Raw genomic sequence first — 288358 nt, 5'->3', positions numbered from 1 at the left:
AAATGGAAATATAAAAGACAATGGAGAAAGGAAGTGGATTGTGTGATGGGGCTATAGACAATATTCACCAGCTAATTCAGGGCAAGACTGTGGGCTTTAACTTTCTATGGCCCATTCTGTCTTCCTGTCACAGACCACATTCTGTCCTTGATGGGCTGAACCTGCACCTTGGTCACAAAGTGAGACCTCAGACCAACCCGAGACTTTGGCCAAAGACTGAGTCTGGACTGCAATAGTAAAATAAGATAAAGTACTTAGAAAATTAGAACATAGGCCATGTTTTGTGCTGAGCAGAATACAGGCCGTTTTCTATACGAAGCTAGACCTTCGGATATAGAGAAAAGACAGTGGGCTCTGAAGTTTCCCAGAGCACAGCCGCCTGGCGTCATGAGTAAGGGGTTTCCAAGAAGAAGGTTTTCCCACCAAGCATAGGGGTGAATTTGGGCAGGAACTTTTGTAGAAGCTCACGTAGAGCTCATGCAGAGCTTGGCCTTGCTATTTTCCTTACCTTGGAAGCTGTCAGCTCACAGGAAGTGACTGTCTGATATTCCTCTTGGGCCTGGTCCTTGTAGACAGGGGTGGCCCCTTGTCTAGTGCTGTTCTGCCTGGTTGGGTAAGTCTGTCTCTTTATAGGGATGGGGATCATTTAGCCGTACTGTATAAGCCAGGGTGAGCTAATTTTTGAACCAACAGCTCCCAAACCACAGTGGCTCTATGAAGTAAAAGTTGATTTCTTGCATGTTACTGACACATGCAGGAAGGGTGCTTCTAAATATCCTACGATGCACAGGACAGCCCCCACAACAGAATTATCTGGCCCAAAATGCCAGTAGTGTTAAGGATGAAAAAGCGTGTTCTAGGGCCTCCTTGGGGCATTCAACCAACAGGTGGAGAAGGAGAGAAGGAACAGAGAGTTACACGTGGGCAGAGTTTATGGTCTTGCCTGGAAGTGGAGTATGTCACCTCTGCCCATAGTCTGCTGGCCAGAATTAAGTCACTTTATCACACCAGACAGTGAACGAGGCTGGGAACTGTAGCCTAGCTGATGTCCAGGAGGAAGAGGAAGCAGATTTCCTGAGTGTCTATCCAGTATCTGCCATAAGACACATTTGTCTCCAGCTCTGACCAATAACGATAGTATTTTGGTCCCTATCTACATTCTCTTTTAGCTCTTAAATCCTTCAGATTGAATCAACCATGGGTTCAAATGCTGACTAGGGCAAACTGCTTTAACTCTTTGGTCCTCTGCTAACCTACAACAGGGAGATAATAAAACTGACCTCATGGGGAGTTGTTGTGAGTTGTTCCTTCAGCTGTATCTTTATCTGCATTCTGAGAAGTGACCCTTCCTTTTTCCACTCAGAAGAAAATCCTGAGGTACCCCATTCCGAAACATGAAATTTCATCCTGATCGTAGAACTCGGTTCTCCAGGAGAGGAGAAGGAAGAAGATTGCAAGAAGAAGTTTCCATATCCAGGGTTCCTAATAGCAGAATTCTAAGCTATCTCCTAGTTGCTAAGACATTTCCTTTGAAAATGAAAATGGCTGCAGGAAAAAAAACCTCAACTGGGAGGTAGGACACTTGATTCCTTGTTTCAGTCCTGTCCTTCCTCCTGCGTAGTGTTGGACACGTTTCCTCTCTGGGCCCTCGTGTCTTTGTTATGAGGTGAGCAAGGTGACTTTCCTTCTAGCTATAAGGTTTAAGGTGAGCCTATGGGCCCCTTGTATTTCCTTCTCCCGTTCCTCTCCCCCACCAAGCTTGGCATCAGTACCCACTCGAAGAATGGGATCTTGTTTATAAAGGAAGGGCACAGCTGAAGTGGGTAGCTTCGTGACCGTTTCCCCTCCTGGGGAGCCCAGTTGGCAGAGGGAAGTCCTCAAGAGGTTGTCATAAGTAACTGGGCTCATATCCTCACTTCCTCATAAGGAAGTCTCTGTAGTGATTGATGTGGCCCATGTGGGCAAAGCTGGGAGCCCAGAAGAATGCTCCCTGGCAGATTTGCTTGCAAAGTTTCACATTAACCCCAGCCTGGCTTGGAGCCAGGGTCTCAGACATCTTTGCAAGGCCTGCTGAAGAGTCTCAAAGAAGAGGCAGAGAATCTCGGGTCAGGTGGGAAGTGAGAGGTCAGCCTGTGGGCATGGAGAGTAAGGGATCGACTCAAAGTGGGGTTCACAGAGAACACTTACTAGAGTTTCTTATGGGATCCTTACAAAAATTTTGTCTTCATTCTTCATGTCTCCCAGAACATCCAGAACAGGACTTGGCATACAGCAGGCATCCTTAAAACCTACTTGCCTTGACAGGACATGTACACGATTTGAATATTTAAATTGTTTTTGGAAAGCTAAATAATTATGTGTTAGAAAGAATACATACTGGAAAAACACCAGACATAAAAGAGTCGTCTGTTCTCCCTACTCAGCAGCACTAAAAGCTGGAAGGAGGAGCGAAAAGAGGGAAGAAGAATGTGGGAAGGGAGCCTGGGACAAAACTCTGCTGATTTCAAGATCTGGCTGACCCAAATCTTAATTCCCCCAAGAGGGATGTCATTAAAGACTTTTTGATTTAGCTCAATATGCAGCCTGAAGCTTTCTGGGCCCACAACCGCCCTACCCTGTGAAGCACCCCATCCCTCAAGTTTGCACGAGAAGATAGGTCAGGAGAGAGGGGGAAATTTGTCATAACCATCGTGGGAAGTGCAATGTTCACAGAGAGTATACTCCCTCCACTCTACTTCTCCCCTAACTTAATCTAATTGAGAGAGGAGTTTCCAAGAGACCCCTAGAGCCCGGGAATGTCTACGGGGAGGGGAGACTGGCGGTTCACTCCCTGGTTCGATGCCTGCTGAAGTACTGAATATGCAGCATCTTCCCTGACCCGCTGTTGGAGCACAGCAGAGCTTAGAGAGAAAGTTCAAGGGGGAGCTTGACCTCTGTGTCCTGGAGTTTGAGGGTATACATGAACTCGAAAGATTGGCACTTGCTTCCTTTTCTTAAACAGCTTTATTGAGGTATAATTGACCTCTACTGCACATATCTGAAGTGCACAATTTCACAAGTGTTGATGTATGAATACTCACATTCATGAAACCATCACCCCAGTGAAGATAGCGAATGGATCCATTATCCCCAAACTTCCTTTGTAAAAGTTTGTCCCTTGGTAAATTACTCCCCCCAGCCCACTTCACACCTAGTCTCTTCAGACAACCATTAATCTGCTTTCTGTTACTGTAGAGTTAGTTTGTATTTTCTAGAGTTTTATTTAAATGGAATCATATAGTATGCACTCTTTTGTGTCTGCATGATACCCTGAGACTCCTCTGTGTTGTTGCGCGTGTCACTAGTTCATTATATTTTACTGCCAAACTGCTTTCCACTACATCTGTATGTAACAATTTACGTATCCATTTACTGGCTGATGGACTTTGGGGTTGTTTCCAGTTTTTAGCCATTACAAATAAAGCTGTTATGTCCATTTGTGTCCAAGGCTTTGTATAGACATATGCTTTCATATATCTTCAGTGGAACGGTTAGATTGTATGGTAGCTACACATTTTAAGATACTGCCAAACTGTTTTCGGAAGCAGTTCTGCCATTTTACATTCCTGCCAGCAGTGTATGAGAGTTCTATTTCTCCACATCCTTGCCAACGCTTGGCATGATCAGTCTTTTTAATTATAGCTGTTTTCACAGATGCGTAGTAGCCTTACACCGTGGCTTTAAAAATTGCTAGTGATGATCACCTTTTCCCATGTTTATTCACCATCTATGTATCTTCTTTGGTGAAATGTCTTTTCAAATAATTTGTGATTTTTTATTTTCTTTTTAATTTCTTTTTATTGAGTTTTAGGAGTTCTTTATAGATTTTGGATTTAAGCTGTGATCAAATATATGCTCTGCAAACACTTTCACCTGGTCCGTTGCTGATCTTTTTATTCCCTTAAGAGTTTTCTTAAGGTGCAGAAGTTGAAAAAGTCTAATTTGTCAAAATTTTCTTTTACGAGTTGTGCTTTGATGTGGAATCCAAAAAACTTTGCCTATCCTAAGGTCCCAAAGATTTTCTCCTATATTTTCTTCTGAAAAGTGTGATAGCTTTATGATTTACATTTTGGCTTATGATGCATTAATCTTTCATATAAGGTATAAACTAGGGCTTGAACCCCCATTTTTTGATTATGCAAATCTAATGCCTCCAACAACATTGTTGAAAAGACTGTTCTTTCTCCACTGAATTGCCTTTGATCTTTGTCAAAAATTCAGTTGTCCATAAACGTGTGGGTCAATTTCTGGACTCTGTGATCCTGTGTTATTTTTGTTTTGTTTTGTCTGTTTCTTTTTTGTTTGTTTCATGCAGGAGGGTAAATCTAGTCCCTGTAACTTTATCTGGGGTAAAAACGGACAATAGGCCTCTGCTTCTTACCATAGATTTCTGAAGTCTGACGTCTGGCAGAGCAACCCACTTTGGATGGGAGAGTAGGTACTGTCATGAAGTTTTTCTGGGAAAAAGAAAAGCCTCTGACCTGTGTCCACCCACCAGCTTATCGTTAGCCTTTAGAGAGTGTAGAAGAAGACCTCCATGTTTCTCTGGGCTCCCTTATAATGAGAGGACAGAAGTTACAAGAGAAGGTAGGAGATCGTTTGGACCAGGTAAGATGACATCCGGAGAAAGCTGGGGGCAAAGGTTGCTTATAGGACAAGGCTACTCCTCTCTGTGAGGTTCTCAGTGATGAGGGGGCTGCCATAAGATCAACATTTCCCTCCAATGACATATAACGCTATACACCACACTAATAGGAAACCAACACGTAGGCAGAGGCCACCAGCAGCAGAGGGAGGCAGACCAAGCCATTGTGAGAACAGGGCTGACAAGCAGCCACTTATTTAAGGTGACCTCTGCTATACCCCTTAGTCTCCCTTCTTCCCTCGATGTGGGGGGCACTAGGCCCAGAAAAGAAAGATGGAGGAGTAAAAGGCAAGATCAAGCCCCCTCAAACTCTTGGAACATGTTACAAGTCTGGGGAAATCTGAAGGGAGGAGAAGAAATGATACTGAAATTGGATATGATATGACATCAAAGTCGTGAACTGGGCAAGACTGGCCTTGGAGTAGCCACTACTGATGGGAGAGCGATAGGATCTGCCTGGAGACGGCATTAGTGGGTGAGACTGAGAGACTAGCCAGACTGGGTAACTGCAGTGAAGGGGGAAAATAACTTGATCCGTATTTATACCCCCAATGAACTGAGGCTTCTCAATAAACTGGTTACATCTGATCTGCTAACAGTAGCTACAAATACTGAGACAGCCACCGTGTGGAGTGCTCCACGTATGTTATTGTATTCGTTCTTCACAGCCTATGACACAGTTACTGCTTTATTTCTTCCACTTTGCAGGGGAGGTATACCGAGGCACAACTAACTTGCCTAAATAGAGCGCCTCGAAATTTCTGATCTGAAATACTGATTGCACCAATCTCATGCATCACTTCAGTCTAGGGAAAGCCCATTCTACTTAACTTCACGGATCTTATTCATGTTTTCCAAACATTTTGCCTATGTTCGGGGCTTCTTCCATTTCCCCACACTATTTTCTGTCAACCCATCTCCTAATGAGACCAGGACAGCTTACCTGCTGGCACAGAGGAGGATGAAGAAAGGGGCAATACGGGAATGCATTAATCGTAAGCAGGTGGAATGTTGAATCAGGGCTCACGGAACCATGTTCAAGTGAGAGGCATCAAATACGTGGCTGGCCTCCAACAAGCCACTCAACCTCTTGGTGTTTTAGTTGCCTTATGTAAAATGGGGATAGCAACTGCCTTGGTCTGTGCGGGCTTCTCTGACACAATACCACAGACTTGCTGGCCTACAAGCAACAGAAATTTATTGCTCACCCTTCTGGAGGCTGGAAGTCTGAGACCAGGGTGCCAGCACTGTTGGGTGAGGACCCCCTTCTGGGCGGCAGACTTCTTGCTGTATCTTCACACACCAGAAGGTTCTAGGGTTTTCTTTGGAGCTTTCTTTATAAAAGCACCAATCTCATTTATCAGGGCTCCACCCTTATGACCTAATCACTTCCCAAAGTCCCCACCTACTAATACCATCACCTGTAAGGGTTAGTATTTCAATGTGTGAATTTGGGGGGGGAGGACACGAACATTCAGACCATAGCAGTAATAGTACCTACTTCATAGGGTTGAACAGAGTGTTAATATAAAGTCCTCAATCAGTATCTGACACATGGGCTATCTACTCTGTCATGAGTTTGCCATATCATTCTGCTACTGAAAAACAAGTCTGAATGAATCCAAATATACATATTTCATTTTCCCCCTGATCTTTGCTGTCTCCTCCCTCGTTGCCTGTCTCCTTCACCACTCCAAGAAACATATCTTTACTTAGCCAAACCACTTCTCCTCTTCACAGGAGAAAGAAGGGGAACATTTCTTGCTGCTCCTGGGAAGAACCCACATTTGACACTGGATTCCTGCCCAGTTTTTCTAAATACACCTCTGGATACATGGCTGGAGGGTATCAGGCGAGTAGTTAAGCCCCACTCTGTCTGGTGGCTGGTTACCCAGATTAGAAATCTTGGGAGCTTGGTGACCTGTAGGGTCCCTGCAGTACCTGCTGTGCTCACCAGGTGGCAGGTGTGCACCTGAAATGCAGGTGAGACAGCCACACTACACATTCTGCAGGTGGCACCAGGATCACCTGGGAGAGTTCTAACCACACAGATGCCCAGCCCCACGTCCGAGATCCTAATGCTTTGGGTTTGGTGTGAGGCCCAGGCATATGCATCCTTCGAAAGCCCCGCAGGTAATTATGATTCAGCATGTTGCGGGAACCCACATGTGGAAGCCGCTGAGACCAGGCAGGACTTGCCCACGGTCAGGTGCCTGCCCACCACAGCTCTGTGTTTACGGCACCGTCATTGCCCCACTTGCCCAGAGATCTGAGAACACTTTTTGGGAAGCTACAGGAATGACCCTCTAAAGTTAGAGGCTTTAGCTGCTTTGGGAACAACTTCAAGTCCCAAATAATTCATAAATGTGTAGAACACGTTTTTGCCTGAGTCAAGATTCACACCCTCACAACAGGGCTCCAAAGGCCGTGTTCTCAGTTACCCGGCAACACACTGCCCCTCTGCCACTGCCCTTGGTTTTTCCTTCCTCCCGCTCAGGGGTCTCCCTCCTCTCTGAGCCCTTGGGCAAATCGAACTTCCCTGGGCCTCAGTTTCCTTCTCTGTAAGACGGCGTGGGAAGACGTAGGCGTTGCTGTGTGTCATTATAGAAAGCAAGCGGGGCTCAGCTCTCCTCTCTACCCTTTCTGACTCTCAACGCTTGTGAGCTGGACTCCCACCGGACACCAGGGATGCCAGAAAATCAATAGCCTCAACTCCCACTTTACAGAAGGGTAGGCTGTCCTGTGCACCATGAAATACTACGAGGTGGCTCTCAGAGCCTGCAGCCTCCAGGGGAGCCGCGCACTGTTACTATTGTAAATATTCCTGATGTAGCTGGTTGCTTCCTCCCACCCCTCTTCCTGCTTTCCTTTCGTCAGTGTCTACTGGGGACCTGTTTTATTTGGGGCCCTGTGTTAGGTCACCGCTAGAGAACTTTATCCACCGTCTTTACCAAGTATGTGTTTGATGGTGTTTTATCTGTTTACATTTAACCACATACTTAGCAGTGAGCACTTGCTTTGTGCGAAGTTCTTTTCAGGGAAGCTGTGAGCGGTCCAAGAGCAGCAGAGAAGGATGTGATCCATAATGCCCTCAAGGAGGTGGTAGCATGTGGGGTAAGAGCTTCCACGCACACATGCACACTCACGCACATGTGCATAATGCACACACACACGCACACACACCCCGGGAGGATAACAAGCATCCAGCAAAGGTGCAGGGGCACGTCAGTACTGCTGTGTGCACAGTACTGGTATGAGGCTAGTTAGGTCTGGGGATGGGAAGGCTGAGAAATCAGACCTGGCTGCCGTTCAATGTTTGCACCCACCCCTGTGATGGTGCTGGCTCAAGCCCATCCCAGACGCCCCTCCTCTTTTACACCCTTGTGTGCCACGCACCTCAGGCTTCTGTTGTGGCCCCGTGCTCTGCCCACTCTATATGGGCTTCAGGCTGTGTCATCCATTTCTCTGCTTTGATGAGCATCTGTGTCGTCATGGCTCCTAGACCTGCATCTCTAGAGGAAGGTGCCTCCATGCATTGTAGACCCTCATATCCACCGCCTCCTGAATGTCTCTGACCAGACCACTCAAATGCCACTTGTCTCAAACAATTCATCTCCTTGCCAACCAGCTTGGAGCTCGGTTCCTCAGTCAGAAACCTAGAAGCCATTCTTGACCCCTCCCACTCCGTTACTCCTCCGACAACCCCAGTAATGATGACATTCTTCAAATCAGAGACTCCTAGAGCTCTAACTAGCCCTTCAACAGATTCTTTTCGGCTGCTCTCAAACTTCCAGTATGTTCAAGACTCACCGGGATGATTTTAACAGCTTGTACCTAACTGGCTTCTAAGCTTTGGTTGTGCTTCCGGTCAGTCCTCCACACTGGATCCAGAGGACTCTTTAAACAAAACAAGCCAACCAAGAATGCAAGCCACTCCATCACTTACGGCCCTTCAGTGTCTCCCCTCCGCCCGCAGAGTAAACTTTATGCTCCTGAAGGTACCCTCTGTGACCTGATATGAGTTGAGTTGTGTTCCCCAAACAGCTGTGTGGATGTTCTAAACCCTTGGTACCTCCAAATGTGACCTTATTTAGGAATGGGATTGTTGAAATGTCATTAGTTAAGATGAAGTCATACTGGAGGAGGGTGGACCCTTAATCCAATATGACTGGTGTCTTTATAAAAAGGGGAAATTTGGACATGTACACAAGTCCAGAGGGAGGATGACCACATAAAGATGGATGCAGAGATTGGCATTATGTGTCCTGAGCCAAGGAATGTGTGGGGCCACAGGAAGCTGGAAAGGGCAGGGAAGATTCTTCTCCTTCTTTTGAGGGAGGATGGCTCTGCCAACACCTTGATCTCGGACTTCAAGACTCCGTAACGGAGATGACAACATCTGCTGTCTTAGCCACCTAGCTTGTGGTACTTTCTTATGACAGTCCTAGCAAAATAATACAGCCTGTCGTGATCCAAATACCACCCATCTTTCCAGGCTCGTCTGCAATCCTGTGCTTCGATTCACTTTGCTATCTCAGCCTCAGTGGATCATTTATGGCTCCTCAGACGTACCATGCATGCACACACCTTTGCTCACACCGGTCCCTCTGCATAAAGGTGGCTCCTCCCCACCGCACCCCCCCCCCCCACCCATCAGCTCTTCCCCATGGCTCCCCCACCCCCCACCTCTGTGCTGCTGCAGCATCGCCCAACTATTCTCTAGCCCCCTCATCTAATCATGGACTCTCTGAGAGCAGGCACCCTGTTTGTCTCTTTTCTGTCTCCCCAGTGCCTTAGCACCCAGTCTGACCTAGCATAATGCTACAGGAATTGATTTGGGTTTAATCAAATTCTCTGCTACAGTGTATGATATTGGTGGGTGGTGGGATTCAAAACACTCCTCAGTGGGTTGCCAAAGCCAGCGCTACCCAGATTCTGCCCATCACTAAGAGCTAATCAACAACAGGACATGAATTCTAGGAAACCTTCTCCAAACTCCACACCCTCCCCACGCACACATTATTGCTGAAGCTCTCCAGCAGGCCTGAGGGAGGTGGGCCCAGAGAAAGAGATTTTGCATGTTCCATTGAGGCCAACACCTAATCACTGTCCCTCTTCAAATGAAAAATGGAGAAAACGCTAGCTAACTGTTGTTTAGTGACCCCAACCCCCACCCCTTTAAAATAAATACTCTTTTCAATTAGGAAGATTTGTCACCGGGGACAGTAATTCCGTGTCCTACCAAAACAAACACAGTTGTAATTAGTTTTATCCAGGAAGAAAATTAACTCTGTTTATCTTAGCATAATGAATCATTGACCCTTTCTGTCCGGGCAGCTTGGGGGAGGGCTTGGGAGTGGGGGGCCATGATCTACAGCAAAGGGGCATTCCGGGACCCATCTATCTCTCCTCTTGGTTACACAGCTGTCCGCATGAGTTATTTGAAATAATATTCCTGGCCAAGAGTTATGAAGCTGCCTCTAAGTTAGCCTTGGAGACACAGTAAATAAGGCTGTGATTTTATGGTTTCAGTCTGCCGAGGATTTTAGAGGAGTACGTATGAGATGGGCATTAAGGCACACTGCAGACCCCTGAGTTTGCTTGGCTTCTGTTGTGCCTTTCACCATGACCTCCATGAGTCTTGGGGATGGGAAGGTAGCTTCAGGCAAAGAGGTTGGTTCTTGATTATGGTGGAGAGGCTGTTGCTGCAGTGAGAAGGCCACAAGCTTTGGGGTTCGATGGACTGGGGTCTAGTCCTGGCTCTGGTGGCCTCTAGCTGCATGACCTTGGACAAGATGCCTTATTTTTCCAAACCTCAGTCGCCTCCCAAGTTAAAAAAAAAAAAAAAACAAAGAGTGGATCAGGGTTAGTAACCCATATCCTCAGGGATTTCACAAGGATCAAGAGTGAGGTGTGCCAAGCCCATGCCACAGCACCGGGCACCAGCTAGTTATTCAGTAAGTGCTGTAGGTTCTGTTATTCTTGCATGAGCTGACTGAGGGCCCAGGGGTGAAGAACGCATGGAAGGACTTCTCTCTACTTTAATAGTTTCTACCTCACAGAGACCCAGCTGTGTGTGTGCAGGGCTCTGCATTAGGCCCCGGAAATAGAAAGAGGGTTTAATTACAACCCCTGTGCTCATAGCGCCCACACACTACTGGGGAGAGAGAGACATAGCCAGACATTCTCAGTCCATCCCAACAAATGCTGAGCTGGGACACAGGACTGAGATCCCCATGGTGGGGGTATCAGCACAGACAAGGAAATCTGATTTCACGTGCTCTGGACCATTCAGCTGATGTATAATGCTTCACTTAATCCTCATGATAACTCTAAAAATAGGCATGAGGGAGGGGGACCCAGGGACAGAGTAATTGAGGCTCACAGATGTTAAGTCATTAGACCCAAACTGCATGGCCGGGAAGCAGCACAGCTGGGATGTGAATGGGCTTGTCTGATGCAGAAGCCTGTGTTTCGTCAGCTTCACCTCGGAGGTCTTGGCTGAGTTTTAATGGCTGGTGTCCTGCCCCAAGACCCCAAGTCAGGGGCATTAAAGCAGCGTGCTCCCCAGGGCTGGTGTCTTGAGTCCCCACAGTTACAATCACAGCTTCTTGGGCTTCACCTCGGGCTCTTCCAAATCAAAATCTCTTGCAGGGGGATCATTTTAAACAACCGTCTAAGGTGATTGTTATGCTCTTACCATCTGTGAGAGTCATATGAATCTACCTTTGTTCATGACATTGAGATGACTATTCCCAGACAAGTGCTTGGGGTAGGGAAGCTTGTCCTCTAGATAAAGGGACAGGAGAGCTGCGAATCCAAGGAGCCCTCCTGGCCTGAGATGAGAGAGACAGAGAAAGAAGGTGAGATGGGCCAGGACTCCTTGAGAGGACGACGAGCTCACGCTGGGACGAGGTCCCGGAGGCAGAGATGGATCGGCACTGCTTTGAGCGCTGGGCCTCTCCCCTTACCTAGCCCTGTAACAGGGGCTTCCAGAAGAGCAGAGAGCTGGACAGGTTGTTTCTTGAAGCAGGAGAGCGCTTTAGCGGGAGGCAGCGCCTTCTACCCACCATAGACAGCACGGCAGCCTTTACTGATGCCCAGGCTGTCGGCATGCTGTGGGACTTTGACGCTCCGAACCAGAAAGGCACAGGACCAGGGACAAGTCTGTGTTTGGTGCTGCGCAGGACTCCGGGGCAGAAAGCAGCTACAGATTCCGAGGGTATCGAGGCTGGTTTTTCTGGGCCATGACGATACCTACCCCTGCAAGGGTAAACACCCAGAATGCAGGAGACCCCACACGCCCCAACAAAGACACAGGCCAACCAGGCAGACGGAACTGTATGTCGTGCCCCAGCCTGCCGGGGACGGGCTGTGCAACCTGGGAAAATTCCCTTCCCTCTCCAGTGCCTCGGTTTCCTTATCTGGAAAATGAGGATAATGGTATCTCTCTCATCAGGCTTCTGTGAGGATTAAATGAGTACATTGTGCACAGCACCTCATTTCATCTTTGCCCACAACCTCTGAACTAGTGATATAATTATTCTCAGATGCCTGGTGGAGTGTGTAAGGGGCTTCAAGGGACTTGCTTGAGGTGATATGGGTTTTTAGTAGCAAAGCTGAGATTTAAACCCGGTAGTATCTGATTTTAGAACCATTGTTTTGACCATATTCCATAATGCTTTTCTAGGAATGAATGAGTGGATGGATGGATGGATGGATGAATGAATTTCATTACATATAATCCTGTAGCCTCTGAGGTCTCCCAACAGAAAGAATTGTCTTTTCTTGAAGCTAGGTTTAGCCCCTGCTATAACTTCCTACTGTGGCTCACGAATCTACCAGACTGGCTGGGATATGTAGCTTTCACCATAGGGGACCTCTACCTGAGGACAGACAGGACTGGAGGCTGTGTGGCAAAGTGGCTTCAAGCATAGTCTCGGGAGTCTGGAAAGTCTGGGGTACAATATTGTTCAGGAAATCCTTGGTCTGTAGAACTCCCAGTGAAATAGACACTGTCTGATGATGGGGTTCCCCAAGATCCCAGGTTTCTTAGGGGCACACAGGTAGGCCAAGAGGGAGCTTAAAACCTACTGGTCAACTGTGGCCAAGAGATAAGGGGCCATGTTACTGGAGTCCAAGATGGACCCTGAGCTTTGTGGGAAAGTAAGGAGGAGGGTCTCACAAATATGTTTGCAGTTTATAACCTTCCAGTTAGAACTTTATATGCAGGATTGAATCAGCAGGAAATCCAGACAGGACTCATTTGTCTTAATGCTGCTCTGAGTAGCTGCTTGGACTGGCTCCCTGGTGGTTATCTGCAATCCAGCTACAAGTTATTGCGAGTGCACTGGGTGGCAAGCACTTTCTGGGGCTACGGGGATGACAGGGACAGTCCCCATGCTCAAGGAGATTTTCAGCTCTCTGCAGCTAGGTGGAAAGGCAGTGTGTGTGTGTGTGTGTGTGTGTGTGTGTGTGTGTGTTGGGAGCAAGGGAGAAAGAAGAAGGCCTCATGCATCCACATAAAAGGCGTGTCTCATTTACAACCTTGGAAGGAATGAGTCACTCCTTCTGCTGGTCAGGACCAGCTCTGGTAGTGCTGGGCTGAGAGCGGGCAGATGACTCTTCATTTGGGAACTGGTTTGTATTTGCCCAGAAAAGAATCTGGGAGTTGAGATTGAGGTTTCTGAGATGGAGAGAGCTGAACTCTGTGGGTGTGGGTTAATAGTCAGACACCAATCTGTGTGCTGGGAGAGAGATGGGGAGTAGGCTAGAAGGAAAGGGGACCGGGAAGAAGGATCTGGGAGGAAGGGCCCAGGAGAACTGGACCGGCGTCATGTCCAAATCCCTAACTGTGAACATCTAGTCTTCAGGAGCCCAGTCTTGCACCATTCAAGTGCAAGAGAATGAGCTGAGACCCTGAGGGGCCACTGGGTGAATAGGAAGCAGCTGGCTGGCCAACTGCTCTCAGGTTCATGCAGTCCTGGCCAGCAGTGACAAGGGTGTAATGTGGGGTTCATGCCTTCAGCCCTGGTCAGAACACACTAAACCAGCCATCCCCAAACTTGGGGAGATTTTACCAGGATGGGGAGGGATTCATTGGTTAAAATCTGAAGAAGATTCTTGGGGCTGTATCTCTGACTCCAGACCTCTGAAGGTCCCAGTGTAGGAGCATCAGTGGAGAGCCAAGTTTTAGATTAAAACAGGGACAGCTGTTCTGACATGGCTGCCCTTGTGAGGCAGTGAGTTCCAAACCTTGGAGTGTTCAACAAAGACTAGAGGCCAAGGACTGCTCACTAGTGGGGCTGGGCATCCAGGGGGGTGTGGGGAGGGCAGAGCCGTAACATCATAAATCCCCTGACTGAGGAGTTATCTGGTAGAGGCTTGGTGACAAGTAGGGCCATTTGAGGCATTGTTCATCTCATAATTGGAGAATGTAAAGTTTACAGTTTAAGGTTTATAGGATAGTCCTTCAGGAGAGTCTATAAAACGAATTCTTATCCAGAGTGAGATGTGGATTCTCAGTGACTCAGGCTCTCCCTGCATGATTTGGCTTTTTGGGAAAAGGAAGGAGAATCGGATGATGTTGTAGCTCATTTGGGTCGCTGTAACAAAATATAGTTTATAAACAATGGAAATTTATTCCTCACAGTTCTGGAGTCTGGAAGTCCAAGATCAAGGTGTCAGCAGATTCCATGTCTGGTGAGAACCTGCTTCCTGGTTCATAGACAGCTGTCTTCTTGTCTTCTCACTGTGTCCTCACACAGCTGGTGGGGGAAGGCATTTCTCTGGGGTCTCTTTTACGAGGACACTAATCCCACTCAGGACAGCTCCACCCTCTGACCTCATCACCTCCCAAAGCCCCATCTTCTAATACCATCACATTGGAGGTTAGAATCTTAACAGAGGAATCTCACACACATTCAGTCTACAGCAGATAAGGAGGAAAGATGGGGGGGGGGGGAAGGGAAGGCAGGGAAAGGGACATCAGAAGATAGCATCCACTACTTACCGGGCACATTCACATGGTGGTCACATTCAATTCTCACACAACCTCCTGTGGCTGGTTTACAGATGACGGCCCAAGGTGTACCACCAGCTAGTAAGGCCCAGGTATATAGACAGCCAAACCTGGTCTATTCTGGGTAGCCCAGTGCCTTCTTCAGGGTGGGAAGCATAGCACCTGGCAAGTGAAGGTCATCAAGGGTCACCCCCTGCCTGGAGCTGCCTCCTGCACTCTGCGAGCCCTCTCCTGTTTCAGCCATCCCGTAGGTCTCTACCAAAAAGAGTGGGGGCGCTTAGCTCCCTCTTGTGGTCGCATTAGTCAGGAGACACTCCTGCTTGCAGGAGGCCATGCCTTTCAGGAACGCTGAGAAAATCACCACGATGGACAAGGTTTGGCCCATCTAAGAGGAATCCCGCTCTCCGGCATACCGGCATATCAGCATATCGATGGCACTCCATACAAGTCTGATCAATCACTGAATGAAACAGACACCCGGAAGCAGAGGTGGGTCAGCGGGGAAGAGGGAACCAAAGCAAAAGGTGGGAAGGCATGGCAGCTGGGTAGAAAGAGGTCACCCCGGGAGTCCTGCACACACTACCCTCCGCTGTAGGGCCTCAGAGCCTCTGTCTGCGCACACACGGGGCTGATTTATATCAGCGCTGTTCGTGGTGTTCATTCTAGGCTGCACTTACTAATCACCGGGGAAGTTTTAAAACATCTTGCTAACTGGGCCCTATCCCTGGAGACTCTGACTTAATAGGTCTTAGGTGGGGCCAGCGTGTTGCTGTTTTTTTAATCTCCCCCCCAGATGATGCCGCCAAGGCTGAGGAAGGCGTGGGTTCTTTTCTCGGATCCCTCCAGCTCCCATTGCCTGTGATCCAGAGATTATTTTTGAGAAGTTTCACTAAATTTAATTTGTATCCTGTGGTAGTAGATGATGTTATGTCACCATTAGGACAATGGGCTGATATTTGTCACCAATAAACCTAAAGATAGATCTCGATGCTTGTATCCATAAGCTAATCCCAACAACAGCCAGCGGGAATATGATTTATTCTCCAGGCCTCTAATGTAATTAAGTGTGCATTACAAAGGAAGCTGCACTATTGAGATGCAAATTATTAATGGCAGTTTACCTCGGAATTGCCATTTTGTTGAGGTTGTGGGGTGCAAGTGCTTAAGAGTGCATTATTCATGTAGCAAACACAGGAACTCCACTGGGAGGGAAAGTGCACCACGCTTGAGAGATGGTTCAAGGCCTCTGGACTTCGTCACATCCAAGGGAACTGTGACTTCATTCCTTCCCCTGTTTGCTCTCCCTGTATCCTGTGCTGGACTGCGCCAGAAACAACACTGGTGAGCGTTCTCGGAACGCAGTCTGCAGGTTGCACAGTTACTCTTCAGATACACCGCGAAGAGCATGTGGTTCTTTTTAGAAATGTCCAGAAGGCAAGCCTTACGTTGGGGGCCTTTCTCCAATGTCTCCCTGCTAGGGAAAACCATGTATCCAAAGAGAGAAGTATGTGGAGAATATTTAGAATTCTGAGCCATGTCTGCGTCTGGCAGCCCGGTCTGCCCCCCACCTCCACCCCCTGCCCTGCAGTCTCCCCCTCCACCCTAAAGCGCTCTGGCCTAGCCACTGAGTGAGCGTTCACAGAGAGGTCGCTAACGGGGCCCAGATGAGGCTTCTGCCAGATGACAGGAGCTCTGGCTTGGATTAGCAAGAAACCACGTGGAACAATAATATCAGTAATAAGAACCACCATTGATTGAGTGCTACCATATTCCAGATGCAATGCTTGAATGACCTTCTTCACCAGTTGGAGGCATAAAAAAAAAGGTTACAAGGCTTTTACTTCTCATTTAATTGTTCAAGGCCTACGAGCCTATAAAGCTACCTTCCTTGACTTTTCCAAGAACATCGTGCGGTACAAAAAGTTTGGTGATGCTTCAAGGTGCACTCAGTCTGTGGAAGAGATTGTAACCTTGTTGATTTTCAGAAGGGAAGAGACTGGCTTTAATCTTTTTTCTTCCTGGAGCTTCCTTAACTCTGTGCAAATTTAGCCCCTTCTCATAAGTCACCACATTTTAGGAGATTTTGCAAAAGACAATCTTTGTGAGAGTCAGAGAATCCTATGACACCTGTTCCATATCTCGGTGTGTACTTTGTGGCCTTTTGTTGGCAATAGCTAAGAGGTGCCACCGAAGTGTTCAGAGAGAAACCAATGATCCGCTTCAAGGTGATAAAACTTGCAATGTTTTCCAGAAGCCACTGGCAGCTTCTGTTGAAAAAACTGTAAGTTCTGTCTCACTTGGCAGTCTAGCACACATGTGTACATCATTTGGCCCTCTCTACAATTTTGCAAGGTAGCTCAGTTACTCTCATAGTTAGAATTTTTATTATTATCGGAATGATAGGAAAAGCTAATATTTTCTTAGCACCTTCTTGGTTTCGGGAATTGCGCTAGGTCATGTACAAATAATAAATACCGTTGCTAACCCCAACCATAAGACCTTGAGGTGGCTATTATCATTCCACTTGGCAAACCATGATATGAAATCTCAGAGAAGTAAGTTGCCCAAGGTTCAGGATTTTGCACATTCCCCAAATGACAGTGCTATGATTCAATAGTATATCTTACTGACTCCCAAGCTCATGATTTGCACTGCATGGAGACCCGCCTGCCAATGTTAATTGTCCTGGAGATGGTAAGATGTGCTCTTCTGGGGAATCCTGGCCTAACAAAGGCAGGCAACACGTTGTAGAGACGCAGTACCGAGTGTTCCCGCTGAGGAGAGGAGAGGCTGTGCTATGTCCCTTCCAGCCCGGGGACGGACTCGTCACGAATGAGCTGATAGCCCCATTGCCGAGCACAATCTGGCACAACAAATAGGCTAAAAAAATACTTGTGGCAGATGGAAAGTGCTCTGATGTGGGACCATCAGAAATTAACGGTAAAGAATATATACTAGGAACCATCAGGGAAGAGGTTACATGGTCTGTAGTGGTCTGGTATGCAGTGGAGGCAGATTTTGACCCCAGATATGAAACCATTCACGCTTACTTCCCTCATTGACGTTAGTACCAACGCCCACCAAGCTGTGATAGGATTAGGGGTCTCTGGGAGCAAATTTCTGTGCCCCCTTTTGTATGAGCAGGCTTTAGAGAGGCTGTAGTACTACTTTTACCTCCAGATGGCACTCATGCACCTTTATAGTTTTTACAGCTTCGCTCTCAAAGGAGCCCAGCCTGCGGTTGGGTACAAAGTCTGTCCAACTTGGTGTTCGACACTATGTTCCTCAAGGGTAGGGTGTCCACTTATGGCTAATAAAATACCAGAGGACAAACTTGTTTTTTTCTTATTTATTAGTAACTCATTCATGTACACTTCCTCTCAGCCTAAAAAGGTGTAAGGCCAAACAGCATGGCATCCTGAGTCATACATGTGTGAGGCAGATGACGCAGATGTCCTTGGCACAGTCCTTCTATTTCAGATGCCAGTGCCACCCCATCCTCTCTGGATCCTTGAAGACAGACAGGGCTTGGACTATGGGTCTATGAGGGGACAAGACCCCACATAGCCCTGTTCTGGGGTAAAATACCTGTTTTGTCTCAAGTGAGAAACACAGGACATTTGTCTTTGTCAATTCTATATTTACTACTTGTTGTTTGCTCCTACCTATTCTATTCTTCTGAAACACAGATAGGCAGGCAGGAGGAAGGTAAGGCAGGGTCAGGATCACAACCAAAAGCACTGTGTTTGAAGAGGTTGTGAGAAACAGTGGATCTCAGAAGTACCAAAAGAGACTAACAAATAGGAAGTTAGGAATAGAGGAATAGGAGGGCACAGGAGGTCTGGAGAAGGAGAGGATCTATCACCCTTGACTCTCCAGCCATGGAAGGGAGTGAGTGCCTTTGATCTGGGATGAGGAAAGCGTGGCAACAGGGCTCAGCTCAGGCTAGCAGAACTTTGAGCTGGAATGGAAGCATCTCCCCTTCTCGACACCTGTATTCCATAAATACTTGAGCACCTCTCATGTTACAGGTATTGCTGGATGCATGAAGATATAGCCATGAAGAAGACAAACCAAATTCCTTACAATTTAATGTTTATTCATTTTTGAGAGAGAGAGAGAGAGAGAGAGAGAGAAAGAGTGTGTGTGTGTGTGTGTGTGTGTGTGTCTGTGTGTGCGTGTGCAAGCAGGGGAGGGTCAGAGAGAGAGAGGGACAGAGGAGCTGAGGCAGGCTCTGCAATAACAGCAGAGATCCTGATGTGGGGCTGGATGTCACGAACTGTAAGATCATGACCTGAGCTTAAGTTGGAGACTTAATCAACTGAGCCACCCAGGCACCCCAATTTACAGTTTAGTAGGGGAAATAAATACTAAATAACAAGATCGGATGGTGACAAATGCTATGCAGATGACAAAATCAGGAGTCAAGAGAGGGAATAATTAGAGGTGGAGTTTGTTCAGATAAGGTGGTCATGATAGACTTTTCTGGGGTGACATTGGAGCTGAGAGGGAACCAGCTCTACATCGGCATTCTTTTTTTTTTTAATATTTATTTATTTATTTATTTTATTTGAGAGAGCGAGTGAGTGTGAGGGGGGAAGAGAGGCAGAGGAAGAGAGAGAGAATCTTAAGCAGGCTCCATGTTGAGCATGGAGACCAACATGGGGCTCAATCCCACAACCTTGGGATCATGACCTGAGCCAAAATCAAGAGTCAGACGTTCAACCAACTGAGCCACCCAGGCGTCCCTGCATCGGCATTCTTTTTTTTTTTTTAATTTAATGTTTATTTATTTTTGAGGGAGAGAGAGACAGCATGTGAGTGGAGGAGGGACAGAGAGAGAGGGAGACACAGAATTAGAAGCAGGCTCCAGGCTCCAAGCTCTCAGCATAGAGCCTGACACGGGGTTCAAACTCACGAACTGTGAGATCATGACCTGAGCCAAAGTCAGATTCTTAACCAACTGAGCCACCCAGGCACCCCTATATCTGACATTCTTAATGCCAAAGATGCTTCAGCTAAAGACAGGCTTGAGACTCTATGCTTGATAAATAATGGGAATGAAAAGTGGTGAAGAAAACAGGGAGAATAGCTGAAACATGACTTTGCACATGCAATAGTCAGCTTGCACCCCTACCTCCATGCACAGAATAGTCGTTAGCCAGTATTTATCCCTTGACAAAAGCCAACCAGGGGCGCCTGGGTGGCGCAGTCGGTTAAGCGTCCGACTTCAGCCAGGTCATGATCTCGCGGTCCGGGAGTTCGGGCCCCGCGTCAGGCTCTGGGCTGATGGCTCAGAGCCTGGAGCCTGTTTCCGATTCTGTGTCTCCCTCTCTCTCTGCCCCTCCCCCGTTCATGCTCTGTCTCTCTCTGTCCCAAAAATAAATAAACGTTGAAAAAAAAAATTAAAAAAAAAAAAAGCCAACCAGCAAAAGGGATCACAAACAAATAAAACAGAAGTTCCTTTGAAGCTATATTAAACACACCATATGTGGAAGTCTAGGATAGCAAGTATTGCTATTGTCTGCGTAGGTAAAGCCCTCCACATCCTGCAGCTTTTCTGGGTAAGGGGCTCTCCAGAAGAGCGGCTGGTTCCCTGGTAGCTGCTAAAGGTGGATGGTCCGTGAGACTCACTCAGCAAACAGAGCTCTAACTCTGCCTTCCATTTTCTCCAGTCTTACATGCAAATTGGAGAAATAATTGCAGGATACTTAAGAAAAGTCTACAATGTGAAGAAAGACTAAGATTAAAAGGCAGAAAACACAAAGAAATGGATAGATTTAGAAAACAGAATAAAATCAAACACAACAAGCAAGTGAACAAAAAATGATTTGCCCTCCGCCTCCAATAATATTTGAACCTCAATATACCACTAAAAGTGAAAGAATCAGAACAAACTACTATAAATTAAAATTGGGGTTATAAAAATGTTAATAAGAAATTGGGATTAAAGAGTCAAGAAAATGTCCCAAAATATAGAAGAAAGAAAAAGGTAAAAAAAATAAATGGAAGTACCCCAAATGTCTACCAGCAGGTGAATAGGTCATCTGTGGCCCATACATAGCAGTGCTACACTACTCAGAAACGAAGGGAAGAAACTGTTGGTACACAAAACAACATGGATGAATCTCAGAATAATTATGCTGAGTGAAATAAGCCCAACAAAGGAAAAGTACATATTGTATGATTCCATTTAAATAAACTCTGGGATAATTTCTCTTCTTTACCAATGTTAAAATTTTCATCAGTGATATGGAATCCTCCACTTTCTTGCCAAAACTTGGTATGATCAACCTTTTTAATTCTAACCATTTAAAAAAATTTTTTTGACAGAGAGAGAGAGAGAGAGAGAGAGAATCTTAAGCAGGCTCCCATGCTCAGCAGGGAGCCCAACACAGGGCTCGATCCCACGACTATGGGATCATTACCTGAACCGAATTCAAGAGTCAGATGCTGAGCCAACTGAGCCACTAAGGTGCCCCTAATGTTAACCACTTTAATAGCTTTGTGGAGGTATCTCATTGTGTTTTAATTGATATTCCTGAAATGACTAGTGATGTTGAACATGTTTGCATTGTTTATTTAGTGAAGTGTCTGTTCAAATTTTTTGTCCATTTTTTATTGAGTTTTCTTATTATTTAGTAGTTACAGGAGTTCTGTATATATTCTGTACTTTATGAGCTATATGCTTTGTAAATATTTTATCCCCATCTATAGTTTGTCTTTTCAGTTTTTTAAGTGTCTTTTGAAGAGAATTTTTATGTTTTGATGAAGTTCAATTTATCTGTTTGTTTTCTTATGGATTATACTAGGAATCCTTTGCTTAACCCAAAATGACAAAGGTCTTTTCCTAAGTTTTCTTCAAGAGTTTTATTGTGTCACAGTCTATATTTAGGGCTGTGATCCATTTCTAAAAACAAAAACAAAACAGAAAAAAAACCACTTTGTTACAACAGTTTTAGATTTACAGAAAAATTGCAAAGATCCTGTAGAGTTCCCATGTGCCCCATATTGTTTCGCTATTATTAACATCTCATAGTAGTATGGTACGTTTAGTATAATTAATGAACCAATATTCATTGGTTGAACCAATGAACACTTACATTCTTACTTTTTTTCAGATTTCTTAGTTTTTACCTAATGTCATTTTCCTGTTTCAGAATCCCATCTAGTGCAGCACATCACATCCAGTGTCATGTCTCTTGGGGCTCCTGTTGGCTGTCACAATTTCTCAGACTTCCCTTGTTTGTGATTACATTGATGGTTTTAAGAAGTCCTGGTGATATATTTTGTGGAATGTCCCTCAATTGTGATTTTTCTACTGGTTCCCTCATGATTACATTGGGTTGTGGGTTTGGGGAGGAAGACTATGAGGTAACGGTAATTCTCATCACATCGTATCAAGGGTACATATTATCAGCATGACTTATTGTTGTTGACCTTGATCTGTATGATATCACGAACTCATGGATATTTATTTTATACTTTGGGTTATAGTCCAATACTAATTTATTTATTTTGCTGTTTTTGTTGCTCAAATCGATCAAGCTTTGGCCACTGGGAGCTCTTTCAATTGGCTCCCATGACATAACCTATTAATATATATATACATACATATACATACATACATATACACATACATATATATGTACACACATATGTATACACATATATATACATATATATGTGTATATATATATATATTTTTTTTTTTTGCACTTGGTTTTCTGGCCCTACAAGCTATTCCAGGATCATCTTTTTTTTTTTTTTAATTTTTTTTCAACGTTTTTTATTTATTCTTGGGACAGAGAGAGACAGAGCATGAACGGGGGAGGGGCATTGAGAGAGAGGGAGACAGAATTGGGAACAGGCTCCAGGCTCCGAGCCATCAGCCCAGAGCCTGATGTGGGGCTCGAACTCACGGACCGCGAGATCGTGACCTGGCTGAAGTCGGACGCTTAACCGACTGCGCCACCCAGGCGCCCCTAGGATCACCGTGTATATTCCCAGCCCCAGTCCTAGGATCAGTCATTTCTCCGAAGAGCCCTGGTTCCTTTATTGGTGAGGGGTACTAGAAACCAAGAGCTGGACCCTAGCTGTGCTCACTGCAGGGGTGATGTTGTTTTCTTTAGGCCACCCAACTGATAGGGCAAAGAAATATATGTATACACATATATTAACCCAGATAGACTTCTATCTATACATATTTCTGTATATAACTATCTATATCATATTAAGCTCAACATGAATTCATACTGAGATTTCCAAATCTAATCCATTTCCACAGGAATCTTTCTAGCCTCCTCCCCTCACTTATCTGTAAATCCTGCTCCAACAGTAAGATGCTTGTGCTTTCGTTATCCTCTACCCATCTACTTGTTCAATTCCAGTATACATGTATAGCACTATTCAGAATTTTTAATCCTTACCCCACTGGGAAACAATTTCATCGATGATAGTTCAGTGCTTACCTGTAGTTCCTTTTACATTTGAACTTATAGATTCCACTGATTTGCAAAGTTACTCAGGTAACTCAGGTACCTTTTCCACCCATCCTCTTGTTTCATACATTTGTAATACAGTTAGACTCCCCTGTCACAATTTATATTCTTTCCTTGGATTATCTGACCTCGTAAATTTTTTTCTTATTTTTTCTTAATGTTTACTTTTGAGAGAGAGAGAAAGACAGAGTGAGCAGGGGAAGGGTAGAGAGAGAGGGAGACGAAGAATCCGAAGCAAGCTCCAGGCTCTGAGCCTGACATGGGGCTCGAACCCACGAACTGTGAGATCATGACCTGAGCTAAGTCGGACACTTAACCGACTGAGCCACTCAGGCACCCATGACCTCCTAAATGTTTTTAATTGGCATACACTGAAGTTTACTATTTGTGTTATAAAGTTCTTAGGCTTTTTCAAATGCATAATGCCATGTATCCACCACTGAAGTATCCTACAGAATAGTTATTTTCCCCTAAAAATCCCCTGTGCTTCACTTCTGTATCCCTCCTCTCTTCCCCCTGAATTTTCAGTAACCACTGATTATTTTACCGTCTGTAGAATTCTGCCCTTTCTAGAATGTTGTATAATTAACATCAGACAGTGGGTAGCCTTTTCAGACTGGTTTCTTTCACTTAGCAATATATGTTCAAGGGTTAGTTTTTCATGTCTTTTCATGGCTTGATAGTTCATTTCCTTTTGTCACTAAATGATATTCCAATTTATGGGCAGACCACCATTTATGTATCCTTTTACCTATTGAAAAAAACTGGTGACTCCCGTTTTTGGCAATCATAAATAAAGCTGCTACAAACATTTCTGTGCAGGTTTTTGTGTAGACATAAATTTTCAAGTGAGTTAGATGAATATCTAGGAGTGCAGTTGCTAGATTATATAGTTAAGACTGTGTAGGTTTCTTAAGAAACCACCTGTCTTACAAAGTAGTTGTACCATTTTGCATCCCTGAAAACAATGAATGAGATTTCCCCTGTGATATTGTCAGTTTGGGGGATTTCAGCCACTCTCATAAGTGTATAATGGTATCTCATTATTGCTTTAATTTGTACTTCCTCAGTGACAAATGAGCGTCTTTTCTCATGTGCATTTGCTACCCATGTGTCTTTGTTGATGAGGTGTCCACATCTTTTGCCTATTTTTTGATTGGGTGACTATTTTCTTTTCTTTTAATTAAAAAAAAATGTTTATTTATTTTGAGGGAGGGGAGGGGCAGAGAGAGAGAGGGAGACACAGAATCCGAAGCAGGCTCCAGGCTCCGAGCTGTCAGCACAGAGCCCAACGCGGGGCTTGAACTCATGAACCTCGAGATCATGACCTGAGGCGAAGCCAAACGCTTAACCAACTGAGCCACCCAGGCACCCTGTTCTTGTTTTTTTTTTTAATTTTTTAAATGTTTTATTTATTTTTGAGAGAGAGAGAAAGAGAGAAAGAGAGAGAACAAATGGGGGAGGAGGGGCAGAGAGAGAGGGAGACACAGAATCCAAAGCAGGCTCTAGGCTCTGAGCTGTCAGCACAGAGCCCAATGGGGAGGCTCCAACTTGTGAACCGAGAGATCATGACTTGTGCCGGTTGGACGCTTAACCAACTGAGCCACCCAGGCACCCCGCCTGCCTTCTATTTTTAATTTTAATATGTAGATACAAGCCTTTTATCAGATATGTATTTTTCAAATATTTTCTCCCTTGCTGTGACTTGTTCATTCTCTTAACAGCATCTGTTGCAAAGAAGCTTTACATTTTAATAAATCCCAATTTATCAAATTTTCTTTCATGAATCATATTTTTGGCATTGTATCGAAAAACTCACTGCTAAACTCAAGGTCACACAGATTTTTCTCTTATTTTTCTCTTCTAGAAATTTTATAGTATTGCATCTGACATTTAAGTCTATGATCCATTTTGAGTTAATTTTGTGAATGGTTTAATAAGGACTGTCTGTACGTTTTTGTTTGTTTTGGTTTTGAGGTGTGGGTGTGTAATTTTCTTCCTTCCTTCCTTCCCTCCTTCCTTCCTTCCTTCCCTCCCTCCCTCCTTTTCTTTCTTTCTTTCTTCTTTCTTTTCATATATGGACATCCAATTGTTCAAACACCATTTGTTAAAAAGGATTCTCCTTTCCCCCATTGAGTTTTTTTACTTCCTTGTCAATGATCGGTTGATTATTTGTATGAGACTATCTCTGGGCTCTTTATCCTCTTCAGTTGATGTATTAATCTCTATGAATCTGTCCTTTCACTAATACCAGGCAGTCTTAAGTGCTGTAGCTTTGTAGCAGGTCTTGAAGTCAGGTAGTGTCAGTCCCCTGACTTGCTTCTTCCGTGTCGTGCAGGCAGTTCTTAATCTTTTGTCTTGCTATACAAACTTTAGAGTCAGCTTATCGATAGCCATAAAATAGTTGGCTAAGATTGTGCTGAATCTGTAGATTCATCAAAAGGGGGAAAGAATTGAAATCTCATAATTTAATGAATACAAGGTTTGCATTTTTGTTACACTTATTCCTGAGGACTTTATATTTTTGTTGCTATTGTTAATAAATGATAGTTTTGAAAAGCTCTATGTGCTAACTCTGTTGCTGGCAGAAATGCCAGTGACTTTGTAATAGAAGTAGAAACAAAGTATTATTCAGAAAAATATGATTTTCTATGTAAAAACCTGAGAGAATATCCCTGAGAGAACTATTGTAAATGGTAAGAGATTTTAACAATTTGATTAATCAGAAAATCAGTTATTAACATTCTGTTTGTGGAATGATCAGATGGATGCTGATGTTACTTGGGGTTATAGGCGTGGGCTCACTGTGAAGGATGTTTATATTGATCCCAGTTCAGTTATTCCCAGTAACGGTGTCATGAAGTTTATTGTACGTGTCTCTTGTGCATATGTACATATATTTCTATTGATCATATGCCCAGAAGTAGAATTTCTGGGTCACAGGCTGTGTTTATTTTTAACTCTGGAAGAAGATACCAAAGTGCTTTCAAATATCACTCCACCGATCTCACTGTCACTGGCCATGAACATGTGGACCACATTACCCCACATCTTCATCAAACCCTGGTACTGTCAGCCTCTTCCATTATACCCACGGTGGGTATGGGGATCACGGTTTTAATATATGCCTTGTTCCGATTCATAGTGGGTATCTGCCTGTACCTTTTCTTACCTTTGCTGCTATTTGGGTATTTTTTTTAATGCTGAGACTGTTCAGGTGCCTTGCCTATTTTTCTTTTGGTTTATCTGCCTTAAAAATAAACTGCAGAGGGGCACATGGGTGACTCAGCTGGTTAAGCACCCAGCTCTTGGTTTTGGTTCGGGTCATGATCTCCCAGTTTGTGAGTTCGAGCCCCGGATCAGGCTCTGTGCTGACAGCGCACAGCCTACTTGGGATTCTCTCTCTTCCTCTCTCTTTGCCCCTCCTCTGCTCACTCGTCTCTATCTCAAAGTAAATAAATAAACTTTAAAAGTGTTTAAAATAAAAAAATAATCTGCATAATTAAAATTCAAAATATATATCTTCAGGATATGAGCCCTTCATCAGTTGAGGTTTTGCAACCAGCTACCCTCCTCCCGTGGTATTGCTTTCACCTGTCACAGTCTTTCCAACCCCACTCTCTCTCAATGGGTATGTTAGACCATTGCAAGAGATCTCAACCATGTAATTTCTCTCTGTTTTAATTCCTTATTTGATGTTCTTGTATATAAAACAGAAATTTCACCATAGATTACACTGTTTATATTTTGCATTTAAGCACTCTGTGTTTTCCAGCAAGTAAAATCTGACGTTTTATTTATTGGCCGGCTTGAGGCCCTTCGTGAACCAAACCTAGCTTAACTGTTGAGTATATGGAACTAAATATATACATGTCCCCCAATTCAGCCTGCTAATATATACCCCATATCTTAGCAGTATCTTTTTTTCCTGTGTCTAGGATACCGAGAAAGAAGGCATATGCCAAAATTTATTTCTGACAGTTTATTGGAGGGGGGCTGCAACCATAGGCAGCAAAAGTGAAGGGGAAATTAGAAAATGAAGGAAGAAAGTAGAGGCCTTTATCTGCTTTCTTCTTCCGATTTCCTGCATCTGATTGGCCCACGATTATCTCACATTTAACACACCTTTACATATGAGACATTTCACCCAGGTCCTCTGTGCAGCCGCTGAGGAATCGAGATCCCACCTCCACATTGCGGTGTTTCATTTCAGTGTGGAAGTTGTGGGTTGAACCAGAAGTTCCATGAATCCAGGCAGGTCAGACCCTGACCGTAACTGCGGGATTCTGGAGGTTTTGCTAGAGCTGGCCCGTCCACCCCCACCAAGGAGAGGGCATATAAGTGTTCCCATTAGGAAATGAAGCAACATCTGGCATGTTCATCTGGCATGTGGCCTAGGCCAAGGGCAGAAGGGGCTGAGTGTGGGGATGGGCAGAGCTGGGTTCTGCACACCTTTTCTTTTTTTTTTTTAGAGTAAGTGAGCACGAGCAGAGAGAGGGAGAGAGAGAGAACCTCAAGCAGGCCCTGCACTGTGAGTGCAGAGCCCGATGCAGGGCTCAAACTCACGAACTGTGAGATCACGACCTGAGCCAAAACCAGGAGTTGGATGCTTAACCAGGTGAGCCACCCAGGTGCCCCTGCACACCTTTTATGCTCTTGTGCACCGCAGCTGTCCTTTAGCACCTGCTAAAGGTAATGAGCCACAGTAAAAGCACAGGAAGGAAAGAGGAAAAGAGATAATCTCAGTGGGTCTGACACCAGTGGTTTGACTAAGTCATTTGCCCGTCAAGGGGAATTCTCTCAAAAGGCAGGAGTTCTAAATGGTCTCTGCTTTTTTTCTTTTTTCTTCTTTTCTGTGTTACAGTGATTCTTGCTGCCTGATGCCACAATTACAACTTTATTTTCTAGGTGTGATGGAGCCCCCATTTCCCTCTGTATCTGGATATTTTGTGGCCATTCTTTGCTTCCAGATAGTAGTACTCGCTTCAGGTAGGGACATCTATTCCTTTTTTATGATGTGTTGTGTCTCTAAAGAACAATACTGGAGGTAAATGGGGAAGTTCATCTTCAGATTCCACCCTTCTCTTCTAGTTTTGAGGATAGAAATGAGTGTTACAGCAACTTACAATTAAGAAATCGCTTTACTGCCTTTCTCACCGCAGCTCCGTGCCACAGCCCTACAACACTGCACTTAGAAGAGAGAGGCGAACATCTAACATCTCCCCTCGGGAATCCCGAATTCTCACTGACAAATCATAATAAACATATCACTTCTACTTAATAGCAAACCACAGTCGTTTATGCGACAATATGAATTATAAGTTTAGGAGGACCTCAGATAAAGGAGTTGTTGTGAGCTGGAACCATCCACAAATTTTCCTGAGCACATCAGGCCTTAAGTCTAATAATTCAGGTTCCTTATGGTGAGAGGGATCAAAATTCTTGGCAGAGTCAGGAATGAAGGTGGTGGAGTTGAAAGGAGCAAAAATTAAGAGGCTGGGAGGAGTGGGTTATAGTTATTTACAGCTTCAGAACAAATCATGCCCATGCCTAGTGATTTAAAATGACAACCATTCTGCCATATCTCACAACTTTGTGGGTCAGGAATTCTTGTTCCCCGTGACAAAGACTGAGGTCGCTTGTATTCAGCTGGTGGGATGGTCCAACGGGCCCAAGGCAGCTTCACTCACTTGTCTGGTGCTTTGGTGGAATAAGCTGGAAGGCTGGAGTCAGCTGGGACTGTTAGCTAGATTGTCAATACGTGGCCTTTCTACCATGGTGGTGTCAAGGCGGTCAGGCTTCAGATATGGCAGTTCAGGGCTTCCAGAAAGAATGTTACCAAAAAAAGAAAAAGAAAAAAAAAAAAAAAAAGAAAAAGGACAAGAGCTGAGATGGAAGTTGATCATTCCTTAAAATAGACCCAGAAGAGGTTGCAGCTTGTCTTCTGCCATGTTCTACTGGGCAAAGCCATCACAGAACACACAGCTTCAAGAGGAGACATTCCTTCTCTTTTCAGAAAGAGCATCAAAAAAACCTGTGGCCATATTTAATCCACCCCAAATGGACACTGAGAAAAGCAACTGGAATATTCAATAAGTGAAGACCGATTATTGTTCAGCATAGCAGTCCACACGCCGCCTCTGGACAGTGGTCCCTTCGTTAAGTATGGACAGAGCGTCTACTACGTTCTGGCACTATCATCCCTGGAGACGATAATGAGAATTTTTAAAAGGGAATAAAACAGAGACTCTGCATGGCTCACGTGTTAGTGGGCCATGAGAGGACATAAGGACAGGAATTAAAAATATTAGTCGGGGGCGCCTGGGTGGTGCAGTCGGTTAAGCGTCCGACTTCAGCCAGGTCACAATCTCGCGGTCCGTGAGTTCAAGCCCCGCATCGGGCTCTGGGCTGATGACTCGGAGCCTGGAGCCTGCTTCAGTTTCTGTGTCTCCCTCTCTCTCTGCCCCTCCCCCAATTGTCCTCTCTCTCTCTCTCTCTCTCAAAAATAAATAAGCATTAAAAAAATATAATGTGGTGATATGTCTTATGAAGACAGTTTAGGTATAACTAGGGGAAATGTTGAATGGATGGTCATCAACATTTTCTCCAAGAAACTGACATTTAAACTGGTACCTGAGAGACCAAGGAGAAGGCAGTGATGACGGGAGCATCGGAGAGAATCGTGCTGCTGTCTGAGAGCAAACTTCCAAAGTCAGGAAAGGCTTGGCATCAAGAACCAGGAAGAAGGTTGATGGTGCCAGTGCAGAGCGATCTAGGTGAAGCTTCCAGGTGGTCCCAGTAGGCAGACAGGCTGAGCTCAGCTGCCAGCTTCCCCACCACAGTGAGCAGAGCACATGGAACTGGGCTGATTTCAGATCCAACTCTTGACTGGTTTAGTTGGAGGATGGGAGAGAACTCTCTGGAATAAATACTCACTATTACATGAATTGCACAGTTTTCCTGTGAGAAGGCAAAATGACCCCTGAAATTCACATCGGTGTTCTTGACAGAGGGCAGTACCATTCTTTATTTAAAGGCGGTGACACATGTGAAGAGGCCACCATGCATCTAAGGGCAAGAACAGAGGGGAGTCATCTCCAAGTTACCTTGGCAATGCCATTCAGGGCCATGACCCTGAATTTATGATGGCTGGATCATGAGGAAATGACCTCAAGGCACTTAAAAAATATATAGCTATTTATATTTAAATGAATGTAATTAAAATTGTTGTTCTTCAGTCACACATATCAAGTGCTCAATAGCCACATGCGGTTAATAGCTACCATTCTGGACAGCACAGGTTCTGAATATTTCCGGCATAGCAGAACATTCTATTGGACCACACTAAAGACTAAACACAGAGACATACTGTCCCACAACAGCTCAGATTTCCAGCTGCCCAAACACTCCCCGCCCAATGCTGAATCTTGCAGGCAGATGGGGTCACACATAGGCAGTGTGTGAAGTACCTCCAAATACTTTTTACCCTTTGCCACTAAAGGTAAACAGCGGGCGAAGAGGCTGAGATCTGCTTGTTGCCTCACCTTGTGTCCAACTCTTAATACTACCTGTTCAGAGGAAGCAATTCATAACAACACATAGATGCCCACAGTAAGAAAACAGAACGATCTCAAACGATCTCAAGTAACTAGAAAAAGAAAAACAAGTTAAGCATAAAGTTGTTAGGAGAAAGGAAGTAACCAAAATCAGAGTGGAAATAAATGAAATGGAGACTAGAAAGACAATAGAAAAAGTCAACAAAAGTTAAAGAGTTTTTTGAAAGATGAACAAAATTGGCAAACCCTTAGCCAGACTGAGAAAAAAGAGAGGAGACTCAAATAAATTAAATCAGTAACAAAAGAGGAGATATTACATCCTGATCCCAGAAATACATGAGATTATAAAAGTCCACTGTGAACAATTATACTCCAACAAATTAGATAGACCAAGAAGAAATGGGCAAATTCCTAGAAACATACAACTTACCAAGACTGAATCAGGGAAATAGAATATGAACAAGTCAATAATGGGTAAGGAGGTTGAATCAGTTATCAAAAATCTCCCAACAAAGAAAACCCCAGACCCAGATGGCTTCACTGGTAAGTTCTACCATATATATGTGAAGAATTAATACCAATCCTTCTCAAACTCTTCCTAAGAAATAGAAGAAGAGGGAACACTTCCAAATGCATTTTGTGAGGCCTTCATTATCCTGATTCCAAAGTCAGACAGGGCACTACAAGAACAGAAAATTATAGGCCAATACCCCTGATGAACATGTAAAAATCTACAAAATACTAGCAAACCAAATTCAGTAGCATATTAAAAGGACCATACACCATGATCAAGTGAGATTTACCCTGGGACACAAGCATGGCCCAACATACACAAATCAATAAATGTGATACACATTTTATAAGATGAAGGATTAAAATCATATGAGCATCTCAACAGATGGAGAATAAGCATTTGACAAATTCTACATCTTTTTGTGATTAAAAAAAATGTTCAACAAATTAAGTATAGATGGAATGTACCTCAACATTCTTTCATGATAAAAATTCTCAAGAAATTAGATATAAATGGAATGTACCTTAACAAATTAGGTACAGATGAAATGCATCTCAACATAATAAAGACCTTGAACTTAGCCTATAGCTAATATAATACTTAATGGTGAAGAGCTGAAAGCTTTTTTTCCCTAAGATCAGGAGCAAAACACAGGTACCCACTCTAATCTCACCTACTCATATACTACTGGAAGTCCTAGCCAAAGCAAGTCGGCAAAAAAGGAAATAAAAGATATCCAAATCAGAGAGAAAGAAGTAAAATGTCTCTACAAATGAGACATTTCTTATGTAAAGAAAACCCTAAAGATTCTACCAAGAAACTGTTAAAACCAATGAGCAAATTCAGTAAAATTTCAGGATACAAAATCAACATATAAAAATTAGCCACATCTCTGTACACTAAAAGCAAACTATCTGAAAAATAAACTATGAAAATAATCCCATTCACAATAGTATGAAAAAGAATAAAAATACTCAGGAATAAATTTCACCAAGGAGGTGAGCGATCTATATGCAGAAAATTGTAAAACATTGATGAAAAAAATTGAAAAAGACACAAATGAGAAGATGTGCTGCATTTGTGGATTGAAAGAATTAATACTGTTAAAATGTCCATATTACCCAAAGTGATCTATATGTATATTATATAAATATAAATATATTTTATATTACACAATGTATAAATATATATAAACATATTGTATGATATATGTGGGAATATGATTCAGTCTTAAAAAAAGAAGGATATCTTGGTATTTGTGGTAACACAGATGAACCAAGGGGCATTATGCTAAGTGTAGTAAGCCAGACAGAGAATGACAAATACCGTATGGTGTCACTTGTATGTGGAAACAAATAGAAGTCAAACTCATAGAAACAGAGAATAGAATGGTGGTTGCCAAGGGCTGAAGGATTGAGGAAATGGAGAGCAGTCTGTCAAAGGATACAAACTTATAGTTGTAAAATGAATGAGTTCTGAGTGTGTGATAGGCAACTTGGTGACTATAGTTAATATACTGTCTTGTATACTTGAACTTTGCTAAGGGAGTAGATATTAGGCATTCTCAACAAAAAAAGGTAACTATGTGAAGTGACAGGTGTTTTAATTAACTTGATTCTGAGAATAACTCCACAATGTAAATATATATGAAATTACCAAGTTATATGCTTTCAATATATTACACGTTTATTTAGCAATTATACCTCAAAGTTGGAGGAAAAACAAAGAGTAAGAGTAAATCTTGCAGGTGCAAGAGAGAATCTTAAGAGAATCTGAAGAGAAGGCAATATTGTGGGCTCACATAAAGCAATTTCTGAAATGCAGTGGACTCTCTGAACACCTCCTCTCCATGCCAAGGGTTTAGGAAACACACGCACACAAATCTCCCCATCCTCTGAACTCATACTTAAAGTCATGATAGTTGTGGGCGTTCACCAGGCACTTGCACCTATCTCTTACAGTCTCTGTTCCTCATGGCAACTCCAGTCCGCATGCTTATTTTCACTAGATTAGCAGAGAGTTGGAGAGACAGAAGCAACATTCGCAAGGTCACACAATAGTAAGATGAAGACCAGAGAATCAAGCCTAGTTTGACTCCAAATACCTGACCCTTTGGCTCCAATTCTAGCTGAAACATCCCTGTGGGAAGGGATCTGATCTCCACCTTCCTCCGAACTAGGAAAGGTGTAGCCTTGAGCTAGGACGTGAGCAAATTCCTGAAGCTAGTGAGGACGGTTTGTCACAAACAGCGCCTGTTTTGCCCAATATCCATTTGTGAGATGATAATGAGCTGTGGTAGACAGATGGACGGACAGTCGCTGAGACTCAGAGAGAATGTGTGGTTTCAAAGGGTAGCGAAATCCAGAAGAAAAATGCACATAAAGATTTAGGATTTCAAAGATTTATAGGAAGTCACAGCAGTTCAAGGAGCTTCAGAATATTTCAGAGATAGTCACAGTGTTCCAGAGAGTTTCCAAAAGTTCTGAGAAATAAAGAAAACTGTAGACGTTTGTATATTTTCAGAGATATATTGGGAGAGCTACACAGACAACTGGAAAAAATGTAGAGCAAGATTGAGAGTAGAGAAAATGGAAAGGATTTTTCTAACACTCTGGTTCCTCCATGTCAAGGAACTTTTGACATATTAATGCAAAATGAAAATCCTCATGAGTCCCCATCTATTTACAGATATTGTATGTAGAAGTTTAGGTTCAAATACAGGGTGAAATGGGATGGGAGGGCACGAGAAAGACAGTCACCCTGTGGTTTCCCTGCCTAGGGGAACAGTGAGGTCGAAGATGCTAAAATTTGTCCTATTCCTCCCCCCAGTGGCCATTGCCTGTACTGCATGTTCTGAGAAGAGCAACTTTTCCATGGCCTCAGACCCAAAGGGGATGGCGTGAACTACTCTCCAAGCCAAGGGCTTTTAAGAGAATCCACATATGACTCTCCCCTTTCTCTGAATTCTGATATGAGTGTAAACAGTTATAGTTGTGCGCATTCATCCTGCACTTGCCAGTTATCACCAGCACGGCGCAAACTATGGGCCAAGTATTTTATATTCTTTCCTTTAACATTCGCACCAGCCAAGCCAGGTCTCCAAAGCATGGAGCTTAGAAAGGTGAGGCCACTTGCTTAGGGTCATGCAGTTAATAAGCTGTTGACATTTGAACCTACGTTTTGTCTTACTTCAAATCCCGTATTCTTTTCTCTGTTCCTACCTCTATGCTCTCCAGCTAAATTTCCTTAAAGGAAGGAACCCAGTCTCCACTTTATTTTCTCCAGTTACAGGCCAAGTGCAGGATTGGCTACACAATAGAAGCTGTGAATGCTGATGATTACAAACTAATTGATGATTGATTGATCGTTTACCGCTTGACCGTTTATTGATCATTATTGATCAGTGCCCAACTGGAGTCAGCGCCTGGCTAGAAAGCCATCCCAGGCCATGCCAGGTGATTTTCCTCAAATCCTAAGTTTGCTGAGGTCAGTGCGATATAGTACATCCTGTTTGCTGCAGGCTAAAAAGGCAATATTTTTCCCATTGCATTTGCCACATCAGGATGGAGGGAAGCCAGGAGTTCTACAGAAATGAGTAAACTTCCTCAGACAATCCCTGCAGGGAGGGAAAGGACTTGCGGTAGAGTCTAGCAGAGAGAGCATTACAAGGCTGACAAGGGACAAATCTCTCCCTTGGAGAGATTTCTTATTTCCAGTTGCTGGGACATGATTCCGACAGGTGCTCACAGGCTATCAGGCTTCTAGCTGCAAAATGAAATCCAGGTGGTGAGCCTGGTCCAGCCTGGTGGGCAGTAGCACTGACCAGGGGTCAGAGCAGTGGGAGTGGCCTGGGGAGCCCCCCAAGAAGAGCCTGGTAAGGGAGGAGGTCCAGCATAGCCATTGGGAGACCTGTGCTCAAACTCTTACTCCACCAGTCACCTGCCTTCTGATCTTGGGCAAGTGACTGGAACTCTCAGAGTGTCAGTTTTCCCACAAGAAAACTGAAGGTCCTAACTTGCCTTCCATGAAAAGAGAACTAACATTTCCTGATCTCGAAGCCTGAAATGAGCTGTGCTGCTGAATCACACCAAATATAAGCATCAGTGTCCTCTGCCTGAGGTCTAGAGCTCAGCCCAAATTCCCCAACCCCATCTCCTGTCCCCGATGGAATACTATCGTTTGCAATAAACCTAAAAGGGTATGTCATGTGCCCCTAAGGTTAGTTCCTACTGGCCTGCTCCCTAGTGCCCACTGCACACACAGTTTCTTGAGGGAGTTGAGTACGAGGAACCCAACCACCGCCCTTTCCAAGAAGACCTGGGGCAGGATGACAAAGAGGGAAGAGCACTGACCTTGCAGCTGGTGGCTTTGGGTGCCCATCCCAGTCTTGTTGTAAACTCTGCCTAAGACTCTGTGGTCTTGGAAGCTCATGGACTTCTCAGGGCCTTCGTCCCTCAACTGTGAAGTGAGGACAGTGCCCCTATTCTTTATTTTATTTGGTAAAATCTGAAAATGACATTTCAGAATAAGGCAATTTCACTTGGCAGAAACATTTAAGTTTTACACTCCGGCATCTTCTTTCGATAGGGATTGTTTCTGAACGAGCGTGTCAAAGTCCTGGCCCTTATGGGTTCATAATATTATCGTCATTTCTTTGTATTTTATGTATAAATTACAAAATGAAAACTGTGTGGATAGCACTGTGTGAAATTAAAAAGAATTATCTGATCATTCCAAATGTATAGCTTTTCAGCTTGGGGTATACATTTTAAATCAGGTGATAATAAGATAATGGCGTGCGTCTGGACTGTAAAGTATGGGACCCCTAGTATCCCCCAGCATCCATTCTTCTCTGTTAATGAGTAAAAAACATTTCAGATTCTTGCTGGGATGCGGGCCACCCCAAACAATGATGGCATTTCCCATCCTTCCCTGCAGCTTAGATGCGACCACACGACTAAGTTCTAGGCAACAGGATATTAGAGGAAATGTTGTGTGCAATTTCTGGTAAAGAACACTGGAACGTAGAGGCAGGGAATGGTGTTGGAACGACCATTTTAAACAAGGAGATGGAAACTGCTAGGGCAACAAGATAAAAGGACTCCAGTTCTCTTAAGAAATTGTGAACTACCTTACTCGTCTTGTTCTGTCCATCTCCAGACTTTTGTGTGAAAAAAAAATGTTTCTTGTTTAAGCTGCTTTTAACTTGGGTATATATTATAGACAAACTTAGTCCCAGCTGATAAATGGAGTTCTAATGATAGTTTGCATGGTTTTGAGTCTTATACTGTATGAAGAGCTTTCAGGGGAAAGGAGGAAACTAATGCCATTTGTATTCATTCATTTATTTGATGAAAATGTAATGGTGATCTACTGTGTGCCAGGCCCCGTGCCATGCACTAGGACAGAAATGAATCCAACAAACTCTGCCTTCCACGAATCCCTAACGGGAGAAACAGACAGGCAGTTATAACACAACCGATAGGAGTTATAATGGGGGAAACAGGCAGCCGTGGGGTGTCCAATTACCCAGAATCAGGATAGGGCATGACATGGGGTGGGTGAGCTGGGATGGCTGACAGGAGCGTGAGCCCAGGTCCGCTGCCTCTGCCTCCACCTGCCAACCCCAGGCTCCTCTGACCTCCTTGACCAGCTTCTTATGAGAGACAGTAGAGACCATTTATTGTCTTCCAGCAAGGGCCAGCTGCTCATGGGAGAACTCTCCAGAACCTTGTTTGGGTAGCCGCAGGCTCTGCTTCCAGAGGAAGATGTGAGGAGGTGTGGTGATATTGACTTATCATGAAGCCATGCTCCCCAACCCCAGCTGCGACCCCTCGGGTCTCGAATCCGTCAGGACAAAGGAAGTCACCAAGTGGTTGCCTGTTCTAAGGTGAGTACCGGTCCATACCACATGAAGGCGCCTCACCCACATGGATAATATTAGCACAATAACCCCCCCCCCCCCCACCACCACCACCACCACCATGGTAGGGCATCACTGTGACAGGCCCAGTGCTCTGTGCTTTACATACTCACCCTCTACTTCGGGATGACCCTGCAAGGCACACTTTGTTGCCCCATTTCACATACAAGGAAACTGAGGCTGAGAGAGAGAAAGCAAGCCAGCCAACCACACACACTGATGAGTGCCAGGGCCAGGCCTGGGGCCCAGGAGTGCCTGACCTTAACGCCTGTAGACTTGGAGCCCTCAATCTTCTGGTTTCCAACCACAGCTCTGACTGGATGCCACTTTCTCCATGACTCTTAGAACCGAAAGGCTAGAGGGGACTCGGTGGATAATTTGATAGCCCTTTAGAGTTGCAGGGTCATTAGAAATGACCTCTCATTTCACAGATGAGGATACAGGGGCCCATAATGGCATGGTGACGTGTGGGTCTACGTGTCGAGGATCACAAACATGCTGGTAGTAGAAACAGCTCCTGGGACACTAGGCCAGACCTATGTCCTCTGCTGTCTGCTGCCACTTGGGCCCAGCCCCTCACTCTTGGATTGTGCTCTGGTTCCTCCTAAAGACCAATGTCTGCGGAGAAGACATCTGATGCCAGGAAGTCCCCATCCTCCTGGTGACCTTTCTCTGGTCCGGGGACTCAGGGTCTTTGTCACAGGGGCCTGTCAGAACCGCTGCTGCCCAGAGGCACCCACTGTCTGTGGGGGACACAGCGTGGTGCAGGCAGTGCTGGCCTGGGAGTACAGGGCCTGTGACTCCTGTACTAGCCTGGGAGTCCAGAGGAGAGGAGGGAGGAAAAGGAGAAATGTGCCAGTCAGATGGCCGTCTGCAGTGCTGGGAAGAGCAAGTGTGGGGGTGATGGCCTTAAAGACCCTTAGTCCTGTCTGCCCAGACCACGAGCCCAAAGGTCACTGTCCGGTATTTTGTGCTCCCGACCCTGCCTGTCTCCCTGCTTGGCCCACTTCCGCTTTTCAAAACACCCCCAGCCTAGACCACCTCCTGCCTGTAAATCACCAGGCCCTGGGACACATTTAAGCTCTGCCACAGACCCTCTGAAACTCTTGTCTGTTGCTTGCTGGGGGTGACAGGACTGGCCTCCTCCCCACCTGAGGGAAAGTGAGGCAGGGTGGACACATGCCTCTAACAACCCTTTCCAAAGCAACGGCCACTTCCCCAGCTGGCCCTGGAGCAGCCACTCTGTCACAGGCTGCAGATGGATGGCCAGGGATGGCGCATACACGGGTCCTCTGAGAAGCTGTCACAGAGACGGGATGGGACAGGCAAGAAATCAGCTGGAGACGAGAGGACAAAGGGGAGGAAGCAGGAATAACTGGGAGGAAAAAGGGGAAGAGATCCCAGGCAGGTCTAAGAAGGTTTTGGTTGGCCCTTGGAGTCCTCCAGGCAGAAATGCCCATTATATGAGCCACACCTCCCACAGGAAGGGACAGGTACAGTGTCAGCCACACTCAGCCACTGGCCAGGAGTGGTTGGGGCCAGTGGACTTCAGGGTGAGCACAGTGTTCGATGCTGAGGGGTGGCGGTGGTTGGGGGGGGGCAGTAGGTACACTGAGCTCCCCCCACTGCCAAGGTCACGGTAGCAAGGCTCCCTAGGAGTTCTGTCTCACATCTAGACGGCAGGAGGGTTGGGGGCAGGGGAAGGTGTGGGGGAGGATAGGCACCTGTTAGATCGGTCTCACCCGTTGGACCTCAGCCAAAAATGAGACAGAAATAGTCCATCATCTCATAGTTCAGCATCACATTACATACACATTATCTCGTTTCATTTCCCTCACTCCTGTTTTTCCAGCATATCATTACCTCATTTTACAGATGTAAAATTGTGTGCTTAGTGGGTTAAATAATTCTTCCATCAGTGTAGCTAGTGAGCAGCGGAACCAGGACTCATCTGTGACTCTCTTACTTTCCCCAAGTCTGGCCACAGGGACTCACGACTGAGGCTGAAATCCTGCAGGGACTCAGCTAACAGTGATGCCTCCCAGAGGCACTGTACTTGGCAGCTTATAAAACATTTTCAAATCCATTGTGTTAACTCGTCCTTCCAACCACTTGTGAGATAGTCACTATCTCTAAGTTACAGAAGAGAAAAGGGGGCTGAGAAAGGTGAAGGGCTTTGCCAGGGCATGGAGGCACCTAAATGAGCCTGAGCTGATAGGACTTGAGATTCTGTGTACTTGTGACGACTCCACAGTGTTTCCTAGACAAGCTACTAGCTGTGTGTGTGTGCACAGGCATGTGTGTGGGTGTGCCAGCCACACCTGTGCACGAGCTGTGTGTGGGGGCTGTGTGTGGGTGTGCCAGCCACACCTGTGACCCATCCTGAGACCCTCCCAAGCTCCAAAGGATGCCCAAGTTTCTAGTGCCAGCCCTGCCTCACCTCCTGTCTTGGGAAACCTGTCTAGCCAGATGGCTGACAGTGGCCACAGCAGCCACAGAAGCTAACTCTGAGCTGTGGTCTTCCACATCTGGCCCTGGGGGCCCCTAGAACCCTGAGTGCAGCACAAATTCTCTTTTCCCGAGACAACATCAAGCAGCAAGGACAGGGGAGGTCCCTCGGAACCCGGCCCAGCAGCTGGAGAGAGATTTGGGGCTTTCCCCCGCCCCCTCCCTGGGGGAGGGGCCAGGTCTCATCCACCACCTGGACTGGAGCTGTCAGAGGCCAGGCCAGAGCAGAGCAGACCCGGGAGTGTGAGGCTGGGAGTGGCCCCAGCAGGTTCTGTGAGGCCGGCGGCACAGGTAGGGGTCGGCCCCGTCTGACAGGACTACATGTGTGGTGACTGGAGCCTGTAAACCTCTTCTTTTTCTTTCCTGTCTTTTCTCTTTCCCTGGGGCTCTGTCACCACCTTTCTCGGTCTGCTCTTCCTATGTAATAATCCTTTCCTCTTGGAATTAAGAGGCCTTGCTTACATCCGTCTCCCCACTGCAGAGAGCACAGCCTTCCGTAAGGCCGGGGGAACCACTGATGCTGCATCCTGGGGGAGAGGTGTCCCTGGAGCTGTGCAGTGAGACAGCCCTGACAAAGGGCCTTGCAAGGAGTGTGCTCACGGAGTGGCTGGGGTCAATCAGATGGAATTGCATTTGGGTTTGAAATGATCAGATCATAGGCACGTGACAGGGGAGGGGGGATCATGAGCCATTTGAGCTGAGAGCTAGAGTGGTGGTGGGGACAGGGCAGAGGTGGCTAGGGAAGGAAGGGTGGCTGAGGGCTGGGGTGCAGGCAAGGGGCTGAGGTCTCTGGAACCAGATCTGGACCCCAGTGGGTTCCCGTCCCCAGTCCAGCCGTCTTTGGGCCCTGCTCAGAGCTCCCATTAGAGGAAGCCACACGGAACTGACTTCTACCCCTCCATCCGACGGGATACATCTTCCGTGTCTGCCCCCGTAGACATAGGATTAGGAGAAAAAGGACAGTATGTAACAGTGTTTGGAGTGAGTCAAGCCCGAATTCAAAATCCAAATAAGCCATAATTATGTCACATCCCCAATGAGCTGCAAAATAGGAATCATGAGGCCAATGCCTACAGTTACTATAATAGTGGCACTCATATTTGGGCTGTGACCTACCCAATATTTCTGGCACATACTGGCAAATTTAGTCCTTACCCCGTATTGTTCTCAGAAGAGGAAGTTCTCAGCAGGAAGGCTGGCCAAGAGTGGTTTTTCAGGAAGAACCTGCAAGCAGCCAGGGCGAGGCCAGCCAGAGGTACCAGTGAGCCTGCCCAGGGTTCTTCCGGGGGCTTCCTAGGGTGCTGGAGGAGATGGGGGTACCCAGACAGTATAGGGAGGGGAGGTTCCCTTCTACATGGAAAACTCTTGGTTCCGCGGTGGATTTGGGGGTCCCAGCCCACTTTGTACCATCAGCATTTCATGGCTCGTGCTCAAGATCTCATCATCTGTCATTCCCTTAGCCAAAGTCTTCCCACCCTGCCTACCCTGGCTACAATGTTGGTCCTTTTGGGAATGGAACAATCTGAAGGTTGTTTCCCATTCGTGGCTTAGTGGCGGGGATGAGGGTTTATAGGCACTGGGAGTTGAAGGGAAGGGCCACCCAGCATGGAGGGTCCTGAACCCTGGCACCATGGTTGGGACAGGGACCCCACGGGAGAGAAAGCCACAAAGGTCCACATGTTTCCCAGTTGGGTAAGAACGCAGCCAGGACCCTTTCCTCTCCATCCTTCTAACTAGATGCCAGTCTCCACCTTATCTCTTGTGCCAGCTTCCTCATCCTCATCTAGCCCCCACGCTGGCCCCCAGAGGGATTTTCTAGAATGCCAGTCTCACCACTCCCTTTCTTCTCATGCCCCTTGCCCAGATTCTCCCTCCAGACCCTAGGCTGCAGCCCAGCCACAACAAGCCATTCCCCGAACACCCCACACCTGCTTATACTCCCCTGCCATGTTCCTGCCTCCTTCTGCCTGGAGAACCTGTCTGCTTCTGCTCACTGCCCACTGTGCCTCTCACCCCAACACAGTCTTTGAAAACCATTCTCCACTCTTTAAGCACGGACTTGGTGCCAGTCGCTCGTTAGGGACATGAATGGGAATGAGGTACCCAGATCCCTTGAGGGGCTCACATCTAGTAAGCCCACATCAGTGAGATGAATGGGGGGGACAGGTTGGGTTTGGGGACACTCCCCAGACTAGGGAGTCAGCGAAGTCTTCAGGGAAAGGATGGTGGGGGAGCACCCGGCACATAGGAGACCTGGGGACGAGGGGCAGCGTGGCCCTTCCAGGAAGCACATCCGGTTACGTGCAGCAGCAAGGATTCCGACCCAAACTCTGAGGGCACGAGGGGAGGAAGAGCCTTCACGTGAGCAGGCTGCCCGTGGGACAACCTGGACACCGTGACAGTTGTGGACAGTCTGCCAGTGAGGAGCTTGAGGGTAGAGAGGCCACGGGCATGGGCCCTGTGCATGGCTGGACATGAGCGGAGTGGCAGGAGGTTGGCAAGGGGCTGCGCAAACATAGCATGGCAAGGATAGGGAGGGGAGAGTTGAGCTGTCCAAGGGAACTGACACTTTGGGTGGTGACCTCCGAAGACAAGGCCATAAGGCTAGAGAAGTAGCTGGCCCCAGGAGTCGAAGCAGAACCCTGGTTTCCAGAGTCTTCAGCGACGGCACAGCCTAAAGCCTAAGGGAGACGCCAGCTGTGAATGCCAGGAGTGAGGTTCCTGGTCTACCTACTGCAAACTACACACACACACACACACACACGGAATAAAGAGAACGCAGGGAGCCGGACCCTAAAAGCAACCTTGTGAAGCAACTGACCTAAACAGCTGGTCCAGGGGGATGTAGTTCTTCTGTCGCCCCCCAACTGAAACTCGGCCACACAGTCCCTGCCGCTGCTGTAACTCTGAAAACGCAGCCTCGGTTCAGATACTCCTCAGAAACTGCATTGTCCGACGCTGTTATTCAACACTTGTATCTTCATGTAAACACTGTCCCTGCAGCTCCCACCCTGCCAGGGTTGGCTGCCAGGCCAGCTTGTTTGGTTTCTCTCCACCCTCTCAGCCTGCTACTTCTGCTGCGCTTCCCCGGAGAGCCCGCCCCGCCTCCCCAACTGGACTCGGTCGTTCCTTCCCGGAACTCTGCAGCTCAGAGGGAGGGGGGTGAATCTTGACATGCCTTGTGCTGAAGGCGCCTGTCCCGTGTGCCCGGCTGTTTTCCGGCCAGCCTGGCAGCACGCTGGTCGGCCTCCCGGGGGCCCCCAGAGCCAGGTGCGGAACAGGTGCGCACTTACTGTAAGAACCACAACACCACCACATCCTCCGTCTCGGGGGTTCTCCGAGAGGATTTCCTGCATAAGTGGGGCCTCCTCCTGGCCTGCCAGCACCTGCCTCAAATGTCAAACCATTTTGGATGAAACTCTTCCTGTCTGGATTTCATAATCCATGCTAAATAGAAAATCCATAATGGGCACGGTGCGATCTTTCCTCAGTGACTCTGGGTCATTGCTTTGCATATGAATCCTCAGCTGGCGTTCAGGAATGGCCTCGGCTGAAAATTGATGGAGCCTGATTCCTAGGTTGTTCGCTCTAATTTGGCCTCTCTTACGTCATCCTTTCCACTTTCCCTGGTTATCAGGACGCCCATGTGCTGTGCACCCATCAGTGGCCGTCCCCCTCTGCCCCCCATGGCCCTGCAATGCCCTGCACGCCTCTGGCAGTCTCTCTCCCACTAAGTTGTTGTTTTTAATTTGCTGTGAGCTGCAGCACAAAATAACACTCTAGGCGAAGCAAAACAAGACAGGCCCTGAGTGGGGGATCTGGGGCTCACCGATGCGTCAGCAGGTGGCCTTCATGTATAAGCTTCACAGAGTCTATTCTGAAGGTTTCAAAACCTCTCTCACTTCCTTCCTGGCACTCTCTTGGCACTGGGCTGTTAAGATGTCTGGCTGGCTAACAGATGGGTCTCAGATGCATCAGAGGGATGGCTGCTATGGGCCCAGCCTGCTGGTTTAGGTTAGGTAAAATGTGCAGGGTGAGGGCTTGGCATTGGGTGTCTGTGAGGATGGGGCTGGGGGACAGGGCGTGTGGGCAGTGGAACCCTAAGGGTAACTTCCGGAGGGGAGGATAGGAGGACCGGCACTCACTGGCCCTGCGAGGTGGGCAGGGTATAGGCCACGCTGACGGGACCCCAGGTCCGGAGTCACTTAGTGACCTGTCCATGGTCACTCTGCAGCTCAGTGGGCTGGGCTGCTGGGACTAGCAGTCTGCCTGGGCCCTGGGGCAGCTGGTCTTCCCTGGATCCGGCGTGCTCCGTGTCCTTCCCAGGATCACTCATCTGTCACAGCACAAGGCAGGAGTGTGAATTCCGGCCCCACTTTGTGGCTTGGAATAAACATGTCTCTTCTCGGGACTCAGTTTCCTATACTGTAAAAAAAAAAAAAAAAAAAAAAAAAGCAAAATGACACCTGGGGGTCGGGGATTGGAGGTGGGAGCACTTGACGATGGAGGCTTTGCCCAGGTAGCAGCAGACCCCTTCTCCTTCTCCTCCCTTGTCCCCCTCCCACCGGGAGCAAGGAAAATTGCATTGAACTCACTCCTAAGAAACCTGGACTCCAGGCCCAGCTCCACCTTTCTTGCCCGTATGACCCTTCCCTCCCTGGGCCTCAGTTTCCCCTCCACATAAGCCAGAGCTTAAATATCTCAACTTCTGAAGTCCCTCCCAGCTGCTGAATTCTACCACTCTCCTTTCCTCCTCCTGCTCCTCTCAGGGGTGGGAGTATACACGGTGTGCATGACTGTGTACACGTGTGTGTGTGTGTGTGTGTGTGTGTGTGTGTGTGTACTGGGGGCAGGGAAAGCGAGAGAGTCCTGCAGAGGATGGGGTGGCAGCTAGGAGAAAAGGGGACCAGGACTTTCCATGCCAGTGGGGCTCAGAGCTTTCTCAGCAGCTAATGGCCCTTGGGGCTGTTTAATCATTACAGGAAAGGAACGAAGCCAGGAGCGCCTCAAAGTCCAGCGGGGTGGTGAGCGACTCTAACAGAGGAGCGTGGTGCTGGCAGCGATGGGGCCTGGAACTTCAGGAAGTGGGGTCAGGACAGTGACAGCTCCACGCTCAGTGCTGGGCTCCGGAGGCAGCCTGCATGCCTATGACATAGGGGTCCTGGTCGTCTACTTTGTCTTTGTCATTGGCGTGGGGATCTGGGTGAGTAGGTTTGGGGCCTGGCGGGGGAGGCAGGTGCAGGTTCTCACCTCTGGCTGGTCATGGAGCTGGAGGCAGGGTGGGCAGGGGGAAGGGGATCAGGAAAGCACAGGCTGAGATGGAGAGGTCTTTAGGAGTCATTCTCTCCAACCCCTTCTTTATAGATGGGCAGACTGAGGCCCAGAGAGGAATGTGACTTGCCTGAGGGCACACAGCAAGCTGAGGCAGTCCAGGCTGGGACCCCCATCTCCCAGCTCCCTGTCTCTATGCATCTGCTGCCTTTGGCCTCACCCATACCTGGCAGCCCGAGCCCCACTCCTGCCCTCCTCCCCATGCCACCATCGCCAGCTCTGGGGACACTCTACTCGCGGCCTATCCACCCTCCACTACTGGGTGTCTTGGCAAGGAGTAGGGCTTTCTAATGGAGCTGGGGTTCAAATGCTCATGGGAAGGGAGCCAGGTGAGTACAAAGGTCCTTCTGTTCTCCATTGTTCACCTGAGCCTCGGTGCCGGGAAAAGGGGCCAGGCTCTGAGAGGTCAGGGAGCCCTGAGTTCAGATCCCAGCTCTGACTGTTAGAGCCACAGGGCCCTGGGCACATGCGAACGATCTGTGAGCCTCAGTCTTCTCATCCAGGCAGTGAGAATAATAAAGCCTACGCTGTGGAGTGGTCATGACCATTGAGCAAAAGGACACATTTAAGCATCCAGCAGAGGCTGGCACTCGGCTGGCAACAATACACGTGGCTATTATCACGGCCGTGGCCGCATTCCGGAGGCAGGGGACAATGGCTCCAGTCCCAGCTGGTACTGTGGCAAGCTTGGGAACATTCTCTGGGCCTCAGTTTCCTTATCTTTAAAGCAGGGTGAACAGCCCCTGCCTCCCAAGCTGGTGTGAAGGAGAAATGGGCAAGCAGCTGATCGTTGGCTCCTGGGAGGAAAAGAACCAGTCCTCAGTGACTTGGGATGAGCTGTTCCCTGTCTTCAGCCCTCAGTTTCCTTACTTGTGAGATGATTCCATCTGCTCATCCGGCCCTGCCCAAAGACCAGAGGTGACAAGGAAAGTTCCAGCAAAGGCTTAACAAGCACCAGCCCCTCTCCTCCCCATCACTCCCCAGTGGCTGCATACTTTTCCTTGGGGGCAAAGAGGCTCCTTTCACATTTCTCTTTTTCCTTCCTCTCCTCAGGTATTTCTCCCACCTCTAGACCTAATCAGAGACCTGTTGACTTTGGCATCTTAATAAAGTCTTCCAGTTTCCACTTCCCTGCCCACTGCCCTGCTGCCAGCCCCTAGTCCCCAGAGGAAGTTCCTTCATGTCCACTCTCCTTTTGTTGTTCAGAGCAGTCCCCCTCCCCCCGCCAAAGGCTGCAAACCACCACCCACCAGTTCAGGGCAGGGGTCTGTGTGGGTCCTGCACAGGCTTACCCAGCATGGTCTGACTTCAGGACAGGGCAAGAGAAGCCCCCCCAAACAGAGCCCTACCTCTGCCGGGGGCTCCTGGGCTCTCTGTACCCCCGTCCCCAGTGTGTGGGAGTCCTGCAGAAAGGAGGGAGAGGGTGCCTCCATGCAAGCCTCTCAATCAGATACAAATCACTTCCTGACACAAGTGTGGACAGAGGGAGGGCTCAGGGGACAATAGCCATAATCTTGCACACTTGCCAGGCACCGTGCTGTTCATGAAGGCTTTAATCTCTGTCAGCCCTTTTGCTCTCTGCACCAGCCCAGGGGATGAACGGTGAGGCCTAGAGAGAGGCTGTGACCCTCTCATAAGCACGTAGAATAAAACCTGTGAAACTGCGTGTCTCAGTTCTCCTGCTCTGTGTCACCCCAGTGCCTGCACCCAGGAATGGGGAGCTAAGGTGGGGCAGAGGTGGAGGAGCTCAGGAAACCTTCATCTCTCTCCACTTCCTTTCCAGTCGTCCATTCGCGCAAGCCGAGGGACCATCGGCGGCTATTTCCTGGCGGGGAGGTCCATGACCTGGTGGCCGGTGAGTTGATCTTCCCCCCTGTCTCCTCCCACCATTGGATCCTCGTCTTGTCTTCTCTTGTCTGGACCAAGGCAGCAGCCCTCCAGATAAGTTTCCTGGCTCTGGGCTCCTTCTCTGTGGCCCAAAGTCACCCTATAACCCGAGAGACCTTGCTAATTAATGCGCCCCCCCCCCCCGGATAAGCGCCTCTTAAGTGCATACCCTAGGCTGGACACTGCACCTACAGAAATAATCTAGAATGTTCCCATCCTGGAGAAGCTCAGATTAGCTGGGCAGACAGACTCACAGAAAACAGGATGAATGCTGAGCTGGGGGACACAGAGGGGCTGTGAGCACGTGCAGGAAGCCTCTGGCCTCAGGGGAGGTGGGATTAGCAAAGACTTTCATGGGAAGCAGACACATCTGCTTAGTACTGTAGAGGAGTGAAGTGAGGGGGGGTGGGTCACAGAGGTCCAATCCCCAGCATCCTCAGGGAATCGGTCCCAACACCTTTGTGAGCCCCATCTCCCCCCTCAGGCCACCTCACTTGTTTCTCTCGCTCCTCAAAACTAACTTCCTATTCCTGCAACACGATGGAGGGAGGTAAACCCTGCTTGGAAAAGGCAGGATGGAGTTGTCAGCCCCCCTGGTAGCTGAGGCTGTGTGCACGCCTGGGCACGCACAGCTCACACGCATGGCACACGAGTGCATACTCTCACACGCCACCAGCCGTCCCTACAGCCTGTCTTGGTTCTCACCACTCTTCTTGCCTGCAATGGTGACAGACTCATTGAAGAGTAGAGGGGGCCCTGGACATTGACAGAGCTCTCTGGAAGGTTCGAGTATCTGGGACAGGAGGAGGCAGGGGCAAGGAGCTCTCATGCCTCTAGCACGAACCCCCAGGAGTGTGAGGGGCGAGGGGCTGGAAGCTCACAGGGACAGTGACTGGTCCCTGCCAGCCATCACCTCAACAGACGGAAGGGCACTCTGTTCAGTTGGTACTCACCCTCCCCCACCCCCATCACAGCCCTGGAGATGAGTCTGTAAGAGGGACAAGAAGCAGGACAGAGGGCCTCTCTGGTCCATCCAGGAGAGTGGCTAGGGGCGGCCGGGTGCCCGTCCAGTCCTGCAGAGAGGACATCTCCCTGCTCCATGTGAAACTGTGTCTCACTGTAAGTGTGAGGAAACCTGAGGCCTCCGAGCAGGAGGAGGGTGTCCTCCAGACGAGCAGGGTGTAGAGACGAGCCCTGCCTCCCACGAGCCTCATTGGGGCAGGGCTTCTGCCTGCTGCTGGATGCACAACCTGCTCTGCTTGGTCCTGTTTGTGACACGAGCCCGTGTGTCTGTGTGTCTGGGCATCTGTTATGCAGGTCCCATTGCTTTGCACCCTTCCCTACCAGGTCAGTCCTGAGAAGTGCCTCACTCCCCTCTCTGTGGCCTGAGCAGAGTGTGTGGCTGGGAAACCAAGAGCAGAAGGAGTAACAGCATCCTTGTCCCCGACGGGCCCGTCTGGTCCCCCTGCCAAACTTGTTGACTGATGACTCCTCCAGTCATGAGCTGGGAGCCCTGGGCTGAGTGGGGCCGAGGCACCTCGCTGCTCCCAGTGAGGGAGCAGACCCAGTGTTCCATGCTCTGGCCAGGAGCTCCCCACCAGCCCTGCCAGCGTCCCCAGGACCGCCTGAGTGTGTGTGCATGTGTGTGTGTGTGCATGTGTGTGCGGCAGCACGGAGTGGCTTCAGCATGAGAATCTTTGTGCCCTCGTGCTGCTCAGCTGTTTTCTGAATGTCTCAGTACCTTTCCTTCTTTCTCACTTTCTATCGCCCAGCACCGCTAGAACAGTCAGTGAGTGGGAGCAGGTGAGTCCCCACATTTTACAGGCGAGGAATCTGAAGACTTGCAAGAGGGAGTGATTTTGTTAAAGTCACACAGGGTGCAAGGCTGGAGCACAGCTCTTCACCTCTGTCCTGCCTCTGCCCAGGCCCCGGAGCCCCTCCCTCTGCCCCTTTCCCATCCAGTGAAGGATCCCATCAAATAATAAGAGATAACACTAATGAGTGCTTATTAGGTGGCCAGCAACAATCATGCACTAATTACTGGAGCGAGACAGCCAGGGTTCAAAAGTTCTGTTGTTTACTAGTTCTGGAACTTGGGCAAGTCATTTATCTGTGCCTTGGTTTCCTCCTCAGTAAAATGGGGATAATAATAGGACCTACCACATAGGGCTGTGGTGAGGGTTGAGTTAGTTTGTGTGTGTGTATATATATAGATGTTGAGAGAAAGAGAGAGAGAGAGAGAGAGAGAGCAGAAGAGGGGCAAAGAGAGGGAGAGAGAATCCCAAGAAGGCTTCACACGGTCAGCCAGAGCCCAGAGCAGGGCTTGAGCTCATGAACCGTGAGATCATGACCTGAGCCCAAACCAAGAGTCAGATACTTAACCGACTGAGCCACCCAGGTGCCCCAAGTTAACATATTTAGACCAGTGCCTGGCACTTGGCAATGCTGTGTACGTACTAACTGCTATGATGTCGTCCTTATTGTGTCTATTGCTGTCTCCTGGGGAAAAATGATCTCAACTCCGGGGCTGGCCCAGCCTGTGCTCAGCCCCTCAGCTCCTCCCTCTGCCTGGCCTGGTGCTGGAGGCACTGGGTGGCAGAGGGCCTCCCTCAGTCCCTCTCATGGGGACCTCCCCTCCTCCCCTCAGCATCCTTGCCTCTGGAGGCCCCTAGATGGGTAGTCCCAGTGCAGGGCCTTGTCCTCCCTGCATGGATGCTGTTTCCCATGGCTTCCCTTCTTTCCCACTTGGCCACTCACTCACTGGGTGACCTGGAGCCAGCAGCTTCACTTTTCCTAACATTATTTCATTCCTCTGTAATTTGAAAAGATTAAACCTATCCTTTGAAATGTTTATGAAGATTAAGTGAATTAGTGCCTATGAAATGCCTCACACCGTGCCCACATACAGTAGGTACCCAATAAACGTCAGCTCCCTCCCTTCTCCCCTTTGCTCCCTCCCTTCCTCTCCTCCCTCTGATTTCCTGACCCAGGCCCTGCTCTATTCACAGCTCCTGAAGCTCACGGTCCTGGCTGTAGATTGATTTGGATTAAAATTGACCCTGACCTTTGACCCCACTTGTGCCTTGCAGATTGGAGCCTCTCTGATGTCCAGCAATGTGGGCAGTGGCTTGTTCATCGGCCTGGCTGGGACAGGAGCTGCCGGAGGCCTTGCTGTTGGGGGATTCGAATGGAATGTAAGGAAGCTGGTCTGGAGGCTTCTCAGAGATAACGAGGGTCTGAACGCCCCACACCCCACACCCCACCCCACCCCTGGCTTTAGTGCTGAGAGGAACCTCGGAGGTGCTTGGAGAGGCTGTATGGTAAATCGAGAACCCATTTCACAGATGAGGAAACCAGGACCTGGAAAAGGCAGAGGGACTCATCAGAGGTCACACAGCACTAAAATCAGGTCCCAGGTCCCTTGCCTCCCAGTTCGGTGCTCCCTCACAGCGTGACGTGTACAGGAGGCTGTCCTTCCATGTGCATCTAGGACACGGGTAGATGTCTCTTGTTCTTGTTCTTCCCACTCTCCCAGGCAACCTGGCTGCTTCTGGCCCTGGGCTGGATCTTTGTCCCCGTGTACATTGCTGCTGGTGTGGTCACAATGCCACAGTACCTGAAGAAGCGATTCGGGGGCCAGAGGATCCAGGTGTACATGTCTGTCCTGTCTCTCATCCTCTACATCTTCACCAAGATTTCAGTGAGTACCCACCGCAATGTGGCCATCTTTTCTCCCTGAAAATGCTGAGCTTGAGTCATGGCTTGTTGCTGGATGTAGGGATGGATGGATGGATGGATGGATGATAGATAGATAGATGATAGATAGGTAGATAGATAGATAAATAGATAGATAGATAATTGATAGATAGATAGATAGATAGATAGATAGAAAGAAGGGAGGAAGGGAGGAAGCATGAATCCACATACCTTCAATGCATGCTGTCCCTCAGCAGTGGAGCGATCACAGATGAATGAGAAGTACCTGTTAAATAAATGACAGTGCCTCTATTTAAATAATTCCTAATCTAAAGTGCATTCATTCATTTCTCTCTCCATTAATTGATCCTCCATTAAGCACCATGAATTTGTTGCCTACATGTCACTGTTCAAAAGATCCTTATTCCTCCTCCTCTGACCTACACTCCGAAAACAAACCTAGGGCAAATGGTTCGCCCATGTCCACACAGAATAGAGCTGTGGGACTGAACTAAAGTTTGGGTCCTGTGACCCGGTCCAGGCATCCTGGCACTCCGTCCTGTTGTAGCCCTGGGATGGGTTCATGAAACAGCCATGCAATGGGATCAGCAAGCAGGCACTGAAGGGGACTGAGTCCACGAGTTGCCAGGTCGAGAGATGGGAAAAATGGTACAGCCACTTGTCCACCAATGCTGGAAAACAAGCCTAAGTCAGCATGTTGTCTGGTCAGCCGGGTCCTCTAATAAACCCAAACATGTAGAGCCTCCAGAAGTGCGGTCATCTGTCCTGGGGCTCCTGCCGGTCTGGTCAGCGTGGGCCCCCTGGCAGCTGGGTGGGCCTCTGCTCTGCTAGGGAAAAGGCCTCTGGGTGCCTGCTCTCTCTTCTCCAACCCCTGCTCCCCACTTCCTCTCCTCTGTCTTCTCTTCATTCCTTCTCCCCTGCCATCACGGCCCACAGACTATCCCATCAGTGCCACCAGACCTCATTGCTCTCGGTTTCAAAGTTTTATGCGGTGCTCCTCTGCCTGAAAATCTCCACGGCTCCTCAGCATCCCCGAGGCCAAGCCCATTCTCCTCAGCATGGCACTTTAGGCTCAGGCTCATTATGTGATGAGGGCTGACAGCACTTGGTATGGCTGAGCAGGAGGCATCATACCCTGGTGGCCACAGCAAGGGCCTCAGGTGACCTGGACTCCTGGGTCCCGGCTCTCTGCAGACTGACATCTTCTCTGGAGCCCTGTTCATCCAGATCGCTTTGGGCTGGAACCTATACCTCTCCACGGCGATGCTTCTGGTGGTGACAGCTGTCTACACCATTGCAGGTAAGGCCAAGGGCGGGTCGCGTTGGGGTGCAGGTGCCTGGAGCAGAGACAGAGAGACAGGGAGAGGTGGAGGGGGGTCACCTAGGGATGCTACAGTGAGCAGGAGCGTGACTAGGGGACTGTCACCAAGAGTAGTGTGGCTGTGGACTGCTCCAGACAAAGCCACCAGCCTGCCTTCCTCTGTCTCCTCCAGAGCACCTCCCATAGGCCTGGGCACCTGGGTTCCTGGCTTGTGGCTAAGTCAGTTTGCAAATATAGGGAATTTAAATGGTGTTTGGTGGGGAGGGAGGGAGTATTCCTGGTAGAACTATCAGCCCAGCAGAGGAATAGTCTTGGGGTATTAAAAACAACAAGAACAAAGGAGGGAGGTGCAGCTGCAGTACCCAAGGGCCACTGGGGAGAGAAAGAGCTAGATTTGAGTGCCAGTGGCTGGCACCAGCCTGTGGGGGGAAGGCAGGCGGCTAGAATTGACCTGCTAAGAGGACTCCATGTCTTGTCTGGTCTCCCCAGTGTGGCCAAGCACAGGGCAGGCAGCCAGAGAGGAACCCCTTGTTGGTGCTGACTGATGAGCCCTCTCCTTGGGTCCCCAGGGGGTCTCACGGCCGTGATCTACACAGATGCTCTGCAGACGGTGATCATGGTGGGGGGTGCCCTGGTCCTCATGTTTCTAGGTAAGGTAGAGACCTGAATATACCCACCATCACATCAAAATTGCTCTCCGATTTGTCTTGGGCTTTCACCTCCATGCTGTGACTGGGTCATGTTCCCCACCTCCCTACCCCCATTTCCAAGGTGGGACTGCCAAAGAGCAAACTTCTCAATACACCCCACATCCCTCCCTCATTCCCAAGTTGCATACCAGTTCCAAGCCCCGGGGCTCCACATGGGACTGGGAGGTGGGGTGGGGGCATGTGACAGGTCCACTGGGGTCTCGGGGCTGTGTCGCTCACTGTGGTCTCTCTCCATAGGCTTTCAGGAGGTGGGCTGGTACCCAGGCCTGGAGCAACGGTACAGACAGGCCATCCCTAATGCCACAGTTCCCAATACCACCTGCCATCTCCCCCGATCTGATGCCTTCCACATGCTCCGGGACCCTGTGAACGGGGACATTCCTTGGCCAGGCCTCATTTTTGGGCTCACGGTGCTGGCCACCTGGTGCTGGTGCACGGACCAGGTGATGCCCCAGACAAGCTTGGCCCAGACCATCACACACTGGGGTGGCTCCCTGTGGGAAAACCACGCATCTAGGTGCACAGAGTGTTGGGACTCATTCCGGGACTACCTCAGGGCTCGCCTATGGCTGAGCTGAGCCCCACCTGACCTAAGTGGCATGCCTCCACTGCTCCCTTTTCAGGTCATTGTGCAGAGGTCTCTGTCTGCCAAGAATCTGTCCCATGCTAAGGGAGGCTCGGTGCTGGGGGGCTACCTGAAGATCCTGCCCATGTTCTTCATCGTCATGCCTGGCATGATCAGCCGGGCCCTGTACCCAGGTAAGAGCTGGGCAATGTTGCAGTGGGGGGAGGGGTCACATGCCAGTTCTATTAAGAACACATCGGAAGTGCGTTAGGCTTTGTGGGCCACACATACAATAAGTATTTCAGTAGAAGAAATTTGTATCTGAATATCATTTTAAAATCCTACTTTCCCTTCATAAGGGAAAGAACAATGAAGGCATTCTTGGTGCCTTCCGAGGAGGTTTGCGCTTTATCAAGATGTAAGGCCTAAAACGCAAAGGCGTCTACCAGGCTTTTCAGGGTAGTATATGGTCAAGGAATTTACCAGCGACAGCTAAATCATAGTACCCAGACATCTACCTGCCCCTTGACCCTCTGGCCTCTACAACAGATGCTGATTCCTGCCAGCATCACCAGTAAACACGTCCCTGTAGGGTTGGAAAGCAAATATTGGGCCGGACCAAGAAGGCACACACAGGTTGACTTGCCCCTAACGGCCATCACTCTTCTATAGATGAGGTGGGCTGTGTAGACCCTGACGTCTGCCAAAGCATCTGCGGGGCCCGCGTGGGGTGTTCCAACATCGCCTACCCCAAGCTGGTCGTAGCCCTCATGCCTGTTGGTGAGTCTGTCTCCCCCACACCACCCTTCACTCCATGCCCCAGCCTCCTCCAATCCCCAGTGCCCAGGAGGGATTGCACTAAATGTAGACACGGATGCAAAGAGGGAATAAAAAAACTTTCACCTCCACACTTCCTTCCCCAATACACACACACACACACACACACACACACACTTTTCACAAACATCTGTAAGGCACCCATTCTGGCTTTAATCCTGGAGAGGCAGGGATAAAAGGCAGGCCCCTACTCTGAGGCTTCATGCCATCTCCAGGACACCCGGGCTCACAGAGGGTACAATACAGTGTCACCAGGGTGGGGACACAGCGGCACCGAGGAAGCCCTAAGGAGGCACCTGGCTCCACCTGGGAATGTCAGAGAAGGTTTTCTGGAGGAGAGGAAACGGAGCTGAATCCTGAGGAACATCTTAGGCAGACAAAGCCAGACGGGTGTGGGAAATGTCATTCGGGGGAGGGGCTGTGTGTGCAAAGGCCCTGAGCTGAGAGAGAGCATGAAGTCTGAACTGAAGTCTGAACCGAAGCAGAGTCACCTGTGTGACGCACATGCGGGAGGAATGGATAGCCTTGGAGAGGAGGCCGTGGCCATGCCTCACCGTGGAGCAGAGCCTTTACGCTGGGTTTTAGGCCAGAGCACGTGAGGGGGACCATCTGCACGGAGGGTTCAGCTTAAGGGGAGGCAGAGAGACAGTTAACAAGGGGTTTGCCGTGGCCCGGGTGAGGGGTGATAGTGGTGTGGACCAGGTCAGTGGTTTCAGAGATGGACAGAAAGGGTTTTAAAAGATATTTGTGAGGTAGAGGCAGCAGGATTTGATGACTGATCATGTTTGAGGGATGAGAAAGAGGGATCCAGAGAGGCCTCCAGGTCCGGGGTTTACGATGACATTGAGAGTGGAGACGTAGGAAAAGAGCCAGGTTTATAGAGGGAAGTCCTTGAGTTGGGCTACCCCTTCCCTTCAGTAGAACAAGAAATGAATTGGGGCACCCGGGTGTCCCACTCTTGGTTTTGGCTTAGGTCATGATCCCCTGGTTGTGAGATCGAGCCCTGCATTGGGCTCTGTGGTGAGCATGGAGCCTGTTTAGGATTCTCTCTGTCTCTCTTCTTCTGCACCTCCGGCTCATAAAAACAAAAAGAAAAAGAAAAAGAAAAAAGGGAATGAATGAAAGAAATAGTGGAGCTGGTGGGACGGGGCCTCCACAGAGGGGCTGATTGAGGGACGTAGGGTGGGAGGGGAGCAGAAGAGGGGGGTCTAGGATAACTGAGCATCTGGTATGGAGACTGGATATTATTAACCAAAGAAAGAAACAACAGGCCCTGGAAGAAGGTGCTGGAAGGTGCTGGCCTAGGTTTGTTTGGAACATTTTGAGTCTTTCAGGGAGACCTCCAGGAGGTGGTTAAGTATTTGGACTGAGAGGAAAGAGGGCTGAGGCAGGGCTGAGAGACAGTCGTCTCCCCAGGGAAACATGAGTAGTCATGTTTCCAGAATCTTGGTAATTTGAGTCATAGAGACCTCAGATAGCAACGGGATCCACCCTCTCCTGCCACAGGGGGCAGAACAGGCCCAGAAAGGAAGGAACTAGTTCAAAGATCACACACCTGGTTACTTGCAGAACCAGGAAACAAATCCAGGGCTTCCCAGGGCCACCTGTCCTAGGCGAGGGCTTTAACCTGGCACCTCAATGTCGGTGAAAACAAAAACTGAAAACACTCAATTATTAACCGTCACCCTCCTCCCCATCAGGGGCCCACTAACCAAGTGTCTCCAGGCTCTGACGCCCAGACTGAGACGTCAAAGCTGCAGAGAACCTGAAGGACCACTTAGCCGCACGGCTCTTAGGGATGCAGATAAGGGAGCTGGCACTGGGCAGGGTAGATGGGATGGCTTGCCCAAGGCCATAGAACAGGGCAGAGGGCAGAGCGGGGCGAAGGCAGAGCTTATCCAGAAGCCGGCCTCTGGTTTTCCTGGACTCCTTATCTGCATGGAGGGGGACCTCATGCAGGGCCAGCACCACCCCCAGACTCCCGGCTCCGCCTGACGCTGCAGCCTCCATGGCTCTGCGGAGCTGGCCTTCACGGGAGACCTCGCCTCTCCCCAGGTCTGCGGGGCCTGATGATCGCCGTGATCCTGGCCGCCCTCATGAGCTCACTCACCTCCATCTTCAACAGCAGCAGCACCTTGTTTGCCATCGACGTGTGGCAGCGCTTCCGGAGGAAGGCCACAGAGCAGGAGCTGATGGTGGTGGGCAGGTGCGCTGCGCCTCCTTCCGGAGTTCCCCCCTCCCTGCAGGCACCCCCGCCCCCCTCCGTGCCCTGGGCTGCCCTGGGGAGATTCTGCGGGTAGGGAGTCACAGCACCTGGTTCTAGCGTCGGATCCCTACATGACCTCAGGTTAGTCCCCCGCCGGCTCTGGACGCTCCTCCTCCAGAGTAAGGAGGAAAAAAAATCTCTTCCCTGTGTGTTCAACTTTCTCTTGCAAGTGAGCGACAGAGTGAGAGAAGCTGACAAGGCATTTAAGAAGGGAAAGGTGAGCTGTGTGAGTGGACGGAAGTTAGCAAGTAGCTCGCTCCCAGGAGCTTCAGGATCGGCTCTGGGCCGTATTCCAGGATAACAGAAAGCCTGTTAATTTTCTCCATCGGACACCCCCCCCCCCCCCCCCCGCCTCCCACCCCGTCCATCCCCCTTGCATCACACCTAGCGCTGGGCACCCAGGGACATCGTGCCCTGCCCTGCCCTGAGGGCTGCTCGCGGTCTCATGATGCGGTGTGGGGCCTGCCTCCATGGAGATGACCCTAGGAAGGCTGTCTCCAAAGGATGCAGAGCCTTACACACCAAGCTTAAGTATTTGAGTTTTCTCTTGTTGGTTTTGATTTTATGCTTTTCAAAGTATCACTTGGTGGCTTATTTTCTTTTCCTCCCTAGGCTTGTAGTTTACACAGGGTTACTGTGTTTACACAGGTTACAGGGTTTACACAGGGGCACTGTCTGAAATCTTTGCTTCCTAATTTAAGGCTCTGTGACTCAGGTTTCTGGACTACCATGTTTATTCTTCCCTTTTGGTAGGCGGTACTTGAGTTTCGATAACTTGCTCTCTTCCATCTCCTGCTTTTGCACACACTGCTCCTTCCGCCAGGATGCCTTCAGTCCACTGCTGCCTAATGGAGCCCTAGCACCTGCTCACTCTGCCCCCAGCCCTGTGCACAGCACCTGAGCATCTAAGGATCGCCCTGTAGACTGTGGTAGCTGCCGCTCTAGTGGGGCCTGAGAGAGAGAATGTGCGAGGGAAGGGAGAGGAGAGGACAGGTGTGCAGAGACATTTCCAAAGAAGCGTCCTTTGAGCTCCCTCACAGCCCAGTTTCACTGCCATTTATTTCATCCATCAGTGGGGTTTGGGCGCCATCTCCTGGCCACATGCATTATTGCACCCAGCCCATCCAAGAAACGTTTTTCACTGTTTTCACAAAAAATCCGAAGGAAGTGCATTAGGGAACTTGAGCCTGAGCCAGGATCATTTGAAGGGGAGTCAGGAGACGAAGGTGGAGTACCTGTTATGAGCTAAATGCCAGTGTAAGGGTGCAGGGGGTTAGATCTGGAGGAGCCCAAAGAAGGGAAAAGTCCCTGAAGTTAAAGCCATCCTGGAGAAGAGGGTTCTCTTACACAGAGTTTGAATGCAGAAGAGAAGGAAAGGCATCCCAAGCCAAGACCAGAGGCCATTTACTGAGGTGGGTGGTGCTGTGAAAGGTGTGGATTCCTTCCTGAAGAACAGGTGGGCTTTATGACTTTAAAGACATCCAACTCAAAACTCCTGGGTTTCTTGGATTCTGGAATTCTGATATTCTGGGATTTGAACAGTCTGCATTTCCAGAACCTTGGCATTTCCGGTCTCATAGCATTCTCTAATTTTGTTCCCATGCATCCTGTCCCTTCCCCTTTCCTGGTTCCTTTGCATCACCTTCCCCCCACCCCATGCCCAGCCACCCTGAGCATACCTCATGGTGCCCTGTGTCCTCCCTGCAGACTGTTTGTGGTGTTCCTGGTTGTCATCAGCATCCTCTGGATCCCCATCATCCAAAGCTCCAACAGTGGGCAGCTCTTCGACTACATCCAGTCTGTCACCAGCTACCTGGCCCCGCCTATCACTGCCCTCTTCCTGCTGGCCATCTTCTGCAAGAGGGTCACAGAGCCTGTGAGTGCAGCAGGACACCTGTCTCTCCCAGTACACCAGAGGGGCCGGAGACCTGATCTGTCCTTAATCTAGGGTCTCTCTGTGACATATTAGACATACCCACTGCCCCATTCAGGCTTCCATCTCCCCACCCATCAGGTCTTGATTCATTCATTCCCTCAACAAACATTCATCGATCCTATTATGGGGGCTCCCAGATGCAATGATTTACAAGGATGGGAATCATCCCTGCCAGATGGGAGAAAAGGTGATTCAATAAGAAATAATAATGAAATATAATAACTGCTGTGAGAGTAGAGATCAGGGGCACCTAACTTATGGGATGCCTGGGAGGGGGTCAGAAGTGACATCTGAGCCTAGGCCGAAGGATTGATGGGGAAGAGAAGAGTGTTCCAGACACGTAGCATGGCGTGTGTGAAAGCCCAAGTCAGACTGGAGGACCTCTGGAGTCTGTTTCCTCTCTGACACCATAAGGTTCTGTATGTAGACAATATAACAGCAATGAAGCAAAGTGCGGACCTGGGGAGGACCCTGCAGGCACGCCGTTCATGAAGCTGCTGAAAGCTGACAGCCTGGAGGAGCTAGAAGTCCCAGGAACCCCTCCCCCACCCCAGATAGAAAAGAGGGGCCCAACTCCGCTGGGGCTAAGGGATGTCATGGACAACCTCTGCAGGAGCCACATGACAGCTCAAAGTCATTGCAAAGGAGACCTCAGAAACCCCTCTCCCGGGGGAGTACCCAGCAATCTGTCTACTGTTTCCAGAAGTCGAATCTCCCTGCTGATAACCATGGCGCACAGCAGGGCTTGGTTGAATTCTGAGTGTTTTGCTCATCCCAGAATTCTTGAAATCAGGATCAGCATCTCATTTTTTAAAATACATATGGGAAACAGGTATAGGTTAGGTCAACTGGTGTTATAAACAAGACAGGTGAGGTGCTGGGGCTTTTCTTTTTAAAAAGCAAAACAGGAAGAGCTCTATTCTGATTTTTTAATTTATTATAACAGAAAATCAGGATGGGGGATCCTGGTTTTCCTTGCTTATTACAAAAACATATTCCATTCTAGTTGAATACTAAGCATCTATACAGAGTATCAATTTCTCTTATCATTGCACACACAAAAACTCCAAGCCAATAGGTTGAGTCACTGCTTTGATCGTTCTGGAATGGAGCCAGGATCCAAATCCTAGTGTGTCTGACTCTGGAGCCTGTGCCCTTCCCAGTGCACCACTCTGCCCGTCTTTGAGTTCAGACAAAGCCTCAGCATTAATGGGGAGCTCACTAAGGCGGACCTGCAAACACCCTAACAACCCAGTGGCTTTTAGCTTCCTAGGGCCTTGCAGCTGGACCTCACCCCTGCCTGTGTCTGCCCTCTCTCCACAGGGAGCCTTCTGGGGCCTCATGTTTGGCCTGGCAGTGGGGCTTCTGCGCATGATCCTGGAGTTCTCATACCCAGCCCCAGCCTGCGGGGAGGCGGACCGGAGGCCGGCTGTGCTGAAGGACTTCCACTACCTCTACTTTGCACTCCTGCTCTGTGGGCTCACTGCCATTGTCATCGTCACTGTCAGCCTCTGTACCACCCCCATCCCTGAGGAGAAGGCAAGTGGAGTGCTTGTCCTGGGGCCCCACGAAATGTTCTCCCTACCCCCAGTGTCTGAAATTCTACCACCAAGTTTTACTCCATTGGGTTGTCTCCTCTGCAGCCACACAGAGTCCTTGGGAGGAGGAGCTCATTGGGTTAGTTATTCCCATGTGAAAAGTAATTCATTCAATGGGAAATTTACTCAATGAGCACCTACTGTGTTGCGGGCTCTGTGCTAGGGTTACCAAGATGAATGGGGCCTGCCAGCAAGTGTCGGGGACAGGCACCAGCACACGCAGTTACTCTACCACGAGAGTGAAGAAGGACCAAGCTCAAAGGGAGGGGCCGAGGACAGGAGGGGCTGTCACCCCTGGGGGCTGCATCGGGTTCCCTGACAAGGTCACTTTGAGCTGGCCCTAGAAGAAAGAGTAGGGATTCATTGGCCAGTTGAGACACAGGTAAATGAGGGGAGTCCGCCAGAGCGAGTCCTCACCACTCCTGTGCTCACAGATTTGCCAGTCTTCAGACTTTGAAGGTGTCTTTTGAAACCTTTCTTCATTAGAGCAAAAGAGTATTGGCTCCGGCTGCCATGACACGAAACCACAATCTGGGGGGTGAAACAACAGAAATGTATGTCCTCACAGTTCTGGAGGTGAGAAGTCTGAGGTCAAGGTGTCTGTAGGGCTGTTTGCTCTGAGGTCCCTTGTCCTTGGCTTGCGGATGCCTGCCTTCTCCTCTCTGTCCTCATCCTCTCTTTCCTTGTGCCCGTCTGTGCCCTCGTCTCCCCTTCTTTTGTTTTTAAAGTTTATCATTTTGAGAAAGAGAGAGAGTGCACAAGCAGGGGTGGGGCAGAGAGAGAGAGAGGGAGAGACAGAGAATCCCAAGCAGACTCCCCACCATCAGCACAGAGTCCTATGTGGGGCTCGAACTCACAAACTGCAAGATCATGACCTGAGCTGAAACCAAGAGTGGGACAGTTAACTGAGCCACCCAGACACGCCCCCTAGTCTCCCCTTCTTATAGGGACACCAGTCATGTTGGATTAGGGCCACTCTATTGTCTTCATTTAACCTTAATTACCTCTTTAAAGGCCTTCTCTCCATGTATAGTCACATTCTGAAGTCCTGTGGGTTAGGACTTTAACATATAAATTTGAAGGAGGGACACAATTCAGCCCAAAAATAACAGAGTCCATGCCAGAAGTTAGTCCCTGAAACATTGGGTGGAAGTTATGAATAACACCTCTGACCTGTATGGTGCTTTAGAGTTTGCAAAACGACTTTATACCCTTGGTACCATTAATTCCTACTGAGGAGCCAAGAGAGACCAATTTCTCTGGTGGCTCACTCCAGAAATGGTCTCTCTTCACTGCCTGAATCTTCAACTTCTTCTCCATTGTCTGCTCTCTCAGCCCCACACTGAGATGTCTCACACTTGAAAATCCCCTCCCTTCCCTAATTACGGCTGCCTCCCCTGCCCCCCCCCCTCCTCACCAGGACACCGTACAGAGGGGTCTCCCCCCCAGCCTTACTTTCTACTTCTTGTATACGTCTCATCCAGTCTGGTGTCCCACCTTCCCACTGCAACTGCGCTCGCCAAGACCCCAATAACCTTCTTGTTGCAGAAAGTACTGGTCACATCCTCATCTTCATCCTCAGTGAGCTCTGAGAACCAGACACCGCTGACCACCCCCTGCCTCCTGAAGGGCTCTCTTCCGTTCACTTCCGTGACATATTCCTCTCCAGTATTGTCTTTCCACCCTCTGCTCTTCTGCCTTCTCTGTGGTCTTAAATGTCAAGGTTCCTTAGGAACCCAAATATGGCCTATAACCCTTCTCCCCACACTGTCTCTGAGTTATCTTATCTGTGTCCGTGGATTCAACCACCCTCTACGTGAAGACAAAACTCAATTCTCTGTCGCTAGCCAAAGATTCAAACCCCAAATCCAACTGCCTCCCATGCCATGAAGTGACACCGCCCACATACTGCTCAATGACACACGGTGTAAGTCTGAAGTAACATTTATGAAGATGTACTTACAAGGGAAGACGCAGCCCAGGCTCTCACGACCACGCAGAGGCATAGCTGGACGCCGGTAGGAAGGGCCCCAGAAGACGGCCTCTCACCCTGCACCGCTGTACATATTTGTAGGAATCTGGGGCGGGGCAGGGGATACCTGGGTCAATATGGAACCAGAGCTGCCTGGCTACAAAAAAAGGCTGTTTGGAAAGGAGGCCGTCCAGAGCTCAGTCACGGTTGGGTCCAACTGATATCAGCCAGAAGACTTGCTGTGCATTCTGCCGAGCCTCCAGAAAGGGAGGAGAGGTCAAGCCACCAGAGCTGTCCACGGGACACAGGTGTGCTTCTCCTCACCTGGACACCTCCACCCTGCGGAGGCGGGCTCTGCTGACAGTCTCTAAGCAGAGTCCTCCAGCTCACCCACCACCCATCTGATGGCCCACGGCAGGAACCCGAGAGCCATGTCTGTGGATTCCTCGCCCGGCTCAGTCACCAAGGTCTGTGGGTCTTCCTCCTCAACATCCCAAAGACTGCCCCCTCCTTCTATCCCAGAGGCTCTGTACATCTTGCTCTGCTTTTCCAGCAGCCTCCAGGCAGGATCCCTTTGATTCCCTCTGAGAGATCTTTTTTTTTTTTATGTTTATTTATTTTTGAGAGACAGAGCACGAGTGGGGGAGGGGCAGAGAGACAGGGAGACACAGAATCCCGAGCAGGCGCCAGGCTCTGAACTGTCAGCACAGAGCCAAATGCAGGGCTCGAACTCACGAACTGTGAGATCATGACCTGAGATGAGTCAGATGTTTGACCAACTGAGCTCTCCGGGCACCCCTCCAAGAGATCTTTCTAAATTCCACAACTTAGAGTCTCTTCCCTTTGTCTGAAGTCTGCAGTGACTCTCCATTGCCTACGAGTTTCTGTTTATGAGTATCAACTCCACAGCCTGATCTTGGAAGCCTTTTGCCATGTGGCACCTGCCTCCCTGTCCGGCTTCTTTCCTCCCAGTTTCCGAGCATGGAGCCTGGAACAGGTGCTCAGGGGTGCAGATTTTCAAAGACAGCATTCGGCTAGAGCAAGGCCTCCTGACTCGGCCCTGTGCCTGTTCCTCGAGCTCCTCACTGCTTTGCCGGCCTCCTTGAAGGGGGTTGTCTTTTCCCACAGTAAGACTGCCCCTCAAAAGTAACCGACTCAAGCGGTGTTTTCTTTCCCTCCAGCTCGCTCGCCTGACGTGGTGGACACGGAGCCATCCCCACTCTGAGTTGGAGAAGGAGGCCCCGGAGGGCACACCAGGGACCTCAGAGATGCCATCTGCGGCATGCCCTCCAGGAGGCGGAGAGACAGAGAACTCCAGCCAGGACCAAGACCAGCACAGAGGTAGGCTGGGGGGTCTTCTGGGGGGCACACACCGCAGAGCAGCAATGGGGACAGATGCCATGTCATGGATCCCCAAAGACCCACATTTGGGAGTCATAGGGGATGGGGTCTCTGAGGGATGCCAAAAAAGTTACCTTCCCTTCCCACATGGCTATTAAACTATTTGAGAAGACAAACAAGAAGGCAGATGAGAGCCAAAATATTGCCATTTATTGTTACTGATAAAGGACAGGTGGAAAGATTCATTTTATATCCTTGGGGAGGTGTGCTTCCTTCTACTGAAGGCCAGCATGAGGCAGAGGAGCCCGTCAGCCGCCTGCCCCTGTGAGCACTGCAATGCCGGGAGGGAGGAGGGAGAGACAGAGCCAAGCATGCCCTCTTTGCGCTTCCCAAACCTACCAACAGGAACGTCTTCACCTCCCCTGCGGAGAATGAGCCTCAGGTCAGAAAATCAAAGGGTATTACACTGAGTTCCCTCCAGATGGAAGGAAACACCAGGCATGTCAAAGTAACAGTGCCCCACCCATATTATTCATTTATACCCCATAGAGCTTAGCAATTCTGCCTCTAGTGGCACAGAAGCATGGCTGTCCCTCCCGGGACTAGAGCAGCTGTGTGTCTATACAGTTTTCCCCATCTTCATCAGGTCCCTCCAGACCAACCACCATTCCTATGGGCATCCTCCTTGAGCTGCTATGGGCCATATCAATTTTGCCCCCTGGAGGCTCTCAAAGGTGTTAGAACAGTACCTGAGTTAGGTTTACTCCAAGGCCTCACGGTATCTAAAGTGGAAAGCTGGCGTAAGACATAATGTAGCTGTTTTAGACAAAATGCAGCTATAGCTTTTCTAGAGTGTGATTAAATAACGCCGTTAAAACATTCTGATATAATGACATTGGAGAGACTTCCTAAATTATAAAATTCCTAAGGAAAAATTACAGTCATAAAAATTAGTTTGCAAGCAAAAGCCCCAAATCAAATTCTATTGCCCTCAGAAATTAATAATTTAATGAAATGTAAGTTCTAAATTTACTTCCCGCCTCAGTTAGAGGGAACCCCAGCACCTGGGTAGAGTTGGGGTGCCTTCGGCAATGGCCTTCTCCCTTTGGGTTTGGGGGTTCCTCCCAAGCCTCTGGTGTCCAAACTTTCAATAACTCAGGCTGAGAGCCTAGGTAAGATCATCAAAGCGCCAGCTGCTGGACCTGAACGGCTGGTGGCACCGTGCTGCTCAGGCCCCTCGCCTTCCCCATGCTCGGGGGTGGGGGGGCCTGTGCTCCCCCAAGACCTGAGAAAGTGCCCACCTTTCTCGAGGCCCTTCACCTTTGCTTAAGGCCCTGCCTAGAGAAACAGCCACATGCCTGGATCTAATGACATCGTAAGTTCCAGGACCCCACCAAGAGCTAAGACTCACATCTTCTTGCCCAAGCTGTGGCGATTAAAAGCCAGTGGTCCACGATAAAAGCTATCTGTAACGGAGAATGTAATTCTTTACAAACTTGCAAGGTCAAAACCCACAAGGGCTTACTTCAGAAAACGCCACTGAAGCTCAAAGTCCGATCAGGTGCCCCATTAGTTCCAGTGTGTTTTGCTCTGCAAAATGTAACCCCGGCCTCTTTCTCAGGCTTTGTGGTCCACGCACCAGGTGGGGTCTCAAAACTGTTTCTCTCCCAGTCATGGCAAGAAGCAAGCCTTGGCCCCTATAAAATGTATGGCACAGAGGAGGCACAGGCTCTTTTAGGTGAGGCAGGTAGTGAGAGAACAAAGAGGAAGAAGCTGGGAAGGAAGGGCATAGCCTGTGCCCTCCCGGCTGACCCCCAGCACTGCAGACTCATGTGGTGGTCGCACCTCCCCCCGGCTGGCCCCCATGCCACAGGGCAGAGCCCGGCCCTGGAGAAGCAGAGAGATGTCTGCTTCCTATTGGGGGCTGGCTCCCCAGAAAGACTAATGGGGAGCTTCCCGCTCCTTCCCATTAAAGGCAAACTCTGGGGGCGCCTAGGTGGCTCAGTTGGTTACGCGTCCGAATTCGGCTCAGGTCACAATCTCGCGGTTCGTGGGTTCGAGCCCCGCATCAGGCTCTGTGCTGACAGCTCAGAGCCTGGAGCCTGTTTCAGATTCTGTGTCTCCCTCTCTCTCTCTGACCCTCCCCTGTTTATGCTCTGTCTCTCTCTGTCTCAAAAATCAATAAACGTTAAAAAAAATTAAAAAAATAAAATAAAATAAAATAAAGGCGAACTCTGGACTCCCCCTCACAAAAGGCCCACAGGCAGGAAGCCTCATCTGTGCTGTCCTCAGGTTAAACAGCAAAACGGCAGTGTGATTTTGTGTCCTAGAAAAAGATCGATGCAAAAATTGTTAAGGACAGCAGAGTGGATCTGAAGGAAGTGTATACAGCCAGGTTGTGGGCACACTTAGATGTGCTGAGCACCTCGTAACAGGCGCTCTGGGCCTCAGAATCGGCACATGACTCCCTGTGTGTCATCTGCCCCTAAGGGGGGCCCTGAGAATCAGAAGAGAGTACTTGGAGGGGCTTGTAAAATGATAAAAGCTAGTAGAATTGAAATGCCACATGCCTGGCACTACTTAGTGCAGCTTGTCGCTGGATGACCTTAAGCAAGTCCCTTCCTTTCTCTGAGCCTTTCTCCTCCCCTCCTCCTCCTTTTCCTCCTTCTCCTCCTCCTCCTCCTCCGTACAAGGAGGGAGCCAGACCAGATGGCATCCGGAGTGTTCGTATCTCTGACACTCTGTAGTCACATTGAACTTACCAAGTACCAAGTGCCAAAGTCATTAAGACAGTAATGTGGGTTCCGTTCAACCTCAGTGAAAAGGTTTTCATATTTTATTTTAATATGCTATCCGCTAATGCAAAAAGGAAACCCCTTAAAAATACTTTATTACTTCTTTTCGAACGTAATAGAGTTCTTTTTAATGAACTCTGCTACCCTTTAACCTCAAAGCAACCCGGCCCTGGTGCTGGGGTCTGCATGGGCACAGTCTCACGTGCGGTGAGAACATTACAGTTTCCAGAGCCTCTCCCTGCTGCTCCAGCACGAGTCACTTTTTAAAACGCTACCAAATGTCCATTGTCATTCGATGCTCAAAACAACCCGGAGAAGAAGCAGGGTGTGCGGCAGGCCTATCCGAAAGGAAAAGAGCCTGCCGCTGGGAGACACGGAGGGGGGTTGCACGAGACCTCAGGCAGACCAGCCCGAGCGGCCCTGGCGCGGGAAGATCTCTCTCGCCCTCCTGGGACAGATCCTGCCCCGCCTGTCCTCGTGCTCTGAATGGGGATGAACCCCGTTATCCTCACCCCGTACCCCACCCTGAGGCACTGGGAGGCTCTGCTGGATGGCGGGGCTGTAGCCAGACGGGCTGTAGCCAGAGCTCTCTCCCAGTCCCAGCCGGGGAGCCCGGCCTGTTGGCTCGCAGGAGGGGCCCAGCGCCACCCGCCCCTCTTTCTTCCGTGTCTCACCAGCTCTCCCTCCCCCCACCCCCTTGTCATTTCCCTCCACCTGGCCTGTCCCCCGCTCCTGGTCCTCAGCCCGGCGCAGGCGCTGGGGCCGGCTGCTGTGGGACTGGTTCTGCGGGCTGGCCGGGCCCCCAGAGCAGGCGCTGAGCCCCGCGGAGACGGCCGCGCGCCAGCGGGAGCTGACCAGCATCGCCGAGGAACCGCTCTGGACACGCGTCTGCAACGTCAATGCCGTCCTGCTGCTGGCCGTCAACGTCTTCCTCTGGGGCTATTTCGCGTGACTTCGCAGACCCGCAGACCTCCAGCGGACACAGAGGAAACGGGGCCCAAGCCTGCGGCCTCAGAGACAGGCTTCCCTCACATCTTGCCGTGGAAACCGGCGACCACCGAGGAGGAGACACCAGACCCCCCCCCACACACACCCACCAAGTGGAGAAACAGAGGCCAGAGAGGGCTCTGGGTTTGCTCAGGGCCACACAGCAGGACTCGAACGAGCTCTTTTTCCATTACACTGCGTTACATCCCTACCTCAAAAACAGTTTCCACCCTCTTGGTGCGTCTATTCAGGAGTTTTTACTATGCATGTGTTTTAAGGTGTAAAAGAGTGGAGGATATAAGAAAAAGGGTAGCAAGAACTTTACAAAAGTCCAAGTGTATCTTTGCTCACCCATATCTCTTCCTTTCTCCCTGTCTCCTTCCCCTCCCTCTCCAGTACCCCACCCCCAGTCATCTGTTTCTAGCAGGCGCTACCCCAGAGGGCCTTTACTTCCCCTGACAGCCCCAAGGGAGTGAGGGACCAGGGTGGAGTGTAAGCATGGCCACAGACCGAGTTTTGGGCAGGGAGGTCTGGGGCAAAGGAATCTCCTTGGCACCACTCAAATTCTGCCCCTTCCCACTGTCACGTCCAAACACGTGCAGAGTCTCCACGGCCTTGAGGAATTTGGAGTCCAGCTGGAGAGACAGGACTTGTTGAAAAGAATAAGCCCTGAAGAGGGCTAGCATGGGTGGCCTGGGAGCCACGGCACCTGGGCCCCTGCCCCTCTCCTTCTGCCTGCCAGGCACCCACCTACCCTGGAAAACACCATGACCGGAAACTGGGTCACGATCCCACTCCTGCTCCCACGTCCTCTGGACCTGCCTCTGTGGCGGCACTGATGACGGTTCTGTGATGTTTATCTCCCCTAGGAGATTAAGTACTCCAAGGGGCGAGGACCAAGGGCCATGTCCCGAGTGACTTTGTACCCAGAAAGTAACAGCATTCAATAAATGGTAGGCTTTGCGTGGTGGCTGGCTGGGTTGTGACTGGGGGAGCAGGCTGGAGGGGGAGCCTCCTTCAGCTGGAGTGAACACACTGCGTCTCAGGTGTCTGGAAAGAGACCACAGCCCTGTCCCATTGCCAAGGATGCAGTGAGAAGGTCCCTTTCTCTCTCTCTCTCTGCGTCTAGGCTGTCCCTACTCTCGTCGGACCCTCTCCAGTGCTGTCTGTGATCATCACTCCATGCTAACCACTCACTATAACTGACCACAATTAAAATTCTAGTCCTTTGAGGCTTAAACGGCTGATTTTATGCACATCTCCTATTGCTGCCAAATTTGCTCCAAATTTCAGTGTCCTCTGACCCTTTGACTTTACCTGTGTCACCTCACCTGCCCCTGCTTTTCTCATTGTTCCCCACTGACTTTACAGGGAACTCAGCTTTCCCCCTTGATTTTCCCCAAAACCATTCCCGCGAAGGATTTGTGTGCAACCGATTATACTGAAGGCTTGGGGAGGGGAAGAATCCTAAACCACAGAAGCACAATTGGAAATTCAATATTGAACATGCCTCTTTTCCAGAGCTCCTCAGCAGCCTGCTATGAGGGTTCCCCACAGATCTCCCAGGCTCTAACCTGCTGTCTGCACTGCGGTGCTCACTCCCTCCTCACTGCACACTCTCCCCATCCTGCAGGCCTTCTCCTCAGTGTCCCCTCTCTTTGTTTTGTCGAGCCTGTCTGGATCCACACCTCTGTCCTCCAGCCCAGGGGTGCATGAGCACGCTGTCAAACATAGTAGGGCTGCAGGAAGGGTAGCCACTCTCCTTCTCTACTCTCTTCGCCCGGTTAGTTCCTATTTGTTCTTCACATCAGCATAAAAGTCATGCACATCCTCAGGGAAACCGTATTGTCTCGGTGGTGACCTTACCATGGCCACCTGCCTTCTGGAGCAGGTAAGTCCCCAGCACCCAGCATACAGTCTCATGGTCCCCTTTGACCTTCGAAGACAGTGTCAGAGTGACATCTGTGTAACGATTTCATTAATATTCATCTCATCCCTAGATTGTAAGCTCCCCCACCAAATCACCATCAAATACAGAGGTACCGGCACATGGTGGATGCTAAAAAGAATGTGTTGTATGAATAAGTGAAAAAAATAAATTAATGAATGAGTGAAAGAGTATCCATAGCAGAGGAAACCAAATATTCAAAACACAGAAGTGGGGGAAAAGCATGACACAATCAGGAAACAAAAAAGCAGCTTAAAATGTCTGGATTGGGGGCGCCTGGGTGACTCACTCAGTTGAGTGTCTTACTCTTGATTTCGTCTCTGGTCGTGATCCCAGGGTTGTGGAATCCACCCCTGTGTCGGGCTCCATGTTGAGTGTGGAGCCAGCTTAAAATGCTCTCCCTCTGCCCCTCTCCACTGCTTGCACGCTGTCTCTAAAATAATAAAAAAAATTAAATAAAATATAAAATAAAATGTCCGGATTGTCAAGGCCATCGCTAGGCCACCTGCCTTCTTGGGCAAGTGAGCAAAAGTGCCCCTCCACCTTGGTGTTATGTGACCCCCTCATAGGGCACCCAGGCTGCATTCTCACTGCTACAGCCCCTTTGTCCAGATGCTCCACCTGCACACCCAGGAGTGTCAGCCCTGCCGCGCTGGTTGGCATTGAGGGAGATGAGCGGGGGCCAGCTCATGCTAAACCTGGAACTTCATTATTTCTTTCCCAGATCACTGCGCCAGACTCTGTGTTCAAGCTCTCCTCTTCTGGTTCACCCTGCACACTATAGCAAGAAGGGTCTTTGTAAAATGTGAATCTCGTGTTGCCTGCCCCTGTAAGATTCTCTACCGTGCTTCCCAACCTAGCAGGAGGCCCTACAAAAACTGCTAGAAATACCCCCAGGGTTCAGTCTTTGGGCCCCGTTCTCTACCGCAGCCAAAGATAGGCTGTACTGTACAGCAGCTAAGAGCAGGGACTTGGAAGCCTGACTTTCTGGAAACTTCTAGCTCTGCCCCTTGCTGACTACATGATCCTGGGAAATTTGCTTAACACCTCCGTCTCCTTTCTACAAACTGGAGATGCTAATTGCAGCCACTGCATAGAGTTGCTGAGGGGATTGAGTGAGGTAATTAACATAAAGTATTTTAAACAGTGCCTGGCACATAAAGTCATAATTAAACTCCATAAACGTTAGCTACTATTACTAGTAATAGTAGCACCGTGGTGGGCGCACAGGAGACACGGACACTACATGTCCTGTTATTTCAGAGCTGGCACAGCGTGCGGTCAGAGCAAAGAGGGGAGCAATGAATTTTTCTTGAGGAGTCAGGCAAGGACCTAACAGTCAAGTTCATATTGGAGCTGGACTTTGGAGGATGAGTAGGAGTTTTCTAGGATGAGTCACACAAGGTGGAGGGACAGCATGTGCAAAGGTGGTGAGGTGCATATGTGCATGGTAAGTTCCCATAACATAGGGATAGTATTTACTCATTTGCCTATTTAATCTTCCCTTGTAAATCACGTTTTGTTTCAGCCTCTCACCTCTAAGGCGGAGCTCTGGTGTTTACTGACCAGAGACAGGAGAGAAATCTGCATCCGACCACCGAAGCAGAGGCTGCCAGTCCCACCCACGTCGCCCAGGCCTGCACCAGTGCTGCCTGCTGGGTGACTTCCTAAACAAAGCCCTGCGACTCTCTGCCGAGGGCTCTCTCTGGCTGCAGAAAAATGCTTAGCCACCTGCACAGAGCGGGCTGGAAGTGCGGGGGAGTTAAGAGCCTAAGAGCAAGGCTCAACCAATGACAGACAAGCGTTGGTCAAACAAGTCGGAGGCTTGTTGTGAACCATCTCCAGAGGTTCTCAGGGACTGGAGCCCTGGTGGCCTCCAGGCCCACAGCGTTAACCTGTCCATGAACACGTCCTAAATAGCCGCCTCCCCTTTCCTGATTCATTTCCTCCTGTTCCTGCCGGTGTTTCCTGGGATCGCCCAACCGATAAACTACTTGCACCTGCACTCATGTGCTGCTTCTGGGAAATCAAACTAAGAGAATTGCTTAAGACTCCAAAGTCCTTGTGCCTGAGCTTAGTTTTGCTACTACTTGCTTTGTGAACCACCCTCCCCACCCCTACCACTCGTCAGTTTCTTCAACAATAAACGGGAGGAGGGGGGTTGCAAAAATTCATAGTAGTTGAGATGAAATCTAGGAGCCTTCTAACACTGTGTGCCTATCGCAGCTCTGTCTCTGTGGGGCAGGCAGCGCGCGGTGCTGGTGGTGGGTGTACAGGGAGAGCAAGCCACATGCCTGCACACTGGAGCGGACACAGCACAAGGAGAAACACACTGAAAAGTCGTTTCTAGAGAATTGAAATGGATTTGCCACAAGCAATAACGACATTTAGAAGTTGCTTTGGACTGTGAAGGGGTGGTGTGTAAAAACAAATAGTGCTCTTAAAAATACCGCGAAGGAACGTTTTTAAAACTGAATCATAATTGAGCTTGGACCACAAAAGCACTCAATTTAATATGTGAGACTCGTAACTGTGTCTCTGGGCGTGAGAGTTCACATCAGTTAGAAGCCGCTGGAAGCTGCTGGCAGCCCAGGAAAAACAGTGTCAGTTTTCCATTAACCTAGAACTAGTGTCTCTCTCGACTTCCAGCCCTAAGTAAAATTGCTGTAATTTCTTCTTTTCTCCAGGGTGAGAAGTTGGGAGAACTTTAAAGGTTATATATAAATATAAATCCTACAGACTTAAATTGAGCTAGTAACAGTTTACTTTCATATTTCAAAATCAAATCTCAGCTTTAGCTTGGACTCACAAAGTACAAATGTCAGATTTTTTTGCTGTGGTCTTACATAAAATCTACAACTTTCACTTCAAGAGGAAAGAAAACCCCCACCATTTTACCTTATCCCCTGAATAGAATACAAAAGCCTTATCCATCTCTCAGAGTGGTTTTTATGTAAATTTTAGAATGGTGTCCCTTCAGAAAGGGAAGGAGTCTCAGGGGTCAGCAACCTCCTATGACCTCGGTCCTGGTCATACTTTCTCTGACCTGCCTCCCTGACAGGTAAGTCTCATCAGACTCTGCTTGTTTGCCTCCAGTGACGGGGAGCCGCCTACCTCTGAGCTGGCAGCCATCATTGGACCACAGTTCTTTCTCTTACTGCCTAAACTTCGCATCCCTGCATTTCCAACCATTTACAGAAACTGACCCAACAATGTGGAATGAATCATTTACTCCAAGTGAATAATTTACTCCAAAATTACATCCCCGCTACTTGTGATTTATTCTTAAAAGAATAATTCACAAAACTAGGAACTCCCTGTAGAAGACAAATTAATCTGGGAAGAGAAGTACATGAAGACTAACGAATCTGGCCAATTTCGACCACTCACAATTATTTTGTAAAGACGATTCCATATCAGTCATCTAATTTGGTTCTCGGGACCACTCTAGAATGTGGAATTATTTACAAATGAAGAGGAGAAGCATTACAATGAAGAGACAAACTCAGAGGAGAAGTGATGTGTCCAAGCCCCATCACTCATTAGCAGAGTTAGTCCCTGAGCCCAGAGATGGGGATCTGCCTTCAGGGGTCACCCCCCCAAGCTGCTTACATATGCATATATTTATACATATAAAGTGTTCTTTGTGGGTGGTGTGAGCTTCCAGGTACATGGAAGAGAAGTGCAAAGAATCGACAGTTGAAGCAGAGATCAATCTTATAAAAAAGGCAGGCAAGTACACTATTGCAGTATGTTGCATTGAAGACTGAAAGTAGAAGTGGGAGCAAAATACTTCGGGAAAATAAAGAAGCAACAGATTCCCTGGTAGAGTTGGGGAGGTACATTCACAGACATGACAATTTATTTTGGATTTTGAAGGGGGAGTAGAGATTTATGTGCAGAAAAATGGAATGTATTATATTCCAAGAAGCAGAAACAGCACAAAGCAAGACAAGTAGGTAACAGGGCATGGCGCGCTCGGGGATGTGAGGTGCGTGATGTGGCTGAAGCATCGGATGTGAAGATGTGTAAAGCACAACAGCTTGGAGGAACGGGTAGAGGAAATTCTAAGGCCATGGAATGCCACTATAGATTGAGCGCCATGATGTAACCAAAAATGGGATAGGGCCAGGGAGGGTGAGGAAGGGCAATGGATATATCCAAGGAGCATCTTATTGTTTATCTAGAAAGGTTGTTATGGCAACAGAAAGAGAATAAATGAGAGGGTCAGAGGCTGCTAAGGGGTGGCAGTTTGTGGGGCTGTTGCAGTGGCAGTTTGTGGGGCTGTTGCAGTGTCACTGAAAAGAAGTAAGAGTCCCCAGCTGATGAATGGATAAACATGTATAGGCACACAGTGGAATGCCATTTAACATAAAAAGGTATGAAATTTTGATATGTGCTGCAACGCGGATGGACCTTGAAAACATTATGCTTCATGGAATAAGCCAGACACACAGGATAAATGTGGTAGGATTCTGCTTATATGAGGTGCCTAGAATAGACAAATTTGCAGAGACACAAAGTAGAGTATTAGTTCCCAGGAGGTAAGGAGAGGAGGGAAGGAAAGAGTATTGTTTAATGGATATGGAGTTTCTGTTGGGAATGATGAAAAAGTTTTGGGTATAAATAGTGGTGATGGGTACACAGCATTGTGAATGATTTAATGGCACTGAACTGTATGGTTACAAATGGTCAAAATAATAGTTATATATATTTACACAATAACAAATAAAGATCGGTGGATGGATGGATATATGCTGAAGCAAATACAGTAAAATTATGAGTTCAGATTTGAGCATGTTGATATTGATGTCCTGTGAGATATCACATTGGAATTGCCCAAGAGTTATTTGTATCTGTGGGTCTGGAGCTTGGTGAAGAGATCAGGGCTGTAAAACATCCTTATACGTCTTGCTTGAGAAAAATACAACCTACCTCACAGAACTAGTATTAGATCTCTATTTTTGTGTTATGGGGGGGGGGGGAGGGTGCTTGATGCCCAGTGGCTAAGTAATTTTTGGATAGTGAATTACTTGAGACTTTATTTTGTGGGGGAAACTGGGAAAGGGACAGGGTGGAGCCCCTCTCTGTCCAGTGAGGCTTCTGGAACTGGTTTGGATCATGTATATTACAATAGAATTTGGAGGTGGGTGGGAGAGGCGAAGACAGGAAGGACGCGCCCCAACTTCTGGCAGTTCTGTAGGGGGGCAGCCTTCAACTGTCAGCCCTACAAGTGATTTGTCAGAGGTCCTACCCTTCAGGGGCAGCCCACATCCAGTGACTAATCTGTATAAAAGCATAGTCATTTCAGCCTAATGTGAGACAACTCTGGTGGGTCATTTTAGCTCAAGAGCCCCTCGGGCTTGGCCAAGGCTGCTATCAGGCCCATATCACATCTCAACTTCTCCCTACACCCAACCCTGTGTCCTTCCTTCCACTAGTGTGGATCCAGGGCACTCCCTTATAAACATCCTGCCCTCCAAATGCCAGGTTCAGAGTCTGATTTCAACCAGTGACAGGGGTCTGCATGACTAATCAAGCTCCTTTGACTTTACCTAGTCATGGTCCTTGCTATAAATCACCAACTCTGCTGACTCCATCTCTAAAGACAGACCCTAACCTCTGCCTTCACTACGTGTACTGTTGAGTAGCTAATGGCTGCTTTCTGTTTCACAAGGTAGAGTGTTAACAGGCTTCAGTTAACCCAGTTGGACAAGTAACAGAAAGACTATCATGTGTTCGGCAAATTATTCCATCCTAGCTTGCCCCAAACACCCCCATAGCAAAAGCCATTAAACCTGTGTTTTATTCTCTTTCTCCTGCAACCCTGAAGTGTTTGCTGACATTTGAAGTCTGGTAATAATTGTCCCCTGGCCACATTTCTGAATCTTCAGGCAAATTCATGGCTGTCCCATTTTCTGAGGCAGATGTTCTAACCTACCAATCCATTCTAAACAGCCTTGCTTCTGGATATAAAGGGAAAAGATGAAATAAACATCTTTAAACTACAGGGTCAAAAAAATTACACTAGAAAAAGTTCCCGAAGGAAACACTGGATGGTCACAAAAGACAGGTTTTAGTAATAAAAATAAATATGAGACTTCTATACATTGGTACGAATCAAAGGAACCAAGACTAGGGACAAAAGATTGATCATTCAAAGCCTTTTAGAGAGATTTAATTTTTTGTTTTGCTTCGGTTTGTTTCTTTGTATACTTTCTTCACAGTAAGTATTGAAGCCCAGTAATTTAAGCAAAGTGCATCTTGCATTGTACTCAAAGAAATCTCAGACCATATAGATTACTTAACAAGGATAGAGGTGCATAAAACCTTATGAATAGAAAGGACTTCTAATAGATTCATCCCTTAAAATTGTAGCTGCCTGATTAACAATAGCTAATATTTACTGAGCACTGTGTGCCAGCCACTGTGCTAAGTGTGTAGATGTATTATCTTGTTGAATCCTCCCAACCCACCTGAGACAGGTAAAGACCTCGGTGTGCAATGTGAATGACGCCTCCTACAGTTGTGCAACATGGCAGCCCTGGGGATAGGCGTTACTTTCTTTTTTTCAGAGAAAACGGAGGCAGTGAATGATTCAGCGTCTGGCCACCAACTCACACCATTGGTTCATGAAACTGACAGGACTCAACCAAGCTGACTTGACTAAGCCAGGGCTCTTACTACACTGTACTTCTTCCTCTGCGATAAGATGCAGGAGTTCACTGTGGCAGGATAGGTAGTGTAGTCTCCATTACCATGACTTCCTCCTCGTCCTAGCAGCTCTCTTTGCCTGTGCTACCTTTCTACACATCTCTGCCCACTCAAATCCCATGCATTCTTTAAGGCCAAGCTCAAATGTCTAAACTTTTCCCTGGACCCTTCCTTCCTTAGCAGAGTTAACCAGATTCTCCCTTTGTCTCCACAGTACTCTGGACCTAGATACTTTGTTTTTCCAAGATAGAATAGCTATAGCATTCAAGATGTTTAATAAATGCACCTCTAGTATTCCCAACATCGAGTTGGGGGCATGTCTCTTGCTCCTTGAGACAGGAAAGAAGCATTTCCTCCTGCCTCTTTACCTGCCCACCAGCCCCCATCTCCTTTTCTTTTCTTTTTTTCCTCCACTTCCTTCAGCCTCTAGAGTTCAGGACTGGATTTGTTTATCCTTATCATATTTTCCATGTTGAAGTGTAACCCACAAGGTTGTCTCTTTCTCTTTAGGACTCAAGGTTCCTCAAAAGCAGGGATGGAGTTTCATTCCTCTCTACATCCCCTTTCCTTGGCACCTAGAACAGGGCCCAGTACACAAGTGCTCAATAAAAATCAAAGGAAAGCCTGTGCCCTACTGACATTGTGTGCGGGATGTATATTTCTATATGTATTAGTTCAGGGACAGCAAAACACTTACCAAATATATAAATCCATAAGACATTATTCATAATGTTAAGTTCAGGGGCACCTGGGTGGCTCAGTGGGTTGAGCGTCTGACTCTTGATTTTGGCTCAGGTCATGATCCCAGGGTCATGAGATCAAGCCTTGTGTCAAGCTCTGTGCTGAGTGTTGACCCTGCCTGAGATTCTCTCTGTCTCTCCCTCTGACCCTCTTCCCTGCTCATACACGTGCTCTCTCTCTCTCTCTCTCTCTCTAAAAAAAAAAAGAAAAAAAGAAAAAAAAGGAATGTTAAGTTTAAAAGTTACTAATAAAAATTTAGTCCATTTCAAAATGGCTGCACAGAATATTCAAAACCCTATATTTTAGTTCTTTCATGTGCTGTGATTGAAGAAAGATTTCCATTTTAGACAGAAACCACCATGAGCTTAAACAAAACATACCATGTGTGTCCTGGGGTAATGATAGGTCTTGCATTACGGGTTGTGCATTATTATGGTTAAAGATATGTATTCTAACCAGTCCTGGGTGGAGGTGTATGATATACTAAATTATCATATACTCATGCAGTCTAAATGCACGCACACTTCTCTCCATGTGAAAATTTATGTGACACTAGGACATTAGGCCAAAGTAATTGTACCCTTCAATGTTTACCTGAATTTGGAGAGACAGACTAACATTTACACTGACAGTTAAACTCTTTGGACACATCAAGTTCATCCATCTAGGTGGAACTAGATGTGAACAAAAACTCTTAATAGTCAAAGCCAGTGACATAACATCAATACTTAAAAGGTCGCTGACGGGACATTTTCATTCTTGTTTTATACAATCATTTCAAATTGGTAACCTGGTCCCCAAGCCTACTCTGCAACACAAATGGAAAATTTGAAGCGGAAAAAAAAAATCTGAAAACAATGAGACGTGCCAGTTGCCAGCAAGAGAGGGAGAAGCACCTCAGTAACACAAAAACTAAAACTAAAACAAAACAAAGAGCCATATTTGTGTGGAGGCAGTCACTGTGGGCTCAAAGGCTCTCCTCCACCTCAACAGCCCTACCTTTGTACTGGTGGATACGGTAACTAGTGTTCAGCTTGGGGGGCCAGAATCATCAAGAATGCATTCAAATATATTCAGTGTCCTCTATTTCAAAGAAGTTAGGAGATATGTGATAAATTTAGGTGTTCCAGTCAATAATTAAAAGAACAAACATTTTAATGGAAGTATAACAGAACTATTTGAAAAATTCAAATATTCAGAACTCATTAGGGCTTGAGTAGTGTAGGTATTACTACTTGGGGACTTCATATTATGGAGAATGTACAGCCTATCCTGACATAATTTTCTTTAAAAGCAAACTTTCTAATACCATCAGATATCACTGCCTTTTCTAACTCAGATTCAGCTTAAACATCACTACTTTTTAAATCAGTTCATCTCTGATATACCTAACTTAAAGTACGACACTACTTATCTCAAAAATCATTTACATGGTGTGGACAATCCTGCAGAAAGACTTTTAGATGAAAGCATGATGGCGTGTTGCTGAAAAGGGATAATCTTTTGTATTTTGTATTTGTATGCTTCCTCCCCCCAATCCACCCAATCTTCACATTTGGTTTAATAATCAGGCCTACAGAACTGCAATCTATATAATGTGTGCCTTTGCCAAGTAGCACCAATTGAATCTTAATTGTAATTATTCACATCTGGCAAGACTTCAGGTCTCACTGGACACGTATCTTATAAACACTAGGAACTTAAGAAAGGCTACATCCTTTATAATCATGTACAACCTACCAAGCTAGAGATTCATTCAGTATTTCCAGTTTGCTATTTTACCTTCTGACAAGTTTTATAAAAGCGAAGGGAATAAAACTAACTTGCATTACATACAAGATGTTGCCTACACAAATGCCAGAAAGGAAGCAAAATGAACAGTCCGGAACATATGGCAGTGAGCTGACAGCATAAAGAAACTAGTTCTGCGTGAGCAACAAGGAACATCTTGAAATGTACAAGACATATGTGTTTTAGGAAGAAGTCTGAAGTGTTTCATAATAAAAACAGGACAAAGTGAACCATGAGTGCTGAATAAAGTTTTAATTAAAAATGGATTTTTAGCCTTCAATGTGAATATACAATATGCTTCACAGATGGATTTTCTATTTAAGCCTTACCCAAACCAAAAAGTAAGTGAGACAAATAAAGCTTCTGAAAATGGCACAGAGGCTAAAATGTATGTAAATAATAGAGTGTTCTGGTACAAACAAACAAGGAAGGAAGAGCAACCCTTCTGTCATCTATTTTCTGCTTGCATATTGTGTAAGTAGATCATATAACCTACCTCCAGTGCAAAAACACGTTTCTCCTCAGTTTAAATATATAATGGACACATACAATTGGGAAACAACCTCATTGTTGAACCATAAAGGAATGGTTAAATTACTTCACCATACATCAATGCAACGTTAGAAAACCATTAAAAATACATTTTGGCACCATTTTAGAGAAACCAAATGTGTATGTGTTAACATTGAAATAGTAAGATACATTATTTGTAAAAAACTAACAACTTTGTAGAAATGCATAGAATATCACAATGAAACATGCAAAAATATTACCAAGTTATCTCAGGTTTTTACTTTTATATGAGCAAATACTTCTACAATTTTCCAATTTTTATGTGATATTGCTTTTTTAAATCAGAAAATAATGTTTGAGAAGTCCAGTTAAAGCTGAAATATCTACTTAGAAAACTGATATAAAATAGCAATGACTCTAAGTTTATCAGGAAATGTTTTTATATTATTAATCTTTGATGTCGGAGCAATGGTGGCCCTTATCTGGATAGTTCCATTCTTGTCCAAGGCAAGAAGGAATTATCCCTAAAGTTCACTGGCTACACGCAATGAATGAAACGCAAGCATTTAGCAGATGAAGATGTGACAATTATGCTCTTTGTGCACATAGGGTCAATGGCTAGACTTTTCTATTTTTCCCTTGAAAAAAAAAAAGCAAGCAAGCCTAAGTCACACATAAAAGGCTATCTAAACATAAAAGGCATTTAAACAGCGAGAGTTTAAGCTGGAAAATCTCTGGCAATGACTTTAGTGTTTGAAAGTATCTTGATGCCAGAAAATACTCTTCTATTACAAAATATTTACTTTTTAAAGTTCAGCTGAAGTTAGAGTTTTATGTGAGATCTTTAATATGGATCAAAAGTAAATTCAGCAACAGCCTTTCTTCCTAGGTTTTCTGAAGGCTTCGTTGCACTTAGAAGCCACGTTTATTTATTGCCAGTGTTTCCTGATGTTCTCCCGGCACAAACCTCTAGCTCTAGGCGAGTGACCAGCTTGCTGCCCCCAAACACACTGGTTAACCCTCATTTCACACCTTTATGCTGCTGCTCGATACTTCCCCACTTAAAGACTTCTCTCCTTTCCTTACCTATTCCAATCCAACCCATCCTTCAGCCTGAACTCATGTCCCTCCTCTGTTCATGAAGCCTTTTCAGATAAGTGGTGTTGGCTCCTCCGTCTCTTGAGCTCTCATTATTCACGGACCCTTCAGCAATTATACATTCCTTTGTAAGATCTTACTGTGATCTTTTCAAGTATTTATGTCATCCGGTAAACTGGACTGAAAATTCAGTGAGAACACTTAAGAGTCATTTTTTATGTCATCTGTAGTGTTTACTGTGCAAGTGTAATAAATATGCTGAAAGATGAAAAAGAGCCAGAACAGACTACAAAACTCTTACCCTGGTTACCCTGGTCTGGTGATGACCTTTGGGATGTCAGCTACATCTGCTTAATAATACTATGTGACTGAAATGGCATTACTTGAGCCCCTAAAGATTTGTTTTGGTATGAGGACACAGTTCAAATTCTAGAGGAAAGCACATGCAGAAGGGCCTTGATGTGATTTTGACATAACGCCTCATCCTCCTCTTGGGCCCCAATTTTACCATGCACCCTTATACTCCACCCGTGCTAACCTTCTGCAGTTATGCTGCGCTTCGTTCATGTCCCTGCAGGTTCTGATGCCCTGCCTCTTGCCTTCTGATAAATCATCCAGTAAGACCGAGATAAAAGTGTGTGCCTTCATAATGTCTTCCTTTACTCATTAAGGAACTGATCGTTTCCTCTTTCACACTGCTAAAGTACCCACCCAAACATCTCCTTCATCCATTTACTTATACTGTATATTTCCACAATACACTTAACATCTTAGAACATACCGTATTATAATGTGTTTGTGAGAGGTCAGGATATATCTTATTTATATTTGCCCAGTGCCACTCACAATAACTAGTTCACAGTAGGTACCCAATGTTTGCTAATGAATACATAGAAAAATGAATGACCTTGGTAAAGCTTTAGATGAAGGGAGGAAAAAAACCTGGTATTGAAAAATTAGCCACGGATAACCCAAAAGGTATATAATTCACATGGAAATCAAGAGCCAGCCTTTATCCTTCTTGGAGCTCAATGCATTTTGTGTCTAAAGTAAAAACAAAACACGGGGCGCCTGGGTGGCGCAGTCGGTTAAGCGTCCGACTTCAGCCAGGTCACAATCTCGCGGTCCGTGAGTTCGAGCCCCGCGTCAGGCTCTGGGCTGATGGCTCAGAGCCTGGAGCCTGTTTCCAATTCTGTGTCTCCCTCTCTCTCTGCCCCTCCCCCGTTCATGCTCTGTCTCTCTCTGTCCCAAAAATAAATAAACATTGAAAAAAAAAATTAAAAAAACAAAACAAAACAAAACAAAACAAAACATCCAGATGAAGAGGTTAGCAAAATGAAAACATTTTAAAAGGAGGAGAGGAGTGTCTGGCTGGCTCAGTTGGTAGAGCATGAGACTCTTGATCTCAGGGTTATAAGTTTGAACTCCACATTGGGTGTACAGATTACTTAAAAATAAAATCTTAAAATGAAATAGAGAAACTTGTATCAGCAATTTAAATCCTTACTACAGAGGATGCTGTGAATATCGGTGCTAGACCCATGGTTCTCCAACTTGGGCAAGCATAACAATCACCTAAAAGACTCTTAAAAACACAGTTAAATTTACTCTATCAGGATCTCCAAAGGTTGAGATGAGGAAAACTATTTTTAACATGCTTCCTGAGAGACTCTGATCAGTCAGGGTTGGGAACCACTGAACTGGAACATGACCACTTCACTAGCTTTCGATCTGAATGCTATGTTGTCATGCATATTCCACTAATGAGATGGGTATCAGGTCTGTCTCAGATATTCTTGTTTTGAATCCTAGACCTAAGGAAAAGTTATTTCCAAATTATGACCCTTTCTAATTATTTGTGGTATCTAGATCGCTGAATTCTTTAAAGCCCACAGAACTTTTTAGTAGAGCTACTATTAAGTTACAAGCTGGCTAATTTAATTTCCCTTGCTGTTCAAAGGAACGGAAGTGTATTAATAAGGAAGTGAATTGGCCAACAGGTAGGAGCAGATTAGGGAGCAGGAAAAGCAAATATTTACAGATATTCATGAACATATACAAAGATCTGAATCAGGGACAACAAGCCTGTTCCAAATATACAAATGAATCAAATATTATCTCTTAAAATCTAATACTAAGTTTCATACCTAAGGAAAATCAAACAATAGTGGGGAAAGTTCTACAGGATATTTATGAGAAAATACCAATATCTGGGTTTAAATCCTAGTTCAGCCACTTATACTCCCACCGTGTGACCTGCAAGACACTTAACCCAAACCTGAGTCATCTCATTTGTAAAAATGGGCATTATTATCCCTGCCCTACTGGATGCATAAACATCTTATGGAGAGATACAATAAAATAATTTGTATAAAAATGTTTGAAAATAGTAACGAGCTACATAAGATACAAGCTAGTATTTATCATAAAAGTTTAGTGGAAATAGTTTTGTAAGGCTTTAAATGTTTTGTAGATAAAAATTCACCAAAGTCAAATGTTCTTTTTTACCATTTTCCCAACACAAACACTTGAAAATACTTCCTAATTCAAAAGCTGGCATCTTTTTTCTCATTTGGCAAAAACAATTCCCCCCCTGGCTTTCCACTGGAACTGAAGTGAGTTTGACTGTTTTTGTTTAAGATTATCAACAAAACCCTCTCCAAATTATGCAGTTTCTATGCCAAAACACATTCTTTATGTGGCACAGTTGTAGGATTATATCGCATGTGAACAACTGCTGGGCCACAAAGGAGAATCAGGATAGCTTATTTTTGCTATCCTTTAGGAAAATGTGAAATTAAAAAAAAATTTTTTTTAATGTTTATTTATTTTTGAGAGAGACAGAGAGAGAGTGAACAAGTGGGTGGGGGGGGGGGATGCACAGAGAAAGACAGAGACACAAAATCTGAAGCAGGCTCCAGGCTCTGAGCTGTCAGCACAGAGCCTGACATGGGGCTTGAACCCACAGACTGTGAGATCATGACCTGAGCTGAAGTTGGATGCTTAACCGACTGAACCACCAGGCACCCCAATTTTTAACATGTCCTTGTTGAGTGGTAGTTTCCTTTTCAATTTAACTTCTTAAAAATTTTTCTTAGCTTTTATTGATTTATTGATTGAGAGTGTTTAAGTGGGGGAGAGGCAGAGAGAGAGGGAGGAGAGAATCTTAAGCCCAACTTGGGGCTTCACCTCACGATCCTGAGAGATCATGAACTAAGCCAAAATCAAGAGTAGGATGCTTAGCCAACTGAGCCCCCAGGCACCCCTCAATATAGCATTTTTATTTAATAGGAACATATTATTAAAAACAGGGAAGAAAGGACCTCTACTAATTGTTTTAGAAAGCATGTTTCAGATGAGTTCAACTGTTAGCTAGCATTATCATCATAGTAAATATCATTTATAGAGTCCTTAACATATGCTAGGCAGGTTTTAAACCCTTTATATTTGTTAACTAACTTAATCTTCATAATGACCCTATGAGATCGGTAATATTATCTTCATTTTACAGATAGAAAGCTAAGATAAAAAGAAATGAAGTAATTTTTCTAAAGTAACACAGTTACTAGGTGGTTGAAATGGAATCTGAATCTAGCAGTGTGACTCCAGAGACCGTGTCTAACCACTAGACTATTTTTCTGAGCAGTGAATAATTCATATGCAGTTAAGATCAACAGCAAAATATTCATTGGCCAGCAATTCCCCCAAAAAAGTATATTTAAAAATCTACTTCATGGCACAAAAACACACACATAGACCAATGGAATAGAAGAGAAACCCCAGAACTAGACCCACAAACGTATGGCCAACTCATCTTTGACAAAGCAGGAAAGAACATCCAATGGAAAATAGACAGCCTCTTTAACAAATGGTGCTGGGAGAACTGGACAGCAACATGCAGAAGGTTGAAACTAGACCACTTTCTCACACCATTCACAAAAATAAACTCAAAATGGATAAAGGACCTAAATGTGAGACAGGAAACCATCAAAACCTTAGAGGAGAAAGCAGGAAAAGACCTCTCTGACCTCAGCCGTAGCAATCTCTTACTCGACACGTCCCCAAAGGCAAGGGAATTAAAAGCAAAAGTGAATTACTGGGACCTTATGAAGATAAAAAGCTTCTGCACAGGAAAGGAAACAACCAACAAAACTAAAAGGCAACCAACGGAATGGGAAAAGATATTCGCAAATGCCATATCGGACAAAGGGCTAGTATCCAAAATCTATAAAGAGCTCACCAAACTCCACACCCGAAAAACAAATAACCCAGTGAAGAAATGGGCAGAAAACATGAATAGACACTTCTCTAAAGAAGACATCCGGATGGCCAACAGGCACATGAAAAGATGCTCAGCATCGCTCCTTATCAGGGAAATACAAATCAAAACCACACTCAGGTATCACCTCACGCCAGGCAGAGTGGCCAAAATGAACAAATCAGGAGACTATAGATGCTGGAGAGGATGTGGAGAAACGGGAACCCTCTTGCACTGTTGGTGGGAATGCAAATTGGTGCAGCCGCTCTGGAAAGCAGTGTGGAGGTTCCTCAGAAAATTAAAAATAGACCTACCCTATGACCCAGCAATAGCACTGCTAGGAATTTATCCAAGGGATACAGGAGTACTGATGCATAGGGCCACTTGTACCCCAATGTTCATAGCAGCACTCTCAACAATAGCCAAATTATGGAAAGAGCCTAAATGTCCATCAACTGATGAATGGATGAAGAAATTGTGGTTTATATACACAATGGAATATTACGTGGCAATGAGAAAAAATGAAATATGGCCTTTTGTAGCAACGTGGATGGAACTGGAGAGTGTGATGCTAAGTGAAATAAGCCATACAGAGAAAGACAGATACCATATGGTTTCACTCTTATGTGGATCCTGAGAAACTTAACAGGAACCCATGGGGGAGGGGAAGGAAAAAAAAAAAAAAGAGGTTAGAATGGGAGAGAGCCAAAGCATAAGAGACTGTTAAAAACTGAGAACAAACTGAGGGTTGATGGGGGGTGGGAGGGAGGAGAGGGTGGGTGATGGGTATTGAGGAGGGCACCTTTTGGGATGAACACCGGGTGTTGTATGGAAACCAATTTGTCAATAAATTTCATTAAAAAAATAAATAAATAAATAAAAGCCAAAAAAAAATTAAAAAAAAATAAAAAAAATAAAAATCTACTTCATTTATATCTTAGGTTGAGATCCCTAAAGGAAAGTTTTGTAATTAAAAAATTTTTAATTTAACACTTCTAAAAAAATACCTGGTAAACCTGAGATGGGTCTACTTAAGAAAAGTATGTTGTATGTGTATGCATGTGTGTGTGCATACATATACCTCTGTGACTGGTATCAGTGCATCTTCTAAAGATAACTGCTCAATCCCATTCATTACAATTTTTTTAAATTTTTTAATGTTTATTTTTGAGAGAGAGAGAGAGAGAGAGAGAGAGAGAGACAGAGTGAGAATGGGGGAGGGGCAAAGAGAGAGGGAGAAAGAATCCCAAGCAGGTTCCAGGCTCTGAGCTGTCAGCACAGAGCCGCAGAGTTCGAACTCATGAACCGTGAGATCACGACCTAAGCCAAAGTCGGATGCTCAACTGACTGAGCCACCCCGGCACCCCTACAAATTCTTAAGAGCTATAGAGTTGTTCATCTGGCTGAGATGATCTAGGGTTCCTTCTGTTGAATTAGGGTAATTTACTCAAGCTTCTACCTCTAACATCCCCCAAATAAAAAGATATAAATGTGGTTAATTTATAAAACATATCTGTGCTAAATCTAAAATAAGCAAAAGACAAAATACACTTCCTAGGATCAGAACTAGTTTTATAGAACATACACTCAAACTAAATTTATTCTTATTTCAAAAATAATACCTTAACAAGTGAGAGAAGCCACACATAAAGTTGAAATGGGTAATACTGTCAGAGACTGAAGTCATGTGTTTAGTTTCATCGTTAAAGCCTCATAAAACCTTTACCAAATGCACATTTGTATACAAGGTTAATAGGATTTTAGAAAATAGAAATAATGATGCTAAGGCAGCTGTCTATGCCTGGGCGGATTTATGCACAAAACAATAAAATAATGACAGGGAAAGGGTACTAAATCATTTTTAAGCATCTACTGCTTGTCAGGTACAATGCTAGTCACTTTGCATCATTTATCTAATATATTTGCATCATTTACTTAATGTATTCTTCATAGTAACCATCCCAGATAGGTATCATTCCCATTTCATTAATCATAAAAATAATACCTCCAGATAGCACCACAGTAGAGAATTCAAACCCAGGTATATATGGCTCTTTCCATATAGTGTATAAGTTACATAAATTAAATGACTAGTAAATTTATAAGCCATGCCAAAAATCTGAGAAATTTGGTTTCATGTCTTAAAATAATTTTGAATATTTTTTTTACATTTATTCACATAGCTCATATTTTACTTTTTTCTCCAATCCAATCAAGATTTTTCAAAATACTACCTGTATATATATTGGCCTGGAATTTTAGTTATTATAGTTACTCCTTTTGAACACCATGCATTGTATAAAGGTACTCTACATGCATTCACTCTTTAAATTATCGTAACAACTAGGGCAACTAGCTGGTTAAGTCGGTAGAGCACGCAACTCTTGATATTGGGGTTGTGAGTGTGAGCCTCACATTAGGCATGGAGATTACCTTAAAAAAATTCTTTTTAAATGATCATAACTCTATGAAAATATCTTCCATTTTACAAGTGAGAAAACGAGTTCAGAGAGGTTAAATAACACAGAGGTGACAAATTCAAAGAAAGACATCTAAGGTCTGTTCAACTTTCAGACCAATAGTATTGCTATTATGCTGGATGGAATATTTTTTCAAATTGCAAATTCCTTTTCCTAGATCATTTCCAAAAAGCAATTATGATAGTGTTTCAGGTATGTCAAAGAATGTCCACACTTATTTTCCTATTTAATTCTAACACTTCTCTGAGGAGTGGAGGGCAATGTTTATTAAGATTATTTCATAGGGGGGAAAAATGAGGTTCAGAAAAAGTTGTACTATGCAATGTTGCTGTGAATCTCCTGGAAATAGATCTTTCTGAAAGCATACATATATACCCTTCTTCAACACTTTGCATGTATCACTAATTTTACTAAAAAATACACAAAAAACTCCAGTGAATAATGAGTTTCATTGATAAAAGTCTCTAACAGAATACACCTCTTCTCAATTCTATTACATATGCTCAAAGACATTAAAGGTTTTTGCTCATCTTATTTCTGAACTGGATCATAAACTAAATAAACATCTTTAAACTTCTACTGCAACAGAAATATAGTGATGCTCATGACAGTTTTTGACTTCATGTCTACTTTGTTCCTCATATTAATATAACCACCTATGCTCTATTTTGTTTAGTATTTATTTGGAATGTCATTTCATTTCTCCATTCCTTCACTTTTAGCCTGGGCGTGTCCTTAAATATAAAGTGGGTCTCTTGTAGGGGCGCCTGGCTGGCTTAGTTGGTGGAGCATGTGACTCTTGATCTCGGGGTTGAGTTTGAGTCTCACATTGGGTATAGAGATTCCTTAAAAATAAAATCTTAAAAATAAAGTGGGCCTCCTGTAGATAGCATATAGTTGGGTCTTGTTTTATTATCCATTCAGCCACTCTGCCTTTTAATTTAAGAGTTCAATCCATTTACACTTAAGGTAATTATTGATAGGAAAAGACTTACTTTGCCATTTTGTTTTGTCCATAGTTTTTTTATTCCTTTATTCCTCCCTTGATGTCTTCCTTTGTGTTTTGCTGATTTTTAAAAAATATATATATAGGGATATGCTTTGATTCCTTTCTGTGTATATATTTTTTTGTTTTTGGTTACCATGTGGCTTGTTAGGATGTCCATACCACCTAAAGTGATCTACAAATTCATTGCTATACCCATAAAAATCTTAATGGCATTTTTTACAGAAATAGAAAAATAATCATAAAATTCTTATGGAACCACAAAAGACCCAGAACGTCTGAAGTGTTCTTAAGAAAGAACAGAGAGAGGCACTTGGGTGGCTCAGTCAAGTAAGCATCTGACTCTTGAATTCGGCTCAGGTCATGATCTCATGGTTGGTGAGTTGGAGCCCTGCATCGGCCTCTTCATTGATGGTGGTGGAGCCTGCTTGGGATTCTCTGTCTCCCTCTCTCTCTGCCCCTCCCCTGCTTACACTTGCTCTTTTTTTCTCTCTCTCTCTCAAAAATAAACTTTTAAAAATAAATAAATAAAAAGAACAAAGAAACTGGAGGCATCATACTTCCTGATTTCAAACTAAATTACAAAGGCACAGTGATTAAAACAGTATGGTATTGACATAAAGAATACAATAGAGAGCCCAGAAATAAACCAACACATATATAGTCAACCGATCTTTGATAAGGATGCCAAGAACACACAGTGGGAAAAGGACAGTTTCTTCAATAAATGGTTCTGGGAAAACTGGATATCCACATGCAAAAAGAGAGAAAATAAAGAAAGGGAGGAACTAGAATCCCTACCTTACACTAAACACACACAAAAATATTTAAACATAAGACCTGAAACTGAAAAACTCCCAACAGAAAACAGGGAAAAATCTTTCTGACCTTTGTCTTGGCAAGGATTTTTTTAATTTTTTAAATATTTATTTTTGAGAGAGACAGAGTGTAAGTGGGGGAGGGGCAGAGAGAGAGGGAGACACAGAATCCAAGTCGGCCTCCAGGCTCTGAGCTGTCAGCACAGACTTGGGGCTTGAACTCAAAAACCACGAGATCATGACCTGAGCTGAAGTCGGATGCTTAACTGACTGAATCACCCAGGCACCCTGGCAATGATTTATTAGGTATGACACCAAAAGCACAGGAAAAAAAGTAAAAACAGACAAGTAGAACTACATCAAATTAAAAAGAATCTGCATGGTAAAGGAAACAGTCAACGGGATGAGAAATACAACATATGAAATGGGAGGAAATATCTGCAAACCAGTTATCTGATAATATCTTTGTTAATAACAAAGTTTCAGTTGTAGAAGATCATTAAGTCCAAGAGAAATACTGTATGGTATGGTGCCTACAGTTCACACAAAAAGGGACACGAGGAAATTGAAATGTGCTGGACATGTCTATTACCTCATGTTGATGGTATCATGGGGGTTCGCATATGTCCAAACTCATCATATAAGTGCAGTTTTTTGTATACCGATTATAACTAAATAAAGCTATTTAAAAAAAGAGAAATGTAGTGATGCTTGAATGCCTGGTTACATGATCAAAGAGGGTAAACTAGTGTTTCACAGAAAGCACATCATAAGTCCTTTACCTGGAACTATTCCATACGTCAACTCTGGTTACCATGAAACATTGGATCAGTTAAAAATCAATCTTTGGGGGGCGCCTGGGTGGCGCAGTCGGTTAAGCATCCGACTTCAGCCAGGTCACGATCTCGCGGTCTGTGAGTTCGAGCCCCGCGTCGGGCTCTGGGCTGATGGCTCGGAGCCTGGAGCCTGTTTCCGATTCTGTGTCTCCCTCTCTCTCTGCCCCTCCCCTGTTCATGCTCTGTCTCTCTCTGTCCCCAAAATAAATAAACGTTGAAAAAAAAAATTTAAAAAAAAATCAATCTTTGGTTGTGTTCCTTTCATACATTTCCACCAACTTTTGCCTTAGCTCATGAAATAATCTCTTTATTTACTTTCAGTGTTTGGATGTTGGAAATTTGCCCTAGGTTTTACCGCATTAATGTTAAATACATTTGTGTTATAATCTACTGCAGTTCTCTCTAAAGAGACTCTAGCTCCACCATTTAAAAATGTTACGAATTGTAACAAGCTGAGTTTTTTAAACCACTTGCAAGTTGAAATGCAGAATTGGATTTAGATTCAAATTCAAGCTTCACCACTTATTGGCTATGTTTATCACTAGTCAATCATAGCAGTTTGATCCTTGGTTACTTAGTCTGTAAAACTGAGATTGCTCATATCTAACCGAGCTCACAGGGTTATTGTGAAGATCAAATAATACAATGTATATAAATCACCAAGTACAAATGGTGGCCCTAAATAAGTATTACTTTAGTTTCCTTGTTTTAAGACCTTTAAAGATGACACTTAGGTGGAGATGAGAAGTAAAAGAACAAAAAATTATCCTCATCCTTGCCCCCTCCCTCCACCAAAAGACCGTGCAAACATTCATATAGTATACAAATTAGAGCAGAACACGTTTTCTCACATCAGGCTCATTTACTTGAATTAGCATAACTTGAATGCAACATACTAAGTTTAAGGTACTAGTTTTAAAAAACTGCATTTCATTGAGATAGTTTTGCTTAAATATTCATATAAACACCTTACTTATTATGCTCTTAATTAATCAAGAGAGCCAAAGTTTCTAGATTGAGTAGCTTGGTTACATCTGAAGGCTAGAAGACGGAGAATTCAATCCCTTGGTCAAAAATGTACTGCTTTAATCAATGACAAAACATAAGACATTGGGAAAGAACATTTAAGGCTCTTCTTGGGAACCATGAAATTTGCATTTCATAAAAGGGATTTTAACTCCACTGGAATAGAAGGTGCTTGAAACAATTGAGGCAATTGCTCCCTGGGTCCGTTGCCTAACCCTGTATTCATCATCAGCCCTTGCAGGAGCAGCACAGGAGCTGGCCCTTGTCACCTGAACGCTGTATATCTCAGTTGGCGAGCCAAGTAACAGATAAAGAGACAGGCCATCATAGGATCTCTTTTTTCTTAATTTAGAAGTACTTTATGAAAACTAGATTGCACTACACAAAACACTAACTGTCTCAACTGATGACCCATTTCTTTCTTCTTGAGGACTATTGTACAACTAAAATTTTTCTCTTCTCTTTTCTTTTGTTATCTTTTTTGGCTACAGGTATAAACTAGCTGAAAGTGACAGTCTTATCAGGTCTTCTTATTTCTTCTGTCCAGATAGTTAGGCTTTGTATTGTTTTTAGTAGCCTTTCATGTATTTTTTCTTTCATGCTGTCACTCAATGAATGTTGTATATCTACTCTATGCCACAGAAACAGAAGTAAACAAGGCCCAAGACCAGCAGAAAAAGACACACAAGAAAGGCACTGACGATTTAGTTTGTTAAGTGCTATAATAAAGATATGCCAGGGGTGCCTGGGTGGCTCAGTTGTTCAGGCGTCCAACTCTTTGATTTTGACTCAGGTCATAATCTCACGTTTGTTGAGTTTAAGCCCAGCACAGGGCTCCACACTGATAGCTCGGAGCCTACTTGGGATCCTCTCTCTCCCTCTCTCTCTGCCCCTCCCCTGCTTGTGCTCTCTCTCAAAATAAAAACTTAAATAATCATAATCATAATCATAACAAAAATATGTTCATATTGTTCTGCTGGAAACACAAAGATGAAGAAATACTCCTGAGCTAGAAAAGCTTACATCAAACAAAATAAATATAAGGAAATCCAAAGATATTGTACTATCATTGTTTGTTTGACCCTCCATCAACAGTTCAGATAAGCTCCTTGAGTTCAGGAATCCTGATTTATCTCACAAACTCATGTTCAGTACTTTTGTGGAGGTGGTCTATAGAAATATAGCAAAATGCACTTGAATATCTTACACACACACGTTTTCCCCTCAAAAGTAGCGTTATTTTTGGTAAAGAGAATAAGGGCTTAACTAATGTTATTAGGGAACAAGGTAGGTGTGGCAGGATGTAAGTTCCTATCTTTTCTGTGTTGGGTTATTTCCCTGCTACTTTAAAAATCCTAGTCATTTTCTAAGGCTTATGTTCTCCAGGCCATCTAGATAGTTACCAGCTAATTTCAGTTGTCATCCCTGCCTGAAGCATATGACACCTTTAAGAACTGGGACTTCCTTTTCATCTCTGGAGCACTTCTGTCATCTATTACAGTGCGTACTTCTCTCAGTGTAATAAGTAAATGTCAGTACTGCCCCACCCCCCAAACTCAGGTCAGGAACTGTTTTTGTTTATCTCTGAACAAGCAGTCGGTGCTCTACGGATTGCATGGAACAGAGGTGACCTTCAATAATATTTGTCAAATGGGGGTGCCTGAGTGGCTCAGTTCTTTAAATATCCAACTTTGACTCAGGTCTTGATCTAACGGCTTATAGGTTCGAGCCCCACATCTTGCTCTGTGCTGACAGCTCAGAGCCTGGAGCCTGCTTCAGATTCTGTGTCTCCCTCTCTCTCTGTCCCTTCCCCGCTCACACTCTGTCTCTCCCTCTCAAAAATAAACATGAAAAAAATTAATAAAAAATAATATTTGTTAAATGGATGAATACTCACCAGTTCTGGTTGTCTAAGAAACTTCATATAATTAAATGAAGTGTATTCAGAGATAAATCATATACTCATAGTAACTCATAACAAAAGTTGGGTTTGCTCTTACCACTTCATTTTGTTGTTGTTGTTGTTGTTTGTTTTTTGGTTTTTTTTTTTTACCTCTTCATTTTGTTCCTGAATTTCTAGCTAGTTAGAAAATCTGGGAATGGGAGAAGGATATTTTTCTTAATTTCTAAAAGGGTGGCCCTTTAACACGCTAACCATCAGGGCCTCAACAATAAGCAAAAAGTGCAATTGCTCAGAGCCCACTCCCGTCAGGGTGCTTATTACGGTCACGTGCAAATTAGGACAAGGACAACATAGGGCTTTGATTTGTTTTTCTCTCACTTCATTATTTTTATCTGACTTCAAAAGTCCACTTTCTATTCTTGAGTTCTCTCAAGTTCTAGATCTTTATTTTTAACTGATTACTGGATATTTCCCTCTATCTCACCTCCACCCTCATAAAACCTGATGAGTATTTACTTTTTCCATCTTGGTTTCCTATTCTCAAGTCATTCCCATCATTCAGTGTCCAGCTCAAAGGTCACCTCTTCCAATGCTGCTCCAGGCAATCATTCTCTTTGCAGTTCTCGTATGGCATTCAACATATCCTCCCCAAACTTTTGCATCCCTGCACACAATCTCCAGTGAAAGCACTTGAAGTCCCTGAACAATCATGCTCTCCCCCATTTTCATGCTTTTGCCAAGTTCTGCACCAAGCTAGAATGTCCTATTCCCATTCTTGTATTCCTACACCACAGAAGTTACAATACTGTAAATGTGGAAATACACTGTTACCTGTCTTTTTCAATAGACTCTTCACACTTGTGGGAAGACACATTTAAAAAACTTACCCACTTTAAAAAATTCATACGCTTTACATGTAACACGTGCTCAATAAATATGTGACAGATGGGTGGATGAATGTTTGATTGTGTAACTAGCCTAAGATCCTAAGGTAAAATTAAAACGCACACACACACACACACAAATTGTAAAATGGCAGAGTCACTTTGGAAAACAGTTTGGCAGGTCTTCAAAATGTCAAACATAGAGTTTCCATATGACTCAGCAATTCCTTATCTAGGTTTATACTTGAGAGAAATGGAAAGATAAGTCCCCACAAAAACTTGTACACAAATATTTATACCAATGCTTTTCATAATATCCCCAAAGTGGAAATGATGAAAATGCCCATCAAATGAATGGATAAACAAAATACTGTATATCCATGCAATGATTACTATTTAATGAAAAGGAATGAAATACTGATACACATTACAACATAGATGAACCATGAAAAAATTATGCTAAGTCAAAGGAACCAGGAACAAAATGTCACATACTGTATGATTCCATTTATATGAAATGCCAGAATAAGCATAGAGACTGAAAGCAGATTAGTGCTTGCTAGGAGTTGAGGACAGAAGGGAATGAGGAGTGACTGCTAATGGGTTCAGGATTTCTCCTGGAGTCATGAAATAGTTTACAATTAGCTGGTGCTTATAGCTGCACAACTCTGTGAATATACTAAAACCATGCAACTGTATACTTTTAAAGGGTAAATTTAATACTACATGAGTTATTTCTCAATAAAACTATTATTGGTGGGACGTGCCTGGGTGGCTCAGTTGGTTAATGGTCTGACAGCTCAGAGCCTGCAGCGTGCTTTGGATTCTGTGTGTCTCTCTCTGTCCCACCCTCACTCGTGCTCTCTCTCTCTCTCTCTCTCAAAAATAAATACGGATTACAAAAATTAAAAAATATAAAGCTATTATTGGAAAACGAACACAATAATGAGAATGTCCTATCTGCTCCAGATTTCTATTTCTTTTATTTAAAAAAAATTTTTTTAAATGTTTATTTATTTTTGAGACAGAGAGAGACAGAGCATGAACGGGGGAGGGGCAGAGAGAGGGAGACACAGAATCTGAAACAGGCTCCAGGCTCTGAGCTGTCAGCAGAGAGCCCGATACAGGGCTCGAACTCACGGACTGCGAGATCGTGACCTGAGTCGAAGTCAGCCACTTCGCCTGGGTGGCAACTGAGCCACCCAGGCGCCCCTGCTCCAGATTTTTAATCAGGGGCTTAATCTTTGAAGTCACAACACAACTCTGCTGCCTAGAACTTTCTTATCCTCCATTTTAATCAATTATACAATCATACAAATGTTGGAACATTTCAAAGATCTTTCTCAATTAACCCCTTCCTCACCTTATAGATAAGAAAACTGAGCTCCAAGAAGGACAAATGACTTAAACAAGGTTATGTAACTGGTAGTGGTGCCAGGGAGACCTCACTCTCAGTCCAATCACACGTCTTTTTTTCTTAGTTGAATTGACATCTTCCTTCCTGAAACTCCCAGTTTTTTTTTTATTGAAAGAACAAAAATACATTAAAAAAAAGATCCATTTATCTTTCACATTAAGTCCTATAACTATTACTAGATTGTAAGAAATGTTTTTAAAAGGCTAAAAAAAAATAAACAACTGCATCTTTCTGTTTCTTAGTGAAAAAGATAATTATTAGTATTTAAAGGTTTTACTCCTCAAAAATAATACTACATGAGAATTCATAGTAATAGAGATAGCAACAAAGACCATTCCTTCCCCCAGGAAATGGAAATAGACACTTAGTCAAAATACTACATATCCGGAAACTTGCATCTGATCCTTCAGACAGAGGTCAAATGTAATCCACAAGAAAATGTCTTTCAGAATATCATATTCTAAAGTTCCCTCTTGGGACCCATTTTTTGTGGCCTTTGTCATAGCCAATGGCAGATATAGTTACAATAAGGTAAATTTTTATGTACTTATTCACTCAGGAGATTTTCTATGACAGTGAAATTTCCTTTGAAGTTCATATTTGTTCTTTTCACAACAAGCAGGACCTTTAAAAAATTTTTTTAAACATTAAAAATTGTTAATGTTTATTTATTTTTGAGGGAGAGAGAGAGAGAGAGAGCGAGCAGGGGAGGGGCAGAGAGAGGAGGAGACACAGAATCTGAAGCAGGCTCCAGGCTCCAAGCTGTCAACATAGAGCCTGACGTGGGGCTCAAACCCACGAACTGTGAGATCATGACCTGAGCCAAGTTGGACTCTTAACCGACTGAGCCACCAAGGTACCCCCAAGCAGGGCCTTTTAAATGGAAGAATTTTTCATTTGTTTCCACACATAAAACAAAACCAAAACCAAAACATACTAAGTTCCACTGATGATATATATATATATATTTTTTTTTTGCATTTTTAATGCATTATTCAGTATTGACCTTCAAAAGCTCATTGTACAAAACATCATCATACAACTTACAGCCAGAGGGTTAACTCAGTGATTGTGTAGTGTACCATTTCCCCAACTGGCGTCCACATGTAGGCTGAGGATGGCACTTTTGAAAGGGAGTGTGGGGAGCTAAGGACGCAGAATTGGAGGAGAAAGATGGCCATAATGACAGATACTGCTACACACTCAATTTAATTTAGGAAATTCTGGGCCCGCATAAACAGGCTTATGCCAGGATTTCTCAGGGGCTAGCTTCTAACATGCTAGTGTTTACTATGACTATATCGACCATACAAACTAGTTTGCTCGGACAGCTCCAGTTTGGAACTGCTGTTGATTGATGTTTCAGCATCAATAGCACTGTCTTTCATTTCTGCCATCCTACCTATGGTTCTTTCAGTCGGGGAGTGTGAATATAGTGCAAAGATTTTCTTCAACTTATATGACCAAGGAAATACCTGTATCTACATTCCTATATCCATCTCTTAGAACAAGTGCACAGAACACACAGTTCAGGAAAAGCTGATCCACTCCATTCTCATTTGATAGGCTGAGGAAACTAGGGACAGAGAATTGAAGAGACTCAGCTACAGAACGGCAGGATGGAGCTAAAGCCTAGACTGCCTGGCCCCTTTCTCTGATACACTTTCCTACATCACAGGTTGCTATACCAGAACACTCTTAACATGAAGTTTAAATATCCCATTATTAGATAGCAAGTATTACATATTTTCTCCTAATACAAAAGCAAGTCACCCAATTTCACATGTTAATTTTTTTTTTAATCATAACTATAGAATGAACCAAAGGTGCAGCCAATGAGAAAACAGTACCTCATAGTCAACTCTCCAAGCCTGTAAGCCAAGTTCACTTATTTCCTATTCTCTGCTTTCCCTCCACTGACTCTGGCAAATACGAGGTGACCGATTTCTTCATATCTTCAAAGATTCACTGGTCTCATAGGTGTGTCTATGGGGGATAATTTTATCAACTACCAGACTTGCCGGTACAAAGTACTCTGTATAATGTTTTAATCCTATTTATGGTCCCAAGTGTGCTCTAACTAAGGATACTACTTTCTTGGGCCATTTGGTACCTATGACAACTCTAAAGAGTTTAAAATTACAACAAAATCCCTTTATTTTTTTCTGAGTCTCTACTTGCTTACCAACAAAAGCTATCTTCTGATTCTGGTTGCACCACAAGATATGGCCTTAAGTGAAAATCATGCAAAGAATTCTATCTTTAAAAATCAGTTATTCACACTTTGGGTCACACATGGCCACTGCTATTTCTAGCTAACTGTTATATATTGTAGGTAACTTAGGTACTTGTTTTAGAGAAGAGGAAGTGAATGATTGTATAAACTTTAAAAATAAAGTTATTTCTTATTAGCTAAGAAGTATAAATTTTCTGCAGGGAGAAGTAAATAAAAAATACTAGTTAAAATGAGGTTTAAACTCAGGAAATTCATTTCACTTCTATACAGTATATCATTTTGGTCATTATCAAGAAAAGGGAGTTAATATTAATCTTAGACAAGATAACTAATCAAACAGATGAAAATAAAATCATAAGGTGATTAAGGCAGGAGAGCATTTCCAGAGAGAATCTATTCTTGGATGTGTGGGTGGAGACAGGAGGTTACGGGGCAAAACAGCCTTTTCTCATAACCAGATTGGAAGTTGTGATGCAGTGTGGAGCTTTGACTTTTGGGACAGAGCACTCTCTTCTATGATGAAGAAAAGGATTGCCTACAATCATTTACCACCTGAAGTAATGAACTTACTCACATCTAACTACTGTACTCAGAACCACCTTTAAAAAAAAAAAAAAAGAATACAGATATTGATCACATCAAACGTTTTCATTGAGAAGTTGACACAGACACCCATATAGTTTATCATGGATGGTCTCAGAAGCTTTCCTGGGTGTGAGAAACAGAACTACAGGCCTTTTTGTATAAGTTCCTGTATATCTTGTCCATGCTGTTCTCAAAGAGGGGGCGGTGGGATTTTCCTTTATAAGACGCTGCCCTGTTGGACCAGTATTCACCATCATCCAAATGGAGAGTGTCATGTGGCCGCTGAAATGAGCTATAAAAAGGATATAAAGTATTAAAACTGGTGAAACGCAATGAGAGGTAGTATTATATAAATCAAATATTTACTGAGTACTTTACAGGTGTGTGATACTCTGGGCTATGAGAAATAAAAGACAATAAGGTCTGCGGCTTCAAAGAGTGACCTATTTGTATGAAACTATTACAATACAATAAAATGAAAATTGTGCATAAGAGACAGAGTTGCAAAGAATTCAGAGGAGAGAGATAGGTGTGGTGTGGTAAAAGTAGAGTGCAGATGCTGTGGTGTGGCCAGTCATGAGAGCACCTGGCCTCTAAAGTCAGGCACACCTAAAACTGAGGAACAGCTCAATCCTTTATAAGCTGGGGGACCTTGGGCAATTTATTTAATCATCCAGAGTCTAGGCTTCCTTTATTTTTGCAGTATTCGTTTAAAAATCAAAGATAATATGTGCAAAGTGCACAGTGCAGCACTTACTTTGCACATAGAAGTTATTAAGTATGAGGCACTAAACTACTAGGTACTTTATAGATATTTATCTAACAATCTTAGGAAATGCTGAAGTTGGTAACTGTGGAAACTAAGATTCAGTGAAGTCAAGTTACTTGCCTATGACCACTCAGCTAGTAACTGGCAGAACAGAAAGGAATATCATGTCTGTGGCCCTACGGCCCCTTCCACTATGGCATACTGCTACTGTCTTCAAGGAGGAGTAGAAAATTACCCTAAATATGAACCATTTTTGGAAAATGGAAAACAAGGTGGAAGAGTCTGTATTTGAAGTGATAAGGATCCAATCTTGAGGGTCTTGAAGAAAAAAGAATAGATAGGAAGCTATGAAATAGACCAGGACTAGGCTAGTTTTAATAAGAATAGAGAAAAAGCCACTGTTTTTGAAGGTTTGATAGTGCTTTTTAAAACATACCAAAGTTTTCGAAGGTTTGATAGTGCTTTTTAAAACATACCAAAGTTACAATTTTACTATCATAAACATTAAATTCTGGGCTTAACATATTATTTGCTAGGAATAAAATGCTGACTTTTTCAAGGACTGAGTTTATTTTTTAATAAACAATTTACCTACTTCAATAAATTAATTGTTATAGATAAGACTCTCAGGCATGTTAGAGATTGTGACATTTGTGTCATATAAAACTGTATGTTCTGGGGTGCCTGAACTGGGGCTCAGTCAGTTAAGCGTCTGACTTCGGCTCAGGTCATGATTTCATGTGTCATGAGTTCGAGCCCCGCGTCAGGCTCTGTGTTGACAGCTCAGAGCCTGGAGCCTGCTTCAGATGTCGTGTCTCCCTCTCTCTCTGCCCCTTCCCCACTCATGCTCACTCTCTTTCTCTCTCAAAAATAAATAAAACATTTTAAAAAATAAAAAAAAATTTTAAAACCTCTATGTTCTGGTTATTAAATGCCACAGATATATTTTCTTCATAGATTTGGAATCTCACTTCAAACAATTTCTTCCTTAACAGTCCAATGATGTTACTTCTATTGTCAACTGTGAAACAGGAACTCTTAGGGCTATATATCTGCAAGAAGAATTGGCTATTCTACCTGAATAGCACCAGGTTCTAACACCTGAACACAAAGTGACCACGAAAAAAGGCATGGAGTAACCGGGTTATCATTTTTGGAACTTGACATGGTGTCAGTGAGGATGTAAAGTCATGAGAACATTTACACACTTACTTTGGAAGAGTTTGGCATGGCCCGATAAGGTTGAATATGCAACTTCAAGCCAGTAATACCACTCCTGGCTACCCCAGTGAAATTCTTGCACATGTGTACCATGAGACATGTGCAAACTTGTTTATAACAACACTCTTTGTAACAAAGCTAAGAACTGGAAGCAACCTTAAATACCCATCTACATTAGAACACATGTGCATACCATGGTATATGCATACAATGGTACAGTATGCAGCAGAGAAAATAGGGAAAATTAATGATCTATAGCTACATGCATCAGTTGGGATGAAACTGAAAAAACAACTGAGTGGGGGAAAAAGCAAATTTCAAACAATTACAGTTGTACTTACATTTATATAAAGTTTAAAACAAGAAAAATTAAACAACTTATTGCCTAAGGATAGATTCATGTGTGGTATAACTACAAAGTAAAACAAAGAAGGATTAACAGAAAAGCTACACTAACAGTTATCTCCATGGAAAGAGAAGCAATTGGTTGGGAGCATAAGGTGGCCTTGTAGGTATGGATTGTGTTCTATAAAGCTGGATGGTGAGTAAATGGGTATTCATTTATTATCATTACTATTATTATTTATGATGCACAAACCTTAAATATATTTCTCGGTTACAGTTACTATACAAGTTCTTAAAAATTCACTTCTGTGAACCATGACAATAGATTTCTCTACTTCCTGATGGCTTTGCTAAAATGAAATTCCACCTCATATCTCCTAGTAACATTTACTAGGTCTTGTGAAACTTTCTTTATACTTGGTGTAAAAAATTTCATGCTGGAAAATTTTGAAAGTGATACAGTCTCTGGGATAACAAAGGCATTTTAAAACATGATTATGATTACTTCTATCTTGTCCATTCAGTTAATGAGGGGTAATTAAGACAATTTTTAATAATGTCAGTATAATATTTAAAATTTTTCAGAAGGCTTTAGCCAAGTCTTAGTGCTATTGCTTTGATACAGAGATCACATTTCTTTCATTAGCTCTGCTCAAGAAATAGTCTACCCACTGAATACAATTTCTGATTTCATACATTTTTCACCAAGCCTAATTCCTGTTGTCACTTACAACTTACTTTTTTTTTTTTTTTTTACAGTTTGAGTCAAGTGATAAAGAAATCACACACACAAATATGTTACTGGAAACATTTCTTCATCTCTTGTGCCTCTGCAACTGTACCTCCCTGCCTAGGCCCCCACATTTGCCTGTGTTCCCTCAGACTATGTTAGGGGTCCCACCAGGTTTTGTTCTGTTTGCTCGGTTTTTCTTTGTTGTTGTTTATTTGTTGTTTTGTTTTGCAACAAGTCATGAGCTAATTAAAATTTCACAAAATGCAGGTCTGTCCCTTATCTCCTTGTCCACAAACATCAACTTTACCACATGCTGAAGGCCAGATAATAACGTTTTTTTCCAAGCTCTACATTGTGTTTAGCAGCCAGGCTAGCTCACTACAGAAAACCCACTCAACAGAAATTTGAATTTCCGACACACCGCTACCTGGCTCTCAGAGGGGTAAGCAGTGGTAGGACCTGCTAACTTTAAAAATCATTGTGTAGACTATTTCTGAGATTGTAGACCAAATTCCTACCCCGATCATAAATTACTATATTTAATGTTATCTGGCATAGATCTGCAAGGCGGTGGTTCCATTAGACAATACTTTTATTTTCGTGTCTCAAAGTTGCCTTAAAGTATCACCTCAGTGGCTTGCAATGAATAAATAAAATTCAGAAAGCTTTTTAGAGGCAAATGTGAACCCGATAAGGGTTTGTAAAGAAGAGCTAAAGCAGCCAAAATACACATTCTAATGCTTTTTGATCTTGTAAAATTTGGCAGGGAGTTTATTTCTATTTAAAACTGCAAAATTTTCAGTTTAGTAAACAATATTGTGATTGTATGGAGAGAATGTGGGAATTAGTTCAGTTTGGGAATCTGAACTGCAAAACATACATATGAACACATAATAGGGCCTAATACGGTCCACAGGTGCAAAGAGTATCAGAATCCTAAAGATGATATTTACTTCCAGACATGAAAGCATTAGCTCTCTAATGAACTATCAACATACTGAGTCAATTCTGATTTTCCATTACCGGGTACATTAATAAGTTTAAAATGTGTAAGTGACACTAAAAAGTTTTATTATAGTAGTAGGCTTTTTTTTTTTTTTTTTTCAACGTTTATTTATTTATTTTTGGGACAGAGAGAGACAGAGCATGAACGGGGGTGGGGCAGAGAGAGAGGGAGACACAGAATCAGAAACAGGCTCCAGGCTCCGAGCCATCAGCCCAGAGCCCGACGCGGGGCTCAAACTCACGGACCGTGAGATCATGACCTGGCTGAAGTCGGACGCCCAACCGACTGCACCACCCAGGCGCCCCAGTAGTAGGCTTTTAAAAACTATACTTCTCTATTTTACCATGAGTATCTTCAGCATTCATTCATTCGAAGCATTTAGTGAGTTCCTACTAAACTCTAAAAAGTACTGCATTAATGCTATAGTAAAATGGTTACTTTCAAAGTAGCGATGATATTTTATTAGTGGAGTGCATTTTGTTTTTATTAACTTACTCTTGCTACTTAAGTAGAAGCCCTGTATTTAATTATGACAATACCATTAAGAAAAAAAAGACAAAAAACAACAGACCAGGATAATCCAAGAACTGGGCAGTTTCAAATCCTAAGTGTTGACAGAGCCTAGTTTATATGTCAAGAACAGAAAGGTCTTAGGTAGTTTAACATGAACTAGGAGACAAAGGACATTACTAATTTTTTGCTTAGAGAAGGGTAAACTCACTTGAAACCCTGATGTTTTCTATGTCAGTATCAAATGAAGACCAAGCGTATACTATTCTACACATAGTCTTCATAAAAAGTATCTATAAGGTGATATTCACTGAAAAGAAGGTCAAAGGTAAGATGGACATGCTACCCCCAAAATATTAATTCTAAGAAATAAATGGAAGGTCATGAGAATTATAAAATTTGCCATTTATACTCAGAGAACCAGTGCTGAAAGTGACTTTAGGGGCCCCTTGGTGGCTCAGTTGGTTAAGCGTCCGACTTCTCAGGTCATGATCTCATGGCCCGTGAGTTCGAGCCCCACGCCAGGCTCTGTGCTGACAGCTCAGAGCCTGGAGCCTGCTTCAGATTCTGTGTCTCCCTCTTTCTTTGCCCCTCCCCTGCTCATGCTCTGTCTCCCTCTGTCTCTCAAAAATAAATAGACGTTAAAAAAATTAAATAAATAAAAGAAGTATACTCAAAGAAATTTATTGAAGACTAATTACTTATAGGTCACTTATTTCTCTCCATGACTAAGAATGTGTAGAAATGAGCCACTGACAACAAATAAAGTCTGACAGCTTTCACTACTATTAATTCCTCTGTTGATTCCTTATCTAGAGATGTTATTAAATATCACAATCAAAAAATGACTTTACTTAAATAATAGTTTTAGCAATGTAACTGATCACTTTAATTAAGAACCCTATCTTAATATTTGAACTATTTTTCTAAGTTCAGCTCCTACTACATGTCAGAAACCTTGACGGCCAGTCAAAACCAAAGATAAGTAACATATTTGTGCCCTCAAGGAGCTCACATTTAATAAAAGAAGGCAAGATAAACACATAATGAAATAGTTATCATGAGAAAAATATTGCTAATTGAAATGAAATATTGGCAGCATATTGGCAGAAGTAGTGGCAGCATAAGGAGAAAATGCCTAACAGTCTGCTGAGGTCATGAAAAATACCTCAGAAGAGAGAAAGACTTGACCTTAGTCCTAGAGAATAAGTAGGCATTCACTAGATAAAGAAGACAGAGGTTACTCCAGGCATCATATTATATAACAGAATCAAGGCATAAAACAGCCTGGAATATCATGAAATGCCAGGCATATCTGGAGAGGTAAGAATAAAGTAAGATTTAACTGTTAGAAGTAAAACAGAATTTTGTCCTGGAGGGAATAATGAGCCTATAATGGAGGCATACAGAAGGGATTTCTACTATGAGTGGGAGATTGAATCAAGATTACTCTAAAGTCTTAGCCTCAAGTATTATTTTTTCCCAACTATTATTTTTAATAATATGTGTATAGGATACAAGTGGTCTTTATTTAAACACAAAATATAGTATTTTAAACTGATATTTTAAGTCATCCCTCTGGTTTCATGAATACAGGTTAAATTCAGCATCATTATCATGTCCATAGAGAATGTCTCACTTGTTTTTATTATTCTTTTCTGAATTCCTCCCCATACTTTGAGTAAAACGAACTAGACATAAAGTTGATCTAATGTAGACAGAGTACAGCTGTAATACTTTAGGATATTTGCATGTTTTGCCCTGGTTAAATAAAATAATGAACATATTTTTTACTCCTAAATTATCATTAAAGCTTAAACATCTGCAATTCAAGCATAATATGAAATTCTACTTACTATGGCTCTCAGACCTAACTTGGGATTGCTGTTAGTGATCTATTCCATGTCATCATTTGGTCAGCCGTCCACCTATCTAACCTTATCTAGTTAAGACCATAATTACCTACTTGTTTATGAGAATGCCATAAAATCATAATTCTTACTGAAAGTTATATTTAATGTATTACTTTCTTATGACTTATTTAAAAAATTAAATTAGTCTGCCAAGAATTGCTAGTCACAAAACCATTCTAGTTGTTTAGTAGTATTCTTTAAGGGGGCAACAAGTTGAACTCTGGGCATGCCGTGGCATCAATATTAAGTCCAATTACCAAGGTCATATTTTTGTTTTAAAAAATGAGGGGCGCCTGGGTGGCGCAGTCGGTTGGGCGTCCGACTTCAGCCAGGTCACGATCTCGCGGTCCGTGAGTTCGAGCCCTGCGTCGGGCTCTGGGCTGATGGCTCAGAGCCTGGAGCCTGTTTCCGATTCTGTGTCTCCCTCTCTCTCTGCCCCTCCCCCGTTCATGCTCTGTCTCTCTCTGTCCCAAAAATGAATAAACGTTGAAAAAAAAAATTAAAAAAAAAAATGAATACAGGGGCGCCTGGGTGGCTCAGTCTGTTAAGCGTCTGACTTCGGCTCAGGTCATGATGTCACAGTTCGTGGGTTTGAGCCCCAAGTCGGGCTGTGTGCTGACAGCTGGGAGCCTGGAGCGTGCTTCAGATTCTGTGTCTCCCTTGCTCTCTGCCCTCCCCGACCCGTGCTCTGTCTCTCTGTCTCTCAAAAATAAACATTAAAAAAATAAATAAACATTAAAAAAAAGTTTTTTAGATGAATACAACACTGCCCTGTCCTAATCATCAGAAATTTTTCTAGACCCCTAAGCTACAAATTTTACACTTTGAAAAATCACATAAATATGTGGCACCCCTAATATTTCTCAATATAACAGAACTTCTAGACAAAAAGAAATTTTAAAGAAAAAGAAAAATTAAATTTCAAGTATTTAATGAAAAAGGATTTTATGATACTTGACTTAATAACACAAGATCCAATGAATTCAAATTAGATCAAGCAACATTTTCTCACTTGAAAATGAAAGCTTATTCTTAGTTATTTAAGAGATTTTAAGTCTGTGTATTATTTAGATTTTTTTCTTCCACTTGTTAACACTAAAGATAACTTTTTGGCTATTTTTTACATCTTAGTAGATGCATCAGATTAATCAGAAAGTGACCAATAGGGGAGAGATGAAAACTACCGTCAAGCCTGTATTATTTAAAAACATATAGTCAACTGATGGTTACCAGAGGGGAGGTGCTAGAGGGGATGGGTTAAATAGATGATGGGTTAAGCAGTGCACTTGTGATGAACACTGGGTGTTATGTGGAAGTGTTCAATCACTATATTGTACACCTGAAACTAATATTACCCAGTATGTTAACTAACTGGAATCTAAATAAAACCTTAAAATATATACACATAGTCAAAATTTACTCAGTTCTGTCACAAATAATTTCACAATTAAAACATTATATTGAGCATATTTCTGCTGTTAGTATCCTGAAAAATATGCAGAAGTAAATAAAAAACAGCTTATATCAATAGCTAGTTCCATAAAAGAAAAATATGGTTAAAAATGTCAGGTGATAGTCATAAAAGGCCAATTCATATTCTAACCATGAACTTAAAATTATTTTTATGCTTACTTCTCTCTTTTTGTGACCAACCCCCATCTATATGAAACATCATTTATGCCTGGTCTTTAATTAGGATTAATGTTCAAATAAAATAGTGATGACAGAAGTACACAACAAATGTGGAGAATTTTCAACATCTGAAAACTGAAGAAATTTTAAATATACATAGCAGGTACTAAAAAACATCCCAGGACCTTGGGAACTGGCAAGGCTACCATTGCAAATGTCTAAAATTTTCTAAAAGACAGGTAATACGCAAAAGAGAAGGAAGCTGGCACGGTAGTAGATTGTTTCCAAAATCTAGCTCCAAATTCCAAAGAACTTAAAGTAAAAGGTCACCTAACAACTCCCTGATAAGAGATTTCTTCAATATGAATTTCATACTCAAAGATGATGGAAGACATAGGACAATGAGCATGTATAGACTGATGTGTACAAGGTAACAGCACTCCAATTTCCCATTATGCTTTTCCTGCAGAAAAACACTGAATCTCTGCTATACTCCATGGATGATAATCACAATATATATCGGATCACAACACAAAGTATTGAGTCCTGGGCATAATTTTTAAGCAAAACATGAAAGAAATTATTTTTATCTATCAATATTCTCTATTTCATGAATCCCTATCATTATATATCCCTTTAATTCTTTTTTTAACATGATTTTATTTATTATTATTATTTTATTTTTATTGTAAGTAGGTTCCACACCCAGCATGGGGCTTGAACTCATGACCCTGAGATCAAGGGAGGCATGCTCTACAGACTGAGACAGCCAGGTGCCCCTCCCTTTAATTATTTAGACATGATTTCCTTTAGTTCTTTGAACATAGCTCCTAAATCCAATATCTGGGCCTCTTCAAAGTCAGTTTATAGTAACTTGTCCTTCAACTGTATGGGTTAGATTTTTCTATTTCTTACATGTCTCATAATTTTTTGATGAAAACAAGATTTTAGATAAAAATTGCAACAACTCTGGATTTTGACCTTACCAGGGTTTTGTTTTTGATTATTTGCTGCGTGTCCTGTCTGGATTAAGGCTTGAAATCTGTTTCCCTTGCCCTGTGTAGTTTCTGGTGTTCCTTGTTACTTTTCTTTTTTTAAAAAAATTATTGTTTCAACTTTTAAGCCTGGCCTCATAGGAACTGCCCTTGGGTCAGCATAGCTTGGTGACCAGCAAATGATTGGTCAGAAAGGCTTCCATCCTGGGGCGCCTGGGTGGCTCAGTCAGTTGAGCCTCTGACTTTGGCTCAGGTCGTGATCTCCCTGTTCCCAGGTTCGAGCCCCGTGTCAGGCTCTGTGCTGGAGCCTGGAGCCTGTTTCAGATTTTGTGTTTCCCTCTTTGTCTCTGCCCCTCTGCCACTAGTGCTCTGTCTCTCTCTCTCTCTCAAAAATAAACATGAAAGAAAGAAAGAAAGAAAGAAAGAAAGAAAGAAAGAAAGAAAGAAAAGAAAGAAAGGAAAGAAAGAAAGAAAGGAAAGAAAGAAAGAAAGGAAAGAAAGAAAGAAAGAAAGAAAGAAAGAAAGAAAGAAAGGCTTCTATCTTTTTGCCAATGGATCTATGTGTGGCTTGGAACATACATTCAAAATTTATCCAGTTTACAAGCTTGCCCTAGGTATTACTTTCTGTCTTCAAAAGGGCTAATATTTAGCTGTGGACTAGTGGCTCCCTAAGGCCCCTCCAGTTTCTCCTGAACATATCTGCAGCCTTATACATGCACATAATGTTCCAGACTACCAGGGATAATTACAACTTTATCAAGACCAATCTGGCTACCTGGTCCCTGGATCTTTGATGTCTGTCCCCACAAGTAGTCAGACCTCAAGTCTTCTCTTGTTGTTTGCCAGTGGGATAATTATTGTTTATTAACCTCCGTGCATATGGGATTTCCCATGCTCTGCTTCATACAGTTAGTCTTCTCTGGCAGCAGAGATGCTGGTCTTTCAGCATGACTGCCCCAAGGAGCTAGGGACTGGGAGTTCCAGGCAAAATGCCACTGAGTCCTACTGCCCTTATTGAGACTCAGTAGATTTTCTTGATAAATGCTTCTCAATTTGTTATATATGCCTTTGGTCAATTTCCAGAGTCCTAAAATTGTTGTTTTTGACAATTCTGTCTAGTTGTTGTCTAGTTGAATTGGGGAAAGGATTTGCTGAGCTCCTCACTTAGCCATTCCAAGGGTCCATGCAGACTTCCTCTCAACCTCTGTGTCAGTGTGTGTCTGCAAAGGGGTGATATTAAGCCAAGACCCCCAAACTTCCTCTTGATATCTGCTGATGGAAGCCTTAAGGCAAGCAAATGGGTGATTACTTTGTGGGTTCTCTCATCTTTGAGATGGAAAGTAGAATGAGAGGGACACCTTAGCCTAATATATATAATATGATTGAGGGATAAAACCAAAATAATACCCTGATTGTTTCAGTAGCTTCTGGAGCTAATATCACATATGCTCTTATAAAAGACCTTTGTCCTATCCTATCAGTCCTATCCTATCAGTCTGATAACTCTTTCCTATCCTATCAGTCTAAATATATATATATATATATATATATATATATATGTGTGTATATCTATATCTATCTATATATATGTATACACACACACACACACACACACACACACATATATATATATATATATATGAGAAGTAACAAGGAATATAAAGAAATCTCCAAAATGTGTAAACAGAACTTTTCTGATACTCTGCTTAACTCTTTCTTGAGAGGCACCAAACCAATCTCAGGTATTCAAAAGCTTAGCCATTAACATTGCTTGGTGAACTGGAAAAAGAACCAATACTGAGGTTTACAGCAAACTTTAAATAGACCACTGTTTTTCAAAATGTGGTCCTTACACAAGCTGCATTAGAAGCATCTATGATATTTCTTAAAATGTATATTTCTAGGTCTCACCTCTATAGGTAAGGAATCAGAATCTATGGGGTATAAAGAAGAAATCTGTATTTTAAAGAGGCAACCCAGGTAAATATTATGCATACAAAAGCATGAAAATCAGGTACTTTTCTTTATCAACCCTATCCATTCTTACCCAAATTAGAATTCAATATATGGATTAAGAACCAAAATTGGGATGCTAAATACATATAGTAGTAATCTAGAGCATAGAACTTTAAGTAAATAATAATAACAAAAGATAAAAATTCTTCTTCCTCAAGGTGTGGACTTTCTTGGATCTTCTTTTTCCTGTTTGGATTGCTTCTCCAAACTCACCTATAATATACTACACTTCCCTTGATGAGATGTCCAGGTTGCCTCTTGGTTGGGAAGCAGTAGCTTTGGGAAAGGAGTTCACATTTATATTCTGTGTAATGGGCAAAAGAAGTCCTCACATGTTCACAGAATGTTTAGCCTAACTTACCAGGGTAAAAATCAGAAACTTCAGTCGAAAACTCAAATTAGCAACAAAACATATTCCATTATCTGGAGCTTGTTTCTTATACTGGCTTTTCAGGAAACTCAGGAAGGTAGAAGCCATATGGTAATCAATCAGTGGTATACCACCAAAGGATTCAGAGAACCTTCAGTTACATAAACTCACAATTTACATTCAATTTTTAATAGCACATTCTATGGCAACTGACATAGAGATTTAAAAAATCTTCATGAAATTTGCTGCCATAATCTTGCAAAAATTTTACTATTACTAACACTTCTGAAATATTAGGCTAGAAGAACAACTTTTCTTAGGTTATTAAAAAAAAAAAAGCTTAGTCATTTCCCAAAATTATGGAAACTATTGTTTGAATGAGAATGTGCTTGAAAATAAGTCCTGGATATGTGGGTTTGCAGGACAGACAAATATACTATAAATCTTAAGTAAAATGGAAAATATCACCCTTAATAAAATATATTTGTTTTCCTTGAAAAGTTGCAGTAATGCAATCATTAAAGTATTTTGTTGTTGTCGTTAAAGAGAGAGCATGCGTGCAAGCAAGGCAGGGGCAGAGGGAGAGAGAATCCAAAGCAGGTTCCATGCTCAGCACAGAGCCAGACATGGGGGTTCAATCCCACGACCCCAGGATCATGACCTGAGCTGAAATCAAGAGCTGGAAGCTCAACTGACCTAACCACTCAGCCTCCCCAGTAATTTAAGTATTTTAATAAGTTTTATGTAGGTAAACATAAAAATAAATAATAATTATCAATTTATGTCTAAATTCCCCACAAATCCAGCAGATTAAAAAGCAGGTTATTTTTATAGAAACTGTGAGAAAGATCTCTACATGCTGCATTAGTCCAGCTCATACCTATACTCTGGGTCACTGTCATAGGCAGAGTCTCTGTATAAAAGACCTCTTTTCAGCTCCAGTTCATCTTCTTTCTCTGGGTCTCTCTCATCCTGAAAAATTTAAAGATTTTCATTAATTCATTTTGCAATTAAAATGATCTCTATGTTTCTTTGGGAAATGCTCTCCCTCTCCCCCATTATAAGAAATGAATTGAATGCTTGGATTTCTTAAAAAGAAACAAAAGGGGAGGTGAGAATTTGTTATTCTGTTCAATAAAACAAATATGATTTTATTCTACTTATGCTAATATGGCTTATCAAAGACTAGACACTGGTAGATATTTCTTGCATCAATAAATGAACAGGAATGGGTACTGTGTCAAGATGTGTAGTAAGATATGTAGTAATGTCTTACATATTGTCATGTGAACTCCTAAAAGATTGCACCTGCACTCTGAAGAATAAGTACCTGGGAAACTTATGTAGATGTAAGCATTCTAATACGTACCTACTATTCATAAGCCAAAATGCACTAACAAGCCACAAGAATAAAAATGAAAGTCAAGGCAGTTAGAATCAAAATACATAGCTACTGGGGCACCTGAGTGGTTCAGTCGGTTAGGCGTCCAACTTCGGCTCAGGTCATGATCTCACAGTTTTTGAGTTCAAGCCCTGCATAGGCTCTCTGCTCTCAGTGCAGAGCCTGCTTTGGATCCTCTGTCCCCTTCTCTCCCCCCAACTCCCATCTGCTCCTGCTGTCTCTCTCAAAAAATAAACATTAAAATAATAAATAAAAAAAAAAAGACATCGGGTTTTGAATCCCCGCTGAGCACCCAGGAGGCACAGGAGAACTGTGGAGCAGGACAGGATCACCATTGGCACTACTCTGTACGGGCTGCCTGAATAGCATGGTTTGAGACTCCCAGTCCGGGGAGGAGAGATTGGGGTGTCACCAATACCAACACAGCAGGGCTTCAAGAACAGGACAGTGGCCCCCAGTGGAGGTGGGACCCACTTACACCAAACCTCACCCCTCCATGCCCGGCAACTGCTTATCTCCTGGAGCAGGACTGACACTGATTGAACTAGACAGTCTCTCATCCAGACCAGCACAGTCGCCAATACCAGGTACCAATAGACAAGTGTCCTATAGTTTTATATATTAGTCTGGTTTTTTTTTTAATTTTTAAATTTTTCTCTTTTCTTTCCTACTCTTCTATTTTCCCTTCTTTTTCTTTCTACCCTCCTCTTTCTTGCTTTGTTTTCCCCTTTGGAATCGGACTCATAGTTTCTGGTCAAGTCTTACTTTACATATATATATTTTTTTTCTTTCTTTCTTCTTTCCTTTTCTTTCTTTTCTCTTTCTTTCTTTCTTTCTTTCTTTCTTTCTTTCCCTTTTCTGGTTGTTTGTTTCATCAGGCATTTTTACTCTATTCTTTTTATACCTTTTCTGTAACTCCTTCTTCTTCATTTTCCTATCTCTCACTGGATTAAGCCTTCTAGTTTTTCTAATTCTCTGACTAGCCTTTTTTTTTCTTCACCCTCTTCATTTCTGTCTTTGTATGAGATAAGGTTCCTCCCATTTCCTTTTTTCCAAGGTTACTTCAATGAACAAATCAAAGCACAGCTGGTAGAAGGTCCAAACAATCCACCACTATGAGCAGTGGGACAGAGCAGCCAAATTTGCAACAACAAAGTCCATGCCAACACATTCCAAAAACACTTCCTGAAAGCCAGGTGCTGGACGGTGTATGACCCCTTTTTAATACAGCAGGACTCGCAGGTGCAGGACACATAACAAGCTATTAAAACATGTAAAAGACAGAAACCTAGCCAAAATGATAAAACAGAAGAATTCTCTTCAAAAGAAATTCCAGGAAGAAATGACAGCCAGGGAATTGCTCAAAACAGACATAAACAATATGTCTGAACAAGAATTTAGAATAAAAGTCATAAGACTAGATGGGCTTGGGAAAAAAAAGCATAGAAGAAAGAAGAGATCTACTGTTGCAGAGATCAAAGACCTAAGAAATAGTCATGATGAATTAAGAAATGTTGTAAATGAGATACAAATAAACTAGATGCAGTGACAGCAAGGATGGAAGAAGTAGAGGACAGAATAGGTGAAATAGAAGATAATATTGTGGAAAATGATGAAGCTGAAAAAAAGAGGGAAAGGAAATTACTAGACCATGAGGAAAGAATTAGAGACCTAAGTGATTCAATGAAATGAAATAATATCTGTGTCATAGGAGTTCCAGAGAAGAGAGAGAGAAAGGGGCAGAAGGTCTGTTTGAACAAATTATAGCTAAAAACTTCCCTAATCTGGGGAAGGAAACAGGCATCCAACTCCAAGAGGCACAAAGAACTCCCTTCAATATCAGCGAAAACAGGTCAACAGTATAACATAATATAGTGAAATTGACAAAATACAAACATAAAGAGAGAATTCTGAAAGCAGCTAGGGACAAACAGGCCTTAACCTACAAGGGTAGACACATAAGGGTAGAAGCAGACCTGTCCACTGAAACTTGGCAGGCCAGAAGGAAGTGGCAGGAAATATTCAATGTGCTGAATAGGAAAACTATGCAGCCAAGAATCCTTCATCCAGCAAGGCTGTCATTCAGAATAGAAGGAGAGATAAAGGCTTTCCCAGACAAACAAAAACTAGAGGAGTTCATGACCACTAAACCAGCCCTGCAGGAGATCCTAAGGGGGGTACTCTGTGAGTGGAAAGCAGCAAAGACTATAAAGGTCCAGAGATATCACCACAAACACAAAACGTACAGATAACACAATGGGACCAAATCCGTATCTTTCAATAATCACTCTGAATGTAAATGGAATAAATGCCCCAATCAAAAGACATGGGGTATCAGAATGGATAAAAAAACAATATCCATCTATATGCTGCCTACAAGAGACTCATTTAAGACCTGAGGACACCTGCAGATTGAAAGTGATGGGATGGAGAACCATCTACCATGCTACTGGATGTTAAAAGCAAGCTGGAGTAGCCATACTTATATCAGACAAAGACTGTAACAAGAGATGAAGAAGGGCATTATATCATTAAGGGGTCTATCCACCAAGAGCAGCTAGCAATTGTAAATGTTTATGCCCCCAACGTGAGAGAACACAAAAATATAAATCAATTAATCACAAACATAAATAAATGTATAGATAATAATACTGTGATTGTAGGGGACTTTAATACTCCACTGACAACAATGGACAGATCATCTAAGCAGAAAAACAATAAGAAAACAATGGCTCTGAGTGACACATTGGGCCAGATGGACTTAACAGATATATTCAAAACCTTTCAACCAAAAGCAGAATATACATTCTTCTTGAGTGCACATGGAACATTCTCCAAAACAGATAACATACTCGGTCACAAAACAGCTCTCAACAAATATAAAAGGATTGAGATCATATCATTCATGTTTTCAACCACAATGCTATGAAACTTGAAATCAACCAAAAGAAAAAATTTGGAAAGCCCCCAAATACATGGAGGTTAAAGAACATCCTACTAAAAAATGAATGGCTCAACCAGGATATTAAAGAAATTAAAAAATATACGGAAGCAAATGCAAATGAAAATACAATAGTCCAAACTCTTTGGGATGCAGCAAAGGCAGTCCTAAAAGGAAAATACATTGCAACTTAGGCCTATATTAAGAGGCAAGAAAGGTCCCAAATATATAACCTAACCCCACACCTAAAGAAACTAGAAAGGAACTGGCAGCAAAGAAACCCCAAAGCCAGCAGAAGAAGAGAAATAATAGAGATCAGAGCAGAAATAAACAATATAGAATCCAAAAACAAAACAAAACAAAACAAAAAACAAAAACATAAAACAGTAGAACAGATCAATGAATCTAAAAGCTGGTTTTTTGAAAGAATAAACAAAATTGATAAACTCCTAGCCAGACTTAATGAAAAGAATAGAGAGAGGACCCAAATAGATAAAATCACAAATGAAAGAGATCACAACTAACACCACAGAAATACAATTATTAGAGAATACTATGAAAAATATATAGTTATATGTTGCTATAGCCAGCAAATTAGACAATCTGGAAGAAATGGACAAATTCCTAGATACCCACACACTACCAAAACTCAAAAGGGAATAAATAGAAAATTTGAACAGACTCTCCCCGCTTCCCTCAACCAGAGAAGAAATTGAATCGCTTATCAAAAATCTCCCAACAAAGAGTCTTGGGCCAGATGGCTTCCCAGGGGAATTCTACCAGACATTTAAAGCAGAATCAATACCTATTCTTCTCAGGCTGTTCCAAAAAAATAGAAATGGAAGGCTTCCAGACTCATTCTATGAAGGCAGCAAGCATTACCTTGATTCCCAAACCAGAAAAAGACCCTATTAAAAAGGGGAATAACAGGCCAATATCCCTGATGAACATGGATGCAAAAATTCTTAACAAGATACTAGCAAATTGAATTCAACAGTATATTAAAAGAATTACTCACCATGATCAAGTGGGATTCATTCCTGGGCTGCAGGGCTGGTATAATATTCACAAATCAATCAATGTGATATATCACATTAATAGAAGAAAGGATAAGAACCATATGATTCTGTCAATAGATGCAGAAAAAGCATTGACAAAATACACATGCTTTGTTAATAAAAACCCTCATGAAAGTCGGGATAGAAAGAACACACCTTAATATCATAAAAGCCATATATAAAAGACCCACAGCTAATATCATCCTCAATGAGGAAAAATGAAGAACTTTCCTCCTGAGATCAGGAACATGATAGGGGATGTCCACTCTCACCACTGTTGTTTAACATAGCATTGGAAGTCCTATCCTCAGTAATCAGACAATAAAACAAGATAAAAAGACATCTAAATTGGCAAAGAAGTCAAACTTTCACTTTTCACAGATAAGACGATACTCTACATGGAAAACCCAAGTCTCCACCAAAAAAATGCTAGAACTGATACATGAATTCAGCAGAGTTGTAGGATATAAAATCAATGTATAGAAATCGGTTGCATTTCTATACAACAATAACGAAGCAACAGAAACATATCAAGGAATCAATCCCACTTGCAATTGCACAAAGAACCGTAAAATACCTAGGAATAAACCTAACCAAAGAGGGAAAATATCTGGATGCTGAAAACTATAGAAAGCTTATGAAAGAAATTGAAGAAGACACAAAGAAATGTTTTTCATCCCAGGATCATGGAATGAAAGAACAAATATTGTTAAAATGTCTAGACTACCCAAAGCAATCTACACATTCAATGCAATCCTAATCAAAATAGCACCAGCATTATTCACAGAGCTAGAACAAACAATCCTAAACTTTGTATGGAACCAGAAAAGACTCCAAATAGTGAAAGTAATGTTAAAAAAGAAAACCAAAGCTGGAGGTGTCACCATCCTGGACTTTAGCCTGTATTACAAAGCTGTAATCATCAAGACAGTATGGTCTTGGCACAAAAACAGACACACAGACAATGGATTAGAGAACCCAGAAAAGAACCCACAAACATATAGACAACTAATCTACTGCATGAGCCAATTCTTTAAAATTCCTCTTTGTCTCTCCATATATGCACATATGTATTTACATGTGTATATATATGTCTACACACACACACACACACACACACACACACACACACACAATGTTCTGTTGTTTCTGTTTCCCTGGAGAATCCTGATTCATACACTATGAGAATGAGAAACTCCTACAACATACTAGTTCGGAGACTTCAGTACTTTACTTCCACCATGGATAGAACAGTCAAGACAGAAGATCAACAAAGAAATAGAAGACTTGAATCAACTAGACTTAACATCTATAAACACGCTACCAGAGAATAGCAGAATATACATTTTTCTCAAGTACACATGAAAAATTCTTCAGCAGAGACCTTACATTAAACCATAAAGTGAGTTTCAGTAAATTTAAAAGGGCTTAAATCATACAAAGTATGTTATCTAGCCATAGTGAAATAAAATTAGCAAATTAAAATCTTTATTGAAAATTCTCCTATAAAGATGGGCTTATTTAAAATAGTTAAGATATGGGGCACATAGGTGGCTCAGTCGGTTAAGCATCCGACTTTGGCTCAGGTCATGATGTCACAGTTTGTGGGTTTGAGCCCCACTTCAGGCTCTGTGCTGACAGACAGCTCAGAGTCTGAAGCCTGCTTCAGATTCTGTGTCTCCCTCTCTCTCTGTCCCTCCCCGCTTGTGTGCTCTCTCTCAAAAATAAATAAACACTAAATAAATAAATAAAATATTTAAGAAATAATCTCACACAAACTCTTCTAGAGAATGATTAGGAATATTTTCCAAATCATTTTTATGAGGCCAGCCAAAACTTAAGGAAGACATTACAAGAAAGGAAATTTACAGACCAATCACAATCACTAACTTAGATGTAAAAATACTCGGTAAAGCATTAGCAAATTGAAACCAGGGATATATATATTTTAAAAAGTTATGACCAAGAGTTTTGTTCCAAACATGCAAGCATGGTTTAACACTTGAATAATCAAGTAAGCAATTTACCACATTTAAATAAACCCAATTTTTTAAAACCTTTATTTATTTATTTTGAGAGAGAGACAGAAAATGAGCTGGGGAGGCGCAGAGAGAGAGAAGGAGACAGAGAATACCCAGCAGGTTCTGCTGAGAATGAGGAGCCCAATGTGGGGCTTGATCCCCACCATGACCTGAGTTGAAATCAAGAGTCGGATGCTTAACCGACTGAGCCACCCAGATGCCCCTTACCACATTAAATAAAGAGGAATAGCATATAATGACTCCCACAGATGCAGTGTCATAAAATCCATATACTTACAGTAAAAAAAATTTTTTTAACTTACAGAAAACAAAGAATAGAAGGAAGTTCTGTAACGTGGCAAAGAATACCCACAAAAAATGTACAGCATGCTTCATACTTAATGTTTAATTATAAAAAGCTTCCTCTTTGGGTGGCAAACAAGAAAGGATGCCCTGTATCACCACTTCTGTTTGATATTGCTTTGGAAACCCTAGATAGTGTAATAAGGCAAGCAAAAGAAATAAAAAGCATTAAGACTAAAGAGGGAGAAATAAAAATGTCACTATTTACATTATATATACACACACATACATAAAAAACAAAAACTACTGTCTATTAACATTAATATGTGAATGTAAGGTCACTGGATACAAGATTGTTGTATAAAAATATAATATAGTCATTATACCAAGAACGAATGGAAGATACAATTTTAAAGTATACAACTTATAATAATATTAAAGTATCAAACATCTAAGAACAAATCTACCAAAAGAAATATAAGAATTCTAAAACTACAACATAATCAGGAGTAATTTAATATCTAAATTAATTTAAAAAGACACCACTATTGGAAGACTCAATATTGGTAAAATGCCAGTTCTCCCCTAGTGAAAGCACACATTCAATAAAATCCTGGCCAAAATCATAGCATGTTTTTTAAAACAGACCAGCTGATTTTGGAATGCAAATGGAAATTCAAAGAACAAGGAACAGTAAGCAAGAACACAGCTGAAAAACCTATGCTTTAGATATCAAAAGTTATCATAAACTTATAGCAATTGAGAGAATATGATGTTAGTACAAAATGAGTCAAATGAACACAACAGAAGAAAATCCAGAAACAGACGCACATATATACAGTCCTAATGGAATAGAATAGAATCCAGGATCATCTCCATGTAAACAGGGTAAGGAAAAAATGGTCATTTGAAAAAAAGATGATGGACCATAAACATAGGGGAAAAAATAAACCTTCATCCAAATCTTACATTATACATACAAATCAAATCCACGTGCATTGTAGATCTAATGTAAAAGGCAACATGACAAAAGATTTTTTAAATCGGGAAATATATTCAGAATCATAGTTGGGCTAAGTTTTCCTATATGAATGTAAAGAAAGCACTAATCAAAATACCAACCAAAAGGAGAGGAAAATTGGGCTACATTAAATTAAGAACTTCTATCCACATAAGGACTCTTACTAAGAAAACTAACATACATGTCACAGACTGGAATATATTCATAACATAGCACATGCCCATCAGAAAATGTCCAGGAATTAAAAGACTTTAAGAGGTATATGGTACATAGACAACAAGTCTAACATGTGCTTTTTGAGAAGCACTACAAAGGCCAAATTGGATAAAAACAAGAGACAATCACAGCTAAGTGCATAATAGTAAACTGTTGAAAAGAAATGACAAAGAAAAAAATCTTAAGGGAATTCTAGGAAGATGTTAGTGACAATGTGTGGTATGCAGAATAATGGTTCCCAAAGATGTCCATGCCTTAATTCTCAGAATCAGTGAACATATTACCCTACATAACAGTAGGGAATTTTGCAGATTTGATTAAGGTTAAGGATCTTGAGAAAGGAAGATTACATCGGATCATCTATGTGGACCCAATCTAATCAAATGAGTTCTTAAAAGCAGAAAAATCTTTCATGGTTATGGTCATACAAAGGGAGATGTGATTAAGAATAAGGGTAAAGGATGGGGGGTGCCTGGGTGGCTCAGTAGGTTAACATCCAACTCTTGATTCTGGCTTAGGTCATGATCTCATGGTTCATAGGATCAAGCCCCATGTCAGGCTCTGTGCCGTCAGCATGGAGACTGCTTGGGATTCTCTGTCTCCCTATCTCTCTATCTCTCCCCTGCTCTCTCACTCTTTCTCAAAAATAAATAAATAAATAAATAAATAAATATTAAGGAAAAAAAAGAATATAGCCATTTGCTGGCTTTGCAAATGGAGGAAATGGTCACATGCCAAGGAATACGAGTGGTCACCAGAAATTGATCCTTCCTTGGAAACTCTATAAAGAAAACAGCTCTGCTGATACCTTGATTTTAGCCCAGTGAGACCTATGTCAGGTCTATAGAAATGTAAGATAATCAATTTGAACTACTAAGTTTGTGGCAATTTGTTATGGTAGCAATAAAAAAATAATACTTAGCACAAATCCCCTCATAAAAACATACAGAAATGGTTTTGGGGTTAGATGGAATAATTCATGACAGACAAATACGCATGCTGAAAACTAGAAAAGACAGAAAAAGGGGCTCCTGGGTGGTTCAGTCAGTTAAGCATCCAACTTCGGCTCAGGTCATGATCTCATGGTTAGTGGGTTCGAGCCCCGGGTCAGGCTCTGTGCTGACAGCTATGAGCCTGGAGCCTGCTTCAGATTCTGTGTCTCCCTCTCTCTCTGCCCCTCCCCTGCTTGTGCTCTGTCTCTTTCTCTCTCAAAAATAAACATTAAATTTTTTTTTAAACAAGACAGAAAAAAATAAAAATTTATGTTTTAAGTTATTAGAAAGGTACAGAAAAAAAGGCGGCTAGTGATACATTTCAGAGGAGAGAAACTTTCAAACGTGGACTGATGATCTGCACTTCCATTTTTCTTCAAAGCATTTGCACATCCTGAGCATGGGCTAGACGCTGAGAACCAGGACTTATATTAGATTAGAACAAGGGTCAATGCTGTGATGCAGAAAAACCAATAACATTTTTGATGGTTGTACGAGAGTGGAATGATGTAACTAGAGTATTACGAGGCCTTAGATGCACAATCAGTTTCTCAATTATGACATTTATTGATTTATGAAACTGTGTAAAACTAGAGGGTATGAAGTTAACCCCAAAATATTGGAAAAGTAGAGTGAATGTTCCTACAGTTTCATGGTACTTAAGAGAGAAAGACCGACCAGAGTTAGAGGCTCTAAAACACAAGCAGCAAAAACCCTGGAGATAGTATGAACACTTAAGAACCTGTAACTGTTTTTAAACTGGAAACACTTGACAATCTGGGACTAGCTAGGCTAAAAAAAAATTCTGGTCTTGGCTCAGGCAAAGGCTATTTCTGGGGATGGAGCATCCAGCAGAACTTTTTGTAAATCACATCAAGCTCAAGAAGTAAAATTGAGAACTGGAAGAACCTCAAACACAGAAGTGTCTTGTCACAGTATTTGCCAAATTATGAAGCTATGCCAGGTTAGGAGCAATAAGCTAATCCAAAAATGACTGAAAAGTGAAAGATCCATGCCATACATTTAGATGGTAATTAAAAGACAAATATCTGTCAGGAAAAAAAACAACATCATCTATCCTGAGGGCACCTGACTTCTGGGAGGAGCTAGAACCAGTCACAGAGCTGGTGCTGGCAGACAGACATCTTGGTGACTATGTAGAGCTGATGTTACAAACACAGAGATGAGAGGGGACTCAAATACATGAATATTTTCTGATGGTTCCTGGTATGGAAGTACAAGGCACTGAGCCTAAACTTTCTGAGAAGCAGGACACAAATTGCCTCAGTTTTTTGGTACTGAGAAGACAAAGACCTGAAAAACTCCAACTTGAAAGCACCATAGGCTAATGACCAAAAACAAGGGCTGCTGAAGTGAGATTTAGCAAAAGTTTGATTAAGGATAAACTGAGATTTCCCAAAACATCAATATTGCCTCAACCCAGTTTGATCTCTTTTGAACAAGTTTAGCCCTGATGTTCCCTGCCTAGGAAAGGAAAGAGGGAACCCTCTCATCACCTGGAAAGATCTTAAGTTCTTTTAAAAATTGGGGCACCTGGGTGGCTTAGTCAATTGAGTGTCCGACTTGGGCTCAGGTCATGATCTCACAGTTTGTGTCTTCGAGCCCCGTGACGGGCTCTGTGCTGACAGCTCAGATCCTGGAACCTGTTTCTGATTCTGTGTCTCCCTCTCTCTCTGCTCCTCCCCTGCTCACACTCTATCTCTCTGTCTCTTAAAAATAAATAAATGTCAAAAAGATTTAAAAAAACGTCTAGAATTTAATTATGAAATAAATGGTACAGTCACGACAGTACAACTGGTAAGCAAGAGTAAAAAAGACAAAGAAAGCAGATCACAAATATAATCCAGGTACTGGAATTAGGAGATTAAGCACTTTAAAGTAACCTTGATCGATATGTTCAAGAAAATAGATAAAAAACTGGACAAAATAGACACAAAGGTTAAGGATTTCCAAAAACATTGACATTTATAAAAATTAATCAGAAAGACATTTGATATCTAAACATAAATAGTAGAAATAAAGAATTTAGTAGTTGGGTTTAACAATGTATTGGAAACAGTAGAAGACAAGATCAATGAACTAGAATATATGTTTCTAGGAAATGTTAATAAAAGAGAAAATAAAATGACAAATACAGAAAGAAGTGCAAGAAACTGAGGGAGATAATCAAAAGGTCTAACAGATGTAACTGGACCAAGAAGTAAGGAATAAAGGTATAGCACATTTGAAGAAATAAAGGGCTAGAATTTCCAAAATTAATTTAAGTCATGAATTTAGATTCAAGAAACTCTGATCAGGGTTAATACACAAACCAAATCTTTTAAAACCAAGGACAAGAGAAAATACTAAAAGAGGCCACAGATAAAAGACATTACTTTCAAGGAAGCAAGAGTAAGACTGACAACAGACTTCTCAAGGAAATAATGGAAGTCATAAGATAACAAAATGATATTTTTATATTTATTTATTCATTCATTCATTTATTCATTTATTCATTTATTTAGTAGGCGTCATGCCCAGTGTGGAGCCCAATTCAGGGCTTGAACTCACGACCCCGAGATCAACACCTAAGCAGAAATCAAGAGTCAGACGCTTAGCTTCTGAGCCACCCAGGTGCCCCACAAAATGTTATTTTTAAAGTAAGGGAAGAAAAACATCTGTCCACATATACATCTATGCCCAGTGAAAAAAAAATCCAACATAGATTTAGTGGATATGTAAATAAACAAATAAGTACTAAAAAGAAGTAAATAAAAATGAGAAAATTCTCCAACAGCAGGCCCATACAAAAAGCCCTAAGGGGAATTCTTAGGGCAAATGGGAAATGATTCAAAATGAAAACAGAATTCAAAACTAAAATGCAACCAAAAAAGGATGAATATGTAGGCAAATGTAAGTGAAGATTTCTATACAAAATAATAGTATCAACGCACTGTGGAATCTAAAATACATATAGATAAAATGTATCACAACAATAACTTTAAAGAAGCAAGGGATTTAAATGGAGTGTAAATGTTCTAAAATTATCAAAAAACTGGTAAAGAAAAAATTGTATGAGATTACAATAGAGGATACAAGTATTTACTATATATACATATATTTTGAAAGAATAGTAAGCAAATATATACCCTATGAGTTAAAAGAAGGAGCAAAGGGAATAAAAATATCTTAGTTAAGGGAGACATGCAGGAGATTTAAAAATAAACATGAACACATCTGTCAGATAGAAAAATAGTAAGATAATGATACAAACCCAACAATATCAGTAATTAAATGATAACATAGTAATTAAATGATAAAGGGAAAGACTGACTACTATAAAACCCAACTATAAAAGACACACATCTTCAATATAAGGATACAGAAAGGGTGATTGTAAAAGAGTGAAAAACACCAATTAACATTAACCAAAAGAAAGTTGATAGGACTATAATAATACCAGACTAACTACATTTGAAGGCAAGAAGCTTTCCTAGAGGTAAAGACATTTCACAATAATAATAGTCGATTAACCAGAACAAAAAACACAATCTAAACCTGTATGCATCCAAAACACAGTTTCAGCATATGCAAAGCAAAACCGTACTGCATTACCAATTCATACCCTCTGGAATACCTATAATGGGAAAATAAAACCCAGAAAATACAGTGTGTTAACAAGGATGTAGAAAACCAGAACTCTCAACCATACTGAGACACTTTGAAAATGTGTTTCAATACTGAAACACTTTGAAAAACTCTTTGGCAGCATCTTCTACAGAAGAATACACATTCTGTAGGACCCAGCAATTCCATTTTAGGTATATATCCAACAGGAATACATATATATGTTCATCAAGGAACATATACAGTAATGGTGATAGCAGTACTATTAGTATTAGCCTCAGAAAGTAGAATTAACTGATAAATTTTGCTACTCTTATTGGAATACTATAAGGCAAGGGGTGGCAAACTATAAGGACCAAATAGCATTTATGTTCAGCTTTGCAAGTTATGTGCTCTTTGTCACAATTACTCCCCTCTGCTGTTGTAGCTTGAGAACAGCCATAAATAATACATAAGTAAATGGGTCTATCTATGTTCCAATTAAACTTTATTTAAAATTTAAAAGTCTGGAATTCACCAGTGGGCCATAGTTTGCTGACTCCTGCTATACAGTAATAAAAATGAAACACATGCATGTCACAAACATAATAATCAGCCAAAGAGACCAAATATAAAAGAATATATACCATATGATTCCACTTCTGAAATGTTCAAAAACACATAAAACTAGCCTATATGTTGTTAGATATTAGAATAGTAGGTTTCGTAGTGACTGAGAAGAGGCACCAGAGGCATTTCTGGGGGGCTGGTAATGTCATGTCTCTGACCTGGATGCTATTCACCCACGAGGGTTCACTTTTTATTTTTTATTTATTTATTTATTTTTTACAGCATGTATCAGAATTTTATTCCATTTTAAGGCTGAATAATATTCCATTGTTAGGACATTTTTTGATTATTGATTCTTTTTTTTTCAATATATGAAATTTATTGTCAAATTGGTTTCCATACAACACCCAGTGCTCATCTCAAAAGATGCCCTCTTCAATACCCATCACCCACCCTTCCCTGCCTCCCACCCCCCATCAACCCTCAGTTTGTTCTCAGTTTTTAAGAGTCTCTTATGCTTTGGCTTTCTCCCACTCAAACCTCTTTTTCTTTTTTCCTTCCCCTCCCCCATGGATTTCTGTTAAGTTTCTCAGGGTCCACATAAGAATTAAAACATATGGTATCTGTCTTTCTCTGTATGGCTTATTTCACTTAGCATAACACTCTCCAGTTCCATCCACGTTGCTACAAAGGGCCATATTTCATTCTTTCTCATTGCCACGTAGTACTCCATTGTGTTTTTTAAAGCTCACTGTGCCACAAAACTTAGAATTAAAGTACATTATACTGAAATAAAATTTTAAAAATTACCTAGAAGAGCAGTACTAAAAAAATCCATGGGAAACATCTGCAACAAAATTAAGGGACAAGATATTCCCATGAACCCAAAATATCAGGAGACATGCATAAATCTCCAGTAGATAATAGAGATGCTAACACCATCTGTTGAAATCAGAGGAAAGCACTGAGGCATCTGATAAACCAAATAACTTCAAAGTAACAAAACGGAGTATTCACTCAAAAGGCTGGTGGGCCAATTTAAGAACAGAAACTGAAATTGGAAGAGGTTTTCTCACTTTCATAGTGATGAGTACAAAGGATTTACAATAAATTCTGAAGGAGCTGGAGCAGTGAGATCCATTAACTCTCAAAACTAACACTCCAAAGTCACCTTCCAAGATAAAACTTTACATTGAGTATAAACATTTGGAAAAAGAATACACATTGAACAGGGGAATAAAAGCAAAGGAAAGAAAAATCCTATATAAAAGTTGGGAAGAAAAAGAAAGCCAGGAAATCTCAGAAACTAAGCTGCCATGCTTATTCTAGAATAAATGATGAGACAGAAAAAAGAGCTCTCAAACTACATATTTAGAAAAGTTAATCTAAATCATGTATCTCTTTCTAAAAGTTCAAAATAATCATTATAAATGGTTTAAATTTCATAAAAAGCTTTAGGGGGGGTGGGGGGAGGCCAAATAAGATGCCCTCAATGAAAACATGCCAGAAGACATGTTCACAAAACAGATGGCAGGCAAATGTATTACCTGTATCCTCATAACTTGACAATTTGCCTTCCCAAGAGTAAATGATCTTATGAGAGAAAAAGACAGAAGCTTCAATGTCTTTTTGATCTAGCCTCAGAAGTCATACACTGTTATTTTTGCAACAGTCTATTGTTTACACAGATTAGCCCCATTCATGTGTGGTGGGAGGCAACTACACAGGGGTGGGAATACTAGTAGGCAAAAAATCACTGGTAGCCATCTAAAAGGTTTATTATAACCCAGAAGTAAAAGAACAAAGCTAAAAGTCCTTAAAAATAGTACATTTTAAGAAATCAGAAAAAAAAATTTAATGAGATGATAAAAGTCAGAAAAATAAGAAATTAAAGAAAAATAAGTTTGGAAAGGAAAAGTAAACTAGAAGATATATAAAAGTGAATGAATAATAATGTCATAAGAGAAAATGATGAAAAGGAAAAAAATCATTTGATTTTAAGAAAAATAAAAGTATGAAAAGAATTTGAGACAGGGAAAAATACATATCATTTGCAAATAAGATCCAACATACATATAATGGAAGTTCCAGAAAGAAAGGCGAAAGAAAGAAAGAAAGAAAGAAAGAAAGAAAGAAAGAAAGAAAGAAAGAAAAAGAAAGAGTTGGAGAGGAGAGGATACAGGAGAGGAGAAGGAAACAGAATATATACAAAAAGTTATCATTTAAGAGAATATTCATAAAAATATTGAAAATATAACAAAAGACACATGATGTACAATGGAAAAAAATCAATCCAGAATAATCAACACCATCATGTGTGCTGCTATTATTACTAAACTTTAAAAATGAAGGAAAAAAAAAAACCCTGAATTTCCAAGCTAAAAAACCAAGTCACTCACAAAGGAAAGAAAATTGGATTTTAAGTAGATTTGGACAACAAGATTCTGTATCACAATCAAGTAACATATTTATAATAAAGAAAATGTAAGCCAAGGATTTTTATATCTAGCCAAAGTAACTTTGAGGCATAAAGACTACAAACAGAATATTATCATGCAACTCAGGTGACATTTATCCCATGAGCCTTTCCTTAGTAATCTATTAGAGAATGAGTTTCAGACAACTAATTGGAGAAGACACTGCCATAAAAGAGTAAACATTAAGTATTTAGATGTAGAACTCTAAATGAAACATATAAAGGAGAGAATATAGTATATAATGGAATATATATATAATATAATGGAATGTGCTCTGAAAATGCAGATGAGTACAGTTGTGAAAAAGTGGAAAGCAGAAAATGTGGAAGGCATATGTAAAAAAATTCTTTAACTGTCTTCAATAATTATATCTTTGATGGTAATTTGCTATTTTTGTTCTGAGATCATTTTGTTAACAAAGTAAATAAGGACTTGGGTTAGATTCTAATTTTATTACCTTGAATGCATCTGAATTCATGACTCCTGGATTCTGGGATAAAGTCTAAATATCTTAGCCTGCCTTTCCATGATTTGGCCCAACAAGGACCTTCTGCTTTACCTGGATTATTCCTTACAATTTCCACATGGAGTTTTGTCTAAAAACATGCATTTCTGTACAGGACAGCCTGATAAGATTAAGTCACATTTACTCTTATTTTTTACTCTTATTTCTGCTATTTAAAGCATCTAGGCATTGGAATGGCTACACAGAGTGACCAAGTGAGAGAGAATATGAATGAATCAGGAATTATGTGCCTGATGATGAAAGACATAGCATGACTCCACCTTTGCTTATATTTAAAAGGGATTTTGAAATAACTACATATTGTCATTTGTACTCAATGTGGCAATCACTGTGTTTAATTGTAATGTTTACTTTATTCAATGTACCTACTGATGTGGTTGGGTATTAATTTACTGTTTTCTATTTATCCTACCTATCCTATATTCTGTGTTTCCCTCTAGTACCTTATTTCTGTCAAAAGGCACTAGAGTCTGGAATTTTTAGATACACTAGCAAAAGGACTGGGGTCTTTGTTGAAGTGATCTTACATTTTCTTGAATAAATGTGAAAATCAAAATGGTGGGTGTTTGCTACCTTTTTAACTAGATTTTATTTTCAACTGAATCTTTCCTGATCACACTTTCATTAGCTTGTTTGAAATAAGTTCTCTTAATTTTTTAATGATTACCAAACTTCCAACACATTATGTTTTACCTCTCCTCTGTACTAATGTTTAGTGATTCATAAAGGACTTTTTCACGGTCTCAGAAGAGGGTGATATTTAAATAAAATCTTTGTGAAGTAAAAAAACAAAAAAACACACCCTTTTTTTGTAAATTGTAAAATTCTTTGTGAAGTAAAAAAAAAATAAATTTAAAAACCCTGATATTTACTTTTAAGATGGTATATCTTTGTCTATGAGTACCCTTCAAGTAGGACCAAACTGTGTTTTGATCTGACCTGTGTCCAGAGTGTGGCCACAATGTCTACGTCTAGTATGTTGGTGTTTATTTGTTTCTGAACATGTGTTCTGTTGACAGATCTTATATTTGCATATTTTACATGTTTATGTTTGGGCATATTATCGAACTAATGTGTGTCAGATTGTATTCTGTGTGTTTACTTCTGTAGATCTTAGTGGTTAAGATCAAAGACTATTACTATTAATCTAGATTCAAATCTCGGTTCCAATCATCTTAAATGGCTACATGACCTTATACAAGTCACTCAACTTTTCTGAGCCTCAGCTCATCTTTAAAATAGTAATTACTTTGTAAGATTATTGTGATGATAAAATGGAATAACACATACAGAGTGCCTGGGACGTAGTGAACATTTAATAAACAGTTATTCCTATGTAATCAATTTATTTCTCTCTGGAAGAACAATGGCATTATTTATTTATGCTTTTTATTCTTATACTTAATCATATAGTGTGCCACAGGTTTTTTTTTACTTTTATATTTATTTATTGGTTTATTAAATAATCATTGGATTATATAAGTTCCTTATGGGCAGGAAATCTGATTTCATGAAAAAGACCCCCAGTGCTGTGCATAGTGCCAGACACACAGCATGCCGGTATTTGGTGGAAAAAGCTCGATTATACCATATGAATTAACACAGGCGGAAAAATATGACTAATTTTAAGAGCTTGTGTTCAGGCCACTCTTAGTGTAAAGCAATTTAAGATATTGACATTAGTGCCAAGTTTAAGCCAACATGAGCAACTTTACTGCATATATATTGTTTTTGTTTAAAGGCATTAGGAAGCTGCTTAAACAGTGGTATGAACAGTGCCACTAGTACTTCTGAGAGAAGAGGTGAACTGAAGGTCTGCAGCTCTGCAGCTGGTGTTTTCCTGGGGGCATTTGTGTTCTGAGCATAGAACAAAAATGTTGGGAATCGATGCTTTGTTCAACCACAGGTCCACTCCTGGAGCACAAAGAAACCAGCAGGATTTTGGCAGTCTTACGACGCTAGATGTACAAAACTAAAAGCCTGAGAGGCCAAAATCCATTGAGACATGATGGGTGCAAAACCAAGCTAACTGTTCCCTCAAGACACTAGCAGAATGTGTGAAACAGTGCAGGATAAAAGGACAAAAAGCTAAGCAGAAAGTGTTTGAAAAGCAGAAGAGATTTTCTGCTGTCTTGCGTAAGAAGAATTATACATAGTACCCTTTGAGAGGGAAGGGCCTATAATCACACTAGTTCTCAGTTAAAAGCCCAAAGAGCTGAAATTAAGAACTTAAAACAATTGACCCTTGAACATGGGTTTGAGCTGTGTAGGTCCACTTACAATGCAGATTTTTTACAGTACTGTAAATCTATTTTCTCTTCCTTATGATTTTTTTTTTTTTGTTTTCTTAGTTAAGTTTCAGGGGAGTCAAAAAAGTTATATGTAGATTTCTGACTGTGTGAAGGGGGTGTGGTGCCTCTAACCCCCACATTGTTCAAGGATCAACTATACTTTAACTTTTTATTTTTGAATATTTAGATATACAAAACAGTTGAAAGATAAAAGAGTTCTTATACACAGGAACTTCACCCCTCACCCAGGTTGTCTTAATGTTAACATCTTACGTAACCACCATTCATTTTGCAAAACTAAGACATTAACATTGGTACAGTAATTATCTAAACTGAAATTTTATTTGCATTGCACCAGTTTTGCCAGTGATGCACTTCTGTTCCAGGATCCAATACAGGATATCATGTTGCTTTTAGTCATTATTTCTCTATACTCTCTTCTAATCTGTGACAAGTTTCTGTCCTTCCTCATTTCTCTGACCTTGACAGTTTGGAAGAGTACTGGTCAGGAATTTTGTAGGAAGTTTCTCAATTTGATTTTGTCTGATGTTTTTTCATGTTTAGGCCAGGGTTATGGGTTTTGAGGAACAACCCTTCACATTACCTGATATCAAGGAATACAGGATATCAGCATGAGTTAATGATTACTGATGTTAAACTCGATCACTTTGTAAAGGTGGTGTCTTCCAGATATCTCCAAGTTACACTTTCTTTCTATTTTAAAAACAAATCATTAAGTTTAGCCCACCCTCAAAGGAAGAGGAATTAAGCTCCACCTCCTGGAGGGGGCAGTATCCTCAATTATTATTTACAAATCTTCTGTAAGGAAGATGTGTCCATTTTCATCCTTGGTCATTCATTGTTTCGCTTATGTCAATATATACTCATGGATATTTATTTTATTCTTTGGGTCATAATCCAAATATTGGTATTTATTTTGTTGCTCAAATTATTCTGACAACGGCCACAGGGACTTAAGATTGGCTCCTGTGTTCTTCTTATATGCCCCTATTCTCCTCACTCACTCCCCTCAGCCTTTTCTTTTTTTAAGCAATTCCTCACTTCCCATACTACAAGATGTTCCATCCTAATCTTGTGTTTTCCCTGTCCTAGCCCCAGAATCAGCTATTTCTCTAAGAGTCCTGATAACTTTTATTGAGTGTAGGTATTTAGAAACCAAGATCTGGAAGCTGGGTGTGCTCACTGCTATTGGATTGTCACTCCTTTTAGGCCCTTTTGGAGGGCAAAACTGGGAACCATGGATGTGTATTAACCCAAATATACAATCAGCTCTGTATTTCTGAACCAATCTCTCTCTATATATTAAAATAAACATGAATTAAACTGTTATTTTAGACAACAAATAACATCATGCAGTTCATTCCACCCCTCACCCACCTTGTTTCTTTGTCACTTATTTTCTGACACTGAAAAACCTGGCTATCTTTATCTATGATATATTTACTTACTTGTCCAACTCTCATATATATATGTAAAGTCTTTTCATAATTGCTAATCCAATACCCTGTATAAAACACACTTATCTAGTAAAATGGGGGTTAGCAAACTTCAACTCCCAGGCTAATTCTGACCCTTTGTCTGTTTTGGTAAGGCCTTAAGATAAAAGTAATTTTTACCTTTAAAAATTTTTTTTAAATGTAAATCCAAGTTAGTTAACATATAGTGTAATAATGGTTTCAGAAGAATTTAGTGGTTCATCACTTACATATAATACCTAATGCTCATCCCAACAAGTGCCCTCCTTAATGCCCATTACCCATTTAGCCCATACCCCTACCCAACACCCCTCCAGCAACCTTCAGTTTGTTCTCTGTATTTAAGTCTCTTATGGTTTGCCTCCCTCTCTCTTTTTATCTTATTCTTCCTTCCCTTCCCCTATGTTCATCTTGTTTCTTAAATTCCACATGAATGAAATCATACGATATCTATCTTTCTCCAACTGACTTTTTTCGCTTAACATAATACATTCTAGTTCCATCCAGGTTGTTGCAGATGGCAAGATTTCATTCTTTTTGATCGCCAAGTAATAGGCTGTTGTATATATACACCAAATCTTCATCCACTCATCAGTTGATGGACATTTGGGCTCTTTGCATTATTTGACTATTATTGATAGTGCTGCTATAAACATTGGGGTGCATGTGCCCCTTTGAATCAGCACTCCTGTATCCTTTGGACAAATTCCTAGTAGTGCAATTGCTAGATAACAGGGTAGTTCTATTTAATTTTTTGAGGAACCTCCATACTATTCTCCAGAGTGGCTGCAGCAGTTTGCATTCCTACCAGCAGTGCAAAAAGTATTTCCTTTTCTCCACATCCCTGCCAATGCCTATTGTTTCCTGAATTGTTCATTTTAGCCACGCTGACAGGTGTGAGGTGGTATCTCACTGTGATTTTGATTTGTATTTCCCTGATGATGAGTGATGTCAACACATTTTCATGTGTCTGTCTGCCATATGGATGTCTTCTTTGTCTGTTCATGTCTTCTGCCATTGCTTCACTGGATTATTTGGTTTTTGGGTGTTGAGTTGGATAAGTTCTTTATAGATCTTCAATATTAACTCTTTATCCAATGTCACTTGCAAATATTGTCTCCCATTCTGTTGGTTGCCTTTTAGTTGATTATTTCCTTCACTATGCAGAAGACTTCAATCTTGATGAAGTCCCAATAGTTAATGCTTGCTTTTGTTTCCCTTGCCTCTGGAGACATGTCTAATAAGAAGATGCTGTGGCCGAGGTCACAGAGGTTGTTGCCTGTTTTCCCCTCTAGGATTTTGATGGTTTCCTGTCTTAAATTTAGGTCTTTCATCCATTTTGAGTTTATTTTTGTGTATGGTATAAGAAAGTGGCCCAGGTTCATTCTTCTGCATGTTGCTGTCCAGTTTTCCTAACACCATTTACTAAATAGATTGTCTTTTTTCCACTGGATATACTTTCCTGCTTTGTCAAAGATTAGTTGGCCATACATTTATGGGTCCATTTCTGGGTTCTCTATTCTGTTCCATTCATCTATGTGTCTTTTCTTATGCCAGTACCATACTGTCTTGATGATTACAGCTTTGTAATACAGCTTGAAGTCTGGAATTGTGATGCCTCCAGCTTTGGTTTTCTTTTTAAACACTACGTTGGCTATTCAGGGTCTTTTCTGGTCCCATACAAATTTTAGAATTTTTGTGCTAGCCTGTGAAGAATGCTGGTGCTATTTTTATAGAGATTGCATTGAATGTGTAGATTGCTTTGGGTAGTATTGACATTTTAACAGTATTTGTTCTTCCGATCCATAAGCATGGAATGTCTTTCCATTTCTTTATGTCTTCTTCAATTTCTTTCATAAGCTTTGTATAGTTTTGAGTACAGATCTTTTACCTCTTTGGTTAGGCTTATTCCTATGTTATTTTATTTTATTTTTTTTAAAAAGGTTTTTTTAATGTTTATTTATTATTGAGAGACAGAAAGAGACAGAGCATGAGCATGGGAAGGGCAGAGAGAGGAGACACAGAATCTGAAGGAGGCTCCAGGCTCTGAGCTGTCAGCACACAGCCCAACATGGGGCTCAAACCCAACAAACCCCAAGATCATGACCTGAGCCAAAGTCAGATGCTTAACCAACTGAGCCACCCAGGTGCCCCTCCTAGGTTATTTTATGGGTTTTTTGGTGCAATTGTAAATGGGACCAATTCCTTGATTTCTCTTGCTGCTGCTTAATTACTGGTGTATATAAATGCAACCGATTTCTGTACACTGATTTTATATCCTGCAACTTTGCTGAATTCATGTATCAGTTCTAACAATTTTTGGTGTAGTCTTTTGGGTTTTCCATGTAGATTATCATGTTGTCTGGGAAGAGTGAAAGTTTGACTTCTTCCTGGCCAGTCTGTATGCCTTTTATTTCTTTTTGTTGTCTGATTGCTGAGGCCAGGACTTCCATAACTATGTTGAACAACACTGGTGAGAGTAGACAACCCTGTCATGTTCCTGACCTTAGCAGGAAAGCTCTCAGTTTTTCCCCATTGAGGGTGATATTAGCTGTCAGTATTTTGTATATGGCCCTTATGATCTAGAGGTATATTCCTTCTATCCCTACTTTCTTAATTTTTACCTTTTTAAATGGGAGGGGGAGAGGTTTCATGAATATCATATGAAATTCACATTTTAGTGCACATGGATAAAGTTTTACTGAAATACAGACACATTCACCTGTTTACCTATTGCCTATGTGTGCTTTAGTGCTACAACAGCAGAACTGAGTCATGTGACAGGGACCCTATGGTACCAAAAATATTTACTCTCTGGCCCTTTGCAGAAAATGTTTGCAAATCCCTGCAAAAGAATACAGTAATTAGTTCTTTTTATCTGTAGCCTCACAGCTTTTTTACTTAGCAAACTGAATTTAAGACTCTCCATGTTGTTGTATGAATTTATAGCTCACTCTTTTTTATTGCTGAGTTATATTCCCCATTGAGTGGCTGTACCATAGTTTGTTCATCATTTGCTTTTGAGGAGCATATAGATTGTTTCTAATTTGGGATAATTATGAATAAATTTTCTATAAACATTCACATATAGGTCTTTGTGTGAATGTAAGTTTTCAGTTAATTTGGGTAAATACTTTAAAGTAGGATTGCTAGGTCATATAAGTGTATTTAACCTTATACAAAACTGCCAAACTATCCTGTAGGTGTATCATTGGGCATTCCCACTAGCACTGAATGAGAATTCCTGTTGCTCCATATCCTTGACAGCATTTACTAGTCTAAGTTTTTTTGGGTTTTTGCTTCAGTTTAACAATTCTAATAGATGGTAGTGGTATCTCACTGCAGTTTTAATTTGCATTTTAAATAATATTTAAAAAACTTATTTTGAGAGAAAGAGGGCACATTAGTGGGGAAAGGGAAGAGAGAGAGGGGGAGAATCCAAGCTGACAGTGCAGAGCCCAATCTGGGGCTTGATCCCATGAACTGTGAGATAGTGACCAGAGATGAAACCAAAAGTCCAAAACATAACCTACTGAGCCACCCAGGTACCCCTTAATTTGTATTTCTATGACTATCGAGCATCTTTTCATATGTTTATTTAGTGAAATGTATGTTCAGATATATTGACCATTTTAAATTGGGTTCTTGATTTTCTTATTACGGAGTTTGAAGAAGATTTTTTTTTTTTAATTCTGGATGCAAGTCCTTAATTATAGATGTGATTTGAAAATATTTTCATCTAGACTGTGGCTTGTCATTCTATTCTCTTTAACAGTAACTTTCACAGACCAAACATTTTTAATTTTAATGAAGTTTAATTTATCAATTTTTTTAATGGGTGTGTTTGGAGTCATATCTTAAAAGTAATTTCCAAATATGAATAATTAGATTTTCTACCATGTTTTAGGTTTCTGATCTATTTTCAAATGTGTATTTTTATAATCCAGAACCATGCATTGAAAAGACAACAAATGCAAAGTCTCTGTTTTACTGACTTTGCACTTTTACCAAAACTCAGTTGACAATATTTATGCGGATCTTCTTCTGGCGTATGTATTCTGTTCTTTTGACATGTGTGTCTACTATTTAGTCAATACCATACTGTCTTCACTGTTGTGCTTTACAGTAAGTCTTTTTAAAAAAATTTTTTAATTTTTTTTTTTTTTCCCAAGAGAGACAGAGCATGAGCAGGGGAGGGGCAGAAAGAGAGGGAGACACAGAATCTGAAACAGACTCCAGGCTCTGAGCTGTCAGCACAAAGCCCAATGCAAGGCTCAAATTCACAAACTGTGAGATCATGACCTCAGTTGAAGTCTAATGCTCAACCAACTGAGCCACCCAGGCGCCCCTGCTTTACAGTAAGTCTTAGAATTAGGTAGTGGGTCCTCCAACTTTGTTCTTCTTCAGAACTGTTTTTGGTTTTTCAATTTCCTTTGCCCTTCTATATACAATTTAGAATCAGTTTGTCAATTTCTATTAAAAAGTTTGATGGGGGGGCGCCTGGGTGGCGCAGTCGGTTAAGCGTCCAACTTCAGCCAGGTCACGATCTCGCGGTCCGTGAGTTCGAGCCCCGCGTCGGGCTCTGGGCTGATGGCTCAGAGCCTGGAGCCTCTTTCTGATTCTGTGTCTCCCTCTCTCTCTGCCCCTCCCCCGTTCATGCTCTGTCTCTCTCTGTCCCAAAAATAAAATTAAAACGTTGAAAAAAAAATTAAAAAAAAAAAAAGTTTGATAGGGTTTTGATTATGATTGAACTGAATCCAGAGATCAAATTGGGGAAAACTGACATCTTCATTTTGAGTTCTCCAATCTGTGAACATGGGCTATATCTCCACTTAGTTCTATCTTCTTTGATTGCTGTCAACAGCATTATGTAGTTTTCAGAATGCAAACACTGAACATATTTTGTTAGAATTATACATAAACACTTGAATTTTAATGCTATTGTAAGTGGTATGGATTTTCTAATTTAAAATACCAATTATTCATTGCTGGTATATAGGGAAAAAATGGGCTTTCTTTCTATTTTGTGATCTTGCTAAACTTACTTTTTAATTCTGGGAGCTTTCCTGGAGATCCTGTGGAATTTCCTGCAAACCATATCCTCTGCAAACATAAGGGTTTTTTTCTTACTTTCCAACCTATATCCATTTCATTTCCTTTTCCTTCCTGCATTGTCTAAGACTCCCATTATGATGTTAAATGAATGGTAAGAGAGGGCATCCTTGTTTCTGAATTTAGGGGAAAACATTCAGTCTTTCATCCATAAGCATAACGTTAGTTGTAGGTTTTCAAAGATGCTCTTTATTAGGTTGAGGAAGTTCCCTTCTACCTCAACTTTACTGAGACTTTTTATCAAGAACAGAGTTGGATTTTGTTGGATATTTTTTCTGTGCTTATTGAAATGACATACAGAAGAAATAACCTTTTTCTTATCTACCCTGTCAATAGGATGAATTTATATTGCATTTCTAGAATGAGACCACTTGATTATGATGTACTTTCATTTTTAGATACTGCTAGATTTGATCTGCTAATACGTTGTTGAGGATTTCTGCATATATGTTCATGAAGATTTTGGTCTATATTTTTCTTTTCTTATTATGTCATTGACACTAGGGTAAATGTTGACCTCATAAAATGACTTAGGAAGTTTTCCTCCTTCTACTTTCTGTCTCATAAGACTAGTATTATGTTTTCCTTAAAGGTTCGGTAGAATTCACCAGAGAAACCAACTGGGCCTGGTGTTTTCTTTTATGTAAGATTCTTAACTTCAAATTCAATTTATTTAATAGATATATAACTATTGAGATTATCTATTTCTTCTTGAGTTAGTTTTGGTATTTTATGCCTCTCAAAAAATTCTTGAAAGTTAATGTCTTTCAAAAAGTTTCAAATAGTTTTAACATCAATGTAACCACAGAGACAGGATTACCAAACCAGAGGACGTTTCTTTTTTTAAAAATTTTTTTTAATGTTTATGTTTGAGAGACAGAGAGAGACAGAGTGTGAGCAGGTGAGGGGCAGAGAGAGAGGGAGACACAGAATCTGAAGCAGGCTCCAGGCTCCAACCTGTCAGCACAGAGCCCGACACTGGGCTCGGACTCACGAACTGTGAGATCATGACATGAGCGAAGTCGGACATTTAACCAACTGAGCCACCCAGATGCCCCACTAGAGGACATTTCTAAAGAAAATATCAAACTAGAGAGAGAGAGAGAGGAAAAGAAAAAAGAATTAAAAATATCAAAATAAGCATAAGATATATATGAGATACAGTCTAAAAATCTTATATAACTGGGAGTCCAGAAGAACGGGAAACAGATAATGGGGCAGAAGCAATGTTGAAAGAAATAATGGCTACAGGTTTTCTGAAACTGATGAAAAATATCAACCTACAAATTTAGGAAGCTCTGAAAACTTAACATAGATTAACCTAAGAATACCACATCTAGGTATATAATGGTAAAATTACTAAACACAAAGTGGAAGAGTGAATTTTAAATATAACGGGAGTAGGAGGAGAAATACCTACATTACTTCAAAAGCGTGGGAGCTGACTTTTCAAGACATAAAAGAAGCCAGATGATGATGGAATAGCTTCTTTAAAATGACAAAGAGGGTTGCCTGGGTGGCTCAGTGGCTTTGGATCCTGGAGCCTGCTTTGGATTCTGTGTCTCCCTGTCTCTCTCTTTGCCTCTCCCCCACTCATGCTGTCTCTCTCTGAAAAATAAACGTTAAATAAATAAATAAATAAATAAATAAATAAATAAAAGAGAAGAAAATAACTACTAACCTAGAGTTTTATATCCAGTAAAACCATCCCACATAAAAGTGAAAACAAGATGTTTTCAAACAAAATCAGAATTCACAGCCAGGAGAATGTCATGAAAGAAGTATTAAAGGATGCTCTTCAGGTAGAATGAAAATGACTCTAGAATCCATATGGGAACATGGAATTGCAGGAAAGAATGAAGAATAATACAACAGATAAATAAGTGATTAGTATGAATAAACATCATATAAACAAAATTAATTTCTTGTGTGTTTTATACATGTAGAATTAAAGTACAAAATTAAAATGCAAAAATATGAAAAAAAGGGGATGGGTTAAATGTTTTTAGGCCCCAATACTGGTAGGGAGGTGAACAAAAAATAATTTGTCAAGTGTGCAAGCTGAAATCTCCAGGGCAGCCAATAATAGAAGAGTTAGAAAATGAATTAACAAGTTAATAAAAAGGAAAATAAGTTATAAAAATGCTTGCTAATTCCAACCAAAGACAATCAATCTACATAAAAATCCTAGATTTTAATTCTTCAAAAACAAAAACAAAACGTGCTACTCACAATATATACACTTTAAATACAATGATAAAAAGAAAAAAGAAAAAAATATATACCATTCATAGACTAGCCAAAATAAAGCCATTCTAACTATACAAATATCAGATAAAATGTACTACCCTCAAGCAAGGAGATGAATAGGGGCATTCACAATAAAAGGCTCATATCACAGTCTGAAGTCTATATCCAACCAATGACACAGCTTCAAAATATATAAAATTAATAAAACTAGAAAGAAATGTGGAGGCTTAAACCTTTCTTGGGATTTGAGATCTATCTACCATGATACAGAAAAAATAATTTTAACCAGAACATACATTTAAATGTGAAAAAAAAAAACCCAAAAACCCATTAGAGGAAAACATAGGAGAAAGTCTCGAAGTACACAAAATTTCTAAAAATGCTGATCAACAAATTAAAAATAATGAAATAGATTCATTAGGATCAAGAATTTTTTTTCATCAAAGATGTCACTAAGAAAATAAAAATATGAGGCATAGAGTGAGAAAAGACAATTACAAAATATATATCTAAGAATTCATATCAAGGATCTATGTGGAACTCTGAACAAAAAACCAAAAGGAGACAATTCAGTACAAAAATTCACAAATAACCTGAACAAGCATTCACAAAAGAGAATATCCAATGGCCAATAAACATATACATTAGTCATCAGGAAATAGCAAATTAAAACCATTATATGATAAACTACCTCTTACCAAATGCCAAAAGGAAAACTTACATAAGCACATACACACACACATCAATCAAGTAGCAGTGAGGATGTGCAGCAAGTACAACTCTCACACACAGGTAGTTAAAATCACTTGAAAAATTCTTTTGACAGCACCTTCTAGGGCTGAGTGTACACACAGCCCATGACTGGGCAATTCCAAATAAGAATACATACTCAATACAATGATACCTTCATTGCATCATTGTATTCTATATACGCATCAAGGTATACATACAATGCTTATAGCAGCTTTATAAGAGCCCAAACCAGAAACAACCCAAATGTCCATTAACAGAGGAATGAATAAATCAACAGTAGTAGCTTCATAAAATAAAATACTGTATAGCAGCAAAAGTGAAGAACTGTTTCTAAATATAACAAGATGTCTGTAGCGCACGATAGTCTGAATTGCAAAATCAAAGTGAAACAAGTCAGAGAAAAAAGTACATACTGAAGGATGTCACTTATATAAAAATTAAAACACATAAGACTAATCTTGCCATTAGAACTTAGGATAATGTTTACCCTTGAAGTGGCAGCAGCTAAGAGGAAATGCGAGAGACAGGAAATGTCAGATTCCCAACATGACACTCATGATAAATGATTGTTTTTTAAACTGCTGGAACAAAAAAATCACAAAAAGAATGCACTGTAATTATTTCCCAGCTGCCCGTCATATATATGTTTATTTGCCTTACCTCAGAAAATATTCTCATATTGATGGTCTCTAATATTAAACCCAGTAAACCTGACTGGCTCTTTTCCTCTTTTAAATAACATAAAAATCAGCTGGGAAGCTTCTTCAAAATAATTATTTCTCACCCCACCTCCCCTCATTCTACCATTTAGAATACAATCTATTTGCAAGAAATGGAATTGTTTTATACTGGGCCATAAAACAAGAGCCCCCATACTTGGAAGGCAATAAAATAATTATCATAAAGTCACTACTTACTACGAGATGTGATCAATAACACTGTTTAGAGGTCAGATGATGTCAAACATTTTGCACAATGACTCAGGTCAAGAGGAAGTTAGAGATGTTGCCTTTAGCAAAACCACTGACTTCCATCAAATGGAGGTTGTATCTTTTTTTCTTCTCTTTCAGTGATTAACTATTACAGGTTTAAGCATCTGGAGTGGTTCTCTTGCCCAATTAGAAAAGGCCTTCAAGAGGAAATTTTAGAAACTAACATATAAATGTCTTTGATGAGCCTGATGTGATTTCAAGACATTTTTTACCCGGTCATGGATCTCATCGCAGTTTGAAGGTGAACACCAATCAGAATGGAATCTGTAGGCATAAAAAACAAAGGTGACTTGTAGCCAGAGGGAGAGAAAGAAATCTGTCCAAATGCCAGACACCAAAAGTCATTGTTTTTTCTTATCCCGGTGTGATGACACAGAAAGATTTAAATAGCATATTTTCTTCTTTGACCAAAGATGAGAGGCAGATGTAAAATCAGGCACTGATTCTCCACGGAAATATTACGCCTTCATAATATGTGCAATAAGCAGTAATAATAACGTTTGATGTGAATTAGGGAGAGCACACCTAAGTAGTTAATCATTTTAATGATTTCCATACACAATTCTTTAGAGCTTTATCTCTAAATAAAGATACAGATCTGCAGATTAGAACAATAATTCCATGTATAGTGCCTTTAAAATTAGTTCTTATTTTCCAGTAATTTAATCACACTCTCTTAAATTATATGGATAAAATGCCTTTATGTATACAGAACAATAAAACTAATTTTATGAAATGAAACAAAATGTTCAAATAGATGAAAATATTATTTAGAATGCAATCATGCTCTTACTCCTTCAGAAGATAGGGGGGTATCAAAATTGAAGGATTCCCTCTCAGCACAGATATCAATCACTTCTCTAGTCTCTCCTATAAATGTGCTTTTTAAGTGAATATTGTAAAAGGAAAGGAAAATGAGACTTTTATGAAAATCTGAGTTTTGGAGTTAAAGAAGAAATAAAACAACCATTCCTCTTTCTTATTCCCGCTCAAACTCAAAACTGGCATTAGTATTCTGAAGTTACTTTATTTTATACAAGTAATAATGAAAATTTCCAGATCCATCTGATTATAATTCATCTATACGAAGTGTTATTGATAATTCCTTCATAAAGGAATGGGTACTAAAATGCTACTAGATTGCTTACATCTTTGCCTTTTTTTCCTCCTAACTTATTCTTACAAAGTTACAATTTTATATATTTACACAAGGTATAAACTCTTTAGCAGGATAAATGATTTACATAACCTGTTTTAAAGAATGTAATCGCTAATGGATGATCAACTATATCTAAATTTTCATCTCCCATATTTGTAAAAGGAAGTGTTATTGAAGCTACACAAATATATGGCCAACTTTGTTATATTTGCTACATATGCAACACATCTTGAAAATCTGAGATCCAAATGTGCAGTTCCAACAGGGTGTCTTCAGTGTGCTATGAGAGGGTCCACTAGTCTGTGCTGTGGTATAAGAAATGACTGCCTAACAATCTTTAACTTCATTTACAAAATTCAAAACGGTAAGCATGATTAAAAAGAGTATCAGCTCCTTTTTAATTAAATTTGCTAGTATTTCTTAGTCTGTTTTTAGTAATAACTTTACAGCCTAATACAAATTATAAGTCATAATATTAATATTTATACTTTGAGGAGAAAACTGTTTCTGAAATGTAAGACTTATAATAAAGATTGAAACCATTTTATGTGTGTTAACTCTACCGAAGATATTTTTTAAATGGGCTTCAAGCAAAAGGCACCTTCACTATAAATAAAGAAATTTATTTGCTTACAGTCACTAATAAGCGTTTTATTTTTGAGAGAGAGAGAAACAGAGAGAGAGAGTATACGGCACGCAGGGGATGGGCACAGAAAAAGGGAGAGAAAGAATCCCAAGCAGGCTCTGCACTGACAGCATAGAGCCTGACACAGGGCTTGATCCCACGAACCGTAAGATCATGACCTGAGCCAAAATGAAGAGTCAGACACTTAACTGACAGAGCTACCCAGGAGCCCCACTAATAGTTTTTGAAAGTCTGTTTATTCATACACATGATTTAGGAGTCAACACTTCACAGAAATCTTAAAGGAAAACTTATTTCGTCTTAATGAATATTTAACCCAGGTAACTTCTATAGCTTTATGTTTTGTCATGCTCCCAATTTTGCCTGGGACATACAATCTATTTTTACATCAGTTTAAATTGTTTATTGATTCTGTTGGATTTTATAAATGCCCTGTAAGTATATTGTTCAGTAATCTAAAAGACCCATTATCAGAGAATGTCTTATATTTAAAGGTGTGGTACTGAGTGTGCTAAAAAGAACAAAATGTTTTTGTTCCTAGTAATATGTCTTAAAGACATTTTATTTTCCTTTATAACCAAATCTAAATCTTTTGCAAAACAGACACTCAAAGTAGAAGTGTTCCACCTTAGCAAAAGTAAAAAAGTTTATCTACCCTAAAAGAGTACCCTAATAAAGTTTTATTACTTTACTTAGATGAATTTAAAACTGAATTGCTATTATATTATTTTAAAAGCACCTCAACCTTGCTCTAGTCATGTAGGTAATGTTTAATATTAGAACCACTCATTTCCTTGTAGCAAAGACCTTACTGCATCTTACTACCAAGCATCAGAATAGATGTGTAAATGCCACTTGCTACGGGAAGCCATCACCTGCACTGGGATATGAAAAAGGGACAGTTGAGTTTAGCTGTCTTCAGTGAAGAATTTTTGAATACAGCCTCAGTGACGAATTTGTCAACTTGGAAAAACAGACTTCAAAAGCCGGGATGAAATTAGACCTCAGGATACAATTACACAAGACTAAAATTTATATTGTACTACAGTGGTAGACAACTGGAGAGTTCTGCAAAATCTGTGAAAAAGCAGCAAAATAAAACAATATTCATAAAAACATTTCCAAGGAGATACAGATAAAAAATGTCTTGAAAACCTACAGAGATGGCAAAGAACCTAATCAACAAAACCACAAGTGCTTAATTCTGAAAGTCAGCAAAAAGAGAGTATCTGAACATCTGACCACTGGAGCAGATGTGGAAATTAAAGTCCCCTGGCAACTGCGACACAGGTTACCAGTCTTCAGCAGAAAAATCTCTCTTCAAGACTTTCTCTGGAACTTTTTTTTTTTCAACGTTTATTTATTTTTGGGACAGAGAGAGACAGAGCATGAACGGGGGAGGGGCAGAGAGAGAGGGAGACACAGAATCGGAAACAGGCTCCAGGCTCTGAGCCATCAGCCCAGAGCCCGACGCGGGGCTCGAACTCACGGACCGCGAGATCGTGACCTGGCTGAAGTCGGACGCTTAACCGACTGCGCCACCCAGGCGCCCCTCTCTGGAACTTTTAAAGCCTATAGAAACATAGGTACATATCTCTCTATATAAACATGGAGATATATCTTTTTATCTATCCATCTGTCTGTGAACTCGATGATCCCACAGGCATCATTCCAAAGATAAGAGGCAACATTAAGCAAAATGCCCTATCTCAGGGTCTCCAGCAGACCTCCATACATCCATTTGAACGTTTATAGGGCTAATGGGGAAAGAAATCTATCTGTTTAGAATAGGGACTTTTTTTTCTTTCAGAATAAGGATGTTTTAATACAGCTTCCAAACTGATACACTCTTGCTCAAACCATCAGTTTTGAGATGAACTTTTGACAGACTATACAGTTAGTGTAAATTTTACCAATTAATGTCTGGTGGTCATAATATGCTATACAAACTGGGTGTGCTACTTCAGATTTTTGACACCACCTAAAGATAGATTTCATTTCCATGTTGTTGATAGAATGTGTGGCTTTCAAATTTCTTTTCTTTTTTTTTTAATATGAAATTCATTGTCAAATTGGTTTCCATACAACACCCAGTGCTGATCACAACAGGTGTCCTCAATGCCCATCACCCATTTTCCCCTCCCTCCCACCCCCATCAACCTTTAGTTTATTCTCAGTTTTTGAGTCTCTTATGGTTTGCCTCCCTCCCACTCTTACTTTTTTCTTCACTTCTCCTCCCCCATGATCTTCTGTTAAGTTGCAAGGACCATGAGGCATTCAAATTTCTATAAAAGTTTTAAACTACCGAGGGTAGGGTTGTTTTTTGTTTTTTTTTTCTCAATTTATGACAACTGTTTTCTATGTTACTATTAGTGAGTGAGGCAATGAATTTCCAATTTGAATTCAACAACAACAAAAACAGATAAAGAGGAATTATTTCTTTCACATTCAAATTATAACAAGTATCTAACTTCAGTTGCCAAAGCTTTTTTAGAAGGAGGGCTGGAATTTTTACATGATTAAAATTCTCTTGGGGAGTTGGGGAGAGGTTATTTGAGGAAAATAAATACCATATACCAACAATATATAGCAGCATCATTATCACTAAAAGGAAAGTATAACCTATGCTATTTTTATACATAAGCCATGCCTATAATGTTAAATCCCTATGGATCTATTGAAAATAAACCATCATGCACTATTTTTCACTTTTAAAAACCATAGTATTGAATTAGGGTTAAAGTGATCCTAATTAATAAACCCATTAATAGTTAATAACTCACTTCAAGAGGACTGGGCTCGGGAGAAATATCTAATGCTATGCAATATGTACTATATTCTAAACAAAAACAAGTAAGCCTTTTAAAATCAAATTATACTTGTACAAATAATCAGTTCACATACATTATTTCTGCCTTCTCTTTTCTAATGATGATTATTCAAAAAATCAGTACAGTAGGAAAGACTAAGTATTACCTTTCCCTGAGAGAAGCTCGATTAAGCACAGGACTTGGAGAATGCTTCGGCATTGTTGAGGGTGCTGAATGGACTAGTAGGGTCCTTGCTGAATTCTGGGGCTTGCTACATGACCTTGAGCTTAAATACTCATCACACCTTTCCAAGGAGTCATCGTAGTCTCTCCCATGGGGTGTCCTGATAACCTGTTTAAAAAATTATATTTGTATACACATAATAAATGTGCTATACATTTATTACATACATACACACATATACACACCACCTTAGAACATTTATAAGAATTAAAAAAAAAAAACAAACACGTATAATGCCACAGCCATATATGAAGGTAAATTTTAGAATGTAGCAGTAATCGTTACCACCATAAGAATAAATATTAGGGGCACCTGGGTGGCTCAGTCAGTTAAGCGCCTGACTTCGACTCAGGTCATGATCTTGCATCTCACGGTCTGTGAGTTCAAGTCCCGCATCAGGCTCTGTGACAGCTCAGAGCCTGGAGCCTGCTTCAGATTCTGTGTCTCCCTCTCTCTCTGCCCCTCCCCCACTCATGCTCTGTCTTTCTCAAAAATATATAAACATTAAAAAAAATATTAAATACATCTAGATTGTTCATTCCACGTCTAAAATTTACAATTATCAATTCCAAAGGCTTTTGAGTAGTGGTAGGGTAAAGATAGGGGTGTATATATAAAACAAAGGACAATACACAGAAACTAATGACAGCCTAGTTTAGCTATCAGGCCAATCAGAACAGAATTCTACCCTAATACTCATTCATTGATTCATTTGTTCTGAGGACAGACAAATGAATGAATCCGGATAAAAACATTATATAACTACCTTTATATGAGGAACTTATATTCTAGTAAAGTTTACATACTACTATGGAGAGGGAGTTTTAAACACACACCCTAAGATAAATAGGTAAAATACATAGTATATTAAAGGATGGTGAATAGCATAAGAAGAAAATAAAGCAGGAAAGGAGATAAGAGGTACTGATGGGTGGTGTGGGAGGGGTATATAAGGAAGGAGATGCAATTTTATTTTATTTCATTTCATTTCACTTTATTTTATTTTATTACTTATTTGAGAGAGAGAGAGCATGAGAGAGAGCAGGGGAGGGACAGAAAAAGAGAGAAAGAGAGAATCCCAGCAAGTTCCACATTGCCAGTGTGAAGAATGAAAAAGGGCTCGATTTCATGAAATGAACGTGAGATCATGACCTGAGCCAAAATCAAGAATCAGACACTTAACCTATTGAGCCACCCAGGCATCCCAGGAGCTGCAATTTGAAATAAGATAATCAAGGGGGACCTCACGGAGAAAGAGAATATCTTAGTAAAGACCTAAGGAGTAAAGGCCTGAAGATCTTACTAAAGACCACAAGACCTAAGTCATGGGGACATCTGTGGGAAGATCATTCCAGAAGGAGAGAAAAATAAACACAAAGATCCTGTGGGATGGGGTGGAAAGCACACCTGATGTATTAGAAATAGCAAGGAAGGGGCAACTGGGTGGCTCAGGTAGTTAAGCATCCAACTTCGGCTCAGGTCATGATCTCACAATTCATGAGTTTGAGCCCCACGTTGGGCTCTGTGCTGACAGCTCAGAGCCTGGAGCCTGGAGCCTGTCTTCGAATTCTATGTCTCCCTCTCTCTCTGTCCCTCCCCTGCTTGTACTGTCTCTCTCTCTCTCTCAAAAAATAAATGAAAAAAAAAAAAAAAACTTAAAGAATTAAAAAAAAAAAAAAGAAATAGCAAGGAAACCAATAGGGCTGAACTAAATAGTAGGTAATGAGGTCAAAAAGGTAGTTTTAAGGATTTGGGATTCTATGCTGTAACTTTTTTTTTTTTTTAAATAAGATCTCACTGGCTACTTTGTTAAGAACTGTCTATAGAGTGGCAGAGACAGGGAAATCAGCTAGGAAATGATTATAACAAAATATGGAAAAGGATGCTGGCTTGAATAAGAATGATACCAATGGAGGTGAAAAGTGATCAGATTGAAAAGGCATTTGAAAGATAGGGCCAACAGGATTCGCTAATGGACTGGATGTCAAAGATAACACCAGTTTTTTGGCCTAATCAACCAGAAGAATTGGGTTTATATGATTTAGTTACACCCTTCCAACTGGACGGATAGAAGAGTAAATATTAGGAGCCTGTTTCTGCACATGTTGAGCTGCTTATACCTATTAATTTATTAATCACCCAACATATTAGAGTAGAATTCAGGAGAAGAGTCCAGGATAAAGATATAAATGGTATTTAAAGATAGGGCACTAGGTGATATCACCAAGGAAGTGAGCATAAGTAGAAAGAAGAATACATCTGAAGACAGAGCCCTGGGGAATACTCCACTACTGAAAGGCTGAGAAGATAGCAAGGAAACATCAGACTGAGGAGTGGGCAGCGAAGAAGGGGAAGAAACAGGAGAATGTGTGGTCAGTTGAAGAATGCATTTCAAGTAAGGGGAGTAACTAACTAAGTTAAATATGCTGATAAATCAAATTGGAAAAGACTGAGAATGGAACTTTGGATTTTAGCAATTGGAGAGTCATCAGTAACATCAACAAGAGTAGCACTGATGGAGTGATGGGAGTGATAATCTGGAGTTGAGTTCAAGAGAGAATGAGAGAGAGAAATTGCACTCATTTAATAAATATTTAATCTCCAGTCATTATTTTAAGTGTTGGGACTACAACAGTGAACACAACTAAGTCCCTGCCTTTATGAGCAAATGTTCTAGCAGTACTATTTGGTAAATATCTGGCCTTTAAGAAAGATACCTTATATTTCTCAGACTTATTCCCCTCATATGTAAAGTAAATAATCACTATCTTACATATTTTCCATAATTTAAAGTATGTTATAGAACATTTAGGTGTGTGAATTAGTTATACAATAAATATAAGTCATTTATTATTAAAACACCAGTCCAACACAACTTTTTGCTTCAATACTACCACAATTTTCACTGCTTTCCAGAATTAGAGCAACATATGGTGACTCAGCAATCAGCTAAGAGAACCAAGCTTTCATCCCAGAACCAAACAGCACATGGTTCAAACGGCTCAGTTACAGTCCCAAATAACTGACCAAGAAATATATGATCTAGATTGAATAAAAATTGGAAATTATTTCAATGTTAGTTGTTCACATAAAGTAAAAGCACAGTGAATGTCAAAAACAAGATCAAAGATGTCCGTAGTCAACAAATGTTAAGCATATATGTGAAGAGACTGATAGGAAAGAAAAAAAGTGCTGTAATGCTGTTTCTAGAATTCTATCCAAATATGAGTCTCTTGGCTTATGGTACAGATTATTTTCTCTTCATTAACTTCAATGCCAACTGAGTCATGTTGGTTCGCAGACCACTTCATTTTTCTTTTTCCTTTTTTTTTTTTTTTACTAAATTTTCTCCCCAAACTAGTCAGCAATATTTTAAACACAGCCATGTTCCTCTATTTATAAGAATATTCACTGACAATCTCTTGCACCACATGTTAGCTAATACTCATATCTAGAAAGGTATAGGGGTTTGAACTTACAATCCAGATGAGATGGGGCATAAACACAAAGATAACTGACAAGATAACCTGCATCAAATACATCATAATGACAATACAGAAGGATATTCAAAGATTTTGGTCTAAATGATGGAAGTCTCATGGAGAAGGTGGGACTGGAATCAAGGCCATTAGTAGAGAAAAGGAGAAAGGGCAGTCAGAATGGGGGAAAAGGCACAAGGCAAGAGGACCACAGATGACAATAACTTGGCTATCTCTATAGGAAACTAATAGGAGAGACAGTATCTTAGAGGTGGAAAGGAGCACATTGTAGAGAAACTTAAGTGCTGTAACTCAATACTATTCAACATTTTTTAAGCATATTCTATGTATCAAGTACTAAACAAGGGAGGAGACAACAATCACAAATAAATGTAACAGAAGACCTCAAAGAAGTTATAATCCACGAGGGCAGACATGAAAAAACAATGATAAAATAATGAGGAAGGAAATTAGAACTGAATAGATATATAATAAGTGTGCCATCGGACCACAGCTAGGATATATTCTTTCCATGGAATTACAGCAAACATTTGTTTGGTAAAGTTTTATATCTGCATGGGGGACTAAAGGTATAATGAGGGAGTAAGTCTTGGATAAGAATCCATTTCAAACTTTCAATCTTAAGCCTTAGCTTAAGACATTTCCATAGCTCTTGTGAGTTTTCCATAGGTTACTTATTTACTTCAAAACCACATGGAATATTATCTCTTTGGCTCATTACAGAAGAGTTCCATCTCTTGGACAATTCTTCAAGAACACTGGCTTACAGTCCAAAGACCTGGGTTCAAATCCCTACCAATTATGTGACCCTGAGCAGGTCATTTCTTTCCAAGCTTTAGTTTCCTTATATACAAACTGGGGAAATAACCTTGCAGATTTGCCACAAAAATGTGGTAAAATTGTGAAAACACAAAGCAGAGGGTTTAGTTTATGAAGAATAATAGTTATTTCCTCTGTTTACAGTAATCTTCATATTTCAGCAAAAAGACTTTTTTTCTTTTTCTTTTTACATTTATGGAAATCTTTAAATGTCTGTTCTAAGATCTCCAGTATGTAACAATTCCAATATTACAAATGTTAAAATGTATCGAGATAAAAAATCTAGTATTTTTAAACCACTCTAAAACTGTTACAAGTAGAAAAGTTTCATACACAAAATTCATTGTAATTCCATATATGCAATTATACAAATGACACACTTCTCAAATTTGTGATATATAATGGTTTGGTTATACCATACTTATGAAATAAGATTCCTGAAAAGTTGTTTACATTATAAGCTGATAAGTCATATTTATGGCCATAAAATTTTATGGGAACTTCAAGGTCCAATTAATAGAAGGAATAATTAACTACTGAGTATAATGGGAAACAGGAAATCACTTATCCAACAAGCATCTGTTGAACTGACTTAATGCCTGGTATAAACACCACGTTCTAAAACTTCTTCTTTGTCATGGAGCATAAAATTTAAGAAACAAATACAAATAATTCTAATGGAATTAGCTGGGAAGTAGTTGAGACGAAGGATTGTAGGAGGAAAGTGCAGTATAGGTACTACTTTTAGGATGATAAGAAGAAAGTATGGTTCTCATTCAAAAGAGAGAGAAGCAATTTCTCAGTTTTGCCAAGAACATTCCTTAGTGAATCCTATTTCAAGTGAATAATCAATTCCTATCTTACCCAGTTTAAAAATCCATATGCTCAGCTATCTGGATTGGTTTTAGAAAGATATACTTTCTTTACACTGGAGAGAATTCAAGAAATTCCAAAATAATGCAATGAAAATCGTAAGTAATTCCTAAATAGACCAATCCTTGTGTGTATGTGTGTGTATGGAGGGTTCCCTTCTTAGACCACCGTTCTGTGCATTTATATAAATAACTTGTTTAATCGCCACAACAACCTTATGAAATATTTTGATTCTGTCCACTTCATAGGAGAGGAAACTGAAGCAAAGTTAAATAGCTATTAAGTGAGGGGGTCTCAGGCTAGTGACACATGAGAGATCTACGGCAGATCTCTCAAGTGGAAAACTCCAGAGCCCAAGCCTCCCAGGATGCCTGAAAGGAAAGTCTCACAGAAGATGGTCTCACAATCTGATTTACTAACAACCCAAACTACAGACCTCAGGAACAAACTGACAAACTGTTCTCAAAGAAGAAAGAAGGCATACCCAATTAATTTTATGATGTGATCATAATAATGCTACCAAACCACTCAGGGAAAGTAGAAGGGGAATTACAGACCACCCTCACTAGAAACCATATGTGGGAAAAGTGTTAAATAAAATATTAACAAATTAAATTCAGTAATGTTAAAAATATATCTATAACATGACCAAGTTGGGTTTATTCAAAGAATACAAAGATAGGTGAGCATTAGAAAATCTATTAATTCACTACGAAAAAAATCAGTATCAATCAATAGATGCTGAAAAAAATCCGTTTGATAATATTCAACATCCATTCATAATTAAAAAATATTCTTTGCAAACAAGAAATCTCAAAAGGAACTTAGTTAACTTGCCAAAGGATATTTAACAAAAATCTACTGCAAATAACATTCATAGGTGTGAAACCTCAGACATGATCCTATCTATCAAAGACAGGATCAAGACAAGAAAACACAGTATTAGGCTATGCTGCGGTAGCAAATTAAATTTGAAAATCAGTGGCTTAACATAATAAAGGTTCATTTTTCCCCGTGCTTTATGGTAACAGAGGTTAGCAAGAAAAATTACACCTCACAAAAACTGTCTAAGGACTGTTTTGATGAGACACACTGAGCAACTTATAGCTGTATGATCTAGAACGTGAGGCCTCATTGTCACTGAAACAAGAGAGGGTTCAGATGGAAGGGATCCACATAATTTTCATTCATAGCCCATCGGCTAGAGTAGGTCCTAAATAACTGCAAAAGGGCTTGAAAAGCTGGAAGAGGATACGAACAGCCAATAAGCAGTAACTGTCCCTGCCACGTCCCCTATCACCACTTTTATTCACACTGTACTGAAGATATTAGAAAGTTAAGACAAAGAAATATTTCGAATGGCATAAATAAAATTCATTTCGCAAATGATAGTTTCTTCTATTAAAAAATTCAAGAATATCTATGACAAAAATGTTATACAAAATCAGCTTCAAACCTATATATCAGTAAAACACAAAAAATGTAGTTTACATTACATTCCTATTTACAGTAGGAACCAAAACTATAAGGTTTCTAGGAATAAATCTAACTATGTGTAACAGATTAATGGAAAAGCATACATATCTTTACTGAGACACGTGAGAACTGAGACCACCTGCATTCACATGGCTTAAATATCAGATCTAAGAACTGAGACCCACCTACCTCAATGTGACTTTACCATGAGTTCAAGGAAATTCTTGCCCAAGAAAACAATGCTACAAACCAGTAAATACCATCATTTGCTTCAAGACATTCCCATAAATCATTTACCTGAACAAACAGTCTGCTCAATCATCAATCAGCTCCCTTCTTGAAACAACAGATTCTTAATCTGGGCAAATAATTCCCTTCTCGGAAGAAAAGATCACTCAACTGGACAAATCCTTCCTTATCAAATCAAGTGTTTACTTATCAAGACTCGCTTTAAGAACCCAATCTTTGTGTTCATTAATCCCAAACTTTTATATCACAAACTTTGTCAATTAGATTCCCTCATTAAAAGCCCTACCTTAAAACACTGGAGCTCAGACCCCAAAACCCTATACATATCTGCCCCTAACCTTCTCCTTTCAGAGACACTACTCAGACTGTCCAAGTGGTGGCGCTACCTTAAAGCATTATGTCAGAAACTCAGCTCTGCTTGGTATCAACAGATTATTTAGTTATTCTGGTGGTTTTGGTGAGTTGGCAGTTGACAATCCTAACAGTCTACTAAGATATAAATAGACACCCACATGCTGCCACAGCTAAAACCTTCAACTTAGAAACTGTACTCTTCTGAGACTTCGTGAGCTTCCCTGCTGTGAGTCTCTGACTGCAGTAGTAAGGTGAATGAACTTTGGTGTTGAGTCTGGGCTCTGATTTCCTTTTGTTAAACTTCCCAAGTGCTTAGTTACTTCGTCTCCTAGGATGCAGAACCCTTTACTAATCTTTACTGATCGGATTGGAAAATTTGTATCCTGGTGGATGTCTGTCTTTTTATCAACAATACTAATATATCTCTATCTTTGTGACTTTTTGTTGTGAGTCTGTGAGAAGAAGATCATAGGAAAATGAAAAAATGTCGAGCTACCAAATCCATCCTCGAGTTAGGCCCATGGATGAACAGGCTCTGAAATTCTCATCACACCACAATCCTCATAATAAAAACTCTGCCGTGGGTCACTTGTCAAAGTATCATGAAAACTTCTTCAGTGTTTCTTTGTTCTCTCCATGGGAAAAAACTGCTGTAGAAGAGATTGCTTCCAAACCTTCCATCCTCCTAGAAGTGCAGACTTGTCAGGTCTCCCATTTGAGACAACCGCTAGGTTGGGGCACAAGACACAAAGCACGCAAGCAGCACACGGACCAACATTACCAGACTTGTATATTGGTTTCCATTTAGGTCCATGTCCCCTCCAAGTTAGATTCAAGCTTCTTACACCTATTCACACTATAATTTTAAGTCATACAGTTACTATTCTAAGCAACATAATTTCACCAATGTCTATGCAAAGAAATACCTCTGCTGTCAGGGCAGCAGGGTATTCACAAAGCTCACCTGGTATGATTCAGCACTACTGCTCTTTACCCTCTAGTTTTCCCTTGTTCAAGTCAGGGCACCCAGGTCCCCAGCTATCCTGCTCCTGCTCTAACAAAGTAGATCAGAAATGGCATTCAGGTAGGGTGGGAATGTGAGATAGGGGAGAGATCATGCCAATTCACAGGTCACCAGATCATAAGAAGTCCTATCTACATCTGATGGACTGGCCTGTCCATCACCCCAAGATCCTGGCCTTCAAGCTACATTCAAGTGACTGCAGGGAACTCTGAGTGGTCTTTCTTGAGGAGGACATGATTATGTTCTATGTGAGGGAAGAAAGGTATGCAAAGATATTTGGGGGTTAGAGGGGTAGACTGTGTCAGATATGGTTAGCTGTCCACTAAAATTTGTGTCCCCTCTTATGAAGCATAAGATTAGTGGGAATTGGCTGCCTACCCAGGATCCCTACTTACTAGCCACTCTCCTCCCTGTGCTTCTAGATATGGCCACGTGACCAGTTCTTGTCAATGGAACATAAGAAGTGACTTAGAGCACTTCCGGGCTTTTAAGAAACAGATGCACTGGACTGTTAATGAGAAATAAAACTTACGTTGTGTTAAAACATTGTAATAGTAAAGTTTCAGAACATCTGGCATTACCCTAATACATTGAGTGAGTTAAAATCCAGAAGTAGAAATGTAGACATGACCTAGATAAGAAAGACAGTGATGACATAATGGGAACACAAGGAGTAGGAGCAGCCAGATTACAGGCAATACAAAAATCTAAGCAGAAAACTCTGACTTTGATGTGATATTCATTCATAAATTCAAACACGAGTTAAGTATCCACCAGATACCACACACCTAGCTATCAAAACATTAAATTTACTTTCACAAGTTTAGGAAGACATATAAAATCCATATTCTGCCAAATGAAAGAGGCACCCAGTGTAATAAGGCAATGCTAAGGCATGTGAGGATGTTAAAAGTGATGTTAAGGCTACCAGAAATCAACCATATATCCCACGTGTATTTCACAATTTTGCCTAAAGCAAGGTCTGCTTCTTCAGTTCCACAAAGGTGATTTCCTATCTCTTTTAAAGAAACAGAAGGACTCTTCAGTTTTGAGAGTTCTCATAAAATTCGTTGTCTCCAAATAGTTTTGGAGTAATGGATAAAGAAATGGAAGCAATGTTTACTTGAATGTCTAACAGTGAAAGGAGGGAGAGAGGATGATAAAGACACAGGGATGCAGACTGAGCTCTTTCGCAGATTTGCAAAATTTGTTTTCTGTCATTTAAGACGGGGGTAAAAATTCCTGTTCAATTTATAAGTCTGCATATAATCCAATTATATAATAAATATGAAAAGCTTTAAAATTGGAACCCATTATACAAATTTAAGTTGTTTTTTATTATTATGTTTTATGGTCAAAATAAATAAATGCAAAGGTGTTAACATGATTAAGAAGGCAGAGTAGAAGGAAAAACAAAGTGGAGATTAATAGGAAGACTGAAGTAGAGATGAAGACAACTGAGAAAAATTCCATCCACAACTGACATTTTCTTTGACGAAGTAGAATATGAAGTCATGTATAGAAAATGAGAAGTAGAACTTAGAAAGTCTAGACTATGTTATAGAATCAACAAGAGAATAAAATGATCAAGCAGCACTGAAGGCCAAACTGAAGCCAGAAAGGATGTATTTTTAAAGGCCCAAGTAAAATGGGTTCTATAAAGCTTTCCAGAAATATTCTGTTATTAGATATAGAGCCATTCATTTATTCAGATACTGATTATACATGGCATCATTGATTTTTCAACCTTTAGTCCAAAAGCCCCTGCAAAGGACAGAACTGTGTCTCCCCAAAATTCCTATGTCAAAGCTCTAACTCCCACTGAGACTTAAGTAAGGAATTAAGGTTCAATGAGGTCACATAGGTGAGGTTCTAATCTGAAAGGATTGACGATCTCATAAGGAGACCCCAGACTTTGTGCTCACATGTGCACACACACTCTCACTCTCTCTGCTATGTGAGGATGCAGTGAAAAGCAGCTGTCTGCAAGCTAGGAAGAGAGCTCTCACAAGATACCAGAATGCCTGGCACCCTGAGCTTTTCTACTGTCCAGCCTCCAGAACTGTGAGAAAACAAATTTCTGTTGTTTAAGGCACCCAGTCTATGGTATTTATTACGGTAGCCCAAACTAAGACAGCCCTCATGTTAAAAATGAATACTTTGTATTGCCGTCTTTTATATACCGAAATTAAACGTATTAAAAATGTAACTTACAGGGGCACCTAGGTGGCTCAGTCGGTTGAGCGACCGACTTCAGCTCAGGTCATGATCTCACGGTTTGTGAGTTTGAGTCCCGCGTTGGGCTCTGTGCTGACAGCTCAGACCCTGGAGTCTGCTTCTGATTCTGTGTCTCCCTCTCTCTCTGCCCCTCCCTCACTCGTGCTCTGTCTCTGTCTCAGAAATAAATAAACATTTAAAAAAAAATTTTTTTTAAATGTAACTTATGGAGTGCCTGGGTAGCTCAGTTGGTTTGATTTCGGCTTAGGTCTGATCTCATAGTTTGTGAGTTCAAGCCCCACATCAGGCTCTGTGCAGTGTGGAGCCTACTTGGGATTCTGTCTCCCTCTCTCTCTGCCCCTCCCCTGCTTTCTCTCTCTCAAAAATAAATAAAACTAAACTTAAAAATATTTTTAAAAATTAAAAAAATAAAAATGTAACTTCTTACATACCCACTTTCCAAAAAAATAAATCAATGAATTGTCTTAATTGTAGTATAGAGAAATTAATGGAACATGACTTAATTTTTTTTAATGTTTATTTATTTTTGAGAGACAGACAGAGTGAGAGTGGGGGAGGGGCAGAGAGAGAGGGAGACACAGAATCCAAAGCAGGCTCCAGGCTCTGAGCTGTCAGCACAGAGCCTGACGTGGGGCTCCAACTCACAAACCGTGAGATCATGACCTGAGCTGAAGTCCGGCGCTTAACCAATGGAGCCTCCCAGGCACCCCTATGGAACATGGCTTAAAATACACACTTCAATACATAAATGCCAAGTATGACTATTCTAAAAAATATAAAGGATGTTTGCACTCACATAAATAAGTTTGAAGTTGAAAAAAAATTCTTTTTAACATTTATTTATTAATGAGAGACAGAGCATGAGTGGGGCAGAGAGAGGAGGAGACACAGAATCTGAAGGAGGCTCCAGGCTCTGAGCTGTCAGCACAGAGCCCAACGTGGGGCTCGAACTCACAAACCCAAAGAGATCATGACCTGAGCTGAAGTCAGACACTCAACCGACTAAGCCACCCAGGCTCCCCAATAAGTTTGAAGTTTTAAAATGTAAGTAGATCATGGGGAGCCTGGGCGGCTCAGTCAGTTGAGCATCCAACTCTTGACTGTGGCTCAGGTCAGGATCTCACAGTTCGTGAGTTCAAGCCCTGCATCGGGCTCTGTACTGCAAGCTTGGTATTCTCTGTTTCCTTCTCTCTCTCTCTCTGCCCCTACCCTGCTCACGCTCTCTCTCTCTCTCTCTCTCTCTCTCAAAAATAAATGAACATTTAAAAAGATATAAATAAAATGTAAGAAGATCATAAGCCATTCCATACAAGAAAACCAGGAAAATAAATAAGCTGCTGTATACTTCATCATGGTATAATACTACACCATATATTTTTAACAAAACAAAGTATAATCTTTATAATATATTTGTATTCCTACAATATATGCTGTATCTCAAAACAATGTAAAGGTACTCTTGTTTTATGTAGAGTTAGACTGGTTCTAATAATTACGAACATGTTTTTCACCTCCATTATGGTTGGTGAAACAGCTGAAAGCCATGTAGGACATAAGAATTCCTCATTGTTTGGAACAGTCCCATTATTGGTAGAATACCTCATGTCCCTGATCATTAAATATTAAGAGTACTTCCCCTCAATGACTGTAATAACAGTCCCTGTTAATATCTAAAATGCCACCTTGATAGTAGTACAATGTCTACTGAGAACCAGTGTATTAAATGAATGCCTATTATACACAGGCACATGGAAGTACACATAGGGGAGAGAAGCAGCCAATGATTCAGATGGAATAATGGTAGAACAGAGGAGACATGAAACTAAAAGAACATGAGTGTTTATGAGAACAGCTGGTTATAATGCATTCAGGGTAAAGAGAGTTGAGTTTGGCCAAAAGAATATACAATGACCAAGCAACTACAAATATTAAAAAGGGAAGCAGCAGATTTAAAAGATAAAGAAAAGTAGGAAAAATAGAAAATAAGGATGTTAAAAAGCCAATATCCCTCAGTATACACCTTCCACTCAGACGAGACTAGTAGTTTCTCTTTTCTCCCAGGACACTGCACTTATTCCAAATCCCAAGATGTTTCCACATTGCTTTCCTTCTCTTGCCTATGCAAAATATATTTCTCAACAGAATTTAGGCAAAGTTCCATTTTTCTAGAAATTTTTTTGCAAGCACTCCCACATTTATGACATTTTTCCTTGTAGAAATCCAAGTGCTCTATCTACTACCTGAATATTTATTAACCAGCTACTATGTGCCTATAAGAAGAGCCTTTATTCTTTCCATAGAGAAGATAGCAGTGCTCAAGACTATATATACATTTCTATGAAAATCTACCCCTTGAATACAAAAATAATCCTGTGACCTTACTTACCACCCACTGCCTTACAAGGGTAGTATGAATGATCAATTTCTACTCTAACCCTAAAAGTAAAGAATCCAGAGGTGAAAGTGGGACAGAATTAAGAAGTTCAGTTCTTTCAAAGAATTCATTTGGAAAAGAAGATTGCAAACATATACACCCATCTTTAAATGGACCAGCCAACATACAGCTTACTTTATAAGCCAACATATAATTACTTTAGGATAAATACTGGTAACCTGTAACTTTATCCCTGTCTCTTCATTTGTATTTTTATATATTTGGTTTGCTTATTTTCTGTTAATAATCCACTCACACAATGCACATCTTTAGGAATCCACACCATACATCAGATAATATGCTAGGTACTAGCAATTATCGATAAGCTAGATCAATAAGGTCCCTATCATCCTGGAACTTAGAGATTAGTAAAACAAGCGGATTTTAAACAAAGATGCAAATAAAGATGAAAATAAATATATAATTATAAATCGTGAAGCATAACTTGAAGGAAATGTACAAAGACAGGCTTATCCCTTAAGTAGGCCAACTAAAGTGACTTCCCTGAGCCCCATGCAAGACAATGAATATTATACTTTTTGACTTACATGTGTGTGCACATACACATATATAACACACATCAGTGTGCATGTACATGAGTGTGTGTGTGTGTGTGTGTGTGTGTGTGTGTGTGTTTGAATATATTCCACATAACAGAGCAGGTCTGCATCAGGTGAATTATGCCAACACATACTCCTCTAGTGGCAGCCTTAAGGGCACAACTATACATAAATGCTATACAAAGGGCAGTTCCACCAATACAAATGGTATTATATTCATAGTCATACTAGTGGTTCTCAAATTCCAAAATTTGGATTGATGGCCAAGAGAACTGTATCAAAACCACCTGGAAACTTGTCAAAAATAAAAAATTTCCCAGTCTCCATTGTCAATAATTTTAATTTAGTACCTAGAATGAATTTTTATAAAGTTCCATCTACATAATTATGATACTGTTAGATGTGAGCCTTTAGTCAGACAGTGCCTTGACTCATTACTTAACTGTTCCATAGTTCTTTTATCATGCTCAAAGCCTGGCAAAGTACTCAAACTATGCTATTCAGTGCCAGTAAGCACAAAATAAATTATTTTCAAATAAATAAGCAAAGATATTGTAAGGAAAGTTATGATTTTTTTGTTCTTGTTGTTTTCTCAAATACAATGACACGCCTCATCAAGAAGCTTTCACTTAGGAAGAGAAACGACAAACTCTGAGACAATGCTTCTCAAAATGGAGGACACAAACTACGAGTGGTATAGCAGATAATTTAATGTGGTACCCCAAGTGATTTTAGATGATATACAAGATTATTTTACATGGCACATGGACATACACTAAATTACACTGAATTACAAAGAAAAAAATGTATTATCTTTTCAATTCTCTTTCAGTTAGTTATTGTTGTGTCTTCCACACCTATCACCGCTTATCTCATTTTAAGAAATAGAGAACATGCCTCCAAGCCTTTGGAAAACAACTGTTATCTAGCCTGAACTTAGTAACATTGTTTTGTTCATTGTATCCTTTAGGACTATCATCCATTTAAAACATAGGATACTGATTTTTCATTTATAATAGTGAGATAAATACAAAAGTGAATTTAAAGAGAATAGCATAAATTGCATGGAGATCCTGTAAAAATTATAAGGATGCTCTATAGATGACTGAAGTTTAGAAACAGTACTGTGTGGGGGCGCCTGGGTGGCTCGGTCAAGCGGCCGACTTCGGCTCAGGTCATGACCTCGCGGTCCATGAGTTCGAGCCCCGCATCGGGCTCTGTGCTGACAGCTCAGAGCCTGGAGCCTGTTTCAGATTCTCTGTCTCCCTCTCTCTCTCTCTCTGACCCTCCCCCATTCATGCTCTGTCTCTCTCTGTCTCAAAAATAAATAAACGTTAAAAAAAATTAAAAAAAAAAAAAAGAAACAGTACTGTGTGAGGTATTACTAAAAGTTACAATCAATTTCTCTATGTCTCTCTCACACACATATATACATATACATACACAAACACATTCAATAAGTAATTAATCTAAATGAATAATCAAAAGCCACAAACTGTTACAGGAAGACAGTCAATGAAAAGTCTATTCTACCACTTAACAATGTAGCCAAAATAATGATATTCCATGATATGACAATTACTGTTTGTATATTTTCTTGACGAAATGATTATGATAATCTCTGACTACACATATAAATAATGTGCATATGCTTTTATGTGAAGCCAGGAGAATTACCATTCAGTAATTTATACTACATACCTTATAATCCTTGGGTCGGTAGTAACCAAGATGAGAATGATCTGTAAAAGGGTATATCAAAGAATTAAACAATAAATATTTCATACTAAAAAGAAGAAAATTTGGGTTCATTTTTGGTTTTTGCAATTCTATTTCTATGATTATAATTTCATACAGCAGTTTTCAGAAATACCTTAAAGTCCATTAACAATGTTTTATAAGTAAAGATGATATAACACAAGTTAAAATCTGTGTCAGTTCTTGGGGCACCTGGGTGGCTCCTACAGCTAGGCATCTGACTCGATTTTAGCTTGGGTCATGATCTCACAGTTTGTGGGATCAAGCCCCACATGGGGCTCTGTGCTGGCAGCATGGAGTCTGCTTGGGATTCTCACTCCCTCTCTCTCTGCCCCTCCTCTGCTTGTGCATGCTTGTGCTCTCTCTCTCTCAAAATAAATAAACTTTATTTTAAAAATCTGTATCAGTTCTTCAATAATTAAGTGATTCCACAAATACTATTTTCATTAGAGTAGGATATATCAGAATATAGACCGGAATAATTTTTTTGTTGCTAATCCAATTTGCCTATATGAAATGGATAATCTTTAATTGATAAACCAGTTTATGACAAAATATAATTTGAATGTATATATTTGATAGATATTATCAAACTGTATGTGAATCCATGCTTGATTTGAGTGAGTATAATGGAAACAGGACCAGCTTCAGAGTGTGGTAGCTCATGTGGTAGCATAAGTGTATAGACCTTGTTGACAAATAGATCTGCATTACGGTCCAGTCCCCAGCACCTCTTGTATAACTTCAGCCTCATTATTCAACCTTTCTAAGTCTCAGATTCCTCATCTATCTCATCATAATCTGCTTTAAATATTATATTAGAGATCACATGTAAGGCATTAAAATAAATGTTAGCTACTATTATTAACACCATCATCAACATCATTACTGTCAAATTCTAAGTCAACAAGCCTAGCTGCAATTTCTGACTCTACCACTTATCGAACATATTGCCTTGATCAAGTTATAGAATTAATCTGTGTTTCTTTCCTCATTTTAAAAGTATGAAGATGGGGCGCCTGGGTGGCTCAGTCGGTTGAGCGTCCGACTTCGGCTCAGGTCGTGATCTCGCGGTCCGTGAGTTCGAGCCCCCCGTTGGGCTCTGTGCTGACAGCTCAGAGCCTGGATCCTGCTTCAGATTCTGTGTCTCCCTCTCTCTCTCTGACCCTCCCCCCATTCATGCTCTGTCTCTCTCTGTCTCAAAAATAAATAAACGTTAAAAAAAATTTTTTTTTTAAAAAGTATGAAGACAATGGCTACTTTGATTCACAGAGTCATAGTAATGATTAAATTACACAGCTTATAAAAGTTTCTAGCACAGTATCTGTAACAAAGTGGATTATAAAACTATTCTAAATCTCTCCCAGGGTAAGGACCACTATATTACACATGCAGATTTTGGGTTTTTACTCATTGCTTAAGGAAGTCAACATTTAACTACTATAATCTCTATATATTGACATTCAAGCACATCATGACCACTACTTCTCATACATTCTAGTCAAAAGCACTCTAACATTCTATATTTTACTTTCCCATGCCATCATATCAAAAAAAAAAAAAAGACTATATAGAGACCTAGTCTATATTCAGTCAATTAATCACCTATCTTTTACGGCACAAGATCTTGTTTTTTTTCCAAGTGTCCTGAATCATCATAGAGAATAGCTGAAATATCAATGTCTTTCACACAAGGCCAACCTCACCATGTAATTCAGTAAGACTCAACTTACTTCAAGGGCTTTTCAAAATTACAAATAAAATAAATCCCATCTCAACTCCTCTTCCATAAAGTCTAATAATGTACAGCATGGCCACAGGAGCAGGAGAAATAAAAGAATGATAAGGACATAATGAACCTAATTCTCCACACATGTTAACTTTGAAAATTAAGGTAATAATTTCTGAACTTGGTATATGTTCTTTCTTGCAGCTAATGTAATATGAAAAGTATCAGTGTATTAAAACATTTATAAACTTACCCTAATACGACAGATTTGTAATTTTTTTATTTTTAGAAATCAAGCTGTTACTGAGGTTCCCAATGTTTGCCCTAAATCACTCTTACCAATAATTACTCACTAACTATCTTCTAAAAGCAGGAGATAAAAGACATAAAAAGTCATGGCCTGCAGTCCTAAAATGCTTGTACTTTACTTGGGTTAAGTTATACAAAGTTGAATAACAGCATCATATAAGAAGAGTGTGAAGTCAGAATGGTACAAGCAATTAATGCAATTAGTAAGTCCTATCAGAAATAAATCTCTCAAAACTAAAGCAATCAGAAAAAAATTCCTAAAGGACAAGAAAGCTAACCTGGACCTTAATGCATGGGCCACACTTAAGAAAAGTATGAAGAAAAATTAAAAGCTAATTCAGATTAGTGTGTGTAATGTGATGTGTGTGTGTGATCTTGACCAACTTTGACTTTACTTCTTTAAACCTCTTCATCTGTAAAATAATAGTTTCTAACATTCTTGAGGTTATCTTAACTAACCAATAAAATAGTAGTACTTAAAATAGAGGCCAGCAGAAAATACACATGCAATAAATATTGACTATTATTTGATTCTCTAATAACCTCATGAAATAGATGTTATGAACTAAATGCTATATCCTCCCAAAATTGATATGTTGAAGCCCTAACCCCCAAGGTGATGGTATGTGGAGATGGGACTTTTGGGTAGTCATTAGGATTAGACTGGTCACAAAGGTAGGTCCCTTGTGGTAGAAAGAGTGCCCTTATAAGAAGAGACACCAGAGAGCTTGCACACATGCATGTGCTTGCTTAAGCAAGCTTTGTGCTTGCTTTATTTATTTATCTGCATGTGCAGAGCTTGCAACTCTGTATCAGCTAATTCCTTCTATCAACTTAATTCTTGAGCCCCATTCTGATGGTTACTGCCAACATGTGTTCCCTATGAGTCAATCCCTATCTTGGCAACCTGTATACTATCCTACGTTGAAGGGTACTATCATCTTCCTTTTTCCTAATTTCAAGGAATTGAACTCCATTCTGGTAGTTAGTGCTACTCTATTGCAAAACATTCCTGTTGACAAATATGTGTGCCTATGAACCTTCAAAGAGCATGCCCCTGGAGTCCTTTATCAGCAATTACCCTACTGCTATCCCAATGCCCACACAACACCCTAACGTTGGCTTCTGCTCTCCTGTGAATCTTCATGGAGCACACAGCCATGCATTTGCTATATGCCAGTCTCTATTACTGGAAGCAAAGCTAAGAAGTCCAGCTTTATAAAATAAAACCAGCATTTAATATCCCTCAGGGGATCCAACCTTCTAAAAAGGAAAGACACATAACATGTGTTTTCTATCTCTGGTTCACTTGTGATACGTTGACCGGAAACTGTTTACTCTGACCTCTGATGTTCTCATCTTTCTTATTACTAATTTTGTCTGAAGTCTCAGTAGCAAAAGTCTCAGACTTTCCCCCTCACTATTTTTTTCTTGTCTGAAGTTTAGCAAACAGCAAACTTATCAGTGATTGGAAGGGTGATGGTCATCAAAAAAGATAAATAAATACCTAATAAGCACATGAAGAAAACATTAAGTGCTATTAGTTAAATATAAATTACAATTGCAGTGAGACAAAGGGAATAACAAGTGTTGTCAAAGATGTGGAGAAATTAGACCATCATATACTGCCGGTGGGAATGGAAAATGGCACAGTCATGTTGGAAAACAGTTGGCCATTTCTTAAAAAGTTAAACATAAATTTACCAGATGAACTGGCAATTCCACTCTTAGGTATCTATTCCAAAGAAATAGAACGATGTATCTATGCAAAGACTTCAATGCAAACGTTCAAAATAGCATCCTCCATAATAGCCAAAAAGTGGAAACAATCCAGGGACTCAGGTTGGGAATATACATTTACTGCCAATGGGTATGAGGAAACTCTTTTGGATGATTAAAATATTCTAAAAATGGATTGTGGAGATTTTACAATGGTGCAAATTCAAAATCCTTCAGTTTTGTGCTCAAAACAGCTGAATTTTATGATATATAAGGTATAGCTTACTAAAGCTGTAAAAGATGTTTAATAAATAATAGAGAAATGAAGAAACTAAAAAAGGAGTTCCCAAAAATGACACAGTTCAGATGCCCACTGGTCTATGAGAGGAGGAGGCACACATGTAATTAAAGACAAAACAAGATATTTTGTTAATAAGTATAAACATGATGATGATATGCTATTTTACTCAGAACAGTAAAATGTTACCATTTATTGCTATCTATTCAAATTATGACATATTAGGATTTGGAATGTAATTTCCAATTTATTTTACAAACAAAAACCATCAAACATAGGGATTAGTGAAAGCTCATAAAGGATTACAATTTTAGGTAGAAATGAAACTCAGAAAAGAATCTTCAAATGAAGGTAATAAGCAAGTTTCCTCCAAGGAGGAGACAGAATCTAACGGCTTTTCAAATTCCAAGCAAATAAAAAAGGGACCAGGATGATGCCTTCAATTTCCTTTTCAAAAACATCAATGATTGGATAAAGCTTAGAAACATTCTTGCAGCACAAGACATGTTGCATCTCTTCAAAGGGACTGCACAAATTACAATTAGAATGATCCACTATGGAAATGCCAAAGAAAGAAAAAATGTGCTTGAAAAATGTATCTTAAAAACAAAACAAAACACCTGAGTGGAAGTAGAGAAAGTATTAGGAGGGTGGGAGGAAGGAAGTTGTGGTGAGAAGCCCTGGACCCCAGACTGACCAGGGCTGTTCTGGAACTCTTTAATAAGCCACTTAACCTGTCCAGGCCTCTCTGTCATTTTTCTTGATCAAATATAGTTAAATTCATCCTCACGCAATTATTATGATGACTAAAATAGTCAATGGCGGTGAAATGGTATCCTATAAAAACTTAAAAAAAATTTAGGCAAGATAATTTGGTAAGAAAATGTTTAAGAATTTCCATTAAAGTAATATTAGTCATTAGTGAAAATTCACTCTTTCTTAAGAGACTCTATCATAAGAAATTCCCACATGTATTTAAAAAGTGGATGAGACCCCAAAACACAACCACTCAATTGTCAGAAAGGGGGAAAAAAGGCAGTCAAAAGAATAGGGACTTTAAAGTAGAGAAATGAAATGGAAAAACCCTTTCTTTAAAAGACAAGTAATAAATGTACAAAGAATAGAATTTTTAAAAATCACTGTTTGGCAAACTTTCCAGTAATAAATTATTTCAAGCAAGAATCATCAGTATATGCTACAGGGGTCAAAGTTGAGGAGTAAGAGGATATAATAGTCTCAGAGTATCTCCCCACTAATTACAAAGAGAAGAAATAGCACCTTTGTGACAGAGAAATCTAGCAGACCCCATCTTAATTAAGTAAGCAAATGAATATCACCAGTAACAAAGCAATGTGACATACTTCCTGGCATGTTGCACGCATCGCTTCTGTTGTATTCTCGGGGGAATGAATAACCTAAATCTAATCATGAGGAAAAATCAAACAAACCCAAATTGAGAGACATTCTATCAAATAACTGTCCTGAACTCTTCAAAATTATCAATGTCAAACACAAAAAAAGATTAAAGAATTGATCCATTTTAAAGAAAACTAAAGACACACGGCGACTTAAGGCCATGCGTGATGTGGAATTTCTTTTGCTATAAAGATATTATTAGGACAAGCGGCCAAATGTGATTTAGGTTTATAGATTAGCCTATGATGATGATGATGATGATGATGATGATGATGATTATATCACTGTTAATTTTCTGCTTTTCATAATTGCATCACATAAGATAATATCTGTATTAGTCTCCTCGGGCTGCCATAACAAAATGCCACAGACCAAAGGGATTACACAACAGACATCTATCTCTCCGTTCTGGAGGCTGGAAGTCTGAAATCCAGGTGCCAGTGCAGTCAGGTTCCATGAAGAGCTCTGGCTCTGGCTTGAAGGTAGCCATCTACCTACTGCCTGTGTCCTCACAAGGCAGAGAGAAAAAGCAAGATCTCTGGTTTCTCTTCTTATAAGGGCATTGATCCTATCGTGAGAGCCCCAACCTCCTAACCTTATCTAACTGTAATTACCTTCCAAAGGCCCTATCTCCAAATACCAGCACATTTAGGGTTAGAGTTTCAGCATAAAAATCTTGGAGGGACACAATTCTGTCCATAGCAATGTACTTGTCAAAAGAAAGTTAATACACAAACATACATACAGATATGGAGGCAGGGAGGGGAAGGAGATAGAGAGGAAGAGGGAAAGCAAATATTAGCATTTGAGGATTCTAAAAGGTATAATGGGGATCTTTTTATTATTTCAACTTTTCTTTAAGTCTGAAATTATGTCTAAATAGAAAGTTAAAGGAAAAAATGTGGACCTCACTAATGACCTCTCTGATTGTACTTCACATAGGTAGCTGGCTGCATCGATCAAAAGTTACTGAAACTTTAACAGTTCTGCTGGCAAATATATTATAATTGTCAAGAGACATCAGACGCTTCAGTGCATTCTAAAAACATCTTCCAAAGAAACATCTACATTGGAGTTATTTTCGATTTTCTTAAACCTTATTTTCCATGGCCATAAATTTCTTCCAAGAGGGGAAACAAAGTATAACATCTGTTCCTAATTTCATATAATCTGCTACCATGGTAATAAAAGACTTATTGATTACCACATCTATCTCCCTGTTAACGCTAAAAAAGCTAAATAAATGAGCACAAATTCTGCATGTTCTCAGAGAAGAATGTTTCATTTCTTCTCTGAAACATTAAAAAGGGAGAGAGAGAGAGAGATTGCACACTACAGTTTAGAAACAGAAAGAGATGGGAGCTCACTATAAGTTATGATTGTGTTTTTTTTCACTCTGTCTCATTTTTCTTTTTCTATGCCTTCCTCAGTGTGTAATGAATTCACTTAAAGGCTGCTGGGGAATGTTGCTGACCGACCAGTCAATGACTATAGATATGACACTCAAATATCCCTAATTATAAAATACTATTTAATCTTCTTCCTAAAAGTCATCTTCATTATCACATTGAACTTAAGTAGTAATTTATCTAACCCTTAGAACCAGGGCCTACAATAAAAAAGATTCTTATAAATTAAACATAAAAGACATTATCTCTTCATAAATATAATAATAAATAATTATTATATTGACAGCTGAAATTTACTAAGGCCTGTGTGCTAGGGCATTTTACATGGTCACATTTACTGGGTTATCTTCACTTTTTTTTTTTTAATGTTTTTATTTATTTATTTTTGGGAGGACAGAGAGACACAGCATGAGCCAGGGAGGGGCAGAGAGAAAGGGAGACACAGATTCTGAAGCAGGCTCCAGGTTCTGAGCTGTCAGCAGAGAGGCCAATGCAGGGCTCAAACCCACAAACCGTGAGATCATGGCCTGAGCCAAAGTCAGATGCTTAACCGACTGAGCCACCCACGCACCCCTCTTCATTCTTTAATATACTGATTATCAAAGTAGTTAAAATGATTTGTTCAAGAATGCCCAATCTATAAATAAGTGACAGAACAAGTATTCAAATATATGTATAATTTTATGTCTAAAACCCATAACCTTGAACTTTTTACTATGGTGCTTTCCAAATCTTTTCTACAAACTAAGGGGTATATGTTAAGGTAGGAAAATAGTTCCATAGTCAAATAATTTTAGAACTTGTTGAGCAAAACAAAATCAAGTTGGTTTTTTTTCCACTAAAAGGTATTAGTCTTTAATATGCTACTCTGTATGTTGAATCTCAAAGAGAGAGATTAGTTTATAGCAGCACAAAAATTCTATTATTTTTGAAGTACCTATATGGGTGTCCCACAAGTTGTAAAAAAAGTAGCATATGCCTTACTACCTAATAATACAGCAAAGATTCTATTTTAGTTCACTGATGTCAAGTTAAAGGCTTGACTGTAGCCAAGGCAAGTAAAGCAATGAAGAGAAATAACTTTTAGCTTACCATTGTGCATCCTGGACCATCCATCTCTTTCACAGTCTCTGCCCGAAGAACCAAATAAAGCATCAGCCCTGGGACTTGGAGGGTCGACCTGGAAGAAGAAGGATTTCATAAAGTCAAAAAGAACTTAAATGTTCTTCCAGTCTCATGGCACCAGAAAATCAACTCAAGTACATAGACCATTAGTCATCAGGTTAATGTGATAGTGCCTATTATGGTTCAGGCATATCCCAAAGCCAGAGCTTAGTTGAGTATTTTGCTGTTCATGTTTAAATAAAATTGAAATTAAACTTCAGAAATCTCTAATTATATACTGAGTCTACTTTCAAATGAACAGATTTATAGTTAAAATGCCCACTACCCCATTGTGTAGGTGGCTTTCCATTACAAAGTTACAAAAAGAGGAATCTATTTTGCCACATTTAAAAATTTGCCACATTTGCTACTTATATAGATGTTGAATCCAAACAGTGTCATTATTTGGCTGTGTTCAGAGCCCAGCATGCGCAGTGCTTCATAGCCTACAGTTAATAACAGTTAAGCATGTTTTCTAATGAAGAATAAAAAAGTCAGAGTGATGTAAATAATAAAAAAGATAGCTCTATTCATCAAAATTAAAAACTTAGTACATTAAAAGGACGATATTAAGAGAGTGAAAAGCAACCCTTGGAATAAAAATAACTTGCAAATAATTATCTATTAAGGCATTAATATCCAAAATATATGAAGAAACTTCTACAACTTAAAAAAAAAAACCCTCAATTAAAAAGTGAGCAGAGAACTTAAATACACATTTCTCCAAAAGATATACAAATGACCAATAAACACAAGAAAAAATGTTGATATCACTAATCATTAGGGAAATGCAAATCAAAATCATAGTGAAAGATACTACTTCATGATATAAACGTACTTAACACCACTGAGTTATACTTGAGTTTTAACTATGGTGCTTCCCAAATCTTTTCCACAAACTAAGGAGTATATGTTAAGGTAGGAATACAGTTTCACTTAATCACTTAAAAATGATTAAAATAGTAAATTTTATATTGTGTATATCTTACCATAAACTAAAAAAAATTAATTTTTAAAAAGGAGAGTGAAAAGACAAATATTTATAAATTATATAAGTATCTAGAATCCTAATATATAAAGAAAATTTACAATTCAACAACAAAAAGATAAACAACCCAATTAAAAATGGACAAAGGACCTGAATGAATGTTTCTCCAAAGGAAATACAGAAATGCCTAACAAGCACATGAAAAGATGCACAAGATCATTACTTATGAGGAAATGCAAATCAAAACCACAATGAGAAAAAAAAAAAACCCACAATGAGAGACCACTCCACACCCCCTAGGATGGCTATAATAAAAAGAAAACAAAACAAAATAATAAGTGTTAGTGAGAAGGTGGATAAAGTAAAGCCTGAAACACTGCTGGGGACAAGGTAAAATGGGACCACCACTGTGGAAAACAGTCTGACAATTTCTCAACAAGTTAGAAACATGCATAGCACATACCACGTGACCCAGCAATTCCACTCCTAGGTATTAAAACAATAGGCACTAAAACAGGTACTCAAGTTGAAACTTGTGTATTAACATGACTAGAAGCATTATGCACATAACCCAAAGGTGAAAAAAGCCCATCCATCAACAGATGACCGGATAAACAAAATGCGGTACATGTCCATACGATGAAATATTAGTCGACCAAAAAAGGATCAAGTACTGATACATGCTATACCATGAATGAAAGAAAACACTGTGCTAAATGGAAAAAGCCAGACAGAAAAGTCTACATTTTGTAGGATTCCACTTAGGTGAAATGACAGAAGAGGAAAATCCACTTCCTGATAGAAAGTAGATTAATGGCTGCCAGGGGCTGAGGAAAGGGAGAAATGGTGAGTGAATACTTAATGAATACAGGGTTTCTGTTTGGGATGATGAAAAAGTTCTGGAACTAGATAGGAGTGACAGTTGCACAATATGAATGCATTTAATGCCACTAAATCATATACTTTAAAATGGTTGAAATGGTAAATTTTATGTTACAAGTATTTGACCACAACAGAAAAAAAAAAAGATCCTATTCTGTATAAATGAAAAAGAAAATAATTCCATTTAACTTTTCTGGAATGGTTGTGCCAGTTAGTTTGGGAGCGTGTTAGTTGCTTTCTTGAAACTGCCCCTTACTCTTTATGACTATTTTTCACACAATGTATGCAAAACTAGAATGTCTTTCCTAAAAGTATTAACTTTTTATATGTGCATGTATGAAATTAAAATGTTATCAATTTGTTAAATGCTTTTATTTATTTATTTATTTATTTATTTATTTATTTATTTATTTTAATGTTTTATTTTTGAGAGAGAGAGAGAAAGAGACAGAGTGTGAGCAGGGGAGGGGCAGAGAGAGAGGGAGACACAGAATCCGAAGCAGGCTCCAGGCTCTGAGCTGTCAGCACGTGGGACTCGAATCCATGAACTGTAAGATCATGACATGAACTGAAGTCAGATGCTTAACTGACTGAGCCACCCTGGCACTCCTGTTAAGTGCTTTTAAAATCATAAATGGTTATGGGGGAAAAGAGACATCTCTATGCAAACACAACTGGAAAACTCCAGTTTCCTATACAATAATGTAAGCAATTTTCTAACTGTAGGCGTAGAAGTATGCATTTTTTTCCTGTCTATTGAAAAGCTGCAAGGGAAATCTCTTAAATAAAAACATTAAAGTTTATACCAAGCAGGATTAGGATTATTCCATTTTGAACACTGATGTGAAAAACAATAATTTAGTAAGAATTTTAAGAGCAGTTATTTCCCTAAACAATTTTGTTTTGTGGCTAACTCCCAATAAATATTACTGGTTATCTTTGTACATAGGCATTTTAATTAAAATGCTACTATTCCTTCAGATTAGAATTTTTTTTTAATTTTTTTTTTAACGTTTATTTATTTTTGAGACAGAGACAGACAGAGCATGAACGGGGGAGGGTCAGAGAGAGAGGGAGACACAGAATCTGAAACAGGCTCCAGGCTCTGAGCTGTCAGCACAGAGCCCGACGCGGGGCTTGAACTCACCGACGGTGAGATCGTGACCTGAGCCAAAGTCGGCCACTTAACCGACTGAGCCACCCAGGTGCCCCTCCTTCAGATTAGAATTTAATATATCCTTTCTTTTCAAAATAATTTACAACTGTAAGCAGTCATAAAATTAAAGGTTTTCTGAAACTGCCATCAAACAAGCAAATAAATCTTATCTGGATATTGTTCAAAAAATAACAAAAAATGTGACCAGAACCTATAAACAAATTCTATAGAAATAAGACAAATGTAATCACAATCATCTCAATAAAATATTTGCATTTAAAAGTAACCATTGTAAAATTTAAAAAATCTGTTACATTGGGGCTCCTGGGTGGCTCAGTTGGTTGAGTGTCCGACTTCAGCTCAGGTCATAATCTCACGGTTCGTGGGTTCGAGCACCGCATCAGGCTCTGTGCTGACAGCTCAGAGCCTGGAGCCTGCTTAGGATTCTGTGTCTCCCTCTCTCTCTCTGTCCCTCCCCCGCTCATGCTCTGTCTCTCTCTCAAAAATAAATATAAACATTAAAAAAAATTTTTTTTAATCTGTTAGTTTAAAAGAATAAAGGATTCATAGTCAAAATATAAAAATGGAATGAAATGTTGCTTAAATGTAATTCACTTAATTTTTTCTTAGATGTCACACAAAAAAACTAACCTTTCAGGTGGTGTAGTTTTAAAATACCCATTAGGGGCGCCTAGGTGGCGCAGTCAGTTAAGTGTCCGACTTCAGCCAGGTCACGATCTCGCGGTCCGTGAGTTTGAGCCCCGCGTCAGGCTCTGGGCTGATGGCTCAGAGCCTGGAGCCTGTTTCCAATTCTGCGTCTCCCTCTCTCTCTGCCCCTCCCCCGTTCATGCTCTGTCTCTCTCTGTCCCAAAAATAAATAAACATTGGAAAAAAAATTTTTAAAAACCCATTAGACCATCAAAGGAGCATATTTACATATTTACATTTATATTTACATATTAGAATAAAAAAAATGAATTAAAGTCAGAAATAACTTTAGGCACACTGAGGTGGCTCAGACGGTTAAGCGTCCAACTCTTGATTTTGGGTCAGGTCATGACTTCACGATTCTTGAGTCCGAGCCCTGTATCAGGCTCTTGTGCTGACAGCGCAGAGACTGCGTGGGATTCTCCCTCTCCTCCCCCTCACTCTCCCTCTCTGCCCCTTCCCTGTTCGTGCTCTCTCTTTCTCTCCCTCTCTCAAAAATTAATAAATAAACATTTTTAAGGAAAAGAGATAACTTTATATATAATCCCAAAAGGCATTTTGCTTCTACAGGCACTTAAAGCTTAATGTTCATTACTATTATTAGATATATTTATGAGTAATTTTTATTAATTTGTAGGTCTTTGTTAAAGAAACACTTTTAAGATAAAAATTCTTTGCAAAAATTCAAGAAACTATGAGAATTCTAAGAAGGTCCTTTATTACATATTCTGAAATATTACAGACTCTTAAAATTAGCCAAAGTCTACTTAACTATCACATGAACACAAGTTCTAAGCTTAAACCATATCAAAAGGCTTCTGTGTGGAAAGATTAGAACTATACAACCCTAAGTTAACTCTCTTCACTTTCAAAGGCCTTCCCATCCTCATCAAATAATGATTTGCTTCAAAGATCCATTATATAAGGTTTATCCAAGGGACATAATATCAAAGGGAACTTACTTGCCATTATAATTTTCAAAAAGGCTAGAAAAAGGGAGTCTTCTTTTTTCATAAAGAAAAGTTGGTCCTCTTTTAACACCCTCCTCTGCCATTTTAGTCCTAATGTCAATTATATCTAAGTTCAATTTGTAGAGTTATTACACTGTCCAGTGTATAAGAAGAAAGGAAATGGGTGCTTAAAAGACTTAACATGGCATTCATAATGGAACTTGATCTCTGTCAGGTTTAAAGACTGACAAAAGAATGTTCTTTTACTCTAAGCTAATTTTCCATTTTAGATTGCCAGGCTAACAGTTCAGGAAAAATAAATTATTAATAGAAGGTAGAAGTGAAAGAAGTTTCAAGAATAATATTTTAGTGAAAGAATAGATTAGATCAGTTTCCAATGGAAATGTTTAAGAGAACACATACATGTCTAATCACAAATGGAGGTTTATCTGTTTCTTTTTTGAATTCATAGGGTCCCAGATTTAAATGGGCCAGCCGCCGCCTGGTGTCTTCAGATAGCTCACACATGCGTCTTTTTGTGTAGGGAGATGGAGAGTGTGATTTTGAAGAAATTGTAGGCTGTTCGTAGTTTTTTGCATTTATGCAATATTTATTTCTCTCAGGTGACTTGGATTTTTTCTTCTGTGATCTTGATGTTCTGCTTTGCAGTCTGCTGTGTGATTTTTCAACTGGAGCCGTATGGTAAATAAATTTATCCTAAACATACAAAATAAAAGTTAACTTAGGCAGAAGACATATGTAGAAATATATGTAGATATATCTATCTATATATAAACTACAGGTAGGAAAAAATTTTTAAATTAATTTAAAGCACATATAATCTATCAAAGCCAATTAGATTAGTCTTTCCTATCTATCCTAGATAACTCTTTGTCTAGTAGTTAATAAAGTATATGGTATTAAGTCTAACAAGTCCAATATTTAATCATTTGAAAAATCTAAGAAACAAGGTCAGAAAAATTAGTTTTCAGTATATTAAAAAATGAATGTAAACATTGGTTTATCATTTATAATTAAAAGTATCCAAGTAACTGACTATATAGTTTAAGAGGACTCTCTTTAGTAATGTTACAAATACGCATGGCTAATTAGTTGCTTATGACATCTTTATGGAGAAAACATAAAATAAGTTTCACTTATACTGCTATGATTATATACATACGTATAATGTAAACATCTGAAAAAGAGCTTTATACATGTTTTCATGAAATGTATTGTTTGGATTATACAAGATGATTAGTATTTTAAGATCTCTTTCAAACCAAAACTTTACAATTTAATGACCAATAGTCATTCCATCTTAATTCTGATTCCATATTTTTATAAATGTAAGAAGACATGAAAGACACATATAAATGTTAATGACTAGTATTCTGCTAGTAAAATTGGTTAGCAGTCTAAGTTTTTAAAAACAAATGTTATATTTCCAAACTTTTTTGTGTTATTAGGATAACATTTCATTTAGTCCCTGCCCTATAGGTGCCTTAAAATTTGGATTACTAGTAAATAACATAAGACCTCTTGACTCATTATCTAGAATTATAAGATTTCCAATATTAGAGAAAATGGACAGTGAGAGAATCTTTGTATTTCTAACTTTAATCATTTTAAAAACCCATCAATCCTACCTCCCTCTCTACTTTCTCAACCCCTCCCCTGCTCGTTAAGGGCATTTATTCTAATAAAATACAAATGTGACAGAGAAGGGAAGAGTCAAATATTTTTAAAAAGTAAACAGGGGGGCGCCTGGGTGGCACAGTCGGTTAAGCATCCGACTTCAGCCAGGTCACGATCTCGCGGTCCGTGAGTTCGAGCCCCGCATCGGGCTCTGGGCTGATGGCTCAGAGCCTGGAGCCTGTTTCTGATTCTGTGTCTCCCTCTCTCTCTGCCCCTCCCCCGTTCATGCTCTGTCTCTCTCTGTCTCAAAAATAAATAAACATTAAAAAAAAATTAAAAAAAAAAGTAAACAGGAAAAAAATGTATTTTTCCAACTGGAAAAATAAGCCCATGGGTTTCATACAAACCAGCACCATCCGATTATTTCTTCATCTTCCTTCTGCAGCTATTAATACGCTCCCACCTTCTCCCACCTTGTTCAATGACTTCAAGTCATTCAGAATTTTTCTACCTTATCACATTTCATCCATCTCTATGACATCACACTGATGCACAGAAGCAGGAATGTTAGCACAGGCAAGGACCTTTGAGGTTTAATAAAATGTTCAAGTAGTGAAGATTTCCAAGACCTTGGACTGAGACTTCTGTTTCTCAGCTTTAATTACTTTTACTCACCTCATCTTAGATTTCGTCATTGTGCAGATCCACTGCATTCCAAACTCTGAAATCCCTTGCTGACCAAAACTACTTTTCCTCATGGTACTTCTTTTATTCTCGCTGAATCTGCTACTTGCCCTCATCACCTCCTCACTCCCTGGACTCTCTTCTTCAAATCTTCACACATTTTTAGTATCTCTTACCTCCAGACACAGATGAACCATAATCATCTCTTTCAACAGTGCTATAAAGTTGCTTTGATTATATCAAATCTAAAATAACTAACCTCATCTTTCTTGGTTACAGTTTACGAATGTTGAATACTAGCAGAGGAAGTTATAAACTAAGATATATCTAGTACAGATACATGCTGCCTAACTCTATCCAATCCTTAATGCATCCTGTTCCTTCCCAGTAGAGCTGAAAATAGTGGTTGTTAACATGCTGTTAACACAGTGGGTCCCTCTGACCAACAGGGTAATAGCATGTGACATAAGGAGAGTCTTGAAAAGTGCTCAAGTCTTTTACTCCTTTTTGACAACCATCCTGCCTCCATGTGAATGAGCCAAAATTAGGCTACTAGAAGACGAAAGTATTGTGGCCACCATTCCGGCTAAAATCAAGCCAATTACCAGGAATATAAAGTCCTTCCCAGACCAGAAACTCAGCCAACTGCCAGACAGAGTGAAGCTATCCTAGATAAGTCAGCCCCAGCCTTGCCAGTTCAAACCAAAAGAACCACTCAACCAATACACAGAACTGTGAGAAACATTTTATTTTAAGCCACCAAGTTAGCGTTGCTTTTTACACAGCAAAACCTACCCGATATAGCAGACTAACACACATATTAATAAAACTACTACTGACATTTAATTAATTCATAATAAAGTCTACCTTTAGTAAGTAAAAAGTGTAAGTAGAAAACTAGTTTTATTTCAGAAAGTCACAATAATATGCTTAATTTTTTCAATCCATTCAACTGGTGACAAAACATCAATTTGAAAATAATGTGCCAAAAGGAATAGAGATCATTACAAGTATTTGTAAACTTAAATAATTTTATAGTTTCTTTCACTCGTTCTCTCTTAAAAACCAAAATGGTTTGTCTTATTCTTATGTTTGAACCTGCAAATGCTGCTTTGCAGCCATTAACATTTTAATTTTAACCAATATTCAGTTTTTAAAAAGTAGATTTATCACATTTTCAAATAAGGGCAAGTAAGATTAAAATTCTGGCTGATAACATTCAAAATTTTAATGTGTAAGTATATACTCTGTTGTGCCTACCAGACAATGTTTTCTATCTTGTATTTTACCTATTGTCTTCCCTCCCAATTATCTTTAAAAAAACTTCAGTAACAGTCACCAAATTAATTAGTTATATGTTATGTGCCAGACACACTGCATATATTCTCTAATTTAATATTTAAGGCAGCCTGATGAGGAACTTGAACCCAGATCTGATTCTGAGGCATATTTTCTTAAACAATGTCTGACACTGAAGCCTATCCTATTATATCTGTTCAATGAATAACACATGACAAACACTGAAATAGCAAGTTTAAAAAATAGCAAGTTAAAAAATGGCAAGTTAAAAAACTTTACGGAGGAAAATGTTAATTCCTAAGTCTGATGAAAGTCCTAATGGGGGGATAATTTTACATTTCGAAAGGACTCTTCACCAAGCTGTACACTTAGAACATGTGTACCTTTCTGAGCATATGCTCTACTTCATACTTTTCTACCCACCCACCAGAAGGGCAGACCCTGATGAGGAGAGAAAAAATTTGTCTGAGTCCGGGTAAAACATTTTTAACAATTTACAAAAATGCACAGTACATATCTCAAAACAAGTCAGTAACATCTCTGCATCTGGCAAGCATAGGTTGTTAGATCTCTGCTAGCTGCATTTCAAAGACAAATAACTATAGCCATACTATGTATCTTGTCAAACAACGTAAGAATGAGCCCCTTGATAATTTTATATAAACCATACTTTACCTTCTTAGCTTACGTCACAGTTATCATCCTTAGCAAATTTACTCTAAAACTGAGAGTACAGTAAATTAACACTCCGCTGTTGCCACCATGGGCCCAGTCCTGCCTCGTTTGGATCCTCAGGGCTTTATATGCTCCTGGCTCCTCATCCATCACAGGCTGTTCATTGTTACCTAATCATAATGCAACTGCATATGAGTGATGCCTAGACATTATTAGATAATTTGTGGACAAGGCAGTAAGATGATCTCGGGGACTCAGTGAAAAGTTAGACTGGAATGAAATACCAGGTCCATATAACTTAGTTGACTAAAGGCAGTTTTTACAAATACACAAGGTACTTAGGGTGAAGTGTCCAAGCTTCCCTTAGTCTGATACCATCAGTGTGGCCACCAAACTGAGCAAGAATCATTTAAGGAATGAGAGAGACTCAGGAAACCATACTTACTAAACACCAATATCCCCGCATGAAAACCTCTGGTCACATTTGCTAAAAAGAATCCTCTGAACTTTTTGCAGTCATCTGTAACTCCTATAAGATTTATAGAAGCCTCCCATCTAGCTCTCTGTAAGGCTTCTTGATCTCAACATCTTTCTGGCAGACTGATTTCTTTGCATTAAAAAAAAAAAAAAAAAAGGCCCATGGCATTACAAATAATAATTGCATCGTGGCACCGCCTATCATGTGTACCAAACTCTTCACTCTCACATTTAAGATGCAACTGAACTGCTAAATACCTTTGATAATTGTTTTGCTTACACTCCAGATTGACCCAAAAAAATGAAATGAGCTACGGTCAAAATGAAAGCATAATTCTCTCCAAATGCCCATAACTATCAACAAATAAGTTAAACCATTAAATAATTTAAATAAATGATTTGAAGGGCGCCTGGGTGGCTCAGTGGGTTAAGTGTCTGACTTTGGCTCAGGTCATGATCTCACGGTTTGTGAGTTCAAGCCCCGTGTCAGGCTCTGTGCTGACAGCTTGGCGGAGCCCAGAGCCTGCTTTGTATTCTGTGTGTGTGTCTCTCTCTCTGGCCCTCCCCTGCTCACACTTTGTCTCTCTCTGTCTCTCAAAAGAAATGAATAAACGTTTAAAAAAAATTTATAAATAAATAAATAAATAAAAGATTTGAACCTGAGTGCGGCACTTCCTCGAGCTTATCAGACATTCAGTTATCACTGAGGTCGTAGAAAATTCCAGCTTTGGAGCAATTCCCTGAGTAAAAAAAAATAATAATAAAAGGTATTATTAATTATTTCAATTTCTGAAAAAATAGAACTATTAGTGATAAAACCATGACCTGAAGTAACAAACACTTATCAAGACTTAGCCGCTTCATTTGTTAGTTTGACCTTCCTACTAAAACTAAAGACAACACAGTGATGCTAAATGTTAGCAAGTAACAGTTTCATTGCTGATGATTCCCTTACAAGTCATTATATTACCTTTATGTAAAACATAATGCTTTTTCCATTTTCCAGTATTTCCCTGTCAAATTATTCTAAGATTTTTAAACTATGATACAATAATACTAAAGTCAGAAATATATAAAAACACTTAATGGATTTGAGCTCTTTTTACTTTTACAAATTAACTTACTTAACTACACAATCAAGAAGTACTTTGGTGGCGCTTAGGTGGGTTCGTTGGTTAAGCATCTGACCTTGATTTCGGCTCAGGTCGTGACCTCATTGTTTGTGAGATCCAGCCCTGCACTGGGGCTCTGCGCTATTAGCTTGCAATGCTTGGGATTCTCCCTCTCCTCTATCTCTCTGTCCCTCCCTCCTCCTCCTCCTGCTTGTGCTCTCTCTCTCTCTCTCTCTCTCTCTCTCTTTTTCAAAATAAATAAACTTAAAAAAAATACTTTGGGGGCGCCTGGGTGGCGCAGTCGGTTAAGCGTCTGACTTCAGCCAGGTCATGATCTCGTGGTCCGTGAGTTCGAGCCCCGCGTCAGGCTCTGGGCTGATGACTCGGAGCCTGGAGCCTGTTTCCGATTCTGTGTCTCCCTCTCTCTGACCCTCCCCCGTTCATGCTCTGTCTCTCTCTGTCCCAAAAATAAATAAACGTTGAAAAAAAAATTTTTTTAAAAATACTTTGGACACTCTCATGTTAAAAAAAATTACACCTTGTAGATATGCAGTTCTTGAAACAGAAGAGAGATAAGTCTCTACCAACTCCGCCAACATTTCTCCCCTTACTGTATGAGTTACATTCAGATCTATGAATGAATCTGGCTTCTATTGCTCGCAACATTTCAAACATCAGCTTTAACACTGTTTTGTTTTTTTTTTTTTTTTTTTTTTAAATTTTTTTTTTTTTTCAACGTTTATTTATTTTTGGGACAGAGAGAGACAGAGCATGAATGGGGGAGGGGCAGAGAGAGAGAGGGAGACACAGAATCGGAAGCAGGCTCCAGGCTCTGAGCCATCAGCCCAGAGCCTGATGCGGGGCTCGAACTCACGGACCGCGAGATCGTGACCTGGCTGAAGTCGGACGCTTAACCGACTGCGCCACCCAGGCGCCCCAACACTGTTTTGAAATAAGTGGAGACAAATGGTAAAATTCAAAGGAACAGTCACAAAGCACCTGCCGAAATATTTGGAAGCACACAAATCACACATTCACCAAAACATGAAAAGATATTGTGTATGCCCAGTGCAACTTCATTCTAATGTAGAAGTCAGATATTCGTCCTCTACAAACCCAGCCTTTGACCTACTAACTTGAGAATTTCGAACATCACACATTACAGAAAAGGTAAATATGAGTTGCCTGACAATTAACCAAATGATTGTTTTTCTGCAATCCTCTTTTATTAATGATGCCCACCATGCCTATTTACTAGTTATCTATTGCTACACAGCATATTACTTAGTAGTTTATAACGAATGTATGTGCTTATTATTTCACATACTTTCTATGGGTCAGGAATCTGGCAGAAGCTGAACTGGGTGGTTCTTGGCTCAAAATCTCTCATGAGATTGCAGTCAAGATGTTTGGGCTGCCATTATCTGAAGGTTTACTGGGGGCAAGAGGATCTGCTTCCTAAGAAGGCTCATTCACACAGCTGTTGGCTGGAGGCCTCAGTTCTTTTCTAGTTTTTAGCAAGAGGACTCAGCTCCTCAACACATAAACATCCTGAGTGTCTTCATGACATGGCAGCTAAGTTCTCCCAAAGCAAAGCAAGGAGAAAGCCACAATTGTTATTATGACTTACTCATCTAAGTCTAACACTGTCACATCTATCTCATTGTATTCATTACAGCCCTGAAGTACAGCCCACACTCAAGGACAAAGGAGTTAGACTTCCTTTTCAGCGGAGGAATATCAAACATTTGTGGACATATTTTATTTCATTTTTTAAAAAATTTTTAAATGTTGGTTTATTTTTGAGAAAGAGAGAGAGACAGAGCGAGCGGGGAAGGAGCAGAGAGAGGAGACACAGAGTCAGAAGCAGGCTCCAGGCTCTCAGCTATCAGCATGGAGCACGACACAGGGCTCAAACTCACAAATGGTGAGATCACGACCTGAGCCAAAGTCAGACACTTAACCAACTGAGCCACCCAGGCGCCCCTTATTTCATTTTTAATGTTTTTATTTATTTTTGAGAGAAAGAGAGACAGAGTGTGAGCAGGGGAGGGACACAGAGGGAGGGAGACACAGAATCTGAAGCAGGATCCAGGCTCTGAGCTATCAGCACAGAGCAGGACGCGGGGCTCAAACCCACAAACCATGAGATCATGACCTGAACCGAAGTCAGATGCCACCCAGGTGCCCCATGGTGGACTTATTTTAAAACCACCAGTCTACCCTCTGACCACAAGTTACTTAGACTCCTTTCATGTGTAATCTAAACTCATGCCCTATAAAGAAAAAAGAAAAAAAGAAAAGGGAAAGAAAGAAAGCAAAGCAAAGCAAAGTCTCATCCTTTTACAACTTCAGCTTGAAATCCAGGATGTTGGCATCTAAGTCAAGTCCTTATTCAACCTCCACAGATGTGGTTCTTTAAGAGCAGTTCTGACAATACAGTCCCTCACAGTTGGAAGACTTGTGAACCAAAGAGACAAGATGTCTGCCCCACATATACCCAAAATACACATGTACAGCAGGCATAGGATAACCACTACAGATATTCTTATTCACAAAAGGAGAAAACAAGAGGCAAACAGGAATCACTGGTCCATTGAAATTCTAAAATCCAGCCAGGAAAATGTTAGAAGTTCCTTGATTAGAAGTTTAGCCCTGTTCCTGATCAGAAATAACTATTCTCTGGGCTCCTCTGGGCTCTTGCTTCCATCCTCTAAATTAGCATTCCTTCTCAATGAGAGGTAGACCATATGTTAGAGCTGCACAGTGTTCTGAGTGTGAGTCCTGTCAACAGAATTCTGGGGGTCCAATTTTCATTTTGTGAGGTCTCTCTGCATTTCAGACCAAGCTGGCGGTATTTCCAACAATATAATGCTCTTTATTTTTTTTTAAATTTTTTAACATTTATTTATTTTTGAGACAGAGAGAGAGAGAGAGAGAGAGCATGAACAGGGGAGGGTCAGAGAAAGAGGGAGACACAGAATCCGAAACAGGCTCCAGGCTCTGAGCTATCAGCAAAGAGCCCGACGCGGGGCTCGAACCCACGGACCGCGAGATCATGACCTGAGCCGGAGCTGGACGCTTAACCGACTGAGCCACCCAGGCACCCCAATATAATGCTCTTTAAAAACATGTGTGGTTCTCCTATGAATCTTATTGCAGTTCACTCCATTAGACCAAAGCTGTACACTTCTCTCCACTGGGCTTCTGCTGAGACTGCCCTTACGCATCTTCAAAAAAACCTGATATTCGATTAAATTATTTTCTAAGACAACATCTTGGATCTTTCTGAGATTTTAATGAAGGATTATATAGTCACACCCTAGGTTTCACCATCAGACCACAATTTCCCAAAAGTGCCTGGAATGATTTTTGCTCAGAAGTCAACCCTTAATTTTAGCATTATCTGCCATTGGGAAAAGTGGGGAATCTTCAGAAACAGTAAGTTCCAACTCCTTTTTGCTAAACAGCCTTTCCTTTTGCTTATCTCTCTCCTGTCATACTTTGCTATAAAGCAGCAAGAGAAAACCAAGCAGACCCTCTAACAATCTATCTGAAAGTCTTAGACCACTCATTTCCTTAAATATTTCTCTACATTACTGCAGATGACTATATGGCTAAATTTTCTGCCATTACATCACAAAGATTCCTCTTTTTATTTATTATTTATTTTTAATTTTTTTAATGTTTATTTATTTTTGAGAGAGAGAGTATGAGCAGGGCAGGGGCAGAGAGAAAGAGTGAGACACAGTATCTGAAGCAGGCTCCAGGCTCCAAGCTTTCAGCACAGAGCCTGATGCGGGGCTCAAACTCAAGAACGGTGAGATAATGACCTGAGCCAAAGTCAGATGCTTAGCCAACAGCCACCCAGATGCCCCAATAAAGATTCCTTTTAACCCTAATTCCAATAACATTTACCTTACTTTCTGCAAACACGCATCTGACAGTTTCTTCAAGACCTTTCAAGCTTTTACAAACATTCTAGCAAAGCCTTCCCAGCTTCTGCCCTCTCTGTACAGTTGCTTCAGTATCTTCACACATGGCAGTTGGCTTAGCCCAAAGTAAGCGATACAAGGGTGAGTGCAAGAAGAAAGCCACAATGCATTTAAAGACCTGGTCTCCAAGGTCCAATACTGTCACTTCACCACATTTTATCTGTTAGAGTCACTAAGTATAGTCTGTAGAATTAGCTCCACCTTTGGAAGAGAGAAGTATCAAATCATTTGTGGATGTATTTTATAACTACCATAGCCTGGATTGCAACTTATCACTTTACCCTTCCCCATATATTGCTGGTCACATAGTAAATACTCAGTGTTTTAGCCATTATTTTCACTGAGCATTCAAAACCATTGTGTATCAGCTGGGGTTCTCTGGGAAAACAGAACTAATAGGAGAGGGAGGGAGAGAAAGAGAGAGAGAGCGCGCAAGATTTATTTTAAGGAATTGCTCATGCAATTATGAGAGTGGCAAGTCCAAAATCCAGAGGGCAATCCAGAGGCTAGCAACTCAGACAAAAGTTGATATCACAGTCTTGTGTGTGAAATCTGTATGCAAGCTAGCCGGGTAAAATTTAGGTTGTATCTCTACATTATAGTTTTGAGGCAGAATCCCTTATTGTTTGGGAAACCTTAGGTTTTGCTCTTCAGGCCTTCAACTAATTGGATGAGATCCACCTACATTGTCAATGGTAATCTCCTATACTTAAAGTCAACTGTTTGTAAACATTAATTACATCTACAAAATACTTTCACAGTAACATCTAGACTAGAGTTTGACGAAACAACTGGGCACCATAACCTAACCAAGTTGATGCCTAAAATTAATCATCACTCCATCTCAAATGTCAGTTCCTCTATGATGTCTATAAGATGTAATTCATTCATTCAATTCAATCAAGAGGCATTTGAGTACCTATTCCATGCAAAGTACTGTGTGAACACTTAAATTTAAAGAAGAGAAAGCCACAGATCCTGTTTCTATGGAGTTCACAGTCTAAAGGAGACTATCATCAACATCACCACTGTCATGATCTCCACAGCCATCATCATATCACTAACATTTATTGAGTGTTCTCTGTGCCAGGTACTGCTACAACCATTTACAAGGTTTCATTAATCCACCCAACAGCCTTATGATATCTTAATATTATAGTGCTTTGCTCAAATTTAGTCAGGTAGTCTGTGAGAGTGCCAGGATTTAATCTCAGATGTGATTGAATTCTTGCCACAGCAATGGGTTCAGGAAGACAGCCTAAGACTCAGACAGATGTCATAAGAATTCTGAGGAAGGGTACACTGTTGTCTGCCAGGACAACAAACTACTGATTGGAGTGTTTTATCCATTCACATTTAAAAACACTGGATACGACTAGATTTATATCTGCCGTTTTGCTGTTCAGTTTATACACATACCATGTATCTTTTGATTCTTCCATTCATTCTAGGGGTCTCACCTGTATATACATAGCTTAGTGGTCATCCTATGAACCTGTAAGGGTTCCACTCTGTTGATTATCTGTGTGTGGCTTGGGGAATACATTCAAAGACACAGCCAGATCTGTAGTTTCTACCGAGTTTCACTTTTTGCTGGGCTCGCACTGTCTCTCATAGTTTCACAGTCAGCCAGGAATGAGTGGAGAGCTGACCTCAGCCCTCCCTTACTTCTCTGTGAAATTGCTCCCTTACTTCTGTGAACCTTCTGGCAGATAGCTGCTCAATCTAACTGGAACAGCCTTCGGCCTATCAAAACTATGTGGTTTCTTCATCCATTTGCATCCAAATCCACCACATTTAGTTGGTGAAGACACACTGTTTGCCCTTAGGATTCTGACACCAATTCCCATGTGTGGGTTTTCCAACATCAGCAAGCAATTCTCTGTGACACCAGACAGGGGTCCTATAATTTAACTCAGTTCTAACACTACATGGGGATAGTATCAGATCCCACAGGTTAAGGATCAGTCCTACGAGACTGTACCCACCCCACTTCAGATGTCATCCCAACTCTCGGTTGTCGCCTGTGTTTCTGACCAATCAGCTATAATTTGGAGGTCTCCATGCCCTTCTCCCCTGGTTCAATTAATTGGCTAGAGAGGCTCACAAAACCCAGGAAAATAGTTTACTGGTTACCAATTTATTATAATTGAATATGATAAAGGATACAGCTGAACATCCAGATGGAAGAGATTCATAGAGCAAAGTAGGTGGGAAGGGACATGGAGCTCCCATGCCCTCTCTAGGCACACAACTCTCGCAGCACCTGCCTCAGACGTTCACCTAAGAGCTCTCTAAACCAAACCCCTATGGGGTTTTGTGGCGGCTTCAGTACTATATCCACAATTGATTAATTACTGGCCATTGGTGTTTTAATGCAATCTCCAGCCTCATATACCCTCCCCACAGGTCAGGGTGCTGAAAGTTCCAACCCTCTAACACATGTTTGTTCTCCCTGGCAATTAACCCTCATCCTTAGGCTATCTAGGGGCCTTTCAAAAGTTACCTCAAAAACATAACAAAACAAGTAAAACACCTTTATTGCTCCTACCACTTAGAAAATTCCAAGGGTTTTGGAAGTTCTGTGCCAGAAAAAGGATAAAACCAAATATATATTTCTTAGATCAATGAAACAGAACAGAGAACCCAGAAATGGACCCACAAATGTATGGCCAACTAATCTTTCACCAAACAGGAAAGAATATCCAATGGAATAAAGACAGTCTCTTTAGCAAGTGGTGTTGGGAAAACTGTACAGCAACATGCAGAAAAATGAACCTGGACCACTTTCTTACACCATACAAAAATAAACTCAAAATAGATGAAAGACCTAAATGTAAGACAGGAAGTCATCAAAATTCTAGAGGATAAAGTAGGTTAACAACCTCTCTGACCTCGTCCATAGAAACTTCTTACTTGACATGTCTCCAGAAGCAAGGGAAACAAAAACAAAAAATGAACTATTGGGACCATCATCTGGACAGTGAAGGAAACAACCACAAAACTAAAAGGCAACCAACAGAATGGGAGAAGATATTTGCAAATGACATTTCAGATAAAGGGTTAGTATCCAATATCTATAAAGAATGTATCAAACTCAACACCCCAAAAATAAATAATCCAGTGAAGAAATGGGCAAAAGACAAGAATAGACACTTTTCCAAAGAAGACATCCAGATGGCCAACCGACACATGAAAAAATACGCAACATCACTCATCATCAGGGAAATACAAATTAAAACCACAATGAGGTATCACCTCATACCAGTTAGAATGGCTAAAATTAACAACTCAGGCAACAACAGATGCTGGCGAGGATGCGGAGAAAGAGGATCTCTTTTGCACTGCCAGTGGGAATGCAAACTAGTGCAGCCACTCTGGAAAACAGTATGGAGGTTCCTCAAAAAGTTAAAAATAGAACTACCCTACGACCCAGCAACTGCACTACTAGGTACTTATCCAAGGGATACAGGTGTGCTGTTTCAAAGGGGCACATGTACCCCAATGTTTATAGCAGCGCTATTGACAATAGCCAAAATATGGAAAGAGCCCAAATGTCCATCGACAGATGAATGGATAAAGAAGATGTGTTATAAAAAAAAAAAAAGAAGATGTGGTATGTATATATACAATGGAGTATTACTCAGCAATCAAAAAGAATGAAATCTTGCCATTTGCAACTATGTGGATGGAACGAGAGGGTATTATGCTAAGCGAAATAAGTCAGAGAAAGACAAATATCATATGACTTCACTCATATGAGGAATTTGAAATACAAAACAGATGAACATAAGGGAAGGGAAGCAAAAATAATATAAAAGCAAGGAGAGGGACAAAACATAAGAGACTCTTTTTTTAATTTTTTTTTTCTTTCAACGTTTTTATTTATTTTTGGGACAGAGAGAGACAGAGCATGAACGGGGGAGGGGCAGAGAGAGAGGGAGACACAAAATCGGAAACAGGCTCCAGGCTCTGAGCCATCAGCCCAGAGCCTGACGCGGAGCTCGAACTCACGGACCGCGAGATCGTGACCTGGCTGAAGTCGGACGCTTAACCGACTGCGCCACCCAGGCGCCCCAAGAGACTCTTAAATATGGAGAACAAACAGAGGGTTACTGGAGGGGTTTGGGGGGGCAATGTGCTAAATGGGTAAGGGGCATTATGGAGGACACTTATTGGGAAGAGCACTGGGTGTTATACATAGGGAGGAATCACTGGAATCTACTCCTGAAATCATTATTGCACTATATGCTAACTGACTTGGATGTAAATTAAAAATAAATAAATATTTTTTAAAAATTACAATATCACAGTCTTACTGCCCAAACCTGATTCCGACCCCTCTGGCAGCAGAGCTGTTGATTTTTCTGCCCAACCCCAGGATGGTGAAGCTACAATTTCTCACTGGCCAAGTAGGGTATGGAAGCTGTCTCAGGCAAGAAGGCCACATGTTCCTGCCATTTTTATCCAAATCTTTGGCCATTATTTAAGTATAAACACTTAATCTGTCTTTTTTTTTTAATTCCAGTTAGTTAACATACAGTGTAATATTAATTTCAGGTGTACAATACAGTGATTCAACACTTGCTTATAACCTTAAACAGGCTTAATCTGTCTTAATTGCCAGTTTTCAGTGTCCTAAAACTGGTGCTTATGACAATTTTGTCCAGTTTTATACTTATTTTGTATGGAGAGAGGAATAGTCAACCTCTTCACACCACCATTACCAGAAGTAATTATATGTATGTGTATATATGTGTGTGTGTGTGTGTGTGTGTGTGTGTGTGTGTGTGTGTGTGTGTATTTTTTGTCTTAGTAATCCAACATCTGAATGTATGTAAAAGTAACCCAAAGTAAATGAAGAAGATACCTATTAACGGTCCATACTTTTATGTTTATATTGTCAATTTGGTATAATATAGCCTTTTAAATTTCTTTCAAAACACCATAATTTTTTAAAAATGTTTATTTACCTTTGAGAGAGAGAAAGACAGAGCATGCATAGGGGAGGGGCAGAGAGAGAGGGAGACAGAATCTGAGGCAGGCTCCAGACTGCATGCTGTCAGCACAGAGCCTGACATGGGGCTTGAACTCACCAACCATGAGATAATGACCTGAGCTGAAGTCAGATGTTTAACCAACTGAGCCACCCAGGTGCCCTCAAAACACCATAATGTTAAAATCAGATTTTTTTTTTCATTGCAGGCTTCCATACATTTGCTGAAACACTCTTTGAAGGTTTTTATAATAGAAGATAGCTAACTGACACTGAAAATATCTCAAAGGAAGTATATTTTCATAGATTTACTAGTCAACTTTTACACTTCCAGCAAGCTGAAGTTGCTATTTCCAAGGACAGAGCATATCATAAATCTAGACCTACAGGGAAAACTATTTAATTCACCATATTGGCTCATATATCACCCCATTTCCCTTACTCAAACAACTTAAACATTTTATAAAATTAGTAAAAAAATGTTTGCCCAAATTATTTGAACCTATACATCTTTTGCTTTTTTCTTCTTTGAAATAGCAGGGTCTTCTCTCAGCTTCTCTAAGTGGAAGACATTTTCAGGGATAAAAATATGTGTAAATCACCCAACAAAAGTTGAACGGAGTTGGAGGAAAGGATGGAAGAATTGGCTATCACATTGTAGCTTTCACATTTAGTTATATGAATATATATTTCCATGACATGAACATACAACAATCTATCCAAACTCCTACTAATGAACATTTAAATTATTGCAATTTTTCACTATTATGAACCATGCTATCAGTGAACACCCCTAGAAAAATCTCTTAGTATACCAGACAGAATACATCCCCCAGGTACACACCTAGAAGGCAACAGGCTATGAGAATCTTTGCCTTTATTAGATGATTCTGAACTGTGGTAGTTTTCACACTTCTGATAGTGTCAGATTTTATTAAATTTTACCAATCTTATGGCTACAAAAATGAAATCATACGGTTTTTTTCATTTGGATTTCCCCATATGCTGATGAGATTCAGCACCTTTTCAAATGTTTATTGGTCATTCTTCTGAGGGAATAATAAAGAAAGAGAAAAGAGAGATAGGGAATGTGGGGAGGCAGGACGCAGGTGGCAGAAGGAAAAAAGAGAAATCTGAATAATACAAGGCAAAATAACACTTGTTAATTCTAGATGAAAGATGCATAGGTTCTGTTATATCATTTTCATTCAGATTTATGTTTAAAATAACATCATAATTTCATTAAAAATTATGTTTTGAACCAAATTAAACTTTGAATCAGTTCTTCACATTTCAGGTATTAAAGGCTATATGGTGCTTTTAACAGTGATCCCATATCACAAATTGATTCCGAAAATAGTAAGCACTTACTCGAAGGCCAGAAATCCTCCTCATGGTAACCTGGCGGTTTGAATCATGGTGTCCAGAAATTTGGTTTGGACCCGGGAACATGAAATCTCGTGTATTTTCATCATATGTAGACAGTGTTTCACCCACTACAAAAAAGATATACTATGACTCAAACTATAACAAAATATTCTATTCAGAAGCAAAATCATCAGGTACAAAAATATATAGTGCCTGATGCTTTACTGAAATATCTGCTTCATGTCATGTTTGTTTGTTTTCCTATGAAAGGAAAATTTAAAGCAAGTTATGTTAAATGGATTCCTTATTCAGAAATGTAGTACATAATGACATTCTCCTTTCCCTTTATAGAAGGGAGATGTTCATGTAAATTTTATGAGTACCTACATGTTTCTAGAGAAAAAAAGTCCTTGTAAACCTATCAAATTGGTATGACATTTATACAAACCTGAAACTTAATTACTATCTCCACAAATTTTTTCTACCTTCCATTCCTTTCTACCTGACATTATAAGACATTACGGTACATGTTGGGAAAAAATGTAGACATTCTCTAGAATTTATGGTTACCTGAATTATGTATATATGTAATATTCAAAATATTTAAGATTACTAATTTTCAATAACATATAGTTCTCCATTTTTCACATAAAATAATTATTTAAGGTAGATTTTTCCTATAATCATAGAAGTAAATAACAAAAATCAAGCCAGTCTCCATATTTTAATTCTACCTATCCCAGAGATTTGTAGTATTTACTAAACAGTTAAGGTTTTATTCCCCTCCATTCCTAGTAACAGTCAACACACAAAAAAAGGATAATTACTTTATCAACAAAAAAATAGAGTTTGGGAAAAATCACAAAAACTCAGAAGTCAGTTTTTATGAATGTCCCAAAATATGCTAGAATGATAGCATGTAATTTTCCATTTTCCATTATTACTATTTATTCAATCTTAGAACAATATGTTCAAATACTATTTATGTCAATCTTTCTGAATATATTATTTTCATCTATTGACATTTTACATTTATGGACCAATACTAGAAACTCAACATTGTTCTTAATTTGGGAAGGAGGGGAAAAGATGGTATTTTTAAGAAGCATTCTTTTAAATGGGTTTGCACATCAATTACCTTATCAAAATATAATACAGTACCTGGTGGAACTAGTTGAATCAACTCAAACAATGCAGTATCATCTGAAAGTTTAAAGAAAAATTTCCTTAGACAAATTAATAATAAACAAAAATTAGTTACTCTAATCACAAGTCTCTAAAAGTCATGTATATGTATACATATGTATATATATGTGTGTGTGTGTATATATATATATATGTATACATATATTTTGGTTGCCATATCTCTTAGGGCTTTACTATTCTATAGTGGAGATTAACCCTTCAACCTCTCTGGAGTTTTTCTGATTTTTTTTAATTTTATTTTTTTAGAGCAGTTTTGGGTTTACAACAAAACTAGAGAGGGAAGTACAGAGATTTCCCATATATCTCTGTCCCCACACATGCACAGCCTCCCTACTATCAACCTCACTCACAGGAATGGCACGTTTTTGTTTTTGTTTTTTTTTACCAAGGATAAACCCCCATAGTTCCATCATAATCACCCAAAGTCCATAGTTTACCTTAGGGTTCAGTCTTGGTGATGTATATACTCTGTGGGTTTGGACAAATGTATAATGACATATTCCATCGTTATAGTATCACCCATAGTATTTTCACTTCCCTGATTTCCCTCTGTGCTCTTGCCTATTCATCTCTCTGTTCCACTTCAATTTGCCTCCACAAGCAACCACTGATCTTTTCATTGTCTCCAGTTTTGCCTTTTCCAGAATGTCATGTAGTTAGAATCATATAGCGTTCAGGTTTTTCCCATTGGCTTCTTTCACTCAGTAACACACATTTCAGGGTCCTTCATGTTATTGAAGGCTTGAGAGCTCATTTCTTTTTCTTAAATGTTTATTTATTTTTTTTTGGTCGGGGTGGGGGAGGTGGCACAGAGAGAGAAGGAGACAATCCCAAGCAGGTTCCGTGATCTCAGCACAGAGTCCAATGCAGGGCTCAAACTTACACACTGTGAGATCATGACTTGAGCCGAAATCTAGAATGGGACACTTAACCAACTGAGCTACCCAGGTACCCTGATAGCTCATTTCTTTTAAGTGTTGAATAATATTCATTGTCTGGATATACCACACTTTATTTATCCATTCATCTACTAAGGGGCATCTTGGTTGCTTCCAAGTTTTGACAGTTATAAAAAAAGGCTTCTATAAACAAGCTTTGGAGAAAGGAGTTCAGGTGGTGGAGGAGCAGGGAGACCTTCAGCTTGTCTCGTCCCTCAAATAAAGCAAGTTATCAAATAACTCTGAACACCCAAGAAATCAATCAGAGGTCTGAGAGAACAAAAAGAGCAAATCGACAGGTAGAAAAATGACCACCTTCTGGAAGGAGAGAGTTTACTTGGGGGAGACATAGCTGTGGGTACAGAGGCTGTGAGGGAGCCTGCTTACAGAAGCTACTGCAAAGTATTATAAGCAGCAGAGTACAAAATCTGAACTTTAGAAGTCCACCACCATGTGGGATGTGCCTGGATTAAAGGTGCTCAGGTGGCAAACCAGGGCAGAATCCCAGAAGTGACAGCATGGTCTGAGGATCCACTGGGTCACAAGAAAGACGGGTCAGGCCAACCTGCTGCACTGTTCCCAAGCATAGGAGTGGGGACTCGGGCTGAGGGCAGTGAGCTAAGGCAGGGTGCTGGCTTTCTGCTCTGTTTTGACATAAACTCTGAACCACTGTGGGGTCTGTGACTGCTTTCCTCACACTGGCTGGCAAAGGGCAAAAGCATAGCAAGATGCTCCCCCAGGGGAACAGCTTGGGTCCCTGTGCAGGATTCCCTAAAATTCGTGTAGTTTTGAAACTTAGTCGTGTGCCTGAGATAAAAAAGCTCAGATCAGGCAGGGTGAACGCATGGTTCTCACGAAAACCAGGTACACAAAAGGGGTGACTACTCTTCTGTGAGGGTTTGTTGAAGAGTGGGCGGTGTGAACTTTCAGCTCCAGGGCTAGGGAGCTGTGCATCCTGTCCATCTGAACTGAAAGCCTTCAGGGAGCAAAACAGCACCACCTAGTGGAGGATGGAGCCACGTACACAAAGCACAACCCCCTCCTTTTCACCTCGTCCCGGCCCATTTTCACTGAAACAAGTCAGCCTGAAAATCAGCACAGAAGGTCGGTCCCCCAGAAGACCAGCACGAACAACTCAACACCAAGTCTATTGATCATAGAATGTTGCAAAGCTTCAGCTCTAGGGGAAACAGGATCTAACTTCCTTTTTACTTTCATCCCCTTTTATTATTATTTATTTTCTCAAGTATCTTCTTAGTTTTTCTCAAGTTCTTTTTTCTGTTATCTATTTTCTCTATTCTATTCTATTTTATATTACTTATACTTTTGGATCTAGATTATTTTTTTTTAATATTTATTTATTTTTGAGAGAGAGAGAGACAGAGCACGAGAGGGAGAAGGGCAAAGAGAGAGGGAGACACAAAATTCGAAGCAGGCTCCAGGCTCTGAGCTGTCATCACAGAGCCTGATGCGGCGCTCAAACCTAACCCATGGACCATGAGATCGTGACCTGAACTGAAGTCAGACACTTAACCAACTGAGCCACCCAGGCACCCCTAGATCTAGATTCTTTTAACAAGCAAAACAAAACACACCATGGATCTAGTTTTTTGGTTTTGGTTTTTGTTTTTTTGTCTTGGTTTTTTTTTTCTTTCTTCTATTCTTTTCTGGACAAAATGATGACACAGAAAAATTCACTCCAAAAGAAAGAACAGGAAGTAGAACTCACAGCCAGGATTTAATCAGTACAGATATAAGTAAGATTTCTGAACTAGAATTTAAAACAATGATTATGAGAAATAAATAAATAAATAATAAATAAGTAAAACAATGATTATGAGGATACTAGCTGAGCTTGAAAAAAGCATAAAGACACCAGAGAATCCCTTTCTGCAGAGATGAAAGAACTAAAATCTAGTCAGGCTAAAATAAAAAATGGTCAAACCAAGATGCAAACCCAAATGAAGGCCATAAAAATGAGGATGGACGAAGCAGAGGAGCAGAGTAATATAGAAGGTAAAATTATGGAAAATAATGAAGATGAAAAGAGGGAAAGAAAAGTAATGGATCACAAAGGTATACTCAGGGAATTCAGCAACTTAGTAAAATGTGACAAAATTCATACAGAAGGAATCCCAGAACATGAAGAGAGAGAAAAGGTGGCAGAAGGTTTATTCATAAAAATTATAGCTGAAGATTTCCCTAATCTGAGGAAAGACACAGACATCAAAATCCAAAAAGCACAGGGAACTCCCATTAAATTCCACAAAAGCCAACCATTGCCAAGGCATACAGTCAAATTCACAAAATACACAGACAAGGAAAGAATCCCAAAAGGAGCAAGGGAAAAAAGTCCATAACCTATAAGGGAAGAAAAATCAGGTTCACAGCAGATCTATCTACAGAAATTTGGCAGGCCAGAAAGGAGTGGCAGGATATATTCAACGTGCTGAATTGGAAAAATATGCAGCCAAAAATTCTTTATCCGGCAAGGCTGTCATTCAGAATAGGAGAGATAAAGAGTTTCCCAGACAAACAAAAACTAGAGGTTTGTGACCACTAAACCAACGCAGCAAGAAATTTTAAGGGGGACTCTTTGAGTGGAGGAAAAAGACCAAAAGCAACAAAGATAAGAAAAGACCAGGGGCGCCTGGGTGGCTCAGTCAGTTAAGTGTCCTACTTCGGCTCAGGTCATGATATCATGGTCCGTGAGTTCAAGCCCCACGTCGAGCTCTGTGTTGACAGCTCAGAGCCTGGAGCCTGCTTCAGATTCTGTGTCTCCCTCTCTCTCTGACTTCCCCCGTTCATGCTCTGTCTCTCTCTGTCTCAAAAATCAATAAACATTAAAAAATATTAAAAAAGAGAAGACCAGAGAATGCCACCAGAAACGCCAATTCTATAGGTAACACAATGGCACTAAATTCATACCTTTCCATAATCACTTTGAATGTAAAAGTTCTAAGTCAAAAGACCTAGGGTAACAGAATGGATAAAAACACAAGATCCATATATGTGTGTGTGTGTGTATACATACATATATATTCCCCCTAAGCAGAAAACCAACAAGGAAATGATGTCTTTGAATGGCACACTGGACCAGACAGACTTAACATATATTTGGAACGTTCCATCCTAGGGGCATGTGGGTGGCTCAGTCAGTTAAGCATCTGACTCTTGATTTCAGCTCAGGCCATGATCTCATAGTTCATGGTATCAAGCCCTGTATCAGGCTCGGTGCTGACAGCATGGAGCCTAGCAGGCTCCTAGCAGGGATTCTCTCTCACCATCTCTACCCCTCCCCCATTCATATTCTCTCTCTCTCTCTCCCTCTCTCTCTCTCTCTCAAAATAAATAAATAAACTTAAAAAAATAAAGAACATTCCATCCTAAAGAAGCAGAATACATATTATTTTCTAGTGCCCATGGAACATTCTCCAGAATAGATCACATTCTGGGTCAGAAATCAGCCCTCAACAAGTACAAAAAGATTGAGATCGTACCATGCATATTTTCAGATCACAACACTATGAAACTTGAAATCTACCACAAGAAAAAAATTGGAAAGCCCTCAAATACATGATGGTTAAAGAACATCTTATTAAACAATGAACAGGTTAACCAGGAAATTAAAGAAGAAATAAAGAAATATATGGAAGCAAACAAAAATGAAAACATGACAGTCCAAAACCTTTGGAATACAGCACAGGCAGTCCTAAGAGGGAAGTATATTGCAATTTAGGCCTATCTCAAGAAGCAAGAAAGGTCTCAAATATACAACCTAACCTTTTACCTAAAGGAGCTAGAAAAGGAACAGCAAATAAAGCCCTAGTCAGCAGAAGAAGGGAACTAATAAAGATTAGAGCAAAAATAAATGATATGGAGAGCCTTTCCCCTACAGTGAGGAATGAGACAAAGATGTCCACTCTCATGATTACTATTTAACACAGTACTGAAGTCTTAGCCTCAGCAATCAGACAACAAAAAGAAATGAACAGCATCCAAATTGGCAAGGAAGAAGTCAAATTTTCACTATCTGAAGAAAACATAATATTCTGTGTAGAAACCTGAGCAATTCCTATCAAAATAACACCAGCATTCTTCACAGAGCTAGAACAAACAAACCTAAAATTTGCATGGAACCAGAAAAGCCCCTGAATAGCCAAAGTAATCTTGAAAAAGAAAACCAAAGCATCACAATCCTGGACTTCAAGTTGTAATTATCAAGACAGTATGGCACTGGCACAAAAACAGACACGCATATCAATGGAACAGAACAGACAACCCAGAAATGGACCCACAAACGTATGGCCAACTAATCTTTGACAAAGCAGGAAAGAATATCCAGTGGAATAAAGACAATCTCTTCAGCAAGTGGTCCTGGGAAAACTGGACAGCGACATGCAGAAAAATGAACCTGGACCACTTTCTTATACCATACACAAAAATAAACTCAAAATGGAAGAAAGACCTAAATGTAAGACAGGAAGCCATGAAAATCCTAGAGGGGAAAACAGGCAAAAACCTCTTTGACCTTGGCCACAGCAACCTCTTACTCAACACGTCTCTGGAGGCAAGGGAAACACAAGCAAAAATGAACTATTGGGACCTCATCAAAATTAAAAGCTTCTGCACAGCAAAGGAAACAATCAGCAAAACTAAAAGCCAACCAACAGAATTGGAGAAGATCTTTGCAAATGACATATCAAATAAAGGGTTAGGATCCAAAATCTATAAAGAACGTATCAAACTCAATACCCAAAACACAAATAATCCAGTGAAGGAATGGGCAAAAGACATGAACAGGCACTTTTCCAAAGAAGACGTCCCAATGGCTAACAGACACATGAAAAAATGCTCAACATCACTCAGCATCAGAGAAATACAAATGAAAACCACAATGAGGTATCACCTCACACCTGTCACAATGGCTAACGTTAACAACTCAGGCAACAACAGATGTGGGCGAGGATGCAGAGAAAGAGGATCTCTTTTGCACTGCTGGTGGGAATGCAAACTAGTGCAGCCACTCTGGAAAACAGTATGGAGGTTCCTCAAAAAGTTAAAAATTGAACTACCCTACGACCCAGCAATTGCACTACTAGGTATTTATCCAAGGGATACAGGTGTGCTGTTTTGAAGGGGAACATGCACCCCAATGTTTATAGCAGTGCTATTGACAATAGCCAAAGTATGGAAAGAGCTCAAATGTCCATCGACAGATGAATGGATAAAGAAGATGTGGTATGGTACATATATATAATGGAGTATTACTTGGCAATCAAAAAGAATGAAATCTTGCCATTTGCAACTATGTGGATGGAACTAGAAGGTATTATGCTAAGTGAAATTAGTCAGAGAAAGACAAATATCATATGACTTCACTCATATGAGGAATTTAAAATACAAAATAGATAAATACAAGGGAAGGGAAGCAAAAATAATATAGAAGCAGGGAGGGGAACAAAACATATGAGACTCTTAAATACAGAGAACAGAGGGCTGCTGGAGGGATTGTGGGGGGGTGGGCTAAATGGATGAGGGACATTAGGAATTTATAAATAAAAATAAACATTAAAAATTTTTTTAAATTAAAAATAAATAAAACTAAAAAAAAAAAAAAGGAACCTGAAAGACTCCACCAATAAATTGCCAGAACTGATACATGAATTCAGCAAAGTCGCAGGGAATAAACCAATGCAGATATCTGTTGCATTTTTATACATCAATAATGAAGCAGCAGAAAAAGAAATCAAGGGCTCTATCCCATTTACAATTGCACCAAAAAACATAAAATACCTAGGAATAAACCTAACTAAACAGGTAAAAGATCTGTACTCCGAAAACTAGAGAGCATTTATGAAAGAAATTGAGAGGACTTAAAGAAATGGAAAAGCATTCCATGCACATGGATCAGAAGAACAAACATTGTTAAAATGTCTATATTATCCAAAGCAATCTACATATTCAATACAATCCCTATCAAAATACCACAAGTATTTTTGCAGAGCTAGAACAAACAATCTTAAAATTTGTACGGAATCACAGGAGACCCTGAATAGCCAAAGCAATCCAGAAAAAGTAAAGCAAAGCTAGAGGCATCATGGTTCTAGGCTTCAAGCTATATTACAAAGCTGTAGTCATCAAAACAGTATGGTACTAGCACAAACACAGACACTTAGACAAATGGAACAGAATAGAAAATCCAAAAATGGACCCACAACTATATGGTCAACTAATCTTTGACAAAGCAGCAAAGAATGTCTAGTGGAAAAAAGACAGTCTCTTCCACAAATGGTGTTAGGAGAACTGAACAGCAAAGTGCAGAAGAATGAACCTGGGCCACTTTCTTACACCACACAAAATAAATTCAAAATGGATGAAAGACCTAAATGTGAGACAGGAAACCATCAAAACGTTACAGGAGAAAACAGGTAGAACTCATCATCAGGGAAATACAAATCAAAACCATGATGAGATACCAGCTTACACCTTTCAAAATGGCTAGAATTAACAACACAAGAAACAACAGATGCTGGCAAGGATGCGGAAAAAGGGGAACCCTATTTGCACTGGTGTAGTGCAAACTGATGTAGCCACTCTGGAGAACAGAGTTGAGGTTCCTCAAAAAACTAAAAATAGACCTACCCTATGATCCAACAATTGCACTTCTAAATATTTATTTACCCAAAGGATACAACAACACAGATTCAAAAGGGTACATGCACCACAACATTTACAGCAGCATCAGCAATAGCCTAACTATGGAGAAAGCCCAAATGTCCATCAAATGAATAAAGACATTGTACACACACAAACACACACACAATGTGTGTGTGTATATATATATATATATATATATATATATATATATATATGTACACACATACAGTGAATATTACTCAGCCAACAAAAAGAATAAAATCTTGCCATTTTCAACGATGTGGATGGAGCAAGAATGTATTATGCTAAGCAAAAAAGGTCAATCAGATAAAGACAAATACCATATGATTTCACTCATATGTGGAATTTAAGAAACAAAACAGATGAACAACATTTGGGAAAGGGGGTAAAAAAGAGAAGAAAGGGAAACCAACCAGAAGATACTCCTTTTTTTTCTTTGATTTTTTTTTTTTTTGATAGAAAGAGCACATGTGGTGGGGGAGGGGCAGAGAGAGAGGGAGAGAATCCCAAGCAGGCTCTGTGCTACAGCACAAAGCCCGGGGCAGGACTTGATACAAACCAAAAACACAAGAGACTCTGTTTTTTAATGTTTATCTTACAGACAGAGAGAAAGAGAGCACGCTTATGTGTGTGAAGGACTGGGGGAGGGGCAGAGACAGAGAGGGAGTCACAGAATCTGAAGCAGGTTCCAGGCTCCGAGCTGACAGCACAGAGCCTGACACAAGGCTCGAACTCACGAACCATGAGATCATGACCTGAACCAAAGTGGAACACTTAACTGACTGAGCCACCTAGGTACCCCACCACAAGAGACTTGTGAGAGACTATCTTAAGGATAGAGAACAAATTGAGGTTGGTGGAGGGAGGTGGGTAGGGGACAAGCTAGATGGGTGATGGCTGTTAAAGAGGATACTTATGTGATGAGCACTGGGTGTTGTATAAAGTGACAAATCACTGAATTGTACTCCTGAAACCAATACTGTACTGTATATTAACTGACTAAAATTAAAAACAAACAAACAAAACCTTGTGCAGGCTATTGTGCAGGTTTTTATGTGGACATAAGTTTTCAACTCCTTTGGGTAAATACCAAAAGGAGTAGCTGCTGTATGTTAAGACTGTGTTTAGTTTTGTAATAAACTGCCAGACTGTCTTCTAAATTGCTGTTCATTATGCATTCCCACCAGCAGTATATAAGAAGAGTTCTTGTTGCTCAGTATCCCCACCAACATTTGGTGCTGTCAGTGTTTTGGATTTTGGCCATTCTAGGTTTTTGGTGATAACTTGTTTTAATTTGAATTTCCCCAAAGACATATGATGTGGAGCATATTTCCATATGCTTATTTGCCATCTTTATATCTTCTTTGGTGAAGTATCTGTTAAGGTCTTTGGCTCATTTTTAAATTAATGTTGTTATTTTATTACTGAATTTTAAAAGTCCTTGGGGTGCCTGGGTGGCTCAGTTGGTTGAGCGTCCAACTTTTGGTTTCAGCTCAGGTCATCATCTCACAGTGGGTGGGACTGAGCCCCGCGTCAAGCTCTGCACTGACAGCATGCAGCCTACTTGGCATTTTCTCTCTCCCTCTCTCTTTGCCCGTCTCCCTCACTCTCTCTCTCTCTTTCTCAAAATAAATAAATATTGAAAAAAATGACTGGATACAAGATAAACATTTTTTGGTCACTTTCCTGTATATCAACCACACACACACAGACACACACACACACGAAAAAAAGAAAGAAAAGTGGGTGAAGAGCCTTATTCCCCAAAGTCACATAATATATAACCAGTTAGAAATATAAGAAATGTATGGCAAGTACATACACACATACCCCCAAAACCTTAATATTATACACAAGGAAAACATAAGTTTAAAAAGTCAATATACATTGCATATCTAAGTGGGAAGAATGAATAATGTAAAAATGCCAATTCCCCCAAAATATAATTGAAATTAAATTCAAAGAGATTTATTTTAGACCTGAAACATGATTCTAAGTTCACTTACAAAACGAAACATGTAGGAATATGAATATGTTTATATCAAATGAAAATATGGATTACACAAATCTGTGATAATTAACCATGCAATATCAACCAAATAATAGATACTTAGAATAAACAGACATAACGAAGGGAAAAAGGAATGGGAGACTACACAGAGACAAGATGAGGGTAGAAAGAATATTAATGGGGAACAGACTTCTACTTCAGATAATGACAATATATACCAAGCACACCAATCATCCTACTAGGAACATTTTAAAAATCTGGTCAAATGATTTTTAAAAATCTGCTTGCAGGCACAGAGAAGCAAATAAGACAGTTTAGAATTAGAGTTTAGAATCCTGAAGAAGAAAAAGCCAGGAAGATGAACCAGACATTGGAGCTGTTTTCTCTCTAGGGGCATCTGCTAATTTCAGAAAAGACAAATGAAGGATTGATAAATTTAGCTGAGGTTTTTATGGTCTCACAGACCTAGAAGCAAAATATGACTTCAGGGCCTACCCAGAAGGAGAGATATTCATAAATTCTCCACACTTTAGATAGTCCCCTGAAAGAGCCCGGGAATAGAGATGAACTGTAAATAACCTGGCTTTTACAAGAACTGAAATCTGGCTTCAAATCACCTTAATCTGTAACATTAGACTGACATGATCAAGGATTGCTAGTGTACTAGCAGCCTGGAACAGGCAAATAAAAACAAATAAAACCTATCTGGAGAACGAGGGCATAATTCCATGCCCCCAATTATTTCTGCAATTTTTCGCATAAAATGTTCAATATCCTGAAACAACAAAGAATGGTTACAATTATTTGGGGGGAACTGTTAAGCACTATTAACTAAAGCTAATTATACATGCACTCTATGACCCAGAAATTCCACCACTAAGAATATACCAAGAGAACTGAGTATATACAATTACCAAAAGATACTTATAAAAATATCCATAGTCGTTTTATTCATAATAACCCAAGGCTAAAAACAATCCTCATGAACAGGGAAGTAAATAAATTATAGTATATTCATATAATGGAATACCAAAGAGCAATAAAAAAAGAATGGTTTACTGAGATACAACAACACAGGTGCTTCTGACAGACATGAGCCATACTCAAATGAATACTTATTCTATGATTTAATTTACATGAAGGTCAAGAATAGACAAAAGTAATCAATGTTGATAAAAGTCATAATAGTGATTATCTTGAGGGGAGTATTGACTGGTAGAGACACAAGGAAACCTTTCTGAGCAATGGAAACACTCTATGTCTTGGTGAATGGTGATTACTGATATACACAAAAGTGACTAATCAATGATGAGTACACAGGGTTAAAATTATACGTTAGACACTTTTGACACAAAAAATAGCTAAGACAATTTCCAAAAGAAATAAATCTGGAGGGCTCAAACTACCAGATATAAAAACTGAAGTTACAGTAATTAAGAAAGCATAGTATTTATGCAAGAATGAACAAACGGGGTGCCTGGGTGGCTCAGTCAGTTAAGTGTCCAACTTCAGCTCAGGTCATGATCTCGCAGTTCCTGAGTTCGAGCCCCGTGTCGGGCTCTGTGCTGACAGCTCAGAGCCTGGAGCCTACTTCGGATTCTGTGTCTCCCTCTCTCTCTGCCCCACCCCTGCTTGCACTCTGTCCCTCTCTGTCTCTCAAAAAATGAATAAACGTTAAAAAAAAATTTTTTTAAAAAGAATGGACAAACAGACCCATGACACAGAAGAGAGACTAGAAAAAAATTCACATATATGTAGGCACTTAACTTATGACAAAGTAACATTACAGACTGATTATAATAAGGAAAGTCTTTTCACCAAATAGCAGTGCACACACAGATATACATAAAAAATGAAATTTTATCCTTATTTCATACCATATATAAAAATGAAATCCAGGTGGACCATAAATCTAAATATAAAAATTAAAGAAATAAGGCTTTTAGATTATATAAAAGTGTATCTTCATAACTTGAGGCAGGGAAAGAATTCTTAAACAAGACCAAAATTAGCGCTAAGCATAAATAAAAAGATTAATAAATCAAACTACATTATTAAATTAGACTATATTAAAAATAACTTGCTCATCATAAGCACAAGAACCACTAATAGATGAAAAATGCAAGCCACAGAATGGGAGAAGATATTTGCAACACATATAATTGAGAGTTTGTAACTAGAAAATATAGAAAATTCATACAAATGAATAAGAAAGTAACAACCTGATACAGAATTGAGCAAAAGACAAACATTTCACACCCATTATAAAAAGATGTCCCGAAAGATTGATAAACGTATGAATTCTTAGTCTACTTCATTTGTCTTCAGGGAAAAACCAAATAAAAGCATTATTCACTCATCATAATGATAAAATTTTTAAAAATCCAGCAATCCCAGGAGTTGGGAAGGATGTAGAGAATAAAACTTTCAATGGCAGAATACATATTGGTAGAGCAACACTGGAAACTGTTTGCATTGCCTATTCATGCTGACCCTAAGACTTAGCAATTTCATTTCTATGTATCTACCAAATAGGAATGGGTGCTCATGAGCATCAAGTCATATAATCAGGAATGTTCAGAGCAACATTATTCATAATAGCAAAAACTATAAACAACCTAAATGTCTATCGATGTCCATAAATAACAGAATAAATAAACTGGAGTATAGTTGCATAATGAAATACTACACAGCAATAAGGATGAATGGATTAGTTACTCACAACAACACAAGGCAAATATCTCCAGCAAAATGCTGAAAAAAAAGTCAGGCACAAAAGATTTTGCACAGTATGATTCCATTTATTTAGTGTTCAAAAATGGGCAAAGCTAAATTACAACATTAGACATTAAAAGGGAAATTCTTTTGTGGAACAGAGAGGAAACAGTGATTAGAAGAGGGTATGGGGGGCTTTCTGAAGTTCTAGCAAGGTGTTCTATTTCTTGACCTAGGCTTTAGTTACATAGGTGTTCACACTGATATATTTCAATGAGTATAAACAAATACTTGAGTTAAATGATAGGTTAAATATGCATTAGCTATGGTCACCTTCCGAACTCTCACCAAAAGAACAAATAATTACACACACACACACACACACACACACACACACACACACACTCCCAATGGCAAAACCTGAGAGGAAACAATTTGAACAGAAATGGTAACTTAGTTAACAGGAAAAAGGGTCTTAAGCCAATAGACCGGAAAGCTTAGGAGCAACCCCTTTTGTATTTGAATTCCTAACAGGTTTAGTGATTGGTAGTGCCAGCTACCTCTGCAAATGACAGAAATCAATGGGGCTAAAAGCCAGAGCAGTTGAAAATTTAAGAAGCAGTCAAACCCCAGATCCTCCCTCCAGTTTACACTGCTAGGAAACTGCCTTTCCCCATACCCAGGCAGGTGGTTGGAAGTTCATTCTCTGGAGGAGGTGGGACAGGGAGAAGCAGGGGGGTGGGGGCGGGGGCCGCTGAGAAGGGAGGGAAAAGGAGGAGAAGAAGGAGGTATAGTAATTTTCATCTTTGTCACTGTTGTCCTTGGAATGGAAATAGTAGGTACGGTTGACAGCAGGGGTACTATATGAAAACAGGGAGATTAAGAGTCTGGGCTACATACTGATACTTTACCACAGCTTCTTCTTCCACAAGGTTCTAAAATCAGTAGTAGCCAAGTTTATAACCTCTAGGAGAAAGATGGGACTGATTTTTCTACTGAATATGATCTGCCGAAGTCAAAATACATAAAAAGATGCTGACATCCTAAGCTTTTCAGTAAGATGGCCCAGAGAAACCACCCTACAAAAAAGTCCATACTGACAATTTCTATCCAAGAGGAATCCCCAATAGATTTAGTAATTAGTAGTGCCAGGCACCTCTGGCACATAATTTCTAAAAGCATTTTAGTGTTCTGCTATTAAATATGAACAGATGGGGGCACCTGGGTGGCTCAGTCAGTTAAGTGTCCGACTTCAGCTCAGGTCATGATCTCGCAGTTCGTGACGTCAAGTCCCACGTCGGGCTCTGTGCTAACAGCTTGGAGCCTGGAGCCTGTTTCAGATTCTGTGTCTCCCTCTCTATCTGCCCCTCCTCCACGCGTGCGCGCGCGCCCACACACACACACACACTGTCTCTCAAAAATAAATAAACATTAAAAAAATTTTAAATATGAACAGATGGCCAATAATTTGATGGCATCCTCTAACACGAAAGACAAGCAAAATCACAAAATAGAAAATAAAAGTAGAAACAGCAGAGTTTATCTCCCCAGATCTCCCCTTAAAAACAGACATAGCAATTAAATAGCAAAACCATAAACCTATGGACAACATCTATAATAAAATAAGGGGATAAGATATCCCTACAAACCCCAAAATAAAACATATGGTGACAAACAACTCACAGTCACAAAACCTATGGGTACCAGCATCCACGCAGGAAGAAACAGAAGGAATGAAGGGGCTATCGAATGACCTGGGAAGAGAACTCCAAAACAGCCAACAGTACTCACTAGGAGGCACAGGTCAATTTGAGAAAGGCAGCTGAAACTGGGAGAAGGTCTGCCCATTCCAATAGCAGGTAATTCAAAAGATTTAAGTGAAGTTCCAAAGGTGGTAGTCTGGTGACCTGTAAGAACTATAGAAACTGACCATCCAGGGTTCCCAGGCAGAACAGAGCCCAAGAAACCAGGAAAAACTATAGAGAAGAGAATACAAATTAAACAGGATTTTTAAAAAATAGAAAAGAGAGGGGCGCCTGGGTGGCGCAGTCGGTTAAGCGTCCGACTTCAGCCAGGTCACGATCTCACGGTCCGTGAGTTCGAGCCCCGCGTCGGGCTCTGGGCTGATGGCTCAGAGCCTGGAGCCTGTTTCCGATTCTGTGTCTCCCTCTCTCTCTGCCCCTCCCCCGTTCATGCTCTGTCTCTCTCTGTCCCAAAAATAAATAAACGTTGAAAAAAAAAATTAAAAAAAAAAAATAGAAAAGAGAAACCAGAAAAAAGTAGAATGGAACAAAGGCAGAAAATCCCAGAAGGCAAGCCACCATATACGTATGCTAAACACTATAAAAGGAAGCTCAGTGAGCCTAAAAAGTTTTCTTCAATCATGCTTCCTTCTAAACATTTAGGAAAAAACTAAATTCAATTAATAATGAGCAAAGAGGGGTGCCTGGGTAGCTCAGTTGATTAAGAATCTGACTCTTGGTTTCAGCTCAGGTCATGATCTCAGTTTGTGAGTTACAGCCCAGTGTCAAGCCCTGCACCGACAGATAGAGCCTTCTTAAATTCTCTCTCTCCCTCTCTCTCTGCCCTTCCTCCACTCTCTCTCTGTCTCTCTGTCTCTCTCTCAAAATAAATAAACTTAAAAAAAAAAATAAAGAATGAGTTGGGGCACCTGGGTGGTTCAGTCAGTTAACCATCAGACTTTGGCTCAGGTCATGATCTCACTGTTTGTGGGTTCAAGCCCTATGTCAGGCTCTGAGCTAATAGCTCAGAGCCTGGAGCCTGCTTTGGATTCTCTGTCTCCCTCTCTCTCTGTACCCCTCCCCTGCTCATGGTCTGTCTCTGTCTCTCTCTCTCTCAAAAATAAACTTAAAAAAAATTTTTTAAAAGAATAAGTAAAGAAAAGGTTAAAGGTCAGATGTACACCAGGTTCTTATATAAAAAAATAATAGTGAGAAAAGAAAAAAATTCCTACAATGAAAGTAGCCAAAAAGATATTTCAAAAACAGATCATAATTATAATCTACTACTTGAAAAATTTTAAAGTAATACAAGGTATTGAAGAACTAACTAAATCAAAACAAAATCAGAAACAAAAAAGTGAGATGGGATAACTCAGGAAAGAAGCAGAAATAGGGAAAGTCATTTCAGAAATGAAGATTAAACTAAAACAACAGAAAATACCTTAAAAGAAATAAAAGATTTTTTTTTTAATCAAAAGGAAACCAAAAAATATTTTTAATGAGAGAAAATAACAAATACTAAACAGACAAAAATATCCAACATACAATAATAGCATTATTCAGGAAACTTCACAGGAATGAAAATGGATTAGAAACTACAAATAAGAAACACACACTGTACTTAAGAATAGCAAGTGTCTGGGTGGCTCAGTTGTTAAGCATCTGACTTCAGCTCAGGTCATGATCTCACAGTTTGTGAGTTTGCGCCCCACCTTGGGTAAGCATGAGTCCATCCCTCTTTGGATGAACACAAGCCCCACTTCAGGTAAAAACATGAGCCCTGCTTCTGGAGAGTCCTGCTTTTCACTCCCTCTCTCCCTCTCTCAGCCCCTCCTGGCATTCTCTCTCTCTCTGTCCCTCACTCACTTGTGCCCTCTTTCTCTCAAAAGAAAAAAAAAAAAAAAGAATAAGAAACAACTTCAGGATATATTCTAGTAAAACTACTAGACTTTAAGGATAAATAAAAAATATTTTAGGTATTTAGGCAAAAAAAAAAGACAAGTGAAATAACATTAAACTTTAAGAAAATGATTTAAATATCTGAGGAAGAACTGGGTTAAGTTAAGCAAAAACTAAAATAAACTACAAAACTAAGCAAAGTAAAGAAAATATCAAGTGAAAACAGAATTCTTGCCAAGAAAAGTAACTGTAATATATTCACTACATGATTCAGCTAAAAATACTTTTTACATGGTCATAATATACAAAACAAAATTGTGATTATAACTCTATTAAGAGGAGAGAAAGACAGAAAAAGGGTATATATATGTTTTCAGGGCAAGCAGAGAATATATGAAAAGTACTTACATCCTCATATTCCATAAGGAAAAGTAGAGATAATGTCTAAAACTGAAAAAAGTCAAAATGTTTCGAATGCAATATAAGTATGTTAGAGATATGTAGGTGAGTACAAAGAAAAACAATAAAAAATAATAATAATAACCTAGTTCCTTGGGGAGTCAGAAATGATGGAAGAGAGGGATGTTACAAGATCACTGTTTTGGGAATAAGTTTTGTAGACTATATGTAATTCCAATATTAAAGAAAAAAATAACAATTATATAACCAATTAAAATAATTTCAATGTAAGTAAAAATCAAATTTAAAAAGATATCACATTAAATAGTTACATATATGCATGTATTTACATATGTATATATATGCATGTATATGTATGTATGTATACATCTTGTCTGAGAGCAAGTCCTAGCAAACAATAAAATTAATTGCATATGTGCATAATATGCTATATGTGCATAATACCCCTTCCATTTCAAAGAACTTGCCTTGTTTTGACAGTGTAAACTCAGTATTTGCAAATTTGAAAAAAAAAGAAGTTACACTTTCTTTTCAAATAAATAACACAATTAAAAATAAAAAGCATTTCACAAAGAAAAGTAAAAGGTTAAAAGTAAAGTCAAGGAAAGGGGTGCCTGAGTGGCTCAGTTGGTTAAGCATCCAATTCTTGATCTCAGCTCAGGTCTTGATCTCAGGGTCATGAGTTCAAGCCCCACATTGGGCTCCATGTGAAGCCTACTTTAAAAAAAAAAAAAAAAAAAAACAGCCAAGGAAGGAATCACTCTTTCATCTAAGTAAAAAAAAAAAAAAAAAAAAGTACCCCACACTAGCCAGAATCATTCTGGAATGGGCCAAACATGTAAGCAGAAAATGGCCAATAATACATTCATGAAAATATCGCATGGGTATTTAGCATGGTCAGTTATTATTTCTGTGAACCATTTCCAGTGAAGAAAGGAAAACAAATGCAGCTGTTAACAGAGTAATTCCAATTGGTTCCCTAAAGATATCAACGGTGTCAGAAGTAAAAATGATCTTGGAAGGAGTATAAAGTTTAAAACAAAGGGTTTAAATAGAAAACAAATCTAAGATTTATGTCAACATACTAGATACCTTGCGAATCTACCATCGACTCCATGAATTAACTGCCACACAAAGTGAAATAATGAAATAAACCATCCAGGTGGCACTGTTACTGCAACTCCTCAGCTGTAAAGACATGGCCTAAAAAGTAACTGGGTTTGTTTGATTTATATTTTATCATAAGAACCTAGATTAACATTTACTGAGAAAAGCTACTTGCTAGTTTCTATAAACAATTTTCTATTCTTTTATACTTAAAAAGTATATTTTGGCAAAAATACTTCAGGAAGAGAGACCTTAAATTATTAAAGGGAAAGTTAAGTAATGCTGCTAAAAAACCAAATAGCAAGTTAATGTAATTACATGTACTGAAACATGTAGCATAATTAACCTCAATTCATAGATGCCCTTTATCTTGTAACTAAATAAAGACAAATTTCCTCATTCCTCTATAAAAATTCTCATCTTCACATGCACTTTTAGCGTGAGTTACGAAGTAAAAGCACTGCAACACTGCAGAAATACTACTCACATATAGCAAATCAAAAGCTACAGTAAATACCTTGAGAGTGCCAGAATGCTGTTAGCCTCTGCACCAGCAAGAACAATTACTATAATAATATCCTCTGAATGCCTATTTACCTGCCCTAACTACAAAGATGAACTGGTGGAAGGCATTTGTCACTATGGATTTAAAATATGAATCCTGAGTCTTACAAGCCTCCTTGAGGATTGAGGCAGGGACACTCCCATTCATAGCCTTTGAAGGATATATTCTCAGCCTTTAAATCTTCACCTGAAAGCATTTTCAATACCCCAGACACCAGGTAAGCACTAATTCCCAGGAGCTTGAAAAGCAGGAGCTGTAATGAAACTGCAATGTTTCTCTACAGGCAAGAGAAAACAATATGGACAACTACTAATCCACTACAATATAAATAAAAATCGTATCTGTTCTGTATCCAAGTGTTGAAGGGAATGAGGTCAGAGAAGGTATTAATTATAAATTTTTAAATACAAAATACATTTCCTAACCAAAGGATTATAACACTACAAATAGCTATCTCTCAATTGGATAGTTCCAACAGTCATAAAAATAGTAATGAGGCAGTTATATAATGCATTATGATATTTTATTAACTCCCAACTATCAGATACCTAGTATGTGCCAGGTATTGCCATATGCATCAGAGACATGGCGGTAAACAAAATAGAAAAAAAATCTCTACTCTTATGAAACTGCCACTCTGTTGAAAGAAAAAAGAAAAAAGAAATAATATATCAGTGCTAGAAAGAAAAACAGGAGGACCATTCATTCCTATTTGCCCTATGCAAATACCTGTTGTCTAGGTGGAACTATTAAAAGCATATTCTTTTACTCAAAATATCCTGGGTATATAATAACTCTAAAGATAATGGGATAGGTACATAGCAAAAGGTGCTATTTTAGATACTTTGGTAAGAAAAGGCCTCTTATTATGATGATAAATTTCAGCAGTGACTGGAAAGAAGTGAGGGAGCAAGCAATATGTTTATATGTAAGAGGATCTTTTCAGACAGGATATACTGTGTGTGAGTGTGTGTGTGTGTGCGCGCGCACTCGCGCGTGTAGAAGAGAATCTGTAAAACTTCACTGAGAAAGGATGAAAATCCATAGTTTCAATAAAGAAGTCTATGAAGTAGAAAATTTTTCAGTCATTTCTTGCCTAAAAATGGTTGTGAGGGTACAGTTCCAGCCATCAATCAGTTAATTCTGGTAAATTCCAGAATTAGAATAGTTTCCCTAAAGAGAACGCCTTCTCTATGAATATAAAATTACCTTATTATGGCTTTTAATACCATTGACACTTAATGTCATTTTATATATCATATATTTCCCTAGACCATAGGTGATTCTGGACCTCTGGTGTTTCCTTAGAAATGCAGATATGGTGTGAAATGGAATTGGTAAATTCCCTAGTAATAACACTAGTAATGATAACAACACACCATCAACAATAATAAACAAGGGACATTTTAAGTGTTTAGTGTGTGCCCAAAACTGTTCTAAGCATCTTAACTGAGTTACTCATGGATCTGGCCATTTATCAGACTGTCCAGTTAAGGGGGTCCTTGGATCTCCCTGGGCATTTTGACCATGCTCAATTTGCTCTTAGATGACATAATCTTAATTAACAAATACTGGATTTTAGACAAACAAGTACATGTTAGTTTTATATGTTACACAATGGAAAATGATATATGTGACTCACAATCCCAAAAGTAGAATACTACTGGTAAGTGGAAATTCTGGAACAGTCCACAATTGTTTCAATCGTTTCAATTCAATTCATTACTTGAAGTTCTTCTCTTTCCTTCCATTGACAAAAAGTCTACTTTACTTCTATGGATTCAATTTTATATCTTATTTAAAGGATCTGTTTCTACCATTTCTACCATCATTCTGTGTTTAAGTTTAAAGGCTTGGCACTGTGGAGGCTCACTGTACAGACACCTATGAGAAGTCTCTACAGCTTTCCCCTCCTTTCCCCTTCCATTAGAGACCTATGTGGCTTTTAGAAAGGTTACACATGTACCACTTGAACCAAAGTACATGTGTGAGTTAAGTAAACAGCATATTGTATTTCCCCACCCAACTGTCATTAGAATAAATCTCAAAACTTGATGAAAATTACGGAACACAGACCTCCTATTCTTAAGAATATCATAGGAAGATATGAGGCCTGAAGCTACTGTAATTTTGCTACCATGAATTTTACTACAATAAATGAGGTGAAGATTCAAAAAGATATAATGATTATGAATGTACAAACAATTAAAACAGAGCTTCAAAATAAATATATCAATATGGGTCCAATTATGAGAGAGAAACCACACAAGGATAATTAATATAAAAAACTATTAACTATAATGGGAATTAAAATAATGAGGGATTATCTAGCTATAAAGATGTAAAGAGAACTTAAAAGAACTTAGGAATAGGGCACCTGGGTGGCTCTGTTGGTTAAGCGTCCAACTTTGGCTCCGGTCATGACCTGTGCTGACAGCTCAGAGCCTGGAGCCTATTTCAGATTCTGTGTCTCCATCTCTCTCTCTCTCTCTCTCTGCCCCTCCCCTCCCTCTCTGCTCAAACTGTCTCTCTCTCTCTCTCTCTCTCTCAAAAATAAAATGAAAACATTTAAATCATTTTTAAAAAAAGAACATAGGAATGACAGATAAAAGAAACAGTCATTATTCCTGAGGCTCAGACGACCCAATGAAGGGTTCTTTCTCCCCAAGCTCTCCTCTCCAGTGCTGTGATCCAGAACTTGTTAGAGAGCAAACAGCCTTTGCTCACTGAAAGAAGAAAAGTTCCTCACTTACTAGGAATCTACCTAAGGAACTTGCCAGAAATCATTCAACTAGGGTGCCAGGGAGGTTACTCACAGAGGTGTTTAACCAGAGGCACTTCAATACAAAATGACAAACAATACAGATTACAAACAGGGACAGCTAGAGGAAGCTGCTGACAGCCACCCTGTACTGTAACACTAGAGCACCAGGGAAGTTTCAAGGGCCTCAGGAGTCTGGTGCTGGAAAAAGCCAAGCTCAGCACAAGATAAACAAGCACACCAGCACCTGGAAGCAAAACCATTTTCCTCTGTACTTTACTCCAGGGCCCTCTACTGCATGAAGCTTCAGTGCCAGCTGAGGGGGGGAAGGGGGGGGGGGTGGGAATTAAAGTTACCAGATCAGGGAAAGGAGTTAAGATGGTGGAGCAGCATGGAGACCCTGAACCTGTCTCATCCCTGAAGCGCAGCCAGATCAGCACCAAACCATTTTGAACACCTAGAAATTGATCTAAGGATTAACACAACAATCTGCATAAGTTGAGCAATGGAACTCGGCAGGTACGCAGTGCAGAGAGGTGAACCGGGGAAGAGAAAAGCCATGGACTATAGGGAGCTGTTCCTGTGGAGAGAGGACAGGGAAAGAGAAAGGGGGAGAGAGCAGCACTCTGGAATAGTGCAAGAAAAGCACTCCCCTGAAAGTAGCTAGAGAGAAAGAGAGAAAAAGAGTGAAAACATACGCAGGGGACTGAATAAGAAATCTGTTCCCCAAAATCATTGACAGGAAGAAAGGAGTGGGTTTCAATACCACCTGGATTCTATAAAGAGTAGAGCACAGAGTCTGAAGTTGAGAGCTCAGTGCCTGGTGGTGCTCTGGTGAGGAAGTAGGGTGAATCCCCAGGAGCAGGTAGTGGGTTCTGAGGGGTCCGTGGGCCACATGGTGAGAAGCAGTTCACCAGCTTGGAGTGCATTTGGTAGAGGCCATACAGCCTCCCAAAAAGCAAAGGCCCCAGCAGACCCTGGAGAGCAACCACGTTTGCTGGTATTGGGACAAAGACACAAGAATGCGGTGAAACCTGATGCCGGCTATGTGTGATTTGCCATAATCTCTGAACCTCTGCCACTGCAAGACCCCATGAACATTTTCTGGAGTAAGCCAGCACCAGCCATTGCTCAGTGAGACCCTCCCCCAGAGAGTCAGCATGGGCCCAAGCCATGAGGGTCTCTGAAGTGAGGGGTTTTGAAACAACCCCATCTGAGATAAAACTGGAGAGAGGTGCCACCTGGCAGGCAGACAGCTCAGACACAGGCAGGGTAGAGGCGGGGAGTGGATGGAGGCCTGACACAAAGGAGGGGTGCTTGATCATGGGGCAGTGAGAGCATGAAGTTTCTGTGCCAGAGACTAGGGAATTGGGTGAAGCCATTTCCACCCTCCGCACACATGCAAGCTTACATGCACGCCGTACTTATCTACCCCAGTAAGCTAAGCAGAACCGCCTAGTGGAGAATGGAGCCTTTACACCAAACCCCACCCAACTGCGCCCTCTAAGCACATCCCCTACAAGACCAGCACAAGACACTCCACCTGCTTGGTGTACGGACTATAGAAGGAATCATAGTTTCAGTTCTAGGGGAAACTTAACTTCATTAAGGTTTCATTCTGTTTGCTGGTTCATTTATTTGTTCATTATCTTTGCTTCTGTTTTTGCTTAAATTGTTTTTTTTCTTATTTTTCTTTATTTTCTTCCTTATTCTTGGATACAGAAAGAGAAAAATTTATTTCTATTTTTATTATTTTTCACGTTATTTTTTGTTTTGATTTTTATTCTATTTCATTTTCCTTATTCATTTTTTCTATTATGTAAGTTTTTTTAAGTTTTAAACTTTTTTACCTTTTTGTTCTTTTGTTTCCCTATTTTCTCCATTCTACCAGCTTCTTTACACAAGCAGACCAAAATAAATCTAGGATATAGCTTCCTTTATTTGAATTTGTGTTTTGTTTTTAATTTATTAATTTTTTTCTTCCTCCAAAATGAAAAACAAAGGAATTCATTCCAAAAGAAGAGGAAGAAATTACAACCAGAGGCTTAATCAACACAGATATAAGCAAGATGTCTGAACTGGAATTTAGAACCACGATAATAAGAATACTAGCTGGGGTTGAAAAAAAGCATAGAATCCCTTCCTGTGGAGATAAAAGAAATAAAATCTAATCAGGATGAAATTAAAAATGCTATAAAGATGCAATCTCAAATAAATGCCACAACAGCAAGGATGGATGAGGCAGAGCAGCGAAACAGCAATTTAGAGGATAAACAGCAATTTAGAAGATAAAATTATGGAGCATAATGAAGCAGAAAAAAAATAGGGAAACAAAGGCAAAGAGTACAAGACTTAGAGAACTTAGTGACTTATTAAAAAGAAATAACATCCAAATCATGAGAATCCCAGAAGATGAAGAAAGAGAAAAAGGGGCAGAAGGTTTATGTGAGCAAATTATAGTGGAAAACTTTCCTAATCTGGGGAAGGACACAGACATCAAAATCCAAGAAGCACACAGATCTCCCATTAAATTCAACAAAAAGCAACGATCACCAAGGCATTTTCATAGTCGAATTCACAACTACACAGATAAGGAAAGAATTATGAAAGCATCAAGGAAAAAAAAAAAGTTCCTAACCTGTAAGTTAAACAGATCAGGTTCGCAGCAGACCTATCCACAGAAACTTGGCAGTCCAGAAAGGAGTGCCAGGATATATTCGATGTGCTGAATCAGAAAAAAATATGTGGCCAAGAATTCTTTATCCAGCAAGGCTGTCTGTTATTCAAAATAGAAGGAGAGATAAAGAGTTTCCTAGAAAACCAAAAACTGGGAATTCATGACCACTGAATCAGCTCTGCAAGAAATTTTAAGGGGGACCCTTTGGATGGAGAAAAGACAGAACAAAACAAAAAAGACCAAAGCAACAAAGACTAGAAAGAACCAGAGAACATCACCAGAAACACCAACTCTACAGGCAACACAATGGTGCTAAATTCATATCTTTTTTTTTAAAAAAATTTTTTTTTCAACGTTTATTTATTTTTGGGACAGAGAGAGACAGAGCTTGAACGGGGGAGGGGCAGAGAGAGAGGGAGACACAGAATCGGAAACAGGCTCCAGGCTCCGAGCCATCAGCCCAGAGCCCGATGCGGGGCTCGAACTCCCGGACCGCGAGATCGTGACCTGGCTGAAGTCGGACGCTTAACCGACTGCGCCACCCAGGCGCCCCGCTAAATTCATATCTTATAGTACTCACTCTAAATTTCAAAGGACTAGGGGCGCCTGGGTGGCGCAGTCGGTTAAGCGTCCGACTTCAGCCAGGTCACGATCTCGCGGTCCGGGAGTTCGAGCCCCGCATCGGGCTCTGGGCTGATGGCTCGGAGCCTGGAGCCTGTTTCCGATTCTGTGTCTCCCTCTCTCTCTGCCCCTCCCCCGTTCAAGCTCTGTCTCTCTCTGTCCCAAAAATAAATAAACGTTGAAAAAAAAAATTTAAAAAAAAAAAAAAAAAAGATAAATTTCAAAGACTAAACATTCCAACCAAAAGACATGGGGTATCAGAATGGATAAGAAAACAAGACCCATCTATATGCTGCTTACAAGAGACTCATTTCAGACCTACAGACACCTTCAGACTGAAAGTAAATGGATGGAGAACCATCTATCAACACAGTATTCATGGTCTTTTCAAAAGACCAAAAAGTCTTTGACATTCCAAAAGGTCAAGAGGAAAGTGGTATAGCCATACTTATATCAGACAACTAGATTTAAAAATGAAGACTACAAGAGATGAAGAAGGGCGTTATATCTTAACTAAAGGGTCTATCCACCAAGATCTAACAATTATAAATATTTATGCCCCCAACGTGAAATAACCCAAAAATATAAATCAATTAATCACAAACATAAAGAAACTCATTGATAATAATACCATAATACTAGAGGACTTCAACACCCCACTTACAGCAATGGACAGATAATCTAAGCAGAAAATCAACAAGGAAACAATGGCTCTGAATGACACAATGGACCAGATGTACTTAACAGATATATTCAGAACATTTCATCCTAAAGCATCAGAATACACTTCTTCTCAAGTGCACATGGAACATTCTCCAGAAGGGATCACAAACTGGGTCACAAGTCAGCCCGCAACAAGTAGAAAAAGACTGAGATCATACTGTGCATATTTTCAGACCACAATGCTATGAAACTCGAAATCAACGACGAGAAAAAAATTTGGAAAAACCATGAATACTTGGAGACTAAAGAATATCCTACTATAGAATGGAAGCCAATGAAAATGAAAATACGACAATCCAAAACCTTTGGGATGCAGCAAAGGTGGTCATAAAAGTGAAGTATACAGCAATCCAGGCCCTCCTAAAAAAAAGAAGAAAGGTCTCAAATACACAACCTAACCTTACACCTAAAAGAGCTGGAAAAAGAACATCAAATAAAGCCCAAAACCAACAGAAGAAGGGAAATAATAAAGATTAGAGCAGATATCAATGATATCAAAATCAAAAAAAAAAACCCAACAACAACAAAACCCAAAACAGAACAGATCAATGAAACCAGGAGCTGGTTCTTTGAAAGAATTAAAAAAATTGATAAATTCCTAGCCAGACTGATAAAAAAAAAAGGACCCAAATAAATAAAATCACAAATGAAAGAGGAGAGATCACAACCAACACCACAGAAATACAAACAATAGTAAGAGAATATTATGAGCAATTACATGCCAACAAATTGGGAAATCTGGAAGAAATGGATAGATTCCTAGAAACATACCATTCCTAGTTCACTACCAAAACTGAAACAGGAAGAAATAGAAAATTTGAACAGACCCATAACCAGTAAAGAAATTGAATCAGTAATCAAAAATCTCCCGACAAACAAGAGTCCAGGGCCAGACGGCTTTCCAGGGGAATTCTACCAAACATTTAAAGAGGAGTTAACACCTATTCTTTGAAACTGTTTCAAAAAATAGAAATGGAAAGAAAACTTCCAAACTCATTCTATGAGGCCAACATTACTTTGACTCCAGAACCAGACAAAGACCTCACTAAAAAGGAAAACTACAGACCAATTTCCCTGATGAACATGGATTTAAAAATTCTCAATAAGATATTAGCAAACCAGATCTAGCAATTCATTAAAAGAATTATTCACCATGATCATGTGGGATTTATTCCTAGGATGCAGGGCTGGTTCAATATCCACAAATCAATCAATGTGATACATAACATTAATAAAAGAAAGGATAAGAATCACAAGATTGTCTCAACAATAGATGCTAAAAACGCATATGACAAAATACAGCATCCTTTCTTGATAAAAACCTTCAAAAAAGTAGGGATAGAGGATCATTACCTCAAAATCATAAAGGTCATATATGAAAGCACCACTGCTAATAATATCCTCAATAGGGAAAAACTGAGAGATTTCCCCCTAAGGTAAGGAACACGACAAGGATGTCCACTCTCACCATTGTTATTCAACATAATGTTGGAAGTCCTGGCCTCTGCAATCAGACAACACAAAGAAATAAAAGGCATCACAAAGAGCAAGGAGGAAGTCAAACTTCTCACTCTTCACAGACTACATGATATTCTATGTGGAAAACCCAAAACACTCCACCAAAATCCTCCTATGACTGATACATGAATTCAGCAAAGTAGCAGGCTATAAAATCAATGTTCAGGGAAACAAAAATAATATAAAAGTAGAGAGGGAGACACACCATAAGAGACTCTTAAATACAGAGAACCATTAATGAGGGTCGCTGTTGGGGTGTTGGGAGGGGGTAGAGGTTAAAGGGGTGAGGACCATTAAGGAAGACACTGGTTGGGATGAGCACTGGGTGGTTATATGTAAGTGATGAATCACTGAATTCTATTCCTGAAAATTAATTAATTAATTTCATAATTTACAGAATTTACAGAAATCGATTGCATTTCTATACACCAATAATGAAGCAGCAGAAAGAGAAATCAAGGAATTGATCCCATTTACAATTGCACCAAAAACCATAAAACACCTAGGTATAAATCTAACCAAAGAGGTGAAAAATCTATACACTGAAAACTATAGAGCTTATGAAAGAAATTGAAGAAGACACAAAAAAATGGAAAAACATTCCCATGCTCATGGATTGGAAGAACAATATTATTAAAATATCTATACTACCCAAAGCAATCCACATATTCGATGCAATCTCTCTCAAAATAACACCAGCATTCTTCACAGAGCTAGAACAAACAATCCTAAAATTTGTATGGAACCAGCAAAGACCCTGAATAGCCAAAGCAATCTTGAAAAAGATAACCAAAGCTGGAAGCATCACAATTCTGGGCTTCAAGCAGTATTACAAAGCTGTAATCATCAAGACAGTATGGTAATGGCACAAGAATAGACAAATGGATCAATGGAACAGAATAGAAAACCCAGAAATGGACCCACAAACATATGGCCAACTAATCTTTGACAAAGCAGGAAAGAATATCCAATGGAACACTCTCTTCAGCAAGTGGTACTGGGAAAACTGGACAGCGACATGCAGAAGAATTAATCTGGACGCACTTTCTTATACAATACACAAAAATAAACTCAAAATGGATGAAAGACCTAAATGTAAGACAGGAAACCATCAAAATCCTAGAGGAGAAAACTGGCAACAACCTCTATGACCTTGGTCGCAGCAACTTCTTACTCAACATGTCTCTGGGAGCAAGGAAAACAAAAGCAAAAATGAAGTATTGGGACCTCATCAAGATAAAAAGCTTCTGCACAGCAAAAGAAACAATCAACAAAACTACAAGGCAACTCATGGAATGGGAGAAGATATTTGCAAATGACACATCAGATAAAAGGTTAGTATCCAAAATCTATAAAGAACGTATCAAATTCAACACCCAAAAAAAACAATCCAGTGAAGAAATAGGCAAAAGACATGAATGGACACTTTTCCAAAGAAGACACCCAGATAGATGGTTAACAGACACATGGAAAAATGCTACCATTCATCATCAGGGAAACACAAATCAAAACCACAATGAGATATCACCTCACACCTGTCACATTGGTTAAAATTAACAACTCAGACAACAAGAGATGTTGGCGAGGATGCAGAGAAAGAAGAGCCCTTTTGAGGCACATGGGTGACAGTCAGGTAAGTGTCTGACTTTGGCTCAGGAGTTCGAGCCCCGTGTCAGGCTCTGTTCTGACAGCTCAGAGTCTAGAGCCTGCTTCAGATTCTGTCTCCATCACTCTCTGCCCCTCCCCCACTCACACACTGTCTCTTCTCTCTCTCAAATACAAATAACATTAAAAAAAAATTTTTTTTAAAGAGGAACACTTTTGCACTGCTGGTGGGAATGCAAATTGGTGCAGCCACTCTGGAAAACAGAGGCTATGGAAGTTCCCTCAAAAATTAAAAACAGAACTACCCTGCGATTCTACCCCTAGTAGATTTTCACTACTAGGTATTTATCCAAAGGCTACACGAGTGCTGATTTGAAGGGCACATGCACCCCAATGTTCATAGCAGCACCATTGACAATAGCCAAAGTATGGAAAGAGCCCAAATGTCCATCAACTGATGAATGGATAAGGATGATGTGGTGTGTATATGTATATATATATATATATATATATATATATATATATACACACACACACACAATGGAATATTACTCAGCAATCAAAAAGAATGAAATCTTGCCATTTGCAACCACATAGTTGGAACTAGAGTGTATTACGCTAAGCAAAATAAGTCAGTCAGAGAAAGACAAATAACATACGATTTCACTCATATGTGGAATTTAAGATAGAAAACAGATGAACATAAGGGAAGGGAAGCAAAAATAACTGCACATTTAGTATGTTTTTAATTTTTCATATTAATAAGGTTATTGGGCATTGAGAGAAACTAACACAAAAAAAAGTAAAAGGAAAAGGGGGCCCCAGCTCACAAGGGAGGTCAGAGATAGACTCAGGTGGAAGTCATCAGAATATAGGAAATACATGAAGCCATGTCTTAGGTGAGTAGAATATAAGGAGAAAGTAGAAAATAAATAAATTAAGAGATCAGAGAGGTAAAGCCAGTGGAATAATAATACTTAAAGACAGAGAAGAGAAAGATGAGTTTGAGAAAGATACCAAAAAGTGGAATCAGTAAGGTACAAAGAGACCTAAGAGAAAAACCAAATCAGGAAAAGCAAGGCAAGAAAGTTTCCAAATAATAAAAACCAATAAGTACTCTTATAGACCCAAAATTTCAAATCAAATAGAAATAAAGGATTATGTTTTTAACAAGACAATTTCAGAATGATGAAATTACTACCTCATATTTATATATAACAATATGGTACTAGATAATACTATATACATATTTATATATAACAATATACACATTTATATATAACAATATGGTACTAGATAATACTAGAGTTTATATTTTCTAGGATATACAACACAATTGCCCAGATACTGAAGAAGATGTTTAAGAAATATTAAAAAGGCATTTACCCACTGGCACCAAATTGCCACCTAGCTAATCTGCCACAGTGAAAGAATATCAAGAACTAGAACATCTATAAAAAAATAAATTATATGTTAACATTGGCCATAAAGAGTTCTCTGGAGAATAATTATTAAACTGTAAGTTTCATGAAGATAAGACAATAAGCTGGCCCTATTCCTCCCCATATGCCTAGATTCCAGCATGGTGCCAGGTTCCATGTTTCTACACAGCTAACATCCCAATGGATGAAGGGGGGAAGAACAGGTGACACTGATGATGCCCAATTTTGTCAGTGTTTTGATCCACAGTTCCATGTTAGACCAAACTGGTGATCCCAGATCTCTAATTACAAGGATAAATAACAGAGCTTTTCATTTCATACCCAGAGCTTGAATAACTTATTCCCAAGTATGTATACATGCATTGCTGCTCTCAAAAATAGTTGTATCTTTTTATAGTTGAATCCTAACACTTTGAGGAATTTACTATTATCCACAGCCTTGAAAATGTCACTTCAAATAATTTATTAACATATTGGATACAACATAAAACACAAATCATATATACTTCAAGCTACCATTACTTCAATCTTCTATTATTTACTCTATGAATTTGTAATACATTGAGGTTACAGGCAAATGCTTGTTTGCAGGGCAAAGCCCCACACAATGTGAATCACTATCTTTACATCAAAAACACTTAATATCATCTAAATCAATATAAAGTTCAAGTAAGTCTCTTTGATTTCCACACACCTAACATAGAAAAAGGAAAAATTCCTAGTCACTCTGTAGCACGTGTACATTTTATTATTTCCAGGTATATTCTGACAAACATTTAAAAAGTGTTTTAGAAGTCTCAACTCAAGATTTCTAAAATCCTTCATGGACTCTTTTTTTAACTTTTATCTAACCCAGGATTAACCAGAATTCTAAAATGACCTAGAAACAGGAATTAAAAGTTACAAACTTACATTCAAGCTGTGCAACCACATCTCCAGGGTCTACTGCTTCAGGGAACACCTACAGTGGGAGAACACAGAGGGAAGCAGGGTGGAGAAGAGGAAGTGAAAGGAACATACACATAAAATAGTCTTTGTAATTCCCCTCTCCTTCCCAAAATATTCCTTTCTCATCCATAGAAACTTTGGACATTATTGAGAACTGTCACTTCCTCTCTGCTTCCCACGATCACTATGGAAGCTGTGACAATCAAACAAACACACATTATGGCTGGCTGGCTCTCCCTCTCCAACTTCACCAGGGCTGCTTCTTCATCTCAATTCCTCCCCTGTTGGTCACCATGGTCATACTGGCCTTCCTGGTGCCCCTCCAACTCATCAAGCTTATTCCCAGCAAGAAGTCTTTATATTTGTTATTCCTCTGCTTAGAACGCTTTTCCACTAGACCTTCAAATAACTGATAACTGTCTCATAATTCAGTTCAGCTTAAATGTTATCATCTTCTCTGACCACCCTTTAAAACAGATAATACCCTGAATCCCTCAGTTCCTCTCTGTTCCCTCACCCTCCCTTTATTCTTTTCATGACACTTATCACTATCTAAAATTATTCTATTCCTGTGTTTACTTCATTATTGTCGGTTTCTCCTATTACAGGGAAAGCTCCAGGTGGGGAGGCTGTTTGTCTTGTTTACCCAGTGCCTAGAATAGTACATGAAACAGAGCAGGAAGTGGGTAATTATCAGAAAAGGAAAAGGAAAAGGGAAAGGAGAAGGAAAAGGAAGGAAGGAAGGGGAGGACAGGGAAGGAAGGAGGAAAGTAGAGAAGGAAAGAAGGAAATAAAGTGAAGAATATGATTGGTAATAACCAAAAGCAGCAGTTTTAGGGAAAAACAGAAAAGAAACTCATAGAAAGAAGTACCAGAAGATAGCCAAAAGTAAAATAAAATCTATTTTTACCTATTAATGTCTCCTCTTTCTCTTTGTTGTGAAAATTATTATTTAATATTCAAGATGCTCTATTTTACATAGAGCCCACTAACACAATTTTAGAAATAAACTGATCCATTATGAAAATGAGGCAACTCATTTCATGAATAATACAATGCATATTTCTTTTCAAGCTTCCAGATTTAAGTTACAAATCTCCTTTTCAATGAAATCAAAGTATATATAGTCAGTAGTAATTTGTCTTTAGGGCTTTTATTAAAAATTTGGAAGTACACTGATTATTTGTTAATATTTGATCTGTCACTTGAACTCACCTTTTCAAACACCATTCTGGCATTGAAGACCAGTGGAAAATTGGCTGGGACACATTGTGTCTTTTTGTATTGGCCAAACACACAGATGCTAAGATAGATGTCCTCCTTGTCTTTCAGCACCACTCCTGGACAAGTTACCTGAACAAAATTAGATAGAGAGATGTAAATGCTTTATGAATTCCCTGAACTATCCTACTGAAATAACTTACATGGCATTACATAAAAACACTAGTCTGCTAAGCCAATAAAAAGACGCACAAATTAGGGGCGCCTGGGTGGTGCAGTCGGTTAAGCGTCTGACTTCAGCCAGGTCACGATCTCGCGGTCCGGGAGTTCGAGCCCCGCATCGGGCTTTGGGCTGATGGCTCAGAGCCTGGAGCCTGTTTCCGATTCTGTGTCTCCCTCTCTCTCTGCCCCTCCCCCATTCATGCTCTGTCTCTCTCTGTACCAAAAAAAATAAACGGTGAAAAAAAAAAAAAGACGCACAAATTAAAAGAAAAGAGATTCTCGTGTTTACAGAGTTAAATGAAATGCCTTTATAACTTCCATCCCTCTGAGAAATCTATGATTCTCCATTTGGTTATTTGTTCCACATTTGAAGCTCTGTGTACTGGCTCTTGGGACAGATACTAACAGTTTTAAACAGTCAGCCTTAGGCACCCACTTTATGCTGAATGCTGACATAAACTTATTCAGCATAATTTAATCACAAAGGATTAAGACTCAGCAGAAACAAAGCACTATCCTAGAGGACAAAAATAATAGCAATAAAAACCACAAATATGACCCGTATAACCCTAAATAGCAGCCCATATACACCCTCATCAAACGCAATATAACGGAGTTTCAAAGCTAGTGAATTATAAATTTCTAGTCCAATGATACATTTTTTAAACATGAAATTGCACTTCATTATCCTCATGATTGACACAAAGTATAGGCACAAAATATGGTGTTTCTAAAAAGTTCACAGCACAGTTTCCCCAGTCCCAGTCATATTTCACTGTCAGTGATCAACCACACCCTTAAAGAAATATTAAAGGCTCTCTAAGATTTGAATCCAACCCACCCACATAGTAACATTACTCAACATCCCCCAATAATACAATCAAAGTATATTTTTATTGTTCTCTAAACATACACATTACTGTCCTACCTTACATTCTTCCATTATCTGGATTACTACTCCTTACTACTCCATTCCATCTCTGCCTCATTTATACTCACCACCTTCCAAGGCTTACATCAATTGCGTCTCCTACACAAAACTCTGGACTCACCAGCTACCATTATTCAATTCAATCTAATTCAAACATTTATTATGAATTTACCATATTCAAATAAATATGTTTTAGATTCTCATAGCATTTTGTAGTTCTCTTAAGGCCTAATTATTATCTCCCTGCATTTTAATTAAGTAGGTACAACTCACCTCTTTTATTTAATTATAAATTCCCTGAGGATAGAAATTTTATTTTCTCATCAATGTATCCAAAACACAGACTTTCACTATTAACAAGCTCCGAGATTATCAAATAGCTTCAGATTTTTTACATACAATAACCACAGAGCCCCAAGAAAGTATAGGTGATTTACTTACTTAAAGTGACACAGAAAATCAATCAATACAATACTTTCAAAAGTGCTTAGAAAAGTGCCTAACAGAGCATTCAACCAATACAAGCTATAGTTATTGTTAGGCTGAAAATCACTACATCTGTCATCTCAACACAAATTACTGCATTGAATAAATGACCAAGACTTCAGGTCTCTTTGTATGTAGCAGTTAAGATTATTTTCCATGCCAGATATTTATACTCCATCTCCCTCTTATTCTATTTTCCAATTTCCATTCTGATATATTCCCTACTGATTATTAAAATCTATTAAAATCAAGGTCCTCAACAAATATAATGTTGTCCATCACCTTCATTTCCTACTCTGCCTCATTAAAATCAACCTGTTAGAATCCCTCTAAATTCATGTTATCCAATGTGGTAGCTGCTAGCCACTTACGTCTACAGTTGTAGCTAGTCCAAACTGAGATGGACAATGAGTATAAAATACAAGATTTTGAAGACTTGTTCAGAAAGATTTTGAAAACTCATTTTAAAAACAGCATAAAATATCTCATTAATAATTAACACTTTGAAAACATTGATTTAAATAAAATTATTGTTAAAATTAATTTATCTACTCCTTTTAACTTTTTTTTTTTTAATTTTTTTTTCAACGTTTATTTATTTTTGGGACAGAGAGAGACAGAGCATGAACGGGGGAGGGGCAGAGAGAGAGGGAAACACAGAATCGGAAACAGGATCCAGGCTCTGAGCCATCAGCCCAGAGCCCGACATGGGGCTCGAACTCCCGGACCGCGAGATCGTGACCTGGCTGAAGTCGGACGCTTAACCAACTGCGCCACCCAGGCGCCCCTTAACTTTTTTAATATAGCTGTAAAAATTTTTAAATTGCACCTTTGGCTTAAATTTGTGGTTCATATTATATTTCTACTGAGTAGTGCACCGGCTCTAATTGTCCTACTGGAAACTACGGACTCTCTTTCCATGTGTAATATATGCAAGAAGGCATGGCTTTTTCTCATCCACAATTCTACAAATTCTGCCATGCTTTAAAGAACACCCAGTAGCTTCCCAAAAAGAAAACAAGAGAGGGGGGTGGGGGTAAAGAAAATCAGATAAAACAAATAGAAAATAAAAAGCAAAGAAGTTGACTTAAAACACCCATATGGATAACTATACGAATGCAAATATTCTAAGCATTCTAATTAAATGGCAGAAATTGTCAGATTGGATAAAAAAGCAAGACACAATATGCTGTCTGCAAAAAAAAAAAAAAAAAAAAAAAAAAAACACGTTAAAGACACACATAGAAAAAGTGCTTTCAGAATGGTGGAGCAAATATCTCCAAAATTCAGTCCCTCTATAAAAGCAAAGAGAACACTATGAAAAACTGTCAAAATTAACTTTTTTACAGCTCTAGAAATTAACCAGAGATTTGCAAAAACATGAAGAGCATTTGGTCAGCTAACCAAATAGATGAATTTTGGTTAAAATAGTGATATTGTGGTATGTTAACATATTCTACTCCCAACTCCCTCTACTCAGGTCTTCTGTAACCTTGAAAACCAAAATCCTTACAATCAGAGTAGTCATAAAAACTAGCAACCCCACAGATACTGGAGGAGAACAGGTTCTGTGCTACCCAAAAGTCCCATCTCCAGGGAATTGCCATTATTTGTTCTGTCACAGAGTATCCCGGAAACCCTCATTCACAGGAATTCTCTACTTGACCTGAATTAGAGTTTACTCAAACAGCCTTTCTCCCTAAGGCAATTGTCAAAAACAATCAGCAGTAATTGTTTAACACCACAGATGCCTGAGGCAGTGATCCCAATTGGGGCACACCACAAGCTGATCAAAATACTTAAAAGGCAAAGCTGGAAAATCATGTGTATGGGTGTATGGGGGGAGGCTGTTTTTGACAAGCTATAATATATTCTTTGCAATTCAGAAGATCATGCACATGTGCAGGGCTGTGCACATTTGCATAAATGACCTGATGAAACCCTAATCTCTTACTTCTGGATGACCTTGAGGCTTTGAGATAGTTGGAAATGAAGGCTAAGACAGAGTTGTAAATTGCCTGCAGTACATAGAAAGCATGCCCCAACAAGCACACAGAGATCCTCAGCAAAGACTGGGAGACTTACTGGTTCAAGATATTTAAGGATATATATATCCTTAATACCATCATTAGCAAGCCATGAAGCTAACCAGAGACTTTGGTGGCCACATGTGACAAAGAATACAGACTTTAACTCAGTAAAGTAACTAAACAAACAAAAAGTAACAGCAAACAACAGCAAACAATAAACCCTGAGAAATAGGGAGTCTGATTTACAGAGTTCCTTATTATATTACTCAAAATGTTCAATTTTCAATAAAAAATATCACATGCAAAGAAACAAGAGTATAAACCATACACACAGGAAAAGGTAATCAATAGAAACTGTCTTTGAGGAAGCCTAGAAGTTGGGCTTACTAAACAAAGACTTTAAATCTATTATAAATATGTACAAAGAGCTAAAGGAAACCTTGTCTAAAAATCTAAAGGCAAGTATGGCAACATAGCAATGATGTCTCATCAAAGAAAGAATAACAAATAAATAGAAATTATTTTTTGAAAGAACCAAATAGAAATTCTAGAGTTGAAAATATATGACATGACATGGAAAAAATCACTAGAGAAGCTAGCAGAAGTAAGAATAAGTGAACCTGAAAATATGGCAATTGAGATTCTTCAGCCTGAGGAACAGAAAGAAAAAATAAAAATGAACAGAATCTCAGAGACCTGTGGGATACCATCAAGTACAACAACATAGAAATAATAGGATCCACAGAATGAAAGGAGAAAGGGCCAGAAATATTTGAAATAATGGACAAAAACTTGCATAATTTAAAGAAAAGCAATCTACATCCAACAAGCTCAAAGAACTCCAAACCACATACATCATAATCAAACTTTCAAAAGACAAAGATGAAGAGAGAACCTTAAATGCAACACAAGAGAAGTGATTCAGTAGGTACCAAAAATCCTCAATAGAATTTACAGGTGCTTTTGTATCAGAAACATGAAGCCAGAAGGAAGTGGGATGACTTACTCAAAAATGCTGAAAGAAGGCTTTCTTGAAATAAGAATCAATATTGAGAAAAATTTCCCTTCAAAAAAAAGGAAAATTAAGACATCCTTGGATAAACACAGATAATTCATCATTAGCAGAACTTCCCTACAAAATATACTAAAGAGAATCCTTCATTGGAAATGCAAGGACACTAGACAGTAACTCAAATCCACATGAAAAAATACAGAGCATCAGGAAAGGAACTGCATATATAAATATAACAACAGTACAAAAATTTTTTGTCTTGTTTCTCCATCCTTATTTAAAATAAAATTACATAGGGGTGCCTTGATGGCTCAGTTGGTTAAGCATCTGACTCTTGATTTCAGCTCAGGTCATGACCTCACAGTTCTTGAGATCAAGCCCCACGTTGGGCTCTGTGTTGACAGTGCAGAGCCTGCATGGGGTTCTCTCTCTCCCTTTCTCTCTGCCACTTACATGCATCCTCTCTCAAAATAAATAAATATTTTAAAAAATAAAATTAGATAAAATTACATAAGGCAGCAAATATTAAGCTACGTTGGTGAGGCTTGTATGTATAAAGATATAAATTGTATGACAATAAAGTCATGAAGAAGACGAGAATGGAACTCAACAGAAACAAAAATTTTGTGTACCATTGAAATTAAATTGGTACCAATCCATACTAGATTGCTATAATAAATGGAGATGTTAATTGTGAGCCCCAAAACAATCATCGCTAATAACAAAAAATATATAGTAATAGAAACAAAGGAATTAACATGGTACACTAGAAAACAGTTAACTCAAAAGACATCAAGGCAGAAACATAGAAACAAACAAACAAAGACATAAGACATGCAGAAAACAAACAGTAAAATGAAAGAGGCAAATCCTACCTTATCTGTGATTATGTAAATTAAATGTAAATTGACCAACTACTCCAGTCAAAGGGAGAACCTGGTAAAATGGATAAAAACTATAATCCAACTATACATTGTCTATAAGAGACACACTTTAGGGGCGCCTGGGTGGCTCAGTCAGTTAAGCGTCCGACTTCAGCTCAGGTCACGATCTCGTGGTCCATGAGTTCGAGCCCCGCATCGGGCTCTGTGCTGACTGCTCAGAGCCTGGAGCCTGTTTCGGATTCTGTGTCTCCCTCTCTCTCTGACCCTCCCCCGTTCATGCTCTGTCTCTCTCTGTCTCAAAAATAAATAAACGTTAAGAGACACACTTTAAATATTTTATTTTTAATTTTACTTGAGAGAGAGAGAGAGGGAGAGAGAATGAACAGGGGAGGTGCAGACAGAAAGGGAGAAAGAAAATCGTAAGCAGGCTCCAAGCTCAGTGCACAGCCCAACATGGGGTTCAATCCCATGACCCTGAGTCATGGCCTGAGCTGAAATCAAGAGTCAGACACTCAAGCAACTGAGCTACCCAAGGGCACTCTTGTAGGTGCCCCTACAGGAGTCACACTTTAGATTCAAAGAAACAAATGAGGGGCGCCTGGGTGGCGCAGTCGGTTAAGCGTCCGACTTCAGCCAGGTCACAATCTCGCGCTCCGTGAGTTCGAGCCCCGCGTCAGGCTCTGGGCTGATGGCTCGGAGCCTGGAGCCTGCTTCCGATTCTGTGTCTCCCTCTCTCTCTGCCCCTCCCCCGTTCATGCTCTCTCTCTCTCTCTGTCCCAAAAATAAATAAAAAGTTGAAAAAAAAAAATTAAAAAAAAAAAAAAAACAAATGAGTTGATAGTAAAAGAATGGAAAAAATTAAGCAGCAATCAGGGAAGAGCAGCAGTGGTTATGCTAATATCAGACAAAATAGACATTAAAACAAAAATCGATTCTAGAAACAAAAGGACATTTTATAATGACATAACAATTAAAAATACATATAAGACATATTTCAAGAAGACATAACAATTACAAACATACGTACACTTAACAGAGCTCCAAAATACATGAAGCAAAAAAAGACAGCCATCTCTCCAAAGAAGATAAACAAATGGCCAACAAACTCATGAAAAATGTTCAACATCATTAGCCATTATGGAAATATAAATCAAAACCATAATGAGATACCTCTTCGTATCTGCTATGATGACTACAATCAAAAATATAAGACAAAAACAAGTGTTGGGGAGCACGACAAAAAAATTGGAACCCTCACACTTTGCCGACGGAAATGTATTGAAGGCACAGCCACTGTGGAAAAAAGTGCAGCAGTTTATGAAAAAAACTAAACAGAGTTAGTATAAGATTCAGCAATTCCTGGGTATACATCCAAGAGTGCTGAAAACATATGGCAACCCCAAAATACATACAAGAGTATAGCAGCATTATTCACAATAGCCACATAGATACACAATAGCCACAAAATAGATACAATCCAAATGTCCATCAACTTAAGAATGGATTAGCAAAATGTAGTATACCCATACAACGGAATATTATCTGACCATAAAAATAAAGCACTGACAGATGCTACATGAATGAACCTTACAAACACGCTAAGAAGCCAGACACAAAAGGCCACATATTGTATGATTGATTCCATTTATATAAATGTCAGAAAATCAACTAGTGGTATCCAGGGCCTCAAGGAAGAGGGAGAATGAGGAATGACAGCTCACAAGTATGGGATTTCTTTATAGGGTGCTGAAAATGCTCTGCAATTAGTGGTGACTGTTTTACAACTTTGTGAATATGTTAAAATTCACTGAATTTACACTTTATTTTTTTACTTTTTATTTGAGAAAGAGGGTGAGCACAAGTGGGAAAGAAGGGCAGAGGGATACAGAGAGAGAATCTTAAGAAGTCTCCACACTGAGCGTAGAGCTCTATCGGCATGGGGCTCGATCCCACAACTCTGGGATCGTGACCTGAGCCAAAATCAAGAGTCGGATATTCAACCGACTGAGTCATCCAGGCATCTGTGATTTTACACTTTAAATGGGTGCATTTTATATATGTGGATTATATCTTAATTTTTTTTAATTTAAAGATTCATGATAAAAGCGAAATGATATAAAAAGGTATACCATGCATTCACTAGTCATAATAAAGCTGGAGTGATAGTCTTTTTTTAAAAATTGTATTGATTTTGGGACAGATATAGAGAGCAAGTGGGGGAGGGGCAGAGAGAAAGGGAGACAGAATCCCAAACAAGCCCTGTGCTATAGGCACAGAGCCCCAGGCAGGGCTTGAACTCACAAACCATGAGATCGTGATGCTTCACTGAATGAGCCATCCAGGCGCCCCAGTAACAGCCTTAATGTGACATAAAGTAGACTTCAGAAAAAGAGAAAGATTACCAAGGTTAAAGTGAAACATTACATACTGATTAAACAATTTGATTTATCAAGAAGATATAACAAAATCAAATGTGTAAGCAATTAATAATACAGTATCAAAGTAAAGGAAGTAAAAAGTACAGTATATAACTGAATTTCAATACCTTACTCTCAGTAACTGATAAAATAAGCAGTCAAAAATATCATTAAAGGGACGGCTGGGTGGTTCAGGCAGTTAAGTGTTTGACATCAGCTCAGGTCATGACCTCAAGAGTCTGAGCCCCACATGGGGCTCTGGGATGACAGCACAGACTCTGTTTTGGATACCTGGTCTCTCTCTCTCCCGCCACACCCCACTCCTCAATCATGCTATCTCTCAAAAATAAACATTTTAAAAAGTTTTTGAAAAGGTCATTAGGGGTGCCTAACCAGCTCAGTCGGTTGAGCATCTGATTTCGGCTCAGGTCATGATCTTGCATTCATAGGTACAAGCCTCTCATCACTCTCTGTACTGACAGCTCAGAGCCTGGAGCCTGCTTCCTCTCCCTCTGTCTCTCCCCCTCCCCTGCTAGTGCTCTATCTCTGTCTCTCAAAAAATAAAATAAAATGTCAAAAAAAATTTTTTAGTTAAAAAAAAGATCATTAAAGGTATAGAAAATGTGAATAACATTCAAGTAATTTGACCTAGTGACGTTTACTTAATATTCCAGCCAACAGCAGAAGGATACACCTTTTTTTCCAAGTGCACATGAAAACATTCATCAAGAAAGAGGATATTGTGAGCCATATAAATCTCAATAAACATAAAATGACTGAAATCATGCAGATTATTTTCTGTAACCCCATTAAACTGGAAATAAATAAGAGGAAAAATATCTGGAAAAAATCTGAATATCTGGAAATCAAACAACATATTCCTAAATCACTTCTATGAGTCAGAGAAGAAATTATAAGACAAATTAAAAAATACTTTGAACTGCATGAAAATGAAAAGACAAACATATAAAAATGTGTTAGATTTAATTAAATCACTTCTAAAAAGTGTATTATAGCTTTAATCTTGAAATTTCCTTCAGTTCTTCTTCTGCAGAAAAAGCATTTGACACAATTAAGCCCCATTTATGATGAAAGCTCTAGCAAACTAAGAACTGAAGGAAATTTCTTCAATTGATAAAGAATATGAAAAAGCCTGAATTTGATGCCACACATAATGTTGAGAAACTGAATGCTTCCCCAATATCAGCAAAAAGGTTAGTATGTCCATGCTCAACACTTCTATTCAGCAGTGTACAATTAATAGGTCCTGGCCAGTGCAAAAAGACAAGAAAAAGAAATTTTAAAATAAAAGAAATAAGGGGCAGCTGGGTGGCTTAGTTGGTTGAGGATCTGACTTCGGTTCAGGGCATGATCTCACAGTTCGTGAGTTCGAGCCCCACACCAGGCTCTGTGCTGACAGCTCAGAGCCTGGAGCCTGCTTTGGATTCTGTGTCTCCCTCTCTCTACCCCTTCCTTGCTCATGCTCTGTCTTTCTGTCTCTCAAAGATGAATAAATGTTAAAGAAATAATAATAATTAAAAAAGAAAAATTAAAAAAAGAAAAGAAATAAAAGGTACACGGATTGAAAAGTAAAAAGTGAAACACTATTTGTAGACCACCTAACTGTAGTCTACAATCTACAAATAAACTACTAGAAATAAGGAAGGAATCTGATGTCACAGGATAGAAGTTCAATATGCAAAAATCAACGTTATTTCTCTGTACCAGCAACACTTACAAAATGAAATTTTTTAAAACAGCATTTACAATTTGATAATAAAGTATATTTAAAAAATTAAAAATAAATTTAAAAAACAGCATTTACAATAACATTAAAACCTTAAGTATGTAGTACTTAGGTATAAATTTAACAAAGTATGTGTGAGGAATGTCCACTGAAAAAGTTCATACCGTGGAGAGAGAGAAAGATTTCAAACATTCAAATTACAGTAAAACCTTGGATTAAGAGTAACTTGCTCTACAAGTGTTCTTCAAGATAAGCAAACATTTATTATAAATTCTAAGTTGACAAACGAGCCATGTTTGTATTTACAATACAAGTAGTACATGATGTTGAATGTCACATGATCACAACTGGGCCAACGGTTCATCTCTCTCTCTCTCTCTCTCTCTCTCTCTCTCTCTCTCAGTCTCTCTCATTACGGGATTATGGGTGATCGTCTCCCATGCTCAAATGCTCAGTCTCAGGCTGCAGTGTTGGGCAGAAATCAGTGATTTTTCAGAACACTGGAAGATGCCCACAACTGGCACTAGTGTATTATTTGTCACTTCAAAGCACCTATGGACAGTCCTTTGCTTTTCCATACAAGAGTAAAGTGAGGAATGCTTTGCTTCATTCTAGGTCAGGCTGCTTACAGATATAGACCCTTTCCTCTGCTGCCTTACTGCCAGTTTCATTAAATATGGTATATGACAAGAGTTTATTAATGCTGTACTGTAGTTAACATTCATGCAAGCATATACAATGGCCCCCCATATACAATGGCAGGAAAAGATTTCATTAAGCCAACAGATAGCAGTGACTCCATTAGTGATAGTGAAAGTCATCTTACAGAGTGACCCTCCTCTCTCGTCTCCCTCACACCAGCCATGAAGGTTTTCAAAGGTAACTGCAGGTTAATTTCTTTATTTTTCTTTATATTTTGTATTTTCTTTATTATTTTGTATTATATTACAGCATTGTAATCATTTCTATATGAATATTTTTGGGTTGTGGAATGAATCATCTAAGTTTCCATTATTTCTTATGGGGAAATTCGCTTTGACATACAAGTGCTTTGGATTACAAGCATGTTTCCAGAACAAATTATGCTCGCAAACCAAGAGTTTACTATATATTGTGATAGAAGTCATGATAGTGGTTACCTTTGGGAGAGGAGGTGACAGGAGGAATGGCTGAGAGGGATGGAGCACAAGGGCACAATCTGGGGTGCTGATGATATTCTAATTATTGATCCAGGTGGTAATTACACACATAGGATTTGTGCACTTGCTGAACATAGAGTTCCATAAACAGTTAACTTAAATCAATAGCATTCTTTGTTTACCAGTGACAAAGAAGAAAAGAAAAGAAAAGAAAAGAGAAAAGAAAAGAGAAAAGAAAAGAAAAGAAAAGAAAAGAAAAGAAAAGAAAAAGCTATTGCTAAAGACAGGAAAAACAAAGTAAAAAAGTTCAACTAGAAGATCTTTGAAATTTACATTACATATAACCAATAGGCTACTATCCAAGATATATTCAACAAGATGGAAAAAAAAGAAAAAAACCTCTGGCATTGCTAAAGGCAAAGGATATAAACTGGCTATTCACAGAAAATGAAAACACTGAGGTTGGAGTTATACAATTGTAATCCAAGAAATGCCTAGAGCCATCAGAAACTGGAAGAACAACCTTCCCCCAACCCCACCTCCACTTCCAGATCCTTCTGAACGAGTACTGGGCCTTGCTGATAATTTTATTTTGGACTTCTGCCCTCCAGAAATGTGAGCAATGTGAAGATAAACTTGGCTTAAGACACCAAGTTTGTGGACATGTGTTATAGCACCCTATGAAACTAACACAATTTCCTGAGCCCCCGTAGTTCCATTTCTAAATCTAGTGCCTAGAGCACTGGGCCTGTATCTGTAAGATTCAAAACCCTCCTGGGGCGTCTGGGGGACTCAGTCAGTTGGGCGTCTGACTTCGGCTCAGGTCATGATCTCACAGTTCGTGAGCTCAAGCCCCATGTCTGGCTCTGTGCTGACAGCTCAGAGCCGGGAGCCTGCTTCAGATTCTGTGTCTCCTTCTCTCTCTACCCCTCCTCTGCTCATGCTCTGTCTCTCTCTCAGTCAAAAATAAATAAACATTAAGAAAAAAATTTTTAAAGATTCAAAACCCTCCTGTGCAACACTGTGCAACTTACCTATACGTGTGACTAAAAAAATAAACCAATGCCCTAACTGAAAAAAAAAATTATATGTATAGAAAAATAATTTATAATAAAATATCTATTTCTACATGTCAATGCTCAAGCAGGACTAAGCTAGAAAATATAATATTTACACCTATACACTGAGTCTACATAATACGGATAGTTTCAAAAGCAGAATGATAGGCGCCCATGTTGGCAACTCAAACACAAGCAGTGCTGCTGTTGGTGCCTTGATTTTCCAAAAAAAGTAAACTCTTCACAGAGTTCCAAACAAAACAAAGTATACTCTCCTCAATTTATACTACAATTGTATTCCTGGAAAATTCACTGTATTTTACCACCTTTCAAAAAAAAAAGAAAAAAGATTTTGTGTTTATACATAAAACAAAGTTAGATTCTTAACTTCCAATAATTATATACAGGTTTTCATCTACATATTCAATAGGACATTCAAGTCATGCAGAATACTAGACAATGAACACCAACAGGACCCCCCAACTACTAAGGCAAACAAAGGTAGCCCAACAAATTTCACTGGCATTTAAAAGTCTATCAATAATAGATGGAGGGGCGCTTGGGTGGCTCACTCAGTTGGGCGTCCAACTTCTACTCAGGTCATGATCTCGCGGTTTGTGAGTTCGAGCCCTGCATCAGGTTCTGTGCTGACAGCTCAGAGTCTGGAGCCTGCTAAGGATTCTGTGTCTCCCTCTTCCTCTCTGCCCCTCCCCCACTCACACTCTGTCTCTCTCTCCTTCAAAAATAAATAAACATTAAAAAAAATTTAAAAATAATAATAGATGGAAAAAAGACAGTCTCTTCAGCAAATGATGTTGGGAAAACTGGACGGCGACACACAGAAGAATGAACCTGGACCACTTTCTTACACCATACACAAAAATAAACTCAAAATGGATGAAAGACCTAAATGTAAGACAGGAAGCCATCAAAATCCTAGAGGAGAAAACAGGCAACAATCTCTCTGACCTCAGCTGCAGCAACTTCTTACTTGGCATGTCTCCAGAGGCCAGGGAACAAAAGCAAAAATAAACTATTGGGATCTCATCAAGATAAAAAGCTTCTGCACAGTGAAGGAAACAATCAGCAAGACTAAAAGGCAACCAACAGAATAGGAAAAGATCTTTGCAAATGACACATCAGATAAAGGATTAGTATCCAAAATCTATAAAGAACTTATCAAACTCAACACCCAAAAAACAATCCAATGAAGGAATGGGTAAAAGACATGAATAGACACTTTTCCACAAAAGACATCCAGGTGGCTAACAGACACATGAAAAGATGCTCAACATCACTCATCACCAGGGAAATACAAATCAAAACCACAATGAGATACCACCTCACACCTTTCACAATGGCTAAAATTAACACCTCAGGCAACAACAGATGTTGGCAAGGATGCTAAGAGGAACACTTTTGCACTGCTGGTGGGAATGCAAATTGGTGCAGTTACTCTGGAAAACAGTATGGAGGTTCCTCAAAAAATTAAAAATAGAATTATCCTATAACCCAGCAATTGCACTACTAGGTATTTATCCAAAGGATACAGTTTTGAAGGGGCACATGCACCCCAATGTTTATAGCAGCACTATCGACAATAGCCAAAGTATGGAAAGAGCCCAAATGTCCATCGACTGATGAATGGATAAAGAAAATGTGATATATATCACACATACACACACACACACACACACACACACACACACACACACACACACACACTGGAATATTATTCAGTGATCAAAAAGAATGAAATCTTGCCATTTGCAACTACATGGCTGGAACTAGCACTAGCATGTATTATGCTAAGCTAAGTAAGTCAGAGTCAGTCAGAGAAAGACAAATTATCATATGATTTCACTCATATGTGGAATTTAGATACAAACCAGATGAACATAAGGAAGGGAAGCAAAAATAATAAAATTTTAAAAAAATAGAGGGGAGACAATAAAAGACTCTTAAATACAGAGAACAAACTGAGGGTTGCTGGGGGGGTGGTTGTTGGGTGTGGGGAAGGGGTAAATGGGTGAGGGGCTAAATTAAGGAGGACAGTTGTTGTGATGAGCACTGGGTGTTATATGTAAGTGATGAATCACTAAATTCTATTCCTGAAATTATCAAAAATGAATAAACATTAAATTAACTGATTAAAATTTATTTATTCATTTATTTACTTAAAAATTTTTTAATGTTTATTTATTTTTGAGAGAGAGAGAGAGAAAGACAGAATGTGAAATGGGGAGGGACAGAGAGAGAAAGGGAGACACAGAATCCAAAGCAGGCTCCAGGCTCCAAGCTGTCAACACAGAGCCCAATGGGGGCTTGAACCCATGAGCTACAAGATCATCACCTGAGCCGAAGTTGGACGCTTTATCAACTGAGCCACCCAGGCGCCCAATAATAAAAATTTTAAAAGTCTATTAATAAAGGAATAAAAATTAATCACCATCATAAAAATAAACAGTATTATATAGCAATTAAGGAAATGAACTTGACCTGAAAGAATCAACACTGACAAATTTTAAAAACTGACCTGGAAAAAACAGGTATGCAGGATACATAGTAAAATACCATTTGTGTAAAGTTTTAAAACAAAACAATAGTATAAGTAGCACATAGACATACACAAATATATAGTAAAAGTACAGAACCAGAATGAAAAGAATATGCTCCAACTTCAGGATATTGATTACATCACCTTTAGGAAGGGAAGGAGAAAAACAGGAGTCAGAAAGATATACAAAGGGGGCCTTAACTATGTCTGTAACATTTTATTTCTTAAAAATGAAATCTGCAGCAAACATGTAAAATGTAGCATTTGTTAAATCAGGGTGTGGAGAGGGTGGAATCATAGTATTCAGTTTTATTTTTCCTGTAAGTTTGAAGTATTTCTTACTTAAAGTTTTTAAAAGTCTATATTCCAGGGAAATTTCCCCCAACTGTAGCACAATTGTGAGACACCACTCCACAGAAACTTAGATGAGGATGACAAATGTTTAGATAAGTAGCGATTGAGAAAAAAGGACCCAAATATGTTTGCCCCAATGTTCTCTATAATTTGAGTGCGGTAAAGAGGTGAAGAGAATACAGAGAAGAAATATATATATAATATATAATATAATATAGATATCTATATAATATATATATTATATATAACATATAATATATAATATAATATAGATATCTATATTATATTATATATTATAGATTATATATAAACTAACCCCAAACTGACACTATTCACGTAAAGCAAACTGGCTGGTTTCACCGCCCAGGCATTGGGCTTTATTTTTCACTCTCCAATTTCTTCCCTTCTCCCAAATAATCTCATGAAAATTGAACTACTAAATAACAAAAAGAAGGTAGGCAGAAGCAGCAGCACAAATACTTCCTATATCATAGAAAGGATGTTTCAACTATTAAAAATGTAACTGGTGGGAAATATAATTATTTTGCTGTTCTTTAAAAACAAGTTACTTGGCCTATTATACCATTCTCCAAAAATTCATTGAGAAAAGTCACACTTTCTTTCCGGCAATATATTTTCTCTCTCGTCATACGGCTCTGTGGAGCAACATAAGATGTGTTATACACCAAAACCTTTCATGTTTACTATGTTCTTGCTCTCATATTACCACCGTATTAAACATGAGGTTGCTACTAATACAAGACTGCAGCAAAAAAAAACACTTGTGGAGGGGGTGGGGGAAGAGGGGAATGTAGTTTCACACTTGCAAAAGACAAGGAAAGATAAAACATCTGATTTCCAGTTTATAGGATCTGGGAACAAATTAAATGTCACCACAAAAGGAAACAATTCAGACAATAACACAACATGGGATATTCAATATCTGAGTATGGGCTCTTCAAAAGGTAATGTGCACAGAAAGATTTTTACAAGAATGAATGTTCACAGATTTATCCATGACAACCACCACCTGGTAACAATCCAAATAATCATCAGTAAAAAGAATGGCTAAAAAATGTTGCAGTATACACATACAATAGAATACAACTCCTCAATATAAAGGAACAAACTACTGATACACACAGTCACATGGATGAATCTCAAAAATATGCTGAGCAAAAGAAGCCAGACACAAAATTTACAAACTATATGGCTCCATTTAATACGAAGTTCACGTACTGGCAAACTCATCTATAGTAACAGAAATCAGAATAGTAGTTCCCTCTGCAGGGGGCTTGACAGGCACAAGGGAATTTCATGGCTTGATAGAAGTATTCTAAATCTTGACTCAAGTATGATTACATGAGTGTATACATTTATCTAAATCCACTAGAGGGGAAGAAAGGAAAGATCATGGGGAATGAAAAAGTAGAACAGTTCTATACTAAAATGGACTTAAAAGACCTAACAACCAAATGTAACATGTAAACCTTGATTGGATGCCGGTTTTTAAAAATTAACTATGCAAGTTATTTTGGGGACAACTGGGAAGACTTGAATATGGGCTAGATATTAAGAAATTGTTGGGCGCCTGGGTGGCTCAGTCGGTTAAGCGGCCGACTTCGGCTCAGGTCATGATCTCACGGTCCGTGGGTTCGAGCCCCGCGTCGGGCTCTGTGCTGACAGCTCAGAGCCTGGAGCCTGTTTCAGATTCTGTGTCTCCCTCTCTCTGACCCTCCCCCGTTCATGCTCTGTCTCTCTCTGTCTCAAAAATAAATAAATGTTAAAAAAAAAATTAAAAAAAAAAGAAATTGTCATTCATTGTTTTAGGTGTGATAGATAATAGCATGGTGATTATGCAGAACAACACCCTTGTTTTTAGAAGATGTTGAAGTGATTAGGAGTGGCGTACCATGATACCAACAATTTACTTCCAAATTTTCAGCAAAAGAGCCACATTTATTTTATACATACACACACATACGTACAGATAAATCAAATTAATGTTCATAGGTCGTGGCATAGGTTTTCATTGTACTATTCTTTCAACTACCCTGTATTCTTGAAAAATGTCAATAAAAAGCTGGAAAGTAAAGATGACAACTTTTATAGATAACAGAGTGATCTCTGAGATATATCACATGAAGGAAAAAAAGCAAATGTGCAGAATAGTTTAAATAATATGCTACCTACTATATTAAGAAAAGAACCAAAGAAAAAAATATATGTGAGGGGAATGGTATGTGTGTATGTGTATATGTACGTGTATCTGTTTGGTTGTATTATAAAAGGAGATACTAGAAGAATAAATCTGAAACCAGTATGAGTATGGATGGGAAGTAGGTTTGAGGAGACAGGGCTGGATGTGAAACTGCTCTGAGTATATCGTTTTATGGGTCTTGACTTTTATACCATGTAAACATAAAAAATTAAGTTGAGGGGCGCCTGGGTGGCACAGTCGGTTAAGCGTCCGACTTCAGCCAGGTCACGATCTCGCGGTCCGTGAGTTCGAGCCCCGCGTCAGGCTCTGGGCTGATGGCTCAGAGCCTGGAGCCTGTTTCCGTATGTGTCTCCCTCTCTCTCTGCCCCTCCCCCGTTCATGCTGTCTCTCTCTGTCCCAAAAATAAATAAATGTTGGAAAAAAAAATTTTTTTTAAAAATTAAGTTGAAAAGAAGAAATTAAAATGTAAAAGATGTTAAAAATATCTCTGGTCATATAATTCATCTATTCAATCAAAGCCCAATTAATCAAGCTTAACTTGAATGGTTGCTAATGATCATTTTTGCTCCTTCTGAGCATCAGAGCTATTTAATAGCTTTTTGCTGGTCAGAAAAATTAGCATCTTGTTGCAGATCTGCCCCTAAATAGTTGTGCAACTGTAAACAAATAACTAGCCATGCTAAGCTCCACCTGTACAAAGGAATAAATCGAATGATATCTGGGATCTTTGGAACTGTAAAATTCTGTGACTCAAGTGTTTGATGAAAAAAGTTATGTAGGGATGTTTCCACCTGCCTAATTTCTTTAGCCTCAATGAACACAAGGTCCGTTACACAGTCATTCACCTCCTGCAGTACAACCAATACCAAGAAAGAAAGGGTACTGAAATTAAATATATTTCTGCAACTCCTTCAGGCAGTAATCAGTCACAACAAAGTACTTCCTCTTAAAGATGGGTACTGTCAAAGGAAGGGGACCAGCAGCCAGTCGGTGGGGCAACTGCACTTGCTGGGCATCTACACCCCATTGGTTAGCAGCAGAGGAAGCAGCAGCCAGTAACAAAGTCTGGTGAGGCTGCACGGCCGAGCGAGCGGTTTAGGAAGCTGGGACGCTTCTTATATTCTTTTGCTAAAGGAATCTTACTTTACAAAAAAGTTGCTCGACTTTGGCAGCTGTGGGATGAAAATATCTGAAGCTGGGGCTGTGGCTTCCCACACAGCAAAGTAAAATCTCTGCAGGCTTAGATAAACCAAGAGTGCCAGAAACTTTCTTTCCCTCCACCCTCTGCCTCACACTTTGCCCTACCCAGGCTTGCCTTCTTTAAGACCTAACAAAAGACCTAGAAGAGTCTTGTGACTTGGAGTTTCAGGGACAGTGTTGCAGAGGCCTCATTCTAATTCGAGGAAGGACAGCCAGGAGAGCAGGGGTGGCCAAGGGTGGGTTAAGTCCAGAGAGAGGCCTGCAGGCAGGGTGTGCAGAGTGTGCAGGAAGCAAGTGGGGAGGGCTTCTCTGGGCAGCACTCAGAAGCCTGGTGTTGGGATATTTAAAGACACTCACATACACATACCTGCCCCCAGTGTTGCTGGGAGATCAGAGTTGAGACATAAGAGGGCTTAGGAGGGGTGGAAGGAGAGAAAGGGGGCCGAGTGGGGAATTTTGGTTCCAAGCTGCTTGCAGGTCTAAAATGGGGGTATGGAAAGGCTCTCTGGGATTTCCTCTAAAAGAGACAAGCTGGAGCTTTCATCTGAAGACGAAAACGAGAGGACTCTGTAAAGAATGAAGAGGAAGTAGTTTTAAAACCTGCGGAAGGGTCTTCCGAGATGATTAAAAGGGATGGAGTTTTCTCATACCATGGAGAGATCCAAGCCCCTTCCCCTGAGGAAGCACAAGGGGGTTCAATGCCTCAGCTGGATTTCCACAGCAGGTTGGGGGACAGGATCCTCTCGAGCCAATCTGGAGAGTGACTGGGGGTGGGGTTGCTGCTCCTCTCCAGCAAGTTCACAGAGTGAGCAGTTTCTCTGTTAAAAGCTGTTGCGTTTCTTGTCGTGACAGGAAGGATAAGGGATAAGGGATCCCTCTCACAGCCAGGAGGGTCCTGAAATGATTTCTGAGGACAAGGCAGGGTGCTTTGTGCAGTGCTGACACAGTTTGGTTGCTGGGTGTGAGGATTCCACACTGAAGACTGAGAGTAAAGGCCCCTTCACGAATCAGAAGCTTGAAATTTGTCCGAAAGAACCTGCCCGCCGTGATTTGAGAGGAAACGTACCCCCTTGGAGACTGGGGAGAGAGGGGGCCAGTAATATTCTTTCTAAGAGAAGAGGAATGTAAAGAGAAGCCTACCACCCGATTCACTGGAAAGTTAGGGGCAGGGCGAGGAGGCCTTTGGAAGAGGAAGTGGTTTGTAAATGATCTGAAGGAACCCCAACTGGAAGCTGGGATACAGCGAGGAGAACGGAGGTGGGGGTGGGGACGGTCAGAGCTCTGCGTGGCTGGAGTGGGAGGGCGTTCAGGATTTTGCAGAGGGAGGAGACCCAGGGGCCACGGGTCAAGGCTCCCGAGGGATGATTCAGAGGCTAACGTAGCTTTTGAGGTGACTCGGGCTTCAAGGAGATGAACGAGGGAAGCGTCCCCGAGTAAACGCCGGAGACTCGGTGACACCCAGGCGGCGGGGGTTGTGGGGGCGACCGGTACTCACAGAGCGGATCTCCAGCGCCAGAGCGCATTGCAGCGCCTTCACCTTCGGCATCCGCGCGGGGTGGGGCGGCGGGGACGGACCCCGGCCGCGGGCCCGAGTGAGGCGAGGAGACACGGGGCGGGGCGGGGACGGGGAGGAGACGAGGTGGCGGCGGTGGCAGCTGTGGCCCCCAGGCCGGGGCCCGCGGTCCAGCCTGGGTCCCGCCGGAGCAGAAGCTGTGCGCGGGGCGTGGACTCGTTGTCATGGCAGCCAAGAGGGGCGGGGCCGGAAGAGAGGCCAGACGGGGACGCGCGGGAGCCGCCACTCTTCGGCGAGCGGCTGGGGGCGGGGCTCAGAGAACGCCTGAGGCGGGACCACGCGAGGAGGCGTGGCTTCCGAAGGAGTGGGGTGGGGCGGGGCTGTTCTGTGACATCAAAAGATGGGCGCACAGCTGGACAAAAGCGAGAATAGCCTGGGGTTTGTGTAGTGGGACAGTGCCGAGGTCAGGGAGCTGGACTCAGGAGCCCTGAGTTCCAACGTGGCGATGACACCTTGGGCTACTGGAGTCCCAGTGAGGCCTCAGTTTCCACAACTGTAAAAGAATAATAATTAATGTTGGTTTTCTTTTTTTTTTTTTTTAATGTTGGTTTTCTATTTGAATTTCACAGTACAGTTTACAAAGCCAGCATGAGGAAATTGAGGATTAGAGAAGAGGCTTGCCCAAGTTGAAGAGAGAACCAGGACTGGAACTCAGGACCTTTCATGTAAAACCCCAATTGCGTCCCTGACAATTGGGGCTTGAATCAGATCATCATGTTCCTCTTCCTAGACTCCTACTCTATGATTCTATTAGTGCATCCCCGTCTTTGTTCAAGGTTCCCTAATCCACTGTGTATGCTTAAATTGAACTGTCAATGCAGGGCCAACAATAAATCCAGTTGGGAAGGGCTTGGGCCATAAACCATCAAAGTTTAAAAGAACCTAAGAGATTGGCCCAATCCAGTCATTTTAAAAATCATTTTTAGTGTGAAATATATTACACATACAGAAATGTATAAAACACGTTCATCTTAAACAATAAAGCAAATCACTGTGCAACTAATACCTAGATTAAGAAATAAAACATTACTAGAACCTTAGAAATGCCCCCAACCATTGCATTGCCTTCCCTGCCCTGGAAGTAACTGCTACCCTGACTTTTGTTACAATAATTCCCTTCTCTTTCTAAGTACTTTTGCTATTCAAGTATGCATTCCTAAACTAGACATTTTTGTTTCCTGTTATTGATGCTTTATCAGTGAAATTAACACTACTCGTGTTTTCCTGTGACTTGCTTCTTGCTTCTGTCATTTACTATTATGTTGTGAGACTCACCCAATATTGACGCTGTATAGCAGAAGTTTTTTTCCATTGTTGGCTAGTACTCCAATATATGAATATTTATTTATTTATTCTTTTAACTATTTGTGGTCACTTGCACTGATTCCATTTTTAGCTATTATTCACGTGTTGTTATGAACATTCTAATACATGTCTACTAGAGCGCATGCATGCTCCAGTGGGAGTGGATTGACTCGGTATTAGGTTTTGCACATGGGATTTTAATTAGTGATGCCACACCGTTTTCCAAAGTAGTTGTACCAATTTATGCTCCTGCTGAGAGTGTATAAGAGTTCTTATTTTCCCACATCTTCACCAACATTTGGTATTGTTTAGGTGTTTAATGTTGTATATTTGGGTGTATGATCTCATTGTGGATTTACTTTGCATCTCTTCTTACTATTGAGATTCAGCATCTTTTCATGGTTTTATTAGTCTTGCCATGTTCTCTTCGTGAACTGCCTACTAGTTCTCTTGCTATTTTATTAGATGGTCTCTCACTCACTCTCTCTTGCTCTCTTGCTCTCTCTGTCTCTCTCTTTCTCACTGATTTATAGGAGTTCTTTATATATCCTGGATGCTAATTCTTCATCTATATTACATGTGTTACAAATATCTTCCCCAGTTTGTGCTTAAGTTTTTAAATTTTCCATATAGGGTGTGATGAACAGAAGAGAAACTACATCAAGGAGTATGAATATTCTTAGTTTGACCAAATAATTCCAAGTTGCTATCCAGAATGCCACACCAGTCTACACTCCCACCATCCAGTGAATCTTCCATTTCAGTTAACATATTACTCAGTTCTAAAATTTCCATGTTGTCTTTTTCATTAGTTTTCACATGACTGCTGAGATTCCCTATTTGTTTACTCATTAGGGCTCTATTTTCCTATCCCCTTTGACTATATCTTTATTTCTTTGAAAATATTTACAATAGCTGCCTTAAAGTCTATATATGTTATATCCAACATCAGTGCCATTTCTGCTTCTCCTAACTACATGTTTTCATAACTATACACTGTATTTTCCTGTTTCTATGTCTAGTGCTTTTTACTATTGAATACTAGATATTTAATAATGCCCTATAAGAACATGGATTCTATGATCTTTCTCTAAAGACTATTGATTCTTATTTTAGTAGGCAGTTTAATTATGGGGCGATTACCTCAAACTTGTGCAGACTTAGTGATATACTTTGCTAGTGCAGATATGTAGAAAGCCCAAGATGTTCTTAAAGCCCATCTACCTTGGTAGGTCCCAACTTCCAAACTCTGTCTCTCCCAAACTTTGTCAGCCTTCGTTGTAGACATTGTTAACGTGAGTCTAGTGCAGGCCTAACTACAGGATATGCTTCTTTCTGCTAGAGTGCAGACTTTCTGATGTATCGGCTGGATTCCAGGAGTGTTATACAAAGTGTTAAAAAGATCTCTCCACAGTGGAATGTTCAGCACTCCAATGTCCCCAGTACTGTCTGATCCCAAGCATCTCTGTTCTGCTCCCAACCCTAAGGCAGCTGCTGACTGGCATGTCTCTGGTCATCTCATCCTGTGTATGTAAAGCTCACCCCTCAGCCTTGAAGTTTTGGGGAAACACCTCATAGGTTTCTGGGCTCTCTCTGCACAGTGCCTGTCTTTGTCAGTTTGGGCTAACAGAACACCATAGCCACCACAGTGCCTTATAAACAATAGAAATTTATTTCTCACAGTTCTGGAAGCTGGAAGTCAAGATCAGGGTGCCAGCACACTTGAGTTCTGGTGAGAGCCCTCTTCTGAGCTGCAGATGGCCCTTTTCTCATTTTATCCTCACAAAGTGAAGAGGGTGAGAAAGCTCTCTGGGGTGTCTCTTATAAGAACACTAACTTCATGAGAGCTCCACCTTCATGACCTAATTACCAACCCAAGGCCCCACCTACAGCTACCACCACCTTGGGGGGTAGAATTCCAACATATGAATTTGGAAGGGACACGAACAGTCAGTCTATAGCAACTAATTTAAAGATGTTCTCCCTCCATTATAGCCTTCAAGTTTCAGCCTCATACAAAAACTCAGCTGCCAATTTCTAAACCCCAAGCATGAAATTTTGGGTAAAAATTCTAATTGGCCTGAATGGCAGCATTGTGAATGGCATCACTATAATTAATGATGTCCCAGGAAGATTTATAATCACAGGTTACAGATAAAACAGAAATAGTACGCTTCTGCACTTCCCCTCCTTTTATCCTTTACTAATTTTATGGGAAATAAGTCCAATAAAAAATATAAGCTCTTAATCTTTCCCAGAAATCCTACCTCATTTGATGAATACTTTGAGGGAATAAATTAGAGTCTTTTTTTTCTTTTATACAGTCTACTTTGCATTTATGAAGTGAGGATGGTAACTCAGGTTCCCTGGCCAAATGGTCAGAAGGTTAGAAGCCTTTTTAAAGACTTCTATTGTCTTTCCTTCATGTTCAGTCTCCATAAGGTAATTGATTTCCAACAAAGTCAGTGTCTTCATTAGTCATAAGACTATTAACAATAATAACAGCCACAGTAACCATTCAGTGACAGTTCATTATATATCAGGCATTGTACAAGGTACTTTAAGTAGATAATTATACACCTTACACATCTCTACAAGCAAAGTATTGGTATCCCCATTCAATAAATGAGGAAACAAGGTCACAGTAAATTAACGTGCCCACACTCACCCAGATAGTACCTGGCACAGCAGGAACTTGAACCTAAGTCTGCTCTTCTCCTGCTATAAAATGCTGCCTCTTGTTATTTATTGTTTTAATATCATCAGTAACAAAATACCAATCAGTTTAAGAAACAATACAACCCAATAAATATAATAGCAATAATTGTTATATTAATAGAGGTTGTATATAATATGCCATTATCTTGCATTTGAAAAGATATTTCTGTTCCTGAAAGCATGTTTCTGTCATTTAAATTGATTCTCAGGATGATTCTATATATTTTAAAGTGCAACTATTTCTAAACTTCTAACAGTTGATGGTGGGCTTATTTGTCACTGAGAATGGTATGGAAAGTTTAAGAGAAATAAGACTTTAAAAATCTCTGATATAGTTTGAAATAAAAACATAAAGCAGGAATCACCCTATAATAAGAATTTTTTTATATTGGGTAAACTATAATTAAAAAAAAAGAATTTTCTTTTATGAATTGTACCTCTTGGAAAAATGTTCGAGCTTGAAATGTACTATGTAACTCAACACATACCCAGAAGACCATTTTGTTTTATTAATCTTGTCTCTCTATGTATGATATGCTAGTCCGGTCAATTACTAGGTCTCCATTCTTCTGATTGAGTCTTAGAAGTAACAAGTAAATGAGGAATCATTTCCCATTTCTTGTATAACATCTTTATGGAATATGGATGTGTAATAGGCCAGCTTGCTGGGAGGAGGGAGTATGAGGACGTACTATAAAAGTTCTGAGCCCTAGTTGCAAACTGGGTCTGCTGGAATTGGGCATTGCTTCTAGCCTGGTGGATGGCCTCCTGAGATTCAACCCTACTGTCTCCATTTCAGGAAAGAAAGGGCCTAGGCCCTCTGCACAAGGCTGCCTAGAGGGCTAGAAGCATTGCAATGACCGTAAGCTACATCCATCCTAGGGAAGAGTTTCTGCATGAAGGGTCCTCTCGTGGTGTTGGAGCCACATAGTTGTGGGAGGAAGGTGATTCCGACGTAGGTACCATTTATTTCTTTCCATAACTAATAAGCTGTAAGCACCTGGAATACTGACTACTTGTGCTAAACTGACCAATGGTCTCCTGAAAATGTCTATATCTGAATTCCCAGAACCTGTGAATCCTACTCTCTATGGCAAAAAAGGATTTTATAGATGTGAACAAGATAATGACCTTGAAATGCGGAGCTTATCCTGGTTTATACAGGTGGCCTTGGTGTAATCACAAGAGAACCAGGAGGAGTCAGCATCAGAAAGAGGGTAACGTGATAATGGAAGCAGAGGGAGAGAGATGATGTGATGTGGGGCCATGAGTCAAAAAATGAGGACAGCCTTGAGAGACTGGGAAAGGCAAGGAATGGATTCTCACCTAGAGACTCCAGAGGAACCAGCCCTGCCAACACCTTGATTTTAGCTCCGTGAGATTCGTTTCAGACTTCTGACCTCCAGAACATAATTATATTATTATAAGATTATAATTATAATTATAATTATTATAAGATAATGAAGTTGTGTGTTAATCCACTAAATGTGTGGTAATTTGTTACAGCAGCATTGGGAAACTACTTGATCTAGTAAGAATCTGCAGGTGAGTTACAAGTTAAACAAGCTGATTGTAAGTTTCGTAAACTAGTCCAGAATTAATTTTGCAACAGAAATTACAAATTTAAAAATCATGACACAAATAGTGACCTCAGAGGACTTTTTTTTTTTTCCTTTCCCCTCAGAGGCCTTCTTAGATCATGCTCAGGAAATGAACTAGTCCTCTGCAATGTCTGTCGGGGATAGGTTTCTCAGCACACTGATAAGCAGCCCCTTTCAGTCCTTTCTGGGCCACCTGCAAATTTCAACAAAATTAAATTCTAATACCGGTCCTTGAAAATGTATCAGGGCTATTAATTGAGAGTGAGCACAAAAAACATGAGGGCATATTGGCACCAAGTGACTCCTACCCCTGGGTATTCCATTCTGGACATTCTTCCCCAAACAGCTGTGGCTGCCAATGCCTTTGTGCGTCTCCATTTCCCATTGTTGTTTTAGGGAGCAAGAGTGCAGATGAGTTGGGTCTCTCCCCATTTTCTGGACAAAATAGGAAGCCTGAGCCCTATACTGAAGACCCCCTTTGACATTACTCCTCTCTCAGCTTCAACCCATCAGAACAAGTTTGGCTTCTCATCTCTCCCTCAAAGTTCCAAGACTTTAAAAAAAAAAAATGTTTATTTATTTATTTTTGAGAGAGAGAGAGGGTGTGCAAATGGGAGAGGGGCAGAGAGAGAGAGAGAGAGAGGGAACCCCAAGCAGCCTCTGTGCTGTCAGTGCAAAGCCCAACGTGGGGCTCCATCCCACGAACCTGTGAGATCATGACCTGAGCTGGTATTAAGAGTTGGACCCTTAAACTGCTGAGCCACCCAGGCACCTTGCCCCTAGGGGCTTTTTAAATAAAGAAAGTAAGAAGTTTTTCTTTAACTGGTTTAACCAACTCTTAGAGAAATCATGGTTGACAACACCTAAAATTAAAAGCATATCTGGTCCCACCCCATACTGATCAAATCAGCACCTTTGGGAGTGAGGCCTAAGCACCTATAGTTTTAAGATTTTTCCAGGTGTTTATAGTCAGGATTGAGAACCACTGGTTCAAGCCAGCCATGAACAGCCTATTCTTGGCCAAATTTTAATCACCAGTATTATTGGCTGAATTGTGTCCCCTAAGATTCATTCATTGAAGTCTTACCCCCCAGTACCTCAAAATGTGACTGTATTTGGAAACAGGATCTTTAAAGAGGTCATTCAGGTTAAATGAAATGATTGGGGTGAATCCCAATCAATCCAATGATGCCTTTATAAAAAGAGGGGATGAGGTGGAGGCACCTGGCTGGCTCAGCCATTTAAGCCTCAAACTCTTGATTTTGGCTCAGGTCATGACTTCACAGTTTGTGAGTTTGAGCCCTGTGTCGGGCTCCACACTGACAGCATGGAGCCTGCTTGGGGTTATCTGTCTCCCTCTCTCTCTGCCCCTCTCCCACTAAACACTTAAAAAGAGAGAGAGAGAGATGAGGACACACACACACACACACACACACACACACAGAAAAGACCAAGCAAACGCAGGGAGAGAAGACGGCCACCTATAAGCTAAGGAGAGAGAGGACGGCGTCAGAAGAAAGCAACCTTGCTGATCCTGGGCTTCTAGCCTCCAGAACTGCAAGAAAATAAGTTCCTATAGTTGAAGCCACCCAGTCTGTGATACTTTGTTACGGCTGCCGGAGCCACTTAGTACAATCAGTAAAAAAATTGATCTCACATCCATTGCACATTTTCATTCTAGAGACACTCATTTTCAGAGCTCTGAACACAAGCATGGGCTGTACTTCTCTTTATTTGAGGGGATAAAAAATCATAATAGCTTTCATCATAAGAAGATATACCCAGGTAAATTGCTTTTACTTGCAAATAACAGAAAATTCAATTATTGATGGCTTAAAAAGTAAAGATTTTTAATTATCCCATATACCCAGACGTCTGGAGGGAGTTGGAGGGAGGGGATGCTGCTGAAGCTCACCTGGTTTGAAAGGCCAGGTCCTTCCTATTGTTCCATTTCACCACTTTTTTCTTTTTAATTTTTTTTTAACGTTTTATTTATTTTTGAGACAGAGACAGAGCATGAACAGGGGAGGAGCAGAGAGAGAGGGAGACACAGAATCGGAAGCAGGCTCCAGGCTCTGAGCCATCAGCCCAGAGCCTGATGCCGGGCTCGAACTCACGGACCGTGAGATCGTGACCTGAGCTGAAGTCGGCCGCTTAACCGACTGAGCCACCCAGGTGCCCCTCACCACTTTTTTTTTCTTGTGATGCTGATTGTCTTTAGACTGGTTGTCCACATTCCCACCAGGAAAAAATAGAAAGGGCAGCACCAACAAACTGGAAAGTCATGCCTGTCCCTTTTTATAGAAAAATAAAAGCTTTCCGGAAGCCTTCCAACAGACCTCTGCTTCTAGGTCACATGACCTCCTGCAGCTATAGAGGAGGCCAGAAGCATAATATTTCACGAATGGGAAAAGGATGTTCATGACTGAGAACCAGTGGTCTCAATCCTAACCAGATTCATCTGGGGAAATTCAAAAACTATAGATACCTGGGCTTCATTCCCAAGCATTCTGATTACATGTATATGCACGCATGTATATATAGATTCTGACTATTACACATATAATGATTATATTATATACATATGATGTATACACACTATTATACGTGTATATTTTCACATACAATAATACATAGTATAAATATACCTTTATTTTACATATATTACATATTTTAATTACATTTAAATATATATGTTAACTATACAGGTGATTCCACTATGCAGCCAGGTTGAAAACCACTGGTGTAGACCACACACAGTTTATACCATGATACCACCTGAAACAAAGCTGGGACTTTGCTTAGCAAGCAAGACAGGAAAAATAATAGGATGAGGATTGACATCTTGTGGCGGCCACAGCTAGAAAGTATTTGCTCATAAAGCCGGGAAGATGCATCTGGATTTGGGCATGTGTGGACACAAGCTTAAAATGAGCAGTGTCCTCTGCTCTCCCCCTTCCTCCTCCACCTCCCTTCCCTCTCCTCTCTCTCCTCCTCACCTTCCTCTCTCTCCATCTCTCAGCCTCCTACTCCATTTATTTCTCCCCTTCCCCTCTTCTCCATCTCTAACACATCTTTATAACCCAGGTTAGATCATTATAACCAGGATTATTTCCTACAAAATCAAAAGCGATTCTCCAGTCATTGGTTGAATGCTTCCGGTAACAGAAACCTCACTGTCTTACACAGAGTTACTGCATTAAGACAGTGGGAGTTATGCTCTGCACTAGGGCACCAGCCTGAAGTAGGGAGCTGGGTTGTGTTAGGTGTCGGCCAGCTAGGAGGAAGCACACTTTTTTCTAATTCACATGAAGATGCCCTATGGGCTAACAGGGGTCCTGGTGTTAGGAGGTTACCCTTCTCACTGTCACATGACTGTGGCTATACGAAGTCCTCTTTTACGATGGGACAAAATCGCCCTCCTCAAAGATTCCATTCAGTGATCCATTTGATGGTTTGGAGCCACTTAGAACACATTTGCTCCCTCCTCTGTGGTCCGCATGGCAGCTCCCTCCTCTGTGGTCCCCATGGCATCTTTTCTCTTCTGGCTTTCTCAGCCTTGGCTCCCCCGGATGTCCTGCTCCAACATGACTCCGACTTCCCTCTGCATTCCCCCTTGCTCGTGTTTAGATACACTGTTGAGTGGCCCTCTTATGCTGCAGCGCTGTAACCTGAGCATTGTAAATGGGAGAGTCTGCCTAGAGAAGGGGTGACTTTATTGTCCATGACAGGGAGAAACAGGATGTGGAAAACAAAATCCTCTATTTGCAGAAATCACCTTGCTGCCGGCCATGACAGAGACAGACATGGGTAGGCACAAGAACAGGTGACAGAGCTTAATGTCACGGAAGCCAAGGGAGAAAAGAATTTCAGCGATAGGGTGATGACCATCAGTGCCCCATGCTGTTATGAGTTGGGTAAGATAAGTACTGAAAGTGCTTAATGGATTTGGAAACCAGTCATCGGTGACCTTCGTTAGATGAGTTTCTCTTAATGGATGGATGGAGAGACACAGCAAGTGCAGAAGAAAAGAGAGTGTGCAGATGGCAGTTATAGGGGAATACAGTCCAGGAGGTGGTGGTCAGGGGATGGGGAGGGGAATGTGTTCTAAAGGATGGGAGGGGCGCCTGGGTGGCACAGTCGGTTAAGCGTCCGACTTCAGCCAGGTCACCATCTCGCAGTCCGTGAGTTTGAGCCCCGCGTCAGGCTCTGGGCTGATGGTTCAGAGCCTGGAGCCTGTTTCCGATTCTGTGTCTCCCTCTCTCTCTGCCCCTCCCCTGTTCATGCTCTGTCTCTCTCTGTCCCAAAAATAAATAAAAACGTTGGAAAAAAAATTAAAAAAAAAAAATAAAGGATGGGAGAAGTTTGAATACGGTCACAGGCTGAGCAAAAAGAGGAAGTAGGTAGTTAGAGGCTGAAACCCAGGAGCAGGAAGAGAATTATTGGAGATCTGTTCAGGGGGACTCGGGAGGCAGAGGTGGAGGGATTGGCCTGGAACAGGTAGACTAACACATCTTCCTTAGAGCCTGAGGGAAGGAGAAATAACATGTACACAGAAAAGTGGAAAATTCCTTTGAAATGAAGACACAGAAAGGTTTGGGGAGATGGCTTTTAGACAATGAAGTAATCTCAGTGCTAATATGTCCTTCCATCTCTTTCTATCCTCCCTTCATGGAATATTTATTGAATTCCTGCCACCTAGCATTGTGGATACTGAGAAGAAGACAAAGCCTTCAGACTTTGGACAGAGATGGCTCTGGTCTTCACCTGGTCACTCTCCACCACCAACAGCACCCAGACCCGCACCACACATCAGCCAAGGATTGGAGAGAACTCCCTTCCTCACAGCCCACCATTGCCTTTAAATCTTTCTGTATGTTCTCATTTTGTCTAAGCCGCATAGGAGAGCACAGCTCACTTGGGATGGTCAGCTGCGGGAAGAGAAAAAGGAATCAGGGATAAATCAAATGGGGGAGAAATAAACGATCTTAAAGCATTTGGCCTAATTCCTCTTCTGGAAAGAACTGTGTTTAGAAATAATTTTAAGACATCTCTACAGGTATGAACAGGGAAACCCAGAGGACATAAGCAGGAGAGCCTAGTGCAATCGTTTTTTTTTTTTTTTTTTTAATATATGAAATTTATTGTCAAATTGGTTTCCATACAACACCCAGTGCTCATCCCAAAAGGTGCCCTCCTCAATACCCATCACCCACCCTACCCTCCCTCCCACCCCCCATCAACCCTCAGTTTGTTCTCAGTTTTTAAGAGTCTCTTATGTTTTGGCTCTCTCCCACTCTAACCTCTTTTTTTTTTTTTTCCTTCCCCTCCCCCATGGGTTTCTGTTAAGTTTCTCAGGATCCACATAAGAGTGAAACCATATGGTATCTGTCTTTCTCTGTATGGCTTATTTCACTTAGCATCACACTCTCCAGTTCCATCCATGTTGCTACAAAAGGCCATAGTTCATTCTTTCTCATTGCCACGTAGTATTCCATTGTGTATATAAACCACAATTTCTTTTTATTTTTTTTTTCAACGTTTATTTATTTGTGGGACAGAGAGAGACAGAGCATGAACAGGGGAGGGGCAGAGAGAGAGGGAGACACAGAATCGGAAACAGGCTCCAGGCTCTGAGCCATCAGCCCAGAGCCTGATGTGGGGCTCGAACTCACGGACCACAAGATCGTGACCTGGCTGAAGTCGGACGCTTAACCGACTGCGCCACCCAGGCGCCCCACAATTTCTTTATCCATTCATCAGTTGATGGACATTTAGGCTCTTTCCATAATTTGGCTATTGTTGAGAGTGCTGCTATGAACATTGGGGTACAAGTGCCCCTATGCATCAGTACTCCTGTATCCCTTGGATAAATTCCTAGCAGTGCTATTGCTGGGTCATAGGGTAAGTCTATTTTTAATTTTCTGAGGAACCTCCACACTGCTTTACAGAGCGGCTGCACCAATTTGCATTCCCACCAACAGTGCAAGAGGGTTCCCGTTTCTCCACATCCTCTCCAGCATCTATAGTCTCCTGAGTTGTTCATTTTGGCCACTCTGACTGGCGTGAGGTGATATCTGAGTGTGGTTTTGATTTGTATTTCCCTGATAAGGAGCGATGTTGAACATCTTTTCATGTGCCTGTTGGCCATCCGGATGTCTTCTTTAGAGAAGTGTCTATTCATGTTTTCTGCCCATTTCTTCACTGGGTTATTTGTTTTTCGGGTGTGGAGTTTGGTGAGCTCTTTATAGATTTTGGATACTAGCCCTTTGTCCGATATGTCATTTGCAAATATCTTTTCCCATTCCGTTGGTTGCCTTTTAGCTTTGTTGGTTGTTTCCTTTGCTGTGCAGAAGCTTTTTATCTTCATAAGGTCCCAGTAATTCACTTTTGCTTTTAATTCCCTTGCCTTTGGGGATGTGTCAAATAAGAGATTGCTACGGCTGAGGTCAGAGAGGTCTTTTCCTGCTTTCTCCTCTAAGGTTTTGATGGTTTCCTGTCTCACATTCAGGTCCTTTATCCATTTTGAGTTTGTTTTTGTGAATGGTGTGAGAAAGTGGTCTAGTTTCAACCTTCTGCATGTTGCTGTCCAGTTCTCCCAGCACCATTTGTTAAAGAGACTGTCTTTTTTCCATTGGATGTTCTTTCCTGCTTTGTCAAAGATGAGTTGGCCATACGTTTGTGGGTCTAGTTCTGGGGTTTCTCTTCTATTCCATTGGTCTATGTGTCTGTTTTTGTGCCAATACCATGCTGTCTTGATGATTACAGCTTTGTGGTAGAGGCTAAAGTCTGGGATTGTGATGCCTCCTGCTTTGGTCTTCTTCTTCAAAATTACTTTGAGCCTAGTGCAATTGTGAACTGCACACTGGAGTGGAATGAGTCCTGAGGTTTAGGTGTGGGCAGGAGGGAAGTCTGAAAATGCCTCAGATGTGAGAGGGAGAAGTGAGAGTTGAAGGCACCACGAGAAAAAGAAAGGTACATAAGCCTGGAAAAATATCTGAATAAAAAGAAGAACTGAGTTGGAGGTAGGAAGTGAGGTAAGGCCCCTAACTTCCTGGTGACACTTTGTGTGATCATTGTTTGTGTATCTGACTGGCCCAGTGGCTTGTGATCGCCTTGAAGCCCAGAGCCAGGTGTTGGCAATTCTGTGCCCACTAGCCATCAGGTTTTGTGGAACCTGAAGCTAATATAATTTGGGGAGGGTCCTTTAAGAATTTATTAATGGAAAATTAAGTAATTTAAAAGTGAATATTTATTTAAAAAGAGGGAACAGAGGTGCCTGTGTGGTTCAGTCAGTTGAGTGACCGACTTCGGCTCAGATCATGATCTCACAGTTCATGGGTTCCAGCCCCACGTTAGGCTCTGGGCTGACAGCTCAGAGCCTGGAGCCGGCTTCGGATTCTGTGTCTCATTCTCTCTCTGCCCCTCCCCACTTGTGCTCTGTCTCTGTCTCTCAAAAATAAATAAATGTAAAAAAATTAAATTAAATTTAAAAAAATCTCAAAATCCAGAAAAATCACATTATATGAACTGCCTGAGATACCGCTATCAATCTTCTTGCATTTCCTATATTTTCTCTGTTTATTTTAGCTTCCCAGCTCCTCATTGGTCATGTCTGGGAGATTTTTCAGGCTCTTTTTTTTTTTTTTTTTGTTTTGTTTTGGAAACCTTTGTCAAGTTTCTGCCCTAAGAATTCAGGCTATTTTGCATTGCCTTGTGCAGTACTAATCCTTTATACTCTGAACTGACAGTACTCACTCACTGATTTGTTGCCGATGTCTCTGTTGTAGAGGCCTCACACCTTTGGGTCACAGCGCTGGGTGAGTCAGTACTATGGGCAGTAGCAATATTCATGGAAGCCATTCCTTCACCAGAGATGGCTAGCAATAACTGAATTTTACTTGGGAAGTGACTGTGAATCGCAAACAAAACCTACTAAACCCAAACTTCAACATGACTGCCCTTTAGGTGGATGCCCCAAATTCCTGTGGCCGCCATAGGTAAAGGCAAATGAGGTGGAGGGGAAATTGGAGTGGAAAGAGACCAGGGTCTTCGAAGACCGCTATTAAAATCTCACCTGGGGAATTTGCAAAAACATGTGACCAGTACTCAGGGCAGGGCTGGTGCAAGTCAGGGTCCTGAAGCCTCCTGAACTTTGTCAGATATTGGGCACTCAGTGAATGAAAACACATGAAAGGGAGGGAAAGGAAGAGAAGTGAGCAGAAAACATAGCACTCTTGCCTGAAAAGAAGGAGATTCCCGATAGTACTGGTTGTTGGTGAAGTATCATCAGTACCCCAGCCTGACCTCAGCCGGAAAATTCGCTTTGCTCGGCCACTGGGGTTTCTGGCCTCCTGGGTAGGCTGCCTGTGTTCCTCCTTCCTCTTTACCCCTAGCTTTCCTAGCCACACAAAGGGCTATATTCTCATCACTGTAGCAGGAAGTTTGCCAATCACCAAGCTTCCCTGTGTGCCTCTTTGATTTGCAACATTTAAAGGGCATGAAGAGATACATTCAGAGGCAGGCTTTTAAATCTGAAGTTACCCTAGTGTGAGTCCCAACTGAAACATCCTCACTGGCAGTAACCGCTGAGCACAGCTGGGCGGATGGCAGCTTTTGCCCTATAAAACATTTGATACTTTGCCAATAAACTATAAAGAGGAAAAGAAAGCCCCTGTCTAGTTGGAAGTTACAGGGCAGCTTTGGAATGCGCTGACCAAAGCAAAATGTGCCGCTTGTTCCTTCAGTTTCTAAGTACCCCAGCCCTGCTGATGAATATATTAGAGCGTATTTATCAGTAATTCAGGCCTCTGACTCAAGGGCCCCTCAGCAAAGCCACTGGGATTTCAAGGCCTGCCCCAGTCCCTTCCTTCCCCACTGGGGCTGGGTGGTTAAGGGAGTCCCCAGGATCCACTGAAGCTGTCCGGCCACGGATGCCGCACTAACTACTCTCTACTCCACGTCTTTGTGGCCTTGTCACTGGTGCTACTACCTGGCGAAAGAATGAGCGTCTGCTGCCATTACTGTCATTCTTCAGAGCTGTTTCTTCCCTTGCACCCTGCGTCTCTGTTCTCCCTCTGACAAGGATCCCCGGAAGGGAGTCTCTCCGGCCAGGGGAAACACCCGCTCCACCAGACTTCAGAGGGTCTGGCAACCTACTAAGAACAGTTATTTATAAAGCTTACCAAAGGTAAATGCCCTTTCTGATTTTCATATCCATTCTTGGCAAGCGTTGGTCATGTTTTCCAGGGCCAAGGTGGAAGACAGTTGAACGGTAGCATCCAGTATCAAGTGCAAAACATGATTCCTCCCTTCCAGCCCACAAACCTACAGAAATTCCAAGACAGGAGTCATAGGTCTCCTAGTTTAGAATGAGTTCCTCAGAAACCTGCGGAACCCGCTTGAAGCCATCCCGTGATATCCATTTTACCTCAGGGTCAAGCTCCACTCACTCTCTTTCCCCAGGAGGCCTAGGAGATCTTATGCAAAAAGGATTCTGGAAAGTTCTGTTCTCTCTGAGTTGCTTTTGGGTTCCTCCAGAACCCTCAGACAATTATTTGAGTAAAGTGGTTTACTAAGGTGATGATCCCAGAAACACTTCGCAGAGAGGGGCGCCTGGGTGGCTCAGTCAGTTAAGCGTCCAACTTCAGCTCAGGTCATGATCTCACAGTTCGTGAGTTTGAGCCCAGTGTCAGGCTCTGTACTGACAGCTCAGATCCTGGAGACTGCTTCCAATTCTGTGTCTCCCTCTCTCTCTGCTCTTCCCCCATTCATGTTCTGTCTTTCTCTCTCAAATATAAACATTTTAAAAAATATCTTAAACACTTATCAGAGAAGGAGGCCAATAAAAGGCACGTTATGAAGCCAATTACCATTGTGGGAGACTGGAGTTTAATCCCACTCAGACCCAGTGTGGAATATATACCTTAGTATTATTCCATCCCATCTTAGGTCTTTATCTGTGCATTCCCCTCAGCCATTGGTTGAGTGTTAATTCCAGTCTTTCTTTCCATGTGGTGGAGTGGGCTTCAGGAGCTGGGGAAAGCAGAAAATCAGGTGTTGGCAGGTGTTAAGTCCAGCCAGTGAGTACAGACATGGTACATACCAGGTAATAGGAGTGGGGCACTGGCATTGGAGACCACAGTTCCCCAAGTGGACAACCAGGACCTTCTCATGATCAATGGGGAGATCCACAACCAAGGAACAGCAGTTTGCCTGATCTCCAGAGTGGGAAGATAGTTTGTGTGAGAGCCCTGAGTAATCTGTGCAGTCAGGAGCAGCTGTGAAGACAGATGTAGGGTCCTACATCCCTAGGCCACGGGGCACTGATAAGAGGAAGGCAGGGAGCTGGGGTTCGGGACAGAATTCTTAATTCCCAATGGAATTGGGGTCAGAAGGAAGGGAAACTAAAGCATAAATCTTCATTGCTCTATGAAGAGTTTATCACGTTGTAGGTGTTTCAGAAATATGTGGGTCTTTTAAAAATGGCTGTCACAATAATTGGGGAGGTGCTACTGGCATTAATGGAAAATATTCAGAAATGCCAGGTGGTCCTACACAATGAGGAATTGTCCAGCCTCCCCCAAATCCTATCCGTTCGCATATTCTCACGAGTGAAAAACTTACTTGTAAATATCTGAGTCTGTAGCCTAACTTCATTTTACACATAAACTTGAAGACTTCTTTGTGTAATTTATATACAGGGTAGTTTATCCAGAATAATGCAGCTTTTTTTTTAAATGAAGAGAAGACTATACTTTATTTTGTTCAGAACTCTACTGAGAGTTGTACCAAAAGGAAAAAAAAAATGAAAAGTTGTCGACAGGAGTTTAGAAAAGCACATCAGTCTCAGCTAGTGGTAGTGTTTCAATCACCGGTTCAACATCCCTGACTGACCCAGTTTCATTTGCAGTGCTTTCATTCAGGTAATTTTACTTATTATTATGATTTTTTAAATGTTTATTTATTTTTGAGAGTGAGAGAGACAGAGTGTGAGCTGGGGAGGGGCAGAGAGAGAAGGAGACACAGAATCCGAAGCAGGCTCCAGGCTCCCAGCTGTCAGCACAGAGCCCTACATGGGGCTCGAACTCAAGTACTGTGAGATCATGACCTGAGCTGAAGTCGGAGGCCTAACGGACTGAGCCACCCAGGTGCCCGTATTCAGGTAATTTTATATGGCTTCATTACATCTTTTTATGTGCCAGCACATTGACATATGGAAATACATATAATTCTATTATACATTACTTCTCTTATTTCTCCTTTATCTTACACATCGACTTATAAGATGTATTTCTAAAAGTTGTCCATGTAGGCAAGTTACATTTTCTGCGAATTTCATATGAAAAGGAAGTTTTACAAAATATGTGTAATAAAAAAGGAGCACTGGATCTGGTAGGGCTGAGACTCACTGCTCCAAACTTATCAGATAAATACCAAGAAATGCAAGTGAGGTGAGGTGAGGACCAGTTATTGCTATCTGATTTCCTCCTTCACCTTGCCTTGTGTTGACAGTTCTGGAGTTTGCCTTCAGATTTTGGTATCTGCTTTTAAAAGACCATGGATAAGTCTGATAACTTCCAGACAAGGGTGGCTAAGGTGTCAATGGATCTGAAAACCTCCACACCACAACCACCGCCCCCTCCAAAAAAAAAAAAAAAAGAAGAAGAAGAAAGAGGGATTAGAGGTATTTACTTTGAAAATGAGCTTCAGGAAGGAGCAAACGTAGACCAAGGGGCCTACATCCTATCACTTGCTTTCTAAAGGGCTGACATGAAGCAGAGTGGTTCTAGTGGGAGAGAGGGGAAAGCTAGGACAGGTGATCATATAACTGGAATGAACACTTCTAAAATGTTAGGCTGCACATATGGTCACTTTTTTTCCCAATTAAATAATCAAAAAATTCTCCCTTCCTTCGCCTCTTAGATGAGTTATTTTCTGGAAGTCCAGTATTTCTTTCCTGAATCTTCCTTTCATTCTTCTAAGGATCAAATTCCAACCAGGGTCTTGCAGGCTTTCACAGTCAAATGGAGACCCAACCAAGGGCCTGTATTCCTCTCCTGCTGTTGCGTCTTGCTCCCACATGGTGGCACTGTTGAAGACAGCCCGACAGAGCACAAAAACTGCTGCCGGCCAGCTGCGGAGTTGATTGATAGTAATGATTGCCATGGTTCTCTGAGGAAAGATGACCGTAACCTAGAGGAACCTTATACTTTGGCCCTAAAGTTTTCAATTCTCAGCATTTGGCTCTTCCAGCTTAAACACCCAGCCACTTTTCAAGGAACAAGCCAGCCCCATTTGCACTGTGACTGGTGTCTGACTCTTCAGACCTGAACCCCTCCTCTCCCCTCCCCTCCCCTAGTATTCAACTTGGGATATGGCACTTTTCCTCTTGAACCCTCAAAATATAGAGTCTCATTCTCCCCATTTCTCAGACCATTTTTCTTTCCTTTTTACAGTTCCCACCTCATTTCTATTTCTGTCTTTTCTGTGTGGTCAGTTTCTCATACCGCACAATTAAAGTTATATAATAATTATAAGCCTAGCAAAACATCTTCTTGAGTGGGCACCTACCACAATTGGTTCAAAGAGCGGGGCATATTTTAACATAAGAAAGAACTTTTAAAATCTAGAGCCCACAATGTCTGCCTCAAGAGATGGTGAGCTCTTCTCATCTCCGGAAATACTTAGAAGAGGCTTTTTGTACAACTCTCAGACCAATATTCCAACAGGCGTGCTGCTATCATGATGTGGCTTAGAGAGGACAAAGCTTGCCTATATTAACTGTCAAATCCCCCGAAACCCCAAAATGTGCCCACGATCACCGATCACCGGTTTCCCTCTTTTGTTAAAACTAATGCATCACAATTCGAGTAATGTTTTTCTGTGACTCTAAAACCATTTTGCTTAATGAGGTACTAAGTCTTTATAATTAGGCCCAGAAGGAAACGAGGACGTGGCCCTTAAGAGCAATAATTATTTCAGTTATTTATGGTAATAAAAAATTGAAAATAGGAATTCTTCCTCAGAATGCGACTATTTATTCTTTTACATATTGCCTAACAGGCAATTACCCTATTAAGGCAGCGTTTTGTTGCTAAAGACATTAATTGAAATGTAAATTAAATGTAAATCAGCTAATTAAATTGATCTGTAATGAACTTGTCAGGCGGGCCTCTCTGATCAGATGCATTCCACTAATAACTGAGCAGTGCAGCCGGCCCAACACACAGCTGGGGCAAAGGGGGCCTCAGCCGTTCCCCACCAGACACTCTGATGAAGAAGGGAGGCTCTACATCATGCAGATCTTCAGGAAGAAAGGACAACAGTTCAGTCAGGCCCTCGGAAACATTTTCCTTGGAAGATTTTCCTTATGATACTCTCTGGGCCTCTTTTCATGGTTTCAGATGCAAAACCCAGAAAATTCAACTCAAATTGAGTCAGGTGAATGGAGTACCCAGAGCAGGATGAGTTTGAGAGACTCCTTCAGGGATGCAGCTCCATTTGCCTCTGATTCTTTCATTTGTGTGTTTTTCCCTGAGTTGGCTTCATCTTTAGGTTGATGTCTTCCTGGATTACACACTTACCACATGCAGGGCTTGGGGGAGGAGGGGGGAGAGTCGGCCTGTTGTCTCTATAGTTACTGAAGGGAGATGTTGAGGATTGTGCCAGTTAACCTAGGGCAGCTTTGCAGTTGGTGTGTATTGGTACAGCTGTACCCGTTGTTAAACTAGTGAAACACTTCCATATGTTGGGGAGGAAAAATTTCCCTCTACCCTTCAAGAGTCTTCTGGCTGGTCTAAGAATTAAATCGACATAAAACAGATTAACAGTAGAAAAATAAGCAAAAGTTTAATAACCTGTACACCTCTTGTATACATGGGAGAGACCCAGGAAAACCGAGTGACTCTGCAAAATGTCTAAAGACAAGGAAGATGTTAGGGGCTGAGGTGAAGAGTCAGTTTTGAGAGATTACCAGGAAAAGCACAATAAACAAGAGTAAGGTTGTTATGCAAATTTAAGCCCCTGCCTTCTCTACTGATAAGAGTTTCTGGAGATTTAGTTGTCCTTTTCTTCCTGGTATAGTGAGACAGACACCCTTACTAATAAAGATTTCCTTTATATAAGTAAATGTCTCTTACAAAAAAGGATAACTTATACTTAATTTTCAGAGCTTCTCCTGTGTTCGCAGCTCCCTAAAAATAACCAGCTTAAAAAAAAATAATTACTATGCCAAAAATAATTACTATGCCAAAGAGATGCAACTTGGGTGGCAAAATTTGCTCCTCTCCATATGCAGTTGGTAAATAGCTACTTCCCCAATAACTGCTTCCCCCATACACGTCTCTCCCTACCTGGTGTCTCTGGTTCTTCCCCCAGAACTCTGTAGACTTTTCCATGATTTAGCAGGGAAAGGATTAGTGCCTGGTATAAGAAGAAGCCTTTAGAACCCTGCTCTGGTGCCATGACTGGCACCTATTCTCATTGGTTGGGGTCCTTGCTCTGCTGGTTGTTCAATATTTTGAAAATTTTCCCCATATTGGATCATTTCCAAACTAATCCTTGTGATTAGGGCAATTCTATTTCCTGATTAGCTACACCCCTGAGTTTAACTATACCCCCCCGTGGCAAAGGGAAGAATTTTTCTTGATTAGTCAAGACTCTAGAGCAATGGTGCTCAAACTTGAGTGTACAGAATCTCCTTGAGGGCTCATTAAAATGCAGACTGCTGAGTCCCACTTCTGAGTTTCTGATTCAGGCTTTGGTCCTGAGACTTTACAATTCTATCAATTTCCCAGATGAAGTTGATGAAGCAGGACTAAGGATCACACTTTGAGAATCATTGCTCTAGACCTTTGACATACTTGGAAGAATTGAGAGCATAGCCATTCAAATCATTTTTTTGTTGTTGTTGGGTAGTTCAAATGAGGAATGTGATTGAGAAAGGCTGGTCTAAGTTAGGGGTCAGCAAACTATTGGCCACAGACCTACCACATGATTTTGTAAATAGAGTTGTTTTGGAACACAGCCATGTTCATTTGTGTATGGATTGTCTATAGCTGATTTCATGCTACACTGAGAGTTGAGTAACTGGGACAGAGATCTTACGGCCTGAAAGGCCTAAACTATTTACTAACTGGCTCTCTCAGAAAGAGATTTGCCCATCCTAGACTAATCATCACCCATCTCTAGAATTGAAAGTGGGGGTAAATCATCCATTAGCCTGGCTGCTACACAGCTGAAGACACATGAAATGTGATGTGGGGAACAAAGGCAGAAAGAAATGCAGATAAAATTAAATTTCCTTATAACCTGCAGACTATTGACAAATACTTGAAACAGGCAGAATAGGACATTCCTCCAGGAACTCCCAACGGTCTTAATGTTAATGCCTTGCTAGAGGGAAAAACAACCTTAGCTTGACAGTAGCTAGGCCTCCAGGATCCTATGTCTTCTTTAATATACGAAAGTCCTTTTGGAAACTTCCCCTTGCCTTTACCTCCCTCAACACCCAAGTATACAATCAGTCACTCCTCACAATTCCAGGGAAGCTCTTTATGCCTATAGGTCCTGTCCCCATGCTTTAATAAAATCAACATTTTGCACTGTAGATGTCACAAATTCTTTCTTGGCCTGTTGGCTCCAAACCCCAATGCTTCAAACCACATCAAAATGAATGGGAAGAGGGCTGCCCAGGTGGTTCAGTCGATTGAGCCCCAGACTTCGGCTCAGGTCATGATCTCACAGTTCTTGAATTTAAGCCCCATGTTGGGCTTTGCACTGACAGCGTGGAGCCTGCTTAGGATTCTCTGTCTCCCTCTCTCTCTCTGCCCCCTCCCACTCGCATGCACTCTCTCTCTAAAAAATAAATAGACATTTAAAAAAAGGAATGGAAAGAAAACAAACCATGTCCACCATAGTCCTCATCTATTAAAGGGTATAATAATCCTTGCTGTAAAGAAGTTTTATTATTGATGTGCCTGGGTGGCTTGGTCGAGTGTCCAGCTTTTGGCTCAGGTCATGATCTCACAGTTCTTCATGAGTTTGAACCCCACACAGGGCTTGCTGCTGTCTGCGCAGAGCCCGCATGGGATCCTCTGTCCCCCTCTTTCTCTGCCCCTCCCCAACTCACACTCTCTCAAAAAAAATAATAAAACGGTTTATTATTTTGCAATCAAATGATCAAGTTTACGCAAATATTAGCAGAAACAAACAGGCTTATTTAGCATCGAGAATACAGGCATGAAATGTAGCATTTTTTAGTATAGTACCCTTGGCTATCTGAGAGACCCGTTCACCAAAAGACCAAACTCTCAGCTGTATCTGCAAATCTAGAGTCTCTCAAGCTGTAAGCTGAAAGAGTTAGGGGTCCCCAGGAAAAGAAAGCTGAGACAGAGATTTCCTGACAGAAAAGAAGTTGTTTTAGGCCCCTAGCTGTTTTCCCTATCTATGCCCTACGGGCTCTACTTGCCTAAGCACAACTTCCTTGGAGGTGTCAGAATTACAAAGAAATGCAAAACCTCAGTAGTTAAGGATTTTAAGGGAACAAAGGGAATGCAAAAACTATCTCTACCAGGCCAGGAAATAGCCTAACCATATCAGACACAATAAATCAGTGGTGAAACTCTCAGTGCTATTTCAAAAATAAGCAATGCCCTGCATTCCTTACCCCAGATAATGAGCCCAGGACCCCAACCGGTTTATACTGACTCTCAGAACATGCCTATAAGCCCTTTCTCCTCATCCAATGTTACCTCTACCTCATTATATTGCTAAAATCTTCTCCCAAGGAGGGCAAACGTCATTAACATAACACGCAATGTATGGATAGGCATGTATCCTTAAGATGCATTCGTGACTTTATGCCCACCTCTACAGGTGATGACAGAGCTCCCCTTTCTGAATATTCATCCTAAACCTTAAATAAAAAGAACCCACTCACCCCTGCTTGGGGAGTCATGGCTTTGGAAGTTATTCTCCCATGACCTCCTTATTTGTTGCAAATAAAGTTTCCTTTGATACAACTCCACGGGGTATAGTCTCCACCTTTAAGTCACCAAGGAGCAAACTTATGTTTGGTTACAAAGGTCCAGGGAACCTAAAAATCTCTCCCAGCCTTCTCCTATATATCATGTTGTGGGGAGTGAGACACAATGGTTCTAATCAAGACAAGACATATTCTGAATACATTCATTCATTCATTCACTCAATCATTTAACAAATATTTACTGAACACCGACTTCAAGTAAAAACCATTCAAGGGACTAGGGACTTGCCAGTGAACAAACTGGATCATCCTACAGTAAAATTCACTAGCATTTGAGCTTTGCTCATGCCCATAGACCTTCTAATCCATCTTTTAGTTGCCACCTCTCTTAAACTTTTTTCTTTTATATAAAATATAACACATCCTTATAAAGAAACAGAACATTTCCAGCATCTCAAGAGCAGCCTCAAAACCTCCCACCCCTGGGTTCTCACATCTAACATTCTCCTCTCCTTAGAGGTAACCATTATCCTGCCTTTTGTGAAATCACTGTCTTGCTTTGTTTTATGTTTCCCACCTACATATACCCGCCAAAACTATTTAATTTAGTTTTCCTTGTTTTGTAACTTTATGTAAATATAATCACACATTAGGTAATTTTTTTTGTCACTCGGTGCTTTCAATTGGCAATATGTTAAGATTCATCCATATTTTGTGAGTAGCAACATTATCATTGTTGAATAGCATTTCACCATGCATATCTGCCACATTTGAAATATCCTTTCCATAGATGGTGAACACTTGGGGTGTTTCCAGCTTGAGGCTATGGCAAAAAAAAAAAAAAGTGCTGTTCTAAGCATGCTTGCTCATGCCTCCTGGTGCCCTTGGGTATGAGTTTCTGTAGGGTATATACCCAGGAGAGCAATTGCTGGGTCACAGCATAAGAGTAACCACAACAGTATTAGATAATGCCAAATTGATTTTCTTTTTTTCTTTTTTTTTTTTTTAATTTTTTTTTTTTTCTCAACGTTTATTTTATTTTTGGGACAGAGAGAGACAGAGCATGAACGGGGGAGGGGCAGAGAGAGAGGGAGACACAGAATTGGAAACAGGCTCCAGGCTCTGAGCCATCAGCCCAGAGCCTGACGCGGGGCTCGAACTCACGGACCGCTAGATCGTGACCTGGCTGAAGTCGGATGCCTAACCGACTGCGCCACCCAGGCGCCCCGATAATGCCAAATTGATTTTCAAAGTTGTACCAATTGACATACTCACTTAACAGTTGGAGAGCATTTCTATTACTCCATATCCTTGCCAACACTAGATATTATCAGACTTTTTTTTAAAGTTTATTTATTTATTTTGAGAGAGAGAGTGTGTGTGTGAGCAGGGGAGGGGCAGAGGGAGAGGGAGAGAGAATCCCAAGCAGGCTCTGCACTGCCAGCATAGAGCCCTATGCAGGGCTCGAACTCACGAACTGTGAGATCATGACCTGATCCAAAATCAAGAGTCAGATGCTTAACCAAACTGAATTACTCACATGCCACAATAGATTTTATCATACTTTTAAATTCTTGCTTATCTGATATGTGTGTTAAGAGTCATCTCATGCAATTTTCAGTAGCATTTATCTGATTACAAGTGAAATTCAGCTTTTCATATGGGTTTTGGCCATTAGATTTCCTTCTTTGTGAATTGCCTGTTTAAGTCTCTTGACCATTTGTTTACCAGGCTGAAGTGCTGGACATCTTTTCCTTACCCCTCCAGATTCACTCACAACTTCTTCACTGTGCTCCGTGTCCCCAGAGGCCAGCCCATATGGAGCAGCAAGGAGCAACCCGATCCTCTGACTTCAGCCAATGGAGAACATTGGAGGCATGTGGCAGAAGGAAGTTGGGGTACTTAGATCCCCACTTCTCTCTGTGCAGAGTCACTAGGGGCTGACTGCATTCTGTAACCCAAGACCACAGTTCCCGGCAGGGAGCTCTCTCCAATAACTCTTTCCATTTCTGAGTTCTAGGAACTGTTACTTCTCCGTGTCCTTTCAGATACAGAGGGGTACAGATATATTGTGGTGTCCCTACACCCTATTCTCAACTCTGTAAATTGTCCATTCATAAGGCTCTTCACAAATTTACCAATATGAATTTGCCAGTTCTTTCCCAACATAGATTACTATCATTTTATAAGGAATTTTCAGGGTTTTTTTTTTTATTGTGTTTTGGATTTACTTTTTTTTTGGTTGTATGTGTACAAATATCTTCTCCCACTCAAATCCTTTTATTCATAGGGGCTTGAAAAAAAGCTATTACAAAATAAAACACAGATACAGAAAATTACATAAAATAAGAAAGAGCTTAATGGATTGTTTGAGGCAAACATCCTCATGAACACTATCAAGTCAAGTAATAGAATTTCACCAGCTAACTCAAAAGCCCTCCATCCCAATCAGCCTCTTCCTTCCCATCTCAAAGTAACTGTTATCTTAGTTTTCATAGTTATCACTCCCTTGCCTTTTTTATAATTTTATCACTTAGGATGAAACCCTAAATAATAGAGATTAGTTTTGCCAGTTTCATAACTTTCTAATCTAAATTCTTTCCCTCCTCCCCTACCTTTTTACATGTAATTTACTCATGGAAGAGCCTAGGTTATTTGGCCTTTAAGTGATGTAAGCCTGGCTTTTCCCTGCTTCCTCATGGTACAGGTAAATATGTTCCTCTGTCCTCTGTATTTCATGGAAATTGGTAGTTGAATCTAGGGGCTTGATCAAATTCAGGTTAAAAAAAAGTTGTTGTTTTTCAAAATTTAAGTGGTGGTGTATTCTTTCAACAGAAGGCACATAATGTCTGTTTTTCTCTCCTTTTGACGTGAGCACATTTTCCAGCTCACACAGAAAAGACAAAATACATTTTTCATTTCTTCCCTCTATTTACCAGTTTTCAAGATAATGAGTTTTCTTAGATAATGAAGTTTCCTATTGTTCTACAAAAGTGGGCTAGTTTTGCTTTGTTTTTTAATGAGTAAATAATGTACTTAAACATATTTGCTGTTTTCCAGCCATTATAGTGGTTATCCCATTGAAGCTCAAACTGTCCCTGTTTAATCACTGGCAGCCTCATAAGTTGACTCCTGAGTCCTTTTGACTGGATCCTAGCAGTATTTGATGGCATTTTTTTCTCTGGTATGACAAGATGTTCCAGGCTCATCTAGTACATGTCCTGCCTCCACCCCAGGATCAGCCATTTATCTAAAAAGGACTGATTGCTCTTAATAAGAAATTATATTTCAAGACCACAATATATAAGCACCAGGGATACTCGTTACTCGGTCTATCGTTGTCTAGGTCTATTTGGTGAAGAAAAAAAAAATCCACACTAGATGCTCTTTATCAGGTTTGCTAATGGTTTGCTGAGAGGTTTTTATTTTTTGGTTTTAATGATGAACAGGTGTTGAATTTTTGTCAGTGCTTTCCCTGTATCCAATAAGAGGATCATACAGATTATCTTTTTTTTTTCTACTAATATAGTGAGTTATACTGATTTCAAATGTTAAAAACCAAGCTTGTATTCCAGGCATATACTTGACTTGATCAAAAGGGCTCATCCTTTTTATATAGTGCTGTGCTTGATTTGCTAAACTCTCATTAGGGATATTTATGTCTGTATTCAAAAGACATATTGATCTGTAGTTTTCTTTCCTTAAATATCTTTGTGTTGTTTGTTTTTGAAATCAGGGTAAGATTACCTGCATGAGTGAACTGAGAAGTATTGCTTCCACTTCTACTTTCTAGTGGAGTTGGTGGACAACTGGTATTATCTCTTCCCGAAATGTTTGATAGAATTCACCAGTGAAACCACCCCAGCCCGCAGTGTTTTTGTGGCCAGGTTTTTTAACTATAAATTTGATTTAATAAGATACAGAACTAGTTGGGTGATCTGTTTTTCTCTTGAGTAAGCTTTGGTAGTTTATGTTTCTCACAAAATTTTTGGATTTCATCTAGTTTGTCAAATTTGTTGATATAAAGTGGTTCATAATATTTCCTTATTATCGTTTATTATTTCAAGAATCTGTCCTCATATCCTCTTCTTCAGTCCTGATATTGATAGTTTGTATCTTCTCAACTTTTCTTTTTCTGATGAGTCTAGCCAGAGGTTTATCAATTTTATTGATTATTTTCAAAGGGCCAGCTTCAGGAAACAAAAAGATTATTCACTTGGTTAATATGTGCCACCACAAACTGAAAGAACATAACTGAAATGCATCCTAAAGGACTAGTGTGATGGGGGTTCAGTGGTAGTTGAGTATAAGACTGGATAAGAGAGGTTTTATCGGTATGGAGAATTAACCTGTGACTTAAGATTTAGCAACCTCAGAAGACACTGAAGCCAGTCCTAATATGCTGCTTATGGCTCCTTTAGTCTTGAAAACACACACACACACACACACACACACACACATACACTGGCCTGCAGTAAATGAGGAAAGATGCTACGAGTACCCTGGCAGAGTATTGAAACGGGCCAAAAGGTGCGAAGAAGTGATCAATGCCAAAATGGATTTATCATGGAAATCTGAGAACTCATCAACTGATTGTATTACCTATGAGGGCCCTGAAAATGGTCTTCCCTAATGCAGTAAGAAATGTGCTGGTGAAAGGGACCCCAGCATCCCTAAGTGCTCAGTGTTGGCTATCCTCTGTTGGCTGAGGTAACAGTAGGGGACACTGCTATGAAACTGTTCCTAATATTAATGAGCATCACAGAATTCTGGAAGAACAGACCAGGTTAATACGTGACTATTCAAAGTGAAGGTAGATGTTTTTGCATAATGGACACCAAAGCCACAGTGGTGACTACATGGTCTTGACCCACTGGATTCTGTGGCAAAGAAGTGAGATGAATGGGCAGTCAGTAAGGGTTTTTCTTGACTTAGGCAAAAAAGATTGAGAGCACATGTGCAGAAGGCTGACGTGAACTGCCAGAAGGAAAAGTCATAATTCCTCACTCAGTTTCCGGGCTTCAGCCAGTTCTCAAATCCAGAGCTCACTGATGAAAGCTGAAGCCGGGTTCCCTTTAGGAAGGACCCGATATCACCACTGAAAGTGTTTACCCCAATCTTTGTCCAAAGGGACCTGTGGCCATTTTCCAGGGTACTGAAAGCAGAGAGTGAGGAGTACTCAGCTCTTTTGAGGGCTCCTAAATACTGATCTGAACTGATGTGTTTCCAGGAAACCCCAAATACCAACGTGGCTTCTTAGAGTAGAGGCCTAGGGAAGCCAGGAATTAGTAGAGTTCTGATCCATTTCATGGTAAATGCAATGTGGTCATTTCCTAAGTACATGATTGAGATGGATATACTCAGAAGCCTGCAGAAATCTCACGTTCATTTCACGACCTGTGGAGCAAGAGTCATTATGGTGGGAAAGGGGAAGTTGATGCTCCTAAAATTGTATCCCACCCCAGCAAGGTAATAAACCTAAAGCAATGCTGCTTCTAGCGGAGTGGTAGATCCTAGAAGATGTAGGAGTAGTAGTCCTCATCATATTCCAGTTTAAGTCACCATTCTGACTCCTGGAAAAAAAGAGATGATTGTGGAGGAAGATGGGTCACTGTAAACATAAGCAAATGATAGTCTAATAGTGGTTGTGCAGGATGCGGTGTTTACTAGAACAGGTCAAAACAGTCTCTGGCATTTGGTATGGGATACGGACCTGATAAATGTATTCTTTTCATCTCCACCGGAGAAAAGAATCAGAAGCAAGTACATTCACTTAGGACAGCAGTACATATTCAGTCTTGCCTCAGAGCTACATTAATGCTCTCATTCTCCATTACAGTATAGTTAGGAGGGAACCTGAGTGTTTAGACAGTCCATGGAAAGTCACATTAGTCCACTATATTTGTGACATCACAGTAAACAGACCCAAAGAGCAGAAAATGTCAAGCAGTATGAAAACCATGGTAATATACATATGCTGAAGTAGACTAGGTAGCCACAGTTGGTTAGTTGGTGTTGGGTGTTCAGGGAAAGGCTCTCTGAGGAGGAAACACATAAGCAGCAACCGGGGGAGGGAATAACTAGTGTAATAGTTGTAAATCCTAATGAATATGACATGTTTGAGAAACAGAAGGCCAATGTGGCTGGAGCACAGAAGACAAAGGGTGTGGGGGATAGTGAGAGTAGATGTTGAGAGGTGGTTAAGGGACCACATCATGTAGGGTCAGGGGTCCCAAGCTAAGATGTGAAAGTTGTAACTGATCCATTTGAATTTGTTCTTGATCTAAGCATAATGGGGGGAGGGGAGGGGGAATGAAAGGCTTTCAGGAAGGAAATGATAATGTCTCAAGTCTGTTCATGTTGCTATAACAAAATGCCATAAACTGGGTAACTGATAAACAACAGATTTATTTCTAACAGTTCTAGAGGCTGGGAAGTCCAAGATCAAGACGTTAGCAGATTCGAGGGCTGGTGAGAGCCTACTTCTCGGTTCGTAGATGGGCTTTCTGGTTGTGTGCTTACATGGTGGAAAGAGACGAGGCAGCTTTGTGGGTCTTTTGAGAGGACACTAATCCCATTCATGAGGGCTCTACCCTCAGGACCTAAGCACCTGCCAAAAAGCCTCACCTCCTGACACCATCCCATTGGGCATTATTTTTCAACATATGAATGAGGGGGGGGAACACTTTCAACCTGTGGCAGATGATATGATTTATGGTTTTTTTACAATACTTTTTTAAGAAGTAATCTTTACACCCAATATGAGGCTCAAACTCATGACCCTGAGATCAATAGTCAGATACTCTACTGACTGAATCAGCCAGGCACCCTGATTTATGTTTTTTAACAAGAGCACTTTGGCTGTGTGTGGAGAATGGATTGCAGGGGTGCAGAAGTGTACACAGGATCCTTTGGAAGGTTTTGCATTCACACAGGCTGGAGATCTTGGCGCTTGCTCTAATGGCCATAATGGAGACTGAGAGATGTGGATGGACTTAGGGTGTCTTTTATAGGCTGTTACTATATTAAGTATCTTCATTAGGTATCAAAAGGGAAGCATCATGTATAACAACATTTTTGGTCTGGGCAACCAGATGGCAATGCCTTTTGGATGGATAAGAAAGATTGAAAGAGGAGGAAATTTGGGGCAGAGATAAAAAAATATGTGAAAATAAAAAATTCTAAGTTTGAAATGCTTGGTAATTGCCTCGTTATATAAATACGAATTTCTGGGATGATATTAGGCCAGAGATGAGGATCTGGAATTGTTGGTCCAATTCATGTTTTTCTTTTTTCTTTTCTTTTTTTTTTAAGGTGTCAAATGGTTTGTTTGTTGCTTTGTTTTCTTCCAAGAGTTTATTTAAATTCAAGTTAGTTAACATACAGTGTAGTATTGGTTTCAGGAGTAGAACCTAGTGATTAACCACCTACATATAACACCCAGTGCTTATCACAAATGCCCTCCTTAAAGCCCATCATCCCCTTAGCCTATCTCCCCACCCACCTGCCCTCCAGCAACTCTCAGTTTGTTCTCTGTATTTAAAAGTCTCTTATGGTTTGCCTCCTTCTCTGTTTTTATCTTATTTTATTCTCATTCATGGGTTTTATTATCATTCACGAGGTTGAGGAACATCTAGACAGTTGGAGGTGGTGCTCTGGTGTCAGAGTGTTTGGACTTTGAAGCCAGACCGAAGTGAGTTTGAATCCTCTTTCTACCACTTATTAGTGATGCGGCCCTGGTTATGTCACTCTGTGTCTCCAACTCCTCTTTTATAACATGGGGACTGTAGTACCTTTCTCTTCCTCTTAGGGTTGCTGGGAGGATTAAGAGCATATGTGAATCTCCTGGCATTAGTAGTAATAGTGTTGGAAACACTGACACCATCATTCATCAGTGAAAGCTACTTGAATTACAGTCTTAGTGCCTAGGAGTAAACATGCCAATTTTATAGACCCAAATCTTTGGAATATGAACTCATGTTCCATACTATTAAAAACAATCTAGGTAAATGCTTATACTGGCCTGGGCTAGGATGGGGCAGGGTGTAGAAATCTTGAGGTAGGTAGTACCACGTAGGAATGGTTCTGGGCAACTCATTCACACTTGCTTTCCAGTGGTTGGTAAAGTTGCAAAACATCGTCAGCGGATGAACACTGACGTGATATTCTGGAATGAAATGGATTTTGACGTCAGGGTTCAAATCTCCAGTCTGTCTTAGCCTTACCCTTAAGTGTGAACTTCAGCCATGTGGGAGGGCTGCAGCAACACGGACTTCGCATCTGGAACTTCACTGGCATGAGCAACCCACATTGGCTCCTTCGGGATCTGCATATTTAATAAATACGTCAAATGCCATCTTTGTCATTTTTACTTTAATGCAGCTCGTCAGGAGCTTAGCATTGAGGAGCCCTTGAATTTGAAGCTTACAGAGCAACTAAACTCCCTCCTGGGAGAATCCAGACTTGGAGACTGTCAGTGCGTAGAGATGATTAATTGTGTATCTGTCTTCCCCTCGCCAGAACAACGGAACACTCCATTGTTCACCCCATACTGTACTTCGATGAGCCACGTGTACCTCGCATACTATGCAGTGAAATCTGAGGAAACTACTCATCTAATAAACTCAGGGACCGGCCCATCTTCTATTAATTTCTTTTCATTAGCCATCCTCAGGAAAGCACTCAATGGCTGCCTGATGTGATTCCTGTCCACCTTATGGGAATGGTCAGTACTGCTGAACCAACGATGGCCTTGCTGGTAATCAAAGTGCCGACACATCCATGCTGTCATCTTATGACAGCACTTTGAGTAAGAAATGGCCGATAGCATTATCCCCATCAGATCCTGGAGCTTAGAGAGATGAAGTGACATGCCCAAGGTCACTTTGTTTCTCTGCAAAGCCAAATCATTAAAGGAAAGGGCTCTGGAATTAGGCATACCTGCATTCAAATCCCAGCTCTGTCAGTTACAACCATGTGACTGACCTTAGAGGCCCTGCTCAATGTCACCCTCATCCCCTTTCCCTCATTGCTGTGGGCAGGACTGCCTAACTCGTGACTGCCAGCACCTGTGTTGATGTGCCCCCCAGAGCCTGCTTAGCTCCCTCCCCGACAGCAGTTCAGAAGTGACCGGGAGAAGTGACAGGGCTCCTTGGGAACAGCTGTGACCAAGACTGATTGGAGTTTGTGAAAACAACCCAGCTCCCTCATCCCTCGTGTGGGATAATTCCGAGAGGAGAGTACACTGGCTTCTCAAGTTTCCCCAGCACAATTAGGCTCCGCTTCTCCACAGTGGCAGCTTGCTTGGTAACAAACATGTCATTGGCTGTCCTGCCTTCCTCGTCTCATTTCCTCATTTTCTTCCTCTTAGCTTGAGACTCTTTTTAATTTTGTTTAATGTTTACTCATTTTTGAAAGACAGGGAGAGACAGAGTGTGAGCAGGGGAGGCACAGAGAGAGGGAGACACAGAATCCGAAGCAGGTTCCAGGTTCTGAGCTGTCAGCACAGAGCCCGACGTGGGGCTCGAACTCATGGACTGTGAAATCATGACCTGAGCTGAAGTCGGCTGCTTAACCGACCAAGTCACCCAGGCGACCCAAGATCTCATTTTAAATAAATCCATTGCATTGAAACCATATTTTTTGGGGTTCTGCTTCTGGGGAACCTGAACCAAGACTGTAACCTTTGACAAATCACTGAACTCCTCTGGAATCCTCAGTTTCCTCATCTGTAAAAAGAGTCTATATACTACTCACTCCCCTCACAGGCTTGTAGGGAAGTTTAAAGGACATATTGCATATTAAGGGTTTTGTACAGTTCTGTTCAAAATTTATAACAAAAAATTGGGACCAAAATGTCCAACAAGAAGGGAATGAGCAAATAAATTAGATTCTAATGGTAGAATATTACATAATCAGTAAAAATTAATGTTTTCAAAGCATATTCAAAACATGAGAGCTGTATAAGAAAATTATACATTACACAAACCAGCTGAAAAGCTCAGTGGGGGGGGAAATATCTAAAACTATACATATATATATATGTATATATATATATATATATATATATAATTATCTCAGTTTTGTTTAAAATGTATTAAAAATACATTAAAAGTTATTTATCTCTTGGTGGTGGTGTTATTTCCTTACCTTTTTTCCTTCTTTTTGGATTTCAATACCTTATTTTTTTTTAAGTGTATTTATTTGGAGAAAGAGTGTGTGCACGAAAGCAGGGGAGGGGCAGAGGGAGAGGGAGAGTCCTATGCAGGCTCCACGCTCAGCACAGAGCCAGGCGTGATCTTACAACCATGAGATCATGACCTGAGCCAAAACCAAGTCTGACACTTAACTGACTGAGCCACGCAGGTGCCTCTCAAATTTCAAATTTTTCTAAGTGAACAATATTATCAGGAAAAAGAAAATGTTAATCATAGAAATTGATGTTAACCTCAAGATTTCAACTATAATAAGAAATAAAGATGGTTGAAACCAAAATATGTATAAAATCTCAAACACTTTGCTTTTGTTTTCCCTTTTCCTGGTCAAATGCACTAGTTATTAAAAGGCAATTATTCAGCTTTTATGAAATATCAACACGGACCGTTAGTAAGGGTAAGGTTTTGCAAAGGCCTGAGGAGTGTTTAAAACTCAAGTCCTTTGAGTCAAAGCCTAGACTACTGGGTCTTCCTAGGCCCTCTCCATGTTGGTCCTGCTCTGAGACTATTTTTTCTCTCAATTTCAGTTCAGGTGTTCTCCTGGCTTCCATTTGTGCTGTCGAGTCCAAGCTGAAGTACCAGTTTGGGGCAACTCCATCAATAAACCAGCATCAATGACTTGTTTGGCCCCACTTGCTTGAGCCAGCTCTACAGTGATTTCTTCTGAGGACTTCTTGCCTTACCTGCCCCTGCCCCATGTTGAATACCCTTGCACATCAAACTCCATCTGCACACCCAACCTTCCACAACCTCCATTTTTCCCCCACATCTGTAGGCAGAAATTTTTATTACAAAGGAGAAAACTGATCCACCACCCATACATCCATCCAACCATCCACCTATCCTTCCATCTTTGCACTCAGCAAATATCACTGGGTGTGCAACTCTGTGCAGGCACTGTGCCAGATCCTTGGGAGGCCGAGTTAACTTGGCCACTGTTCCTACCAAACTTCCCAGCCATGAGATAGCAAAGACAAGGCACTCATGCCTCACTTGGCTCTCCTGTGCCCGTGTGAAGATGCTTGTACTGCCTGTCTCCCATCTCCTCAGCCCATCTGATTTCAGTGCAGCCTTAGTGGATAGTTCTGTGTATTTGGCCAGCGTCTTTTTTTAAAGCTTATTTACTTTTGAGAGAGAGAGACACAGAGACAGAGTGTGAGTGGGAGAGGGGCAGAGAGAGAGGGAGACACAGAATCTGAAGCAGCTCCAGGCTGTAAGCTGTCAGCACAGAGCCCGACACGGAATTCAAACCCATGAGCCATGAGATCATGACCTGAGCTGAAATTGGACGCTTAGCCCACTGAGCCACTCAGGTGCCCCAAGGGGGGAGGGTCATTTCACACTATTTCTAAGACCCCTAGAGGGATTGAGTCCCCTTTCCCTTCAGTGGTAATTAGCTTATTAGGACACCTTTTACTGCATTTTCTCCCTTTTCTGTCTCAGTTTTGCCTTTTCCTTACTTCTGCTTCCAGGTATCACCTGGAAAGTACACTGCTTGCTCTCAGTTGCTTGTCCTAGTCTCTGCTTTTGGAAGAACCCAAAACTAAGGTACATGGTACCTTTTACAATGGTAGACATTATGAATGAATAAATGAATGAATGAATGATGATATTATAATGAGAGGGGAGGAGGACACTGCTGGAGGTGAACAAATGACCACCAGCTATTGATAAAGAAAGACCCTGTTACCCCACCATCCATTTACAATGACAGACCATACCTTCCAAGTATATGTACCAGGATGGTCGCTTGACTGACCACCTTAGAAATACTGAGCACACGAGTAATGTGAATGTGGCAAATAATAATAGCTATCCTTGAAGCCACACTTCCATTTGTTCACATCGTGTTATTTATTCTTCACAAATCTCCTGTGACCCAGGCATTAATTAATCCTATTTTGTAGGTAAAGAGACCGAAGTTCACAGAGGTGGCTCAAGGTCACATGGTGGCAGAGCTGATCTCAGCCGGATCTGTAAGACACCAGAGCCACACTCTTGTGCCCACCTCTTCACACAGGTCTATTACAACACCCAGGCAGGGTCCCAATACTCCAGTTGCTTGGCAAGCAATTTATAATGCACACCCTTGAAATCAGGGTGTGCCTTCTCACGGGGTCTAGGGCCGCCATAGCAGGTCTGTGCAGTGAAGTGTAGTAAATAATGCACAAGTCTGTTACTCACTGTTAACCAAGACTTAAGATAAAGCATTGCTTTATTTATTCTGTCAGGCAGCTCAAGCGTGCTCCATGGTGTCTATTACACGGTGATGTTAATTAGGTCCGCAGCACTGCACCTTCTGTATGCAAGGTTTGCCGTGTCACCCGCTGGTCTCATCTCTCCAGAGGTGTCTGGTTCAGCATCAGGTCTGAGGGCAGAGAGAATCTTTGGGAAGCTGGCATCACCACCATGCTGCTGAGCCAAGTATGAAAATTTACTACCTAGACATCCTGCCTATAGCATTAGTATCTAGCAACTTGATGTGTTTCCAAGGTCACTATGAGACCATCTTTCAGGGTAGGAGATTGGATTAGGAGGAGGAGTTCCTAGAATCCCCAAATGGCAAAACTCCTCAGTGATCGTCTACTTCAACAGGCTCATTTTATAGATGGGCAAACAGGCTTAGAGAGGGAGAGTGACTTTTCTAAAGGTGTGTAAATGCTAGGGGACTGGAATTAGATATTTTTTTGCTTCCATTTCTGGCTCTATCTAATGCATCATTTCAAAGTCCCTTGCCCTCCTCCCCTCCTATTGTATGTAGAATGGCTGTATACAGAGGATGTTCACTACAGCCATTTCCCCTGAAGTTCCTGAATGTAATCCTGTGGATCAGGAAGAGCAATCAGTCCTTTTTTTTTTTTTTTTAATGTAGGCTTCATGCCCATTGCGGAGCCCAATGTGGGGCTTGAACTCAAGACCTGAGCTCAAGACCTGGGCTGAGATCAAGAGTCAAATGCTTAACTGACTGAGCCACCCAGGCTCCCCAGAAATCATTCTTTCATTCCATTCCACAGATAAGATTGAGGCTCAGAGGGCAAAGATGACGGCCGCTAACTCAGGCTTGAATCCAGGTTTCTGGGTTTCTAACAAACCACTTGGCCTGCCTAAGGGTGAATGAATGAATGAATGGACAAAAGAATGAAAGAATAAATGTTAAACTTTACTAAAGAATGAATTTAGGCATGCGTGATGAACGAGGCTTCTTGCAGGAAAGTCCCCATCCTGCGTATTTGCATTTCAACAAAGTCAGAGTCTCCAGCCTCCTGGAGCTGCTCTATGGGCCAGAGCAATGAAGTATTTATTTCACAGCTGTGTACCTCCATTCGGACCACCACTCAGTATTCAGCTCTGCTTAGAGCAGACCCTCAGTGAGTGCTTCTAAAATGGAACAGAAACGAGCGTGCTGGAGCCACAGCATTCAGCAGTCCGGGAGAAATTTGGAGAGGTGCCGGGAGGGGGGAGTTAAGGGAGCAGCCTCTTCCTTCCTAACACCACACCACACCAGTGTTGTTTTGTTTTGTTTACCTTTAATCAAGGCTGGCCTGAAGAAGGAGAAAGAGAGAAACAGGAACACCAAGGCTGAGATACAGGGAAGAGATCTAAACATGAGCTCACCCCCTGACGGGGTCAGGCAAAGGGATCCTGGCAAGCTTCCCACCCCAGGGACTGGCCTGGCTGGGATCCACATCAGCCTTCCCTGAGACTGGGAAGGAAAGGTGGCCTTGACATCCTGCTGGGCACAGTCCCAGGGAGGCTGGGCATAGGCGGTGACCCATTAATATGAATGAAATGTTGAGAGATTAGATAGAATTTCAAACAGAAACTTAACCTAGGACCTCTGAGTAGGAGTTGATGTAAAAATGTGCTTAGAATCTGCAATGATATGTCACTTATATTCAGTAAAGCACGCATAAACATTCACAACTGAAAAACCATGCATTTTCATACCCAAACATTAAAAAGTTATAAAAGCCTTACACACAATGTAAATATATAAGTTCTCTCTCTCTCTCTCTCTCTCTCGCAAATCCTACATAATTGATTTCTCTCTTTCATCTCTCCCAGCCTCTCCCCATCCCTCTTTCTTTTTCTCTTTCTCATGGATGCCCTTAGCCTTAAAGTCCGACAGTTTCCTGTATGGGCCTGTAAGCTAGGTTTGTTCCACTCTGCCCAGAGGTGTCAGGGCTTGCCCTTATTTATGAACTTCTAGAGGAAGGGAGAAGGGGTGGGCATCAGCCTTACAGAAATGTTCTGCTCAGAGAAGCCACCCCCAGCTTCATTCCCAGCAGCAGCAGCAGCAGCATACTACAAACTCTCAGGGAAGGGTTACTCTCTGCCTGGCCTTGTGCTCGGCCTTGGGACCTGAGCAATGAGTGAGACCCCAAGAACAATGCAAAGTTGAGCTGGGAAGATAGAGATGATACACAAGAAAAGTGAAATACAAAGCTATTACTAAGTGCCAGATGAGATGTTTAGACAATAGTTCTCTAGCAGCTCAGAGGAAGAGTTATCTATGAGGGTTGGAAGATCAGGGAAGACTTCCTGGAGGAGGAGTCTTGAAGGACAGGTAGGCATCAGGGCCGCAGAGGAATGGGAAACGACTGGCAAACATAATATGTTTGGTATATTTTGTTGGATGAATGAATGGCAGGATGACCCAGGTCAAAGGCAAGGCATAGACCAAGAGGGAAACTTTATAAGATGCTAGTTCTTAGAAGGGGAGAAAATAGTAGGAAATATTTTTTCACAATACTGTACTTTCCCATTCTTCCTGTCCGGATCCTCACAATACCCAGGGGTAGGTTGATTGAGGACTATGCTCCCATATCAAAGAATATGAAACTGAAACCAGTCGAAGCTCCGGGATAACTCAAGACAGGGCAAGACGTTTATGTAAAGTCACACAGCCATACAGTATCAGAGCTGGGAGCAGAACCGGTTTCCTAATGGCTGTGTCTTTAAAGCCTTCTGACTTTACAGTTTGATTTCTGGGGGTGGGGAGTGGGTTGGGGTGGAGGGAGAGGAAGTCTTTGGGATATTTAGAAGGACAAATGCTTGTCGCTGGTGACCAGTCCCTACTTTTTAATGCAGGAATAGGGTCAGGGGTGTGCTAACAGAGGGGCTAGGCCTCCTCTCTACTACCCCAGGCCGACATCTCTCCTGCCATTACAAGTCCAAGGGTAGCTCTCTCTCTGCCTGTTAAGACATTTCGGCAGTTGTTCAAACGAAGAGACTCCGGCCTGGAGGACACGCAGGGACATCCAGCTACGGAGGAGAATGCTAGGGCTGGGCTCAGAGGAATAGGCAAAAGGAGGCCACGACGGGAACAAACACGAGCCAGTGAGCTCCCGGAGGCTTTTTATAAACCAACGCTTTACGTAATTAAATATCCATTGTCTTGTCAGTCTTGGGACAGCACACAAAAAGGTGGAGGGAAAATGGAAAGAACAGAAGCCCCGGAGGCTGGTGACATCCAGGCACTGCCACTTCGGCCAGATTCCTTCACCTCCTGAGCTTCTCCTGGGAGTTGTTGTGAGACTGTGGAAGACAAAGCAACCGTGCAGGGCCTGGGACTGAGCGGGTGCTCGGTAAGGGCAGAGCAGCGGCAGCAGAAACAGTAGCCCTCGCTGTAGATCGGCCGCGGCAGTACTTGCAGTGGTGGTGGGGGTAGTAGTCACAGTCGTCATCACAGTAGTAGTTATCGTAGTAGTAGTAGTAGGTGAACAAGAATAGTAGTAGCAGTAGTAGGAGCAGCAGCACCAATAGTAGCAGGAGCAGCAGCAGCAGCAGCAGCGGTGGTGGTGGTGGTGGTAGTAGTGGTAGTAGTAGTAGTACTAGTGGTAGTAGCAGTAGTAGTAGTAGTAGATGGTGGTAGTAGCAGTAGCAGCAGCAGCAGTAGCGGTGTGGTGGTGGTGGTGGTGGTGGTGGTAGTGTTGGTGCTAGTAGTAGATGATGGTAGTAGTAGATGGTTGTAGCAGCAGCAGTAGTGGTGGTAGTAGCAGCAGTAGTGGTGTGGTGGTGGTGGTGGTAGTAGATGGTGGTAGTAGTAGTAGCAGTAGTAGTAGATGGTGGTAGTAGTAGTAGCAGCAGCAGTAGTGGTGGTGGTAGTAGTGGTAGCAGCAGTAGTACTAGTGGTAGTAGCAGTAGTAGTAGTAGATGGTGGTAGCAGCAGCAGCAGCAGCAGTAGCGGTGTGGTGGTGGTGGTGGTGGTGGTGGTAGTGTTGGTGCTAGTAGTAGATGATGGTAGTAGTAGATGGTTGTAGCAGCAGCAGTAGTGGTGGTAGTAGCAGCAGTAGTGGTGTGGTGGTGGTGGTGGTAGTAGTAGTAGCAGTAGTAGTAGATGGTGGTAGTAGTAGTAGCAGCAGCAGTAGTGGTGGTGGTAGTAGTAGTTGTAGCAGCAGTAGTACTAGTGGTAGTAGCAGTAGTAGTAGTAGATGGTGGTAGTAGCAGCAGCAGCAGCAGCAGCAGTGTGGTGCTGGTGGTGGTAGTGGTGGTGGTAGTAGTAGCAGCAGTAGTGGATGGTCGTAGTAGTAGATGGTGGTAGTAGCAGCAGTAGTGGTGGTGGTGGTAGTAGCAGTAGTAGTAATAGTAGATGGTGGTGGTAGTAGTAGCAGCAACAGTAATGGTGGTGGTAGTAGTAGTAGTAGTGGATGGTGGTAGTAGTAGATGGTGGTAGTAGCAGCAGTACTGGTGGTGGTGGTTGTAGCAGTAGTAGTAGTAGATGGTGTTAGTAGTAGTAGCAGCAGCAGCAGTAGTGGTGGTGGTAGTAGTAGTTGTAGCAGCAGTAGTACTAGTGGTAGTAGCAGTAGTAGTAGTAGATGGTGGTAGCAGCAGCAGTAGCGGTGTGGTGGTGGTGGTGGTAGTAGTAGCAGCAGTAGTAGTAGATGGTGGTAGTAGTAGATGGTGGTAGTAGTGACAGCAGTAGCAGCAGCAACAATAGTTGTCTTTGCTGCTGTAAGAAAAAATGGTCCAATTGCCTTGAGCTCTGAACAAGAATCTGGCCATCAAGAAAGGACTAGAGACGAAGTAAATCTATTTCCTCCATCTTCCCCCAGTGAGTATGGCCTTGAAGACTGTCCAGGACTCCAGGTCCAAAGCACTCGCTCCACCACACCACGCCGCCCTTCGTGCTGAGTTGGAACTCTGTCCCACAGGTAAAGGGAGCCACGGAGGAAGTCTGAGCAGTGGAACGTCTCCAAGAGCTCAGTGCTTTGGGAAGAGGAGACTGTAGTCAGGATCCAGTTATGAGGAGACGCTCAGGATGGTGTTTGGGATTTGAGACTCGTTCTCTCTTTTATTCTGCTACACTCACACTGAGTGCCTCTGATGTGTCTGGAACTGTGGTAGGCGCTACAAGGGGTACAGAGATGAGAAAAACCCAATCTCTGCTCTCTAAGAAATGAAACGATACTGGGGGAGAGGACAGTCGTGGTAGTGGAATAACTGATAAACAGAGACATAAGTGCTGGGGACACAAGGAAAGGAGGGACTTAATTCCAACTGAGGGGACTGGGGTGGATGCCACGGAGCTGGGATATCCGAGCTAAGTCTTGAATGACGAGAAGAATTTTCTTTAGTTAAGAAGAGTAGAAATGGTGGATGGATCTGAGAGACACTGAACAGACTGAACCATAAGGATGTGGCAGCTGATCAGAAGGGAGGTTGAAAGGCACAAAATTAGGATGACATCCAGGTTCCTGAGTTAGACATTTGATCTGAAAGAGGTGCCACAAACGTGGGGTCACATTTTATAGAGATCCTGTAAGCACCTCTGGAGAGAGAGTGAGGAAGTTAGCAGGACAGCATCGGGAGGCAGGATGGGGAAAGAGGGGCTGTTACAGCAATTCAGGTAGGACATGATGGCGGGAGTGAACAGGAGGGAGTGAATGGGAAGGCAAGGAGAGTGGAAGGAAGATGCACAGCAAGACTGTTGGAAGTGTTTCTCCATTTTAATGATGAGGAAAGTAAACTGCTTTAAATGACTCACAAGGCAAAAATTGCAAGTGGTGGAGCTGAGATTAAATCTCAAGTCTAGGGACTCCAGAGTCACTCCCTTACTCCGCTTGCAGGCAGACATATCACAGAGGCAGAAGCAGCGGGCTTTGGGGCCTGGCTGGCTGCGCGGGGAGAGGAAAAGAAGGGAGTTGAGCCAATGGCAAGGCTTCTGGCTGGGGCAACTAGGTGGGAGAAGACATTAACCCAGACAGATAATGCCAGGGAGAGAAGCAGATTTGGATTTAAGATTGACATAAGGTCAGCCAAAAATAGATCCCAGGTCTTTGGGGACAAGCAAATTCTGAGCATCAAGGAGCTAGAAGAGGCGTCACAAGGTAACTTTCTGAACTGGCCAGGCTTAGCACTGAGGTTTGGCGTTGAACCAAGGACAGTGGGGTGTGGCAGAGGCGGGCTGCTGCCTTGGCCCTGTCCTACTTATTTTCCAGCTGTGGACCACAGTCAAGGGACTTTACTGCACTGATCTGTTTCTTCATCTGCAAGATGGGGAGTAAGCCCTGTGCTTACCGCAAGTGCCGGGAGCTGGGTGACAGCAGGAAGAGGTAACAGAGGGGAGAATGCTCAGGGAGGTCTGAGTTGCGGCCAGCATAGCACATCGGTGTGAACTTCAGAGACCATCCCTGAGAAGGTGCGTGCAAATCACAGACAACACAGAAAGGGCCTCTAATAAATCCTGCTAAAAATCTTTTGTTATTTTAATAAAACAAGATATCTCGCAGAACCTATACTCCTTTCTCTTTTTAGTTTTGCCAGTCCTGCCTCAATTCAGGTTTGGGACCGTTGTGCCCAACACTATCTCCCCCTCTTTTCAGAGCCCCAACTTACAAAGCCTCTCTCCTCTCCCTAACGGGTTCAGGGCCCTTGCCACTACCCCACTCCCAACATTTGTTCATTCCACACTCAGTGAGCACAGCCCCTGGTGCATGATCTCTGTTAATGCTGAAGCCACGATGATGAATAAAACCTAGGTCCCTGGCCTGACGCTGATCCCTCAGCGTGACTGTCACTTTTCTGGACACTTCTCTCACCCTTGTCCTCTACTCAGGAAGAATTTTTACCCCTGTCTGTATGTCAGTGGAGCATAAACAGAATTTTTGGCTCCAAGAGAAGGGGTTTTCAACCTTAGCAAGCAAGTAAGGGGCAAATAGGGATGGAGGTGTTTTGGGGAAAGAGTTCTACTCTATGCCAGGTATTTTATAGATGTTATTATAGTTTTTAGACAACTTTCACTGAGGTATAATTGATATAGAAAAACTGCACAAATTTAATGTATACTATGTGATGAGTTTGCACATATGCAAGCATCTGTGATACCAGCTCCGATCAAGGTAATGGACATGTCCGTTGCCTTTAAAAGTTTCCTTGTGCCTCTTTTTTGTTGTTTTTTGTTTTTGTTGTTGTTGTTACTGTTGCTATAAGAACTTAACATGAGCTCTACTGTCTTAACAAATGTCTAGGTGCACAATACAGTATTAACTACAGACATTCTGTTGTACATATATTTCATTACATTAATCCTCACAATAACTAGGGGCGTTAGATTATCCTTCCCAGGGCTTAAAGAGGTTAAATTCTTTTCCCAAAGCCATACAGCTAGTTAATAGAAGAGCTGGGATTCACATTTGGTTTATCTGAGTTTTTAAACCCAGGCTGCTCTTATGACATTATAACGTCTCCCTTCTTCTGTCTGCTCTGGTGCCCCTCTGGCTAAGCTGAACCATGAGGAAAGGATCTCTACTCTTGGTGCCCTTAAAATGCTCAGGAGGCAGGACTCAGTGGAAGAATTCTGAACAACAATTGGGGGACACTGTAGGGTCAGCTCACACACTCCAGAAGAAAGGAGATTATCTGCATGGGGTTAGTAACCCAGAGGGTGCCTGGATGGGTCCTGCAACGACTACCTAGCTGAGCTTCCAGAAGCCCTGGGAGATATAGAAGTCTCTGCACGTCAAGTGATAAATGGGCCACTTGCCCAAACCCTACCTTGTTGGGTGTGCTCAGCACGAACTCAGGCAAGTGTGTGGGAGTGAGAGACAGGAAGAAGACAAGGTTTCAGCAACAGGTGCTAAAAAGTCCTGAAATTCTTACTCATACACCCGACCTAGAAACTTACGTATTTCCTGCCTCTCTCCCCATTCCCTGCTACATCTAAGTGATGCCATTGGTCACTTGTTATTCTGCTTCCACCTGTTCTCCTGTTTTGACTTGATTTTCCCTAGAGACCAATGGAGAGGGCCCAGTATAGAGCAGTAGAAAGGGAGCTGGTTTTGAATCCAGATTTTCACTAGCCAAGATGAATGGTAACAAAGGATTTTACTTTTAGGAGCCTCAATTTTCTCACCTGGGCAAAGTGAAAAAATGATACATTAAGGGACCGTTGGGAAAATTAAATAAGACAATGGATGCAAAGGCATCTAGCACAATGTGTGGCACACAGCAAATGCCCAATAAATACTCGGCAGGTGTATGAATTGAGGCTCAATGAATGTTAATCACTCCAGACTTCCATGGTTGGCATTACTCTTACTACTTAGGAAAATGAGCCAGAGTCCTCTTACATAGGTCTTAGGTATGTCATTTATCATTGGAAAGGACTCAAACTCATCCCATGCCCCTGCCCCAAAGGCAACCGGGAAATCTGTGAGCTAAAGGTCCCCTCCTGCCGCGGGCATTGTCACCAGAGGCAGGTGACTCAGCATCTGCTGTGAGCTTCTGCACAATGAATCTGGGTGGCCTCTGGCTTGCCTACCATAGCTTTTGACAATAAATAGACCTTTAGTCCTGTCTCTGAGCCTCTGGTCTAGAGGAGAACAAAGTTGGCAGTGTTCATGGAAAAATGTGTGAGGGCCAGGCAGAAGACCAGTATGTCTCTCCCTCTCCACCCTTCCTTTTGGCGGAGATATCTCACTTTCCTCAGAACACTGGGTCGGTAGCCCTTTCTACCCACTTGTGTCTGGATGCAGAGACGAGGGTGAGCAGGCAAGAAGAGAGGCTGGAGCGCCCCCTGCTGGGGCTGGGGCAGCTAGTAGCTTCTGGCTGGTTCACCTGCCAGATGGGTGCTGTCTTCTGTCTATCTCCTTGCTGAAAACCTTCCTGTGTAACGTGAGACCATAGTTATAACTTGGTCCAATAAATCTGGGGAGTTGCTGAACAGGCCAAGGTCACAGGGAGGTCCACTGGCAACCCCTGGTCTCTTGGATAGCCCTTTCTTCTCTGCTCCACCAATGGAAAGAAGCAGTAATCCTATTGCAAACATATCCTACAGTCTGCCTCATAGCTATGCATTTTTCCCTCTTAAGGAATTCTAAATGTTAGCAGGGTCCATATGCTGTAATTCAGAGACATTTAATATCATTTGTTTAGCATTAGATGATACTTTTTATACTGTAAACTCCATTCTTTGACATCAAGAATGTAATCACCTGCCTCATGCCATTCCCCTCCAGAGTTATAGACCAGGAGATGATGCCACAGAGCATCCAGCATCCTCCCAGGGAAGGAGCCCTTTCCATTTCTTCCATGAAAGATGTTCATTAAGACTGTTTGCACACATCTGATAACGGGGAGCTTGCTGTCTCCCTACAAAGCCCATCCATTGGCCAGAAACTATTCGCTAGAAAGTTTTCCTCATATTTTGAGCTGACATCTGTCTTATTGAGACTACCTCCCTGGATTTGGTTCTTACCTTTGGCAACACAGAACAGGTTTGTTTCTTTTGGACAAAAAGAACGTCCAAGATGTTCTTTCAGCTTTTTAGACATTGTGATCTCACTTTCCTACTTCCGCTCCCTCTTATTTTTCATCTCAGGGATAAACAGCTCATCTCCTCATCTGTTTTCAATGGGAAATTATTTGCAGACACCTCACCATCTTGGTCATATCCCAAATAATACAGCTGTCTCTTATTGACCACCCTTGCCGACACTTCCCAGCCCTCAGTTTGTTAAACCTACATAACAACTGTAATAAGGCAGGTCTCACTGTTACCGTCTTACAGGTGAGGAAACTAAGATTCAGACAGATAAAATAGTTTGCCCAAGATCACACAGATGTTAAAAGACAGAAACAAGGTTTGGATGCAGAGTTAGATCCCAGAGTTTTAACCCGCCAGCATGCCTGGGGTTGTGAGGCCTGTGATCCAATTAATGAATGCAGTTTTTAAAAAGTGGGGGGCCTAAATATGGCCACAACATTATGGAAACAGTCTGACCAGGAAAAATAGATCTGGACTGTCACCATGCCTATTTTCTGCAGCCTGCCTCTGTTCATGCTGTCTCCAGAGACGCTGTCATTTCTGAAAGACCTGCCATGCTCTTGGCTCACATTGAGCTGGTTGCACTCAGCTAAACTCCCCAGGACTGTGACACAGGAACTGCTGGAAAGTCAAGTCTTGACTGTTCATCCTCATCCAAATGACAGAGACCCTGACAGCAAAGTGCGAGTTACACCAGATTGGGTTGGCTGGCTGGTTCTTGCGGGAGTGGAAGACCTAAAGGGAAGGGCGCCAAGAACGTTCAGAGCAACAGAAGAGCTGCATAAACCACTTTATTTGTGTCCCTCTGGACAATAAGAACCCAGAGGAGAAGCTGTATATACAACACAACATTTGTAGCCAACTAACATGTGGTTCTTTGTTATCATTTCTGAAAACCAATAAGCAAAGAGAGAATAAGCTTTGCTTTCCATTTTTGCAACAAACTTAAAAATCTCCAACCCAAAGCAAAAGAATGCTTAACTGGAGCTTTGTGCTAAAGGCCCTATCTCCCTTGAGCCTCCCTTCCTCTCCCTATCTCCAAATCCTCATTTCCGGGAGGTCATTTTAATTAGCAGGCTGTCATGGTGACTCAGCTTGCTGCTTCACAGACAGGAAGGGAGCAGACTCCCCTGGACCTATTCGTCATACAAAGGCACTTTACTCTTTAGAAAAATGCACAAGATTTAGCTTTCCCACCTTGGGAATTGCTACTGCTGCTGATTTATTTTATCATCCCCTTGCCTTGGCGGGCAAGGGGGGGCGTTCTCTTGCCTTCTACATCTCCTTTACCTGGCGACCAGCCTCCCCCCATCGCAGAGTATCCATGCCCACGTCTTCAGTGGCCAGGTGTGACACTGGAATCTGGCGATGTGAACCAAGCAGTGACCAATACTTTTTGTCTTTGGAGCTAAGGTTTCAGTTAAGCTCCCCAGGTCATTGGGAAATGCATGCGGCTGATAGGCACAGTGATAATATGCCTCAGACCGCTGCGATTTCAAAAATTCTGTCCCATTGTTCCCAGCAGTACATTCGTCTTTGGGTTGTACGTGTTGTTGATGGTGTTTTGGATCAGTGAGCACGGACAGTGCACTTCTAAAACTGTAAACAACCGTCACCTAGTCCCAAAGTAGCTCTACAACTTTAAAAGGTAAAGGGGCTTCCAAAGCACTGACCTGAGATGTGACAAACCTCTCAAAAGGGGTGTGTAGCTTTTCCTCTTCCTGTGAGGATCTCTGTGCTGTGGAAAATAGCATCTGTACTTGAGTGGTTTGAGCCTCCTATTTTGTTCCTGAGCCTTATGCTGAAGTCCCACAATTGATTTTCCATTGGTAAAAGGGAAAACTGATGATGAAATTTCTCATATTTTCCTTCCCTTTCCCTAGCTTATTCATTATCTCACACCCCTTATTTTGGAAACTAGAGAAGGGTGATTAATTTCATGCCCTAGCAGAAAATGCATGCTCCCGCCTCCACAAGACCTCCCTGGACTCCACGTCCTTAAAAAGAGTTTGAAGGGTCTTTGTGGTTCACTGAGCTCTTCTTGTCCCCTTTGCCGTTGGGGTGGTTCCTGGCTGGGCCTCGCGTGAGTGGGTACTTGTAGGGAGGGGGCTTTTCTTTCCTGCAAAGAGGAGATAACAGAAAGAGAGAAGAAAGACAGCACATATATACACCAGATTGAAATCTTTTCTGTGCGTGTCTATCTCCCCCACTGAATTTTGACTTCCTGGGAGCAGTGGCTTGTCTTCCTCTTCTCTGTGTCCCAGAAACCCAACCCAGGGTCTGGTTCAAAGCAGGCATCAAAACTCAACAAAGGACTGCTAGATGGATGGATGCATACTTGAGTCTCAGGACCGAGCACCCAACACAATGCCCTTAACACTACTCTTCAGTACCTGCCTTCTCTCTGTTAGCTCACCTGCTAGACTATGAGCTCCTTTGCGGACAGGGACCAAGTTTTATCCATTTTTGCATTTTCCCTCATATAGGACCTTGTTTGTTATGTTGTTGGCTGATGAGCTGATGTGCCATTCATTCATGTATTGGACTAAGATTTGTTTGCAGTGGAAAGGGTAGGCTTTAGAGCCAGGAAGAACTCACCAGAGTTCCCAGGTCGGCTATGTAGGAGAGGTGTTATCTTGGGAAAGTTATTTAACCTCTATGGGCTTTATTTGTAAAATGGGGATAAAATATTGCAATCTTGCAGGGCTGTTGTGAGGTGAAATGATATGAGTAAATGTACCTACAGCAGTCTCTCTTTGCCTGCTGTAATTTACAAAGTCATGGTGCTGGATATTAGGTATGGTCCCATGGCCTCTGGAGACGACAAAGATGAGTCAGACATTGATGTTATCATCAAGTTGGTTACAATTTAGTAAAGGAGACAGTTGCACGAAATACACAAAATAATAAGAATTACAAAGCACGAAAAGTGGTGAACGCCATACATACAGAATCTCTCTTGGGCTGTTTGAGTTAGGACTGAAGAAGCAACTTTCTGGAGCCCCTCACACTCTGACCTTGGGGTACCCATTTTCCTTCATTGTTGAGGAGTCATGAATAAGGTCAAAATGTAAAAGGTGGCAGTACACAAAAGGGACACCTTGCCCCAACATCTCTCCCCGACCAGGAGGCCTCGCTGTTGGACATTCCACTCACTGCAGGACCCAGCTAACCTGCCAAAGCTGTCTAGCATGGACGAGATACTCCTAGGCCTCAGGACCCATTTACAACCCAGAGTACACGCTTGTAATGTTGTTTA

The 288358-nt window shown here is 41.0% G+C and overlaps 3 protein-coding genes and 1 long non-coding RNA gene across 17 annotated transcripts in view; 1 reads left to right on the top strand and 3 right to left on the bottom strand.

Moving 5' to 3' along the window:
• Nucleotides 1-37264: 37264 nt before the first annotated feature.
• On the bottom strand, nt 37265-58116 carry LOC125172759 (uncharacterized). 7 transcript variants are annotated; one of them, XR_007154827.1, is made up of 6 exons: nt 55631-56280; nt 52802-52939; nt 51081-51979; nt 50853-50907; nt 50542-50660; nt 37265-44132 (listed from the first exon to the last, which is right to left on the bottom strand). It is a non-coding gene; the product is annotated as an uncharacterized LOC125172759 (long non-coding RNA). The 7 variants fall into 7 exon arrangements; XR_007154825.1 differs by having other exon boundaries at nt 51603-51979; XR_007154823.1 differs by lacking the exon at nt 37265-44132 and adding an exon at nt 49910-50285 and having other exon boundaries at nt 51603-51979.
• Nucleotides 39892-67916, top strand: SLC5A9 (solute carrier family 5 member 9). 4 transcript variants are annotated; one of them, XM_047871247.1, is made up of 15 exons: nt 39892-39998; nt 44690-44910; nt 46822-46893; nt 50015-50119; nt 50461-50625; nt 51837-51942; nt 52533-52613; nt 52911-53116; nt 53297-53432; nt 53911-54018; nt 56131-56281; nt 58049-58217; nt 59601-59816; nt 63029-63188; nt 66727-67916. In XM_047871247.1, exons 2-15 carry the CDS (start codon nt 44770-44772, stop codon nt 66933-66935), a joined length of 2025 nt encoding a protein of 674 aa, XP_047727203.1. In that variant the 5' UTR covers nt 39892-39998; nt 44690-44769; the 3' UTR covers nt 66936-67916. The 4 variants fall into 4 exon arrangements, with proteins under 4 accessions (XP_047727203.1, XP_047727205.1, XP_047727206.1 ...); XM_047871249.1 differs by lacking the exon at nt 53911-54018; XM_047871250.1 differs by lacking the exon at nt 44690-44910 and having other exon boundaries at nt 39963-39998.
• Nucleotides 67917-97268: 29352 nt separating this feature from the next.
• SPATA6 (spermatogenesis associated 6) lies at nt 97269-240669 on the bottom strand. 3 transcript variants are annotated; one of them, XM_047873115.1, is made up of 13 exons: nt 240430-240669; nt 220671-220808; nt 219420-219468; nt 189038-189079; nt 187880-188004; nt 177065-177145; nt 172056-172349; nt 166877-166964; nt 158848-158888; nt 143543-143727; nt 138974-139025; nt 109615-109706; nt 97269-97516 (listed from the first exon to the last, which is right to left on the bottom strand). In XM_047873115.1, exons 1-13 carry the CDS (start codon nt 240478-240480, stop codon nt 97336-97338), a joined length of 1419 nt encoding a protein of 472 aa, XP_047729071.1. In that variant the 5' UTR covers nt 240481-240669; the 3' UTR covers nt 97269-97335. The 3 variants fall into 3 exon arrangements, with proteins under 3 accessions (XP_047729071.1, XP_047729069.1, XP_047729072.1); XM_047873113.1 differs by having other exon boundaries at nt 138926-139025; nt 240430-240668; XM_047873116.1 differs by lacking the exons at nt 97269-97516; nt 109615-109706 and adding an exon at nt 136338-136374 and having other exon boundaries at nt 138926-139025.
• A 34895-nt stretch (nt 240670-275564) lies between these two features.
• The window catches only part of LOC125172450 (BEN domain-containing protein 5), a 1495630-nt gene continuing 1482836 nt past the window's right edge, over nt 275565-288358 (bottom strand). The window contains exon 13 of one of the 3 annotated variants that reach the window (XM_047870552.1): nt 275565-275700. In XM_047870552.1, the coding sequence (XP_047726508.1) occupies nt 275592-275700 (109 nt within the window). In that variant the 3' untranslated portion in view covers nt 275565-275591. Of the gene's footprint in view, nt 275745-285977; nt 287219-288358 lie in introns of those variants that run through there. The other 2 variants (XM_047870553.1, XM_047870551.1) reach the window with 2 other exon arrangements.

This window comes from Prionailurus viverrinus, chromosome C1 (assembly GCF_022837055.1).
Source record: "Prionailurus viverrinus isolate Anna chromosome C1, UM_Priviv_1.0, whole genome shotgun sequence".
Taxonomy (NCBI): Eukaryota; Metazoa; Chordata; class Mammalia; order Carnivora; family Felidae; genus Prionailurus; species Prionailurus viverrinus.
The sequence above is the reverse complement of the archived record's forward strand: the minus strand, read 5'-3'. Positions and strand labels throughout refer to the sequence as shown.

What these genes read in the sequence shown, in the direction of transcription:
- SPATA6 (XM_047873113.1), bottom strand. Translation starts at nt 240,480, where the DNA reads ATGCCGAAGGTGAAGGCGCTGCAATGCGCTCTGGCGCTGGAGATCCGC. An exon ending in TGGCGCTGGAGATCCGCTCT is followed by an intron (nt 220,809 to 240,429) that starts GTGAGTACCGGT and finishes AATTTTGTTCAG; the next exon opens with GTAACTTGTCCAGGAGTGGT. An exon ending in TGTGGTTGCACAGCTTGAAT is followed by an intron (nt 189,080 to 219,419) that starts GTAAGTTTGTAA and finishes TTAAACTTTCAG; the next exon opens with ATGATACTGCATTGTTTGAG.
- SLC5A9 (XM_047871247.1), top strand. Translation starts at nt 44,770, where the DNA reads ATGGGGCCTGGAACTTCAGGAAGTGGGGTCAGGACAGTGACAGCTCCA. An exon ending in ACATCTTCACCAAGATTTCA is followed by an intron (nt 50,626 to 51,836) that starts GTGAGTACCCAC and finishes GGCTCTCTGCAG; the next exon opens with ACTGACATCTTCTCTGGAGC. An exon ending in AGCTGTCTACACCATTGCAG is followed by an intron (nt 51,943 to 52,532) that starts GTAAGGCCAAGG and finishes TTGGGTCCCCAG; the next exon opens with GGGGTCTCACGGCCGTGATC.